The sequence below is a fragment of the Rhinatrema bivittatum genome, chromosome 14 (genome assembly GCF_901001135.1).
Source record: "Rhinatrema bivittatum chromosome 14, aRhiBiv1.1, whole genome shotgun sequence".
NCBI classification, from domain to species: domain Eukaryota; kingdom Metazoa; phylum Chordata; class Amphibia; order Gymnophiona; family Rhinatrematidae; genus Rhinatrema; species Rhinatrema bivittatum.
Genome location: NC_042628.1, coordinates 34,572,914 through 34,819,298, shown reverse-complemented (window position 1 = coordinate 34,819,298; position 246,385 = coordinate 34,572,914). Strand labels below are relative to the sequence as shown.

Here is a 246,385-nt window from a genome sequence, read left to right as displayed (position 1 = left end):
TATGTTTATAAATGACCTGGAAATGGGGACAAGCGAGGTGATCAAAATTACCAATGACACCAAATTATTCAAAGTTGTTAAATCACAAGAGGACCTTGCAAAACTGGGAGACTGGACATGAATTTCATGTGACAACTGCTAAGTGAGGCACTAGGAAAGAGTAATCCAAATTATAGCTATATAATGCAAGGTTCCACATTAGGAGTCACCATTCAGGAAAAGGATCTAGGTGTCATCGTTGAAAACACATTGAAATCTGCTCAGTGTTCAGCAGCAGCAGCAGCCAAGAAAGCAAATAGAATGCTAGGGATTATTAGGAAAGGAATGGAGAATAAAACAGAGAATTTCATAATGCCTCTGTATTGCTCCATACTACGATCTCATTGAGTATCGTGTGCAGTTCTGGTCACCACATCTCAAGAAAGATATAGCAGAATTAGAAAAGGTACAGAGAAGGGTGACCAGAATGATAAAGGGGATGGAACAATTCCCCTATAAAGAAAGGCTAAAGAGATTTGGACTCTTCAGCTTGGAGAAGAGACTGAGAGGAGATATGATAGAGGTCTATAAAATAATAAGTGGAATGGAACATGTAAACGTTAATCTGTTGTTTACTCTTTCGAAAAGTACAAAGACCAGGGGACACACAATGAAGTTACTAAGCTGTATGTTTAAAACTAATAAGATAAAATATTTTTTACTCTGCATAATTAAGAATTTGTTGCCAGGAGAATGTGGTAAAAGCTGCTAGTGTAGCTGGATTTAAAAAAAAGATTTGGACAAGTTCCTGGAGGAAAAGTCTATTAACCATTATTAAGGTACAGTTGCAGAAATCCATTGCTTATTCCTGGGATAAGCAGTTTGGAATCTATCTACCTGTTGAGATCCTGCCAGGTACTTGTGATCTGGATTGGGCACTGTTCAAAATAGGACAGTGGGCTTGATGAACGTTTGGTATGACTCAGTATGGCAAGTCTTATGTTCTTAACAGAAGAACAGTCACACAAGAGCATCTCCTTTGCAGAATAACTTCCTTTGTGATTACTGACATTAAATATTAATACTACCACACTGGTTAAAGCTTACTGACACCTTGCGGCTGACTCATTTCTCCCACATATCCTTTTAGAGGTGCGGCCTCCAGAATTACAAACAATACTTCAGATGAGGTCTCCCCAATAATTTACAGAGAGGCATTGCTACCATCTATTTTCTGCTGGTAATACCACTCCCTATGCCAGTAGCTCCCAACCCTGTCCTGGAAGCATACCTAACTGCTCTGGTTTTCTGGATAGCCACAATGAAGACGCATGGCAACCCAGTGTATGCATATATATAGTTCATGCATATTTATTGTAGCTACCTGAAAACCAACCCCGTTAGCTGTGTCTCCAGGACAGGGTCGGGAATCACTGCCTGATGTGCCCTATAATGTCCTCTGCTCCAGCCACTGACTTGTTGTACTGTTTTGCTACCTTGGGGTCATAAATCTGATTATCCAAGCATTGCTGACCTGATTAGTGCACATTAGTATCTCACCATTTGTTCTTTTGCATTACACTTTTCTGCACAGAAATAAAGGTTAACAAGTAAAACCAAAACAAAATATATATATATATATATATATATATATATATATATATATATATATATATATATATAAAAGATGATACCTTTGTATTGGACTAACTTGATATATTTCTTGCCTTAGCTTTTGAGAGCTAATCTATTCCTCAGGTCAGAACTGAATGCAGCCACATTTCTTTACACTTTTGTTGCATTAAATCTTACTTGTTAAACTCTTAGCCACCCTTAGAGCTTTTTTATGTTAACTCATTTGTGTGTCTCATCTGGAATGTTCACCCTGTTGCAGATCTTGGTATCATCTGCAAAAAAGACAAACTTTCCCTATCCAACACTCCACGTACCTGATGAAAGGAGCGTATCTCCCGAAAATTAGTCAAGAAATGGGTTGTTAGTCTAATAAAGACGTAGTATATTTTTTTTGTTTATTGACCTATATTTTTACTAGTTCCACATAAACTCTCTCTGTAAATCTTGTCATCTATTTGTGGCCCTTGTCCAACCCGTTTTTTGGTGAACACAAATTTTTTCAATATTTCTGCTTTTCCCTTGTGACACTCTACACATTTCCTTCTCCCTTTTCTCCTTTACAATCCGCTGCATGTCTTCCTTTCCTTAACATATCTAAAAAAAACTGTTGGCACCTTTTTTGTCCACCATTAGTACCTTTGCTATCCTGACTACTTTCTCCTTATCCTTCAGCCTTTCCAAATATTTTTCTTGTTCTCCTTTCTGAGATCCCTTGTAACTTTTGAATGCTATCTCTTTTGAAAACCATACTGATCTATTTTTCCTTACTTTTATTTACTTTGCTTATATATAATACATATATATATATATATATATATATATATATATATAGATAGATAGATTTTGCCCCAGCAGTTTCCTCTAGCTCAAGGGGGTAGGGGGGAGCAACTCTGGTTTTCAGGAAATTCACAACGAATAAGTATGCCATACATTCCTCATCTAGCATGAGAGGTGTGGTGTTAAATGGAGGCTGAGTTTAAGGGACATGCACTCAAACGCATTCCAATCTCACTCTAGTCCAGAGGTGGCCAGCTCTGGTCCTCAAGAACCACAAACAGGCCAGGTTTTCAGACTATCCACCATGCATATGCATGAGATACATTTGCAGGCACCGCCCTCCACTGTCTGCAAATATATTCCATTCATATTCATTACGGATATCCTGAAAACCAGGCTTATTTGTGGCCCTGGAGGACCAGAATCGGCCATCCCATCAAGGCTCTCGTTTGTTCCTAACACACCAAGGACAAACAAACTTGGACTGGCTCAAAAGGTTTAAATCTTTAATGAATGCTATGGTCGCGAATAAAAGAAAGGTTGCTTAAAAACACTTTAGTCAGAATTAAAAAAACAAAACAAAACACAAAAATAATGAAAATACAGCTATACATAAAAAATAAAATATTAAAGAACAGCAGCAGCGTTGTGGAAGCCTGCTGTGTCTGTCTCTGGCCCCAATAGACCCCTTTCTCTGCTCCTTACTAAGCCTGGTCCTAGCTAAATGGGCCCAGGTTTCTGCCATATTGCTTCTTATTATGGAAGGACTCCATTTCTCTCTAAGCGTCTCTTCCTGGGTTTCCTTCCAAAGACATCTCCGGCAGCTTACCACATACTCCCAAAACGTCCTCTCTCCCACAGCCTGGGGCAAAGTCTCTGCATCCCTAACTCATGCGTCTCCTCTGCCCTGCAGTTAGAGGCACTAGAACCTGGCAGAGGGGGGTACAGCGTGCTTGCCAGGAGAGGTTTGGGGGTGTCATATTTACTGCTTGACTCTTGACATCCAAGGGTTTCTACAGCAGGTTGTCAATTCCAGAGAAACAATATTACCGACAGTATGAGGGTTTTTTTTTGTTTTTTTTAAATGATAGGCCGATTTTCTTCCCATCAGTAAGAGTCTGGCGACTGAGGAGAAAGGGGGGGATCTACCCCTTGGAGATTTTGCTGAATGGGAAAAGGGGGCCTGGGAAATTTTGTGATGTTTCCTGGGGGGTGGGGGTGTTTCTTCCAAGCTTTCTTCACTGCCACATAAATACTTGGACAAACTTATTTGCCTGTGGCCCAGAGCATCTCACTTATGGCTCCTGTCCAACATCAGGACCTGGAAGAGAGACGCCACTAGCCCTCCTAACCACTCAAATTTACAGGTCTCTTACAGACAATTACAGACCTAACGGACAGGGCCCATTGTCTCCTGCTGTTTTTACAGGAGGCCTGTAAATTTTACAAGTGGTTGGCAACCTTGCTTTATAGTTTACCTACCTCTGACTCAAGAGATTTTTTTAAACCAGGGATAGGCAACTCTGGTCCTTGAGTGGCGCCAATAAGTCACATTTTCAGAATATTCACAACGAATATGCAGGAGATAAATATTTGCCTACCCTGTCTCCAGAGTATGCAAATATATCTCATGCATATTCATCGTGACTATCCTGAGAACCAGACCCCGTTTGTGGATTGGAGGTGCCTGCTGCTGTTTTCAGCCCAGCAGCAGTGCTGGGGGGGAGGGGGGGGGTGTAAAGTGATGGATGCTAATTCTTTTCCATCACTGACTCGTCTTATGCCCTGCTTTTCCTGCTCAGCAGCACCAGCATGGGATTAGTCCTGCTTTTGTCAATTCAAAATATGCTTAACAAAAAAACCAGGACTCGTTCCAAGTGTTGATGATAGCTTTGAGTTGGCTAGTAAGTCTGCAATAGTTATCATATCCTTCATCTGTCTTTAGGTTCTGGGACCTGTGCCTATGTCTAACCGCAAGCCCATTTCTACCTAGTCTGGCCTATTAGGAATGACAAGCAACTCGGCTGAACATCTTCTGGAAATGATAGCAGAGTAGGCATATCTGGGTAAGCTGAGTCTTTCTACTTGACCACCAGTGTTGTCTTCTGCGTTTTTACTGGTCTCCTCCCCAACTTCCCTGTTGCTCCCCTTAAAAATGAACCTCTAAAAGGCACCAGTTTGTACTATTGCTGCTCCGGTCATGCCTGCCTTCCCTTACTTGCCCAAACTGTACCTCGTCTGGTCTTTCGAGGATATGAGCTGACTAGGACCATCACATGTGCCTCTAAGGGTTGTTCAAGAGAAGGGAGAGGGCTTTGGTTTCACAGAGTATATCAGAGGAAGGATTTAAGTTCTCCTATGGTATGGTAGATCAGAGAACGAGGAGGTAGGTAAAGTCTCAGACGCTAGACCAGAGGAAGGAGAAATGGCTGAGAGCTGAAGAACAGAGGGGCTCAGACCCTTATTCCCTAATTATAGTTCGAGGATAGGTTTGTCCACAGCTGGTCATGAGAAAGGGTTAAGATTACCTAAGGATGGGGAAGAGTTGTGGGGACTTTGTGTCAAGTGGATTTTCAGAAATTATCCCAGAGAAGAGCCAGCTAGAGACGGACCTGTGATCACATTCTCTGTGCAAGCAGATAGAATTTCACAGGGTGAGGCAGGCATCAGGCCTTTGAGGAGATGTGCTCAGACTCTTGCTGGTGGGGGGGTCTGACACCCTTTCCTATCGAGGCAATCACGCTCCCAAGTATGCTGTGAGATTTCAGCAGGCTTCTTCTCCACATTGCTTTACGACAATCCCACTCTTCTCTACATTAGCTACCTCTAGATGAAGTTTACTGGTATCGCCTTCATTAATATTAGACCTGGCCCATTATCACTAAGTGAGTTCTCAGGTGAGCAGAGGAAACTACAGCCTCCTCCCATCAGTGGGTTTGCAAGGCAGGCTGGACCTTACAATATTATAAAAGGGAAATCTCGCTCTCCTTTTAAACTGAAGGGAAGGGACTGCCACGGAATGCTATAGGGGACTGGACAGATTATACAAGGACTGGACTTCATCTTCTTCTAGAAATAGAAGGCAGGTGCCTACAGAGGAGTAGATGGTCTATGGAAGACTTTATTCAGCTACCAGTCCAGATACCATCCAGTCCTTGCTCAGCACTATTTTGTTAAAAGTAGAAATCCGAGAAGCAGCCTGAAAAATCCATTTTTGGTGGGGAAGGGGCAGAGGAGGAGGGGGATGGTCCTCTTGGGCTCAGAAGTTGTTCTCCAGTTCCTCTTTGTTCATTAATTCTCTGGTGGGTGAGTACAGAATGTGCTCTGGGCTCTGGGGTAGTAGATTACTCTCATTGAGCCGTCGTATCCTATAGCTCTCATAGTGGATGTAGTGGGTGATGTCTTTCAAATCCTGCAGGTTGGTCCTGAGAGACGAAAAGCAGAAACAAAGAAAAGGGCGTCACGGAGAGAGGATTTTGCTAATAACAAGATATTAACTGAATATGTTAGGCCTCAAACCGTGGCGCCCTCTGAGATATGTTCATCCTGAATGGGACCAGTAGGTGTTGCTATTGACCAATGGCTAGGACTCCCTCCCAGAAGGGTATGGCTGCTATGCACCTGTAGTGCTCCCAGCCCCTGCCAGCACAAAAGGAGGAGCCAAGAATCAAAATCCGATCTCCTGTCTGGTTGCACGTGTGCTAGGGGTGTGCATTTATTTTTAAACAAAATGAAAAACATGACAAACCCTCACAATTCATTTAATTTAAAAACAAATGAAAGGAAAACCTCCTTAAATTACATTTTTTAAATTAGCTTTTGTTTGAGAAACTAAATGAAAAAAACAAACAAACATGAAATACCACCACCTTCCCCTAAGCATCCCCAACACACCTAATGGTCTACATTTACCTCTTCCATAGGGGTTTCTAATGAAAAAAGGGGCAGAGGTGATTGCCAGTCAAAATTGGCAATGGCGCCATTTTGTTGTATGGCAGTACGCTCTATGGCCATAGAAGGTGCCGGTGCTATTTCCAACGGAGTCCGTGAGGAAGGAACCACTGGGCATTGCCCCTGCCCCTTTCTTCATTGGAGAGCCCCGTGAAAGTGGTTAGTGTGGTCCAGAAGGGAATTGTGGGGACAATTTCTTTTTTTTTTTTTTCAAATTTAATGTTTCTTTCAGTTCAGCAAGCAATATAAAATGAAACAAACATTAGAAGAACCAAAACCCAAATAAATAAACCCCCTCAAAATGGAACCTCTCTATCGAAACAATTTGTTTTTTCTCTGCACATTCCACTAGGTCAACGGACTGCCCAATTTAAGATAATTTAATCTGCATAAAAGCATTTCCCCTAGACCTCAGGATCCAGTTATATATTATACTGTGAATGGTAATGGGGTTAGGTTAAGCAGAATAAAAAAAAAAAAAAGGATTTTGAGGAGCATCAGAATTGGTAAAGATGATTTCTTTTTTTCATTTCATCATTCCCAAACCACAACTGTAATGACGGAAGCTTTAAAAAAGTGAGAGGGATCCATACCCAGAAACAGACTAGCCTTTGATTAGCTGATGCTTTCATCATTGACCTAACACACAAATTCATTTTGTGATAACTAGCTGAGAAGACAGCAAGGCAAAGTTTTGTTACTATCTGTCTTGACCACACCAAACTACTTTTTCTACTATTCAAAAGGCACGTTTTGCAGACTCATCTTCAGAGAGCCACAGTATGTGGGTGTAGTATTCAGTAATTGTTAAAGGAGAACCATTGATTTGTCCTCAACCTACTTTAGGCTCTTGAAGGCTAACACCATCAAGAATGATGAGAACCCTACAACGGCATTTAACTAGAAATGCGACATTGTGGAAAGCCCAGATAAGCAGTGGAATGAAGGAAGTCCAACTGCTGAATGCGGAGAGGATGGAAGGGGGCAGATAACGCAAGGAATGGGTAGCGCAAATGATGCTGGACAGAACAAAACCCCCACCATCTTGAACAACGTCTAGTAATCCAACTTCTGTCTTCCCCTGCACAAGGTAGGTCCCCCATGAGTGGGGAGAGGGCTGTCTCACAACCTGCTCATCTGATCGGTGTTGCATGATACCAAAATAAACCGCATGCAGACGAGTACTTACCTGATGAGCAAATCTCTCAGGTTTGCAAACTCACAGTGCGCCACATTCTCCACTGCAAAGAGAAAACAGAACAAGAAAGGAACTGAGTGTTTTCAACGAGGAGAGATTCGTAGGGGGGCCTGGGTGATAGACCCTTGCCAAACAGAGCATTTTAGGGATCTGATTTAGAAAAGGATGTTTCCATTGGCGCCAAACAGAGGGAAACACTTCAGAAGTACGACCTCTAGGCCTGTAGCCATTCAGCAGGAACTGTGTGGCACTTTGTGCCCATTCCTTCACAATGCACCATACTGGACTTCTCCTGACTCAGCCTCTGATTACAAGAGCTGCCACATTGGTGCAGAATTTACCACAGATACATTTATCTGCAGATAATGCACCCTTTGCATAAAACAAGGCATTGGAGACAAATTGTACAGGATACTTTATTAGATAATTTGTGCAGTCATTGTCAATCTAGGAAGGGCTTAATCTTAAATTTATTTACCATATGCTGAGACTCTTGCAACTGTACACACATTTAAATGAGAAAAGGAAGTTAATATGCATGATGAGAAAACAGAATGGGAACAAATGGAAGAAAAATTTGCAAAAAAATATCGCAACTAGTACTGAAAATACATAAAGGTCTTTTAGAGATGGCATCTTACTCTGGCTAGATTGAGGACAATTTTTCCGACTGTCTCCAGTAAATACTGGAGGAAATGTAGGAACCATGGCACACACATGGTGGCAGCGTCCAAAAGTGAAGTCCTTCCATCAGAAGATTGCATTTACTATAGGGGGCAATATCCTATGGGATCTAAGTGCAGAATTGACCATCAGGGTTAGAAACTATTGCACAATGAGTTCATTTTTCCTTTTCTTTTTTTATGGCAGCAAGGTGCACGATTTGGAAAGAAGTAATCGCACCACCAGTGCATGTGTGGCTTCGTAACCCATGGGAGATGCAGAACACGGAACTGATCATGGCCAGGTGAAGGAATAGAAACAGCGGGGAAGAGTAATTTAATTGTGAAGACGGTATTTCTTAATGCCACATGCTTTAATGTCTTGAGATGTTATTCAGTACTATGCCATCCACTTCCGTTATTTGTGTTTGATATTCACATACATGTTATGTGTTATATGCTGTACATTGCTTTGGGCATGCTACACACATTTGAATGAAAAAATAAATAATAATTTTCAAGAAGTCTATGGGAAAATGTAGGCGTGCTGCGGGCGTAATGTCATTTCTTGAGCTTATATTTGTGCAAGGAACCTTTTACCCTTTTTGGTTTTGTTTTTTTAAATGCTTTAGTTATGCTTTGCTATATTGGGCTAATTTATTTCTACAGCTTTGCACAAAAAAAAAATCACTCTAAATAGCTTTACAGGCAAGGCATGACAACTAACATCTATAGGATGTCTTTATAAATGATAAAAGTAACCATACTTGTGGACTGCTAATTGCAAATCAGATATACTTCTGACATGTTTCAGCCCAGCGGTGAGTATAATGAGTCACTCAAAATGCTTCTTTTTGTATTCATTTTTCTTACATAGGCAAATAAAACTGAAAAATGGATATGGAGGAACTGGATATCTTTAAAGGCTGGCAAGTCAAGCGCTGGTGGTGTTTTGGATTGACTATTCCAAGGCTGCAGAAAAGTGCCGCTATCAGAAGTATATCTGATTTGCAATTAGCAGTCCACAAGTATGGTTACTTTTATCATTTATAAAGACATCCTATAGATGTTAGTTGTCATGTCTTGCCTGTAAAGCTATTTAGAGTGATTTTTTTTTTGTGCAAAGCTGTAGAAATAAGTTACCCAATATAGCAAAGCATAACTAAAGCATTTTAAAAAAACCAAAAAGGGTAAAAGGTTCCTCACACAAATATAAGCTCAAGAAATGACATTATGCCCGCAGTACGTCTCCGTTTTCCTGTAGACTTTAAGGATATCCAGCTCCTCCAGATACATTTTTCAATTTTATTTGCACATATAAGAACAATTTATACAAAAAGGAGCCTTTTGAGAGGGACCCATGTGATTATACTCACCTACTGCTGGGTGCTGAAACATGTCAGAAGTGTATCTGATTTGCAATTAGTGGTTCATAATATGATGCTCACTTTTATCATTTAAAAAGACATCCTATTTGTCATGTCAGGTGTCTAAAGCTATTTAGAATGATTTTTTTTTGTGTGTGCAAAGGTGTATCAGTTTTTCACTCTAATTTATTGATACCCATTTCTATTGCGCGGATCCCAAATGCTTGCCCTAATATTATACGACTCTGTGCAATTCATGGTTTTCTGACAAATCAATGAAGAACCTGCGTTAAATTAGAAAGAAATGAACTGCTACACTCAGTGGCATAGCAAGAGTCTCCGGCGCCCGGGGGCCAGTGCATTTGTGTGCCTCTCCAGTGCCCCCCCGCCCATCCTTCTTGTACTAATGCTTAAGGTCACAGAAATCAGTGGCATCTCTGGACAGAAGAATTTGGTGGGGGAGCCACCTCCACAGCATTGCCCCCTGCTTTAAAATTGACTATAACAAAAAGTCTTAATAAGAAAGTCCAAAGGATCTTCTGCATAATTTAAAAAAAGCTGATTAGTTTCACACTTCTATTAAAACTACTATTAAAATTATTTGATAGCTTCATTCAACTAATTCTATATGGCTATGAGAGTGAAGTCTGGAATGTATACAGGAAGGAAAATGATGTCAATATAAATCCTGCACCTCCAGTTCTGTAACTCACTGTGCATCCACAGAAATTCCCCCAAACAATGGAGCTTGGATGTTTCCCTTACAGCTCATCGTACAAAAAGATATTTTCAAATTCTGGTGTCACCTCACAGTAACAGCAGCACAAACACCTTCCACTGCCAGGCACATTGTGAACTAACACAAAACCATGCAAAAAAGACACTCAAAATGTATATAGCAAGACTATCATAAAGTAACAGTAGTAACACCAAAGACTCAAACAACAATAACCCTACCTGTGAAAAAGCACAGGCAAATATTTCACTGGGTCCCAGAATACCAATACACCACCTACTGAGGAAACAAAACAAACCCGATTGCTATAGATCCCTACACAACAACATGCTAGCGGAATCTCTCATCATGGTCACATGCACAGAGCAGAGACAGACCCTCACCAAATACAAAATAAAGGATCACAAATTAGCTAAAAACTGAAATGGAAACCCCAAGAAGCCAGATTCTGCATGTAACAATGGAAAAACAGAACCAGCATTCCTCATAAAACAAATAAAATCAAGAAACATAAAGCATCAATTATAATAGTAAAACCATACTAATAAAAGAATATTTTAAATCTACTGATAAATAGAATAATTTCTATTAATTAAAATCATATACATTTTTTAAAAATTTCCCAAGCACCAATAAAATATTTCAAAACAGTACATATCTCAAAACAACACACAATAATTAAAACTGGGAACTCAATATCCAGTCACCCTGAGATTGTCGAGGATTAGGAGGTTAGGGGAGCACACAAACTTTATCCTCTCTCACACATACTCACATGTCCATTCTCTCTCACACATACACTGTCACATACACACACATACATGCTCTTATACCCACCAGAACCTCTCTCTCTCTCTCTCTCAGACACAGACACACTCTGGGGATATAAGACCCTCTCCCTCTCCCCCTCCCACAAGCTCTTACTCCCCTGGATACTCTCTCACACACACACGCTCTCACTCTCACTGGCTCCCTCACATATACACACACACAGGCAAGCTCCCTCACACTCACAGACCCCCAGTCAGGCTCCCATTCATTCTCTCTCACACACACAGAGCCCCAGGCAGGCAGCAATTAATTCTCACACAGAAAGACTCCAGGAAGACACCCATTCATTCTCACACATACAGGCACACAATCTCTCAACTCACTCTCACTCACACACATACATACACACACACTCAACAGGCCTTCAGCCTCTCTCTCACCTCTGGGCCTCCTATTCTCGGGCCGCCGCAACGTGGGACCCACGGCGGCCCATAATTGCTGCTCCTCTTCTGTACGCAGCCAAAGTTCCTCCTGTTTCCTGCCTGTGCAGCTCCGGCAACATTTTTCTTCTGGGGCCGCGCCGGCAGGAAGGAGGAGCACCTGCAGGTTTGGATATGACCTTTTTCTTTGGGCCGTGGTGAGATGAGCTCCTCCTCAGCCCTGCTGATCTTCCTGCTGTGTGTGTCCGGCCACTGGCTACACTGGGTCAGACCAAAGCTCTATCTGTAGCAAGGGATGAGTAGAAGGACCGGGCATGGAAGGGTGCCTTTTATAAGTGAAAATATTTATCTAAATCCTTTTACTGATCATTATGTATGCTTTGTAATAGTGCTATATTTATGTTCTCATTTAAATGTATCTGAAACAATTTTCTAGATCTAGGAAATTGCATAATTTAAAACCCATTCTTTTAAGACCATTTCTAGTGGACAGAATCCCTTATTCACCTCCAGCCTCCAGGGCAGCTAGTTATAGGCCCATTTCTACCTCGAGACATTTTAGGACACATGATGGGATCTCATGGCCTACAATGAACAAAAGCAAAGCAGGTCTTCTCTCTTCTTCTTACTGAACTGCAAGAATGTTTTTGTAACCCATGCTGTAGTTACACAATGTTAGGTTCCAAGAAAGAGATCTAGGCATCATAGTGGATAATACATTAACATCGTCGGTTCAGTGTGCTGCGGCAGTAAAAAATGCAAACATAATGTTAGGAATTATTAGAAAGGGAATGGTGAATAAAACGGAAAATGTCATAATGCCTCTGTATCACTCCATGGTGAGACTGCATCTTGTGTACTGTGTACAATTCTGGTCGCCGCATCTCAAAAAAGATACAATCGCAATGGAGAAGGTACAGAGAAGGGCAACCAAAATGATAAGGGGAATGGAACAGCTCCCCTATGAGGAAAGACTAAAGAGGTTAGGACTTTTTCAGCTTGGAGAAGAGATAGCTGAGGGGGGATATGATAGAGGTGTTTAAAATCATGAGCGGTCTAGAACGGGTAGATGTGAATCGGTTATTTACTCTTTCAGATAATAGAAAGACTAGGGGGCACTCCATGAAGTTAGCATGTGGCACATTTAACACTAAATTGGAATATTTTTCACTCATTGTGCAATTAAGCTCTGGAATTTGTTGCCAGAGGATGTGATTAGTGCAGTTAGTATAGCCGGGTTTAAAAAAGGTTTGGATAAGTTCTTGGAGAAGTCCATTTACTGCTATTAATCAAGTTGACTTAGGGAATAGCCACTGATATTTACTGGCATCAATAGCATGGGATCTACTTAGTGTTTGAGTACTTGCCAGGTATGTATAGCCTGGATTGGCCACTGTTGGAAACAGGATGCTGGACCCTTGCTCTGACCAGTATGGCAATTTCTTATGTAATACAGATGAAAAACAATTTTTATTTGAAGTAAAATAGGGACAACCTTACCAAATGAAACACAACCAGTACCCCACCAGTATCAGAAAATAAGGTGCAAATCACACATAACAGGGAGCAGACATGAAATCTTAGCAACCTAATGCAGGATCCTGCCCTCAGACTGTGAAGGAGTGCAGCACCACACATATCAGGGAATATCACCAGGTCCTGGTGGGGTCTTAGCTTCTCATTCAGCACATGTAGACATATAAGTTTAATATTTATTGCCTGGCTGTCATTGTGGGAGTAAGTTTCACATAGCCCACTTATGTACAATGTGTGGGTTTTCTGCCTAAGTTTCAAAAGGAAAGTATATGCGTCTACTGCCGAGGGTACAAAGCACCTGTGTGGTAATTATTTATAAGGAAAGTAACACGCGTAGACTTGAATTCACAAGAAACTGCTGCTGCTTGTGTCCTAAGGCAAATCACTTCACCCTCTAACACACCCCAGGTACAAACTTAGGGTCCGATTTACTAAGGCAGGAGTGGCCAACTTGTGGCTCAGGAGCCACGTGTAGCTCTTTCATGTGCAAAATGTGGCTCTTGCTCTCATGTTCCCATGGCAACTGCTGCAGAAGGGATGGGCTGGGACAGGAAGCACACACAGCCAGAGCCTTTGAGCTCCCTGCTCCAGCCTTTCCTCCCAATGCTGCTGACTGCAGTGGAAACGGGAGGCAGGGGCTGGAGGACAAGAAGGGAGGGGGTGAGGCTGGAGCTGACAGGGCCTTTTTCAAGGGAAAGGAAGCTCTGGAATGAGGGGCCATGGGATGAGGCTGAAAGGAGCAATCTAAGGAAACATTTCTTTACAGGGAGGGTGGTGGATGCATTGGAGGAGGTAGTGACCAGGACAGTTTCTGAATTCAAGAAAGCATAGGACAAGCACAGGGGGATCTCTGAGAGGAGTTGTAGGGACTGCAGAACTGAGCAGTTGGTGTGGATGGGCAGACTACATAGGCCGTATAGTTACTTTCTGCTGTCACGTTTTCATGGTTGCCAACCGGTTCTAGATTTGTCCAACAAGGTTGATTCAGGCCTGGGTTTGCCCCACTGCATGCTTTTCCTTAGGGAAATCAGTTCCTACATTTATATATTATTTATTTATTAATTGGATTCATTACCCACCTGTTTTAAATACGAAATTTACCCGAAGTGGTTTATAGCATATAATACATTAAGGGGCGGATTTTCAGCGCCCTGCTCGCCTAAATCCGCCCAAAACCGGGCGGATTTCGGCGAGCAGGGCCCTGCGCGCCGGTAAGCCTATTTTACATAGGCCTACCGGCGCGCGCAGACCCCGGGACTCGCGTACGTCCCGGGGTTTTCGGAGGGGGGCGTGTCGGGGGCGCGGGCCCGGTCGACGCGGCGTTTCGGGGGCGTGTCGGCCGCGTTTTGGGGGCGGGTACGGGGCGTGGCTACGGCCCGGGGGCGTGGCCGCGCCCTCCGTACCCGCCCCCAGGTCGCGGCCCGGCGCGCAGCAGGCCCGCTGGCGCGCGGGGATTTACGTCTCCCTCCGGGAGGCGTAAATCCCCCGACAACGGTAAGGGGGGGGTGTAGACAGGGCCGGGGGGGGGGTGGGTTAGGTAGGGGAAGGGAGGGTAAGGTGAGGGGAGGGCAAAGGAAAGTTCCCTCCGAGGCCGCTCCGATTTCGGAGCGGCCTTGGAGGGAACGGGGGGAGGCAGCGCGGCTCGGCGCGCGCAGGCTATACAAAATCGATAGCCTTGCGCGCGCCGATCCAGGATTTTAGTGGATACGCGCGGCTCCGCGCGTATCTACTAAAATCCAGCGTACTTTTGCTTGAGTCTGATGCGCAAGCAAAAGTAGGCTGTTCGCGCGCCTCTTAAAATCTACCCCTAAATAAGCAGAGTTAACTGCAGCTTCCCAATAAGAAAAATATAAACAAATTAGAATAGCAGCAAAAAGAAAAAAAATCACATTCTAATTTGGCAATAAAAAAGGTGGGCCCAGGATTGGCAACCCTAGGTATCAGGTAGCTGGATAAGTTTGTCCCACTAATTTAGCCGCTCTCCACCTGGCTGAATATTGACCTCAATGTGTTTCAAAGCAGATACATTTGTAAAGAAGGCTACTGACCACCAGAGGGCAGCAGAACTCCTTTGTGCTGATGAAGCCCATGACCAATGGTCAATCAGGCAGGTTGGGCTGAGAGCTGGCCTGGCGCAGAACCTTATTCCATCAAGAAAACGCTCTTCCACGTATACAGAGGTGCTTCTAGCACCATATGGACTGGATTTAAAGTTTCTGGAGGCAGACTAAGAGAGCCATGCTTAGATTACCAGTTCTGATTTAAAGCTCCTTGTCCCTCCTGCTAAGCTCAAGACAGATGAAGGAGCCAAGAATCTATTCACATCTTTGCTGGAAAGGAACCAAGATGCAGCATAGTGCTTGGAAAGCACCGGGTCAGAAAAATTGGGTGAATGCATCAGGCATGCTTACATAATATCTGTCTGCACACCAAGACGGCAAGCTTGTGTGTACACAGAGATGATGCATTTATGATTGTGTAGACACATGGTAAGTGCATACTGGTTTGGGCTATGCACAAGCCTGAATATGTACTTATGGATGCATGTGGGAGCTACATACAGGCATGTGCATGAACAGAAACCATGTGCATATATATTCTGACCCTTTATAGCAGAGAGATGAAGAAGAACCTGAGGGAATGAAAGAGAGAAATGGGAGAGGGTTGGAGAAAAAGAATCTGAAACGAAGGAAGAGAAAGAAGAAGAGAGAGCAGAAGCGAATATGTTAGGAATGAGCCAAATAGGAATAGAAAACAAAATGGAGAAAATCAAAATGTCTCTAATTCATCCATGATGCCACCACACCTTGAATACGGTGCGCAGTTCTGGTGGCGCCATCTCAGAAAAGACATAGCGGGACTAGAAAAGGTGCAGAGGAGGGTGACAAAAAATGATAAAGGGAATGGAACTGCTTCTCTGTGATGAGAGGCTACACAGGTTAGTTAGGCCTCTTCAGCTTGGAAAAGAGATGGCTAAAATGGAACATGCTAGAAATTTTTAAAATTATGAATGGAGTGGAACAGGTAAATAAAGGACAGCTATTTAGCCTTTCAAATCTAAATAACCCTGTGGCTTCAGACTAAGAGGGATTGTTCCATCTTTTTAAGAGGAACTGAGATAGCATTATTGTGGATTTTAGCTCCCCCTTGTGGGAGCCTGAGATGGTGTTGTCTCCGAGTATATAAACCCCTGCCATCATCTTAAATTGTGGATTTTTCAGTTGTCCCTCCTAGGGGCAGCATGTCCCTCTACTGCTCCAATTCTATTTATTTTCCTTAGGAAAGGAGCCTTGTGCCTCTAGAATGGAGACCTGGGAGAAGAAAAGAAGATAGGCAACTAATAATATAGCGGTAAATTATCAATGGCTGTTAGAAACTCTGTGGGTAAGCTTGGGGGAAAGGGGGTTATATGGGTAAAATGGCTGAATTCACCTAAGTGGATTTCCAGTAGACTAAAAAATGTGCATATATTCACAACAGCTAGCCGGGTAAGTCCATGTCCATGCCATTGTCTCTGTCCCTATCCCCTTCCTCCAACTCAACTACACCTCAAAATGGCCACTTTTACCAGCAGAAAAAGGGGGAATGCTAAGGCTTTGTTGTAAAACTTACTCCTGGAGATCTTGAAAGCATACGGGCAAGCTGCTGAAATCAAGCTGTATTTTGGTTACACTTGTAAGTTAGTCAACACTCATTTACCTCCTGCATTCTATAATGTAGCCCCTGGGCTACCCGGTGAAGGCCCCTTGTGGTAGTGCCTCTGAGCAAGTAGCAGTGATGTTCGTGTCTATGTTCGACAGCGCCAAACAGTCTGGGTAAGAGGATAACTATTAGCCTGTAAACCTGATCCGTTTGCGGCCCTCAGAGATCTGAAGGCAAGGCCACCGCTCTAGAGGGAGATGTTCAGTATCAGCTCAGGGTTCAGTCAGTGTGGCCGAGAGCGAGCTGAATCTGAGCGAGCTGAGAGACAGAGAGTCTTACGGAGCCATGGCATAAGGAAGAGCCTGCCGGGCTCCTGGTGAAGCCAATTACTGAGACTCCCCATCCTTAGTGGTTTTCCCAAACCCGTCATCTACCGCCCCGCCCGTTCCTCACTATCCACATCAAAGGCTATCAACTACGGAACGAGCTCCCGGATGTCCTTAAGGCAGAAAATGAGCTCTTGCGTTTCAGAAAACGTCTGAAATTGCATCTTTCTTCCGCTTTCGGTTACGTCCATGCTTGGCCACTGTGGTACAGGCGGTTAAGAATAAGCCTGCGTACCTTGTACATATGTTTTTATCCTGTCTGTTTAAATGCTACATCTCAGTACCTTATTGGGTTCTGTTTCTGTTAATACTGTGCAACCCACTGAGATCTGTGGATCGGCGAGCAAGAAATAAAATGAATAAGGGGTGCCTTGGGCTAATGCACCCTGCCTTTTGTAAGCCTTTGTGGTTAGGAGGAGGAGGTTCTTCCGCCCTTGGTTTCCCCTTTTGCTTAAGAACTGAATTGTTTTGCTATTTTTCCTCAGTACCCAAGGGCCCAGGGGCTCAGGTTCCTTTACCATACCGAGGAGAGGCCAGATGGGGAGGAGGAGGAATACGAGGGCTTGGATCCAGCACATCCACGACCATCTCGCTGGGATAGACCGGGAGGAGAGCAGCACGGAGGTACCGTTCAGGTACAACACCAGGGAGCTACTGGATGAAAGGAATGAGAAATGGGATTTCAGGCTAGCACGTCTAACCTGGGATATCACCCTCTCCACCAGCTGTTGGGAGGAAGCCTAAGAACTACTCCCAGGGATTGGAGAGGAGACTGAATAAAATAATTAAGTGACTTTACCAACAGAATAAACTGACTGGAAGAGTAAGGTCACAAATTTTTTTAAAAACTTGAGAGCTACACCATGGATTAACAACTAACATTGATAACAAACTATGTTACCGAACCTTATGGCACCTATGTAAACGGACAAATTGTAGTATCATTACTTTTATGTGCCTTGATGTAAACCGTTGTGACGGTCCCCACCAAACGACAGTATAGAAAAGACTTGAAATAAAATAAATAAATTGTAACGAACGACAGCAAACTGTATAAAAAAAACAAACCCTTTTCATCAACTGCTGTCTTAATCAAGTTCAGTTGGAAGACAGTAACTGATTCCGGTGTGATTATTACTGCTGTATTCAAGAGACTGTTAATGCTGGATTAATTATTGAACAGCGCTCAAGACCTAGAAGAAAGTCTCATTCCCCCCCACCCCCTTAACAGCAGGAGAGGACTAACAGTTTGAACCTTTATTTGAGGTGTGGCTCTTGGGGTCCTAACAAGGGCCACCAGCCCAGGGGCTACAAAAACAAATACCACAACAAGGGAGACCATGAAACTAACAGCCAGCAGACTGAAGACAAAGCCACAGAAAGTCCTTTGCACTCAGCACATTATCAAGCTGTACAATCTGCTGCCGGAGGTGGGTGAGCAGCAAAGCAGAGTGTGAGAGAGGTTTGGACACGTTCCTGGCGGGAAACGTCCATAGCACGTTATTAGCCAGGAGGACTAAAGGACGCCATTGCTATCCTGGGGAGTGACAAGAAATAGATCTGCTTTATGGGATCTGTGGGTTCTTGTTATCTGGACCGGCCACTGTCGGAGACAGGATGCTGGGCTCGATGGACCTTGGTCTGATCCAGCAATGGCGCTGCTTATGTTCAGGAGAAAGAGGAAGGAGTAAGGGGATGATGTTGCATCGCACCATCTGCAGCCCCTCTTAAAAAAAAAAAAAAAAAAAAAAATCCTAGGTCTGCCCAGGAGTGCCATGGATGAAATTCAGTTGTTTGCTTTATCCAGACTGAAAAACGGGACAATTGTGCATCCTGTTATTGCTTAGGCTGGACACTGGACAATTTCTTAAAAAAAAAAAAAGTAGGATTTGAGGTTCCAGTCCAGAGGATGCAAAAGCTCCTCAGTTCAATCCCCGAGTTGGGGCTGTCGTTCCCTGGGTCAGCTGGGGCTGGGGGAGCTGCAGGAGCAGCGCTCACAGCCCCTGAGGGAAGGGGGTCTCAGTCATTGTGCAACAGCAACACCTAGTGGCCAGACACAGGGCCCACGACTGGAAGAAGCCCTGGTGTGCGGCCCCCGGCCTAGGATTGTCATTGCAATGATCGGAATAAAGTAAGTTGGAAGAGGATATCCCTAAAAAGTCATGAACCAAGGCTCATGGAGCCAGATCCCAGGCCCGGCTTTGATTAAGCAGGAAGAACAAGAGGAGGAAACTGCTGGGTCAAAACCCCCGAAAACAAGAGAGAACTGTGCTGTACACAGCCAGACCCTCGGCCATCCCACCGTCGTATAGAGTAGCGAACACTCATCCGGGTGTGAGGTTATACATGCGTTTGTCTCCGCACAGGGATTATCTTTCGCCTGCATCTCTTTCCGAGCCCTCCCTCCTCTGCCCCCCTTCCCAGGGAAGAGTTTGCTGGTGAGGTCTCCCTCTGGCACCAAGCACCGACTGACAGCAGCTGGGAGTCGTCAGCCAGCATCCTCCTCAGGACTGCTTTACCAGCTAAGACCCCCTTGGATAGGTTTCAAAACAGCTTTTTTTTTTTTTTTTTTAAAGAAAAGAAGATGCATTTTGTGTCGGTACTGAAATATGGATCTCCTGACATTCTGAGTGTGTGATCGTGAGCGATTTGGAGGGGTACCAGAGGGGGGGGGGGAGGGGGTGCAAGAGGCCTTGTCGGAGGGCAGGAGGGGAAGCTGCAACGCTGGGCTCTTCCGGCAGCTGCAGAGAAGTGCCTAGGACTGCAATACTCCCTCTGTGGCTTAGGAACCCCGAGTGCCTCTTCATAGCTCCCCCCCCCCCCCACCCCCATGGCTCTTACATCAGAGTGAGTTATGAGAAAAAAAAACAAAACGACAGAATCCAGAACAATTAATATGCAGATTTCAAAGCTGAAAAGAAAAATACCAGCTGCGGCGCTCTGAGAATTGGCATGCTGTCAGAGTGGCCCGGGGAAGGACAGAAGTTGAGTATTGCTCTTTCATCCACAGCTTTTGCTGGTTTCATTCTCCTTCTGGCTCTCTCCCGCCTCCTTTGGTGGAGACACTTACGAGATGACAACTGAAGGTGTCCTGTTCATCTGGAAAGCAAGGCTGGCGTGACCCCCTGTGCAAACTGTGCACTTGCATAGGGCAGCAGCTTCAAGGGGGGGAAACATCAAACAGCTGAGCCAGTACATGGAGTCTAAGCAGCGCAGAGCTTGTCTTATACACTGCAATGCTGTCAGTAGGAGTGGCACTTATCACCACATCAACATCTTGTGCTGTGAGAAGCCGGTCTCAAGGTGTGAGGCACAAGATCTATGCAACTTACATAGCCCATACCATTCAACTGGCCACAGGAAGTTGACATTGTGTTAAGTGCTGCTCCTTCTACTATAATGGAGGATCAGGAGGAGGCCAGGGTGCACTGCGATCACAAGGCAGTGAGGATAAGGGGGGGGGGGCTGGGAAAGGGTGGACGAGCGCCTTTTCTTTTGGTGGGGGGGGGGGGGGGGATGTGGGGAGAATTCTCAGGAGGAGGAGAGCATTCTAAGGATAGAATGGGGACACGAGAGGAGCTTTCTGAGAGTCAAAGGCAGAGAATGTGGGGGGAGAGCATTCTGGAAACTGAGGAGCAGGAAGACTGAACCTGGGATGGGGATTAAGGAGGGAAAGGGAGAGAAGAGAGGACCAGGGATTGAGGGAGAAAGAACCCAGGCTAGCGTGGAATGCGAAACGGGACTGGATATTGGGTGAAAGGACCCGTGATGGAGGAGAAGCAAGAGGACTCTGGATTTGATGGGTGGCAGGGATCCAGGAAGATAATGTGGGGAGGGTAAAGGAGAGCAAAGAGAATATGAAAAACAGGAGAGACAGGAGGAGAGATGGGGGAAAGACAAGCAGGCAGGATCTGAAGAGGAGACGAGCCTTGAACAGTTTGTCTGGAAATAAGGGGGACAATAAATTCTTGGAAATAAACAACTAAATAAAGAGCAGAGAGAGGAGGAAGAGAGAGGATTCAAATATCCACTTTGAAGGAAAAAGCGAAAGAACTTAGAAAAAAAAGGACACCAGAATGTAAGAGAGAAAGAGAACAAAAAAAAAAAAAAAAAAAAAAGAACTGAGAGAGAAAAAGAAGAACATCCATTTAAGATATTGTGGGACCCAGTTTAAAGATTCTGACCTGGAAGCGTCTCTCACACAGAATTTAAATGTTAACAGCTGGAGTTTGTTTATCTGCTGCAGAATTAATTCTCTTGCATGCAGGACATCCCCACCAGCCCGGAGGCTTTTGTACTGGGTTGGAAATGTTTTGCGCTGACAGCATTTAAGGAGTGCGCTTGTAGGTATATTTTGAGAGCAGATTACTACAATTTTTCCAGGGACAGTGCACACCAGAAAACACCACCCCCCTTGTCCCCTACCCCCCCCCCCCCCAAAATGAACTGCTATAGCAAACAAGTGTCCCCGATTCACCCACCAGAAATCTGGTGACCTGACGCTAAGCCCACTGCAACTATAAGCGGTGTTCAGACACTCAGACATTGCTGATGAGAAAAGAGAAGACCATGAAGGTCTCCATAGGAATCGGTGATGGGGGTAGGGGCAGCAAACCAGCCCCGCTGGGAAGCTCACCGACCCTCACATCTTAAAACCTGGCTGTTCATGCACCTTGACACCTTCCTCCCCTCCCTAAACTTCATCACTCCCCTCAACCAGATAAACCTCCAAATTTCCTTTTCACTTACCCCACCTCCCCTTATAAATTTCCCTCCCCTCCCTTTTCACCCCCCCTTATCCTTTTTAAGGTTCATAACCTCCTAGCTAGCCTTATTATTTCCCCCCCCCCCCTTTTGTAGCGTTGCATTTTTTCAAAATCAACAGTTGTCTTACCCCCATCTCAGCTTTTTCAAATCATTACAATCGCTGCCATATTAGCTCTCAGCCTGCAATAAATTTACCTGCTACTTATTAACGTCACATCCAACGTAGCCTCTTGGCAACTTCCCTTCCCATACTAGCCCCTCCCGTTTAACAATTATACATAATATTTCGCTGTCACGATTGTACACTTTGTCTTCTTAATGACTGTACATTTTGTCATTTAATAATTGTACATAACAGCTTTTCACCTTCAATGACTGTACATAAGTTCCAAACTGTAATACTATCTATACCCTAATTCTCCCTATTCTCCCCTCCCCCCATCTCCCTCTCCCCTCGCCTCCCCAGTTTAACATCAGTTCCACTGTAAAGCCCCGTTGGCTGCATTATTGTTTTATGGAAACCGATGTGATGTTTCTAACGCATGTCGGTATATAAAAAACATGAAATAAATAAATAAATACATCTGGTTTTCAGGGAGAGACCCGCTGGTTCCCTGGGACCCCAGCCCGGAGTTCCCCCATTGCTGGATCCTGCTTCTGAGCTCGGACAAATTTCAAAACCAAACTTAAAATACGCTTAGAAACAATTCTCGCTAGCGCAGGGGGGGAAAGCGAGGCGTCTTTGGGTCGCCTGCGATGCCTTCCGTTTGGCCTTGGCCTCTCCTGCAGAAGAGCGAGCGCCTGAGACACTGCAGGGCGCCGAATGCGAGAGGTCAGAATGTCACGCCGCTAGACCTGCTGTTTTGGGAGCAGGGCCTTGAGTTATGGGCTGCCTGCAGAGTGTAAATCCTGCGACTGCAGCCTGTGGAAAGATAAGGGTGGGGAGGGATGGGAGCTGTCAGGGAGGAATGCCGGGGCTCAGCGGAGCAGCTCTCTGCAGGTGTCTCCTATTAAGAGAGACCCGCCAGCCCTGCCTGGGAAAGACATGGAGAGGGAGTTTCCAGCACACCTCAGACCAGGCAGGGGACTTAGCCTGCACCTTAGGGGAAGGCCTGCACTATCTTGCATGGACACCGGGCACTCCCGGGCCAGCAGGAAACACTTTACGAGCAGCACAGGACCCTCATATGCCTTATGGGCCGGATTTTAAAAGGGTTACGCATATAAGGCACGCGTGTAACCCTTCTAAAACAGCCCTGCGCGCGCCGAGCCTATGTTGCATAGGCTTCCGGCGCGCGCAAAGCCCTGGGTTGCTCGTAAGTCCCGGGGCTTTCTTGGGGTGGGCGTGTCGGGGGCGTGATGCGGTCGGCGCGTCATTCGGGGGCGGTGCCTCAGGCGTGGTTTCGGCCCGGGGCGTTCCGGGGGTGTGGCCGCGGCCTCCGGACAAGTCCCCGGACCGGAACATGGCGCGCGGCAGCCGGCCCGGTGCGCGCAAAGTTACGCCTGCTTCGAGCAGGCGTAATTTCTGCGACAAAGGTGGGGGGGTTTAGATAGGGCCGGAGGGGTGGGGGGAGGCGGAAGGAAAGTTCCCTCCGAGGCCGCTCCGATTTTGGAGTGGCCTCTGAGGGAACGGGCAGCGCGCACAGGGCTCGGCGCGTGCAAGTTGCACAAATGTGCACCCCCTTGCGCGCGCCGCCCCTGGATTTTATAAAAGTTACGCGCGCGCACTGTTTCTTAAAATGTATCCCTATGGTTTTAGTGCCCCCAAGAAGAGATTAATCCAGTGGATATCCAAACCTGATCACTGAGGGCTTCAACTAGATCAGGCCTCCAGGATACCCACAATGAATATTCATTAGTTATGTTAGCCTGTATGTGGTCTAAGAACAAGATTAGGCTGATGGTCTGAAGAACTGAGTTTGGGAACTGCCGTTTTAATCTGCCCTTTACACAGAATTCAGCTTTGGCGATGTCTGTTGACTCTACAGATCCGGTTTCCAGGCTCCTCCTCCCTGCAGGATTTTCCTGCATGAGGAGGCAATCTGCTGCTGTCTCTTACAGGATCCAGGAGACCTGGCCACCATTGTGAAAATCAGGAATGAGCTGTGAACAAGGCCATATGTACCCAGAGGGAACCACAAGAGCAATGAACAGGGCCCAGCACATTGACTGAAATGAAAATGTTCAGCCTGGCAGGGGAAGGGTGCAGAGGGAAAAGGAGAACGAAGGTGATCAAGAGAAAAACTAAGGGAGAGGAGAGGGAACCTCACGTCTTGTTTCCCTGGTGTTCAAAAATATCTAAATAGAAATCCATCTCTCTTGATGTCCACCGACACTACAGCCCAAAAATGTGCCTCCTAACTCCAAACTCTCCTGCAGTGATACCCACGGGGACCGATGGCATCCCCTTCATGGCAGGGCCGGTCCAAGGCACATCCATTTCCCCTTCTTTCCATAGGGTGCACGGCAGCACTGAACGTGTCAGGGAATGCCAGGTTCTCACCTTCGATGAGTCCCCAGTTGGTTTTGCGTCCCAGCACTCTCTTTCCATTCACTTGGTGTTCCTGATCAGTTCCCACCACGGCGAATGGGATTTTTTCCTGCACGAAAGAACGTCACAATGCAATTCGTTCACACAGTCTGTGATCTGCCACCTCTCCCCCTCCTACCACCTCCTCACATCTCCGTCTTACTCACCCGAATTCTGTCATTTAGTATGGTCTCCTCCATGTCTTCGTCAAGCTCCCGCTGAGGGTACACACTGATCCCGTAAGCCAGCAAATCCTTCCGGATCTGTGGGACACATTCTGGGGGTTTAGAATCCTCGAAGGCTAGACTCTGCCCACCCTCGCCCCTGCCCCCCATTCACGTAAGTGACGAAGAACCCCGTTTCTCCTTCCACCACCTTTCCGTCCCTCCCACCAAAACGACTCGCAATCTCTGAGCTGTCCTCCCTTTTTCCTGTCCTGCAAAGCGCCATCATCTCCTGTATCTCCCTCTACCACCCACCCCCCACCCGCACGTACACATAACCCTCTCCCACCAAAGCTCCTTCATCGCATTTCCCTTTCTGCCTCTCCTTTCTTCAGTCACCTCCATTATTCCCGTTCCCCAACATATCACCTTCTTCATTCTCCTCCTCCTCTAGCTATGAAGCTCCTTCATCTGTTTCTTCCTGACCAAGTACATCACCTCCCGTCTCTCCTTCCCTTCTTCATCAACTCCTGCCCTCCTTCTTTCACTAAAGCTTCTTCATCAGCTCTCTCTTCTGCACTCGCATCACCTCTGGGTTGTCTTCCTTGTGCTCTGAGCTTTCTAGTTGCCTTTCATTCGCAGTTTCCCAGCCTGGTGCACATTCTCTCTGTACTTCTCCAGTCTCTCTACCCTTGCACCATCTCACCTGCTGCTTGAATTCCTCACGTTCCTCCAGTGTCAGGGTATCAGCCTTTGCGATCACAGGCACGATGTTAACAATTTTGCTCAGTCGCTTCATGAATTCCACGTCCAGGGGGCGAAGCCTAAGCACAACATGGTTGATTTACAAAGTGCTGTCTGGTACATGACACGGTATCCCGTCATGACGCCCTCTGGTACATCTCATGGCACACAGTAACATGTCAAGCTGCATACCAAAACACATCGCACGGCGTTCCATCATCAGGAGCAAAATATAGGGCCTCATTCAGCAAGGATTTTTCCCATAGACACAGAATGGGAGGAAAGCCTTAGTGAATCTGGCCCACAGACTGTAAAGCCCTCTGGGGACAGGAAAATAGCTAGAGTACCTGATTGTAATCTGCTTTGAGATGGCTGACCAGTGACAAAAGGTGGAATAGAAATCAGAAGTTCAATTTAATTAAATCAATGCGCCTTGCGATACCTTGCTCAGAGCCCTGGGGATGCTTTGCACACACCTCGGAGTGAAGAGAGTTGTGTACATAGGGATTGGTGCGTACACACCAGATAGTGAGCTGTTTTAGCTCGGAGAGGATGAACTAACATTGCAAGCTCATCAGTAAAGTATTTCTCTCTCTCTTTCCTTGACATCCCCCCCCCCCCCTCCAATTTGTTCTAATTGAAAATAACAAGGCCATGTTTTCCATCACTTCAGGTATGTCAAGTATGCCTGCCTCAGGGGGTGCTCACCAAAATTATGTGGGGGGAGGGAATATCGTCTCTGTACGAGGCACCTTGGGGGTTGACAATGGAGGACCGTGTCTTCTCCAGCCCACCTACTCTCACCACCATAGCGCCGAAGGGAGGCAAAGGGGCTTGAAAATAGGCAAGGCCTATAAATATTGATCTTTGTTTCTTTTCCTAAATATCTTCAACCGTGACAGAGTTTCCGAATCTTTGGGGGTGCTGGGGATTGTTCACATGGGACATGGAGAATAAAAGAGAGAACATCCCAATAGATCAATGGTACGGCTGCAGCTTGCACATCGTGTGCAGTTCTGGTCACGGCCCCCCCCCCCCATAAAGGATATAACGGAGATAGAAAAGGTGCAGAGAAGGGTAACAAAAACGTTTCAGGGGTTGGAACAGCCTCCTTATGAAGAAAGGATAAATAGGTTAGGGCTCTTCAGCTTGGAGAGATGATCGAGGGGGAATATGATAAGAGATCTACAAAATCATGAGTGGAGTAGAATAGGTAAACAGGGAATGGTTATTTACCTTTTCAAACAACACTAGGACTAAGGGACATTCCTTTAAGCTAACAGGAAGCAGATTTAAAACAAACTGGAGAAGGTTTTTTTTTTCCACTCAATGCACAATCAAACTGTGGAATTTGTTGTCGGAGAAACTGGTCAAGGCAACTAGCAAAGCGGGGTTTGAAAAGGATTGGACAAGCTCCTGGAAGAGAAGTCCATAAATAATTATTAGCCAGGTGACTCGGGAGGAAATCCACTACTTGTCACAGGAAGTGAGCCGCAAAAACCTGAATCTACTTTTAAGACTGGCCACTGACTGACAGGATGCTGGGCTCCATCGACCTTTGGCACATCTTATGTTCTTAAGGAAATTGACTGGATATTGAGATAATGGGATAAACACGATAACTGGGGGAGGAGTAGTGGGGCAGGGGAGGCCTTGACCACCTTGTGTTTTACCTTTGATTTTCCAGCGTAGCCTTGCATCCGGGACTCTCTCACAACAAATGTTTGAGCACTATCTAAACTCATGAGCGGCTACTCACCAGTGTCCAGTGGGCGGCACAAAGTAGATGCAGCAGTGGATGCGGGAGTCGGGGATTCTCCGCTTGCGTTTTATGACGATCTCCTCCCTGAGGTACTTCTCATACTGCTCAGCTATGTACTTTATAATGGGATCCCAGCTGCAAGGGAAGAGAGAGACCAAGAGGAGGAGAGATGGAGAAGATAACAGAGAGAGAGAGAGAGAGAGCAGGGAATAAAGAATAGGAAAAGGAGAGAGACAGAAGATGAAGAGAAAAGGAAACGAGACAAATAAACAGACGAGAGAGGGAAGGAGATAAAAGACAGAAAATGGGAATAAAGAATAGGAAAAGGAGAGAGACAGAAGATGAAGAGAAAAGGAAACGAGACAAAAATAAACAGACGAGAGAGGGAAGGAGATAAAAGACAGAAAAATGGAGACAAAAAGATTTGGGGACGGGGGAGGTGGGGACGGGAGAGATTAGAGAGCATTATTCAACTGAGGTACTTCCTGATTACAGGCACTGTCGTGACGCCTGCACTTTTAGCTGGATAGGAGGCGGCGTTTCCCAGGGCGTGATCTGGACAGGGTTGGAAAGCTGCATGCGTAGATTGTGTTTTCAAAACTACGCAGGTGGTCTTCCATCCAAAATCTGCCCACACAAAAGCTGGCGCTGTAGAGCGGTCTGTGGCACAACCTTTTGCCTAGGCAGGCTGTTTGACAGTGGCCCCCAATGAGAGGTAAAGAGGAGGGGATGAAATGAGCAGCTGAGAAGTGAACCCTTACCAGTTCTGATTGTTGATTTGGTCCCCAAATCCGGGCGTGTCAATCACAGTCAGCCTCATTTTCAGTCCGTTCTCTTCAATAACTAGAGAATAACGGGAGGTTAGAGATCAGGAAGCATTCCCTGCCAGAGAGAGACTCCGTGTGTCTCCTGGGGGAATGAACCCCACAACGGGAGCTGAATGCAGGCAGATACAGGGTGATGCACGGCTATGGCAGTGGTAGGACTGGCTGCACTACAGGCTCACTTTTTAGGTTTGGGAAGAGAATACCAACAAAGCCTCCTAGGTTTGGGAGTACTGGAATGACTGACAGCACTGCTGATTATAGATTTCATCCTGGGTTTGGGAGTAGGCAACTAGTGGCAAAACAACCCGTACTCGCTCATTATTGTTGAGCCTGAAGGGTGAATTTGTGCATTTTGGCTGCCATTTCCTTTCTGCACTGCATTTACCAACAACGCAGCTCTATGGAAGTCAGAACTAGGCCATGGATGGTGCGAAGAGAGGGAAAAAAACCAATAAAAGGAAAGGAGTTAGAGAAGCTTCTTACCATGGCTGACTGCCCTCAATTCCACTGTTTTCGGAATCTTCTCATAACCGGATTTCCTGCAAATCTTCGATTTGAAGAGTGTGTTGACCAGCGTTGACTTCCCAAGGCCACTTTGACCTGTAGAGCAAAGAGATAGAGCTCACATGGAGTGCTGCAAATAGCGGTGCCTCAAGCATGCCCTCTGAATGCAGAAACTGGCAAACACTGCACGGGCATCAGTAGACCGGTTCTCCTCTCTTCAGAACGTACACATTCTATGGCACTCGCAAGCAGGCAACACGAACCGAACAGCAGCTGTATCCTTCCACGCCAGGGCGAGGAAGGATACAGGCTCTAGAATTTTTGTCAATCTTGGGGGAGCAAATTTTGAAACTGTTGGTATGGAGGCAAAGCCCATGGGTACAATTTAGAGCACAGGCTTTGCGACAGGTTTTCAAAGGTTCGTATGCTTTTGCTTTGAAATGTGGCAGGGGACAAAATTCCGGTGGACCTGTGCTCCTGTTTTTTTCAGTGGGGGTGCATTTTACTGTGGGGGTGCATTGCGTAGACTTTAAACTGGAATCTACACGTTATCGGCCTCTCTCAACCTAAAGAGGCCCTCGGGGATGCAGCCTCTAAACGTGGCTAAGTGCATGGAGCTGAGGACACCGCGTGGACTTCTAGCCACACTGGGGCGCAGGGCCCAGTTTTCAGCCCGTCAATTTATGCAGGTAAAACCCTATGAACCTGCATAAATGGCTTTGAAAATAGTCTTCCCCAGGACTAGCAGTGGCCCTCTTCTGACCTCTCGAAGAGGGGAGCACCTCTGTCCCCTCATATGACCTTTAGGAGGGAGGCAGCAGCCCTAAAACCTCATCACATGCTTCTTTGTTTCTCTCCCTGCCCTGTGACGCATTTGTTCATACCACAGCATCACCAAAAGGAGAAAAGGGAGTCGAGACCCTTGAAGCTGTGGCTGGGCAGTGGCTGGAAGAGGGGGATGTGCGGTCATTTTCTCACTCGGGACAGTCAGCAAGCAGAGACCACGCTAAGCAGATGTGAAAGTGGGCTGCAGGAGGAACGTCTCATTTCTGTACTAGCTTGCACTACCCTTCCTCTCTTCACCAGGGAAGTAAAAGTCATTTCTTAAAGCAATAGGACCAGCAAAAAAAAAACAACTTCAAATCATTCACATTGTGCTGCCTTGGTTGACTCTGGTTGTGGCATTGTGTGCTGCAGCATGGGGGTTCCCGGGTTCAAGTCCCCTACCTGGTGGGGCAGTAAAGACAGTTGCCACTAGGGTGATGGTCCCTGTCTTCCAACAGGGCGGCACTGAGGGTGCACCTCGGAGGAGTCACCCTTCCCGCCCTCGGGCTGATGAGTGTGATCCGAGAAACGAGAGGGAGAAAAAAATAGGGGGAAAAAAACCCAACCAAAACGGGGTGTCCTTTTCAGTCACTCTCTCGCATGTCATTCAGGAGGGAGATATTCACGTTTAAAGCTTTCGAAAGCTCCTGCCAATACTTTGGGAGCCATCCCACAGACTCAGCACTCTGTGAAAAACAGAGCTTCCTAATCTCCCCGTGATCTTAACTAGACAGCTCATTGTAGCTGGGCCAATCATCTCCAACCGGTCCTGACACACACACACACACACACACACGCACACACAGCACTGCCACCATACCTCAGGTTTGACCTGTCTTCTTCCTGTTATGGTTAGGGGATATGTCCTAGGCAGGCATTTTCCAACTGAATTTAGAGAGACGCCATGCTCAAAGTGCAGGACAGTTGACTCTGATATGAGAAGCGCACAGGACTCTGTGAATGCACCTCATCAACCCCCTGTTACTCCAGTAACGAGAGCCCACAGGCAGCTCTGCTGATGCACCTCAGTCCCGCCCAGCAGCCCCCTCGTGCTATTCTAGTACTGAGACCTGCATGCCTAGCACTGCCTGTGGTTGCTCCTTGTTTAATCAGGGATAGTTATTCCCCTCAGCCCTAGGAATAAAACTGAATCCAGCACTGAAAATGCGACAGCCAGTCTCTTCTGTAACTCTAATCTTCCCTTCTCTATCTTGGGTTCATACATTGGCTGCAACTTTTTCCGGATACTCTGGAGTTACAAGCTTTCATGCATGTCTTAATTTTGTCACGAGTAGATTGCTCTAACATCTTATATGAAGCCCCACCATTTGCCGAAGCAAAAGGGTTTATACTCTTACAAAACCCTGTGGCTATAGTGATTTATGGGCTGAGGAAATTGAGCATGACTCCATGGTTCTGCAGCAGCTACATTGCATTCTTCATAGGATGGGGAGCCAATGTAAAATGATTTTGCCAGATTTTCTTTTATCCTTTCTTAGGGGCTTTCTGCAATATTCATCGGATCTTTTAATTCCTTATCATCCTACGAGAACACTGCAATCCCCGCAGTAGGAATCGATCGCTAAGGATACCGCCTCCTTCTGATACAAGATTAGAAGTGACACCCCTCACTTCACTTAAGCTTCCAAGCTCCTACTTTACGGAATGTGTTACCATCTGACATCTATCAGAAACTGAACTACCGGTAGCCGAAATTCAGCAAGTACGTAAAGGCTGGCCTGATCAGCTAGGCCTGTACTGGCCGGTTCTCTCTGTACAGCCATGCATCATGGCTTAGTTTGTGATGATTATTCCTAGTACTTTGCTGCTCATTTTTGCTTTGCTCCAACTTGTTTTGGGAGGATGGCTTGCTCCTTATCAAACTGACATTTTTATTCTTGCGCATGTTTAAATGTTGCTAAGGAATGCACGTCACTTGTAAACCAGGGTATGCAGTGTCTGATCTCAAATTTACTGCTAATGCCCTTCTGAATACTTGCATTGTGCCTCCTTCTGGAGTTCCTAGGGAGTTATATCTACAGGCAACTTATCTAAATGCACCTGGAAGATCTTTTTCATCAGGCCAGTAGTGCCCAATACAATTGAAATGATTTCTGTTATCTTTCTGCCACATTTTCTTGTCTCTGATTGCATTATTTGATACTTAAGGATCTGCCTTTTCTCCGCATGATCCACAGAATAGTCACTTGGTGCTGATACTTCTTAAATACTTTTGGTTTTTCTTTTCCAGACATGTTATTCCTCTTTCTCCTAGCTTCTGGTGTGCTCTCTTTGTGAACCCTCTTAATTTAAACATAGGGCTTGTGGCATAAAAGTAGCAGTACATTCAGCTCCTCTTTGTCTTCGGGGGGTGCACGTAACTCTCTCAATTCTTTCATTAAATTCTGCGGTCTGTCCATTGCTGCAGTGGGTCCATAATCAAGATCGCCATGGTCTAAAGCTGCACCAGGGTTGTCCATCTTCATCCAAAGAATCTGCACGGTTACTACCACCATCATTAGCCCTAGGGCTGGGCACCTTTTCAGGGCGTTGTGCAGCCTGTATGAATTTTTATTTTTCTCTCGTCATACTCCAATTGTTGTGCTTACATTAGAACATAAAAGACCAAGATCCACGGAGCCCAGCATCCTGTCTCAGTCAGTGGCCAGTCCGGGTCACAAGTACCCGTCGGATCCCCCATAGCTGATCTATTTCTTCTGTCTCACTCCCAGGGATAAGCGCTGGCTTTTTTTCATGTCTGCCTGGCTAATAACTGTTTATGGACGTTTCCTCCAGGAACTGGTCCAGCCCTCTTGTGATCACCACTATGTTCGTTGCCCCGACCACATCCTCTGGCAACAGATTCCACAGTTGGCTGAGATGTAGTTCAGATGTGCAATGAGGTCACCATGTGAAGGTACTCAGCAAGACTTGGTGAGAACAATTTACCCCATTCAATTCTTCTCTAACCTCAGGCCTTTTATTTTATTTATTTTTTTGACGATGCAAACTGTTTGGTTTCTTTGCATACAAGTGGTATATCAAATCCAGTAAACATAAAAATAATACACCTCTATCCTGACTTGTAGCAGACTCTGCTGAGACCACAGTACACAACTCTCTTTGCACCTCAGTCCTGACCTATAACACCTCCTGTCATTATGGCTTTGAGCTGTTTCCAAATGAACTTAAAGAGACATTGCAAGCTCAAAAGCTAAGAGAGCTAATTGACTGCATGTCTCTGGAGTCTGGGGTATGGGAGTAGGTCTGAAATGGGGGATCTTGCTTGCATGACAACAGAGTAAGAATTGTTCCTGTCTCGTATCCCACTCTTTCCATGGCCATTCCCTTTCTACCATGACCCATCTTCTATGCCTCCTCTTGTCTTTCTCCTAGATCCCAATTCCATCTCTTCACCATTCTCTTCTGTCCTCTCCCTGTCTTGTCTCTCCCTTGATTACATCTCAATCTTTTAGGCTAAAAGCCAAATGCCGGGTCAGAGCCAAGAGCTGGGAACGCTCTCTTCTTGGGCCTTTGGTTGAGATTGAGAACCTGTAGAATAAGGTTAACACCCTGCACAACTCCACTGGAGATATGATGATATTACAGCCATTGCCAACACAGGTAAATAAGAGCACAGTTTGTCTTACAGTACAGTATGGTATAAACTAGAAATTATGGAAGCCCTTGAACTATCTCAGACAGTTTAAACTGCTTCCCTGGCTTTTCTTTTGGTCAGAAGTGTGTAAACTGTTTAGTATTGTAGGATGGTTTGTTCATCATTATCACGACAAGCACACATGAATTCCATATGATTGTTGCCTTTTCCTTCAATGTTGGATCATGGACTGAAGTCTTGAGGATGGTGGATTCTATTTCCCCCAGCTCTGTGAAAACTGGTCTTGCTAGGGGGACACTTCATGATACTAACAGAATACTGCCAACTCTGAAAACCTTACCTTGCACTGCCCTTCAAGATAAAAATATGAGATCTCATAAAAGAAGAAAAGCATCCACACCCTCTCTAAGGAGGTGTGTAGTATAGCTCTATCTATAACTCTTGCTCGCTATATGTAAGTTAGCAGGTTTATAGTATCTCGCCTCCCTCTCCTTTCCCTCCCCTCACTCTGGCTGGTAATATTTTTCTTTTTTTTTTAACTGGGGGTTTAATCCTCCTGCTTTGGCAATGGTCCTAAAGTCATCATGTCCCCAATGGGATCAGGTGGTAGGGTGTTAGCAGCTCATAGCTCAGTCTCTTCTCTTGGATATCAGTCAAAAAATAAAGATGTCAACAATGAGCCAACAGAAAACCTCGTGACCAAAGGTTCTCCACAAAAGACTGAAAGCCAAGCTCTGTCAATAAGAAATAACAGACAGCAGGAAGTGATTTACCAACTAACACAGGCCTGTGATGTGAGCTAGGAAGCTAAAGACCCAGGGAAGGGTCTTCCAAATCAGGAAGTGCATCCATCAGCCTTCCTTCTCTTCCCACCGTTGGCTAAAATTTGGGGAAGACCTGTTGTAGTACATGAATTTTCAAAACTACTTAGGTCCCCTTCTTTGGATAATCTATAGATTCCAGGTTTCTTCAGGACAATTTCATCTAACAGAACTTTGCTTTACAATTTTATATCTAAATACATCTTGATCACTTTTACTGTATTTTTTAACTGAGTCGTATGAAATCCAAGTCTAGAATGGATGGTGTTGTCATCGGTCAGTGACTGCTTAACCATCAAAAGGTTTCAGTGTACAGTCAACCATATGATAAATTACCTAAAACACAAACCCTTAGTCTAAATTGTGATGCAACTTACACTTGGCAACACTGGGCAAAAGTGTCGTTCTGCTTAAAGTTGGGTTCTGGGTGCTAGGTATTTTCTGAAGAGGTGACCCGCTGCTCCCCTTCCCTTCCCTGGGCCAGATTTAAGATTACTGCGCCTATAGGAACAGAACCAAAATCAGGAATGTTTCCTTGCCAGAAATCAGAGAGTCCATGAAGATTCGTTTAATGGAGCACAGGTCCCGCATTAATAATAGAGTTGTGACAGTACCATTGGTTAATCATTGCACTGAACATGGTTATAATTTTGAGGATCTGAAATGGATCATAATCGAACAAATCACAAAGAAAACTGTGTGGGATGATGTGGGGACAATATTGAATCGAAGGGAACAATATTGGATATTTAAATTAAAAACTGAAGCGCCCATTGGGTTGAATGACCAGATTGACTGGCAGTCCCTCCTTTAAATTTGTTTTTAGGGGGAGGGGCATTGCATTGCAGCTATGTTGGGAGTCACGTGATGGGAGTCCCTTTAAACCGGGACGCTGAACAGGGGAGAGCGGGTCCGCCATTTTCGGAAGAGGAGCGTGGAGTGAGCAGCGCTAAGGTGAGCTCTTTATGGCCTTGAAAGAATAGACGAGATTGAACTGCAGTGTGCAGCGTTAGAGTGGCTTCCCCTGATGAAGAGTATTCGAAACCTGGCCTTGTTGGGGCAAGTGCCACCAAAAGATGACTCTTGAGGATTTCAAGCATTAAGATAAGTGCAGTCTTGGATCTTGTGCTCCAGTTTTGAATGATTGGCGATCTGTTATCCTCTGTTTGACATTTAGTGCTTTCACACTTATTTTATAAAAAAAGAAAAGCTTTTGAAAAAAATATACAACAAAAAAAATATACAACAAACAAAATACATATCAAAAAAAAGTTTTTGAATAATTGATTAAAATATTAGAGGGTGGACGGTGGTGCTCATGATTAAACAAAAAAAATTGATCAAGGCACTAATGTCAGGTGCTCTTGAAGTTTTATGAAGCATCACTATACACCTATTAAAATATTTTAGAAGTATAGATAAAAACAAAAATAACAACAATTTCAAAGTTGGGGTTTGCACATGTAAGTGTGAGTCACATAGGAGAATTTTAGTATTAAAAACAAAACAAAACATATATTAAAGAAAGTTGGGTTCTATGTGCGGGTTTTGGATAGGTTTAACTTTAGAAATCAGAGAGCAGCAAGGGGGTGGTGGGGGAGAGCCCCAGTTTTTGGATGCCTTCACAATTTGACACCTCAGGCTCGTGCCAATGCCTAAATTCAGCCCCTGACCCCTGTCCCTTCCCCAAGGTGAAGCTTCAAAGCTCTGACTCAGAAAGAAGCATTAAATCAATTCTTAACCTCTCTGTCATTTAGTGGCATTGTCATGGATTGCCTATGCACCAGCCCAGAGGCAGATTTGTTTTTTTTTCTGGATGGCAATGGCAGTATTCTTTAAATCCCTCTCTGACAGTCTGGTGCTTTCCGGACCTCCGGACAAGAATAAAAAAAAGTCACATAGGACTGGCGTGCTTGGAGGAACTTTCCAAAATGGTTCCAGCAGCAGACATGACTCAGCTGGTTGTAGGCAAATACACAGACGGCAGCAGCACTGCAGACGCAAGCAGCTCTACTTTTAACAACAATTAGCCAGGTAGGCCTGGGGAACATCACCTCTTACTGTTGGGAATGGATTTCCCCATTGGGATTTGTTGGGTATTTCTTCCAAGAGACCTGGATTGGTCACTTTCCGAGAAGACGCTGGACTCTACAGATCATTGGTCTGACCCTGGAATGGCATTTTCTTGTGTTATTACACACTTCATTGATTTTACTGACTTGAGGTCACCCTGTTCAGAATTCATCTACCATAATGTTTTTCCTTATGGGGAGGACTATTTTCAAAGCCTTTTTTTTTGTTTTTTTTTAAATCTACATTTTTCTCTCTCTCGTCTAAGCCACATGTGATGTTCTAGGCAGGTTGCTGTATCATACCTATAATAATAATAATAAAACATATAGATGTCCATATTCAGAAGCATTTATAGGGATAACTCAGAGGTTATCCAGCTAAATGAATATTTGGGCACTTATAGGTGAATTTACAAAAGAGTTATGTGAGTAAATGTAACATATCATAGCAATTTTCAAAAGTCATTTACGCATGCAAAGTGCACTTACGCGAGTAAATCCAATGGCAATTCAATGGCAAATATTGTAGTAATTTTTAAAAGCCCACTTACACGGATAAAGTGCATGCTTTTGAAAATCAGGCCCTTGGCCGGCTATATTTTAGCAGTCTAATAAGTTAGGCGGCTAGAATTTAGCTGGTTAAATTAGGGATGTTCTGGGGACGTAACTGGGAGGAGCTGAGTTAACCAGCTAAGAGGGTCATTTCTCAAAAATGCGCAGGTACATTTAAAATTAGTATTCCAGTGGGAGGAGTAAATGGAAATGAGGGTGGGTTATAATGTGGCATCCAATAAAGTAACGCACAGCAAGGCAGGATTTAATGCCGGAAATAACTGCAGCTTTTTTCTGTGCATTATGCCTGCGTTAGAGGTGCGTTACCGGCCGAAACGGGTTTTTATTGTAAATGCCGATTTGGAAGGGGAGGGGAGGAGAGGAGAGAGAGCGAGAGCCTTTGTGAAGGCTCACTTATATTTGAATTTTCTCTACCACTGTAAGAGGGACATTATGGACTTGGGGTAAGGTTTGTGGGGCAGTTTGGGGGCAGTTTTACAAATAGCACAGATGCCATCAGTGAAGATTTACTGTCATTTGAAGCGATGGAAGGTAAAAGAAGGAAGTGGTGAAGACCGGAGGAAGTGGTGAAGACCAGAACTGTGAAGGACTTCAAAGGGGCGTGGGATAAACACTGTGGATCCATCAAGTCTAGAGGATGTGAATGATGAGGGGGTGGCTCGCGGGAATGAAGGCTACTACCTGGAGATAATATCCTTATTCAATAAACATACACACGGTTAATGCGACTCCAACATTGCTCTAAGCTTCAACGGTAAGAGGAAATGTGGAAAAAAAAAAAGAAGGATTTGCATTCACAAAAAAGCGGGGTGTAGCTTGCTTGTTACAGTGGTTACTACCCCCAAACCAAATAAGCCTGATTCTTTACTTTCAATGCATATCTAGCATAGCTCTCTGCTTCAACGGCAGGGGAGAAAGTCTGATACTGATACTTCACTTTCAACGCATATCCAGCATAGCTCTCTGCTTCAACAGCAGGGGAGAAAGTCTGTTACTTTCACTTTCAACGCATAGCCAACATAGCTCTCTGCTTCAATGGCAGGGGCAATGTAGAAAAGAGTATCTATATATATAGACAACAACCAACAAGGACTAAATTACATAGTCGAGTGAACAGAAGCATGGGTGTAGCTTGCTTATTGAGGCAGTTACTACCCCTAACTAAGCTACGTATTCAACTGGATGCAGTTCCAGCACTGCTCTCTACATTAATGGTGGGGTGGAAGGGAAATGGGACTGAAAGGTACTAAGAGCCAAGCGTAACAAGTAAGAGGAAAAAAGAAAAGTGCATGGCTTGCTGGGTAGACTGGATGGGCCGTTTGGTCTTCTTCTGCCATCATTTCTATGTTTCTATGTATGTTTCTATGTAAAAGAGTAGATTTGTACAGTGTACTCTCTGCTTAGCTGCTTCGGCTGCCGGTGGGATGGGGTCTGCTGGCGGCCTTCCGGGTCTCCTCCTCTTCTCTGCTGCCTGTGAAGGGGTCCACCGGCGGCCTCTCGGACCTCTTCTTTCTTCGGCCACTAGTGAGATGCGGTCCACCAGCAGCCTCCTCCTCTTCTCTGTCGCCGTTCCCCTGGATGTGCATGCCCAGCAGGTCTGCTGCGGCCCTGCAACAAGGCCTCTCTTCTGGGGCTGCTAGGCAACGCCGATTGGGTGGGCCTGAACCCAAAGTGGGCGGGAACTGGCCCACCCGTGGCTAGATCACTGCTCGGAAGCACTATGAGGGGAGACCCTGGTGCCAGTTCTTCTGAAGCACTATGTTCACATCTCACTTCAGGACAGCTCATGCTGTCGATGCTGAGAAGGATTATTAAGTAAGGGTGGGGGAAAGAGAACCTCTGGAGATGAAAGCTCATTGAAATATCCTGCTGATAATGGAGAAATGGCTGACACAACAGGAATTCACTTTCACTTCTCGTGGACTATGAGGAAATGCAACTTTGTGCTCTTGTCTCAGATAGATCAAAGCAAAAGCCAACAAGGCCTCGCTCCCTTATATCATTCCCTGCTGTAAAAGAGCAGACTTTACCTGGCCTGACCTGGCTCCACCTGTTGCTGGAGTTCTCACATGAATTAAGAGGTCGAAGGGCTGGGCTTTACACACAGTTTGACTTCAGTTTGTGTGTGTCATATCTGTCAGGCATACACAACTTGAACACACTACAAAACAAAATAATGCTGAAAAATCACTGGTCTATCACTAGGAATCTTAGAGGTCTACAGCTGCAGTGCAGCTCGGCAAGTTCGCCAGATAAATTATCTGGCTACCATAGCCAATATAGTCAATGGCATGTCCATGACACTGAATATATCCAGCGGTCCAAAAAGGTTAGCCGGATAAGTCTATCTGGCTGGATAACTTATCCAGCAAACTCAGCTCCTCCCACTTATGCCCTGGAATGTCCCTAACTTATCCGGCCAAATTTTAGCCAGGTAATAAGCTATCCAGCTAGAATTTATCCTAAATGCCCAAATATTCATTTAGCAGGATACCTGAGTTATCCAGCTAAATGAATATGGACGGCCAGCGCCAGAACTCCCCTCCATCCTGTCCTCACAAGATAAAAAATGTAAAAAGGTAAGTGGCACCAGATCCCCTTCCCACCAAAAAAAAAATAGCAGCCAAACTGCAATTACCCACTCTCTATCTAAGAATGAAAGTGTGGCATCAATTCTTCACTCTCCACCCCCGAACCTCCAAAAGTGTCCTAAAACTTTCAGCTTGGAGAAGAGACGGCTGAGGGGGGATATGATAGAGATGTTTAAAATCATGAAAGGTCTAGAACGGGTAGATGTGAATCTGTTATTTACTCTTTCGGATAATAGAAAGACTAGGGGGCACTCCATGAAGTTAGCATGGGGCACATTTAAAACTAATCGGAGAAAGTTCTTTTTCATTCAACGCACAATTAAACTCTGGAATTTGTTGCCAGAGGATGTGATTAGTGCAGTTAGTGTAGCTGTGTTTAAAAAAGGATTGGATAAGTTCTTGGAGGACTTAGTTCTTAAGCTGACTTAGTTCTTAAGCTGACTTAGAAAATAGCCACTGCCATTAGCAATGGTAACATGGAATAGACTTAGTTTTGGGGTACTTGCCAGGTTCTTATGGCCTGGATTGGCCACTGTTGGAAACAGGATGCTGGGCTTGATGGACCCTTGGACTGACCCAGTATGGCATTTTCTTATGTTCTTATGTTCTTAGTGGAAGGAGGAGAGGCTCTTCCCTCCTCCTGCTGGGCTGAACACTAAGTGCCAATACAACTGATGGGAACCAGCACTTAGTATTCATTCATTCATTGCACTCAGGGGAGGTCAGAGAGGGAACCTGGTGCTCTTTGTCCTTACATTTTTTAATCTTTGGGGTGGTGGGACAGAGGGGGATCTGGCGCTCCTCGATAGCTACATATATATATATTTTTTTTTAATCTTGGAGACCGGGGGGTGGCGGGAGATCAGGGCCTGTCTTAGTTATTTGGTTAACTTTAGTACAATTATTGAATACTAAGTGCTGGCCATTCTGAATTATCTGCATGACTTTATCCGGCCAGGGCTGAATATGAACATGGACTGGATAAACGTTTAGTCATCACCCCAGCAACGCCTCTTTTTATCCCAGGTAAATTTTGCACGGGCAGTGACTTGCCCAGACATCATTTAGCTGGTGAGTTGGGGGAAATCTTTTCAAACACTGGAGCTTGCTTAAGCTAACTCCAAGAATTAGCTGGACAAAGCCTTTGAATACTGAGCTCGGTGTTTACAGAACTTCCCAAGCCTGTCCTGGGGGCCCCCAAAGACAGCCGAGTTTTCAGGATATCCACAATGAGTATGTGTGAGGTAAAAATCTGCATATATTGTACTGGGTCTCCAATGTGTGCAAATTTATCTCAATACAGAGCGAGGCCTGGATTGCACGCGGGTCCTACTTGGCCAATGGCTAGGGTAGCAAATTTCCTGCCCCTCCCCTGCAATCCTGCCCGGTGGACCTCTCAAGTGTCCCCCCTCCAGCTGCTTCCCACCTGCCTGAACCTCTGCTCCAGTCGTAGTCCTTATAGCACAGTGAACTCAGGGACTTAAGTCTGCTCTCACAGGTCCTGCCCCCCCCTTTGGGTTTCTGTACAGAGGGGCAGGGCCTGTGAGCGCAGTCTCAGTCCTCACCCTCAATGAGCGGAGAAAAATCGCATTGCTGGAGCCAAGGCCCGGGGGGGTGAGCTGCAGTACCAGGTAAGAGCTCGGAGGTTTGCTGACAGGGAAGGAGAGTGGTGAGAGGGAGCAATGGCACCGCGAACCCTGTGCAGAGTCATGAAGGATGAGCCGAAAACCCTAAGAGGTCCCCCCAGGAAAGGTTTGGGATGCCCTGCATTAGACTAATGAATAAATATGATTATATTTACTTTAGAAAAGTTGGGTCTCCTGTAATGGAGTGTCTTTGGGCGTGTTGACCTTCTCCTTACACCTTGACTGCAAATTACTGGCTGGAGTGCAACTTCCAGGAATCTATGAAAATAACCAGAAGCCGACAACACCAGAAATCCAATTCCTTTGGTATGCTCTGTCTTTTTGAGAATACCCCTGGGAGTTTTCTCTAGGATCATTTGCAGCAGTGTCCTGGAGAATACTCTTTAAATTGCTAGAGAGACTCCATGGCAATCCTGGAGGGTTGGTAACCCTAGGCAAAAGGTAGATAGTGAGAAGATGTTCACAGTATTGCGGCACAGAATCTTGCCAAAGAACAAGAAAATCCCCAATGGATTATCAGCCCCCAGAGAAGATTTCCTTTAGCTCTGCTCTGTGTAAGATTTAGCTCAGGAAGCAGCTGTCTTCGGATTCCCTCCCTAAGCTCCTCTCCCACCAGCTTTCCTTGTACACTGAAGAACAGAGCCAACCTTTGGAGGTTGTGGTGGTGGTGGTGGTGTTGGTAGGGAATCAGGGAGACCACCCTAGACCCTACATTTTTAGGGTTCCAGGCCACCATGGTAGTCCCCACCCCCTGGTGTCATTAGGTCACAACTACCCCTTCAATGGGGATATACCATCTCTGCTCTGCTCTGATGCAGCCCTGCAGGGCTGAAGAACAGCTATTTGGGGCCAAGAAGGTGAGAGGCAACCCCCTCTGTGGTCCAACCAGGAGGACAGTGGGGCCGAAGGATCTAGCAATTCTAATCTGCTTCTGTCGCCGCCACACTGGTTCCTCTCCTTCCCCTATCTATCAAATAGCTGATCTGAAGAGCTTGGGTGGACGGGGGAGCTGGCAGCATCCGGAGCGGGTTAGCAGTGGACCTGCAGGCCCAGCTCTCCTGCAGGCTGGCCACAGAGAGAAGAGAGTGAGGTGAGGACAGGAGAAAAGCCTCCGGGAAACACAGCCTGTGAGATTCCATCAGAAGGCGCCTCTCTGGGCTCCTGGAACTATCTGGTCAGTTCTCCCAACTCCTTGGCCCATTCTTCCTACAGGGGTCCAATACATGCAGGTGCAGTTTTCTGTGTAATCTGAAGGTGTGTGTGGTCTGACAGAGGCAGACTTGGAACCCCTCACTATTATGGACAGAGTGTAAAAGCAGAGCATGTGCTTGTGATATTCTATCCATGTCACCCACATTTAGAGGGTCAGCCCCTCATTTTAAAATAATAATTTTACACTTCTCTCAGGTAAATTATAAACGAGGAGGGAACAGGGAACTCTTCTGTTTGTGAATTATGTTCTCAGCAAGGGAAAGCCTTATTTGATTATGCTCTTTGATTTGCTCCACATTGTGGATTTGAGATAAGTTTATCCAACAAAGGATTATAGCCAGATGATACTGCTTAATGGTTTGATTTGGTGTGAAGGTCCTATGATTTATCTAAATGTATCCTGACACTTTGTATAAACAGTTGTTGTACTTGCTTTTAATGTGTATTTAAATAAAATTGGTTTAAAAAATGTTTAAAAAAATATTTTTTTCTGAGATTGATACATTAGTGTTCCAGGATTTTTTGAGATATATAAAACAATTACCAAAAGAAAGAGAGGGAACATTGCAGTGTTAGAAAAGCAAAAAAAAAAAAAAAAATTTTTTTATTCTTTACTTATTTAATTTTTATGCAAACATGACATTTGTTACCCTAAAACTGAACAATTAACAAGATAAAAATTGCTGCATGATGAGTGTTACAAAACCATGTAATTTAGAAATTTCATTTAAATGAGAAATGTCCAAAAGAATCCTTTAGGACAAACAACATCCATATATATTAAGATAATGTCCCAGAGATTGACATTTCATACTAATTACTGCAGCTGGAAATCCCGGTGTGGAAGCTCTTAGGGTGACTCCATAAAAAAGACTCTGTTCATTTTGACTCACAATTATACAGAATATTATTCGTAGTTTATAATCATTGCCAGTGTGGAAAATAAACAGAGGAACCGCAAGCCCCAACAAAGGCCTGTTTCGCTGGGATCAGCTTCATCAGGGGGAACGAGCTGAATTTAACCTGGCAACACTTGTATGACAAAATATAACTTGTATTCCACAAATTTACAGGGTAAATTGTGTTGCCGACTAGATAATTCAGAAAAAAACGGCCATGCAGCATCATAAATTGAAATAAATTGTTTTATATTTTAAATGTTTGTATTTAACTCATTGCCTTCCTTCAACTTTCTTTGAAAAAAATTGCAGGGAGGCTATATATATCTATATATAAAGGTATAAAACACCATGCCTCTTGTATATAACATTTATTTTGTATACTATACTTAAATTATATATTGTTTAACTATTTCTATTCTCTCCTATTTCTTCCTCTCCAAGTTCGGCTACCCTTGTTAAATGTAACTGTACCTTCGGTCACCACAGTTCTAGTTTTTATGTATATAATGCACCCCTGTTTTATGTAAACTAGCAAGATATGTTTTCATGATTGCCGGTATATAAAAAATCTAAATAAAAAAATAAAATAAAAATATGTGTTTTGGATAATTCTTTTATTAGTACAATAAAAAATACCACAGTTTGCAAAGATATGAGGTTTCTGCAGCACCACTATGATTACTAGACTCCTGCATAACATTAAAAAAATGTTTTAAAAATCAATCGTATCCAGCCTGCTGTGGAAACAGCGTCACAAACCCTGGGCGGACTGGATGGGGAGAATCTCAACCATTGCTTAGAAGCGACACCTAGTGGCCAGACTGAGGATGCGCACGTACCAGGTTCTGGAGAGAGCTGCAGTAGCTGGGCTAAGAGGGGCAGGAGGTAATAAAATAATTTTTAAAAAATGGCGAGGAAATTGTAGGTAGTTGCCAATGAAAACTCGTGCTACCATAGCCCCAACGGAGGCCAGTTCCATCTGAGCTGGAAGCCCAAAGGAAATTGCTAGGCCACAAAAAAGTCAATAAATCAAACCATCATGCCATGCATTTCAATGCAACTTTGCGACATGGCCCCCCCTCAACTCCCACCAAAGATGGGAGGGGCAAACTCCCTCTCTCACAGGAATGTGTCAATCGCAGGGAAAACAGGGTGGAATTATAAAGCAAAAGAAAGCATGCTTGCCAAAACCTGTAGGCACACTTAACAGGCTGCCCATCAGCCGGGCAGGGGCGCCCTATCAGCTACCATCAGAGCATGCAACCCGTATAGTGCTGAGGAGGCAGCAGCGGGTTAAGCTTGCATAGCCTGGAAGGCTTCCCGCCTAGAACTCCCCCTTTGATCTGCCGTCCCACCGCACACACTTGAAAATGTCCCAACACACACCTTTTGGAAGCTGGCCAGGGATTCAGGCCTGAAGACTCCCAACAGGAGCGCAGGGAAGTAGAGTTCAGCCTTTGGGGAAAGCCTCTCACTGGGAAAAGGCTTTTTTAGGCTAAGACCCCCCCCCCCCCGGCTAACAAAAAGGCAGAAAATAGCTCGTTCCCAGGAGTCTGTGCGGTGCAGCAGGGTAAGGGCCCCCGTTACCTATGAAAGCCACCTCTGTGCAGCGCAGGGTGTGGCCAGCGGATCCAGGGTCTGACCCTGAGCGTAAAAGGGACTCAGCAGGGCAGCGCCAAGGGCCAGCCGTGCAGACCAGCTGCTCCCTCTGTCCGGCCCCCTCTCTGACAGTGGCCTTTCCCCCCAGGGGGGCTCTGCTCATTTGTCCCTATGACACGGCTTATCTGGCTCTGCTCATTTCCTTTATCCCAGGCTTCTTAACTGGGCTTTTAAGTAGAAACATCAAACTCATCTGACAGAGGCCATGCTGGGCTGATTTAAACCAGATGCAAGAGTTGGCCCTGCAGGGAGAGAGATCCCCCGCGGTTGGGAACCTTTTATTTTTTTTTTTAGGTCTTTCTATTCTGAGTTTATAGGGATTTCTCTTCAGGGATGCAGACTGTGGATCTGCCAACATCACACCCGGGGCTGATGCAGGTCGGCCACAGCACAGAGGTGGGGCCGGCTGAAGCTTCCAGGAAAACCCCTCAGCCAATCAGTCTTATCTCAAAGTGTCTCGGGGGGGGGCCCTAGGGCAGAAATGCTTTGGGGGCCATCCTCTGACCATGCTGAGATTTAGGATGGGGGGAGGGGGGGGAAGAGTTCCCCTATGATGTAATCAAGGAGAGGGGGGGGGGGGGGGGGGAGAGGGTTTTCCATCAACAGTGGCAAGATCAAGAAGCCAGGGAGAAAGGCAGGAAAGAATCCGGGACCCACTACAGATGTGGGAGCTCAGGCCCCAAATGCCAAGGACTTAAAGCAGCCCTGCAGCTACTGGAGACGCTGGGCACCCACACTCCTGCCCTCACAGAATCTCTACCCACACCCCCTCACCCCTGTGCCAAACACTGTACACTCTCTCATCTCCCACTCTCACCCTCCAGCGATCTGGCTCTTTGTACCCTCTCTTATCCTCCTCCCCCCCCCCCCCCCCCCCCCCACTCTCTCCCTCCTCACCGCAGGTCCTCCTACCCTGCCCTTACTGCACCCTTTTCCTTTCGGTCTGCTCACTGCATTCCCCTCGGCTCTCTCGCACTCCTCCCACTCTGTTCCTGTTCGTTGCATCCCCCACCTCAAGTCCCTGCTCACTGCACCAACCTCCTGCATCCAAATCGCCGTTCACTGCATTCCTCCTGCTCTCACAGCCCCTGCTCACTGCACTCCCTTCCTGCTCTCTCAGTCCTCCATCACTGCACTGGGGCACCAACTCCCACTCTGTTTCGGTTCAGTGAATCCCTCCTCCCACTATCAGTCCCTGACTCACCGCACTCCCCTCACTCTTTCAGTCATAACTCACTGCACTCTCCTCCTCACATTTCCTCTTCACTGCCCTCCCCACCTTCCAGTCTCTATCTGCACTCTCCCCCCTGTTCTCACAGAGTCCCTACTCGCTTCACTCCCCTCCTCCTCCTCCTCTCACAGTCCCTGCTCGCTTCACTCTCCTCCTCCTTTCCATGCTCACTGCACTCCCCTCCCTCCTCTTACAGTCTCCTCTCACTGTATGGTCCCTCCTGTTTTCACCGTTCTTTGTCGCTTCACTCCATGCTCTCCCTTCCTACTTTCAATCCCTGCTTGCTTCGCTCCCCTCCTCCTTTCCATGCTCACTGCACTCCCCTCCTCCTCCTCCTCTCACAGTCCTTGCTCACTTTCTTTCCCTGCATGAGATTTCTGCTCCTTCCCCCTCTGCCTTTCGGTTCCCCTATGAAAGGAGGGGAGGAAAAAGGAGTCAGACCACAGAAAAGGAAAAATGAGTTTGCAGAATTGGAGGCCACACACAGAGGTGCATTTTCAAAAGAGGCGCGAATGTAAAATGGCACATGCACACATAAAACAGCACACGTGCGAGTATATGGTATTTTAAAATCTGCAACATTTATTTATTCATTTAATATGCTTTGTACACCATCATTCGGTTTTGCCATCATAACGGTTTACAGAAACATGCATCAGATTGTAACATCATCCCCACATAATCTTAACATATAGTGTAGGTTAGTTTCATCTATTAGTTATTACTTGTGCATCAAATTATTACATACTGCAAAGTGTTTACATGCAAAGTTTTTACATACTGCACATTTTAAATATTGCACAAAGCTACCTACAAAGTTATTACGTATTGCACGTTATTATAAACTGCAAATTGTTACGCATTGCAAAGTGTTACCTTTTGCAAAGTGTTACGTACTGCAAACTGCTAAATTTTGTCCATGTGCATAGATATGCATACGCGCATAGATCAGGGACCGCAAGTAATTTGCGCATATTGAAAAGGGGGTGGGGCCAGGGGTGTTCCGGGCAGGGGCCAATATTTGCATATGCTTGTTGCTATTTTACAACGTGCCAGTGACTCGCCTATATTTACTCCTGCTCAGTACCTGGGGGAACCGATTGATCGTAAACATCTTTAAGATGAAAAAAATAACTGGGTGGGGTGAGATGGGGAGGACTTGAGGTTGAAGAGCCAGGAGGGTCTTCCTCATCTGCAGATGACTGGGCAAACTGGTTGACTACTTGCTAAAACTGGTAATGTCACTGCGGCGTGCATGCTATAAAATCCCCCGATTTGTGCCTGTAAAAGCCGGCTTGCGGAAGGTAAATGCGTCTAAATGACACGAGTACAACCTATTCGCATATCCCTTCAAAACTGGAAGTACAAATACGCGTGTATATCATTTGCACACACTTATCCGGCTAGATAATGCAGTTGCTGCTACAGACAGACACATTTGAATTGAACTGCATAAATAGTGCTTTTTTTTTAGACTTATCTGGCTCTCATACACCTGGATAAGTCCAAAAGATGGTAATTAGATGGAAAAATTGCATTTTTCTGATTACTCCGATTAAGTGCCGCTACGCAGTGGGATTAATCGGAACTTATCCATATAGGTGCCACTACTTTTCCTATTTATTTAAAACATTTTTATACCACCTCTCAGAGTTTCCAAGTGGTTTACAGATAAAAATGTTCATACTTTTTGGAGAAGTCTGAACTTGCATGGCTTGCAGATTTTACATACACGTGCACGTATGCGCACATGTACTCGGATTTTCTAACCTGTGCATATCATTTGCACACAGGTCATAAAATACGAAGGCAAACTGCCGTGCACCCATATACACACACACGTATCTGGCTGCATGCCAGCGGTTTTGAAAGTTATCCTCATAATTTCCAGGGAGCAACTGTGAAGCTCCCTGTCTGGACCCTTCGGTTTCCCATTCATGTTTGCATCTCAGATTTTGTTTCTCTTTCTTCTTGTTTCCTGTTTCCCCTTCTTCCTTTTTCCCCTCCACCTCCACCTTCCGCCCTCCTCTCCCGAACGCCGTGCTGGCTATTATAGGGAACATGCTGCTGCTGGGGAGGACCCTGGGAACTCGGAGGGGGCAATGGTTGTGATAATAGCAGGGTGGGAATTCTAGTACTTGTGCACTGCATTCACACTTCCTCCCCTGCCTTCGCTCTCCACCAACCATCCTCTCAGGGATCCCCAAGTGACTGGGAGGTCTCCAGCTCTGATAGAAAGTCCACATGTCCAGTTAGCTAAGAGCAGCTGTCCTAGGAAGTGCCTCCTGCAGCGGTCAGCTTTAAACTGACCCCTATTCTGGATGTGCAGCTTGAAGTCTCATCAGGTGCTGGCTCACTTCGGATAAAGCCTATGAGCACCAATCTGAAACTCCTGGCTGCTTTTGGATTTTTTTTTTTCTCTTTAGCAGGAAGCATTGGCTGGTCCTGCTCTGGTGTGAGAGGCCAATTCTGCTTTGGGAGTGAGAAGAGGGAAAGGGTGAATAGGTGTGAGAGAGTGAGAGAGAGCGCAACAGGAAGACAGGGACAGGGCAGGGGAGGAGGAGAAGTGTCTGCCTGCAGGATAATCCCTTGTCAACCTTAAAGAACGCTGGACATCTTTAAGTGCCCTGCTGCTGCACACCCGGCAGCGGCCTCCGCTCTGCCCTTTTCACGTCCTCCTCAGCGGAACCAGAAATCAGGGCCTGTGCTTCTCCCCGTGGCCCCAGGAACTCTCTCTGCCTCTTCCCTTCTCTGTGCACAGCAGAGTCGGAGCCCATAGCACTTTCTTCTTCTTCTGTGTGCTCAGGGAGAGGGAGAGGAAAGTGCTGTCTCAGCCAAACCCGAGTGAAGCGTTCAGCAGTGCGAGACTCCAGTCAGTGCCAGGAGTGGCTCTCACTGGCTGAGCTTCCTCCTGGCGCTAGTGACCGGGACTGTGAGCCTCCTCGGCCCGGGCAGCTGGACAGATCCATGGGGAGCGGGGTGGGTGTGGAGGGGAAGCTCCCTCATGGGGAGGGGGGGGGGGGGGACGCTGGAATTATTGCTGGTTCATCCCTGCTGTCATGTCCAATCGATTGGCATTACCTCCCGCTTCACCCTGCAGGTGGGCTGTGAAAATAATGCTGCTCTCTAAAGTGAACATCCTGTCTCCAACTTCCTGTCCCTTTCTATTTAAAAGGCCGAGGTGTGGAGCAGCCGTTATCGGTCCCACAGAAATCCGGATCCTGCGCAGGCCGTGTCAGCGTTTATTAGATCGATGTAAGAGAATTAGCCAAAGATAACAGAGAAGCGCAGGAGCTCGGGACAGGAGCAGCGGGGCCAGTACTGCAACGGCTGTACGGGGAGAAGGAGGCGCGTGGAGCTTTATAAAATAAAACCCCTGGATGGTTGCAAACAAAGGCGCACGGTTGCCAGTTCACAGCCATCTTTCCAACTGAGCTGGGAGGAAACTGCACCGTCCAAAAATACAACGAGGTAAAAACAAGTGAACTTTGCAAGGTGGCAAGAGTGATCAGTTTGTCTTGTGGGCATCCCCTCAGAACCAGCCCGACACAGACACGGGCGTTTCATCATTTGGTGTTGCTTGGCTTGAGGGTTTTTTTAAGATAAAAATAAAGATTTTTTTTAATATGGTTAACACTAAATCCAAAACGTTTTGCCAATGGCTTTGAAGACTAGAATAAATAAGGGGGTCAAGAGAGCAATCACGGACGCAGGTTCAGGGCACCTCACATTCAGGTCAGAGAGAGCAAAGAAGGCAAGAGGGCTCCTTCCAAAGCAGGAGCTGCAAGGACTTTGAACGAGGCTCCTCAAACGCCTCATAAGAGTCCTGCAAAAGAAATGCAACTGTGCAGACTCCCAGTGTTACCCAAAAGGCCGGGCAGGACTTCAATGGCTCGTAACTACGCACAATTTTACGTGCTGCATGCAGTATCCTGAAACGTGGCCCGAGATTCACATTCTCATCATCACTAGCCTTTTCCTAGGCTGGCACACGTTCCGGTCCTCAGACTAAAAACGCAGGGCCTGATTTACAAAGCTTTTTGCCAATGACGGGAAAAGGGCCCTCGTACACCAGGCTCGCGGAGGCCCCTGTGCCGTAGCTTTCCCCGGAGTTCTCTAAAATTCCAACGTTCACCCCGGTGTGTCTCGCTGGGACTGTACAGCTTCGTAGCCTGGACGGCACAATCCCTTGCTCGTGTTAGCGTGCTGCCGTGGCACTCTACCCTTCCTCCTTCACGGTTATCATAGCAAATTTCTAGCACACACTAGCATGTTTCTAACCCATTGCCAGCTGATGTTTGCATGTTCGTATCATATTACTAACATGATCCTGCTGCACTGGTAGTATGTTCTTATTTTGCAAGGATGCGTTATTTTTTTATTACAAAAACAAAACAAACTAGTCTTCTGACTTACAACTCCTAAAATGCATTTCACTGAGGATGCCACCCTGCTCTGCTTATCAGCTACCACACAGACAATCATTTAACAAGTGTTCCATATTTGGCTATTTGTATATGAAAACTGCTCCTATGGAGCTGATCTTTTCTTGGTTTGATCATTGTTTGTGGCTGTTTGCTGTGATGTGATCTTAAATCGTGCATGTTTTTAATGCAACTTGCCTCAAACAGTGGGGGTGTGCAAGTAATAGCTTTTTAAATAACAATCCTCAGCACAATCTTTAAAATCGTATTAAGGAAACTCACCCACTACCATGATGTTGAACTCGAACCCGGTCTTCATGGTTTTGCGTCTCATCTGGTCCAGTACCGCCTCGATCCCCACATAGCCGAAGGGCTCCGAACCTGGGACATCCTGGTCAGCAGAATAGGCAGTTGGCAGCATCTCTCTGTCTGGCACCTGCTGCCACCGCCGGGGCTCTGCCATGCTGATCCTCGCTGGTTCCAGGCTCCTCTCTTGAGCACGCAAAAAAAGAGGAAGAGAAACAAAAGAGAGGTGAGCAAGCCGGACGCTTAGAAAGTAACGGCAAAAAAAAAAAAAAAAAAGCTGAAATAGTGAGCTGAAGTTAGGCACTGTCTGAAAATGTTCAGCACCTTCACAAGTTATAGCAGCCAAGGAGCCCTGAGTAACTCCAGATCCTCCCTGACATTGACTGGTCGCTCTCTTCCCTACATCATTTAACTTGGAAGATGTCACTGGTATTTCCCTTGTTAAAATTCAGACTTCAGCGCAATTAGAACATTTCACCTGCCTGGAAAGAGAAAGAATGACTTTCATTGGAATAAGCAAGCAGAGCTATCCACGGACCCTGCTTCTGGAGGGAGATTATTGGCCAATCCTGGTTTTGGATCTTATATCCCGATGCATTCTGGTATTTGTGGTCCCTGATACTTCCAATTCATAATCAGCACTACAGATAACCAGCACGCATTGGAAGAGGGAAAGGGAGCAGGGAAGGAGGAATCTGACTTTTTAAAATAAGGGAGGAGGCACTGGCAGGGTGGGAAAATCTTTTGAATAGGAGAGCAGCACAGAAAGCTAAGAGGAGCTGTAGAAAGGGCAACGAATAATTATGTTAGGCAGGTTAATAAGAAAGACAGGAGGCTAGTGAGGTTCTCCAAAGAGGTAACCGAGAAAGTAAGATAAAAAGGTTAGCATTCAGAAGGTACAAGGGATCTCAGAAAGACGGGGACAGGAAAGAATATCTGAAAATACTGAGCGAAGAAGGAAATGGCAGTTACAGGTGCCAAGAGAAGGAAAGGTAGCTAAGGTGACAAAGCGAGGCGATGTGACTCTTTCCAAGGGTGTTAGTGAAAGGAGGAAGCGCAGAGGTGGGATCGGAAGCCAGAGAAGAAAAGGCGCACTGTGTGGAGGAAGACAAAGAAAAAGAAGAAACGCTGAGTAAATATTATTTTTTTTGTTCAGTATTTACCGAAGGAGGAGTTGGAGGAGAACCTCACACAGCTGGAAGGAATATGCATGGTGGTGGGGGAGCTTGTGCATGGAACTAGCAAGTGGACAAAGCGACAGGGCCTGATGGGCTACATCCCAGAATATTAAGGGAGCTCAGGGAAGCTTGGGCGGGTCTGCTGATGGATCTATCGGTCATTGGAGATGGAAGAGGTTCCACGAGACTGGAGTAGGCTGGTGTGGAGGAGTATAGACATCCTTTTATATAACTCGGCCATGGACGGACTCCCTGAACCATTAAGTCAATGCAACACTGTCTTGGGGAAACCAAGCAGGGAGGAAGGTGGAGAGCAGGAACAGGTGCCGACCTGTGCAGCCCCATCCTGGGCTTGGCTAGAAAAGCCTGTTTCAAAGAAGGCAAGGAGAGTAAGAGTGTGGAAGGACTCCTAGAGAGTATCTATATTGAATCCAGAGAGCCAGGTAAGCCAACTAAAGACTGATAGCAAAGAGAGGGATTTCCCTCCCTAAATTATCTGTTTACTGTCACCTAGTCTGGGATAGTACCTGGCTCTGGCGCTCCTCCTGGGTGAAGGATAAAGCTCTGCTAGATTCATGTATTTGCTCCACCTTGACTTATTAAAGAGCACTGTTTGCTAGATTTCTAGGGTTGTTCTATCTTGCTATACCAGTGGATGGACCTTATTGTTCCATCAAACTTGTGTGATTGTTTCTGGATAAAGGCTGCATGGCCCACCAACTGGAGACCAGAGGGTATCCTGCTATAGCCATGGACATTTCTTTCTCACTTGTCCCTAGACTGGGACATAGGATGTTACTTTAATTGAAGCCTTACAGTGGCCAGGAGCCAGATAGTAGTTTGTTATCCTGAGGCCAGGAGCCTTGACTGGCTGTGTTTGCCCCAAGTTATTTTGAAGGAAATAAAAATGCCCTACTTCTAACCCTGCCAACTTTGTTTCCTGAGAGTGTCGGTCATCTGGCTCCTCCACAGATAGATTTTCTCTCACTTCATATGAGTATTAATTGGAAGGAGAAGGAAATCATGGGTTAAGAACTTCAGAAAGCAAGTTAAGACTTTTCTTTTTAATCTAGCCTATTTTTAAGTTTTTCTACTCTTATTTTAACATAATTTCATTTTTATGTCTGCTTATATTTATTTTGCTTGTATTATTATTGTGCTGTATTATGTTTTTTTTATGACTATTCTATGTTTGCTCTATTTTATCTTATTGTATTGCCATAGTGATTTTTATTTTATTACTTTATTTTCATGATTGTATTCTTGGACAGGTTAGACTTAACTCCATAGTAGATAAATTAGTGGAATCCACTAAAGGAAAAGATAATGAAGTATCCCGAATCCCGAAAGCTGTGAGGCAGCATGGTCTTGCCAAAGGGAGGTCATTCCATACAAATCCTGATACTTTTTTTTTGATTGAGAATTAGGATAGGGATGGGTGCTGGATGTGGTGTACCTGAAATTCAGCCAAAGCTTTTATTTCTCTCTTGCACAAGAGGTGCATAAGTAAATCGAGTAGTCTAGGGCACAAGGTGGTCAACTGAATTAGAAACTGATTGAGCAACAGACCACAGAAGGTGCTGGCAAATAATTTGAGGAAAGAGAGGCAATTAGTGGAGTGTCTCAGATCTGCCCCAAGGCTGGTTCTGTTCAATATCTTTGTGATCGAGAAAATGTTTGTCTTCCTGCAGATGACTTTAAGATCTGCAACAGAGTGGACAACCCCTGAGGGAATGGGCAGAATGAAATATGATCTAAGAAAACTTGAGGAGTACTTGGCAGTTAGGATTCAGTGCAAAAAAAGTAAACTATCATACATTTGTGGTGCAAAAATCGGAGGCAACAATACAAGATGGGGATGAGAGACTGATGTGCACCAACCAGGACAGAGACTTTGGGGTGCTCATGTCTGGTGATCTCAAGGTAGTGTAACTTTCCTTTCATAAGGGGACACACTTTAGATGCTGCAGAGCACTCTCCAACTCATTGCAGCTTTGGAAACTGGATTCTTCTATGGGGGGGGGGGGGGGGGGGGGACACACAGGCTAACCTGTAAGACCCAGGGGATCACATGCAGTTTCTCTAAAAAGAAAGACCATACACCAAGTGCTGTGTTCCAAAGTAAAAATAAAGTTTGCTAAATCAGGAAATAAGCAGTCCAGTATTACCACCGCAGTAGAAGGGTTTGGATATACAAAACATCAGCTTCTTGCAGAGGCTGATAAAGAAAAGTAAAGGCTGGGACCTTCTAGAAAGCTCCACCTCCTCCGGAAGCCCCACTAGGGAACAAGAAAATCCTCTTCTTCCACTCAGAAATGGTAGAGCAGTAACTGATTGGTAATCCAGTCTATGGGTCGAATTCCTCTATCTCTTAGACCCTTAGGATAAGAAACCCTCCTGTGTCTGGATGCAGATGGCTTCCCCGTGGAATCCACGCCAGTCTTCAAACTGAAGAGAGAGAAAATACGTCCTCTGTCCTCCTGGAGCTGTTGAGAGCTATAGCCCGCGGCTGCCTCTCAATGCTTCCTGGAAAATATCTCTTCCAACTCCTCCCGGTGACCCATTGTGTCATCTACATAATCTCTGGAACCTGAGCCACAAACAGGTCGGATTTTCAGACTATCCATAATGATCATGCATGAGATAGGTCTAAATGAACTTCAGGACTAGAGTCATCCTTAACCCAACAGTTTCCAGAGGGTCACTATCCCCAAGACATCATCAATCAAGATTGTAATTTTTTTTTGACATTTAAAACAGATTCCCTTCTTCATATAACCTGAATGGCAATTCATCCCATAATTTTGGAGCAAGCGCTGAAAAGACCCGATTCTATAATTTAAAATGTCAAAACGCTCGTGCCCTAGGAAGCTGTAGCAAATAGCGAGGTGCATTTTAACTGAAGAAAAGGTCCATTTTATCTCATTACCAGGCCTCTGTGAAGTAACACGAAACCCTACAAACCAAGCTCACTCATCACCTATGTAGCACACGTCGATTGGAAAAACAGAACAATCTGGATTGCTACCAATCCCTATAGAGAAGCCACATATCAGCAGAATACCTCACCTCAGACGCACACACGCACAGCACAGACAGACCTCAAATGCAAAGGGACCACGTATTAGAAGCAGAAATCTGCAGATAAAAGCTTTGCTCTGCCATCCATTCCATGTTCACTCCTCCTCCTCTTCCCTGCAGCGGCCTGAAAGGCGAAGGGGGCAAGGAGGGGGGAAGAGCTGGATTAGGGAGCAGAAAAGCTTTTTTCTACTCTGTCTGCTCCAGCCTCGCCCCCCCACCACTCTCCTGTTCACTGCACCACAGGCAAAACGTGGAAACAAATGTAATCCCCTGCTGGGGGTACATTAAATAAGAGGAATCCGATGCTGGGTTGCAGAGCCTGACAGCAGTCTCTGTGGGTTCAAACAGAACCACAAAAATGCTCAGATGGTGTAGTGGACCCGGACCACAGGAAAGGGGCCATATTCTCTGTGACTGGACAGGGAAAAGAAACAAAGTCCTCCCTTTTCTGCCCGTGATCATCTGAACGAGCCCCAACAGCAACAGTTGCTTCATGGTAATCTTCCACTGACTGACAGACTCGCGCTTTTATTACTTAAATCTCAGGGCGAGGGTTTGAAGTGCATCTTCAAAAATCGGAACATTTTATATATTTCTGGGGTTACTTACAGTCAGTAACGTGAAAATAAAAAAAAAAAAAGGCGACCTACAGAAACCAACAGCAGAGATATGCAGCGAAGCGAAAACAAATGTAGAAGTATACCGTATTTCCTCTTCCTCTGTTTCAGCTTCCAGATCTAAATCAGGTTCTCAGGCATCATAACAGGCTCAGTCACGTCAAGCAAGCTCTTGTCGGTAACTCCCACCCTTCCACCAGGATTCTCGCACATCTCAGCAATTTATTTTAAGCTTCCACAAGAATGCTGCGGTCCATAAGAAACTCCCCTCCCACACCAGGCTGCCACCGGGCATTTCCCTAGGCGCCCGGTGATGTTACTCTCGTTTCCATCGCGACATGGGCTTGGCTGGGCTCGGGAAACCAGCAGATCCAGCGGGAATCGCTGATCATGTTAAAGCAGATCCAATCTAGAATCACCCCTTCCCACCCGGAGCACAGACGTACTAAAACAGGGCACACTCTCCGCAAGGTCCAGGCTCACATATTTACTGAGAGAGAGCTCCAAGAGACATAGCCATGCTCTTTGAAATTAGCAAAAATCTCAACTCAACCAAAAGGTAAAGTAAGAAAATCTAGGATTCATTAAAAGGGCAAACATCTAGTGGCACAGGACCAGATTTAGAGACTGGGTCACACAAACCTAAAAGCTTAAGATTACTCAAAGGTATAGACACAGAGTAAATCAAACCACTTTAAAAAAAAAAACCAAACAAACCAAAAACAACAAAAAAATAAATAAAATTTAACACATCAAACTAAACAAAACCTTAGTGAAAAGCAGTACTTGGTATTTGCAAGGCGATTAAAAGTGCAGAGGGCTTTGTGGATTTGCTTGTCCATCAGGGCCTATTTTGCTGTCGTTGTAGCTGGTTTTGCTGACCACTCCAACCCCCCCCCCCCCACCCTGAAACCTGCACGCCTGGTGATCGCCTAATTTACCTAATGGTTAAGCTGGCCCTGCTGATTTTGGCTGTTGACGCTCGTACTTCAGCACTTCTAGAATATTTGTATCTGTTGACGCTGTTCGGTATACCTGGAAGCCTATGATAGTTCCTCTATATGTGTAATCTACTTTTGTAAAGCCCATCTTGCCCTCAGCACTTGGGATGTACAATCTCAGCATACGCTAGTCCTTAAATTCCCTGGAGCAGTTTTGATTTTGCATTCAGCTGTTTGAGATGTTGGTGGGACCAGTCCGATTCCAAAACTGTAGAAAAGTGCAGGAATTGCAAGTAGATTGATAGCCTGTATCTTATTCCCTGCTGTTAAAGGACTTTTCAATTTCTGTTTCAGTCTCCTGTATTATTTGCTGGTGAACTTTTCCTTCAGTAACTTGTGCTGGATTGTTGCATCTTCCTCCTTTCATTTGATTTATGGGCACTTATTGCCTCTACATACAGCTTCAGGATGATTCACAACATATAAGTTAATGAGATTCAAATTTCAACCAGACAATAAGAGCTGAGTTCATCCAGTATATGAAATAATGGATTAAAATATTACAAATAAACACCGCTCCACAACTACCTACCCAACCCTCTATTTCATAAAACTAACCCCTATAAAAATATCCTTATCAATTGCTGATGGCTTATACAAAAACAGATACAGGCAATTTATATAAAAATATCACCCCAAGAGAACAAAATGGCGCCGTGAGGAAAAAAATCGGTGAGACAGAGCTCCTGACTTGTTTTTGAACATTTCCCTGTGAACTACTATGCCTCATACAAAGAGGAAAGGGAAGGTAAGGGAGGGAGCTTACCTTAAGCCTACCTTATTGCAAACGACGGTGAAAGAATTCGACAGCGATGCGGAAAAAGCTCTGGGAGAGTCGGTTGCAGCGCCGGAGGAGGATCAAGCTTTGATGCCGCTCGGCGAAACATCTTTGAGCCCCTGAGCGCCGGCGACTCCTTACCCCCCCCTGCCTATGTCGGCGCATTTGGGCCGGCCAGGAGCCCAGGACAGAAGGCGTCCGTGGGGGAAATGGCTTCTGAGGAAGGCCCATCTGCGCGAGTGTGTCTGGACAATCACAAGGCGGAGAAGTTTTGACGACCTTGAAAGAAATGAACAATCGGGACTTTGAGTGGTGTTGGGCGGGTTCTCGCCATATTCGACCACCCAAGGAAGGAGGCAGACGGAATCAACTCTGGAATCGGATGAACAGCAGCAAAATCCATTGGTAAATATGTCTTCAAAAAAGCTATTGATTAAACCTGCTGCTGTGACTTTAGAAGCTTTATGGAATGCTGCATCGCTGCTGGAAAATGCCATTGTTTCCTTAACATCTGTAATTAAAGAACCACAGGTTCAGCTTAGTGCGGTAAACCCGGTGGTTTTAGCCCATTCCACAAAAATTCAAGAAATGGATTCTCAGCTTGTCCAGATTCAAACGATTCAAGCAGGCCTAATTCAGGGGGACTCCATGATGGAAAAGAGAATGGAAAATTTTTGAAAACAGCTTTAGATATACGAATTTGAGAGTGGTAAATTTCCCCAAGTGTAAACTGATTTCTCCCAAGGAACAATTTAAGAAATATATGTTAGATATACTGCATTTGCCAACTGGAGAATTGCCTACTAGACTGAAAATGTATTTTCTACCAGAAGCAACTCAAGGGCGTGGAAATTTGAATGAGAATACTGATACCCCAGTGGAAACTGCTGAGAATACATCTCCATTGATGGACTTATCAGCTTTCTTAGAAACATCACAAGAGGAGCAAGCGGAGAAGAGAGGAACTTTAATGGTTAAATTCATGTTACCAGCAGAAAGGGTTAACGTATTAAGAATGTTCCTACGAAATAGAAATATGTTGTATTTGGGGCAAACAAAATCTGGATTTATGCGGATATTGTATGAGCTACACAATTACGTCGGAAAAAATTTCTGTCTTTATGTTCTACAGCCTGGCAATTAGGAGCCCAGATAATAATAAGATTTCCTAGTAAATGTGTCTTAAAAATGAATGATGCTAGATATGTGTTTATGGAACCAGCTCAACTGGAAGTATTTTTTAATTCATATACCGAAACCAGTGAAGATTCTGATGGAAATGCTGGTGTTTAATTGTAATTCTGCTATTTTCCTTTTTCCTATTTAAAGTGATTAACTAATGTTCTATAGTTGCTCCTGTTGTATTTTGTTGTCCCCTTTTACATTGTAACTCAGGTTAGGACAGTAAGAAAGAGGACAATTACTGAGTATAAAAAGATTTCCCTCTTTTTTTTTTTTGGATTGATAATGTATATGCTCTACCTGGAAAATCTTGGGCATGCTTAATGCTGTCCGTAAGTTTATTGAAAAACTGAATAAAGAAATAATTAAAAATATATATATATATATCACCTCTTAAACAATTTATACCGAAAACAAGTTCCCTCTCTATTCTTCACTGTTTGTACCACAATCATATTTAACCACCACTACACTAACATAATCATAACGTCATCGCCTGCAAACTATCATAGTATCCGTTATTAAACACACTACAAAACAGCTATGTTTTTGTTTCCTTCTGAAAACAACATTTTTTTTTTTTTTTTTACAAATGAAGTGCTCTTGGCAAAGTATTTCTCTACTCTTACATAATAATGGGGTAGATTTTAAAAGAAGCGCGATCAGCCTACTTTTGCTTGCGCATCAGACTCAAGCAAAAGTACGCTGGATTTTAGTAGATACGCGCGGAGCCGCGCGTATCCACTAAAATCCTGGATCGGCACGCGCAAGGCTATCGATTTTGTATAGCCTGCGCGCGCCGAGCCGCGCTGCCTCCCCCCGTTCCCTCCGAGGCCGCTCCGAAATCGGAGCGGCCTCGGAGGGAACTTTCCTTTGCCCTCCCCTCACCTTACCCTCCCTTCCCCTACCTAACCCACCCACCCGGCCCTGTCTACACCCCCCCCTTACCTTTGTCGGGGGATTTACGCCTCCCGGAGGGAAACGTAAATCCCCGCGCGCCAGCGGGCCTGCTGCGCGCCGGGCCGCGACCTGGGGGCGGGTACGGAGGGCGCGGCCACGCCCCCGGGCCGTAGCCACGCCCCGTACCCGCCCCCAAAACGCTGCCGACACGCCCCCGCAACGCCGCGCGCTCCGGCCCCGCCCCCCGACACGCCCCCCTCCGAGAACCCCGGGACGTACGCGAGTCCCGGGGCTCTGCGCGCGCCGGGAGGCCTATGTAAAATAGGCTTCCCGGCGCGCAGGGCCCTGCTCGCCTAAATCCGCCCGGTTTTGGGCGGATTTACGCGAGCAGGGCTCTGAAAATCCGCCCCAATATGTTTTTATATCTCACCACATCAAACTGGGGCTCTATGCCATTTACAGAGTAAATAAAATAATACAAGTGTGCTTTTGTGCAATTTGCAGCATGCATGTAACACTATAACCAACACAGGTTGAGAGGGAGTATGTAAATCAATGCAGCAAGGATCAGAGAAATACGGTGGATCAGTAAATAGGCGAGCCACAGATAGGGGACCTTCGTTTACAGCTTTTATGTTATTTTGCCTGGGATTTTCAAAGTTATAATTTAAAAAAAAAAAAAAAAGTCAGTGGAAAAACATCTGTGATGACAACGGTAGAAAAATGAAAGGAAGATTTATTTTTTTCCATTGATTTCTTTTTTTGTTGAACCATTGAAATGCTCAGGCAACATAAAATAAAGGCTGAAAATGAAGGTCCCTAGCGACAGGCAACAGAGAAGTAGGTGTATGCAGCTGGTGTGGCTTCCTGTGCAGGGGGCAGGGGTCACTGGTGGTCTGAGAAAGCAGATCTGGACAGCCAGGCCTTGCGCTGCTCCCTGAAGCATTCATAGTCCTTTGATGGTTCTTAGATCCTCAGGGATGGTGATCCACAGTTTGGCCCCAGGCAGAAGAAAGTTCTATTAGTAGTTGTGGTCAGTTTGGCCTGGGCTGTGGATGAGATGTGCCGGTAACTCTCTTATGATGAACGGGAGAGTTCTGTCTGTTGGATAGAGAGTCGTCGGCTGCTCCCTAAGATATTTTGGGCTCTTGTTCTTAAGTGTCTTATAGTCCAGGGATAGGATTTTAAATTCAGTCTTGCTGGCAACAGGCAGTGTAGGCCGGGCGTCAGGTGGTCAGACAATTTCAGTCTTAAGGATATGTGTGCTGCTGTGATTTGGACAGGCTGGAGGTGGCAAACTGCTTGCACGTAGTAGTCCAGCATTGACGTGACCAGTGCATGTGTCACTGTTGCTAGAGTATGACTTGATAGATTCTGAATGTTACATAACAGTGGGAACGCTGCTTTAACCACAGAGGAGATTTGCATGGCCAGTTGGGAGTAGATGTCCACCTCTAGGATTTTTGCTTCTTTGCTGATGGGTAAGGTCTTGCTGTCAATTGCTATTCAGAGGTGGCGAAGGGGGTGGAGTTTGAGAGTTAGTTTGATTATTCAGGGTAGTTCTGTTTAGGATGGTTTCAGTCACACCTTGCTATTTGTCATCCAGCTTTTAAATTCCTGCAGGCACCTGTTTCGTTTATCTTCTAGGGGCTCTGGACAAGGTTGCCTATGCCAGCAGTGGATCTGTAAATCATCTGCTTATAAATGGCATGCGACACCAGCCTATCTGATGAGGTTTAAGGACTATATATAGATGCTGAATAGCAGTGGTGAGGGGTCTGAGCCCTGTGCTACTTCATATTTTAGCTCCCAGGGGTTGGAAAAGTCAGTAACCCATCTGCTCCCTTTGTGATCTGTTCTTGAAGAAGCACTGGAACCATTTTAACATGGCACCCTCAACACCAAAGATCTCTAGTCAGGATTACGATGTCATTGTCAAAGGTCTAGGAAATCTAGGAGGAGATCTAGGAGGCCTATCAGAGCCAGCGTCCTTCTATCAGTGGGATTTCCATGCTGCAGCCTGCCCAGAAGCCTTACTGCTTTAGGTCTTCAATAGCTGTCTTCTATTAACTTGGTTAGTTGACAGGTATATTGTTAATTATATACATATTCCTGCTCAAGTTCTGTTATGTTACAGTCTTCAGTCAGTGAGATGCTTTCAGTCTTTGTTTTTTCTTCAAGGAAGGTCATCTTAGCATATTTGTCCAGGTCAAATATCACCCTGAAGTCATCTGAGAAGCTCTTCACTACTCTAAGCTGTTCCACTAAGTGATGTTCACGGGAGCTATAAAACTTCAAGTCATCTACAAACAGTAGGTGTGATAAATCCATAGCCCAAATGTACTCAGGAGATTAAGTACCAGGCAAAACAGGAGTGGTAACAGGGAATCTCCTGAAATATTCCTCACGGGATCTTAATGGCAAGGAATGACACTGTGCATCTTCATATTTTAGACGGAATGTAGGCTGTCACATTTTCATGGTAAACTTAACGTATTAGGACAAGTCAGGGTTCGCTCTACATTTTAAGGCAATTTACTATCCAAGAGTGTGGGATGCTAATGAAAGTGTTTTTTTAATGGTCAATCCATGCTATACTGAGGTTTCAGTTGCTTTTACAGCTGACCACGATGGCTTTATTTAGCATCAACTGGTCTTTACTTCCATAAGTTCCTCTTCTATTGCCTTGATGTTATTAGAATCAATGTGGTCCGATGTTCTATCTGACTCCATTGCAGTGAAGTTTAGACTGTAGACATGCTAATTTTTGGGGATGTTATTTGGGTCCCTCATTGTAAGGAGAAGCGCTTTTCTTGTTATTAGCCATTGTGGTGGCAGTTCTGGCTGCCTTGATCAATCGATTGAGGGATGATAAATATCTGAGCTAAAAGTTGTGCACTCCAACAGAGCAGGGAGGAAGAGGGGAGTGGTGGTGCCTCAGGCTGCATCTTCCTCCTTTGCTGCCCAGGGCTTGACTCCTGCTTTGAACCATGAAACAGTACAGGTGCCCTGAACGGTTCAAAGTAGCATTCAGGCGAGCCTGAGACAACACTGCTCACCTCTGCCTCCTGCCAGCCTCAGAGGGGAAGTGGTCAGTGAAGGAGGAAGAGGGCGTGTACCAGCCAGCTGCCACTTCTTTGGCCCAACCGCAATTCCACTTTGACCAATCAATTGCAGGAAACCAGGGGCTCTGACCTATGCATAAATATGCGTATATATTTGCTTGCCTGTGTTTGTATGTGTGCACAGAGATATACTGTATTTATGCGCTGTGTACAGAGTGTAGGCAAGGTGTAGTGCATTCATGGGTGTGAATGTTATTTCAGTAATTATTATTTCCATACCACCAGGGTACATGGTCCTGCACAAGACAGTTACCAAGGTTACAGTGGTCCTGCCTCAAAAGCTTTACATTTTCAGTCTGAGCATGGGGAGGTTAAGTGGCTTTTCCAAGGTCACACAAGAGGCACAAAGTTGGGGTCTCCAGGTTCACAGCTTGGCAAATGTGCAAGTCTGTCTGTATGAACTGTGTGTGGATAAGATGCGTGTATGTAATAAATGTGAAAAATAATTTTAAAGAAGCATTGCCTCAGACTTCCTCAAGCTGATCAAATTTAAGTGAGGCACAGCAGTGATCGGTTACCCTTCTAGTTCAAGTTATTCAGTCCGGTCTGTTACTCCCATGTTCCACTTTAGAAAAATATTGCTTGAGGCTCCGCGTTAAATGTGGGCCACTGCCAGTGGGAGTGTCAGCCTGTAAGCAACATCTCCCCTCCCGCAGTCTGAAATCAACAGGGACCCTGAAAAGAAGCAGAGAAAGAAGCTGGCAGCTCCAGCGCCTGGAGGGACTCACCAGGAAAGGAAAATGTATCAAATGCGGAAAAGGTCCACTAAGAGAGGGGGGGAAGGGACTTTAACCCTCCTCTTTGGGTGCGCCTGAGAGGCAGTAAGGACAGCTGAAAGTGACTGCATCCAGACAGGACTTCCAAGTGTTAAGGCAAGCACATTACTGCACATTTGTAATTCATTTCCCATTTTCTAAACCACCCATACAATAAAACAGTATTTAACAACCTATGCCCTCTGGTCCCCGCCCAATGCAAATTAAACTACAGAACTTAATCATTTACGCAGCAATCAAGCAGACAGGAACCCTAAATGACAAATATTTACTGCCACTGAAGTCTTCTAATGGGAAATCATTGAACCATGGGAGACAATAGTGTTTGATGGAAGGTGTTGGGATTTTTTTTTTGTTTGGGTTTTTTTACAGGCAATATTCTCTCCCAAAGGACATCAACTCAAGAAGCAGCAGCTGGTATCAGCTTCATGGAACTGCTGTGAACACCAGAAAATTAACTTTGCTGGTGTCCTTTTCCCCTGTTACAGCTCTCCTGGAGGATTACTGCCAGAGCTCAATAGTCAGTATAATGAGAAAGGGGAGAGTTCAATCAGCTATGCCAAGGGTCCATCAAGCCCGGTATCCTGTTTTCAACAGTGGCCCATCCAAGACACAAGTTCAGAGCTATTTGACCATGAAACCACTAGCCTGCTTGTTAATAAGGATTTCTTTCTATTTTTTTTTTTTTACTGCACATCCTCTAGAGTTATTCCATACACACACTTAACAATGGTTCAGGTGAGGGCAAGGTTTGATATTCCCACCCTCCTTGTACACCAGAGGGAACAAGACAAGATAAGTGGCATTTGGGGCCAATAGTTGCCTGCACCCTCTTATGGCCTATCACTACTACATATATATATTGGCTTACCAGGGGTGAGGCTCACAGGGGACGCAGAGAAGGTGACTGGAGAGCCAGCGATGCGGAAAGAGGAGATGGCAGGAGGTGCGGTGTAAGCCAAGGCAGCAGTCGTCCGGGGCACGACACTAATATCGGAGAGGACAGAGGAGATGGCAGGGGGTGCAGTGTAAGCCAAGGCAGCAGTCGTCCGGGGCACGAAACTAATATCGGAGAGGACAGAGGAGATGGCAGGGGGTGCGGTGTAAGCCAAGGCAGCAGTCGTCCGGGGCACGAAACTAATATCGGAGAGTCCTTCGTTGTAACCGGTCCGAGGCAGGCTCACATCTGTAGCACATTACAATGCAGACTTTAAAATCACAACAGTACCAGAAATAGCAGTGCCACAGTGTTCAGTTATACAGATACAGTGTACTAAATCAATTCCCCCCAGTGCAAAGTGCGACCTGTGGTATCTGACACCCCCTCCCCCCTGCAGTATCCGATAGGTCAGGATGCACTGTATGTTGGATAGAGGAAGCATCAGATACTATAAATTGAGGCAGAAGGGATTCATCATCTGTTGGGAGAGAGTATTAGATACTATAAGATGCAGTATAGGGTTTGGATGAGGGGTATGAGATACTTCCTCTTATCATAGCAGTCACAGAGCACCCCTCCCCCCCCCCCCCCCGAATCTACAGTGCATTCTGCAGTATCTGATACCCCTCTCCCCCCAAAATATAATGCATCCTGTGGTATCTGATAACAAAAATCTAGTTCCCCTCTCCCAACATAACGTGCTCCCTGTGGTATCCAATAGCCTTCTTCAAAAGCACGATCAGCTTACAGTGAATCCATGATTTTCTTCCCCATCGCTCAATGCTAGGAACTCCACAATAAAGCTGCCATTATTTGCTCCTTCCCCTGCTCATTCAGTCCCTTTGGCTGCAAACAACTCAGTAGACCACCACGCCCTGCATCCAAAGCCTACCTCCTGCTAGCCATGGGGGAGCCCCCAGACCACAGGTGGTCCAGGTTGGGCCTCTCTCTCTCTCTCTCTCTTGCTCTTTGCTCCTGCTCTGGGCACTTAGAACCTCCGTGAGAATGGACCTGGTCTGGGGCCCAGTCTGTGCCAGTGTACTCAGCCTTTCAAGAGAAGAAGAGTCCCTCCCCTCGGCTCCCCTACCGGGCCCAGACAACAGAAGGAGTGGGGCTGTGCTCACACACACATGACCAGAATGGTAATTGCTGCCTCCTCCCCTCCCCCCCACGGGATTCCCTGCTTCTGAAACAGGAGGCCTTGCTCCCCATTCAAGAAGTTTCTCAAACTGGAGCATGCTCGGTGCAGCCTGGGGGGGGACGGGGGACTCTGCACTTCTGCAGGAGAAAGCACACATTACATTGAGTGTTGTGGGAGGTTAAGAAGCTGCTATGGAAGGGAAATGTGGACGCCGGGCAAACCAGGAGTAGCTGGAGCATGGTCAGCTTCGCCTGACAGGCAGCCGTGCGCACAGGGCCTGCATTTACCTCTAAGTGCCCATAGGCAGCAAGGGGCTGAGATCAGACTGACTGCCACGCCTCCTCGGGTCCCCGGCAGCACTTTCTCACGTGCACCGCTCAGCCTGAGCAGCAGTGTCCCATCAAATATGCCAGCAGGGATTCCGTTCACTAGTCCTCTGAATGCCACTGGCCACGAGCCCCTGCACTTGTGAAAAAACCTGCTACTATGTATTTATTTGTTGGGCTTTTATATACCGTTGTTTAGACTAGCCGTCACATCGGTTTACAAACATTTCAAACATATACAAGTTCCAGTAAGCTATATCAAAACGAAAGATAAAATGTAATCATAAAACACTGAAATAAAAACATAAAAAGCACAATACAAATCTATGTCTTAAATACAACTAATACATCAATTAAAAATGTGCTAATAAAAATAAAATAGCCTATAAAAATGGTGCTAAAATAAAATTAACTGGTGGCAAGAATTTAACCAACGCCTGCTTTGTAAGGCTGCTCAAACAGCCAGGACAGAGGAGGCACCCTTTCAGCCCAGGCAGCTGCCTGCTGTCCTTAGTGCGAAATCCAGGCTTGGCTGTGAGGCCTGGGAGGGTCATGCGATGTCCAGCAACAGTTTATTCTATGTTAGATATGACCTGGACGAACCAGCGAACCTCCATTCATCACTTTCTTTTATTTCATCCTTTATTTCTCCCCACATGCTGCTCCATCAGAGGATCCCCACACCCTGGCTAGAGGGTCCTGGGAAGAGAGAGAGAACTCAGTCTCCATGTTCATTCAGTCTTGGGCCTTGTTCCTACTCTCCCCTGCCCTGGGAAGCATCACTCCATTCTGAGGAAGATGCGGCAGGCTACCGAGTGGGCGTGTGTGGAGAATTCAATCTCCATGTTTGTTCCTGGGCCTGAATTCATAGACGGCTTCGTCAACCTTCCATCCTCCCAGCCTCCCCCTAATAAGGCAAATCTCTGGAGAGGCAAGTGAGCAAGTTACAGTTGCATTCAGATTACCTCAAGTTGCATCCTAAATACAGCAAGGAGGAGTGGGAAGAGGGTGCCCAACCCTGTCCTGGAGGGATCATGATCTCCAGGAGGTGAAGGGGTTGCTTCCTCTTTCACTGACTTTGGTGGGGGAGTCCATGTAGCTAATGTCATTATTGTTTTACACATTTGAGGCTTTTTCTTCTTTCTAAATCCCAGATTTCAAGATAGTTCGGCATGACACCTTCCCCTGTTGCCTGCCTAGCTCCCACCTTTCTCTCACATGCCACAAAACAAGGGAGTAATAACAGCAGCAGACTGCTCCTCCCCTCCCAGGCTGCAGGATCCTTTATCCTTCTTTAATAAAGGATCCAGCTCCATCGCGCCTTATTGTACAGTCTTGAAAGCAGCTGTCAGCCAGTGCTTCAGCCCAGTATAAACAGCTGGCGTCTTCGTGTGCCCTCAATCCTGCCCTCCACCGCAGAGGAGAAAGCATCCCAAGCAATAGCAAGCAGGACACCCGGGTAACACAAGAGTGTAGGCCATCCGAGGCGCTTTTCTGTCTACAGCAGTGGTGTTGTGCTGGCAGTCAGCAAAACAGTTGTCATTGCTGTGGCTGACAGAAAATTCACTTCTGTATTTAACAGAGGAGAGAGACACTGCGCAGCTGGAGCAGGGAATATTCCGCCAGCTGTGCATGGAACCTTACGGTTGCCCCTGCTGCTCTGCTCCCCAATGGGTCGCTGCTGCCCCGTGAGACTGGAGAGGGGACAAGCGCCAGGCACTGAGCTTAGCTGTCTGCATGCTGCGAGGCAGGGGCGAAGGAAGAATGGATAGGAGAGAGAGATGGAGAAAAGGGCTGAGAGGGAGACGTAAACTAGGAGAGGGTGAGGTGGAAGAACCAGTGCTGAGAAGCTGGAAGAATGGGGTGTGGTGGAGAGGAACTGGGGGGTTGAGGCCCCAGACAGAGGAGGAGGAGGCGGGACAACCTGTCTGTACCCAAGAGGTGAGGGGCAGACTCTGTGGGTTGGGGATGGAGAGCTTGGAGACTTGACATAAGAGTGTCTTGATGTGGCCCGGCTGCTGCGCCCCCTGATCTACCCCAGTGCAGAGCGTAAAGGACATAGCAAGCAAATCAGAGGCCTTCTCTTTACCTTGCTGGTGAGTGTCTCTTGCTGTGCTCTGAAAGTATCGCTGCTCATCATAACTGGAGAATTCGCCTGCTGTAAAACCAGAGGACAGGGGAGCGCGGTCATTGAAGGGAAACCAAATACCAAGCCACACGTGTGTTTCTTCTCAGCCAGCCCAACCCTCATTCAGCTTTCCCTCACCTGAGTTTCAAATATGGACCTTTCATCCTGTGCAAATTACTGTGGTTGGCGTGTTTGTCCATTTAACTCTGGAGAAATGCCCAGCAAACGAGTTGTAGGACAGGTGAAACCTTTTTGTTGGATTAACTCAATGCATGTTTCGCCTGGTTTGCAAGAGAAACGCTCCCTTCATCAGGGCCGTGAAGGAGAAGAGTCTGTGGCTTACTCTTGGGGGAATTCTGCGCAAGGCACAATTTCCGGAGAATTCCCTCCCCCTGCGCCAGTTTTTTTTTTTTTTTCCTTTTTACTCTTCTCCTGCACAATTTCCCAGCCATTTGGGTCCCCACATTTTTTCTCTTCCACCGCAATCTGTCCCAAGCTGCCTTCAGAACAGCTGATGCCTTCCAGCACGGTGCACTTCTCCTTGGGTTGTGATGCCTGAAATGCAGGTCCTGCGTCGATCGAGACGGTGGGACCGGCGCGAGAGCACAGGCACCGTGCGGCTCAAACGCACAGACAGCCTTGCAGTGCCGGAAGGCATCGGCTATTCCAGGGGGACTCAGGAGAGAGACTGTGAGTGCAGAGTAAGGTGGAAGGAGACGTGGGCTGGCTAGTTGTGAGGGAGTGCAGGGAGAGGGCTGGTTGGGATAGCAGAGGGGGGGCTGGCTGGAGGAAGTTGGGGCACCTGCTGGCTTTGGGGTGGGGGGGGGGGGGAGAAAAGCATGCGCTCGTGTTTCATTTAAGCGAGCGAACTTAGGAGAAGAAACATCTAGAAAGTTTTGAATAGCCAACTAGAGATTAAGGGACGGAGCGTGTATTTCTAGTACAGAGAGGATCCAAGGGGGTTTGGCATTATTTAATAAGGTGCGTGCATAGTGCCAGCACATTTATAAACGCATCCGCCAGTGGAGGGGAAGCCAACGGAGGGGTAACAGAACCGGCGTGATGTGTTCTAGTGGGGACAAGCTGGGGATGTGGAGGAGGACAGAACATGTGCGGGGAAGGGAGGGGGACGGGGGATGAGTGGTTACTGCCTTATGATTAGGATTTTTTATTTTCAGGGGTTTTATTTTTGGCAATCTGCAGAGTCTAAGTGGTGCTCCCAGTTGCCAATACTTATGACAACACAACGTTGTCCATGGTGCTTGCCACACACGCCAGCAGCTGGATCCAGCTGCTGGCGTGGGGCAATATGTGGGGCAGTATTTTTATGGAATTCTGCACCGTAAACTTTAATTTTGTACCTTTGAGAAATAACATTTTCTGCATTGTAGTTTAAAGTCATTACTACTCAAAGCCAGTGATTATATTGTGTTATTCTGACAGATAGTTTGCAGAATTTCACGGGAGCACTCAGAAGGAAATGCCAGACTTCGGGTGAGGTGACAGAAAGCAGAACTAAGTCATCCTGAGGCTTTGAATCCAGCAGGTCTCACATCTGTTGAAGACGTGAGGTCACCTCTTCCTCGGTCTGCTCTAGGAAGGGGGCAGTTGAGGAGTTCTCCTTTGTTGGTGAGAGAGGATGAGAGAGAGAGCAGGGAAAACAGACTATAGAGCCCCTTACTGATATTTACAGAGATAGTCAGTGTTTTCTCAATTAACCCTGGGAACAGTTTCTTACCATTCTGTTCGACTTGAACTGGGTTGTACCAGTTGCTAGGCTGGTTAATTGATGTACATTTAGGGGATTCTCGGGAGGGAGGAAGGGGGCAGGGGGGAAGGTAGCAACAATGCTCGACTGTATCGTTTCATTTTGCTTCTTAATGTTATGTGAAAGCTAATAAATATAATTTCCAAAAAGAAAGATAAGTCAGTGTCCAATCACCACATGCCACCTCTTTATTTCAGCTGAGGAAGGTTATTGTAGTAATCTCATAATCAGTACATTTAACTTGAGTGATGTCTAAGCACTCCATTTCAATCTTTTATACCTATTGAGGTGTACAGAATCATTTTATTCCTTTCGAGGAACAATCCTGGTTTAGACTGAACCTTTAGGACTGTCTCTGTCCAGAAACATGTGCCTCCAAGATCTAGGGAATACTCTTAGGGATCGTTGTGCCTCTTTCCACCCCAACCAGCTGTTTCCCTCACTAGCTCCCCCCCTCTCCCCCCTCCCCGGGGTTTACTTTAACATGACTGCTTCCGACATTCCCCAATACCTGGAAATCCTTGATTGGAATTTCTCTTACATGGCAGGGAACACTAACCTCCTGCTTACTCTATGTACTGGATAGGTACTCTCACGTGGTCTCTTTACACTTCCATTTACATTTGGCTTCTGCTTAGGTCTTCCAAAATCCCTCTGGAGACACTGGAGTGAGCCCCTCTCTTGTCTGTGAGAGGGCTCTTTCCTGGTTTCTCATCTAAAACATGGAATAGTCCTCTTCTGGGTAGAAGATCCTGTTCCCACCTCCTCCCCAAAGGCTATCTTCTCTCGCTACAGATCTCTCTTGAGACCTCTCCATTAATGCTCACCTTAAGGGTGACCTTACACATGGAATGTATCACTGCAGTCCCTTTCCTAGGGATACTAGTGGAGAACACAGCAGGACCCTACAGAAGTGTGAAAAGCATCAAGATGCAACGAGGCAGGGACAGGCATGGAGTTAGCTGGTGGTATCTCACCACCTTTCTGGTGAGGCCTCACATGGAGTACTGTGTTCAGTTCTGGAGACCGTATCTCAAAAGGGATAGACACAGAACAGAGGCGGGCCAAAGAAGTATGACCAAAATGGTGTGCATCTGTATCAGAAGACTTATGAGGAGAGGCTGAGGGATCTGAATATGTGTACACCCTGCAGGGGAGATATGAATCAGTCCTTCAGATACCTGAAAGGTTTTAATAATGCATGAATTTTGAACCTTTTCCGCTGGAAAGAGTAGAACTAGGGGGTCGACTCAGAACCAAAATCAGGAAATATTTTTTTTCAGAGAGGGAGGTGGATGCCTGGAATGCCCTTCCGGAATAGGTGGTGACAATGAGAACAATAAACAAATTCAAGATGGCATGGGATAAACACTGAGGATCCCTAAAGGCTGGAGGTTGGAAATGAAGAAAAGGGTGCATGGGGGTAACCTGCATGGAGCTGCAGTTCCTACCCTTTTGCAGTGGGCATGGGTTTTTTCTATTCTTAACCAATCTGCCTGGATTCTGTTGACACAACTGCAACATCACTCTCCGCTTCAACGGCAGGAGTGGGGGAAGGGGAAAAGGGGAATTGGATTCACGCGACTGCCAATGCTGGGCCCCGACTTTTACATTCGGGGTACTGATACGCAGACATTAGGAAAAAAAAGCACAGGACTGCTTCTATGACCAAGTCCAAACGCAAAGCATGTTCAAGCAGCACAGTCTGAATTATCAAGAAGGCTGTTCATCCTGTAAAAATGTTGCTAGCAGTAATTTTGCTATGGGTTTGACAGTTGCTTGGCTTTTGATTGTAAATATTACTGCCCTTAATATAAGGCTTGGGGGTAAATCAGCACCAAGCGGCGGTTACCATCATAAGAAACTTGCTGGGCAAACTGGATGGGCCATTTGGTCTTTTTTTCTGCCGTCATTACTATGTTACTATGGATAAGAGCTCTAAGTCAGTGGTATCCAAATCTGTCTTTGGGGACCTCCAGCTAGTCAAGCCTTTAGGATATTCACAATGAATAATCATGAGATATATCTGCATGCAATGGAGGCCATGCACTAAAATCCCAATGGGCTGAACTCCAGTCTGTTGGCCTCTCTCTGGTTTAATCCCTTAGTGTGGATTAACAAAGCTATGATTAATTGGCCAGTGTGGCAAAGGGGATATGCTCTTTTGGGGTGGGGGAGGGTGGCTCTCTGAGTCTTTGGTAAAGATGTACGATTTGCCCTCTTCTCAATGTTATAAGTGGTTTCCGTTGAAGCACTGTGTAAGTCATAGTAATCTAAGCTTGGGGGCGGTTGGAGACTACTCCAGAACTTCATCTGCTTTGTTTTACATTCTTTTCTTTAGGGAATGAAGCTTCGTGGATATATGGGGTCATTGTGGGGTTCCTCTCGTGTTAGATGTGTGGGCTTGGAGAAGGCTTGGAAGAGAGACTTATCGTTAGGCCTCGGCAGTGTTGATTAGTCCAGCTCCTGGTTCAGGGAAATGAAGACCTCTGTATCTGCTGGCCTTATGCAAACTTTATATTTCTTTTTGCATTGGGTCACATGGACACCTTTAAAGCTATATCGAACGGGTCCACGATAACCAGGGGTATGTTGGCATTCTGAACATTGTGACAACATTCATTCCCTTTTGCTCTCAGGTATGACAATTTATTAGTAGGATCATTCCCATGGATACTTCTTTACCCTTTAAAATTGTAATTTTGGAGATCCCATGCGTTCAAAGGGATACTCTCACCTAATCTATGTAAACTGTTAGATATTCTTTTGGCTGTTGTTTTACAGGTTATTCTTAGTAATTGGAAAAAGGTTATAACATCTTAAATGTGACTTTTTGGTGGAATATGGTTTCTGTGATTTATAAATTTGAAACTGTCACTCATGGTAATATTGTTTGTAGGGTTAAACTCCATGCTAACTGGTATCCTCTTGGCACTACAATAATTTTATATTATATTGTATAAATAGTTTGTTGATTTATGACTTCAATTATTTCTGTTCTTTGTGAAGGCTTTGTACTTCCTCCTGTATTATTGTTCTTTTTGTGTTTGTTTGGGTTTTTTTTTATTGTTGTTTTGAGTCTTTTATCAATAAAAAGAATGAATTAAAAAAAACCCCCAAAAAACAAAACAAAACAGTGAATTTCTGGATAATGGTAAGAGCTAAATTCCAGACATGTTAAAGGCAACAGGCTAGAGAGTGTTCCTACTTTCAAACACAGATCATTCAAAAAGACTTCCTGCTAGCAATATCATTTCATGATCCCTTATTGAGTACAAGTGTCTGGTGCTCTGACTACGGGGGATATAGAAGCAGCTGTAATGATAGTGCAGTGAAGAACAATATAGAGAGGCACTTGGCAGAGCTGATGTTTCTTCGGACCTACCTGAATTCATGCATATTAAAGCGATACCCGTAAATGCCCGTTTGTACTCTCCAACTTTACAATTCTTCCACTTAAATATCTGCTCTCTAGACGTTATATGTACCAGTGTGATTGGCTGCACTGGGCTCCGATGAGGACCAGAGCCACACTGATTAGCTTATATTCCTAACAATGGGAGTGGCCAAGTAGTAGTAGGAGCTTTCAAAAACTTTAAATGCTTTAATATCAGCTCAAGAATGAGACAAAAATCAGAAAGAAAGAGGATTTTAGCTTTGTGTACTTTAAATGCAAATCTATTTATTTATTTATTTTAGAGGGGTTGCCCTGGCAGTTTTCTCCTGTACATACGTCTGGGCTTCCGGCTCAGTGGGAACCATCACCTGTTGAGTTACAAAGTCAACAACCTTCATTTCGCAACCTACTGGGGTGGGCGTCTCCCCCTATTTTTTTCTATTCCCCTCGGTCCAGCCATCATAGCATTGATCCTAGACCTGGAGCCATCAATCACAGCTCCCTTCAGATAGGGCCGGATCTAGGCAAAGGCAACATAGGGAAAATACCTAAAGTGCCCTAAAACTAGGAATCCTCTACTGCTCTCTGAACCCCCCTCCCCCCCATCTCCGGTCCTCTGCCTATGGATGCCATAATCTTAAATCCAGACCTGCCTTCAGAACTTATTTCATTTGGACCCCAAGTCTGACCCAGGAATCACATCCAGGTCTTCCGTATGGCACCGCATGTGCTGGCTGGCTGGCCAAATGCAAACTGAATGTTTTAAATGTGTGGCTTCTTTAAGATGCTAGCAATATTTGCAATTCTCCTTGAAATTGCATAATCACCTGCTAAACAAAAAGGATTAAACTCATCAGCTAAAGAAGGCTCTGCAAATGGTTTAAGAATTATGGAATCTGCTGTCACTTATCAGTCCCATCATTTAAATGGTTTAAAATTTAAGTTAAGAACATAAGAAATTGCCATGCTGGGTCAGACCAAGGGTCCATCAAGCCCAGCATCCTGTTTCTAACAGAGGCCAAACCAGGCCACAAGAACCTGGCAATTACCCAAACACTAAGAAGATCCCATGCTACTGATGCAATTAATAGCAGTGGATATTCCCTACATAAACTTGATTAATAGCCATTAATGGACTTCTCCTCCAAGAACTTATCCAAACCTTTTTTGAACCCAGCTACACTAACTGCACTAACCACATCCCCTGGCAACAAATTCCAGAGCTTTATTGTGCGTTGATTGAAAAAGAATTTTCTCCGATTAGTCTTAAATGTGCTACTTGCAAACTTCAAGGAATGCCCCCTAGTCCTTCTATTATTTGAAAGTGTAAATAATCGATTCACATCTACTCGTTCAAGACCTCTCATGATCTTAAAGACCTCTATCATATCCCCCCTCAGCCATCTCTTCTCCAAGCTGAACAGCCCTAACCTCTTCAGCCTTTCCTCATAGGGGAGCTGTTCCATCCCCTTTATCATTTTGGTTGCCCTTGAAGTGAATTGTATCATGGGGGGTTCCGATTTGGTGAGATTCTGATTTACAACTCAGGGATGCGTTCTAAACCTTCTTTGGCTCAGAATGAGGGCAGGAGGTTAGATTCCTCTCAAATTCTGCAGAATTGAATTGAGGTTTAACTTTTTTTTTCCTTTATCTCGGATCACCACAAGCAATTAATTGCCCAAATGCTTCAAAGGAGGTTAAACACGATGGGCTAGTATCTTCTTATAAACAACAAAAAAATAACCAAACTATGTTAGCGACACTCCAGCAAATTTCCTTTCTCCAGCTACCAACACAAAAGTCTAACGTAAAATATACAACTACAAACTATGTGAAGAGAAGTGGGCGCGCTGAAGTCATACTGGAAGTGCCAGCAAAAGGCTGAATTTATAGTCCCTGTAATTTCTGAGGTTTTGAGTTTTTCATTCACTGTGTAGAATATGAGGAAATGCCAGAAATGTGTTAATGTTTTCTCAAAGTTCTCAAAATAGCAGATCTAAAAGTTAGTGATCCAATAATAACAGAGGTGTGTGGCGAGAGATTTATTTATTTTCTTGGACTTATTAGCTGCCCTTTCAGAATCAGCTCAGGGCGAGGATTTGACCATTCACAGCCTTATGATTTGTCTTCCTCGCATTACTATGTGGCTTATAAAAATAGCAGCAGTTGTGTATGAGGGCAGGAGGTTCGGTTCACACAACTCTTCATAGTTTGTAGTTGTATATTTTACGTTAGACTTTTGTGTTGGTAGATGTAGAAAGAAAATTTGCTGGAGCGTCGCTAACATAGTTTGGTTATTTTTTTTGTTTATAAGATGATACTAGCCCATCGTGTTTAACCTCCTTTGAAGCATTTGCATTTGGGCAATTAATTGCTTGTGGTGATCAGAGATAAAGCAAAAAGAGTAAAACCTCAATTCAATTCTGCAGAATTTGAGAGGAACCGAACCTCCTGCCCTCATTCTGAGCCAAAGAAGGTATTAGAACACATCCCTGAGTTGTAAATCAGAATCTCACCAAATCGGAACCCCCAATAATACAATGTTGTCTAATTGCATGTTTGTTTCAGTTCATGATACCAATGGGTGATGTGAACTCTTCCATTTTAAAACAATCCTTCCTCTTCATCCTGTCAGACCAGTCCAGGCAAGTGGGTTTTGTCCCCCTACCAGCAGATGGAGGCAGAGTGCAAGCTTTTTATACTGGACATCCCTCCAGGAAAGGAGTCGATAGTTCTCTGTCTCCAGCAGAGGGTAGGAGTCAGCTGGTCCAGCAGGAAAGAAGAAGTAGTCAAGGCTCCTGAGACAATAGCTTTTCCTAAGATCAGTTTCTCCAGCGGCAGCCAGAGCCAGGGCCAGGCCAGGGGACCCTCAATTCTTTTAGGATGGGCTGGATAAGGGCCTGGCAGTAAACTCTCTGAGGATCCAGGTATCAGCTATCTCTTGTTATAGGGGGACAAGTGAATGGCCCCTCCATAGCAGCGCATGCAGATGTAGTCTACTTCCTGAGGGGAGCGAAACACCTGTGTCTACCGCTAGTCCTTGCATGGGACTTGAATTTGGTCCGGAGTATCCTAACAAGGGCCCCATTTGAACCCCTCAATAAAATTTCGCTAAAGGACTTAACACTGAAGACAGTCCCGTTGGTGGCAATTTTCTCAGGAAGAGGAATTTCGGAGTTTCAGGCCCTGTAATGCAGGGACCCATACTTGCCATTCTTTAAGGGAGAAGGTAAACTACCAGACCAGTACGATCATTCTTGCCAAAGGTAGTCTCAGATTTTCACTTCAATTAGACAATTTCATTGCTAGGTTTCATTGCAGGCTTCAGAAAGGCAGATATATAGGGGAAAGGAAGGAGCTTAGATTCCCAGACATCCTGAGGGCTCTCCTGAAATACTTAAAGGTGACCAATAGTTTTCGAAGATTGGACAGGTTATTTATATTATTCTCAGGGGGGCGTAAAATAAAAGCAGCTTTCAAAGCGTCCATCACCTGATGGATTGAGGAGGCGATAGCGACAGCCTACGTAACAAGAGGCAAATCCATTCCTGATTCTGTCGCAAGGACAGAATATAGAGTATTAATGTCGAATATCTGCAAGGCAGCCACATGGGTCTCGGTGCACACATTTACAAAGCATTAGAGATTAAATCTCCAAGAAAGGAAGGAGTCAACATTTGCCACAAGAGTCCTGGAAGCAACTCTGGGTATCTACTGCCTGGGATAAGTAGAGCTTAGGTACATCCAACTTGTCTGGACAAACAGGAAGGTATAATTAGGTTCTTACCTGCTAATTTTCTTTCCTTGAGTCCTGACAGACCAGTTCAGAATGCCACTCTGAAAACAGGATGGAGGGGGGGAGGAGAATGAATACACATAGCAGAAGAAGAGTACAGTGTACCAACTGAGAAATGCAATCTTGGGAAGGAAGAGCAGAGGTTATGCTCAAGCCGATGGGTCCCTTGTGTTACTATTCTATGAACAAAATCATTTGTTTTATGGTTTCATTTACAGGAAAAAAAATGGGATGTAAGTGACAAATAGAAGAAAACACTTGCATGTCAATGAGAAATACAACTTGGAGAAGGAAGAGCAGAGGTATGCTCAACCCGGAGGGGTCTTTTGTTTCACACTTTTATGAATAAAATCATTTGTTTTTGATTGAATTTACAAAAAAAAAAAAAAAAAAAAAGAAGGAAGGGAGAATGGGAAGAACCAATACAAATTTTGAGGACTAGCTTGGGCAAGAGACTGACTCCTCCCCTGCTATTCCAGCCTATATAGGGAGGGATGTCAAGACAAAAAGCTTGTACTCTGTCTCCATCTGCTGGTAGGGGGGGACAAATCCCATTTGTTTGGACTGGTCTGTCAGCACTCAAGGAAAGAAAATTAGCAGGTAAGAACCTAATTGTACCTTTTATGGGTGGTCAGCAGAGCTGCCTATATGGACTTGATCTTTTACCCGTTTCCAGCTGAATATTTTCAAAGCAAATATTCAGAGAGCTTGCTGCCTCAGGTTCAGGGAACAAAAGGGACCATTTTACAGGGCTGATCTGATGACTTAGGGTAGGAGGTATGGGTTTGAATACCAGGTTCTAGCTCTCAAATCCAGTTAGTTGGAACTGGAAGTGCTGGGTAAACTACAGGCTCTGCTTCTGGGAAAGAGGGAGAACCACCTAGAGTACCTGAGTGGAATATAAATACAAATAAATAAAAATAAACAAGAACCAAATATCAATCAAAAGCAGCGCCCACTGGGGTGATGAGAAGGGTACATTTGTATTGACTCCTATGGATCCTTAGACAGAGGATTTCCTTTGCTGATGCTTGCACTCTGGAAACCTGGGAAGGGGATAAAACTTTGGTGGAACAATCCCAGCCCATTTTCCCCTCCCAGTGACCAGGGCTGAGGCAGGTTCTGACTAGTGGGGAAGCTCGATAACTGGCCAGCGACAGCCACCCACTGCAGTGTGAGCTTCTTCAGAGGAGTGCCCTGTCAGGACCAACTGTGCATGTAGGCCCTTCCTCAACACCACTCTAGCCAAGCAAGGAGGAGTTAGCGTCCTCTGGTCTGCTTTCCAAACCCTTCTTTTATTTCAGTGCACCTCCTGGTCCATCCTTTATTTCAACCACGACAGCCTTCATGGGAGTTTTCCAAAAATCAGCACATAGACGTATCATACAAAAAGACAGTACAGACGGAGGCATAAAGCAAACTGAATGGAGAAGGTGCACCTTCTCTGCCAGATCTTAATCTTGGCACAAACATACGGCACTGGAAAGCAGTACATAGTGCAGTGTTAGTTCAGTGGGTGGAGATTTGCCAGTTTTATTGCATAACTCAGCAGTCACTGACAATCACACTGCTTCGGTACTGAATTCCTGTTCAGCACCGAACACCCATTGCGAACAATCAGCTGAGATGTGCAGTGCACTTCCATTCAGGATGTACCTGCCAAGAGACAGCTGCTTACACTAATACAGTAGATGTTGGCAGAAGAGGATCCTGGTGGTCCAACCAAGCTATTTATTTATTTACTATTTTATTCTTAGGGTAACTGCTGCTCTGTGCAGGTTACCCCAGTCAACATGGGTTGCCTTTTTTCTTCATCTCTATGCTTTAGCCACTGGAATCCTCTGTGCTTATCCCATGCCCTCTTGAATTCCCTTCCCATCTTTGTCCTGACTGCCTCTTCCAGGAGGGCGTTCGATGCAATCCATCCACCATCCTTTCTGCGGAAAAATACTTCCTGACTCTGAGCCTGACCCTACCTCCTTGGAGCTCCATATTATGACCCCTAGTTCTACAGTGTTATTTCCAGCAAAAAAGGTTTGATTCTTGCATACTATTAATACTTTTCAGGTATTCAGAAGTCTGTATCATAATCCCATCTCATCTCCTGCAGGGTATACATATCTAAATGCTTCAGTCTCATAACTCTTTTTTAGGGCAAACCCAACATTGTTTTGGTCATCCTTCTCTGGACCGCTTCCATCCTGTTCCTATCCTTTTTGAGATGAGGTCTCCAGCACTGAACGCGGTATTCCAGGTGAGGCCTCACCATGACCCGAACAAGGGGCACTACAATTTCCTTTTTCCTGCTGGGGTTATGCCTCTCTCTAAGCAGCCCAGCATCTCTCTAGCCTCAGCAATCGCCTTATCAAATAGCTTCGTCACCTTCAGATCGTCAGACCTTAATCACCCTGAGGTCTGTCCCTCCCGGTCCACGCACATCAGACATGCGTCCATCACACACAGCTCCTCTGGATTTCTGCACCCCAAATGCACGACTCTGCCCTTCTTGGCACTGAATCCCAGCTGCCACATATTATTCAAATGACCGTTTCATCATATACCGTTTCATCACTCAACTTTCAGACTACTTAGAAGATAATAATCTCCTGTTCCCCTCCCAACATGGGTTCTGCAAAGCCTTTAGCACAGAATCACTCCTCATTTCCCTCACAGACTACCTCATCATGGGCCTCGACAAAGGACAATCATTTCTACTGATTCTACTGGACCTCTCGGCAGCGTTTGACACTGTCAATCACTCCATCCTCATAAATCAGTTGGCGGCAATAGGAATTACTGGCGCTGCACTTAATTGGTTCAAAACTTCTCTCAACAACAGAGGCTACAAGGTTAAAATCCAAAACAAAATCATCACGTTACAATTCAACCGTAGGAGTCCCACAGGGTTCCTCTCTGTCCCCTATGCTCTTTAACATCTATCTCTTACCGCTATGCCAGCTCCTCTCCAGCCTCAATCTAAAACATTTTCTATATGCGGACGATATTCAGATAATAATCCCTGTTAAAGACACATACTTGAAAACACTAGATCACTGGGAAAACTGCCACCAACAAATCAAACTCCTCCTCACTAGTCTAAACTTAGTATTAAATTCCTCCAAAACCAAACTCCTGCTCATCTTTCCCGAGAACAGTAACATCACTTCCACTCACCCTGGCATCCCACAATCCACGCAACTGAGAGACCTTGGAGTTTTAATTGACAATCGGATGAATTTGAAAGCTTCTATCAACAAACTACCAAAGACTGTTTTCACAAACTCCAAGTCTTGAAAAGGATAAGACCTCTCTTTCACTTGCAGGACTGTAGAACAATCCTTCAGGCATTAGTTTTCTCAAAGTTAGACTATTGCAATTCTATCCTACCAGGTCTCCCTTCCTCCTATACCAAACCGCTTCAGATGGTACAAAATGCGGCAGCACGAATATTAACAAACACCAGAAGAAGAGATCACATCTCCCCTATCCTAAAAAGCCTTCATTGGCTGCCAGTGCACTTCAGAATTCTCTACAAATCCATCTCCGTTATCTACAAAATCATTCATCAACATACTTCTATCGACCTGCAAATTCCTCTCCTCTTACACAATTCTTCAAGACCTACCAGAGACGCATATAGAGGTTCACTCCAGGTTCCTCCAACCAAAGCCACTAGACATATTACCTTGAGAGATTGGGCCCTCTCTACCGCCGGTCCCCCTTTATGGAATTCCATCCCCCCAGACCTAAGACAGGAACCTTGCCTCCCAACCTTGAGGAAGAGACTTAAGACTTGGCTCTTCAAACAAGCTTTCCCGGACTCCTGCTAATGTCCTTCAACATCAAGTTCTATAACACAACCAGCTCATTTAACTGTTCGTTGTAAATATTTAAAATGCTATTAACCTTTTCTTTTTCCTTCCTCTCCCAGTTTAAGCATCCCTATTTTTTGTAACTGCTTTCTTCCGCACTACAGTTCCAGTTTGTTTTTTCTTTCTATGCACCACTGTTTTAATGTAAACCAGCATGATGTGATTTTATCATGAATGCCGGTATATAAAAACCGTAAATAAAATAAATAAATATAGTGGCAAAAAGCAGTCATGGCACTTCATGCAATAAAGGCCTTACACGTTTTGATTTTACGTGTCATGCTCATCAGCCCACAATAAAGGAAGGTCTGGCACTAGTAATGACACTGGAAACCACAGCGTCACAAAGCCTGCCATAACTACAATTGCTGGTTAGTGTAAGCCAGTCACATATTGTGCCAGCCCCCTGCTAGAACTAAATTTACATTGAACCCAGTTGTGCCTTTAACAGCAGGAATGACCACGCGTGGTCACAGAATAAGCATCGAGTGATAGGACAAGAGTGTTACCGTCTCATCCACAGGCTCCCAGCCTGGGTGGGCTCCTCTAGGACACCTCTGGCATGTTTGGAGTTCTCTCAAGGAGTATGTTTGTTAATTGTGTGTTTAGTGAGAAAATGAAAGCGGTTATCTCTGAAAGCAATGATGAATTTCCTGCTCTGTGGTTTCTTTTTCCTGTCTTCAGTATTCCGTTTAGATTAGAAAAAAAGGCTCATTGGGGGTTTGTTGCCATGGAAACTCTGGCCTGGTGTTGACGAAGGCCCACAAGCACATACTTTTGAAGTCACAGCTGGCACTGAGCATATGACAGGAGTTCTGGATGGAAATGATATGGCACTGCTCTGGACTAGCTCCCACTACTCTGGGTGCCTCTCCCTGGCCAGATCTCGAAGTGTGTCTGGCATATGTCCCTCTATTACATGATGCCTATCTCACCCAAGGATTGGGCACCCATGGAATTCATTGTATCATGAGCATTCAAACTTCTAGAAAATAAGAACATAAGAATTGCTATACTGGGTCAGACCAAGGGTGTTGTGTTCGTGTCTATTCTTGCCCTCGCTCCACCCTCTCTACCTTTGTGGCGACTTCCTTCGGCTCTGATGGACAGATGTGGCCTCAGCTTCTCTTCGCCATTTTCTTTCTGGAATCCCCAGGCTGGCATGATGCTACGGATCCACCATGTTCCTGATGATGTAAGGGCACGCACGCGCACGCTCCAGACTTGTACCGGCAAGGGCGCGAACCTCGGGGGCATCCCCCCATAGTGACATCATTTGCTTCCAACATAAAAGGTCTTTGCTTGCAACTACGAATCGAGTTAGCAAGGAGGAATCTTTCTCCGCTGCTCTGCTTCTACATACTTACTTAGGGGTACCTGCTCCTCAGGGGCCCCGCTCTCTCTCTCTTCTTGATTTCAGATACAGAACGGAATCCGGTACTCGCTCCACGAGGGCCTACGTTCCTAAAGACTCAGAAGACTCTTATTGCCTGGAAGCGATCGCAGACATGAACACTGTGAGTTCTATTCAGATAGGAACCGGTACGCGCTCCACGAGGGCCTATGCTCCTAATCCCAATGACTGTCTAAGATGTTATCGCAGGTATGGAGATCGTGAGTTATTGCAGATTGCAGATAGGAACCAGTACTCGCTCCACGAGGGCCCATGTTCCTAAAACCCTTCGCAAACTCTCTTCTTTCTCAGAAGATATCGCATACCTATATCTTATGGATTGCTATTACAGATTGCAGATAGGAACCAGTACTCGCTCCACGAGGGCCTATGTTACTCAACTCTCCTCAACTCTCTTCTATTCCAGAAGCCATCTCAGACACAGTTATTGTGAGTTCTATTTCAGACTGCTTACAGGAACCAGTACTCGCCTGTGGCTCCTGTTCCTGAATACTGAAGACTCTCTGTTGCATAAGAGGACCTTACAGACATCTTCCATTGTGAGTGTATCATCCATTACTGGTTATGCATCCAGCATACCCTATCTACTTACTACCTATAGTCTCTCTCTACAGCTCAGCAACTCAGAGATCGCTATTTCAGTATCTAAGGGACTTCAGCCCTGCCGAGCACATCAGCTCACTACTGCCACCTCTGGTGGTTCAACTTCCAGTCTAATAAAGAACTATCTGTGTTTGTCTTATACTCCCGCCTAGCCGGTGGTTCCTCTCAGGATCTCCTCTTGGGGGCGCTGTCATCTGCCATCGGCCAAGTGTTCATTCCTTACACTAATAGAGCGGTATTATATCATCTACCACTCTGTGGGAGCTAACCACATTAGTTCACTATTCTGCCTATGGAGTATCATCACTGTTGCTCCTTCTTCAAGGAAACAGATCCATAATATAATCTCTTTACTGAAGTAGCAATCTGTTAAGTACTAACTCCCTAGCGGATCTGTCTCAGACTGCTCAACTCCAAAGCAGAATTATAACAGAGAGCTAGCTCTTTCATTCTACAGGAACCAGCGCATACCAGGTTGCCAACTCTGCCCTCCTGGCAGGGTTAGCCATATCAGACTGCCAACTCCTCCCCTTGGAGGAACTGGTTGATACAGACTGCTAACTCCACCTTTTTGGCAGGTTAAGCCACAACAGTTTGCTAACTCCTCCTCCCAGAGGAGCTGAAACCTAATAGATTGCTAACTCCGCCCTCCTGGCAGGGGGGTGCAATAACAAAGGGTCCATCAAGCCCAGTATCTGGTTTCCAACAGTGGCCAATCCAGGCCACAAGAACCTGGCAAGTACCCAAACATTACATAAATCTCAAGCTACTATTGCTTAATAATTAATAGCAGGTTTTGGATCTTTCCTCTAGGAACTTATCCAAATCTTTTTTAAACCCAGTTACACTAACTGCTGTAACCACATCCTCTGGCAATGAATTCCAGAACTTAACTATGTGCTGAATGAAAAAGATTTTTCTTCGATTTGTTTTAAATGAGCTACTTGCTAACTTCATTGAGTGCCCCCTAGTTCTTCTATTATCTCAGTCTATGAGTCTTTCAACACCATTGAAAGAACTTCTGCTGCCTCCATTGGGGTGAGATGTATGGAATGGCTTAGGGCTAACAGTATTTAAGAAGATATCCATGAGAAACCAGCAGACTTGCCCTACCTAGGAAATAACATATTTGGGGAGAAGCTACAGGCAGGGGTGGCTCAAGAAAAACTGTTTCCTGAGGCAAAGGTTGAGATTGCGCTCCCCTGCCTCCCCCCCCCAAAAAAAAGGAACGGCACAGCTCAAATCATCAAGAGGGCCAACAAATACGGAGCCAACAAAGGAGATTTTCATAACTTTCTCCTCTCTCTCTCTACCTTCTTATAAGAACATGCCATACTGGGTCAGACCAAGGATCCATCAATCCCAGCATCCTGTGTCCAACAGTGGCCAATCTAGGTCACAAGTACTGGGCAACTACCTCTCATACTTCATTTTCCACCCACCTATAATATTTCTCTTTGTCTATTGGAGCAGTTCTCTGTGTTCCCAGGTCTTAGCACTCTGAAGGCAGAGGCACCATGGAGTGCAAGTCAGAAAGCTGTAAGTGATTTATGGGGAGGGTAAATGCTGAAAGGGGGTTAAGGTGAAGAGAGGGTGAAATGAAAGGGATTTAATATTGGGAGAGGGAAAAGAGTAGATTGCAAAAAGGGGTGAATTCTGGGGAGGTGAATAGGATGAATGCTGGGGGAGGGGGGAGAAGCGTCATGGGATGACCAGCGAACGAGCAGACATCCTGTGCAGAACTCTGTGGCGGACCCTACAAACTGCTATTTTGGCCCTACATTGTTTCTATATTTGATTTTTTTTTTGGCTGCTTTTGAGGTATCTTTGATCAGTGCCTCTCAATTGGTCAAGTTTATGGACAGATTTGCGATTTGGAAATCTCCAGAAATGGCTGCAAAGATTCAGAAGATTCCCGCAGAGAAGGCCAGCAATTTCATGGAGACCCAGCGGTTGGAGCTCACCATGTTTGGAAAAACTTGTGAAAGAAACCTCTCTGGAGGACTCTAAATCAATCACCGGATCGGTTTCTGATGTCTTGGAAGATAGACTTTCGTTGTTCTTGGAAGAAATGAAGAAAAAGATGGACTCACACTAACAGGATTCAAGTGGCTGAGCATGGAATCTCTCAACAGAAAGACAGGGCAATGGAGCTTAAATGCCAAATAAAGAAATGCACAATTACTAAAGAATGTGGAAGATCTTGAAACTAGATCTCCAAGAAGCAATGTTGGACTTATGGGGGTTTCCGAGTCAGTGAATGACTCGGACCGAAAATCTTTTTGTGACAGATGAACACCAGAGCATCTCAGCCTGCCTGGGGTCTGTTCCTTAATCCCAATTCTGACCAATCCCAAAGAATCCAGGATAAAAATTAAAACCTACATTCTAGTGTCTTTGATAAACTAAACTTAATCTAATACTTCTCTTTCAAGAATTTTTTTATTTGATTGTACATTTAGTCAACGGGTGTATTGTAAAACTCCCACTTTTAGAGCTGTTCAGTTATGGACATTACAACATGTAAACCGTTTAGACCTTTATTTTGTGTAAGCGGTATACAAAAGATTTTAAATAAATAAATACAATTATTAATAATAAATAAAAAACACAGTCTTAGTTCTGCTAGAAAGAATGTTGCTAAACCAAAACAAGTGATTGTTAAAAGCTTTAATTATATGAAGAAAGCGTAGATCATGACTGCATTTTGAAGGAAGAGGGATCTTAAGCATGAAGGTTCCTGTATTCTACTGTTCTCTGATGTTTCTGCAAAAGTGACGACGGAACGGCAGCAAATAACTCACTATTGTGTTCTGTGCTGTTCAATAGAGGAATTCATTTCAATTTCGGTTTCTGCCCAAGTTAAAAGTCAGTTACCAAGGTTCTACAAAGTTTTTAAACTCCAACATCACAGCCTTCGTTTCCCAGTTGGGATGATACTGACTGTGTGCAACACGGAGCATTACTGTAAATGTTCGGAGAATCTTTAATATGGAAAATCTCTCTTTGCGTTTCTTCCACTACTTGGTTCTGGGAAAGCAACATCAAAGGGAGACAAGATGGCAGCGGGAAACTGGGGAGCAGTGATCTGCCTTGTGCTTCTAAGTTGTGATGTCAGACCTGCCAGGGAAGGGGCCTTATTTTTGTGTGTGTGTGAACTGGCAACCTTCTTCTTCTGAACATTTTAGGCTCCCACATCTTGGCTATAAAAATCGGGCTGCAATTTACTCTTTGGTTCTATCGTAGCGCTTTGCCTCAATGTTACTGTTTCCTGTGAGCTTCTGAGCCAAGTGTCCGTCTGAAGAGGCTGAATGCTTGGTGTGTCGGTTTTCATCGGGACCTGAGGGAGGATTCACTTCCAGTCTAACCTTAGCACCTATTATCCAGCAGGTCCTAAGGATGGAGTCAGTGACATTTTTCTTTTATACAGCTCTGTTTTGGTTTTGTGTTTCCTGCATGGCGCTATGTCTTGGCTAGCTAGCGATATACAGTTCTGTATTTAGGAGTACCGCCTTCAAGCACCTTGTTTATTCATCTTGATACTCATGGTAATGCTGTGGGGCTTCCAATCCTAATTTACACTTTTCCAGAAGAGGTCTGTGGATAATGTGTGTAAAGCAAGAAGAGCGACTTTTGTGTTGAAGGGCTGGGATTGGTTTTGAGAGGGGGTGTTTGAATCTTGTAGGCCAGTGTCCTTGGTTGACTGAAAGGGGTGTGTGTAGGGGTGTGTGTGTGTAGGGGTGTGTGTGTGTGTGTGTGTGTGGTGGGGGGGGGGGGGTTGCATTGTTTCTGTTTGACAGAATCACTTTGCCTGAGGGATGTTCATTTATTCACCTTAAGAGGATCTAGCTGGAGGGTCCCCGGGGAAGTGGATATGCACTGTCTTATGTGTTGGTATCTTTTTGACTGGTTCAATGCTTGAAACTAGTTTGGTTTTTTTTTTTCCTTGAATGTGGATGGGATTCACTCCCCCATTAAGAGGAAAATGATATTAAATATGTTTAAGAGACTTAAAGTTGATATTGTCCTTTTGCAGGAAACCCACCTGAACAAAAAGGAACATCTTATGCTGTGCAGCGACCGGGTTGTCAGTGCTTTGCATCGTCCTTCTTCAGCAAGCACTGTGGTGTGGCTATTTTAATGAAAAAGAAATTTCCAATTGGAAAAGTAAATTGAAAAGCCACGAGGGTGCTATGTAATCTTGATCAGCTCTATGGCAAATACAAAGTAGGCCTTATGCAATGTGTATAGGCCCCAATTGTTTTCACATATTTTTTGTTCAGGCTGTCTCCATATACTGACTGTCATGGGATTCTTGCAGGAGATTTTAGCATCACAGCTGATAGGAGAATGGATCAAAAGCCCACAAAGGCTCTCTGAAAGGACCGGGAACCCAGAGGGATTCGTTTTCTTTTATCTGAGCTCCAGCTGATGGACATTTGGCATGCTCTGCATCCGGAGGAGCGTGATTTTACCTTTTTATCCCGCTCCCCATGGCGTATACTCATCTCCAGTGCCATTTTTTGCAATTGTTGGGGAATCTAAGGTTATTGAAAACGTTCTCTCTGATCGCTCTATTATTTCTCTGGAACTGAAGGTGGGGGGGAGGATGGTCCATGCGTTCCTGGAGGTTGTGTGGGAGCGAGAAGTCACAAGCAGTTCCTGGCCCTGACCCTCTCTTCCTTTCACCCCCTCCCCCCCCAGCTCCATCGCTCCACTTCCTTTTTACCTACAAATTAAGCCCCGGGTGAGAGATTTAGAGACAGAAGAGAGAAAGGAAGGAAAATAAGGAGATGGGAGGTCAGGAAGACAGGAGAGAGAAGAAACATAAAATAGAAAAGATGAGCCTGAAAAGGGTATTAAAAGATGGACCAGAAGAACACAGAAAAAAAAGAGAGACTCAGTCAAACACCTCCCCCTCCCCCCCATACCACACACTCAGATAAAGGTGGGGGAAAAAAGCTTTTCTTTTCAGTTTCGAGATTAGAATAGGTAGCCAAACGGCTCCTGGTGTAAACTGGATTCTCTGCGGTATTATCCAAAACTGTTATACATGAGCTATCAAGACCACCCAGATCCTTTCTTCAGATGTGAATAATGTCTTTTATGTGACATCTGAAGAAGGGACCTATTTAGTTTCAAAAGCTCATGTACAGTATTTTTTGGATAATTCCTACCCTGATCTGCCAAGAATCCAGTGATTGGAATGTAATTTTCAGTGTTAAGTTACTGTATGTTCTCTGCACAATTTATTTTTTGTTCTATGGAAAGATAGGGTAGATTAAGAATTAAACAGAAGAGAGCCCCTTGATACCAGACGGGCAGCACATCACTGATCGCGTAAGAATCCACCAGCAAGGTGCATTGCCTTGGCTCTTCCAGGGTATCTGATGCCATTATTTAAATTACCCCCACCAGGCCAGCAGGATCTTCGTAACACTGGTGTGCTGTGCTTTTTACAGGATCATTTGGGGAAAGAGGGGCTGTGATTGTTGAACTTAAATTATCAAAATCCTAAGGGAAGGCCATATTGACCTGTATCCCCCTGTATCCCCCTCTGGTGCTCCTTGACCCTGCAGCCAGAAAGACATTTCTCTGCCCTACACGAAAAGGAGGGGTAGCCACGGGACCGAAAAGCACAATGCTCTCTGGTAGGGTCCCCCCCTGGTCAACGCTGTCACTGCTGCTCCTGGCTCTGTGGCTGGATCAATAGGTGAGGCATGTGGGTGGGAAATAACTAGTGTGTTCAGCGGATATGTGAGTGAGGTTTCCAAAGTGAGCAGGTGTGAGAGCACCTCCATACCAATGCTTTCCACGCTTCAAGGAGAAAGGCAGAGCTGAGACTTATCGCCTGTACTTGGGAAGGAATAGGAGGCAGAGTCGAGCCTGTTGCTACATCCAAAGAGATGCACCAGTAAAGTAGATTGAATATAATGTGGTGTCTGGTCAGGATAACCGTTACGATCGGCAGTCCGCGGGCTACCCCCATGGACCACCACTCTCACCTCCAGGCCCCGGTCCAGGCAAATGTGGCAGGACGCCGCCAACAATGTCAATCGCGGACTGGCCCACCAATCCTCGATGTGGCAAGACGCCGCCAACGATCCCATGCAGCTGCACACGGACAACGACCCCTATACGGCGCATCCTCTTTAGGCACACGTGTGCACCTCTTGGCAGTATTTAAAGGGACCGCTGTGGGAAAACCTCATGACCCCTAATGATGACATCAGCACCAAAGTCCTATAAAAAGGCAGCATCCCAGACACAACTTACCTCAGCAACAGGTCCACCTACTCCACAGTAGAGCATAAGAACATAAAAAATTGCCATGCTGGGTCAGACTAAGGGTCCATCAAGCCCAGCATCCTGTTTCCAACAGAGGCCAAACCAGGCCACAAGAACCTGGCAATTACCCAAACACCTAGAAGATCCCATGCTACTGATGCAATTAATAGCAGTGGCTATTCCCTAAGTAAACTTGATTAATAGCAGTTAATGGACTTCTCCAAGAACTTATCCAAACCTTTTTTTGAATCCAGCTACACTAACTGCACTAACCACCTCCTCTGGCAACAAATTCCAGAGCTTTATTATTATTGTGCGTTGAGTGAAAAAGAATTTTCTTTGATTAGTCTTAAATGTGCTACTTGCTAACTTCATGGAGTGCCCCCTAGTCCTTCTATTATCCGAAAGTGTAAATAACTGATTCACATCTACTCGTTCAAGACCTCTCATTTTGCTTCCAGTGTCCTTGTCTTCACCTTCTTTGTTCCAGCAGCCTTGTCTTCAGTTCTTCAGCCCAGCTTTGCCTTCAGTTCTTCAGCCCAACCTGCCTTCAGTCGCGTCCAGTTTGTCTTCTGTCTTTGTCTGCTTGTCACCAGCCTTGTTTCTGCTGTGCTTGCCCTGGCCTTCCTGTCCTGCCTATCTGTCCCTTGGTTCTTCTCCCTCGGATGGATACCTGGTACTGATCACATCTTGATCTTTGACATGCTTGACCACTGCCTGTTCCTGGATATGTCTGACCACCACCTGCCTCAGACCATCACCTGGACCTTAGACTTGTCTAATTTCTGCCTGCCTATGAACCAAGCTAGCCAAGGACCATCACTTCTGCCATCAGCAGAGATCCCACCTGCTGGCTCCAGCACCCAAAGGCTCAACCAAGGGGAATGAGGGCTGGTATAGGCGAAGCTCCTGCTGGGGTCTCCGCTTCGTGCGGGTCCGCCTGCCGATGGTGGTATGCTGACAGGGAAGTCCTAAAAACTCTCCAACTCCAAATGTTTCTTTGTGACTTGGAGCCAGGCGGCGGTGATGCTTCAGAGATCAGACTGGGCATTGTTTAAACTTCTCCTACCATCTCCCCAAAAATGATGGGAACTTTATACACTCTTGCTGGAGTTTGGAGTAAGAAATTTGTGGTGTTTTATTTATGGGGTTTTCTTTTTTGTAACCTGCCTTGATTTTATTGTAACGGCAGTATAACAAATCATTCCACTAAATATGTGTATACCACGGAGCCGGGAGAAGAAGGGGGAGAAGACAGTGAATATCTCAAAAGGTATAAATGGTGCCCAATAAGCAAACTTTTGGTAGAAAGGAATGATCTAGAAGAAGGGGGTACGATATGAGGTGAGAAGGTGGTAGATTCAGGGCCAAGGAAAGGAAGGATTCTTCAAAGATGGGGATAGGGGTGAGTGAGTACATGGAGCAACCCACAAGGGGGTTAGTGGGGGTGGAAAGAGTAACAGAGTTCATGGGGAAAAAAACACTGAGAAAGCTCACTGGTATGAAAGTGAGAGTAAAGCCCAAAGCCATGTGTGGTCTCGGGTACTGCAGTGGGAAGATGGGAGTGGGGGAGAAAGCAGACCACAGGCCTTATTCAATAATGCCTTTTCCCATAGGCATAGAATGGGGAAGAGTCCTTTTTGAATCCGATTTGTCTTCATCTGCCATCATGTTTTAGGTTTCCTGAAAAATCATTTGCGTTCGGGCACACACCCAGCTGCCGAATGACACACATGCACACAGATGGTGGGGTCAGGACCTCAAATGGGGGTCCCAAAACTTTCAGCTGGGGGGGGGGGGGGGGGGGTCACACGTACCTCAAATGGCGGGACTCTTCAGACACCAGCAGCAGCATCAGTAGTGGACATCAGCGTGGGGGGGGGGATCTGTGAGCCAGGGCATGCCCTGTCCTTGCATGAGCTTCTGTGGTAACAGGAAGCCCCGCACGAGGAGGCTTCAGGGCCGGCGCGGTGCCCACGGGCCTCATGCTAACTTTCATTAGTAATACTGCTGCCACTTTGCACATCACTGTTGGGCTTGGGATCAGCCAGGAGGAGAGAGGAGAGCTCCTTAGCCAACTTCTGAACTGACCCCTGCCCTCAACCTGACCTCTCTTCCCAGCAGTTGCCATTCACCTTTGGCCCAGGGCCTGAACGGAAACGTTATGCTGACCCCTGGCCAGGGGGGATCTTTGGAGAAGGCGCTACTTAAAGGGGGAGATGAGATACCCGAGGAGTTTGAGACGAAGCAGATTGACTGTGGAGAGTGAGAGAGGATGTAAGAGGAGGTTGGGGGGTGAGGGGGGCATCAACTTGTGGGGGATGTGAGAAAAGGGTTAGAGGAGTGGAGGTTGAGAGAAGATCAGCTGAAGTGCAGAGACAGGAGAGAAGGAGTGACTGGAGAGAGACTGCACCCCTGCTATTTGTTTTGGGTCGTCCTCTGGGATCGAGTGAATTTTCAAGTTCCAAAATGGGGTCACGTTGGCTAAAAGTTTGGGAAGCCCTGGGGTACACACTACCTATCCAGTACTCTGTATGCCCAACACACACCCATTCTGTAAACATAGTATAGATAGAAATGTACGTGCACACAGACAGACTCACAATGCACGCGCACACACACACACACTGCACACACAGCAAAAGAAACATGCGCACTTACAAGCAAGTGCGGTGGAAATGGAAGGAGAAGCCCCTTGCATTCCTATAACTGGTGCTGAGAGACCCCTGGCTAGGGCACCCTGGGAGTGTTTGCTCACAGCTTGCAAGCTCTCAGGTTTCTTACAGCTCAGAGCAAACAGCAGAGTCCCGGAACAAAAGCAGGCGTCCGCTTACTAGTGAGGCCTTGCCAAGACACCAGAGCAACAACAATATTTGCCCTGCTTCATCACTGGGCTTCCAAGATCCTCCCTCGCAGACCCCCTCACCCGTTCTCTCCTCTCATTCCAAGACCTCTTTGTCTCTCCTGGCTTCTTTTTTTTTCCCCCTCCTGTCACACTGCTTTAACTTGTACCTCAACGGCTTCCAACTCATCATCTGGTAGCCTTGAGCAACGAACTCCCCTGGAGTTTTTATCTCTCGTACTACTAGCAGTAAACCGCAGATCTCTCCATGCCCTAGCATGGTCTCCTTCCTTGCTCGAAACAACCAGCGGTATCTGGAGGAGAAAGGACAACGGATTTCTCTGAATGGAATAACTGAACGAGGAGTGCAAAAGAAAAGGCCTTTTAACTGCAACCGGAGCAGGCCCGGACCGCTTAGAGCATTATTTCAAAGTGATCCCTCACTCTGCCCACTCTTCGATGGTACCTTTTAGCTTACAAGCACAGCAGCCCGCCCCTCCCCCCTCCGATCCCCAGAGGAAACATGTTTTAGGTTTTATTTCCTTCCCCGACCGACCGACACTTTGTGGCTAAAGACAAGCTAAAATAAAGAGTTTTGCATCACGACTGGAGAAGACGAGGACAAGCTGAGGGTTTTTTTTCTTTGTGCTTTGACCAGTTGACTTATTGAGATTCTTTCAAGCTAGGGTTCGCTTTAAAAATCAGGTGGTCACTGAAATGGGGAAGGAGCCGAACGGCCTGATGGAGGGCCGGGACTCGCTCTGATAGAACCGTGATCCGCTGGGGAAAAAGGAGAAGACGAATAGCAATCGAATGAACAGGGCCATCTATATGCTCGCTGGATTTGTTGAAAGCTACGATACCGCTTACTTTGACCAGCTGAAGAATTAATCCAAGAATGCTCTGGTACAAACGAGTTTTGGAATCCCAGGGCGGGGCCAGGATCGACGCAGCTCCATGTGATGGAGACACGCCGAAGATCCATACCCTGTAGCACGAGATCCACCTGTGTGCAACGTGACATCAAAATATGAGAAATTAAAAGGGGGTAGCGGAGAAGACTAATGCGTCTTTAAACTGTATCTACCAACTCCCTCTTTCAACTCCTGAGCCGCTGGGCATCAATCAAATCAAAGAGTGACCCACACCTGCTGTAGCTCTTACGCCGATACGAGCGGTTCTCGCACATTCCTCTGAGAAAAGAGAGTTGGGCGGCCATCAAAAAAAAGAGAGCAAAGGAGAAAATTCATTGTCATGAAATGATCGTGCATAGATACGGGGGAAGAAGGGAACAACAGTTTTTTGTTGTTATTCTCTATAATGGCATAAGGGACAAACGTACTTAAGTGCTGGAAATAAAGAACATGTTTATACCACGAAATGAAAGCTTCCAATCAGTTTCAGGCCGATACAGTAAAGCGCGCTCAGCTGAGTGCACTGTTTAACCTGTGGTTGGACACGCTTCCACAACCCCTTATACCATAAGGGATTTGGTGCGTCCAACCCCCACCCCGAAACTAATAGCGTTCATCACATGCAAATGCATGTTGATGAGGCTATTAGCTATTTGCCCCAGATTAAAAAAAAAACAAAAAAACCTGTGCCTGATCCACGTATTTTTACGCTCAGAAATTAACGCCTGCCCAGAGCAGGCATTAATTTCTGAGCAGCCCGAAAAAGTGTACAGAAAGCAGAAAATACCGCTTTTCTGTACATCCCTCGACTTAATATCGTGGCGATATACGTGGATGAACTGATTGAAAACAAGCAGGCCGACACAATAGACACACACGGAAAACGGGCGCTTGTGACGATACTAAGTTGGAGGGAACAAAAGGTTAAATAAATAAACAAACAAACAAGTAAATAAATAAAGTGTGCCATAAAATTGAGCGTCCCTTTTCCTAACCTTCTGACAGTCACCTCTCCAGGGCGCCCAATTATCCCGAGCGCCTCCTTTTTAGCGTGACCCCCCTCATTTAAATATTGTATCGCGCGCCCAGGAGAGGAGGCTGGGCGCGCGTTAGGAAAGTGGGTGCTCAACACAGAGTGCCCCCTTTTCCGCGCGTCTTTATTGTATCGGCCTGTTTATGTTTTCAATCCAGTTCATCCACGTATAGCAGGGAAGCCTCCGAGCCCCCGATAGTTTTTGTTTCAAGAAGTGAGGTTAAATTAGTTGATGCAGTAATGATGCGTGGAGGCTAGCTTATATTCAATTTGCTAGATAAAATGAATATTAATATTGGTACATATTACTGCAGGGGTTTTAAAGGTGTAAGCACTGCATCCTAGATGTATCATTTTTACAATACAGCGTAAGGCCTGCTTTTCATTCCATGCGGACAGCATGACCCTGCTTGACCTCAGCTTGCTCTGTTAGCAAGGTCTCTCTCTCCCACCCTCCATTCACAGCTTCCTGGAAATAAGACCCCACCCTACCCATTATCAACCTTTGACCCTTTCCTTCACCTATGTCACCTCTCCACAGAATCAGGAAAATCCTTTGAAGATTATCTGCCAAAGCTCCCATCAGTAATTCCCTTCCCTAAACAGCACTTAACTCTCTAGAGAATGAGAAACAGATAGAAAAAGTTTGAGCACAGAGAAAAGCGGAAAAAAAAAAAAAAAGTGTGGGGGAAAGGACAGAAAGATGAGAGAGACATGGAGGGAACAGAATAAAGAGGAAAAAAAGAGGAGGGAGGGAAAAAAGTGCAAAATGAGAGAGAAACAAGCAAGCTTTGGGGTGAACCTTTTGCACAGAATCAAACTTCATCAAGACCAGAGCCAGGAAGCGATGAAAACCGAGAGCTCCCTACAAATACTCTAAGATGGGATTCAAAACAGATGCTGCTTTGTTTGGGAAATTGTTTTTTTTTTTTTTTTTTTTTTAATGGCCATTGTGCAATGTGTAATCTAAAGATCCAATCTGCCAAGCCCTGGTGATGTGAGACCCACCAACACAGGGGAGGCAGGGAATGCACGCAAGATCTGCAGAAGGAATGCCCTGCCAGGGAATTTTTAATAAGAAAATAACTTTCTGTAATTCGCAGCGGCTGAAGGTCATAAATTACTTTGATGGAGGGGGGGGGGGGGGTAAAGCTAGAACAGAAAACAAAGCTACGCCATGCGGCCACGTTGCGATGTTACAGCGTGCAACCGAGCTACAGCATGCAACAACATCACACAGTGCAACGGAGCTGCAACACGGACTACATTGGGAGGAGGAAACGTGAGAGAAAAGTACCTTATAGGCACAAGATTACCCACCGAGGGGCTACCTGACTCTACAGACTGATTGAGCACTGGCGATTATGTGCAGCCTGCTGTTCACTCCCAGGGTGGGGAGGGGGAAGCAGGTTTGATTTAGTTTGGAAGATACAAACCCTTTGGTTTCACACTGGACACCACTTAGTGTGATCTGTTTTGCATGATTTCCTTTTCTTTTTTTTTTCCAGTCCTACGTCAGCTCTCTCTGTGAGGTCTGCAATTACCAGCAAACCCCACCAAATAGGGAAATCTGATTCTGTGGGTCTTGTGGCTTCTTTTGAACTAAATTGGAAAGATGGGATAAAAACAAAACAGTCTCCCATCTCAGGTTCTCTCTCCCCCATTTTTTATCGCATCGCCCCGCTTGGTACCCAGCACGATTAATCTTTCATCACTGCAGCTGGATCTGACCACAGAAGTCCCAACTCTGTATAATTCGCTGCCACGCCACATCAGACTTGTCTCGGACCTTCTGTCCCCTCCAGAAGACTGGAGAAAATCTGGTGTTTTGAGGCAGCTTTGGTACCAGCCAGTGACCGGAAAACTTTGTACATAAACCCTCCACCCCTTTGCATAATTCTAACCCACTGAAATTATCTGCTTCTTCAGCCACTAAGAACCTCGTATTTAACTGAAGAGAACCCTATTCTTTTTTCTTTAACCAGTGCACTGTTGTATTGAGTGCCTCAGGGATCTGTACTTGGACCGGTGCTTTTCAATATATATATATATATATATATATATATATATATATATATATATCTCCAATCCTAAAAGATCTCCACTGGTTGCCTGTTCCCTTTAGAATCCTCTACAAATCTCTTTCCATAATATACAAAACCATCCATCAACACACCCCACTCGACTTACAAGTCCCATTCCAAATTTATAACTCCTCCAGACCAACAAGAGACACACTCAGAGGATCTCTTCAAGTGCCCCCAGCCAAAACTACCAAACACATTACCTTGAGAGATCGGGCCTTTTCAACAGCCGGCCCCCTTCTATGGAACTCCATCCCACCGGACCTTAGACAGGAGCCCAGCCTCCCAACCTTCAGGAAGAGACTTAAGACCTGGCTGTTTAAAAAAGCTTTCCCCGGACACCGATTAATTCTATTCAGCCAGATTCTACCACTTCCACATGTAAAAAATGTATTACTAATGTAAATACCTATACCTAATGTTATTCTCTTTCTTTTCTTCTCTCCTCCCAGTTCTATTACCTTGTTATTTGTAACTGCTTCCTTCTACACAAATAGGTTATTGAATTGTTTACTGTACACCCCTGTTATATGTAAACCGGCATGATGTGTTTGCAACATGAATGCCGGTATATAAAAAATTTTAAATAAATAAATAAATAAATAAATATATATATATATATATAAATGATCTGGAAAGGAATACGACTAGTGAGGTTATCAAATTTGCAGATGATATAAAATTATTCAGAGTAGTTAAATCACAAGCAGACTGTGATACATTGCAGGAGGACCTTGCAAGACTTGAAGACTGGGCATCCAAATGGCAGATGAAATTTAACGTGGACAAGTGCAAGGTGTTGCATATAGGGAAAAATAACCGTTGCTGTAGTTATACGATGTTAGGTTCCATATTAGGAGCTACCACCTAGGAAAAAGATCTAGGCATCATAGTGGATAATACTTTAAAATAGTCAGCTCAGTGTGCTGCAGCAGTCAAAAAAGCAAATAGAATGTTAGGAATTATTAGGAAGGGAATGGTTAAACAGAACCGAAAATGTCATAATACCTCTATAATCGCTCCATGGTGAGACCACACCTTGAATACTGTGTACAATTCTGGTCGGCGCATCTCAAAAAAGATATAGTTGCAATGGAGAAGGTACAGAGAAGGGCAACCAAAATGATAAATGGGATGGAACAGCTTCCCTATGAGGAAAGGCTGAAGAGGTTAGGGCTGTTCAGCTTGGAGAAGAGACGGCTGAGGGGGGATATGATAGAGGTTTTTAAGATCATGAGAGGTCTTGAACGAGTAGATGTGACTCGGTTATTTTCACTTTCGAATAATAGAAGGACTAGGGGGCATTCCATGAAGTTAGCAAGTAGCACATTTAAGACTAATCAGAGAAAATTCTTTTTCACTCAAGGCACAATAAAGCTCTGGAATTTGTTGCCAGAGGATGTGGTTAGTGCAGTTAGCGTAGCTGGGTTCAAAAAAGATTTGGATAAGTTCTTGGAGGAGAAGTCCATTAATGGCTATTAATCGATTTTACTTAGGGAATAGCCACTGCTATTAATTGCATCAGTAGCATGGGATCTTCTTAGTGTTTGGGTAATTGCCAGGGTCTTGTGGCCTGGTTTTGGCCTCTGTTGGAAACAGGATGCTGGGCTTGATGGACCCTTGGTCTGACCCAGCATGGCAATTTCTTATGTTCTTAGCTAGTATCTGTACTGAATACTGAATCTGTACTGAACTCAACCAACTATGCTGTACTACCCCTACTGTTCTAGCTAGCTGGAACTGTTGTATGACACCATACTCAACGGTTCCATCTATAGTTCACATCTATTTAATGCTCCTATAGCACTAGCCTGTGTAATTTACCGTGCTGCACCATATAAAACGGTTTTATCTGTAACTTGCTTTGAACTCTCTGGCTGGAAAAGCATCTCCCAAATAAACAGTGATGATGATGTATAATTCCTGCTTAGACATGCATCCTCCCCAGCTGTGACCCGCACCGGTTGCACGTGTCCTCTTGCCTGCAGCAGCCTCCAGCCATGCATGTGCCACCCCTCTTGCCGGCACTGCACAGAGTTATGCATTAACAGCCTCTCCAGCACCCAATAGCTCCCCTAGCTCACAGGAGCTTTTCCTGGGAGTCCCACAAGATATAGGAGACATGAGATATGTGTGTGCGATGAGACTGCTTCCATCCTGCTAAACTTCAGAGCTACCACTGGTTTGTTTTTATTGGGTTATCTATTTAAAATTTATTTATTAACCACTTTCCCCAGTGGAAAACCAGTTGTCCATAGCATTGGCCTTAAAAATAATAATAATAAAAAAAAAGGACACACAACTAATACAAGAATTAAAAGTGATCCGGCCTGTCAGAATGCAGTCCACATCTAAATCCAGGCCACTGATACACTACCAATCAATACTAACCATCAAAGAGAATCCACAATAGGAAACCCCTCTAGACAACAGATTTTAGCAACCCAGATAAAACCAGCCATAACTCTTTCCGCGATTCTAAAGCTAATCTCTCTCCCCCATGCCGGAAGGCAGCTGTCTCCTACATGACACCACTGAAGGTTCCCAGGAGGAAGCTTTGTGAGAGAAACTGAATCCCTTTCCTGTCATTTATTTTTATTCATTTATTTATTCCAGTCATTTATGGACCACCTCCCCAGCCTTTAAAAAGGCAGCATACAACAAGGATCAGTCCTTAAAGCACAGCATGGCAGACACTTCCTGCTAATATCTTTCAGAGCAGGGCTGGTGGAACATGGCCAATTTCTGCCAAAAAAAAAAAGAAAAGAAAAGGAGAGAGTTACTCTGCTATTGCCTGGCTTCTAACCCCCAGGGCCCACATTTGCCCCTACACTGGTGCTGGCTACTTTAAACTCCAGGATAGTGTGAGCTGCCACAGTAGTCGTGGATGCTGACCCCCTACCTCTGTGCATTCTGGGTTTTTATTAGCAACCAAAGCAGGACTATTCCTCTCAATTCTCGGAGGTTGGAGAATTGCTGGCTGAAGGTGACGGGTGGCTTGTCGAAGCTTGACAAATCTAAGGGAGGTGCTCAACCCAGAGTTAACCAGATAGCGCCATGTCATCAGGGGGTGTGCCGAGCAAGTCCAGGTATTCCCCACCAGCCCATCTATGGGTTTCTAGTTCCATTTCCTAAGGAAGTGGCATTGCCCATCCCTTAAGGCATAGTGGTTATCTGGTCACAGATTTACCGCTGTGCTGGAGGAAGGGCAGTGTCTTCTCAGCTCTTACCTTCAGAGTTATCCCATAGTGAGTGGTTACTTTCAAGAGGTCTGAAATCCTGCAAACACAGATCATTGTTGCTGCCCATAGTTCTGTTTATCAACAAGCCCCTTTTCAATACGGCCACCTTCAGCTTCTCATCTTCCCCCTTATTAAACATGGTGCCTCAGGTTTCTCAAAGATTAATTACTACTCGCAGGGGCCAATCTTTCAGTTTAATTTCAACAGAATGTAGTGTCTTGTTTTTTTTTGTGTTTTTTTTTTTAATGCCCTCCCCAGATTCTGCAGGCTATGGAAAACACTCTATTGTTGCTAAGTGATGTCATCTGCAATGATGATGTCACTGTTCTCAAAGATAGCCAATTAACGACTGGACCATAGGAGCCTAATAGGCAGGGTCAGTGTAATGGTATTAGGTGCCCTAGCTGAACCTTACAGCCTTATATCCACCTTCCCTGACCCCATCCATCCCCAGAGCCCATCCCACCCAAAATTAAAAAACATGCATTTATAATAACAGATTTTACATGAAAAAGACATTCAAAGTTCACTTTTCATAGGTAAAAATACACTGTATATATTTTATTTACAGGCACTAATACACTGTATATATTTTATTTACAGGCACTAGTGTGCCAATCAGAAAATCCTCCAAAAAAACAATAATGACGCTTGGAGCCCATATAATATTAAGTCTATTGTAACACTTGTTAGGTGCAGGGCTGGTGCTTCCACTAGACAAACTAGGCAGTTGCCTAGAGCATCAATCCTTAGAGGGTGGCAAAACTGCCAGCTCAAACCTCCCTGGCCGCCAGATGAAGACAAAAAGAAGTCACCGGCAGACCCCCATCCCGTCAGCAGCCGAAGACAAAGAAAGCAGGCCAGTGGAGCTGCTGGGCAGATCCTATCCCTCTTGTAGCTAAAGATAAGAAAGAGAGAGGCCTAGTAATGCTCACGGCCTTACAGGAGAGATGCCAGACAGGCAAGGCCATCCATGACCAAAGACAAGAAAGAGGCCTGAAAAGGCCGTAGGTGGAGCTCATCCTGCCCATGGCTGAAGACACAAAAGTCCAGGAGGGCCACAGTTGGAGCCCATTATACCCATGAATGAAGACAAAAGAAGAGAGGCCCATGGCAGAAAACAGAAGAGTAGAGGTTGAAGTGAGAGTGCAAGGGAGCTTTTGTATTCAGAGAGGAAGCCTGAAAGTGTGGGGATGTATGCGAGAGAGAAGAAGCCTCAGTTTGTGTGCGTGTGAGGAAGTGATTATGTGTGCATAAGAGAGAAAAAGCTTGTGTGAGTTAGTGAGAAGGTGTGTGAGTGAGCCTGTATGTTTGAGTAAGAGAAGGGGTGTGTGTGTACACACAATGACTCACCCTACTAATCCACAGAATCTCAGGACATCTGGAAATCAAAAGTTCCCAAGTATGGTGAGCCAATGTCTTTTTGTGTTTTTATCCAGGTTATGTTTAGTCATTGGGTGTTATTTGATGTGTCTGCTGTTTTGAATTTTTTTTTGTGTTTGAAACATTTTAAAATATTTTTATATGAATTTTACATTTTTGAATGTTATTCTATTTGTCATCTGTTTTGAAATATTCTTTTTATTAGTACAGTTTTACTATTATTGATGTTTTAATTTTCTTCAATTTATTGTTTGATACTTTATGTAGAAGGTTTCTATTTTTCCATTGTTGCACTGCATACAGAGTCTGGCTTGCTGTAGTTTCTAGTTCAGTTTTTGTCTGCACATTTCTATTTATACTTTCTGGTCTTTTTATCCTGTATTTGGTGAGGGTCTGATTAGGTGAGATTGAACTAAGGTATTCTGTTAATGTGAAGTTTCTGTGTAGGGATCTATAGCACCTTGGCTTGCTCTGTTTCCTAAGAGGAGACGTATTGGTGTTTTAGGGCCTGGTGTCAGATTTGCAGTATTGCCTTTTCATAGGTAGGGTTGTTACTGTTTAAGTGCTGGCACTTAGTGCTGTTTTGGTATGAGAAGTTTACGATATTGTAATTATAATTCAGTTTTACTCAAGGCTTTCTGAGTGCCAAACCTACACCCAGCCAGGGTGTTACTAGGAAAGGAATGGAAAACAAAACAGAGGATATCATAATGGTGCTGTTTTGGTCGCCCCCATCTCAAAAGGACATAGTGTAATTAGAAAATGTACAGAGAAGGTTCTTCCTTCTGTCCTTCACTCATCTTTTTGTTTATTTTCCCCACGGTTTTCTTGCTGGTCCTTCGCTTCCTTCAGACACGGCTCTCTGTGCTCGTTTGCCCCTTTGGCTGCTCCCACCAATGTTTTGCAGATGATGCCCACATGCATCTCACTTTTTCTCAGCCCTTTTCGCCTTCCGTTTTTGTTTTTTTTATCCGCTGTCTTTTCTTGGATGCAAACATGTCTCTTTCATCCTTCAAAAACTGGAGTTCTTTATTTCCTTCCATCCTTCCCATGCCACAAAAAGCCTTGGTGTTCTTTATTATCCTTCAGATCTGCACATCCATTCATTTGTACAACGTAAATGTAGCCTTGGTCCAAATCTGAAGACTGCAGGCATCCTTTAGTTTCACTTCACATCTGCTACTAAATTTCTGCTGCTATTTTTCTTTCTTATAGGGAGGTGGTTCTGCAATACAGGACGGCATTGTATTTTTTTGTTCCTTTAAGGGAGTGATTGGGAGAATTAACTTCTAGAGAAGGTTATAACCCTGTGCACGCAAGGCTGACTTTTCTGAGTGGAAGGGGATATTTTCTGGAAGAAGAAAGTCTAGCAAAAGGATTTTTTTTTTAAATTTCTGGAGTTTTCAGTTCTTCATAGTGTTTAGTAATCCTTTGTTTATTAAATATGTTCAATGTATTTGACTTAGGAAACCTATTTTCCTGCATACTCTGTTTTTAATGTAAACCGGTATGATTTGTATCTGATACAAGAATGTCGGTATATAAAAATGCAAAATAAATAAATAAAATGTACCTCTGCTGTTATGTTCTTTTTGTCAGGCATCTTAAGGGTGCAGCAGTAAAAAGCAAAAAAAATAATTCTCCAAGATTGAACAGAGGGTCAGTGGCAGAGTGGGTACAAGTGAATTCATCCCAGGTTTTCACCTAAAGCAGTCCAATTTATGATACCAGAGAGAGTCCACAGAGACATTACGTTGGAAAATGGATGCTCAGATGGGATATGTCAATGCTAAATATATTAAAAATAAGAACATTTACTAAAGTTTCTGCAAGAGACAGCCCTGGATAAATATGATTTGTTGACTCATGAGGCATAGTTGTATAGCCCTCCCACCACCCTAGTTCCTGCTTTTCTTTTACAGATTGTTAGTGGGATACAGGCCTGATTCCTGAAGCTTTAACCAGTTAGATAATTCATCTTATAAACCTCTCCTAAGTGGCTCAAATGATGCCTTTGTTAATGCTTGGGGACTATGTTTAGGTCCCAATGTGGGACATGTGAGCTTACTGGTGGGTCAAATACAGCTTGTTCCCTTAAGGAGACAAACTATATTTGGGTGAAATACTAAGGGGATCTCTCTAATATGTCCCCTGTAGCATGCTTTTTGAATCCTTAGCAAGTTCACTGCTAAGTCACTATCCAGTCTGTTCTGAAGGAACTATAGGGTAGAAGGTACCTGGGCTTTCCTTGGCTGTATGCCTCTCTTCCTACACTATGCCTCAAATATTCTCCAAATCCTGGTATAAACAAATAAGGTAGAACTCTTTCTGGCCTTCAGTAAGGTCTGTATCACCTGATCTGAGTAACCTCCTCTGCTGAGTCTCTTCCTTTGAAGAGCCATGCTGTAAGACAAAACGGCATTGTGTCTTCCATGGGCACTGGTCCCCGGTGTAGTAGACCCTTAATTCTGAGTGAACCTGAGTGGTTCTCCAATCTCGAGCCTGGCCAGGTCCACATACCATGATCACCTTGCCCAATCTGGGGCTACTAGAATGACTTATCCTGGATAATCCACTATCCTTTTCAACACCTTTCCCAGCATTGGCCAAGGTGGTAATACATACAACAGCACGTTTCTGGGCCAAATTTGTGTCAGGGCATCTTTTCCCCTGAATCCCTCATTCTGTTCTTCGGCTGAACAACAACTTCACTTTGGTATTTCTGTGTGATACCATTAGATACCATTGACTATTTGGTTGCAGGTTTCTGTGGCCAGCTCCTGCTGTCCTGGGTCTAGTATCTGGCAGCTTAAGAAATCTGATTGTATGATAAGTGCTCCTGCCATGTGCACAGCTGATATCTCCAGCAGATGCCCTTCTGCCCACCTTATGAGACATTCTTTTGCTACGTCTAGGCTCCTTGTTCCTCCTTGTCTGTTGACATAAGCTATTGCTGTGGCATTGCATGAAAATATCTTAACTGCTCTCCCCTTCACCTTTGGTTAAACAAACTCTTTAGTGCTGATCTGATTGCTTGCATCTCCAGATGGTTGGTCAAGAAGGTCTCTTCCATTTTGGACCAGCGAACTTGTGTCCCCTCTCCCTGGCAATGCACCTCCCCATCCTATTCTACTTGCATCTGTGGTCACTGTCATGTATTGTGGGGGTTCCCAGCAGACTCCCCTTACCAGATTGGCCCTGACTAGCTAGGCTCCTCTTGGCCTGCTTCATCACAGGCAACGCCTTGCTGAATTCCTGACTCTGCGGTAACCATGTGGACAATAGACTCATTTTCAGGGGGCTCATGTGGCCCTCACCCAGGGAACCACTTCTATAGTTGCTGTTATTGAGCCTAGTAGTTAGAGATACTCGTAAGCTCACGGAGAGGCTGAATCCTGAATGCTTCTCTCATGAACCTGCAGCAAATGGGTTCTCTTGTTTGTTAAGAAAACCCTGCCTAGCCTCATATTGAACTGGACACTAAAGTAGACCAATAGCTGCGATGGTTCCAACTGACTTTTGTCTTTGTTCACCACCCATCCTAATATCGTCAGTGTCTGTATGACTCTGGTCATTATCTAGCACCTCTCTTGTAAGAAGTCGGCTCTTATCAACTGGTTGTTTAGATACAGCTGAACTCTTAAGCCTTCTCTGTGCAGAGAGGCTGCTGCTGCTACCATTACCTTTGTAAAGGTCCTGGGAACTGTGGCTAAACTGAAGGGCAGAGCTTTGAATTGCTAGTGATTTCCCAGTATTGCAAAGCATAAACACTGATAGTGTCTCCTTCTCCGAATAAGAGTCTACCCATGAATGGGAGCTGGCTTAATCTAGCCTTGGAGGCTAAGTCAGTTGCCCAAATCCTCAGTCATAGCAGGCATCTAGCCAGTACCATCATTGGCACCTGTTTGGCTGATGACCTGAGGAGAGCATATAGCATATCTGCTGCAAGGGCCATGGCTGACTCCAACTCTGCTGTCTCAGCCCCAGTGGATCATGATGCGTCTGACTCTGCTGCCCAAGGGGACTGTTGTAGTCACCTCACATTATCCTCCACAAATTGATGCGTGGAGCAAAAGGCTGGCCACTTCAAAGTTTCTCTTAATTGCAAATTCCACCTTCCTATCTCACAGGTCCTCTTTGTAACTGCGGTTACTGACGCATCTACCCTAGGACGTCTGAATAGCTGATCCTGTTGTTGCTGCTGCACCACATGCAGCCCTTCCATAGCTTTCCTACATTTAAATGTTGCGTTAGGGTCACCCACTCTGCTGCAAGCATCTACAAGACGGCTGTGTGGGCTGGAAAAGCCTTGGAAGATTTTCTAATTCCTGTCAGGATTGCGCTCCCTTTTGGCCGTTCCTGTTTTCGCTGATTTTCCTCCAGTTTCAGAGACCGGATATCTATATTCCCAGTTCCTCGCTCCTAAATAACCTGACAGCTGCTTCAATTAGTTCCCCTTCTTCATCCTGGGATTCTCCCAGGGATTCCTCATCTTCCTTAACTGAAAGGGAACCTTCCTCCTGGGGCAAGGATTGACCTAGCTGTAACTCGGGTCTCTCGCTCTCTTATGTAACTGGGTCCTGCCACCGAAGGGATTTTTACCAGCGCGACTTTCCTTTTTCTATTTGCTCTTCCCTTGGCAGAAGGCCTTATGCATTTTCATAATAAATTCTGATGTGAGCTCCGTTCCTCCCTCTCCTCTAGGCCTCGCTGTTCCCAGTCCTTTCTGGAGAGTCCTAGGAACTGCTCAGATGCTGCCGTGGGATGAACGGAGCGTGTTGATGCATTCTCCTGTTCCTGCAGGGCCGGGGGTGCCCTATTAGAGAGGCCACGCTGTTCTAAGGGAGCCTCTCAAAACGTGCCCACCTCCCCTCCCGATGCCGCGGTTGTCTCCACGCCATCGCATCTCCAGCCAAAGGAGCCTGTGACGCTCGGAACGCGGTGGGCTCCGCACCTCCCACATTTCCTCTCCCGCGCTCCACACCTGTTAAAATCGGGGAAGATGCTGGAAAGGGCCGTACTGGCCGAGTCACTGCTGTGAACCGTGCAGGATGCTCCAAGCCGCAGTGGCATTTTTTTTTTTTAATTTTTTCTTTAGAGCTTCTTAAAAGGTGCAGTGCTGTTGCTCTGGCAAAAGAAGGAAATACAGGGACTAAGGCCCTGATTACCCCCAGGGGGAAGGAAGAACAGCCATCTTTATTGATTGTCATCCCTTGAGGCAATCTCTTTGCTCGGCCAAGGCTTCTACTGGGGAAAGGCAGCCTGCCCAAGACAGTATTGCCCAAGACAGTATTGCCCCAGGAACCACTTTTCTCCCCCTTTCTGCTGGACCAGATGCTGGAGGCAGAGAACTTCTGATGCTCTTCCCTCTTGCACCAGTCTATGTAGGGAGGAACATCAAGACAAAACAACTTACCCTCTGCCTACATCTGCTAGTAGGAGGGAAAAATCCCACTTGTCTGGCAGGATGAGGGGGAAATCAAGTTTTAACAAATAAATAAATGGTGTATACGTAACGGTTGGGATGACCATATAACCCCACATCATCAAGGACAAACTGAACTAGTCCTAGCTTTTCTCCTTCATCTGTGAATGTCTAGATCCAGTTTCTTAGGATTGGGGTGAGGAAGAGGTACTTCTATAAACCATCCACTCTCAGGAGCGAGGTGGTCACAATATATGCAGTCTATGAATGACATAGGGAAGGTAATCTAACCACTCAGGCTGTATATTTGTGCACTCTATACTTGTGCCAGTGATTGTACTGCACTGTGTGTGCATGTGTGTTATTGAATGGGACTGGATGTGTGTGTGTGTGTGTGTGTTATTGTATGACACTTGGGGGATGTACGCTGTTGTAGGCAATGGTTCTCAACCCATTTATCGGATAGTTTCTGGTTGCTCTGGCTTGTAGGCTATCCACAATGAATATGTATGAGATAGATGTGCATGCACTGCCTGTACCATATGCAGCTATACGTCTAATGCATATTGGTTGTGCATATCCTAAGAATCAGACTGGCTGGAAAGTATCTGAGGACTAGATCAATAACTACTGTTGTATGACTGTGGGTTTGTGTCAAATATGATTATCAGTTTGTATAAATGTATGTTATTGTATGGACTGGTATATTTATTCGTATACGGTTCTGTGTGTGATAGTGATGAAAGGGAGTGGATCAGAGACCTTCCTCATTCCTGGGGTTTGACTCACTCCTGCCCTCTGAGGGTCACTGTTGCTTCTTCGGTTATCAATCACAGCTAGACAAGTCTCTCTTAATCCTGCAAATTGTTGCCCAGCGGACAAATCCCAGTGCAGATAATTAATTCCTCACCCTGCAATTATACCCCGTCTTCATAAGTGCCACAGGCCTGTCAACATGTGAACAGAAAGAAACAGAGAAAACCACCAAAAACCACTGAAAGGACTCAATACAGCACGAAGCAGCAAGGCCTGATATAGCAGTGCAGGGTACAAAGCAGCAAGGCCTGGCACAGCTCTGCAGGGTACAAAGAGGGGTTTCCACCTGGTCCTAGGCCACAAAGAATAGGCTAATCCAGTCCCGGGTTTTACCCTATTGCATGCAGGGACTTGGAATTCTGATTTTCTTAGGTAAAGCAATGGCGCACTTAGAACTACAAATCCCTGCAAGCAATAGAGTAAAACCAGGGCTGGATTAGCCTGTTTCTTATGACATGGATCCAAGTGGCAACCTTAGGTACAAAGCAGCAGTCAGAATGGCACTGTGACGTACAAAGCAGGAAAGCACAACATGCTGCAGCAGCAAGGTGTGACACACAACAGCACCACAGCTGGTTCATCGCATAACCACAGCTCGGTTGCTTTGTACATCAAAGCACAATGCAACACCACAAAGGGACTTATTCAGAAAAGATTTGTATCCTTTTTTTGTGCCTATGTGAAAAGTCTTTACAGAATAAGGCCCGTGCTGCAGTGCAGTACAGCAAAGCAGGGTTCATTGCGGCTCCTGCACAGCTTAGCACTACACAGCACTGTACAATCTGGTACAACACAGAAGACTAGGCAGGACACAACATTTGTTTGGCCTGCTTTTCCCCAAGGACATCATTTTTGCAGGCCAGACCACAGCTAATTGGAGAGCTGTGGGTCTGGATGTTCAGCGGTATTCCCTGCCTGCACCACCCTCTGCTGGGCTGCATTCATGCCCTTTCTGTGACATTACTGTAGTCAGCTGCCCTGCTTGCTACTAGAGCTGCTGTAACAGGGCTCAGCAGCGGAGATTATGCAGAAACAGCCACAGCAAACACAGAAAACACGGGGTCTGGAGCATAGCATGGAACTGCCAACTGGCTCCTTTTTTTTTTTTTTTTCCAGGACAAGATAATCCAGTCTTGGTTTTCCCCTCGAGCCTGCATGGCCTTGTAGATCGGGGGTCCTTATGGATTTCTCTAAGAACATACTACGTTGCAAGATCATGCAGGAAGCGGGATTAAAAAAAACAAACCCAAACCCAGGACTGGGTTAGCCTGTACTGAAAATCTGGAGCCAGTTGGCAGCTCTAAAGCATGAAACATGCACCGAGCTGCTGCTCCTGCTGCTTGGGATGCCGAAACTCGGCAGAGACATAGTTATAAGGAGTCTTAAAAAGTCTTAAAACCAAAACCACTTCAGAGAGAGAGCAGATCAGTGCTAATGCTAGCCCACCTCTGAAGTCACTGATCCATTTCAGCAGTGAGTCATCCTCAGAGAGGCAATTTTTATTTTGTTAAAAATGTAAGGCGTGTCTTCATTCGATTCCTATCATTGCTGCGCAGCACTGATCAGATAAGTCAATGCCAGGCCACAGTAAATGCAGATGATAAATCATGCAGGTACATTAGGTAAGGGACTTCTCATCTCCCCTCAGTGCTATGAGTTCTAGTGGGAAGGGAAGGAGACATGCAGGAGGTTTTGGAGAAGGGGGGGGGGGGGAGTTCAAGACTGGGGTGGTGAGAGATGCCAAAGGAGCTGGTGGTGTCTGTTCTGAGCTGCCTTACAATGGTTGTGCTGCGAGAGCTTCATGCTGCAGGTTATCCCAGGACCCTGATTATCTGCATCAAACCGTCAAACAGATACAAGTCCCAGGGAATAAAGAACATCCCCAGGTGTTTCCTATCCCTTGTATCATATCTCAAGGAAGAAAGAATATCCCTTCTAGGTCACTGTATCTCTCTGCAGGTAATAAAGAATAGCCCCAGCTGTTTCTGTCCCTTCAGTCTCACCGTATCACTCTGCAGGTAATAAAGAATATCCCTAGTTGTTTCTGTCCCTTCTGTCTCACCGTATCACTCTGCAGGTAATAAAGAATAACCCCAGTCGTTTCTATCCCTTCTGTCTCACCGTATCACTCTGCAGGTAATAAAGAATAATATCCCCAGTCGTTTCTGTCCCTTCAGTCTCACTATGTCACATGTAAATGAATAAAGACCATCCCCAGGTGTTTCTCTGTCTCCTAACTCACAGTATCACACCACAGGAAATAAAGAACATCCTTGCATGCAACTATGGAGACAGAGAACTTTCTATTTGTCTATATGCTTTTAGTCCTGGGCCTTTGGCTTGGCTGAGAGGTTGGTCCCTCTCCCGTGAAGAGGAGATTTGCAGCCTGAGTTGGGCCTGGCTGTAGTGTCTGAGTGCGGGCGTGAGTGCACCAATCCTTGCCCAATGCTGTTTGCTTCTGAGGAGCTAATGTTTATGACCTGAGTGGATTACTCTTTCTGAAGCATTAAAGCAAGGCTGTTGGTTTAAAACTCAACACACCCACCCTTCTCTCTCAACCTCTCCCTCCCACAGACACATAATCCCACTTTATACACACAAAACAATGTTAAAGCTTTGTTAATTATATATAATAATATATGTTGTAGTTTGATTTTTTTTACATTAATAATGTTAATTTCAGTGGTAGTTCTGTACTAGCTATGCAATCCATGCATTCCTTAAATTTTGATCCTGCTTGCTGGAGGATGTGACATCACCTCTGATGATGGCGGCTTAAATGTGGAACTCCTTGCCCAATATAATAAATCTATCCACATCCAAGCAATCCTGTGCTTTTAAATTAGAACACTACACCTTAGCACAGGTTTATTCTTACAATGATGTCCCAAGCCAAGAAAAAAAACAGACCTGAAGAAGTTCTCCTTTGCAAATCGGGAGATGTCATAGGCTCTCGATCTTGCTGAGGAGGAAGGCCTCAAATCTGAGGCCTCGGAGGGCCACGGCGGAAGGGTTGCAGTCGCGAGCAGAATTTCTACGCCGTTTCGGCGATCTCCTCCAAGACATGGCGGGTATAAAATTGGAATTCGGCGTGATGATCTCCGAGGTACGTGGGGAAATTGCTGAACTGGGGCACTGTGTGGCCGAGCTGGCGACACAAACGGAGAACCTGGACGCTATAGCCACATCGAGTCGGGAGGAAATACCTTGCCTATCTTGTTTGTTAACGGGATTAGTATGGAAGAGTTAGAAAATAGATCGAGGAGATCTAACCTGCATTTTAGAGGGGTCCCAGAATTGCCTGCTTTTGCGGATTGTTTCCAAGTAGTCACAAGTATCTTCACTCAGCTTTTGGATATGGAAGACACAGCTGATTCCATTCCAACTATTAAGCTTGAGAGAGTGCATGGAGCTCTCGGGCAGCCTAGGGATAACCTTTCCCGTGACATAATAGTTTGCTTCCATGACTTTACATTGAAAGAGATAGTGGCTCTGAAGGCCAGGACAAAAGGCCAGATTCAGTGGCATGGTCACCCAGTGGAAATATTTCAGGATCTCTCGATGATTACTATATGCAAGCTCAGGGGCTTCTGCCATGTTATCTCCATACTAAAGCGTGAGGCTATTAAGTACAGATGGGCTTTTCCTTTGGGTCTTCAATTCTTTGCTGGGTTGGGGGGTGCTTCAGCCAAAGTGAAGACTGTGATGAAGCTGTGACCTTTCTGCGTACAGCAGGGATAATTGTTCCAGATGGGGAAGTCCCAGAGTCCTCTCATACCAATTTCGGGAAGAAAGGAGATCGACCATTGAGGCAGAGGGTCCCAGGATCCAACAGAAGCCTCAGGAGACAACCGGATGATCACTCGTCATCCAGAATGACAAGGGTTGGATGAGAGACAGTTTCAGGGGCCTTTTTTCTTTTTTTGTGCTTCTTGGCGAACGGTATGTCCGTGTTTGGGTTTGACGAAGTGCCTATTTCAGGTGAGCTGAAGGTTAACTTTTCTCTGTGTTGTTTATTAAGGCAGGGTATATTTGTTTATAGGCAGGTGTTTGTCATTATGCACTTCCGCTAGCTTGGATGCTATGAGGCAATGATGGGGCTGGGAGGCTGGTTGCCCTATCTGATGGTGATTTTCCTTCATGGGGGAGTGGAGCACCAAGTAGGACATAGGTGCCAAGTAGGTTTGGGGAGAAGGATGGGTTGGCTCTGGTTTTTGGCTCCACAGGTTTAGTGATCCACTGAATAGGTCTGAGTGTCACTATAAGGCTAGTGCATTTGTTCTGTTGGCAGATTCTACAGCAGTCTTAAGGGTTTCCATTTAATTTTCTCCTTACATACCAAAGGGCTTAACTCTCCCAACGAATGTAAACTATTGCTGAAAGAGGCCGCTGCTTTAAAGGGAAACATGATTTTTTTTTCCAGGAAACTCATTTAAAAGCCAAAGGTCTTTGCCTCTTGCAGTCTAGTAGATTTCTACACCAATATCATGCACTCGCCACTAAGGATAATAAATATGGAAGGGGTGGGGATTTTATTCACCCATAATCTTACTGTAGATGTGAAAGCAGTACTCGGAGAGGTTAACGGGAGATTTGTGATTTTGAAGGCATTAATAAATGGGGAACAGCTTACTATGGTAAATGTCTATGCTCCTAATGCACATGAAGGGACCTTTTTTTTCACACTATCTCTGATGAATTGAAGGTCAAATCATGTTGGGGGTGGGGATTTTAACTTAACCAGATATCCCTACTTAGATAATTCTAGTGGTGTTGGTGTATCTTCTCACGTGCAGAGATGGAGTTTGAAGGAACTGCTCAATAAATGGGGGTTGCTGGATATAGCTTTACCGGCTAACGCCCCGCTATGTTTAGACATTATAATTAAGCCGCCGTGTCTTTTGTTTCATTGCCTTTTCTAGTTCTCTTCAGTTACACTGTCCTATACCTCTGACTAGCCTAGCCTCCAAGTTAACTACCCTTGTTATATGTAACTTCCGCTTCTAGTGAATTGTTCTTGTTTAAGTTATACCCTTTGTTACAACATGTAAACCGATCTGATATGAAATTTTTTCATGAAGGTCGGTATAGAAAAGTGTTAAATAAATAAATAAATAAATAAATATATGGAGGTTGAGGAATCTCACTTATCAGGATTATACTTTCTATTCTCATGCCATGACTCTTATTCCCGCACAGATTATTTCCTGGTAGATAAACTGCTAGTGAATAATGTTCACTCAAGGGGCATAGGTAAGGGGCTCAAGGGTAGTACTTTCTGGAGACTTAATGAGAATCTCCTTTCAGATAAGGAGTTTAATGGTGCGCTACTGAAAGACGTACAAGAATCTCTCTTATTAAATGGTACTGGGAATGTCAATCCTGCGGTTCTATGGGAAGGTATGAAAGTAGTGGTGCAAGGTAAACTAATATCTCGTGCTTCATTTCTCAAAAAACAGAAGTCAGAGCGACGCCTACAGTTGCTATCCCAAATAAGTAAATTGGAGATAAAGCATAAGAGATGTCAGCGGGAACAAACGAGGTTAGCACTTGAAGCTACCCTTCAGGAACTGAAGGTTCTGGATTTGGCAGAAATTGCATCCCCGATGGCACGAGTTAAACAGAGGTTCTTCGAATTTGGCAATAAGGCAGGCTGTATCTTGGCCAGGCGTCTTAAAGACCAGGTTAGACAAAATCAGATTCTCAAGATAAAGGATAAGGGGCAGTATTTTGTGTGATAATAAGATGATTTTGGATAGATTTGCCCAATTCTATGGGGACTCTGTGCGCTAGATAGGGGTATCCAGGATGAAGACATTGAAAATTACTTGAACTCGGTCACTTTGCCCATCTTGTTGGAGGAAGTCAGAGAACACAAACGCACTTAGGGAGGAAGAGATCCTCGAGGTTATCTTGGATTTAAAGTTGGGGAAGGCACCAGGCCTCGACGGCTATTCTGCCAAATTTTATACAGTCTGTAAAAGCAGTACTCGTAAAACCAATGGCCTCTATACCTAATTTTCTTAGAAGGGGCGGCTCTTTGGCAATAGGGTGAATGTAGCCGGCGTAACGGTACTGGCAAAGGGTGGCCGTGACCCCACACTACGGGGGTCTTACAGACCTCTCTCTCTTGTTAATCTGACCTTAAGATTCCAGCGAAGGTTCTGTCTTCTTGACTGGAGATAACTGCTCCTCTCCTTATTCATGGAAATCAGTCTGGCTTTGTCGCTGGCAGACTTGCAGCTGGTAACGTGCGGGTCTTGGATCTTACCTGGTGGCTACAATATCATAAAATCCCCGCAGTTCTACTGGTGGTGGATGCTGGAAAAGTGTTTGATAGGGTTAATTGGGCTTTATCTATTTCAGGTGCTTCATAGAATGGGTCTGGATTCTTTTTTCTTGACCTGGATTAAAGCACTTTATGATCACTTGAAAGCCTGTGTCTGGGTTAACAGGGGTTACTCTCAACCTTTTTTAGTGGGTAGAGGTACAAGGCAGGGGTGCCCATTGTCCCCTCTACTGTTTGCCCTTTCATTGGAATCATTTGCCGAGAAAACCCAGAATAATGATGACCTTAAAGGGGTAGAGGTTTCAGGGAAGTCTTACAAAATGACTTTATTTGCAGATGATCTGATGCTCATTTGGACAAATCCTGAAAGATCTCTGTTTACTTTACTTGATGAAATGAGAGGTTTTGGATCAGTAACTGGCTTTAAAGTCAATGAAGACAAATCTGAAATTTTGAATATAACTTTGGATGGGGAAGTGGCTAATCACCTCCGCCTTTCTCTACCCTTTAAATGGACCACCAGGAGTATGAAGTATTTTGGGGTCCGATTGGGTCCGGATTTGTCAAGACTGTTTGACGTTAATTTTACTCCTTTATATAAGGGGATATTACAGGATATAGAGAGGTGGGAATCGCCTATCATTATTTGGTTTGGCAGAATCTCTGTTGTCAAGATGAACATTCTGCCCAGATTCTGCTACTTTTTTTAAAACCCTGTCTGTAGCTCTACCGACGAGAGTTTTAAAAAAAAAAGAGTGGGAGAAAGCCCTTCTTCGTTTTATCTGGAAGAAGAGATCTCCTAAGGTAACTAGAGAGGTGCTAAACAGACCAAAAGATCAGGGAGGATTGGCCATCCCAAAATTAGAATTTTATTAATTTGCCTCTCAGTTCAGAATGATATAGGAATGGCACTACTGATCCAAGCACAAGGTTTGGATAAATCTGGAAAGGGATATGTCAGGGATGCCACCTATTGAGATACTTATTTGGCAATCTGGGAAATTAGAGGGCAGGCTTAGCAGTGGTTCTCCTTTCAGATTGCACTCCCTGAGAATTTGATATCAATATTGCGCTAGGCTGGCTGGGGATAAGCGATTCTGGCATCTCTCTTCCTTTTTGTACACTAAAGAATTCCCACTGGGTGAGTCACCGTCAGCAGAAGGCTATAGGCATTGAGAGGTTACAACAGGTTGGGAAGGGGGTTCTACTGTTTCTTTTGCAAAATTGCAACGGGTTTTTCCATTGCAGGAAAAAGGATATATTTTGCTATTTGCAACTAACTTCTTTTGTAGGCTCCTAAGGGGTTGTTGCGGATCTTCACAAAAGCAAATCTGTGTTTGAGGGTTACTGTTCCCAAGCTGATAAACTGGACAAAATGATTTCTAAACTTTATGAATTGTTACTTGGTGTTCCAGGATCTAAACCAAACTATATCTTAGCGTGGGAGAGGGATTTCTTGGAACAACTGGAAGATCTTGAATGGGATAACTGTCTATCTACCTTGGTACTAGAAAATGGCTGTAAGTTATTATACAGGCAGTATCTAAATCCAGCTAAGCTAACTAAGATGTATAAGGGAACTGATGTGCACTGTGCTGCAGAAGGCAGTTTCATACACTTGGGGTGTTCATGTCCCAACGTGAGAACATATTGGGAAATGGTTACAGATCTTGTACATGAGATCACTAGAGTAAAAGTCTCTTTATCCAGTAAATTATTTTTTGTCACGACTGGCTTACAAGATATTGACAAACACTATAGGCATTTGATATTTCAAATCATAGTTTGGGCACGCTGTGAACTTGCAGCATGGTGGCGCAAGACTGAAGTACCTCAGAAGCTGCATTTACAATTGAGATTAACATGTCTTTTCAACATATACACATTAACAGCCCTTCTTCATGATGATTTTCAGAAATTTGAGGCTGCCTGGGCATTACTTATCCAATGGCAGGATTATTTAGATACGGGGTTGGTAACACCAGAGTTGGGGGTCTTATGGGGCTGGGTAGGTTGTTATGGTAGAGGAGGGGATTGGGGTTGGACAGAAAAGTCAACATGGTCTATAATGACAGGTGGGGTCTTCAATTTGTAGATTATATTTTGTATCTCAAATTTGGTTATGGGATGTTAGGATACATGAGTGTACAATTGTGATATGTATGTTTGCTATTCTTTTTTCTACTGGTGTGTATTAATGTTTTGCAGAATTTGTATTATCTTTTTCTGCTAATAAACAGTAAATTAAAAGAAAATCTTGATCCTGCTTGTAGTCTGCCGCTCTGTACAGCTCTTCAAAAAGGCAGACTATTGGCTAGTCCTGGTTGTTAAATTTACACCCCAGTGCCTTGTGGTATTTGTAGTTTCTGCTTCAACTCTGGGAAATCAGCACTGCAGGTGCCATAAAACATCAAGATGGGGGCTGTCAGAAGTCTAGGACTGGCCTAAAATCCTCCTCCTTGAGCTGGAGAACTTGGCATTTTACATTCAAAAATGGCCTAGTGATTCAGAGCAGAAGAGCCTCGATTTGTTTCTGCTTCCTGGGTTGGCTGGGGATACAACCACCAGCCCAGGTACAGTATGTTAGGAGGGATATAAACAGGAGATAAAATGCCCTGGTACTGTAGTTACAAATGAAGGTTCATGGTGCAAGATCCTAGCCTTGATTCCAGCTTAGCTAGAAGGTAACCTCTAGGGTTACAGTAGAGGCAATGCCAAGTCACAGGAATCAGCTTTGGAAGGCACAATGGGGTGGGAAAGCACAGATCCCCATGCTAGGAAGCCTGAAGATGTAGGATCAAGTGAAACACCCTGGACTCTGCAGGATCTCAGATCTCACAAAGGGTTAATCCCACAACAGCTCCTCTGGCTCTGGTTAGCAATTCAGTTACATCACCTGAAATGTATGGAGTGTGAATGTGATAACAGCACCTGAGATACTGCCAGGAGAGATTCCCTCACCACCGTAATCCCCACTTTATCAGTATATGTTTGCCTGTCACTATAGAGAAGCTGCAAGAATGTGAGAAATTCCTGAATCAAACTATTTATCTCTTCCTCCCACCTTTCCAGTGATGGCTCCTTCTCATCACCTCTTAGGGATTTCCTCCTACGTTGTCAGCCACTGTTCCCTTTCACCACCTCTGGACTCTCAGAGATGGCTCAGTCTCATCATCCCGCCTCTTCACTACTAGCTCACTGTAGTCCTCTGCGGGGTTGGGGGGGGGGGTTTCTCTCCCCCCTCTCCAGTGATAAGTTTCCTCTCATGGAAGTCCCTTCCACTTTTACAGTGGTGGTTCCTCCTCGCCACCTCTTAAATTCCTCACCCCTCTCTCTACTGTTGGATCCTTCTCAGCACCTCTCAAGGTTTCTCTTCCACCTCTGTGGTGATTATCATTCAGCAGGTCTGAAGAGTTTCTCCCTCCTTTCTGCCCTGCCGTTTAATCTCCTCTCTTCCCTTTCCCTTCCCTCAGGATGGATGTTTTGCCTAACCCGATTACATATCCTTTCCCTTCACCCGGGACGAGGATACCACCAGTCTGGACAAATCCCTTCCAGTCCTAGAATTCTACAGCTAGTCAGAAATACAAACAGCTGTACCTGTCCATCCGCATCGGTTTTTCCTCCTGCATCCCATGAAAATCTCTGCTTGAGGGCCTCCAGCCACCAACCCTCAAGGTTAATAATTACTGTATCACTGTGCAGCCATGCCAGCTGCCTCAGTGGACAGCAGCGCCCCCCCATCACAAGGGCCTGGGTGGCTCCACAGCAGAGCCTTACCAGTGTAGAGGCAGGGCTGTGCCCCCTCAGACAGCTGGGAGGAATATCGCTGGATGCTGATGGGGCCCATACACCATTATTACAGGTGTGCAGGAGCTGCCTGAGGAAGAGGGAGAGAGGCAACTTTCCTGGGATGCAAAGCCCCCCTCTGACGGAGGAAAAATGATTGAAATGCAACTTGGCCAACAGCAGATAAAATTAGGAAGCGTGCAGCTCTCCTCCTACCATTTGATTGGGGGGGGGACGGAGGGCGCAGAGTGGAGGAAGAGATCAGGGTGGGGGCAGTGGGCGTGTAAGTACACTTGCCTGCCCCGAGCACTAAAAAATGCCTATGGTTCTGCACCTAATTACAGGCCAACCCCATCTTTGACCTGGGTGGGCAGAGGAGATGACCTCTGCTAGTGCTCTGACTTCTCAGTCCTGATATAACCTGCGTGGACTTCATAAAGGTCTTAAAAGCTCGAGCCTTCTCATCATCTTCGGTATCAGGTTTCATGGCCTGCAAAGACTCGTTCTGATAAAGAGCTATGGTCTCTACTCCGCTACCCTTAGCAAATTGTATTTTTGGCAGGGTAACACAGCATTCCCTTTTTAGTTTTCAAAAGCACTTAAGAAGTTAAACCATCCGACTGAGCTCAATTCTTCAAACTAACAATTTGCTGTCATTTGACTCTGTTGATTCTTTTGATCTTATTCTATGGTCTCCTTTCCTTTTTACCCTATTACATTTTAATATTTATTTATATATTTATACAGCTTATATCTTTAATTATGGCTACATCCCCAATGTTTAAAAATCCCCCTCCTTGAATCCACCCTTCAGCTATTCATGTCGCACTCACGGTTTCCATGTGCAACGCCTGCATCAGCTTCTGATGAGGATCAGCACAGCAGCGCCTCGAGGGATTTGGTTTCATAATGGCTGAACAGGAGGTGCTTTCAGAAACTTCAAACGCTAATACTGCCACATTGCCAGGAATGAAAAATAAGACTGAAAAAAGGGGGACCCCAATGATTTTGCTTTCTTTGACAGCCCAACAGCACTAACTTTTTTTTTTTTTTTCTGCAAGCGCTGCTGCTTTAAAGGTGACTGATGACTCTGACCGCTCAATGAACCAGCCTGCACACCTCGTGCAATCCACCTCACACAGCAGGGGACAGCTCACACAGATGAATTTCTCTTTGACAATCTGGAGCAGCCTTCAAAGGTACGCCACAGATACTAAAAAATAAATTAAAAAAAAAAAAAGAGTGACAGGTGTGCACCTTCTCACCAGCCTACCTGTATGTCAGTGCACCTGTCCCTTAGTTCAGAGCTGCAGAGACAAGATGCTGCCTTTAGCTCTGGCAAAAGAAGAACACAGAAAAGTGTATATCTATATCTATCTATCTATCTATCTATATCTGTCCCCTGTCTCCCAAAGCTCTGGGTTTGGTGTTGGGTCCCCTGGGAGGGCCCTGTGTGCCACTTCAGCTGCCTGGGTGGACAGGTCAGGGGTCTTTTTCAGGGTTCCCCAATGTCTGCCTGTTGCCCAGGGTCTGGAGCACAGTTCTATGTGTTGCCGAGGGGCTCCACAGACCAGCTTCTCCACAAGTCCTCTCGCTTCTCAGATCCTGCCCAGGGACACCCTTTCTTCTCTATGCAGGTCTGCTTCTGTTTTTTTTTGCCTTTGGTCTACTTGCCCCTGTATAAGTTGCTTTCCTCAGTCATCTATTGTCGTGAGCCTTGCTCCTGTGATGTGGTCTGTACGCTCCAAAATAACTGGACACAGGCTTGTCTGTCAACTTCAAATTCTCCTTTGACAAGCCTTACCTTAACCTGCTTTTTGCCTTCCTTGGGAGCCAGCTGTGGAAATGCAGAAGGCCCAATATTTGTCAAAGATGAGTGAATGCAACAGTAAACTGTGTGAGGGCTTGATAATGGCAGTACTGCTTACAAGCTTTCAACCTGTGCTGATCTGTGTGCCCCTAAAGATTTAGATTTTATTAATTTATGAATCGCCTAACACAAAAGAGGACTAGGCGATGTACAAAGGGACATACATAATAAGATGCAAAAACAGAATAAAACAAATTAATAATAAACCCAAAAATCCTTAAATATTACAAGGTCAGCATAAAACTAAAGAAAACAATACTAAAAACATGACTTCCAAAAAAACAATAAGAAATAAAATCAGGATTAAAAATAAGCATAATTAAAAAGATAGTTTAACAAGCCACAATGTGCAGTCACCAGGGCACTCTGAGCACAACTCAGGATGTCAGCACGGCGGAGCTGCTGCCTGCAGGGGTACAGCACTTATGCTCCCTCAAATGAAATTCAAAAGTTATTTCACCCCCGCGATTCCCGACTTGGCACGAGAACTCCTCTCCCCCTTCTGGCCTCTGCCAGATTGCCCAGCACCACAATGCGTGCCTTCAGCATTTGGAGCACTACTCCTACGACTTTGTCCCTTGCTTTCAGTAAAAACTAAGGCATGGCTTTTCAGCCAGGTCCTCCCTGCTGAGAGCCCATTTCCCCTGACCTAACTCCCTGTACCTTTCCATCAAGGACTTGAAGTTACATTCCTTGCTGTGAAGTTGATCACCACTGCAAGTTATGTCAAATGATTGCAATCCACTTTGAGGCCGATCTTGGTAAAAGGTGGAATATGAAATGTCTATAAAATATATAAAACTCTTGATCCATCCTTGGCAGTTCTCAAAGTCCGTCAGGAGTGATAGAGGGTTAGAGAGCAAAAACTTGCAGAGAAAATAACTTAATAACTTGAGGAATAGGATTAAGGGAGGGGGTGGAAAAAAAGCCAAGAAGAAGGCAAGTTGATATTCTGCGGATTGCAGGTGAAGTGTTTCTGCTTTAATGCATCTGCCTCATCTTCTATGTTAACCCCTCCCATCCTATTCGAGGCAGCTATGAAATGCATGGAAAGCGTATTTAAGAAAAATCTCTCAAGAGAAAATGAGGAGAAAAATATTCTTACTTTAAAATTAAAAATGAGACAAAACTAATCAGAAAATGATTTTGTTGATCCTCTGTTAAAGTAATCTTGTGGGTTGTGGAAAGCCGTAGTAACTTAACTAGGCAGGTGAAGTAAAGATATTTTCCATTTTTCAGTTTTATGCATCCAGGGCTGGCTTTAAGGGCAGTATGACCCGTGCAGTTACAAAGGGCGCCGTTGCTTCAGGGGTGTGAGCAGCAGCAGAGGTTTTGAAGGGTCACCACCAGCTGCAGCACCTCATAGAAACCAGCCCCATTTCTAGCCATGGAGGGGGGGTCATTCCTGGTATTTGCACATGGCATCACAAGCACTGAAGTTAACCCTGTATTCACCACTTTAGTATACAATTCAATTGGCATGGATATAGCCATTTTGTTTCATGATGGATGTCACCAAGACTATACGTTATGTCTAGGGAACTTCATTTTCAGTTTTTATTTTATTTTTCCTGGGAATTTCAATGCTATAACAAAAAAGAATCTGTGGGGAAAATGGACTTTGTTATTAAAAAAAAAAAAAAATACAGTGGAAAAGTCATTTTTTCCACTGATTTTTATTATAACTTTGAAATTCTCCGGAAAAAAATAAAATAAAACTGAAACCAAAAGGTCCTTAATTAAGTCTCACTTTAGGAAAAGCCCACTGCACCTGCAGTATTTCACTTGTCCAAGCAGGGCGAGCCTGTCTTGCACTGCGGACATAACTGTAGTCAAGGGAGAGAAGGAAAGGCGGGCATTAGGTAAAGGGAGAAGGAGAAAAGGGGGGGGGGGGGGGGGGGGGGGAGTGAGAGCGAGGAAGAAAGTAGCCAATGGGGGGGGGTAGAATTCAAATAGGAGCGCGGGATTGGAGGATAGGGAGGAAAAAGGAAAGGAGGGAGGAAATAACTGCCAGTCGGTGAGGAATGACCGAGGCAGCAGGTTGAGGCTTGTATTGTCTTCAGGTGGGTGAGCAGAGTAATTAAAAAAAAAAAAAATAATATATATATACAACGTTAATTCATTAAGCCTTCATTTAAAGTATAAATAATATGGGAAGCCGTAATTAGGCTACCCTAATCCTATTCCTAGGTAGGCTTTCCAAGTGGAAGTTTCACTGGCTATAAAAAAAAAAAAAAAAATTTTTATTATTACTATAAGTTATCTCGCAAGCCAGATAGTACTATCTATTTCCTGTTAAATCAAACAAACATATATACCTGCATAGTTTTTTCCCTGACTGGCTCTTATTTTACCTTTTTGTTGTGGTAATTTTCTGCCAGCGCCGCGGCATGCCTAAGAAGGCCAGGGATCGGGGCCGCGTCTCTGTGGCTCCTGCTTCCCGCCGGGCACCCTTCCCACCCGCCCAGGCCTCTCACCTGCCTGCTCCGTCTCCTCCTCGCCGGCCATCGCAGGTTTCCCAACCGTCCGCCGGTCCGGCCCCCCCCCCCCTCCACGTTCGTCGCCCCCCCCGGCGGTGCCCCCCTCCTTCGGCCCCTTGCTGGCGGATTCCGGCGAAAGCGGCCCCGAGTCCGAGGATCCCCCCCTTCCCTGCGCCGAATCAGACGTTTTCGCGGCCGAAATTTCATTGAATGCTTCGGCACTTGAATTTAGTTTTCTCCCTGCGGCGAGCCCCCCTCCCACCCGCTCCCCCGACTATCCGGCTGCGCGCGCTTCCTCCCTTCTCCCTCCCGCCCCCCCCCGCCTCTGCTTCCCGCCGCCGCCACAGCCTCCGCCAGCCTCAGCCCAGCGGCCCGCCCTTATATAGCCTGGGCCCTTCCCCCCCCCTGATCCTCCCTGGAGCGGACCTCACCTGCGGCCCCCGCCGCCAGCTTGCCCCCCCCGCGGCGCCCTCGCCCGCCTTACCCCAATGCGCAGGCTAACCCCAGCTCTAGCGCGGCCGCTGGTCCCCCGCTGCGCCCCCTCCTGCCGCGCTCCAACCCCCCCGGTAAGCGTAGCGCCAGCGCTGTCCCCGGCCTCAATCCGCGCCGTAGCCTGCCTCGCCTCAACGCCCCGGGGAAGCGAAGCTCCAGCGTTGCCCCAGGCCACACCCCGCGCCCTTGCCGGCCCCGCCTCCATGCCCCGGGGAAGCGCAGCACCAGCGTCGCTGCCGGCCCTTCCTCCCTCCCATCTAGCTTGCCTCCTCCGGTGCCTCCAACCGTTAGCATGGGCAGCAACCGGAACAATGCGGGCCTTAGTGAGAGGGGGGACCCCCCCCCCGCGGGCCCAGCTTTGCTCCCTTAGCAATTCCCCGGCGTAAATGTCCTACCCCTGGGGATCGCAGCTGGATCCCCATCTCACAGGGTAGGGGGAGGTCGCGAGCCACCCAGGTTGCCACTGGGGTTGGGCACAGGCCACTCCCCAGCGCTGCCCCCAGCGCACCTGCGCTCCCCCTTACGGGGATCGACCGTGCCCCAGAGCGGGAGGGATTTGGGGGATGGCCAGCTTGGAGCGTCCGCCCAGCGGCAGCCGGTGTGAAGGACGTTTATCCTTCCCCTGGGGTTCCTGACCCCAGGTTCTCGCCCCCGGCGGGGAGTAGGGTGAGTAGGGCACCTGCGTCGCCCCGGGGGGGACATCAGGGTTTACTAGGAAACCAGGGAGAGGGAGATAGAGGAGGGAGAGAGGTGTGTTTCTTTTCAGATCCGGACGAGGAAGCGTTTCCAGGGACATCAAGACAGGAAGCTTGGAGAGAGCGGGAGTTCCCTGGCGGATTACCCCGACCGGTGCGTAGTAGATCAGGCAGCCGCAGAAGGAATCCGGTGGAGGAGCAGTTGAGCGGGGAGTCGGATGAAGCAGGTAAGAAGGCGCAGAAGTCTAGGAAGAGCAACAGGGAGTCCAAACACAAGAGACCTTGCTCACCCTCGAGTTCATCCTCCAGTGACTCTGAGTCTTCAGAGTTTTCTTCTGATTCGGGCCCCACATATAGGAAAGTATTGGAGGAGGGGCCGTTACATGGAGTCGGGCAGACAGCTAGTCCTACGTTGGCCGAATTATGGGAAGGGGTCCCTAGGAAGTTGCGCAAGAAAATCAGGAAACGACGGTACGTGAATATTTTTAGATTGTTGGAAGGGAGGAGGAGGGTGAAGAAGGGTAAGAAGAAAGATAAGAAGAAGCATTCTAGGCCTAAAGGTGTTAAGGTGGCTAAGAATATAGTTAACTGGGTACGTGGATTTTTGAGGCTTGCCAGTGTAGTTGGGCACTATGACGCTTCTCAATATGGGGCTTTGCTATCATACGCCGATAGTATCCTTGGAGCGTTCAGAGATTACGAAGGTTGGGCATGGCTCAACTACGACGAAAAATTTCGAGACAAGATGGCAGGCAACAAAGGGATGTCCTGGGCGGTGCAAGATATTAATTTGTGGTTAACACAAATGACGTACAAAGGGATCAGCGGGAGCAAGGCTATGAGCACAGGCAGTACAGGTAAGAGTGGTAGCGGGGGAACAGGATTCAGTGGTGGATTAGGTCAGCCCTTTCGTGCGGGAGGTCAAGTCACCCGCAACACGGCAGATGGGAAGCCAAAGGGGGCGGGAAATGATACCTGTTGGCGATTCAACAGGGCAGTTTGCTTGTTTCCCGACTGTAAATTCAGACACGTGTGCTCAATTTGCGGAGGAGGACACTCGGCCCTTAAATGCGTTCAAGGGAGTAGTGGCACTCCAGGAAAAGTTGGAAAGGCCTAATACCTTACTTAGTGTGGCGGACTCTCCAGTGTCTGTACAGGCGATGACCCCTTGGTTGGAGAAGTATCCGAATAAAAAGGTTGCACAGTTTTTAAGGGACGGGTTTAAGACGGGTTTTGTAATTCCTTACGTAGGTCCAGGGTCTGGGGGTACCGGTAGGAATGCTCAGTCGGCTAGCAAGCATGCTCACCTGGTAAGGGAAAAGATAGAGGCGGAAATTCATATGGGTAGGGTGGGAGGACCTTTTATTGATCCGCCGTTTGTTCACATGCACTTATCCCCGGTAGCCGTTATACCGAAAAAGGAACAGGGGAAGTTTCGTTTTATATTGAATTTATCGCATCCCTCGGGTAGTTCGGTGAATGATTTTATCCCGCGGAGTTGTTGTTCAGTTAGCTATACTTCATTTGATACAGCGGTCAGCTTAGTGTTAGCAGCGGGGAGAGGTGCGTTGCTCGCAAAGGCAGATATTGAAGCAGCGTTTCGCCTACTACCTATTCATCCGGCTTGTTTTCCTTTACTAGGTTTCCGATTTGAAGGGCGGTATTATGTGGATAAATGCTTGCCGATGGGATGCTCGGTGTCTTGCGCCTTTTTCGAAGCATTCAGCACATTCCTGCATTGGGTTGCTGAACAATGCACGGGGGGAGGGGGTATTTTGCATTATCTGGACGATTTCTTATTTGTTGGTGCAGAAGGGACGGATAGATGTCAGAGGCTCTTGAACAGTTTCCTACAGGTCGCACGCCAGTTTGGGGTGCCAATTGCGATTCAAAAGACAGAGGGCCCGGTTTCTCGTTTGGTGTTTTTAGGGATCGAAATAGATTCCATAACCTTAGAAGCGCGTTTACCACCGGATAAATTAGACACTTTGAAAAGGTTAGTAGGGTCGACCAAGCAGTTAAAAAAGGTGACGTTACGTCAGATGCAGTCCCTGATCGGTGTGTTAAATTTTGCTTGTAGGGTGATTCCCATGGGTAGGGCTTTTATTCGACGGTTGTCCGGCGCAACGGTTGGCATTAGAAGTGGACATCATTTCATCAGAGTGACGTCTAGAATAAAAGAGGAATTAGGAGTGTGGGAAGCTTTTCTGGCTTCGTTTAACGGAGTTTGCATTATGCAACAGGACGAGGTTTCCAATGCAGAGTTGGAGCTGTATACGGATGCAGCAGGAGGGATTGGATTTGGTGCATATTTTCGTGGACAGTGGTGCGCGGAGCAATGGCCGGAGGCTTGGAAGGAGCAGGGATTGACAAAGAATATTACTTTTTTAGAATTATTTCCGATTGTGGTGGCATTATATTTATGGGGAGGGCAATTGGCGAATAAACGAGTGTCGTTTTGGTGCGATAATTTGGGAGTAGTACAGGTAATTAATCGTCAGTCAGCAAAATGCCCTAGGGTATCTGAATTATTAAGGGAATTGGTATTTCGGTGTTTACAGTTGAATTTGACCATTCGTGCGCGACATGTGCCTGGGGAATTAAATGTGATAGCCGATGCTCTCTCTCGTTGCAAGTGGCAGGAATTCCGAAGAGCGGCGCCTGGAGCGAAGGAGGTGGGAGAGAAGTTCCCAGATCAGCTGTGGCGGTTGGGTCGCAGGCTTGGACGCTGATTCGGAAGTCACTGGCGCAGTCAACTTGGAGGGCATATGTGAGAGGATATGGGGTGGTAAGGGGCTATTTAAATGGGGAAGGATGGCACAGGGGAAAGATACGGGAAGATCAGCTGGTTCAATTCATTTTGTGGGCCAAGACTAGCGGTTATTCTTTGGCGGCGGTCCGGGCGCACTTGACAGGATTTTCCTTTTTCCAGAAGTTATATGGATGGGGAAATCCGGGGAATAGTTTTTTGATTAAAAGAATCTTACGGGGCTGGAAACGGGAGCAAGGTGCGTTGCCCGACATGCGTCTTCCCATCAGGTACAGGGATCTCAAGCTGATAGTGGAATGTTTGCCGGAGGTTTGCTGGTCCGAATATGAAGCGCTGTTGTTTCAGACAGCGTTCATACTAGCATTTTTCGGAGCAATGCGGGTAGGAGAGTTGGTAGCATCTTCCAAATTTAATGCCGGGGACAGGGGTTTGAAGGTTCAAAATGTCTGGGTAGGTGAAGGGATGGTCACCATGTGTATCCATCGGTCCAAGGTAGATCAATATGGTAGGGGCCAATTAATAAGATTAATTCCAGCAGCGGACGAGTGTGTATGTCCAGTGGGGTACGTCAAGAAGTTCATGGTAGTGAGACCCGCAGTCGATGGGTTATTCTTAGTTCATAGGGATGGATGGCCTGTGACGGTCTATCAGTTCGTTCAGGTTTTGAAGAAAGCTTTGAGGTGTTTGGGTTGGGAGGGACGACATTTCACGTCACACTCGTTCAGGATAGGGGCAGCAACTTCCGCAGCTGAAGGAGGATTGCCGGATAGAGCAATACAATCCATAGGGAGATGGAAATCAGAGGCTTTTCAGTCTTACGTTCGGCAGGAGAAGTAAGGGAGGATGCTTATGGGTCAAACAGTCAAAAAAAAAAAAAAAAAGAAGTAAATAATAAAATACGATTACCTGTGGGAATGGTGGGATGACATGGATTAACGGTTTAAGTGAATGTTGGTGCGGGTATTCATTCTAATATGTTCTTTTCAGAAAAAAAGTCAGTGCGGGGACGGCAAGAATGTGTCTGGGTCGTGGGCCATTCTTTTATCCATTGGGCCGCGAATAGAGCGCAACGTAGACCGTATGGGCTGAACTTGGAATTGGAAGAGCGGAGCTGGAAGATTGTATGGATCAGTCAGCGAGGGATGAAATGGGACAACTTGTTATCCCTGGTGGAACAACGTGCATTAGATTTGGAACTTCCTAAAATTGTGCTTATTCATTTGGGAGGAAACGACGTGGGAGCAGGATCTTGTAAGGACTTGATCGTTAAGATTAAGAAGGACTTCGGCACTTTGATGAATGCCATGCCCGATACCCATTGGGGATGGTCGGACATCATTGTTCGCTTTAAATTCCTGCAGTCTAAATTGTGGTGTAGGGGGGTTAAAAAGTTAAATACACAGGTGGGTAAGTGGGTAGTTAGGCAAAGGGGTTTTTGGGTGAGACACGAGTGGGCTTGGGAGGTGATTCCGGGGTATTTTCGTTCCGATGGAGTGCATCTCTCAGATATAGGTATCGATTTGTTTAACACTACGATACAAGAGGGTTTAACACAGGTAATTGGTACTATGAGGACCGCAGTTGGGGGAAACAATGACAACTAACGTAGTTATTGTTTTATGGCGGTAAACCCGAGCCTCAAAGGTTGTTTATTGCATTGGGTTGTTAACTTTATAGAGGGGGGGGGGAATCTTGTGCAGTGCGGGGGGGCTGCTGCACGAGATTGCCAAAGAGCAAGAGGGGGGCCGATGCTCGGAGGCTTTACAGGAGGACGCTCTACCACTGGAAACGGTGGGGGGCGCTGTTGGACTGTTTACTTGGGGATGCTCTACCACTGGAAACGGTGGGGGGCGCTGTTGGACTGTTATACGAATGGGGGGGAAAGGGGGGGATTGTTATATGATATTATAAGTACTTGGCGAGGCTCGGGTTAATATAAGAATAAACTGCGGCCTTTATTACTCCAAAGAAAGTGTGGTGTGATTTGTGGGAAAGTGTTAAAACGGAAAAGGGGTCACGAAAAGGGGGGGGAGAAGGAATGAGCGAATCTTGTATCTAGCAGTTATTCCTTCTCGCTCATGTTACCATGCAAAACGAGACACTTATTTAACAGGTTGGCAATAATACACAGAAGTGAGATAAATGTGCGTCACTGATGACATCATTACTTAACAGAATGGCTTCCTCCATGTTAAGTGGATTGTACACCAATAACAGGTGGATTCCTGGCTGGTATCAGAGTCCACAGACAAGCACAACATGTCATTTACACACTCAGTTTGAGTATTTTGAAATGTGTGCTTCCTAGCTGGCATGCCGAGATCAAAAGACATCACAGTCCACGCACTATACGTATCCAGGGATGGAAAACATTCAGAAAACTTGGTTAATAGCCCACATTTTTAGGGGCCAGGACAAAAATGTACTTTTTCTGGCTTATTTTCTCAAGTTTTTGTTATTGTATGTCTGGTTTGGGACATTTTGTTGTTTTCCTATTTCAGATTTCTTATTTCATTTTTGCTCTCTCTTTGTTTTGTTTCTGTTTTCTTGCTTTTTTTCCCGTTTGTTTTGTCATGCTTGGATTTTTTGGGGGGTTGCTTTGTCTATTTGTACCGCTTTCTCTCCCCTACTCCCCCAACCTCTTTTCTGCATGGGCAGGAAAGCTCCCCATCTGCTGCCGCTCCTCCTCCTCCATGAGCCCAGGGTAGGAATGGAGGCTCTTTCTGGGCTTGGGCCAGGGAATTTTCCATTCCCGTCTATAACACAGAAGTTTAAACAATGTTAGATGGATTGTACATCAGAGAACATCAAAGCACTCCCTGAAACAGGCAAGGTGACAACTATAGGGGAAAAAACGGCTGCAATTCTGGATCACGGAGCAATGAAAAAAGCTGCCAGGCCCAAGGAATTCACTACACAGTTTCTGAATGAAAGAAGTGCACCCAATGGGCACTGTTCCAAAGCAAAATATACTTTTACCGAAGACTAAATCCGAGACATTCCAGCAGTACCAAAACAGAAGAAATACAGTCTGTAGAGCAAGGGGAGGCAATTTCGGACCTGGAGTGCCACAAACAGGTCCGGTTTCCAGAATATCCACCATGAATATGTATGAGGTATTATTTCCATACAATGAATGCATATTCATGGTGGATTACCTGAAAACCAGACCAGGACTGGAGTTGCCTACCCCCAGATGTGGAGTTTTAATTGTCTGTGGCAGGAGCGGCCACAAAACATGTCAGGTTTTCAGGTTACCGGCAACAAATATGCAAGAGATATATTTACATACAATGGAAACCGTGCAGGCAAACCCATCTCATGCATATTTATTGCGGATATCCTGAAATCGGGCCTGTTTGTGGCTCTTGAGAACTGGAGTTGGCCACCCCTAGTCAATGGCACAAAAATACAGATTCTCATGCCCCTTGAGTAACTGTTGGAGTTAACTGGGAGTTTCCCTTTCTTCCAAAAGCGTTTGTTACTCCCCCAAACATCTTTGGGGGAGTAAGAAGTTCTCTTAGCTCATTTAAACAAGCGGAAATACACGGCTGGTACAGCAGAATTCAGTCCCAATGCTGGGATAGAAATCTTCCTGGACCGCTGACTGCAAGCTGAGTCCTCCCCGAAACCAACTCCAAACAAACAAACAGAGAGCAATTCATTCTCCCGAAAAGGAAGGCAAAAATTGCCCTTCCTCTTCCAGGCCCCTAAGCGCTACAGCTTTTGCTGCCGCTCCCCTAGCTCCTCTCTGGACCACATCTCCCCCTAGCGCAGGAAGGGGGGCAATTCTTGTCCTTCAGGGCTACCAACCAGTCAGGTTTTCAGGATCTCCAGAATGAATATGCATGAGATATTTGCACGCACACTGCCTCAAGTGTATGCAAATATGTCTGATGCATATGCATTAGTGATATTCTGAAATCCCAACCAGCTGGCAGCCCTCAAGGACCCAAACCACAGCCTGTAGGGGATGGACCCTAAGGATCACTCAAAAACTGAATATACACCCCTAGGGATGTGAATCGTGTGCCCAATCGTTTTAACAATCAATTTTGGCTGAGGGGGGGGGGGGGGGGGGGGGGGGGGGGGGGGAGGGGAATCTGATCGGCATGGTTTAAATCGTTTTTTCGGTTAGTGAGCACTAACAGAAAATGATACAATTTGACACTTTTCAGGTCAGTTAAGGAATGAATATGTATTCCTATTGGCTGCCCTCTTATTTATTCATGTTACCAAGGTTTCCACTGACGTGATGATTTAATATATGGGGGATGGGAAACGGAAAAGGTTGGTAGCTTGACAAAAAAAGTAATGTGATCAGTCAATGTGACTAGAACTTGTGCCCTATCCCTGATACCGGGAGTGTTATGATCTTCCTGCACTCAGTGCCCTATCCCGGTTATCGGGGGTGTTGTGATCTTCCTGCACGCAGTGCCCTATCCCTGATACCGGGAGTGTTGTGATCTTCCTGCACTCAGTGCCCTATCCCGGTTATCGGGGGTGTTGTGATCTTCCTGCACACAGTGCCCTATCCCAGTTACCGGGTGTGTTGTGATCTTCCTGCACGCAGTGCCCTATCCCAGTTACCGGGGGTGTTGTGATCTTCCTGCACTCAGTGCCCTATCCCGGTTATCGGGGGTGTTGTGATCTTCCTGCACACAGTGCCCTATCCCAGTTACCGGGTGTGTTGTGATCTTCCTGCACGCAGTGCCCTATCCCAGTTACCGGGGGTGTTGTGATCTTCCTGCACGCAGTGCCCTATCCCTGATACCGGGCGTGTTGTGATCTTCCTGCACGCAGTGCCCTATCCCTGATACCGGGCGTGTTGTGATCTTCCTGCACGCAGTGCCCTATCCCTGATACCGGGCGTGTTGTGATCTTCCTGCACGCAGTGCCCTATCCCTGATACCGGGAGTGTTGTGATCTTCCTGCACGCAGTGCCCTATCCCTGATACCGGGAGTGTTGTGAACTTCCTGCACACATCCCAGTATCAGGGATAGGGCACTGCGTGCAGGAAGATCACAACACCCCCAGTATCAGGGATAGGGCACTGCGTGCAGGAAGATCACAACACTCCCGGTGTCAGGGATAGGGCATTGCAAGGTAGATCACAGCTCTGGAGATCCTGCACAGGGCAGTGCAGAGAGGAAGATCACAACACTCCCGGTATCAGGGATAGGGCACTGTGTGCAAGAATATCACAACACGCCCGGTATTTATTTATTTTATTTATTTAGCATTTTTTTATATACCGAGGTAGAGCAGAGTAGTCTTCACTCCGGTTTACAAATTATAACATGTTACATAAAACTATTGAAGACATTGAAGAAAAAAACAACAATTAACAATCTGAGAACTGTCATGTCAAACATATGAACAAGGCAAGATATCCCAAAGGATAAGCACATTGAGCATAAACCAGATAAGATGTACCAAAGGATAGGTACATTAAATAGACTGAGTTCAAGTATAATGAAAAAATAGACTTAGATATCTGTAGGAAACAGGAAGATTAGACAGAGGGGGGAATAATTGACAAAATATGGGAAGCTGTGGGATTAAGTTTTGAGATTGTTGTGCAGGCTGTCAGTATGAGATTGGCAGAGTAGCCAGGCTTTTAGTTCTTTCTTAAAAGATTTTGGGTTTTCTTGGGAGGTGAGGAACTGAGGTAAGGAGTTCCATAGTTTTGGGCCGATGATAGAAATGGCTCTGTTTCTGGTGGACGAGAGTTTAGCAAGAGGGAGTGATGGAATCACTAGCTGTAGTTTACTAGTTGATCTTGTTGTGCGTGGAGAGTACTGGATATGAATGATGTCATCAAGTGCGGTGTAGTCTGCTTTGTATATTGCTTTCTGTAAAGTTGAAAGGATCAGGTATCAGGGATTGGTGAAGCCTAGCGGGCTTCACACCTACAACAGCCATATGGATTCCCGACCATGTCCCGGGGCAGCCATAAGAACATAAGATGTGCCATGTTGGTCAGACCAAAGATCCATCGAGCCCAGCATCCTGCCTCTGACAGTGGCCAGTCTGGGTCATTAGGAAGCACTCGGCAGATCCCAAATAGCAGATCCAGTTCCTTGCTGCTCACTCCCAGAGATAAGCAGCGGGTTTCCCCAAGTCCAGGGCTGGGGATTGTGCAGAGGGAGCATTCACGGTCATCATGACCGTGTGTTGAGGAGGTTCATGCAGCCATTGCACAATGATGACACTCTGTGGCTGGGTTTAAGACCCAGGATTGCAGCATACTGGGAGCTCTGCATGGCCTTCCCTCCCTCCAGCCAGAGAGACTGGCACTACAAAGGCTGGACTCAGTAGGCAGTGAGAGAGAGAGAGAGAGAGAGAGAGAGAGAGAGAGAAATAGAAGAAAAATCCCTGGCTAATTGCAAATGGAGGCTCATGGTGCCAATGTAAGCCCAGGCTCTGACTGAGCTGGAAGCCCAAAGCAGCAGGAAGAAACTGCCAGGTAAAAAAAGAAAAACTAAAACAAAATAATGCAATGCTATGTCCGAAGTACCCACAATCCATCTACAAGACAGAAAAGAATATTTTTTGTTCTATTTAAAAAAAAACAAAAAACCCCCCCACGTATTTGAGAAAAAGTCAGGCGCAGTTGATGCTTACTGTAAACTGCACTTCAATGAGAAATCTGCTTGCGCAGCTTGAAAACGTGACTGCAACAGTACAGCACATTGTGGAAGGAGGCGAGGTCCTGTTGGGCGGTTTCCTTGCCACAGTGGTTCCGGTTAACAGCTCTGCACTAGGACAAATTGCAGAGGAATCTGCTTAAAAGGCACTCGGGTCAGCGGCAGGATCAAGATTTAAATCCCAGGAGCTCTCCGATTCCTATTATCAAGGTCTCCCTGCTAGACCAGACGGCATCAGGCTGACAAACGTGAGCCGGTTCTGGTTCGGTTCCGTGGCTTGTGGTTCTGCTTTACGGATCAGTTGTCTGGACCTCCTTACTGACTAAAAGAGACGGTTACAGGGGGATATGAAATGACTTGGGGGTTTAGAAAACCAGGATTGGCTCAGATGGTCCCCAATGGCCTGGAGCCATCTGACAATATTTGCACATCTTTTTAGCAATACGTGACCGGAACCAGCACAGAGACCGAATTACTTGTATAAAATTGTAAACTAGGAAGGGATTGTATGGATCTAATCTATGGACGCCAGATTCCAGGCGGAGCTAACTCAGAAAAGCAAACAGCAGTACAGACAGGGGCAAATCTAAACCAGATGTGACAGGCTGGGGTGAGTGGGGGGAAGGGAACTTTTCTTGTTCCCATCCAGTAATATCCATATCAGCATCTGAAAGCTGTCAGACCAGAGATTACAGGCAGATTTTTACTGTAAAGATTATTTTACTTAATACTGCCTAGTTTAAACTGGTATTTTCCATGCCTTTGGTGTTTTATGGCCTGGTTTCCCCTTGCACCTTTGGGTTTCCGGCCCCCATCGGAAACGGCCTCCACCGGGCTGCAGCATTATGAACCTTCCTTGGCAACCATCTGGGGGATATTTTTTCCCCTTCCCAGCTCAGCCCAGCTGTCAAAGCAACTGTACCCTCAGGCAGGGACCTCAAAGCTCTCTCCGGAAACTGGCTAACGTGGATCCTAAGTCTGGCCACTATGCATCGCCGCCGAGTGACAGCCGAGGCGTCCTCCCCTGCCCTCCCCCCACCGCACCGCAGCAGAAGCCTGGAGAGAACCCAGGTGCTGCACACGTGACCGTGCACGGCCCTGCCACCGAACCACCAGACCCGCCTCTGTGTTTTTTCTTTTGAGAAAAGAAAAAGGCCTCGGTCAGCACAATCATTTGGGTGTACAGCGTGGAAAGAAACCAAACAGAGGAAAGCAAGCTCCGGCGGTCATCCAGCCTGACGCCACACACGGAGGTACTCGGTAGCGTGGCGATGACGGCATCGTCCTGCAGCGTGGTGACGGAGGTGCCACGGTGCGGCACGGGAAGCATTGGCCCATTGGTTGCTCAGCCTTCAACAAACCCCAGGAGAGGAGCCGAGAAGGGCCACGTCACAGCATGGTTCGGGGGACCCAGCTCATGAACCGGCGCTCCATTTCTAATGTTTCTGCACCATTTCAAAAATAAAGCAGATGGGGGAAAACATCTTTTCTAAACCCCCACCCACGACACCCTACCCTCCTGCCTTAACGCCTTGAGATTGTCATCTTCCAAGGAGTGAAACTCAAAGCAATTATACTGGTAAAATGGTATATAAATATGTTAAATAAATAAATAAATAAATCACCTCTGAGAGCTGCAGATAATATTTATACAGCATCTTTAGCCAATTTATCATTAGGAGGAGTACAAATGAAGTTTCAGGCAGTTTCAAGAAGAGAACAGAGGGAGAATAAGGAGGAAAAGAGGAAAGCTGACGAGTTTTACTACGGACTATTCTTAGTGGAATCAAAATTTAGCAAGATGAGAACAAGGGGTCTTCCAGCTCCCACTCCAACAGTGTAAAGTGCTCACAGCGGAGCGCACCGTTTTACCCGCGGTTGGGCGCACGTTTTCAACATGCGTCCACTACCCCCTTATACATTAAGGGGTTTAGCACATCGAAAACACGCATCCAACACCCCCCCCCCCCCCCCCGAAACTAATAGCGCTCATCACACGCAAATGCATGTTGATGAGGCTATTAATTATGCACCCGGGATACTGAGAAAAAAAATGTCCAGCCAAGCCGCACATTTTATGCTCAGAAAAGGTGTACAGAAAATATTGCTTTTCTGTACATCCTCAGACTTAATATCGCTACGATATGGAACCAAAAATGTTTAAAAAATAAAATAAATGGGTTTTTTTTTTAAATGTGCTGGCCAGTCAGGTTAGGAAAATGGATGTGCAATTTTAATCTGTGTCTGTTTTCTTAATCCATGGCTGTCAGCGGGTTCGGAAAACCAGTGCTCGTAAAATTGAGCGTCTGTTTCCTGAACCCACCGACAGCCACTTCTCCTGGGCTTCCACTGCTAAGGAGGCACTAGGGGGACACTATTGTCCCTAGCGCCCCCTTATTTAAATACAGGATCGTGCGCCCAGGAGAGGTGGCTGGGCGAGGGCCATTCTCCCGCGCTCTTACTGAAAGATAAATAAATTGGTGCTCAGGTGAGCAAGGAACAGGAATTAGAGGGAAGGCTGCTGGCACCCTGCCTTCATCTTCTCCTCCTCCACCCGCCATCTGCTTTTCCCCTCCTACTACAAAGACCAAGGAGGCAAATGAAAAACAAATGGCTCTAGGCTGAGGAATGGAAAACCTGGCAGATTTTACTGCAAAATAACTCCAGCCCACAAGCTGCAGTGTAACAGTCCTGAAACTCAAGATGTGTTTAAATCTAACTCTCACCCCCCTTCCCCTCGTCTCCCTCTCCTGCCCACCTCCTGGCCTCAGTGTAAATGTGTCAGAGCTGAAACTATGCTACATCACCTTAAATCTTTCCTTCTTGCTGATTTTATAGCAGTTTAAAACACACAGGTTGAGACCTGCCTGTATCCCCGCTTATCAAAAACAATCCAGGCAAACAATTCCTTTCCCAGGGACAATATGCATTCTCCTCCTAGCTCTTCCCCCTGCTTGGGATTCGACTGCCTAGCACTCAGCACACTCCCCCCCCCCCCCCCCCAAAGGAAACTGCAGCACTATAGGTAATGATATAGAACTCCAGGGGGGACGACCCTGAACCTCCTGACACCTCCTGGAAGAAGTGGTGAAGATGAGAATGGGGATGGAATTCCAAGGACATGGGATAAACACTGGATCCCTACAGGCTAGAGGATGGAAATTAAAAAACAAAATGGGGTATAACCTACGCTAACTTTAGGTGTTACACTTCTACATGGGGATAACCTGCATGGAGCAGCAGTTACTACCAAAACCAACTTGCTGAGCAGCCTGGATGGACCCTTTGGTCTTTTTCTGCCATTATTGGCTGCCCTGGGGTCTCATTATCTGCAGGCTATCTACACTTGCCTGCCTTGCTTCCTCCACGGTCCTGGCTTGCTCCTGTCTGCACACCGTCTGCAGAGCTGCCAAGGTGCCCCGTTCCAGGAGGCAGGCTTCACGTCCAGCCCTAGTTTTGAACTTGCATCTCAAAGCAGCGTGGTGTTTGTAGTCTTCGATTCTGCCCATTGAAATCAGCACTGCAGATCCCATAATGCATCAGGATGGGGGTTGTCAGAAATCCAGGACTGACCCCAAAAACGTCTCCCTCCTGGAACATGGTACCTTGGCAGCTCTGAATCTGTACTCTTCCGATCCCTTCCTCCACTGCCCAGTCCGCACACAATGAGATTACATTAATTAAACTCAACAATCATGATGATGCTACCACCACCCCTCCCAGAACAATCCTGCAAAAACACATCATTGGGCATAGGGAGGACATTTTTTCAGAAGATAAAAGCAGGGCTGGTGCTTCCATTTGTCAAACTGTGCCAAACAACACCTAGAGCACCAAAATTTTGTTGGTGGCAAAATACCACCAACATGAGATCCAGAGGGGGAAAGCCAATATTGAGGAAAAAAAGCAAGCTTTGCACTGGAGCTGCTGCCAATAAGTAAGTCGGGGGGGGGGGGGGGGGGGGTTTGCATGATTGAAGGTTCGCCTAGGACACCAAATACTCTTGAACCAGCCCAGGGTGAGAGAGCTTTATTAAAAACGGCCCACCCTAAAACCACCTGTCTGCATGGTGGTCCACAATGCATGCACTGTTAGGGGTTAGGTTGGGGAGAGGTAATAAAAGTTTTTAATATTTAAATGTAGGGAAGCGGTTTTCAAAACTGCACATCGTGGAGCAAAGTCTGCGGGCACTTTTACCCACAAGCCGTGCACCAGTTCTCAAAAGGGAAGGTACGGGGAAACTGTCCCTTTGACAACTGCCAAGGAAACACAGAGATTTGCACATGATTTTTCTGCGGGTACTTTTGCCCAGCGGTGATCCGATGCCAGGTCATGCCTGGAACCTTTTTCAACTTCCTTCTTTTGTTCTATGGGGGAAAGTGTAAGGTGGAGGCTGCCGCTGGTCTCCCACCCGGTACTCTATCTTTGCTTTTTTAGAAAATGACACTGCTTTTGCCTTCAAAATAACACCTGTAGTTTTGAAAATGCAGAACTACATACTTTATAGAGCATCAGTAGCCTAAGGGATTGAAGACAGAGGGGCACAGAAAGGGGGAAAAAAAGAAAGTTTTGATCCCGTGAGAGAGACATACAGCCCGTACCTCTGAGCCAGGTCCAGTCCACTATCCACCCAGCCATTCTGAGATTTTAAACCCACAGAAGCTTGTGTAATGTATATCATACATAATCCTGGGATCCCCGAGCAAATGAAGAAGTCCAATGCTCTGGAATATGTTACACGGTGAACAACGTTAATCTTCTGGGTTTATCAGTCAAACGTGTACAAGCAATAAACATCCCCACTATGAATCACAGGCACTACAGAACAGGGCTAAGAGGCGCAGCCAAAACAAGGCTCGCCTCTTACATTTTTCTGTCTTTGTCTAGATCCCTGTCCTCCCTGCCTTAAGACACACTTCAGATAAGTCCCAGCAACATTTAGAAACCCTGCTGGAGTTCCTCTTCACCATCAGTCCAATCCCATTCAATAGCAGCTCCCACAACTGACTGTGGTCCAGGAGCCCTCCTACATGCCAATGGCAAACCCCTAGGATAGAGAGGGCTCTCAATTTCCCACGTTGACCTGCAGGGCTGGAAGTAAGCCCAAAAAACTCCTGGAACTTACTGTAGTCTACAACTCCCTCTCCAGAGAGAGCAAAAAACAATAAAACTACCCCCCCCTCCTTGAACGCTCTCCCTAGACATCATCTTAAAGACACCACCCAACCTTCCCCATACTCTTCAGTATTAGAACCAATCACCATCTAAACAAAAGTAGAGGTTAAGTGACAAAATTGGACTGAAGGTAAGGACATCCAGTTAGTGACCTAGCACTTGACGTAGGGCCTGAGCCACAGATACAAAATAGTAACAGTAAATAACATATACAGACAGAAAATAAACTGCACAAATGGCTAAACCATCAATAAATTCATATTAATATTACAAAAAATATGTAAATTAATTTCCCCAAAGATCCTGGTATTTCCCCTCAGGATATGTTGAGGAAATATTTTATGGCAATCTTAAAAACTCCTGCATCTCCCTTGCCCATTACTTCGAGGGTTTATTATTTACCACCTTTCAAGAAGTCCCCGCCAGCTGATAACAGTATGGAAGTCGTATCTCCCATTAGAGCAATGGGCATGGATTTCACTGTAATTTCGGAATCTTCGGTATCTGAAGCCATTGTTCCTGCTACTCTTGTTGCTGTTTTTCTTTTAGAATCTGATAGAGGCTGGGTCCTAAAGCTTTTCGTTCACTACCACATGGAAAACCTTGACACACTGCAGATGAGTTAGGGAACAGACGTTAGCACTGGACTGGATGAGACCAGCTGAAGAAAGTCCTAACATTCTGGTAGAGCCATGCTAGAGACAGTGATTCTATTTATTTAGTTATAGACATGTGATATTCCGCCTTCTACCATAACTGGCCTCAAGGTAGATTACAATAAATTTAATAAAACAGACAATGAGCATTTTAGGATGTTAGGAAAACGTTCCAGAAAGCTCCTGATAGTTTGTCAAGCAGTAGCATCCAGAAGATTAACTGCATGTAAAATACTGGATCTCTGTTAGAATAAGTATGATTAATCTAACTAAATCTATCTTGTAGGGGAGGGTTGTGATGGAGTTAGCACATTTTGAAACAGAATGTTTGACTATGTCAAATGTCACTGGGTTACCAGTTTATATTACCCCTGAATTGGCTTTGTTTGGTATCTTTTTACAGATAAGGCAGAAATTTATAGGGATGTGGTACTATATTGCAGCTATCTTTGTACTGCTTGTTATATTAAGGGGGGCTGGAAAACTGTTAATGTTTATCTTTTTTCGAGAATGTTATAATTTGATTTCTGTCATCATTTCATATGAAAAACTAAGGTGAAAGTAGGGTATGATCCAGCGGGGTTAATTTAATACTAAATTAGTTTTAAAGGGATTTAACTGTTAAGACAGATATTGGAAATAAGAAATGGTGAGTTGGCCGAGTATGGCTAATTGAGGGATAATAGAAGAATACACATCTTTCAGGACCATGCAATACTGACGCACTAAAAACATGCGTCCAAACTGGACGCACTTTTTTTTTTTTTTAATGTGTGCACAATCGTCTCTCCTGGGCGCTCGATGCAATAGGAAAATGAGCCGCCTCACTAAAAAGGACGCGCTAGGGATAAATTGTGCATCCCTAACGCATCTGTGGCATCAAGTGCCCAGGAGAAGTGGCTGTGTGCAGATTAGGAAAATGGACGCTCGTTAATTGAGCATAAGAACATAAGAAAATGCCATACTGGGTCAGACCAAGGGTCCATCAAGCCCAGCATCCTGTTTCCAACAGTGGCCAATCCAGGCCATAAGAACCTGGCAAGTACCCAAAAACTAAGTCTATTCCATGTTACCATTGCTAATGGCAGTGGCTATTCTCTAAGTGAACTTAATAGCAGGTAATGGACTTCTCCTCCAGGAACTTATCCAATCCTTTTTTAAACACAGCTATACTAACTGCACTAACCACATCCTCTGGCAACAAATTCCAGAGTTTAATTGTGCGTTGAGTAAAAAAGAACTTTCTCCGATTAGTTTTAAATGTGCCCCATGCTAACTTCATGGAGTGCCCCCTAGTCTTTCTACTATCCGAAAGAGTAAATAACCGATTCATATCTACCCGTTCTAGACCTCTCATGATTTTAAACACCTCTATCATATCCCCCCTCAGTCGTCTCTTCTCCAAGCTGAAAAGTCCTAACCTCTTTAGTCTTTCCTCATAGGGGAGTTGTTCCATTCCCCTTATCATTTTGGTAGCCCTTCTCTGTACCTTCTCCATCGCAATTATATCTTTTTTGAGATGCGGCGACCAGAATTGTACACAGTATACAAGGTGCGGTCTCACCATGGAGCGATACAGAGGCATTATGACATTTTCCGTTTTATTCATCATTCCTTTTCTAATAATTCCCAACATTCTGTTTGCTTTTTTGACTGCCGCAGCACACTGCACCGACGATTTCAATGTGTTATCCACTATGACACCTAGATCTCTTTCTTGGTCCATTTTCCTAACCTGACCACTGGCAAGACTTTAAAATTTTATTTTTTTTGTTACTCCTTTTTTCGCTTCCTCCGACTTAATACTGCCATGATATTAAGTCTGAGGAACTACAGAAAAGCAGTATTTTCTACTTTTCGGTAACTTTTGGGGATCCTCAAGACTTAACGCCAGCTCCAGGGCTGGCATTAATTTTTGGGGGTAAAAATGTGCACGACGACGTGCATATTTATTTTTTATATAAGGGGGTACTAGCTAATAGCCTCATCAACATGGCATTTACATGTGATGAGCGCTAAGCTATGTGCTGGTTTGGATGTGCTAATCCCCTTATTGCATAAGGGGTTATGGACGCGGGTCTAAAACACAGGTTAACCTGTGCACTAGCCTGAGCTCACGGTATTGCATTGGCTTTGTATGTATGTGTGCATTTTGGGGAGGGATGGGATTGGGTGGGGTTTGCTTTATTGGAAGATGACTTGAAATATATTTTTCATGATATTTGGTTTTAATAATTTGCATTTCCAAACCTGAGCTCAGGGCAATTTACAAATTCAGGTACAGTAGTAGGTCCCTGTCCCAGAGGGCTTACAGTTTCAACTTGCATCTTAAGTAAAGGAGGCGTAAATGACTTGCCCAAGGTTACAAGGAGCATCGGTGGGAGAAATGGGATTTGAACGCTGACTTCCCTGGATCGCAGTCCATTGCTTTAGACTACTCCTCTATTTCTGCTAATTTTAATTTTTTCAAAAGACGTGCACACCTGTTATGGTTACATTTTGTATGAAAGGCTCTCTCTATAAATATTGTTGAGTCCAAAAGCAAAGCACATCAAGCAGCATTGCCTGAATTATCAAGAAGGCTGCTCGCCCTGTAAAAATATTGCTAGCAGTAACTTTGACAGTTGTTTGGTTTTGAATGTAAATATTACTATTCTTAACATAAGTCTTGGGGGTAGCCTGCACAGAGTGGCAGTTACTACCATAAGAAACTTGCTGGGCAGACTGGATGACCAGTTGGTCTGTTTCTGCCATCATTAATATGTTACTATGATTTATATATGAAACAAACATTGATACTCAAATACTCTGATACAGGAATTTGGATACTGACTCTTAAATCCCACTGCTCTATATTATATTCCACTTAGATATATGGCACTCAGCACTCACCCTGCTATTCAGGCATGCTCCCTGTCATACCCGATTAAGCATTTACTTTATATGGTTTGGTAGTATGAACTGAGAGCAGGTAAGTGGGAGCCAATGCACATCACTTATCAAAGTATCCTAGAGACTGGCAGTTCCCAGAAGCCCAGGAAAGTTGCAGAGCGGCCATAGGAAAGCTCTCACCATGGTACTATGGCCGGCCAACTTTGGAAACCAGGAATCTCAGGCACGCTTGCATTTTCCCAATTCAACAAAAGAAAAGCATCAGCTTTTGTCATATATTGAGATCATTCTGGTTCTACTAGATGCTTATCCATTTGTAAAAATACAGAGATAGACCCTGTAAAGTGAGAATTCAGAGTACATTCAACTTCTTACCTTCATTTGTCTGCTCTGTGTTTTGTGGCTTTTCCTGCAGTGAGCCTCCGAAAGACCTGGATAGTTTCCCACTGTGGGGAGCTTGCTGAAGGATGGAGATAGCAGTAGGAGACTTTAATCCTGGACCGTCTGCTTGGGTAAAGGAGTTTGCTCTCTCTATCATGGACCTTAGATTGTCTTTTGGGACAGGCTGCACTGGTGTGGACTCCTGCTGTTTCTGTAGCAAAATGGAGCAAGAACCTGGAGACATTCCTTGTACTGTTTGAAGCTGAGACACCAACTGAAACTGTGAATCCTGAGAAGAAGACAGTGATGATGTATGGCTCTCACCAACTGGCACCTCAGTGGGCAAGTGTACCGGAGATGGTATCAAAGGCATTCCCTCAATGGGTTCTGCTGGATCCTCTTTAACTACGAGCATAGGTTGCTGGGGACTGGGTTTTGTCTGGATGCTGGTGTTTGCATGGAGGCTAACCTTCAGCTGTGTCTTTGGTAATGGTCTGAACACAGAGTCGATGCCAGGAACAGAACTTGGACCATCCACTGGTTTCTCATCCAAACCCTCCAGGCTGATGGGAAATTTCTGTAGCTTGTTTAACTGTGACTGATTTGGTCTGAGGACAGGAAGAGGAGCATCAGTTAACTTTGACCATCTACTTGCATCAGGAGGTGGTGAGGAAGAAGATGAAGAGGAAGAGAAAGAAGGTTCTCTGCTGATGGACTTTGAGTCTTTGGTAAGAAGCACTGTGCAACTCTGGGTGGGGGCATTCCATGCTGCTGCAGAGGGGTAGGCTGCATCTGGGGAAGGGATGAGATCAGAGCCCTGGTCTTCAGCAATGTGCAAGTCCAAAGAAGGTAAGGAATTATGGTTCATGGAAGCCATTGGCACCAACCGAACACTTGGACGTTCAATCTCAGAGTGGAAGACGCTGCCATGGGAGGAAAACGTTTTTAGAACTGGGCTAGATATCTTGGAAATTCTGATGCTAGCCTCAGGCTGTCCCAGGGGGATCTGGGATGGACGCAGAGGCGTGATCAGCTTGGTAGCTGGCTGACACTCTAGGCTTGAAGTGGAGCTGTGAAGGCTCTCGCTGTCACTGCCTGGTCCCAAGGTGGAGAATCCATTAGGACTAAGTCGGGTTTGAAATGAAGCGACACGAGTAAGACTGGAGCGGGTGCTCCCATTGCTTCTGGCAATCTGAATGGTGCCCCGGTTGAAAGACAGACTGCTGCTGACTCTAGTTTTCAGAACCGGACTATGGGCTGGGCTGGAATTGGAGCTGATGCTTATATGTGACTGGTACAGTGGCTGGTGGGAGCCAGAAGATCTCCTGCTCTCCCCGTTGCCTGTGAGAATCATTCCAGAAGGACTGGGGCTGAAGGAAGAGCTGTGCGGGGAGGAAGGCGAAAATACTGGAACATCATCCACGTCCTCCATATCAAAAGACCTCTTCAAGGCTGCAGGAGAAAAAAGGAGGGAAACAAAACAGGTATTAGGCTGCCCGGCAGAGAGAGCATCACATCAAAACTATAAACAAAAAGAACAGGCTGTAAAACCAAAGGCTCAAATTATTACAAGTTTTTTCATTAAACACAGAATGGCAGAAAACCTTTGAGAAGACCCAATGAGGGTAATACTGTTGAAGCTTTCTTGATGTAAATAACTTGGGGTGTTATCTTCAAGGGGATAGGGAGCTGAGAGCCATATCACAAAGGTGATGTGCAACATTTCATTCAGGAATGTAAGAGAGAATAGCGAATCAGCGGTGGCCTAGCTGAACACCCTTTCCCAGTCTCCATTGCAAGTGTACGAGTATTGCATCAAATTATAGTACAATTCACTCCCAGATATAGAAAAAAAAATAGCTATTCATTAACTTATTTTCATTCTGATCATGGAGCTGGACGCATCCCATGGAAACTCTTGCTGCCTCTAATGAGATCGACTCCACCGAGTCTATCAATAAGTTGTGTTCATCCACTGCTGCTCTCTGATTGATCCTGTGCCAAACCAAAGGTCAATCAGAGCTGCCTAGGATAATAATATCTCAAACTACTTGAGAAAATGTAATTATGCAAGTTCATCCTCTGAGTATTGGCCCAATCCACTAATTTCAGTCTGAGTGGGAAGCAGCTTTGTTAATGAAAATAGCGGAGCCCTCAGGGGTCTCCTTCCACCGTCTACAATCTAATTGGTTTTCTCTTATCTCTGCCTGGATTGTGTCTCTATCACTAGCTTCAAACGTCTTGCCTCAGGAGCAGCGTACAAAACACCTAAAACCACCACCTACAAAGGATCCTGGCCTAAGGGGATAAGAAGAAACTTAATCAGCTCATCACAACACCTCACTGTCAGAGCATAACCCAGGGCAGAGGAAGAATTCACAGTCCAAGTAACCTGTTTTGTGCTCCCCTGTAGTAGTCAGAAGTTCCTCACTAATACAGTGCATCCTGACAGTCAAATCTGAGCACTGGATGAGGTGTGAATTCCCCCCCAACCAGAGCAGCTTCTGCTAGAAGCTGAGGTTGGAATCTCCTTCGCAGCCTCTGCTCCTCTACACTATTCATTGTGCACAGTGCTGCAGGAGAACATTTACCGTAATTGTTTTAGTTTTGAGGAAATTACCAGTGTGGACTGCCTCATGGCAGAAATACAAAATGGTAAAGGAGAAGCCACCAAAAAAACATAGAAAAGGTCGGGATCAAATTCCAGCCTAACCGCAAGAGACAAGGGGAAAGTAATGACCGGGAGTGCGGGGCTTCCGATACTTGAAAATTCTGATAAGAATCCGAGAGGTTCGCATTCGGTCAGCCGGTGAGCAGCCAAGAACTTGCCACAGATATTCAGTGGGACTTACCCCGATCACTTTAAACTCAACCGACGATATGCTGAATGTAGCTGGTTCGCTGTAAAAAGGAAAAAAAAACCCCAAAATCCCAACACCTTGGAAGCCGGGTAACAGCAGCCCGATCATCCCCCCCCCTGCCCCCCCCCCCCCAAAAAAAATAATTTAAACAGAATATGGGCATAGCGCCCAATCCTAGACTTCTAACTATCCCCATATTCATTATTTTTCCCCTTAAAAAAAGATAGCCCTGCCCTGTACAAATATGTATTTTGAGGCTTCAGCTGGTCTGACTGCCTTCAGTGCGACAGGAAGTCTCACTAGACCTTGCCTTCATGTCATGCCAGTGCACAGTGTCAGTGTGAGAAGGAGGAGGCCCCCCCTCCGCATTGGGAGGGGTTCGAGGAGGGTAGAAAGACCCCTGCACCCCCTGGTGTGCAGAGCAGATCTGGTGTTGGGGGCCCTCTCTTCACAGAGTGATGCCAGTGGGCCTATCCCGTCACAAAGCAGGTCCAGGAAAGGAGAGGTGGTCCTACCTGAAGGAGGGGGGCTAAGACTTAGGGAGAGGGCAACGTCAGGAAAAGGGAATACCAGGGCTGGATGAAGTGTTCCTGAGGAGCATTAGATTCTGAGGAGGAAGGGATCACTTTGGGAGCTGAGGGAGGAGTGTTCTGGGAGGTGCCAGAGGAGAAATATCCTGTCTAGGAAAGTCCAAAAAGTCAGATTGATCTAATCCAACTCAGCCAGAGACTCCAGAGAGAGAAACAGGAACAGAGAAAAGATCTGCATGGTGGAAGGTACCTGCCTTCCACCATGTTGGGGAGGTACCCGTAATGGAGAAGGTTTTCATGGGTAATGATTCAGATGGACTGAATCAAATAACGGTGAACCTAGAAGATGTGGTAGACCTGATTGACAAACTGAAGAGTAGTAAATCACCTGGACCAGATGGTATACACCCCAGAGTTCTGAAGGAACTAAAAAATGAAATTTCAGACCTATTAGTAAAAATTTGTAACTTATCATTAAAATCATCCATTGTACCTGAAGACTGGAGGATAGCAAATGTAACCCCAATATTTAAAAAGGGCTCCAGGGGCGATCCGGGAAACTACAGACCGGTTAGCCTGACTTCAGTGCCAGGAAAAATAGTGGAAAGTGTTCTAAACATCAAAATCACAGAACATATAGAAAGACATGGTTTAATGGAACAAAGTCAGCATGGCTTTACCCAGGGCAAGTCTTGCCTCACAAATCTGCTTCACTTTTTTGAAGGAGTTAATAAACATGTGGATAAAGGTGAACCGGTAGATATAGTATTCTTGGATTTTCAGAAGGTGTTTGACAAAGTTCCTCATGAGAGGCTTCTAGGAAAAGTAAAAAGTCATGAGATAGGTGGCGATGTCCTTTCGTGGATTGCAAACTGGCTAAAAGACAGAAAACAGAGAGTAGGATTAAATGGGCAATTTTCTCAGTGGAAGGGAGTGGACAGTGGAGTGCCTCAGGGATCTGTATTGGGACCCTTACTGTTCAATATATTTATAAATGATCTGGAAAGAAATACGACGAGTGAGATAATCAAATTTGCAGATGACACAAAATTGTTCAGAGTAGTTAAATCACAAGCAGATTGTGATAAATTGCAGGAAGACCTTGTGAGACTGGAAAATTGGGCATCCAAATGGCAGATGAAATTTAATGTGGATAAGTGCAAGGTGATGCATATAGGGAAAAATAACCCATGCTATAATTACACAATGTTGGGTTCCATATTAGGTGCTACAACCCAAGAAAGAGATCTAGGTGTCATAGTGGATAACACATTGAAATCGTCGGTGCAGTGTGCTGCGGCAGTCAAAAAAGCAAACAGAATGTTGGGAATTATTAGAAAAGGAATGGTGAATAAAACGGAAAATGTCATAATGCCTCTGTATCGCTCCATGGTGAGACCGCACCTTGAATACTGTGTACAATTCTGGTCGCCGCATCTCAAAAAAGATATAATTGCGATGGAGAAGGTACAGAGAAGGGCTACCAAAATGATAAGGGGAATGGAACAACTCCCCTATGAGGAAAGACTAAAGAGGTTAGGACTTTTCAGCTTGGAGAAGAGACGACTGAGGGGGGATATGATAGAGGTGTTTAAAATCATGAGAGGTCTAGAACGGGTAGATGTGAATCGGTTATTTACTCTTTCGGATAGTAGAAAGACTAGGGGGCACTCCATGAAGTTAGCATGGGGCACATTTAAAACTAATCGGAGAAAGTTCTTTTTTACTCAACGCACAATTAAACTCTGGAATTTGTTTCCAGAGAATGTGGTTAGTGCAGTTAGTATAGCTGTGTTTAAAAAAGGATTGGATAAGTTCTTGGAGAAGTCCATTACCTGCTATTAAGTTCACTTAGAGAATAGCCAGTGCCATTAGTAATGGTTACATGGAATAGACTTAGTTTTTGGGTACTTGCCAGGTTCTTATGGCCTGGATTGGCCACTGTTGGAAACAGGATGCTGGGCTTGATGGACCCTTGGTCTGACCCAGTATGGCATTTTCTTATGTTCTTATGCCAATTCAGGCCATAAGAACCTGGCAAGTACCCAAAAACTAAAGTCTATTCCATGTTACTGTTGCCACATTGCCAGTTAACATGCTCTGACAATATCAGTAGTGTAACACAGAATGCCACTAGGAGCACAGCTAGACTTGGTAGCGTTAGTGGTGTACTTTACCAGCATCTCTGATGGAGTAACGCAGGATTCCACCTGCACCACAGTTAAGACTTCGTACCTGCTCCCAGTTCGTCCTTGGGGTTTGTGGAAACTATTACATTTACTCACAATCCGCAGGCCTCATGCTACTAAATATGGTCATCTGGGAGCTCTGGGTCCCTTGGTGGGTCCTTTACCGGGTCAGGTCTACCACTCCATGGATAAATCGGAGCTGGGGATTCTGTAGAGGTGTTGCTCACTGCCTCTGGGGAGAGGGAGTCTTGTATCGTGCAACCACGACACCTAGTGGCTGGATTTATTGCCTGTGATTTCAGGGTTCTGGAAAGAGCATTGGAGCATTGGCCCCCCAGTGCAGTCAGACTACTGTTGTGATGCCTGGGACTAAAGTAAGTTCAGTGAGGATATAAAATAGCACAAAAATCCTAGGGTAGTTGAGAAGATTTATGGCCCCAATTTCCAGCCTTGGTTCTGATCAAAGTAGAAGCCCAAAGGAACAGGAGGCAAATCCTGAACTGAAAAACATGGTGTATAAATACTCAAAAATAAAGTCCAGTGATGCTAAACACTTCAAATATCAATAATATACAATAAAGTTTAGCTCAAATATCAAATGATTGTATATGGTCAAACTGGGGAAACCTCATATAGAGCCTCAGTTAGGCTAAAGAATGCCTAATGAGCTACTTGTTGCAATCTATAACACCAACCTTGTGGTTGTTAGAATACTTGTGTAATCATCGGAGACCCCAGCATCACAAGATGCCAAAACAATTGCTTAATTTAGCTATCTTGACAGTTCAGTACTTAAATCCACTGTTGTGGGAGTTAATGATGGTATACTGGAAATGGGTACAAAGTTATACCAATCACAACTCACTGTTATATCGCCAAGGTGTTGTACATGAAACTTCATGCGGCAAGTGTCATGGTCCCGACACTGCAATGTTTCGATTTAGATGTCTTCCTCAGGGATCACTCTTAAGCATGGGTTATACTTAAGTGTCTCGGCTGTTATAATGCACCTGAAATGATGTTAAAGACCGTACAATCTTTAAAATGATGTCACATACATCTATACGATGGCATGAATTCAGATAATATTAGACTTACTCGATATGACATGGGTAAATATACTCCTTCATTCGAGGGCTGTGCGTGCACTGATGATGAAAAAATGGCTAAGGTCGGAGTGCTTCTTCTTTTCTTCAACAATACGGAATAAGATGCAGGACGATGACAAACCGTTCAACTTAATTCACAAGAAATACTATAAACTAACCGACATAACTATAGTTGGAAACTTACTTGCGCAATGGCGATCAATGCCATTAGTGGTCTGCTCCTTGTGCTGTAAAGGCACTGACAGCCGGCGGTCCGAAAATGCTGAACTTATAGCGAAAGTTTTCCCACCGATTGTGTGATGGGGAAGTGATGTATGTATCCTTAAATGGTTACCTACGTAATCCGGCGCCATTTTGAATAGGGGAAAACTCCTATCTAACCAACTCCTATCTAACCAAAAATGGGCATACACGTCATCAGGTCAGCCATATTGGATAAGAACCAAAAATGGGCATATACGTCATCATATACGTCATCAAATCGGCCCTCATATATGTGGGACACACCAAACGTAAAATCAAGATTAGACTGACGGAACACAAAAGTAGTCTTAAAAATAAAGACACCAAAGCTCCCATTGTCTCACATTGTTTAGACCAACAACATACTTTTGAGGATTTGAAATGGTTGATCATTGAACACATTCCACTGTCATGGAGAGGAGGGGATAGAATATCTACCCTCAATTACAAGGAGAATCAGTGGATTTTTCGACTTCATTCAGTTGAACCGGCTGGTCTAAATGAAAAGATCAAATGGTACACGCTCATTTGATCTTTTTTGGACTCCCACGTTTAGATCTTTCATCAGTCAGTTGTCTAAGGAAATAATTAGATGAGTTTATTCTTTGTTTTCGTCTAAGATGGCCGATTTGATGACGTATATGCCCATTTTTGGTTCTTGTTCAATCCAATATGGCTGACCTGATGACGTGTATGCCCATTTTGGTTAGATAGGAGTTTTCCCCTATTCAAAATGGCGCCGGATTACGTAGGTAACCATTTAAGGATACATACGTCACTTCCCCATCACACAATCGGCGGGAAAACTTTCGCTATAAGTTCAGCGTTTTCGGACCGCCGGCTGTCAGTGCCTTTACAGCGCAAGGAGCAGACCGCTAATGGCATTGATCGCCATTGCGCAAATAAGTTTCCAACTATAGTTATGTCGGTTAGTTTATAGTATTTCTTGTGAATTAAGTTGAACGGTTTGTCATCGTCATGCATCTTATTCCGTATTGTTGAAGAAAAGAAGAAGCACTCCGACCTTAGAAAGCCATTTTTTCATCATCAGTGCACGCACAGCCCTCGAATGAAGGAGTATATTTACCCATGTCATATCGAGTAAGTCTAATATTATCTGAATTCATGCCATCGTATAGATGTATGTGACATCATTTTAAAGATTGTACGGTCTTTAACATCATTTCAGGTGCGTTATAACAGCCGAGACACTTAAGTATAACCCATGCTTAAGAGTGATCCCTGAGGAAGACATCTAAATCGAAACATTGCAGTGTCGGGACCATGACACTTGCCGCATGAAGTTTCATATACAACACCTTGGCGATATAACAGTGAATTGTGATTGGTATAACTTTGTACCCATTTCCAATATACCATCATTAACTCCCACAACAGTGGATTTAAGTACTGAACTGTCAAGATAGCTAAATTAAGCAATTGTTTTGGCATCTTGTGATGCTGGGGTCTCCGATGATTACACAAGTATTCTAACAACCACAAGGTTGGTGTTAGAGATTGCAACAAGTAGCTCATTAGGCATTCTTTAGCCTAACTGAGGCACTATATGAGGTTTCCCCAGTTTGACCATATACAATCATTTCATATTTGAGCTAAACTTTATTGTATATTACTGAAAAACATGGTTGCAGATTTCCTATAACAGTGAGGGTGGAGTACAGCATGATGGCAAACCCTAGAATGAAATGCCTGTACAGACTAAATTCCCTTCATGTCAACCCAGTGGAAAATTTGTCCCTCTGAGGTAAATGATAGGGTGTGTATGCAGGAGAGAGGAGGGAGTTAGCTGGAGCTCATGAGGATGCTGAGATTAATTAGTAAAAGCTGCAGGGGTTTATCTAAGAGCTGTAACTGTACCCAGTACTTATGCTGCTCCCTTGACAGAGCAGCCACAGATGGAGTCACTATGTAAACATGTAGCATGATGCAGGGTAATAACTCAGACCTGAGAATTTACTGCTCCCAGAGTGGGACATCTCCATTCTGGGAGGTCAAACCCCTGATCTGTGGGATACAAAGCCATTTGGTGCTTTGATTTTTCTTCATTAGTTCTGCACACAGAGGGTGTGAATTCCAGTGCTATCTGAAGGCTACACCATCTGCTCCTGGAGCTTCTCCTTACTATGTCTTTTAGCCTCGGTTGGCGAGGAAAAGAGACTTATCAGATTGTTCTGATCTCAATAAGGGTGACACAAATGCCCTCCATTACCAGGCTCTCTGTGCAACATCACAAAATCCTGGAAAAAACACATTTAGGGCCTATGTAGCAAACCTGTCATCTCAATCCATCACAAATACCCAGAACTCAAACAACTATAACCCAAGATAACGAAAAGACAGCAATGCAAATACTGCAATGTGCCCTATAACACCAATACACTTCCTATTAAAAGGAGCAAACTGAAAAACAGAACAAGCTGGACTGCTACAGATCCCTACACAGAAAATGCATGCTAGCAGAGTCCCTCACCTCAGTCACAAATGTCAGAAAAAACAGGCAAACCCTATCCAAATACAAGATAAGTGATCACTGACTAGAAATAGAAAGATACAGACAAAACTAGACTGGAAACCAAGAAGTCAGACTGTATGCAATGCAGCCCTAGAGAAAGAGAAACAGAAATGCATTCCCTCCTCTGCTGTGCAAATGACAAAAAGAGATCAGAGATGCACATTTCCCAAAGCTGACAGAGAAAATCCCAGACTTCCCACAAAAGAATGAGCAAGAAAAACTCGTCTAATCCTGGAGAAGAGAGGAGCAACAGCACCTATAGCAGTACGATATGTGGTATCCTGCACCAGGCCAGAAATGAAACCTGGCCAGGGACAACAGAAGGGTTAAGGTATCAACTCTTTAACCCTAAACAACGGCGTGTGAGATAACAGATAAAAAGAAGGTAATACTTCATATAAATATCATAACAAGAAGTAGAGAACAACAATACATGCTTGCCTAAAGGATGTCATATATCACAATTGGGACTTCAATATTGTAACAAAAGAAAAAACATTTTAAAAAAAATTCACATAAGGAGGAGGTGAGAAGTTAAGGATTATAAATGCATTCAAGGTGCAGGGACGCCTACACGAGTATATGAAACTTTCAACCTTCTTCAACAAAAATTTTCTGTGAATTTATAAAATGTTTTTTTCATAAAGAACATATTGTGCATCATCAGACGTGAGAGAGGGTTCTTTACATACCACAGACGTGTAGGTTTTAAAATATATTAATTTAAAAAAATGAATTGCAATATATTTAAAATTATAAGTAATAGTCGTAAAGTTGAAATAAAAATACGATTGGTGCAAATGATTGAACAGAATTGTTCCATGGTTTGATTAATATATAAATTATAGATCACTGTAAGGTGGTGTTGATATTTGCAGCGACATTGTGGAGCAGCACCAGAACCTGAGCCCAGCCCCTGATGCTGTACTTCCCGTAACCTGGACCTTTACTTGACTTATTACCATTTTGTAATTGTTTCCCTTCTTTTCCTAGCCTTTCACTTTAAACATTCTGTATATTACTTTGGCAACAGGAACGATTGCTATTGCTAATACAGGTATCTGAATCTGAAGTCTGTGTGTGCTGCAGTTTCGGCCTTCGAGGGCATCTTCCCTTATAGCTCAATCAAACTTGGTGCGGAATTAGGTTGTTTGGTTGGGGAGAACATTAGACCATTACAGCTTTCAAACTTGGGGAGGGCTTTCAGGGGGCATGGGAGAGGGCCAAAGTTGGGATTTTTGCCATAAGAAATGCATTGGGACTAGAGTTAAGGCTAGATAGAATGTTGCTCCTTCTATTTGTATTTTTCAAAGATTTTCCTTCTATTTCATTTTTTTCAGAATTCACAATATTGGAAATGAATTATACATAAAGTCTGACACGTGTAAAACTCATAAAAAACAAGTTGCAATGATAGGTGTCTCATATTAAGGCCTACATACTAAGGGCCAGATTTTTTAACATGCGCACGGGCGTGGATTTGTGCGCGCAACCCGGTGCGCACAAATCTACGCCTGATTTGATAACATGTGCTCGCAGCCGCGCACATGTTATAAAATCCGGGGTCGGTGCATGCAAGGGGGTGCACACTTGTACACCTTGCATGCGCCGAGCCCTAGGGGAGCCCCGATGGCTTTCCCCGTTCCCTCCGAGGCTGCTCCCCCCCCCCCCACTTCCCCTATCTAACCTGCCCCCCAGCCCTTCCTAAATCCCCCCCCCCCCCCCCACCTCTGGCAGGTGTAACTTGTGCGTGCCGGCCAGCTGCCGGCGCGTGATCCTCTGATACAGCCGCCGTGCCGGAGGCCTCGGCCCCGCCCATGGCCCCTCCCCTTTTTCAAAGCCCCGGGACATATGCACGTCCCAGGGCTTGATCGCATCACCGAGCCTGTGCAAAATAGGCTCGGTGCGCGCTAGGCTCTCTCTCGGGGATATGCTCGTAAGTTACGTGCGTAACCCTTTGAAAATCTGCCCCTAAGCTTTTTTTCCTTAAATACAGAATTGGAGAAAACCCTTAGTGGAGCAGGCCCATTGTTTACCATTTTGAATCTGAATGGAATAATGACAAATTACGAGTGACTGTTTTTCTGAATCTTGTGTCCTGCTGCGGATAATTACATGGCCATATAAACAGGATTAAAGTAGGCAGATTTTGCAGTCAGCAAAAAAGAAATGTCATATCGCTTCACTATTTTGTCTGGTGTCTCAGCTTAGATGTCTTTGAGGGGGATAAGCTGGGTTTGTGCTAATAGGCAACGTCGGTCCTGGAGTACCACAACCAGGGCTTGAATATGCATGAGATAGATCTGCATACAGCTCGGAGCTACCTACCCCTGATCTAAAAACGTACAGGACAACATCATATCCTGCAATGCCTCACCAACCCTGATCATGGGGGTAAGAGGAGAATTCAGCATCCATATTTGTCTGAATTTTGACCTCTCCCACCGTTCCTTGGTACTAATGCCCACACTTCTTCCAGCCACCCCCTGCTTGACTCACTCACCTTACTGGGGTGAGCATGGGATGTGCCACTCATGACCTTACCTACACGCAGGCAGTTAGCAAACTACCTGAACCTGCCCTAGACAATCAAAACATTATAAACCGCATAGGAATGTTGATCTGCGCTACGTAAGAGAGAGAGAGTTAAATAATCTGCTCGCAGCAGGATGTGTAGATTGGGACCCAAAAACTGGATTGCTACAGATTTCTGCACAGAAACGAAATACCAGCATGGTATCTCAGCTCCCAATATAAAATGCAAGATGTACGCAAGCCCTCAGCACAGACAGCGTGACCTCAAACCGGAGAAACAAAAAAAGGCAAGGTACAAAATTATCTGGGAAACCGAAGGCCGCCGCTCGGCAGCATCAGAGAAATTAAAAAGACAAAAACACCGGAGAAGCCTTTTTTCCCCGCCAGCACCCAGAGAGAAATCAGAGGGAAAGCAATGCTGTGCTAGTGTAAGGGAACTGGGGCGCAGAATACACCACATCCTGCCACCAAGACGCAGAGGCCGTGCTGTACGTGAGAGACCGAGAACGGCCTTTTCTTATGAAATATCTGCTTACTATTGCTAGCAATGCTGGGAGGGAGTTGCAGGCTTTGGTGCCTCTGCCTCCCTCAAACCCAACAATCTCTTGCAATAAAGCCTACCATAGCACGTTCAGGACCAGGACACCCTCTTTTTATGGCCCAAAGGGTTACCAGGGACTCTCATGTATTTAACAGGGTGATTATGGATCTCCTGGTTTCATTCACCAAATCTTCTATGCATGGGGCCTGAGCCAGGTTGTCACCTCGCCACCCTACCAGAGCTTCCTCTCTCTACCACCTTTCCTGTAGAGTCTCAGACCAACCGTACCTCCTTGAGTGCCATGCATTATACCAGCCTTTTAGACTGAGCCAGGGATTCTGCAGACTTCTCTGTGCATTGCCCACTGGGCATCCCTCCCCCGTTCCTAGGTGCCCACGAATGCATACAGTTGGGTCTTTTGGAGAACAAATTTTCAAAACCATTTACCTGGGGGAAAAGGGCTGTCTGAGCACTGCCCGTCCCTGACACGGCTAAAAGCATCCATGGGGGGATCCACAGCGCGCAAACTTGTAGCCGAGTTAAGGGGTGCTGCTTTCCGGGGCGGGTTTATGATATCAGCGCACATACGTTGCATTTGCAGATGTACACGTGCTACTGCCCAGCCAAATTTAGCTGGCACGAAAAGCAGGTGCCAGGCACATGGGCCGGTTGCATCCGTCGGCAGTTTTCGAAGGGAAGGTACAGGTGTGCTTTGCACCTGGGTGGAAGGTCGGTTTTGGAAATTGCTCCCTAGTAACTCCCCTGCTGTTCTGCCAGCCAAAGAATTGTTTCCTGCTCCAGGTTTCCAAAGGTATGGCTCTTATTTATTTTGCTGCTGCGGTCCATGGCTGGGTTTAGCACATGGTGCTTTATAAAAGGAAAGCATCACCACACTGAGAGGGGACAGGAGGATGTGTGTCCCAGGTTCTCCTGGTGATTTCCTGCCTGACTGAATCAGAGATTTGGTGTTTTAAATGCGGAGACTCTAAGACTATGGAGCGCAAAAAAAAAAAAACGTTTAAAGCTGCACTAAAAACTTTTCTAGTTAAGCTAGCACGTACCTGAACTATGCATTATCGAACCTGAGTTATACTGGTTGCTGGTTATTGGGCCATATATACACGCTGTTATGTCATGTACTGTTTTATTTTTATATTGTGCATGTTTTATTTTGTAAATCGCTTTGAGCTTTTGCACAAAAGCAATAAGACATTTTAATAAAACTAAACTAAAAGGGAATTCTGCCTTCTCGGTCTTCTGTTCCAGACTCCAGGTGCGCATGGTTCGAGCTCCCCTATAACACGACTACAGAGCAAGAGTGATGGGCAGCCACAGGAAAGGGTCTTCTGGCATGCAGACCTGCCGGGACAAGCCCTTCCACTGCCCTGTCACAGCTGAGCGATGCTGGAATGCACCAGGCTCTCCCTCGCTTACCTGAGGCAGAGAGAGACCCAGGGCGCCCAGTCCTTACCCTCTACCCTCCTGGAGCCTCTGCCCCCCCCCCCCCCCCCTCCCTCTCCTGCCCTGCTGACACAGGTGGGCCAGGGCCTGATTTAGCTAATGGTGGGGGGGGGGGTCCTTCGTTTTCAGTCTAAATTGATTTTCACCTTTACATTCTCAGATGCTCCCAAAGGTGACAAGCTGTTCAAACTGATATTCGCCCTAATTTTAGGCTGGCTAAAAAGCTGCTCCATAGCTGCAGATGCAGCGTTTCAAGGCCTTCAGCTAAGTCTGGAAGCCAGTGTGGGGCACAGCATAGGCCATGTTTCAAGTCCCACTCCCCACTAGTGAAAACTCAGATCCTCAGTGCTGCCCATGCTGCATTTCAAATCCTACCCCCCACCAATGAAACCTCCAACCCCCCAGTGCCACCCCTGCTGTTTCAAGTCCTACCCTCCACCAGTGAAACCTCCAACCCCCCAGTGCCACCCCTGCCGTTTCAAATCCTACCCCCCACCAATGAAACCTCCAACCCCCCAGTGCCACCCCTGACGTTTCAAATCCTACCCCCCACCAATGAAACCTCCAACCCCCCAGTGCCTCCCCTGCCGTTTCAAGTCCTACCCTCCACCGATGAAACCTCCAACCCCCCAGTGCCACCCCTGCCGTTTCAAGTCCTACCCTCCACCGATGAAACCTCCAACCCCCCAGTGCCACCCCTGCCGTTTCAAGTCCTACCCCCCACCGATGAAACCTCCAACCCCCCAGTGCCACCCCTGCCGTTTCAAATCCTACCCCCCACCGATGAAACCTCCAACCCCCCAGTGCCACCCCTGCCGTTTCAAGTCCTACCCTCCACCGATGAAACCTCCAACCCCCCAGTGCCACCCCTGACGTTTCAAATCCTACCCCCCACCAATGAAACCTCCAACCCCCCAGTGCCACCCCTGCCGTTTCAAGTCCTACCCTCCACCGATGAAACCTCCAACCCCCCAGTGCCACCCCTGCCGTTTCAAATCCTATCCCCCACCAATGAAACCTCCAACCCCCCAGTGCCACCCCTGCCGTTTCAAGTCCTACCCTCCACCGATGAAACCTCCAACCCCCCAGTGCCACCCCTGCCGTTTCAAGTCCTACCCTCCACCGATGAAACCTCCAACCCCCCAGTGCCACCCCTGCCGTTTCAAATCCTACCCTCCACCGATGAAACCTCCAACCCCCCAGTGCCACCCCTGCCGTTTCAAATCCTACCCCCCCACCAATGAAACCTCCAACCCCCCAGTGCCACCCCTGCCGTTTCAAGTCCTACCCTCCACCGATGAAACCTCCAACCCCCCAGTGCCACCCCTGCCGTTTCAAGTCCTACCCCCCACCAATGAAACCTCCAACCCCCCAGTGCCACCCCTGCCGTTTCAAATCCTACCCTCCACCAATGAAACCTCCAACCCCCCAGTGCCACCCCTGCCGTTTCAAGTCCTACCCTCCACCGGTGAAACCTCCAACCCCCCAGTGCCACCCCTGCCGTTTCAAGTCCTACCCTCCACCGGTGAAACCTCCAACCCCCCAGTGCCACCCCTGCCGTTTCAAGTCCTACCCTCCACCGGTGAAACCTCCAACCCCCCAGTGCCACCCCTGCCGTTTCAAATCCTACCCTCCACCAATGAAACCTCCAACCCCCCAGTGCCACCCCTGCCGTTTCAAGTCCTACCCTCCACCGGTGAAACCTCCAACCCCCCAGTGCCACCCCTGCCGTTTCAAGTCCTACCCCCCACCAATGAAACCTCCAACCCCCCAGTGCCACCCCTGCCGTTTCAAATCCTACCCCCCACCAATGAAACCTCCAACCCCCCAGTGCCACCCCTGCCGTTTCAAGTCCTACCCCCCACCAATGAAACCTCCAACCCCCCAGTGCCACCCCTGCCGTTTCAAATCCTACCCCCCACCAATGAAACCTCCAACCCCCCAGTGCCACCCCTGCTGTTTCAAGTCCTACCCTCCACTGATGAAACCTCCAACCCCCCAGTGCCACCCCTGCTGTTTCAAGTCCTACCCTCCACCGGTGAAACCTCCAACCCCCCAGTGCCACCCCTGCCGTTTCAAGTCCTACCCTCCACCGATGAAACCTCCAACCCCCCAGTGCCACTCCTGCCGTTTCAAGTCCTACCCTCCACCGGTGAAACCTCCAACCCCCCCAGTGCCACCCCTGCCGTTTCAAATCCTACCCCCCACCAATGAAACCTCCAACCCCCCAGTGCCACCCCTGCTGTTTCAAGTCCTACCCTCCACTGATGAAACCTCCAACCCCCCAGTGCCACCCCTGCCGTTTCAAATCCTACCCTCCACCGATGAAACCTCCAACCCCCCAGTGCCACCCCTGCCGTTTCAAGTCCTACCCTCCACCAATGAAACATCCAACCCCCCAGTGCCACCCCTGCCATTTCAAATCCTACCCTCCACCGGTGAAACCTCCAACCCCCCCAGTGCCACCCCTGCCGTTTCAAGTCCCACTTCTCACTCCCAAGCGGGTTCAATGCTTCCTCTCCAGTGTCCCACATGCATTGGAAGCAGGCCCTGGCAATCTCCCTGCCCTGCACAAAAGCAGAGAATCAGTGCTGCAGTGCACGGGCCCTCAGCAAGCTGCTGCCGGAGGAGAGAGGAGAAGCCTGGAGCCACCACCAGTAAGGATGACTGCTGCTGCGGTGTCTGTGGGGGAGGAAGAGGGATATTCTTGGCACCAGGGTGGGAGAGAGGAACATGTTAGGCAGGGCAGGGTGGAAGAGAGGAACATGTTAGGCAGGGGATGGGGATGCTGCAGAGTGGGAGAATCTGCTCAAACAGATTTTATTGTCCTGGCTTCCGTTCACTAAACTAAACTCTTGATATTTCCCCGGAAAAAGAACAAGTCATTCCCCCCCCCCCCCCATATCTGATTTCTTCTGGTCTTTGTTCTTGTCATAATAAACCCTGATAAATTCCTGGAAAAAATAAAGAACAATAAAAACTGAAAATGAAAGTTCCTGGCTATAGGCAACCTAGGCCTGGGGGTGGGGGGCCAAATTCTGACGGCATCCAAAAACTAGGACTCCAAATGGGAGCAAAAATACCCCACCCTTGGTCTTCTGCCTATGGGCACCATAAATGCAGCCCTAGGGTAGGCGCTACCTCTCTCCCCTCCCAGTTGTAGGTGGACTCATCTTCCACTCCCTCTTCACCTTCTGCTTACCCCCAGTCACAGGCAGGCTCTCCCCTTCTGTTCCCTTCCCTCCACAGTCACAGGCAGGCCCTTTCCTCTGCTTCCCTTCCCCATAAGCACAGCCTGGCCTAGCCTCTGCTCCCCCTTCAGTCCCAAGTGGCTTCATCATTTTTTGCACTCCTCAGAGCTCTGAAGAACTGAGAATTGACAGCGCGAGCGAGAGCTGTAGCTTCAGTTTTTAAGGAAGGCTTTGAGTGTCATTACTCTGTCGTGTAAGGGCATGCGAACACTAAGCCTCAGAGCCCCCCTGAAGATACAATCAGCACTTTCTAGTGATCTGGATCTAGTAACAGTGGCCCAGTATATCCACCGGGGTATAACCAGGATGGCAACGTGTGCCTCTTTTTCAGTTTCAAGTATTTTTGTTAATGAAATACATAAAATAAATATCTGCATTTTCCTTCCTGTCATTAGTGGATGCTGGTGGTAGAAGAAGGACAGAGAGGTGATTTTAGGTCTGAGATGGAAGGAGGGATTCTAAGATTATTTCTGGATACGACCCCTTGGCCTCCATTTAACAAACTACATAACAACTGCCTCTGACATACAGGAGCAGGTGAAGGAAGAGTGTTCAGCTCGCCCTCATCTGTAATAAAGAGAGAGACAGACACACACAACCCCCTCTACTTCCTCCATGGTCAAAACTGGGTAAGGGTGAACAATGCTCAACCATCGTCAAGTTCAGCCTTCTTTTAATGGCCTCAGGTGGGAATATTGAGAGAGACAGGGAGCAAGTCCAAAGAGGCAGCTGTTCCTCTCTGAAAATCCCTCTGTGCCACTGCCCTCACCCCAGCTCCCAACTCTACTTCATCTGCCCCATTTTCTACCCATGGCGGCTTCTCAGTCAATAATAAAGCCTACATAACCTCCTGGAGAGAGAGAAAGTGGCAGGGGACAGTCCTTGAGCCTACACATTCTCCTAGAGTCCTTGTTTGTGATGCTGATCTTCTTCCTTGGCTTTACTTCTCATGCCCCACTCCAGGGGCATGCTATCATGGGGCGTTAACACTCTTATACTGCTCTATCAGTGCGGCCCTAGCATGATAGTGACAAAGAGGACAGTACTCCAGTGATGCTGACACTGCTCCACCAGTGCAACCTAAGAATGGGGGACTACCTCTGTGGACAGAGGCAGGGACGGTGCTCCCATTAAGTAAACTAGGCAATCACCTGGAGAGCTAACATTTTGGGGGTGTCAAAATCCTCTGTGGCGGTCATAAAGGGGTGCTGTGCCAGATCTAATATACGGCTGAAGAAGGGAGCACTGTATTGGAGCTGCTGCCTATAGATAAGTTCGGGAGGGGGATGCATGACTGAAGGTTCACCTAGTGCTCCAACTGCACCGGCTCTGGCCAGAGACCATCCAGTTTCCATCATGGCAGCTCCTTGCACTTCACCGCTGCTGAGATCCCATTTCGAAGGCAGAGAGTCTTTACATGTAAACATCCCTTCACATCTGTGTCCCACTGATCATGTGTGCTGATGCACTCATGAAGTTTTCCTGGCACAAGGAGCTCACTTTATACTGCAAAGTCTGAGAAAAGTATGGCAGTTTGGGCACAAGCAGAGAATGGGTTTGTGTCTGACACTCTCATTCCTTACCTTGAGAAAACCCGCTGGATTCCAGCCAAATCCAATTCAGCCCTCACAGCTCCTGACCTATTAATCTGCCACTTACTTCCCCTCATAGCCAGCAATCCATTAATCCGGAGCAGGAGTAGATCGTAAGAGCTCTCTCCAGTCATCAGTCCTGTCGATCGCAGCAGTCTCTCCAGTGCTAGTTTCTGACATGTTCCAACTCCTGACTACTGTTACCCTGTCCCTTATTACACATCCAAACTCTCAGCTATCAGAGCTCTCTCTACCCGTGACTTTGCCTACGACTTTGCAGACTTCAGGATATTCCCCCTGCCTGCAAATCCTTTTCTTCTATGCTGTCTGCGATTTACATTCATTTGCATTCCACCTATTGCCAGAACCTGTTCCGGGCAGATTCCAAAAATTACTTTCCTTCTCGTCCCCTCTGTGACTTTTACTCTCTTTACTGATGCATATATTTTGTTTTTGTTCTTTTATTTGTTAATCTTTACTTCTGTCTCGTTACCATCACACGTATACTGCACCATTTGTTTTTTGGATCCTTCTCCAACTCTCATTTTTCGGGGTCCACACAGTCTTCTGAACCCTTTTCACGTTGATTTCCAGTCACGTCACTGTAGTGAAACAGCCCTTCCTTCTCATTCTCTGTCCCTTATCCCGTTTAATCTCTCCACCACCCTTGACATTGTGGATCATCAACTCTTCTAGCCACTCTGGGCTCTCTTGGTGAGTTTGACATCCTGCTTTTAAAACCATCTTAGCAAAGCGGTACCTCACGGATGCTTCTTTTTTTTTAATTTTCATCCTATTTTCCGTTTCAGTTGGATTTCATGCGAAGGACACATACCCCTCACCTGCCTGCTGGCGGATTTTCTTGGGGTTTATTTATTTAAAGTCTTTTCTATACCGTCGCTAAGTTATATGCCATCGCAACTGTTTACATGTAGGCACATAAAATAATGTAGGAGTAAGCATTCTTATAGTACATTCTAACGGGTGCCAAGAAGTTTCGGTTACATTAAATCATAAAAGGACTCACAATTGTTTAGTGATGTAGGTCCTGGCCAAGTGTCCCTGTAAGGTACTTTTACAGGTAAAAATCACATTCTCTATATTTTACTGTTACGTTAGTTGTGTAATAAAAATTTGTTAAAATCTTATAATGTACATTTTGAGAATGGTGCTGTGTGCTGGTGCTCTTCTGTTTATTCCTGTATATTTTCTATTCTCCAGTCTCTTTATAAAAGGCTTGTTTAAAAAGCCATGTCTTTAAACTTTTCTTAAATGTTTTGAGCTCTCTCTGTAATCTGGTCTCTAGAGGCATTGTGTTCTAAAGTGTGGGGCCTGTGGGGTTCTATTCTCAGTCCTTCTCTGATCTCTCTTTATACTTCTTCACTGGGTGTTACAACTTTCTACTACAACATTTAGTATCACTTCTGCATCAGTGACACAGTTTACTCACCCTCCTCCCTGTCCCCCTTCTGTTCCAAATTGTCTCTCCCCTATTTTCAGCTGAAGGACCTTTCACTGTCTGAAACTTACCAGGGCTCGGAGGCTGTTCCCTACTACTTCTTCTTCCTCACTCTTTCATTCACTTTTTCTTCCCGTCTCACACCATGCCAAAATGTTCTTGGGGTTCATTTTTGCCTTTCCTTCCTTCCACACATCCCTTCCATTGCAAAGTCTTTGTACTGCCATCGTCTTCTAATTCCTTGGTTCTGACTTATCCTTCCTACGGATACAGCTAACCTGTGAATCCACGCCAACCTGTTGACGCCTTGCTCTTCCTCTCTCCATGGCCCTGCAGCTGCTGGCGAATGCAGACATACGGTTGGTATTTCATTTACCGAAATGTTCTGGTTATATCTCCTGCTCTTGACTTTCATTATTGGCTTCCTATCCACCTAACAAATTCTGCTCGTCACACAGATTGCTCTTCATGTCTCCACTACTGTATGCTTTGCGTCCTCTCTCATTCCCCTTCCCTATCTGCTCGTGCACGACAGAAATGAGCTGATCTAATGCCACAAAATAAAGAAACAGTCTTCTTATAAATCCTGCACGTTGTAAATGGATAGTTAGAGGAACCCACTTTGATCAATTGATTACAAATCTACAATCAAGGAGATATCACTATGATTAGATTATTATAACAGCAAAACAGGTCTTAAATCATCAATATATAATATAGAGAGATATACAAGTGTTATCGCTATTCTAAATATGCATGTCTCTCTGGCTGTGATGGGGTACTCTGTGGCTGTGCCCAACATATCCATTTCTCTGCCAGGGGCATGGTATATTGTGGTTGTGCCAGTGTATTTGTCTCTCTGGCAGTGAAGGGTACAGTGTGGCTGTGCAGGTATACTTGTCACTCTCGTAGTGATGGGGCATACTGTAGTTGTGCCCAGCAGACATATCTATGGTGGATATAGGGTACACACTGTGATTGGGCTGGGTATACCCATCTGTATGGAAGCAACAAGGTAACCTGTGGCTGTGCTCAGAATAACCATCTGTAGGGTGGTGACAGATTACACTTTAGTTGTGCTAACGTCTCTTGGGCAGTAACAGGGCTCACTGTGGCTGTGGCCAGCGTACTTGTCTCTCAGTGACAGGGAGCATTCTACCCATTAATTTGGTACATTCTTTCTATGTTACAGAAAGTAGCAGGGTTGTCGGGTTAGTCCACTTGAAGGTTAGCATTTATTTTTGTGCATTCTTTCCATGGCAGTGTCAAGGTTCAGCTCTCATGTATAAGTGGGATATTTACCTGCCCCCCTCCAGTCCCCAACAGAATGGCTTCTCTCTTGCCTACTGCAAACAAGCAATGACGGCCAGAAAAATAAAGCATACCTACCTGTAAGGCATGAAAACTAATATCCCCATGATTAATGGACAGTTTTACAGGGTCAGAGTTGAAAGGTCAGGAAGTGTAATGGGTGAGGGGATCAGTCATGCCTTTGTAAAATAAAATGGACGGACATACACTCTCTCTGACTTAGGGGCAGGATTGGAATTTGAAGAAAGGGTATAACTGGAGAAAGGGGAGGGGAGGGAGAGCACCAGGAAATATGACAACTGAAGGAGGGAGTGGTTGAAGTAGGGTGATAATATGGGATAAGGATCAGGGAGAGGTGGAGAGGGGGGAGGCTAGGGAAGAGCCACCAAGGAAGGGTAAGAATTAGAGGAGGATAGCATTGTAGTAGAGTGAAAATCAGGGAGGATGGGGAGGAGGAGAATGGTGATGTTGGGTGAGAATAAGACAGAAGGGTCAGGGGAGAGTGATAGTGGAGTACAGAGTCTGTGGAAAGATGAGAATAGGATGTACAGAGAGCTGCCAACTATCTCCATGTCATGAGTGACACCTTCAACTAGTCTTGTGGTAGTAAACTCCCTCCTGTTGGCATTCTAGGATCTCTTACTTTCTGAACAGAAATATTTAGACAAGGGACAGTTACATAAACAAGATTTGTCCGAATTGTCATTCCTGAGTTGGTGTTACTATAAGTTTAGCAGTTGTGGGGAGAGGGAGAAGAGATTACAGAAAAAAAGTCAAGCATTAAGAGAGAGATCAGAGAAGGTGAAAATTGATGAAAGGGATCACAGTAGGGTTGGAGAATGGAGAAAAAGGGTTGGGGAAGGGCTATCAATTGGGACAAGAGAGTAAGAGTTTGCGAAGCACAGGAGGGCTTTCATTTTTCAATACATTTTTGCATATTTTAATTACAATACATTTTTCAGTACAGTTCTGCTATGCATTATTTACCAATATCTAGTCCAGCAGTTTGATTTCTTTTGATTTTAATTTGATCTGAGCTGCCTTGGATTTAGCCCATCAGCTTTTAGGGCGTTTCTGAGAAAAGAACTTGGACTCTCTTTCCGAATCACTTTTACGCTCTTCCTCTCTTTCTGCTTCCCTGTGCTCTCCTTTGTTCTGCCTGCTCATTCTTCTCTTTCCTGCTCTTAAGCCTCTTCTCTCTCTCTCTCCCTGAACCAGAAACTTCTCTATAAATAAATTTGTGACAAATTTAGTTTCCAAAGCTGCTAGCAGCTGGTCTCTCGTTTGTGACCCTGACTGCCCCAGCTTTCTCCTTTCCTCAAAGCCGCCAGCTGAGGTTTTGCCCCCGTCGCACAGTTTATGAATGAGATGTGCGGGCCAGGGCGCTATCACGGGGAGATGCAAACCGGAAAGCAGGAGCGGAAGTCGCAGCTGGGACTGGAGCTCACTCAGAAGAAAGAATCAGGGGGACTACATTACTACATACCAGTCAAGGACAAAATTCACCAAATTCCTACTGGACTCCGTTACCATTTCCTAGGCTCCAAACCCTGCCCATCTGCACTTGTGCCTCTGCTCTAGCTCTAACATGCCCTGTCCAAGCTGTAGCCCAGGATGTCAAAAAAAAAAAAAAAAAAAAAAGGTGATTCCCAGCAAAAACTAGAGCAAAAGATTTCCTTCCCTGGGAAGAGCTGCCAACTTTTTAATTTTTGAATGGAGAAGGTTTTAAAGTGATGATGAAAAAAAAAAATGGAGCAAACTTTAGGGAAGGACTCTCCTGCCAAAAGGATAAACATGGAGACTCGGGGTCTAATATTCAGTGCTGCCCGGATAAGTAAATTAGCCAGATATGCCTTATCCGGCTAAGATACAAGAAATATTCAGCGGCATAGCCGTGCCCCTGACTTTCTGTGTATATCTCGCTACTTAGCTGGATAAGTTAGATCTGGCTAAGTTCTCTCATAAACTTAACCGGATAAGAGCAAATATTGCTATTTATCTGGTTAATTGAGCTGGCTAAGTAACGCTGCCCTGATCCATCCATTGTCCACCCATATATTGACTGGCTAAAGGATAGCCGGAGAAGTCACCTATCAGACTATCTAGCAGCCACTAAATATGACTGGATATTCAGCAGCCCACTAGATAGCCAGATGAGTCCTACATATCCAGCTATGTGCGCTGAACGCACTTTGAATATCAAGCCCAGCGTTATTAGAGCTGCCAGCTGCCTTCAATTTTCTGAGGAGGAGTTCATCCAGCCCTGACTTTACCCTGACGCATGCATGGACTTCTTGTTCTGATTTTCCTAAGGGGGGGGGGGGAGGAAAGGACTAATTCAGGTATTCAGTGCAGTAAAATCAGGACTGGATGAACCTGTCCTGAGAAAAATAGAGCCGGTTGGGAATCGTATACATGTGTACGTCTATTCAGAAGCTGATGGGAGTCTTGAAGTTCTGAGGGTCACTGTAAGAGGCAGCCAAGTCCTTTGAGTAATGCTGAACCCTTGGGGAGACTTTTCACAGCACGTAATAAAAAGAAAAGTGTACATTCCAGATAATTTATCTTACGTATTTGACAGAATAGAAACAGAGTGAGATGAGGGCTGCATGTGTGCACGCACACGTGTCTGGGCATGCATATGTGTGTAGGCAAAAAAAAATTTTGTTTTGTTTTCAGGCGCTATTTTCCCCACAAATTTTGTTTTGTTTAATGTTTTGTTTCTTTCATTTAAAAAAAACAAGTCAAACATTTAAAAAAAAAACCTCTCCAAAAATGAAAAGAAAAAAAAACCTCCCAAAACCCCAAAATGGGGCCTCCCAAGATCTCCCACCCCATCCAGAAAAATGCCCAGGCCAGGAACCCCTCCCCCCCCAGCCGGGTGGGAATCCGCTGGTGAGGCCTAGGCCCAGGTCGAAGCCTCCACCTGGTGGGGCCTGTCTGCTGAATGCTTTGCTTCCTGATACAAGATAGCAAGAGAGAACGCAGTTCCTCCCTGGAGCTGTACCAATCCAGAGAGAGTTAGTCCCCTTCCCACTGTAGCCAAGAACTGTCATTATTCCACTCTGTGCGTTTAGGGTGTTAAGACTTGTCCCTTTTCCCCCCCTTCTCCACCACGGTGTGCCTCTTTCAAAGCTTTCATCGATGTTCAGGTGCACAATCTCCAGCTCCCTGCCCTTTTGCTCCTTCCCTCATGCACACCTCTGTTTTACTTCAGGCATCTCTCTCCTCCCTCGCTCACCGTTCCTCCTCCTGATCAGTTTACTGACCTTCTAATTGTATATATATATATAAAAAAAAACCCAAACCCAAACAAAACGGGAGCACCGCCAGGCTGACATTCCACCTATTCATAGTAACAGTCAACTAAACAGCTTTTGATAAATTTGGTGAAAATTTAATGTAGCCACTTTCACCGTGCAAGAGGCTGAAAAATGCACTTTGTTTGAATAAAATGACTTTATACATTGAAGATATTATTGGAGAACAGTACGATTTTCACCAAGGGCCGCAGAAAAAAGTACAGGGAAAATGACATTCATATATACTGGCCACATGGGGGAGTGAAAATTAAAAGACCGAAAGCTCTGAAAGGGAAGGGCCAGCACCATTTCCAGGATTTGACTGGAGGCTTATTTCATTTTGGGGCCAATGCAAAAAAAGAAAAAGAAAAAATGCGCTGAAAGCGGGCGCTGTGTCTTCAGTGCCCGCTTTCTTAACATGCCCCCAAGCATCTCTCCTGGGGGCGCCATGCAATATTAAAATTGGGGGGGGGGGGGAGGTCGCTCTGTCAAGGAGGATCTAGGGTCGATTGGGTGCCCCTACTGCCTCCTTGACAGTGGGCGCCCGGGAAATGTTGGCGTCCATTTTCCTAATCGGCTCACAGCCATGGGTTCAGAAAACGGATGCTGGTTAACAGCATCCATTTCCCAAACCTGACCGACGGCACTTTTAAAAAAAAAAATATTTAATTTTGTTCCTCCGACTTAATATCGCCACGATATTAAGTCGAAGGATGTACAGAAAAGCAGTATTTCTGCTTTTCTGTACAACATTTTCGGGATGCTCAGAAATTAATGCCCGCTTTGGGTAGATGTTAATTTCCAAGCACAAAAATGTGCGTATTGGATGCACTTGCCTTTTTTGCATTTGGGGTGACTAATAGCCTCATCAATATGCATTTGCACGTGATGAGCTCTATTAGTTTTGCGGCACGTTGGACGCGCGTTGTGGAGGCGCTAATTCTCTTTTAGCATAAGGGGCTGTGGACGTGCCAACACAACTGCTCGGTCAAGCGCACTGTAAGTATTGCATCGGCCCCTTTTGTGCATGGTTTTCATTTTGGCCTGAATTAGTAGGTGTGCAAAATGTCTTTAGTACTATTTCATACACTCTGCAACCACAGCAGCTCCACTGAAATCAATGGGAGGTGATGCCTGACAACGGGGAACAACCCCAGCCTCACCAAAAGGACCCTGGGGATTGCTAGCAGAGGTTCACTGAAAATCAGATTGTGATCATGATCTTCAACCGTCTATAAGCCTTGGATTTGCCCGATGGCTGGGGCTATTTGCAGCTGGGTTCTCAAAGGGATCATGATCCAGTATTCCAATGGTTCTCAACCCATTCCTTAGGACACGTACATCCAGGCTGGTTTGTAGGATATCCACCATGAATATTTAATCAGAATCCATCTCATTGTTGGTATCCTGGAAACCAGTCTGGCTGGATGTGTCCTGAAGACCGGGTTGGGAACCAGTGCAACACACCATACCCAATGAAAGATGCATAGTGTCGTTATTCTGTTTAGCTCCCTCTAAATCCTGGGAAGCTGCAAGGCTTTTTTTTTTTTAAATCAGTCTGCCATTGTCAGGAGAGAATCCTGCAGATAAGTTACGATTATATAGAAAAAAAAAAAGATTCAACTGGAGTCTATGGCATTGCAGCAGGAATGAAACTGTGGTCCTTATCCGCTGGCATATTCGATAAACTTGTGGAAAAAAGCAACACTAGCCATACCATCTAATTGACAGAGCAACACTAGCAAAAAGATTACAGTAATCAAAAGAGAAAATTCCTCTTTTTGAAGAAGGAGTCATGATGAAATAAGACTGAGTGGGAGAGCAGACTCGGAAGCAGTGTAAGGAGTGCCCAGGAAAGGCTGTGGCTGCCTGGACCAGCTTCCCCAACAGAGGCGATGGAGGCAAACATGGCAACACAGGACAATAATGCATAAAGTACCTGAAGGCATTCCACTTTGATGTGCCAAAAAGTGGAATGTAAATACAAATAAATAAGAGAGCAGGGGACAGGCAGAGTAGATCCTTGGTAGTAGGGTAGGCTGGATTAAGGCCAGCTGATGCTCTAAGCACAGTCCAACAATGGTGCCCCCTCCGTCCTTCCATTGCTTAACTGATCAGACATTAGGACTTAAGTGCTGAAGGGGAAATAGATTAAAAATTCTGTTTCCTTCCAGATCATACAACTATATTAAATATAAACTTTTTAAAAATTTTATTTAACACTAAATAGCAGTAAGCAACATAAGCAAATTTATTTATAAATAGGGCAACCGAAAAAAATGCAAATTTTTTTTCACCACTAGGTGGTGCCCCCTCCCCCCTTCCCTTGTTGCCCTATGCAGGGGCGCATTTTGCTTAATGGTTAATCCAGGCTGGTAGTAGGGAAGCAGGAGGAATACAGACAGAGATGAAATAGATTTTGCAGTACTGCCGTAGGTAGAGATGAGCTTTGCGTCTTTATCTGCCATCATATTCTCTGTTTTCATCCTATTTAGATGAACCTTATGGTGGCCCATAGGCAAAGTCCCAAACCCATTGTTGCTCAGCATAGCTCTCTGCTTCAACGGCAGGGGGAATGAAGAAAAGTGGATCTATATACAGGCAACAACCAACAAGGACTGAATTACATAGTCTGAGTAAACAAATAAGCATGGGTGTAGCTTGCTTATTGCTGCGGTTACTACCCCTAACTAATCAAGCTTAATATTTCACTTGGATGCAGCTCCAACACTGCTCTCTACATTAATGGTGGGGGTGAAAGGGAAATAGAACCAAAGGTTACTAAGAGCCAAGAGAAACATAAGTATGAGAAAAAAGAAGTGCGAAGCTTGCTGGGCAGACTGGATGGGCCGTTTGGTCTTCTTCTGCCATCATTTCTATATGTTTCATTTACTGTGATGCAGTATTTTCTATGTGATGCAGTACTGTGATGCAGTACTTACTGTGATGCAGTACTTTCTATGTCCTGCTCTACCCCGAGTTCTCCCTCCATCAAAGAGTCTCCCCCCATCCATCCTTCCTTCCTATGGCTTTCCTCACACATTGAGACCTCTCTATACCAATCCCTAGTGGTGTGCATGAGTTTGTGTTTACTGCTTTGTCCTTGTTTTCCATTTCTGCATTTTGGCACCCGCTAACAAAATGAAATACTGGATTGTTTTGTGTGTGTTGTTTCAGATGGGAAACGACCTGGAACTAAATAACACATGTTGGGCATTTTCCACGTGCTTTTAAACCACACTGACACCTACCATACGTGCATCTTATGCAGGCCCAGCCTGCTTCCCACCACGCTTCGGTCCCTATACGATCCAAATCGGGCCCAGCCCTGGTGAAGGGATACAGAGCAGAGGCCATGGGGCTGGCCAGATGAGGGCAGGGAGCTCTGGCAGCCCCGAGCTCTCCCTTCATCGGAAGGCTCTCAGCCTTTCCCCCCTTCCTGTAAACACAGGCTTGGTTATTGCAGGTTTCGGAGCTTTAACGACCGGGCCCGGCTCTCTTAATTACCAGAGCCCTCCAATACCTGGAGCACGGGCTCAGACTGTCCACCCCCCCCCCAACCTCTCATTACCCAGGCATCCGGCCCGGCAGCAGCCCATTCCCCGAGCCGCTCCATCTGATTACAGGAGGTAAGTCCTGCCAGGAGAAATCACGGGGGAAGCAAATAAGCCATGGCCAGTTGACAGCTTCCCCCTTTCCTCCTCCAAAAACTGCAGCGAGTCACCCTGGTGGCCCACTGGCAATAAATAACTGGGCAGTCACCTCTGCTGTGGGATGGATGACCTATGATTATTTGTGCACCACACTTAAACAGGCTGCTTAAAAGGCGCTATCAATTTACCAGAGACAGAGATTGACCCAGAGAGGGAGGTTGTGTGCCCAGAGGTCACTTGCTTGTTTCAAGGTCGTACGGCAAGCGAGGGGGCCAAAGCAATAAAGTGGGACTAGAGGGAGGGTCCTGGGCCCCTCAGCGCTGCTCTAAGCCAAAGCTTATTGTATTTAGTCTGCTGCAAGCTTCCTGCCCAGGCGGCTGCATTTTGTTCTCGTTAAAAAAAAAAAAAAAAAAAAAAAAAAAAAAAAAAGAGACTAAGCTGATTGCAAACACCTGTTCCACTTCTCCCTCCCAGGCCTGGAGAATTTCACTTTCTGTATCAGTGACCCCTGCCATTCCCAGGCCATGAGAGCCTTTGGGCTGGGAATGTTCTCCCGTGGTCCATAATGGGTGCCAGGCCATTTCCAATCTACTGTAGGTGCCTTGCTCTCGGGGCAGTTCCCCCCCCCCCCCCAAAAAAAAGGGTTTGTTTTTGCGCATCTCCTGCCAGGAAGAACCCCCATTCCTGAAGCAGGGTGTGCTGGGACTGATCTCAATTCTGGGCTAATGCTGTTCTTAGTGCTTGCATTGTGCCAAAGAAAACTTCCTTCTGGAAGTCATAGAGTGTAATTTTATTTTTTTTTTAATTATTATTATTTTATAGGCAACATCTCAAGGAGTGCTTGGAAAATCTTCTTAATCAGGCCAGTTGCTCCTGTCATCTGAACCAAGCAAGGACAGGAGAATAAGCGGCAATGGGTTCAGGGAGGAGCAGCCAGGATTTCAGAACACCCCAATTTCAAAGTGCCCCCCCCCATCATCCCTAACCTCTGCGGGTGACAGAAATGCACTGTCTCAGCATTGGATACTCAGTGAGATTGCCTGATTCGGCCCCTGACGTTGTAAATTAGCTGCAGCACAGTTATACCGCCCTTCAGGCACTCTTCGTACAAATCTATCCCAGCACACGAGGTAACGCGGAATGCACCAAAGTCTGTTTACACGCGCAGAGCCTGGGGGGGTCGGCAGGCCCCGAGAAACGCCTCCAAGAGCCCAGGGCAGGGTCCCCGGCAGGAGGAGAGGGACTCCGTCCTGTCGCCTGTCACAAGGGAATAAAAGGTGCTGGGAGCATTATTATTTTTTTTTCTTTTAGTAAAGCCTAAGAAGTGCAAACGTTTAAGTTGTCGAACAAAGGCATTTGCCTGTCTTTGCGCGCATACCTTCGAAATCCGAGAGAATCCCCTCCAGGTGATCCTTGACAGACAGCGCCGACATGCCGGGAGCCCTCCGGGAGTCCTGCGTGCCAAGAAGTGCCTCCCTCCTCTCATGTACCCGTCGGGGGTCCCCTCTCTCGTGCAGAGCGCGCGAAGCTCCCGGGCGCACCGAAGGGAAGCGGCTTTCTTGCCTTCCGCCTCTTCCTCTTCGCTGGGCAGATCGCGCCTCGGCACAGCCTTGTGCTGCTCGCTGGCAGCAGCGCACACCCGAGAGTGTGTGTGTGTGTGGGACTGAGAGGCGATCCCCTCCCACCAGGACAGCCCCGGGATCACATGGGCTCCCCAGGAATGTCCTCTACCTTCTGCTCCTAGGAGCATAATCCTCCCTCCCTCCCTCTCTGCTGAGGAGGAGGAGGGGTGGTCTCGGTTCCCGAGTCAAAAGCTGTTGGCACTTTGGGAAAGGCAAGATCCAGCCTCCCCGGCTTCCACTGATCCAGGGGTGAGAGCTCCTCTGGGTTTCTTAAATGCCTACTTTACCTTACCTTCCTTCCTCTCCCAGTTAGATGTTCCTGTTCCAAATGGCCTTTTTGGAAAGTTTCATTGTGTTTCCCCCCCTTAATTACAGCTCCAGCTCTCTAAAGACTCCAGGGAGGCTGCGGCAAAAACCATAAAACAAAGGACCAATTGTCCTGTTTACCACCTGCTGCCCTTGAAATATGAAATGAACAGCTTCCTTCTGAAAGTTCCTTTAATCCGGGAATCTTCCCCAAATCTAGGCTCACACTCCTCTCTCAGAGGAAGCTTTATTGGTAGGACAGTTTGTACAAATGCATACACAGGTACATTTTCAAAGGCTTGATGGGGTTCCAGGTACATTAAATAAGCGGTAATGTGGGCTGATTTACTGAATTTGGGGCTGATGCAATAAAACGCACAGGTTTACCTGCGGTTGGACACGGGTTATGGACAGGCTAGACTAACACCAGATTCAATAAGGAGATTGGGCACGCGTTTTGGACTTGCTTAAAACAAATGCGTGGCCGCTAATGCTCATCAGATGTAAATTCCATGTAGATGAAGCTATTAGCTATTACCCCCCTATGCAAAAAATTGCTAGGCACCTAACACACACTTTTTAATGTGGCAAATTTAACCCCAGCCCAGGAGATGGCATTAAATCAATCCACTCAAGAGAAATTAAGTCAAGTCAAGCCATACTTTACACATAAAATATGCATGCACAATATACACGCACAATAGTAAGGGGCAAGCAAAATCAGCCTGAAGCGGGATAAAACTGACGGGCATCCATTGCAATTGTGGGCACCCGATGCATTTGAGAACTAGGGACGCACTATTCTTCCCTAGCGTGTCCTTATGTATGCAGTCCCTCATTTATCACTTATACAAGCCGTTAAGCCCGTTAAAACGGGCTACATCCCTCTGTCTCTCACCTCCCCCTCTTTCTCTCTCCCCTCACTCTTCACCACCTCCTACCTCCCTCACCCACTCCTCCCCACCCTCCCTCTCCTCTCTCCCTCTCCTCTCACTCAGTCCCTCCCTCCCACTCAGTCCCACTCACTCCCTCCCCCCTCTCTCTCACTCAGTCCCACTCACTCTGTCCCCACTCCCTCCGTCCCCTCCCTCCCTCTCCCTCAGTCCCACTCCCTCCCTCCCACTCAGTCCCTCCCCCTCACTCAATCCCTCCCTCCCACTCAGTCCCTCCCTCTCACTCAGTCACTCCTCCCCCTCTCTCCCTCCCTCTCCACTCACTCAGTCCCACTCACTCTCCCTCAGTCCCACTCCCTCCCTCCACTCAGTCCCTCCCTCTCAACTCAGTCACTCCCTCCCACTCTCTCTCTCCGTCCCTCCCTCCACTCAGTCCGTCCCTCCCTCTCTCTCTCTTCTCCCTCCCTCGCTACTGGCCGCTGTCGCCGCCGCTCGCTACCAGCCGTCCCGCTACCGCCGTCGCTTCACCGCCGTCGCCGCCCGCTGCCTGCGTACCGCCGCCGCTCGCTACCGCCGTCGCCGCCCGCTGCCTGGTACCGCCGCCGCCCGCTGCTGCCACTGGACGCCGCCATTGTTTTCTTTCAGACGCTTGCTCAGAGCGACGTGCTCGCCCGCACATGCGCGGTAGAGCTGGTCTCTACTGCGCATTTGCGGCACGTCGGTCAAGCTTCGTTTATCTAGTAAGATATCACTTATGTAAATAATCAAACGCTAATCATGCTCAAAAGTCATCACGAGATTCTGCCTCTACCTCCCTCCCATATGCCATTGTATATAGTAATTTATTGTATATAGTAATTTATCTTTGTTCTCCCCCTCTTTTTTTTCCTTCTCCCAGTTAAGGCAACCTTGTTAGAATGTAACTTTTATGCTCCTTCAAATTGTCTTGTTGTATAGTTGGTTATAGCTCTGCTTCGTTTGATGTAATCCGAGTTGATTTGATCTGTATCAAGAAAGTCGGTATATAAAAGCCTTAAATAAATAAATAAAAAAAATTTACATATTGCGTTGGGCGCCCAGGGAATGCAGCTGTGCGTGCATTAGGAAAATTGGGCGCTCAATACAAGCGCCCATTTTAATGAGCATCTTATTTCATCGGCTCGTTTGTGTTAGTGGATTTTCACAGCATGCATGCTTTTAGCCGCATTAAAAAGAGGCGTTCCGGGAGCGGGACATCACACGCACATCAAAGTTTTAGAAATGTAAGGACACAGCAGGCTTGCTGCTGACCTGCGCATTCCACCTCCTCGGTTAAGTGCAGGTAAGAAAATACACGTTCTATTAGCTGAATCATGGGCTGATATTCAGACAAACCGTATGCGGGGAAATTTTGGTTACATTTCTTTCAGTAGGATACCCAACTGGCAGCATTACCCGCACGCTTTCAACCCACAGAAATGCAACTGAAAGATTGAGGCAGCTGTGTTCACAGCGTTTGAACAGCAGCTTGTTATGCAGCTAAAAATGACAGTGAAGCACTGGCAAAATTTGTTGTTTCCAATCCAAAATGATCAAATAAATAAACCCAATGAAATTTTGACTTGTCATTGTCATTTTAGCATGTGCTAAAGTGATTTAGTGAGTGCTAAAATGGCCCCCAAAAATGTAATGAAAACCCAAATCAAAGAAACACACCCATGCACATCTGTTTCCATGCACACCCTACTAAAAATATAGTTGGACATGTATACAGTGTTGAACAATGGTGCAGAGTCTGTGCATTAGCAGCATGATTACTAGAATGTAGGCTTTTGGAACTTAAATGTATGCATGATGATTTTAACCGTAGCCCTAAATCACCTGGTTTTAATGGGACTAAACAAAAGTGTACTTTCAGGCAATTGAAAATCCACTAACTCAAGTTTGGCAAATGTACCTACATTACTCATCATTGCACACACGTAGATCCAGACAGCCTTGGAAACTTTGTCTGAAAGTAGTTAAATAAAAGGGAAAAATATAACAGTAATAATAATAATAACATGAAATCACAATAGAAAGACAATAACAAAGACAGTTAGTGCCAAGATTCTCCTTCGCTCTCTCCCTCCCTCACCCTTCCAGGTCCTCGCAAGAAGAAGAACCAACATTTATTTCAAATATTCAATAGGTATTGCAGGGAGCCTGCAGCCCTGATCCTGAGTCACCTTATGGCCACCATGGGATGACCTATTCATTGTGAATTTATGAAATCGCGCTGCTGGAGTGTCAGCCGGCACTGTCAGCGTATTGTGGCAAGGAAGCTTGCACTGCTGGACTCCTTGCTGTGACCGAGGGGGCACGGCTCCTTGACCTCATATTTGAGTACTCCCTGGCCAGTCTGGGTTCTAAGGCATCCACAATGAATATGCATGAGATACATTTGCATGCACTGCCTCCATTAAATGCAAATCTGTCTCATGCACATTCCTTCGGAACTGGCCAGGGGATACTCAGGGGCCGAGTTAAGAACCACTGTGATAGGACACAGGGGAATCACTGCTGGCACAGACTACTGTGAGGAAGCTGACAGTGTTGGGAGTCCTGGCAGGGCACTGCTGTGAGGAAGCTCACATTATTGGCGTCTCGGTTGGCACTGGCAGGCTGGAAGGTAATGGCAGCTGTCACCAGTGCTCACGCTAAACTCAGGAAAATTCTCGGCTTCGTGCAAGAGCTGGCACTAATCCAGCCCCGCATATCCGGAGGGGGATTGCACACAGGTCAGAGCTCTTTTTTTATGAGGCAGTTTTGGCTGTTACTGATCTATCCCTGGAATGGTGACCTTGAAGGCAGGAGGGATTAGGGTGTGTTGGGTGAGGTATGGATTGGGAAGATATAGCACCTATTTTCCAATATTTAAGAATTAGGAATGGGTGGTGGTGAGAGGGGGTGGATTAAGAGGATTAATGGTTAAAACACAAATAGTTACAGAAGTTCAGAATGAAATTTGCTAACCCTATTATCTCTTCCCTTCTCACACTTCTCAGATCAAATCATCAAGGTCTAACCCTTCCAGTGGGGCCGATACAATACAGTGCGCTCAGCCGAGTGCACTGTTTAACCCGCAGTCGGACGCGGGTTAAATAGGCGCTAATCCACCCCCTAAAGCAATAGGGGGATTAGCGCCTATTTAACCCGCATCTACCGCGGCGTGAATGAGATAGCACTCATCACATGCAAATGCATGTGAATGAGGCTATTACTCATTCACTCCAATGCAAAAATATAAATGTGCGTCTGAGACGCACATTTATCGCTCAGATATTAACGCCTGCCTGGAGCAGGCGTTAATAGCTGAGAGCATGTAAAAGAAGTGCAGAAAAGCAGAAAAAACTGATTTTCTGTACTTCGTCAGTTAAAAAGCAAACAAACAAAAAAAAAACCTTGGCAGACCGCCGAGTTATGAAGACCGACGTCGGTAAACTCGGCATTGGTTTTCATAACCATCTGTCTGCCAGTAATGAAAATGGACACCGAGTTTACCGGCATCGGTCTTCATAACCGGCAGCCGCCGCAGGGTCGCGTTAGCAAGCGTGACCCCCCCAATTTGCCTATTGCATGGCGCCCCCCCCTTGCGGGTGCCATACATGCATTAAGAAAGCGGGCGCTAAAAGTCAGCGCCTGCTTTCCGCGAAAATGATTGCATTGGCCCCGATGTAAGGAGACCTTTCTCTAAAATCTGAACATTTGGAACAGGCTAAAACTTTAAGAAGATAGATTACAAACGTTGAAGACCCTGTCTCCTCCCAGATATAGGATATTCTGATTTTGAGAAATTGATCACTCCAAACGATAATGCAGTGCTTCCTGGATCTGCTTCTGACTGGGGCAGTAAGAACGGGTAGAGAAACCATCCCAGAGTCTCCATAACAATTCTGTTTGCTTCTTTTGACCGCCACAGCACAGTGAGCTGACAATTTCAATGTAATATCAACAATTTTATTTATTTATTATATACAGACATTCATTCTCAATCGAGATATCACACCGGTTTACATTCAGGTACTGGAGGTATTTCTCTATCCCCAGAGGGCTTACAATCTAAGTTTTTGTACCTGAGGCAATGGAGGGTAAAGTGACTTGCCCAAGGTCACAAGGAGCAACAGTGGGACTCAAACCCTGGCCTCCTGGTTTATAGTCCACTGCTCTAACCACTAGGCTATTCCTCCTCCAATGATGCCCAGCTCTTTTTCCTGAGTGGTAACTCCTAAAGTGGCACCTACACAGCATGGGTTATTTTTCCCTAGATCCATCCCCTTGCACTTGCCCACATTATATTTCATCTGCCATATGGCCGCCCCGTCTTTCAGTCTTGTAAGGATCTCCTGCAATTTATCACAATTGGCTTGTGACTTAACTACTCTGAATAATTTGCTATTGGCTGTAAATGGAATCCCCTCAATCTTAATTTGGTATCAGCTGCAAATTTGTTCACCTCCCTTCATTGTCCCTCCTCAGATCACAGACGGAGGATCCCCTTCCACCGACACTGGGCCTACAATGCAGCCCTTGGGCTCCAAAGTTAGCCCACCTCTGATCTCTGTAACTGTGCACGGTGTGAAATCCTCTCCACTGTACGAACTGGGGTCCAAGCTCTCCGCTCTCCAGGCAATCTGCTGCCTGAGGCGAGGGATGAGATGGCGCTCCCCCCCCAAGAGCTGGTACAGGTCAAATCATCGAGAGAGGGGGAATCTTTCAATGATTTGAAATGCTTCAGAAGGAGAAAAGCAGGGGGGTCAGAGGGTGGCAGATAGATTGTCAGTGATAATATTTCTAAGAAGCTGGCACATTCCCAGTAACCCTACGACCTGCCTCTCATGTTTCCACAGCATTTGCCCTCTGGAGATGGGTGAATGGTGAGGATCTGTGTGTGGCAGACTCTCTCCAGGTCGTTGCAAGGGTATTAGGCACCCTAGGCAAACTCTACAGCCTTGTTCCCTCTCCTTCCAAGCCCTCACCATACACAATAAAAAAAAATTGTGTATTTATAATAAGATTTTACATGAAAAAAGGACATTCATCATCTTATGAGGTAAAAATATCACAACTTATATATTATTTTTACATGCACTGCTTTGGTGCCAACCAGAAAACCCTGCAAAAAAGACACTTGGAGCCCATATGGTAATAGATGTACTGTAAAGTGTATACAATGTGGTTTTGTCCTCAGAAAGCCAGGAGTAAACTGAATTACAATTACAATACAGTAAACTGCCTATACCAAAACAGCATTGAATGCCTGCACTCAAACAGTAACAACCTTACCTATGAAAATGCAACATTGCAATTATTACACCAGGCCCTAAGACACCACTACACCTCTTATTAGGAAAACAGAACAAGTCAGGCTGCTATAGATCCCTGTCAGAAACATGCCAGAAGAATATCTCAACCTCTGTCATACATGAAGAACACATATGGATCTTCATCAAATATTTGTTCAGAGAAGCTTTTAAATAATGCTTTTTTTTTCTAGACTGTCCAATTTTATGCTCCTTATTTTGTATTGTTTTGATTTTGATGTTTGATTTGTTTGAAGTTTAGAATGTTCTAAACTATATTTGTTTTAACTTTGATATTGTAATCTTCCTCGAACAATTGTTTTGGAAAGAAAACGGAATAGTAAGTTCTTGTAAATAAATAATTAAATAAACAAATAAACAGGCCGATACAGTAAAGTCCGCGGGAGAGTGGGCGAATGCCCGCTCTCCCGGCGCACGCGATTCTGTATTTAAATTAGGCCAGGCGGTAAAAACAGGCAAAAGGAGGCACCAGGGACACTAGCGCGTCCCTGGCGCCTCCTTTTGGCCTGGAGCAGTGGCTGTCAGTGGGTTTTGACAGCTGATGCTCAATTTTGCCGTTGTCGGTTCTTGAGCCCGCTGACAGCCACGGGCTCGAAAACTGAACGCCGGCAAAATTGAGCGTCCGGTTTTTGGCCTGATAGCCGCGGGCCGAATTCAATTTTTTTTTTAAACTTTTTTTACTCTTCGGGACCTCCAACTTAATATCGCCATGATAGGCGCTAATCCACTTAATATCGCCATGATATTAAGTCGGAGAGTGCACAGAAAAGCAGTTTTTACTGCTTTTCTGTGCACTTTCCCGGTGCCGGAAGAAATTAGTGCCGACCTTTGGGTCGGCACTAATTTCTGAAAGTAAAATGTGCGGCTTGGCTGCACATTTTACTTTCTGTATCGCGCGGGCATACCTAATAGGGCCCTCAACATGCATTTGCATGTTGAGGGCCCTATTAGGTGCCTCGGGTTGGACGCGCGTTTTCCTTCCCTTACTGAATAAGGGGTAAGGGAAAACGCGCGTCCAAGAGGAGGCTAACAGTGCGCTCCGTCGGAGCGCACTGTACTGTATCGGCCTGAAAGTCCCTTACGAAAGACTCCTCAGAAAAGTAAAAAGCCATGGCATTGGACATGCTGCCTTACACTGGATTGATTACTGTTTAAAAGACAGGAAGCAGAGAGGAGGACTAAATGGTCAGTTCTCCCAGTGGAGTGCCCCAGTACTGGGACTGGTGCTTTTTAACAGATTTATAAATGATCTGGAAAAGGCAGTGACAAGTGAAGTGATTAGATCTGCAGATGACCAAAATATTCAAAGTTGTTAAAACACAGGCAGACTGTGAAGAACTGCAGAAAGACCTTGCAAATCTAGAGAACTGGCTAAATATGGCAGATGAAATGTAATGTGAACACGTGCAAAATGATGCACACATAGGGAAAAGTAAGCCCAATTTTAGATACACCATGCTGGGTTCCACATGGGGAATAACCGCCCACGTTGGAGTTATTGTGGAAAGTACATTGAAAATTCTCAGCTCAGGGTGCAGCCGCAGTAAAATAAAAAAAAGCAAACAGAATGCTAGGAATTATTCAAAAAGGAATGGTGAATGAAACAGAGAGCATCCTAATGCCTCCATATAGGTCCATGGTATGACCGCACTTTGTAGCACTTCTGAGTGATCCTCATCTCAAAAAAATATAGTGGAATTAGAAAAGAGGCAGAGAAGAGCAAAATGAGTGGAGGAGAAGGGGATGGAACAGGTTAGGGCTCCTCACCTGGAGAAGAGACGATTGAGGGGAGATATGGTAGAGGTTTATAAAACCATGGGTGGAAAAGATAAATAGGGAACAATTATTTACCCTTTCAGTTAATACTAGGTCTAGAGGACACTCCTTGAAACTTAACAGGCGGAAGGTTTAAAACAAGCTGGAGAAAGTATTTTTTTTCACTCAACGCACTATTAAGATGTGGAATTTGTTGGCGAAGGATGTGGTCACAGCAGCAAACATAATGGGGTTTATAAAGGATTTTGAACAAATTCCTGGAGGAAAAATCCATAAACAGTTATTAACTAGATGACTCTGGGAAACCCGGTACTTGTGCATGTGAATGAACAACAAGAAAAGTGAATCTACCTTTTGCGATGAGCCATTGTCGGGAGACAGGATGCTGGGCTCGATGGACCTTGGTCTGACCCAGCATGGCACTTCCTATGGTCTTAACTCGCTGGAGATCAGCTTTAATCCTCTTGTGATTTAACAACTTTGAATCATTTTGCATCGTCAGCAAATCCGATCCCTCCCTCCCTCGTTGTTCCCATCTCTAGATCATTAATAAGTTTGCTCCTACATGTTAATTTTCTCTCACAAACGTACGCATACGCATACGCTCCTTCACACCCATGCAAGCACGTATGCTCAGGCTTGTCTCTCCTCTTTTTATAGCCATGGGCTGCTTGAGCTCTGGCTGATGGGCCTCTCACTTTTTTTTTTTCAGCTGCAGGCGGCCCTGAGGCTTCTCCTTCAGCCTCCCATGATGCCCCATCTTTTGGGCCACCAGAGGGAGCGGGGTTGAGCTCGGCTAGCATGGCCTCTGTTACCTTTTGGCCGCTGGACCACCAGGGACTTTTGGCAAGTCTTGGGGGGGTTCAGGAGGGTGGGGGGTTGTAGTTGATTACATTTAAAGGGTTGGGAAGAGGATTTTTTAAAAAATTTAATGGGAAAGGAATACCATATGTAACTAATGAACGAATCGGGGTTCCCCGAAAATGGATGTAACGGATTTGGGTCCCGACGAATACGAATGCCGAATCGAACGTATCCGTCCCTGCTGAACATCCCTAGCCACCAGCGGGTTGGGATCCCCTGGCAGGCATGCAGCCTCCTTTGGCTGCTGGCATCTAAGCAGCTTTTCTGCTTTAGCCACAGGTGGGTTGGGCTCGGCCGGCAGCCCCATGGCCGTTCCTCTTTTTTCAGTCACCAGTGGCCTTCTTTTCCTTTGGCCAGCAGCAGCTTTTCTTCTCTTTTGGCCACTGGCAGGTTGGGCTCTGCTGGCAGCCCCATGGCTTTTCCTCTTTTCTGGCTGCCAGCAGGCTGGGCTATCTTGGCAGCCGCGCGGACTCTGCTTACCTTTGGCTGCCAGCGGGTTGGGCTCCACCTCTGGCAGTGTGACGTTTCTTCTCCTTTGGCTGCTGGTAGGTTGGGATCCTGCTGGTGACCCCATGGCCTTTCCTCTTCTTTAGCAGCTGATGGATTGGGCTCTGCCAGTGGCCCGCACTTTTTCTTTGGTGGCTACAGGGCTTCTATTGTTCTTTGCACTAGGCATCTTCTTAAGCTTGGGCCGCTGTATGCCAAGCCACCACCCCCTCTGAGCTGCCGCCCTGTGCAAGTGCATGGTTTGCACAGTGGGCTCCACCGGCCCTGCAGATTCTGTACTTACCCACACTCCTGTCTGGATTCTGTAATTATCCACCCTCACTCTGCATTCCTTCCCACATTCTGTCCTTAGCCACACTCCCTTTGTACTCTTTCCTGGGTTCTGCACTTACCCATATTCCTTCGTGCTCTTTCACGGACTCTAGGACAAGAGTTCTCACAACACCTTTTTTAGTGGCTGAACTGACAATTTTTTCCTAAAATACTTAATTAACTTTAATTGACTCCTTTAAAAATTCCGTTGGTGATTACACTTGAGAACTACCGCTTTAGGATTACCTACACTCCTCTGCTCTTTCCTGGATTATGTAATTATTCACAATCACCCTGTGCTATTTCCTGTATTCTAAAAGTATCCACAACCTCTGCTACTCTCTTCCAAACATTAAGATCACCCACTCTATCCCTTGCATGCTCTATTAGACACTAGAATCATCCATGTTCTACTCTGACCCTCTTTGTTAGCCAGAGATTATCTATACTCAGCCTATGATCTCTACTGGGTTGTGTAACAGAGTGTATACTAGGGACCCTCAGAATACCTCCAGGGACCAGCCCTAGGAATCTGGTCTGGACCACCTTAAGCCACCCATAGAAAGGGAATTCTGGTTCCAGGGCATTTCCCTTAGCAGGGGGATAAGAAGCTAGGCTCGGAGGGAACAGGAAGCCCCGGACAAGAGAAGGAAATCAGGAAATAGGCAGAACTACTTGTGTACAATTGCTACTTTTTGATGCAAGCTCTGCTGAGGTAATCATGCTTTCTTTTTTTCCATTTGCCTTGTAAATAATAAAAGTTTGTGCATGAATAGCCAGAGTCCAGACTGCTCTGTTCTTCAGCAAACCAAAGGCCATTCCTGTGGTGCTGCAGGCAGTATTACTGTATGTAACTTAACCCTGGCTCTAAAGCATAATGCTGTCCTCACTTCTTCTAAATTTATTTAAGGCTCTCTGTTTAGTGCCTGTGGGCCTTACCTTCCCTGTGTTAAAGTTTGTTTTCTTTAAGGCGCAGGAGTCTTTAATGTGGCTCCTCCACTTAGTAAGGCAGGTGCCTAACTGAGAATCTGACCTCTAGCATGCTAGCAAATTCTATTACCTTACAAGAGGTAGTAAGAGATTCCCTTTTCTTCACCCCTCACCACCCCCAACTATAAAACTAGCTAAAAGAACACAAAGTAGTTGGGTAGCCATGATGCCTTTACTAGGCTGATGAATGTTTCAAGAAGCAAGCTTGCTACTCTCTCTATGGCTGGAAGAACTGATCATTACATCTAATTACCTCTCAGTGGGATGCTCAGTCCTGGTCTGGGTGTTACTTTCCTTTCTAATGAGGGCTTCTAAGTTTATTCTAATCAGGTACTATGCTTACCACCAACCTCCTGACTCGCTTAGAGAGTGGGCATTCATGTCTGACCTTTTGATTCTCATAGCTTCAGGACTGGTTAATGGTCACTCATGCCTAGGTTTCTGATGGCCAGAATATCAGTTCTCCTGAACCCTACAGTTTCCAATCCCTTCTGATCACCACCTCTTTTGATGGTGAAACAAAGAAAGTTACTCTTGCCCCCCTTAATTCCTGGTTTCCATGAGGTTCCGAAAGGCACGGACTCATGGACTGCTGAGAAGCAGACAGACAAACAGGGCAGATATGATCTGGGGCCTTTACTTCCAAGTTCCACAAATAATAAGGAAAACTGGCCAACTCTGACCTTAGTAATTGTGACCCAGCCGTTCCAGTCCTGAATCAAGGTTTGATAAAGTTTACAGGCAAGCAGGCCAGGTCCTGTGGCAGAGTGAAGAAGGCTGGAGTTATAGACGAGCTTGGCCAAAACCAGGATCAAAAACAGGAGCGAGGTTCCATGACAGGAAAGCTGGGAACACTTACTTGCTTCCAGTAAACCCTTTAGACTGGTCCTGCACTAATCAATATGACTCTGTGAGAGGTTCGAAGGCTATCCTTGAAGTTATTCCCCTGGGGCTTTGGTCTCTTCCTGTAATCTTGGATTAGTCCACGGGCCAGGGCATCCATCCTCCAACTCAAGTCATCCCTGGCTCAAGCTCCATGGTGACCAGACCTCATATGTAATACTGTCACTGGCCCTCAATCTATAAATTTATAATCCTGGGTTGTTTTTGTTTTTTTTTTTTCAATTCTTTATTTATAGTGTTTTTTTTACAAACAAATACAGAAATAACAGAAAAGTTTAACAAAAGGAAAAATTCAATCCCATCATATATATATATTCATATACAGTGGGTTATTTCACAGCATCATTTGTTTTTACAATGGTAATGTGGAGGGGGAGGAGAAACAGAAATACAGAGAAGTACCAAAGAAACAAAAACTTTTTACTAAGCTGGCTTAGAACTCTCTTTCATTTTGACCTCGAGCAAATCAACTTATGGCCCCCCATCAAGAAACCTTCTCAGTTGGTCTGGCATGAAAAAGACATATACATTTCCAGAATATTTTATAATACATCTGCAAGGAAAACGGAGGGTGAAGCTAGCCCCTTTAGCCAAGACCTCGGGGTGCATAGCTAAAAACGCCCTCCTTCACTGTTGGGTGGGACGCAAAAGGTCTGGTTGTTTTTTTTTTAAATTTATATTTATGCTATAATTTGTTTGTGTTTGATTTTTTTTTATTTAGCTTTATCTTTTCTCAGCTCCATTTAAAATGAAAGGGGGACTATGACAGTAGGCACAATGCTGGTTCCATCACAAGTGGGGATCAATTCAAATCTGTCTACAATCACCTGCTCTTCTTACAGAAATTGGGACTGCAAATCATTAAATGCAATCGTGTGTGTTCATTCATATATTAACATCCACTAGCAAGTGTGAAGAGGTAATGTGAGTATCATATGGAGGTTACGACCAGAAGATGGCACACCCATCACTTGTTAAAATCCATTGAAGATTATGAAGCCAATAATATGGGCTGGAAAGTGCTTGCATTCAAATGAGGTAATGGGAAACAGCTGGCAGTTCTGATGGACCTCCCTCCTCCACTTCCTAGCAGCTTTGACCCTCCTGAAATCTTTCTGCTATAAACTCTTACCAACACCCTCCTTCTCCAAACATCTGTCTTAGAACATGGTGGCTTGCTGACTCTGCAACCCACACCCCCTTCTCCCAGTGGGACTCCATTGTCAGTAACGTGATGTCCTCTAGGCTGTAAGCAATCCAACTCCCCCCACCACCCTATATTAGGAATGTTTCTATTTTCCAGCTAAATTGCTTCCTTGTTGATTTTTTTTTACCCTTAGGGTGGGTGATGAGGAGGGGGCACAGGGCAGGCTCCTGAGTGACAGAAGACCTCCGCTGCGCAGCTGGTTGCCCCTAGGGTGAGACTCTGAGAGGGGGGGCGGCAGCAGCACTATGGCCCCGTGTCAGGTAAGTCTTTCCTTGAGCAGCCACAAAGGAATTTTACATTAGCTGCTGCCATTCTCAGAAGGCGAGACAGGGGGAGAAGGATTATTCAGAGAGAGCGAGGCACAGAGGAGAAGAAGAGAGAAAGAAATTACAAGTAGAGGGACAGTGAAAGACAAGAGAGAGGGAGGAAACTTGGAGACAGAGATACAAGAAGGAAATAGAAGCATGACACAGAGAACAAGAAAAACTGAGATCAAAGCATAGAAAGGCAGAAAGAAGAGAGGTGCACTACACACAGAGGGAAAGAGATAGGAGACACAAGAGAAAGAGGAGAGAGAGAGAGCAGTATGGAGAGTCTGAGTTAGCGATAGGAGACACACAGAGAAAGGAGAGAGAGAGCAGTATGGAGAGCCTGAGTTATAGATAGGAGACACACAGAGAAAGAAGAGAGAGAGAGCACAGAGCAGCATGGAGAGTCTGAGCTAGAGATAGGAGACACACAGAGAAAGAAGAGAGAGCGAGCAGTATGGAGAATCTGAGTTAGAGATAGGAGACACACAGAGAAAGAAGCGAGAGAAAGAGCAGTATGGAGAGTCTTAGCTAGAGAGAGGAGATACACAGAGAGAGTGAAAGGAAACAAATAGACCGACAGAGTAAGAGGCAGCAAGCAGGAGACAAAGGCCAGCGAGTGGTGGACAGCTTTCCTGAAGGCTGGGGTAGCCTGCGCAGAGCAGCCGTACTTATAACTCTAGCATCAAAGAGCAAGGGGTGGCTGGATGTTTTGATTAGTTTTGGTAGCTACTTGTATTATTACAAAGCTTGGTGGTAAAAAATGAGCTCCGTGTTAAGTTTGGGACTTAAAAGAATCATAAAGGAATATGATGAGGCCTGAAATATCCGACCAGCAGATGTAGCACTGTGGAACAGTTGGAAGGGAAGGGAAATTTTGGATTTTTCTTTTAGCCTGTCTATCCAAGTGATGCTCAAGGGAGCTTCCAGCTTTCTTAGAATTCAGGTAACAATGATTTCCTGCCTCGAAGAGCTTACAGTCTAAGTGGGTACCAGTAGTATGAACAGGGCCCAGAAGAGGGCAAGAGACATGAGTAGAACGGGTGTTAGTTTAAGGATGGGAATCTAGGTACTCATCTACCCCAAGTGGTAGAGAACCAACAAGGAAGACAACTGGGCAGACCGGTTGGGCCAACTGATGCTCATCTGCTGTCATCTGTTATGTGACTGTGTCTGCTATTGTGACAGCTACAGAGAGGAGACAGAGAAGTACAGAAAGGGGATCGGGCAACGTGACAGATGCAAAGAGAAAAAAGGAAGAGAGTGAGAGAGAGAGAGGTAGAGAAAGTGACTTCCGAAAACATGAAAAGGTTTTTTTTCAAACTAAATCTGGGTGTGAACGGAATTCTCTTCCCCAGGAAGGCATGAAAATCAACCCATGCCGGAACCCTGAAGGCCCTGAGTTTCCAGGGATGAACACTAAGCCACTCAGGTAACCTCCTTGTCACTTTCTCCAGAACCCTCCCCCCTCCCACCTCACTTTGGGTTAGAAATCAGTTTCAGACCCATGAAGCGCACAATTCCCACATTTCCTAAAATTGCAGTTCTTGAGGAAGCCAATTCTCAAAGTCTTTCACCTGGGTAAGTTGATCTGACTGAAATTCCTGCCCCCCCAAGAGGTTAAAAGTGCAGGCGGACTTCACTCGTGCCCTTAGCCATATTCTGGTGGGGTGAGGGGAGGCAGGGGCCAGGGGTGTACAATAGTACGTGACGGTGAGATTTTCAGAAGTAATACTCTATTGTACCACAACTCTTGGGCGTGCCACACAAACAGGCCCATGCAATATCGGCTTGCATAAAACGGGGGGCTCATGATTGGGTTTTTTTGTGGCTTTATGTGTGTGGTGGGGTGGGGGTGGGGGTTTCAGAACAGCTCGGGGCGCAAAAAGACTTAGGTTTCCTGTATTAAAACGTGTGCATCGGTGATTTTTTGCATTCAGGGGTTAATAGCTAATAGTCTCATCTGCATGCATGGTTTGGATGCACGTTATGCTCTCAACTAATGCAGCCATAAATTTAGCCACATAAGTGGCTTATGTGGCTAAGTGGTACTGTTGAATGTAGGCTCATATTCAGCTGCCCATCACTTAGCTGCATAAGTTACACTTATGTGGGTAAATAGCGCTGAATGCGCTTTGAATATAGATCTCATGGAGTATAGGTCCTGGGACTAGAACTGCAGCTTCCCACCTTAGATTAGCATTAGCCCTGCAAATTTTACTCCACCTCAGGCCAGGAGTGAAATTTCCAGCACTACGAAAATACAAGTTAAGCCAGAGCACCTCTCAGCATTGGGAGGGGTAGTAGCTAATGCCATCATTAGCATGAGATTTGCACGAGAGGACACTAACCCGTGCACAAATCTCCTTGCCGCACCAGCACTAAAGTTTGCACACACAAAAAAAATGTGCAGATAACTGTGGGCTAAACTGTGCCCTCTGCTGAGCGCACCTTATTACATGGAACCGATAATTGGGTGGGGAGGGAAATGAGGGCAAAAGGGGAGCAAAAAAAGAAATGGAATGGTTGTGCTGGTTTGCCTCCCCACTAGAGCACTTTCTGAATTCTGCCTGTTCTGACGCTCTCCCCAGATCCCCAGGAAAAAAAGTGGATTGGAAGAAAATCGGAAACTTATAAACCCCCCCCAAAAAACTGAAGGTAAACAGAAATTTGTGTCAGCGTTTCCAAAAAGCTGAAGCAAATCTTCCAATCATAATTCGAAGGAAATATTTTGGAAAATTTTGGAAATCCAAAGGTAACATTTTTTGAATGTGCTTTGGATTTCTTCGGACCAATGTAGCAGACCTTGGAAAATCTTCTAGGTTCATCAGACTGTCTGAGGATGAATTTGCAGATGTTCCCAAATCCCCTGCTCACCAGTTCTGGCTCCTTCAGGACTCATCCCTATGGAGAACTGAACACACACTGCCACCCAGTGATGTGAGAAGGAACTGCAGGTAAGAGAGGAAATGGAAAGTTTGTTGAGCCCCAGCAGTAGTAGTGATGATGAAAGGCATAGGATGAGGACAAGGAGTCCTTCTACCAAGCTCAAAAGGGATTTTATAAAGAGGAAGTCATCAGCTAGAGATGCAGGGTTGGCTGAGAAGCTGGAACAGCAGCCGTCAGCTCCCATCTCCACCATCTCTGTATGGTGCATGGGCAGAAAAAGGAAGAGGAGAGTGTCAGGAAGTGTGTGTGTGTGTGTGTGTGTGATGGGGGGGCACTAGGAGGGCATCAGCAGAAGTCAATCCCAGACAAACGACAAACTGGAGAAAGTATTTTTCACTCACTGCACATCAAGCTGTGGAATTTGCTGCTGGAGGACATGGTCAAGGCATATAGCATAGCTGGGCTTTACAGGAATTTGGGATGTGAGCAATATGAAATGGTCATCATTTTTGCCAGGTGCTTGTGATCCAGATTGGCCACTTCTGGAGACAAGGTGCTGGGCTCGATGGACCTTTGATCTGATTCAGCATGGCACATCTTATGTTCTTATGTCTGCAGCTGATCTTTCCAGAACCTACTGATTCAGATGAACCATATGAGGGATTCGAAGAATTAGAGGAAGGCTATCTTGAAAATCTATTAGCAGAGGAGGGTCTGGTGATCAAGAAATGTAATAAATTAATCCTCGTGACTAATATGATATCCGATGGACAGCAGCAGGTGGATACCTAGCCACAGAGGCAGAAAGTGATCCTGCTGGGGTAAAGATCACTCTTCAGGAAAAGCAGGCAGCTGAGAGGAGGAGAGATGCTCCTGGCCTTTTACTTCATGGTCCGCTCTCAACCCCAGCCCCAGCAGCAGCACCCAAGGATACAAAGAAAAGATTCCGCAAGACATCGGAGATGTGGAGGCACTTTAGAATTCCAGAGGATCAGCATTTTTCAGAATACATTCATCGTCAAAAGGCCATCAACAGAGAAAAGGTACTGGGCTCGCCTTCAAACAGTGATATGCTCAGGGGAGGCCAGTACCAGGATGGGGATCCTGTTCCCCCCCCCTTCCCCTCAGAGAAGCAGGAGCAAGAAAGCCACACAAAAGACAAGTTTGCCTTTCAAGCTGAGTGCCCAGGTCCTACCACTCAGTGAAGTGGTAGGCTAGAAGCTCCCACTCTCACATCAGCAGCAAGCCACCATAGAGCTGATGAGGTGGTGTTGCATATCACTGCCATAAGACAAGAGGCAGGTAGCATCATGAACCATCTAGGAAGTTACTGTCCTAGATGACCACCAGCTCTTGCAGGTGATGGAGAAGTTGGGTTTCAAGTGGATGCTGCAAATCTTAGCCCCAAATTACATAGGTTCCTCTAGGACAACATTTAGGAGGGAGATGATCGTTACCTTGTGCACTCAGTGCCGTGCCCAGACACAGGTATGGCTGGCCAAGGATGAGGGGAGTAGTACCCATTTCACCAGCAGATTCTGCACCAACCAGAACACTATGCTTGACTTCCTTTCCCTGAAGACACACTTGTGGCAGCTGCATAAGGCAAGTCAGGCAGTAGCTAGCAGGAACTCAACAGCCAGGTACAGGTGATGGACCAGAGCCATACTCTAACTAATATCTTAGTGGGATGATGGAGGACTGCAGCTAGGTCAGAAACACATGACCGTTATGTGTTTTTGTTACAGATGGTGGCAGGAACATGACTGAGGTAGAGGGCAATGGGGGCTACCAGGAACTGATGCTCTACACGCATGCTGCACTTGGCAATAAGGGACTCCCTGGAGCTGAGGGCCAAGGAAGGTGGCCGCTTTGTACTGTGGGACCTTTGTACTGTGGGACAGCATGGCATTTTAACCAGAGCATGAAGGGCGGGCTGCAGCACCATGAGAAGCAGGAAGCAGTTGGAGCACTTGTGCATCAGCTTATTCAGAATGTAGGAACTAGATGGAATTCCACGTATCTGATGATGCAGAAGTTAGTGGAGCAATGGCCCCCCCTCCATTAGTTGTCTGTGGATGCCAAGATTGGTGTGGATCACCCCATGGGACATCAGGATTGGTTACACATGGCACAGGTGGTACAAGACCTGAAATCCTTCAAGGATGCCAGAAAAGATCTGAATTCAACAACAGACAGCCTGGGCAATGTCATCCCAATACTCATAATCGATATCCCTCTCCGCTTGTGATGAGAAATCAAAATATGAATGTCTTCCCAAAATCTCGTGCTCTCATCCACAAAAAAGTTCTAAATGAACTATTTTTTTTTTTTATATATTTTCACTCAATTTTGATAAAATAAATTGAAGAAAGAGGTAAGTTTCATATTACTGGTGCATGCCTCCGCGGCCTTGCGCCTTTCTTGTAGTATAATCATTAACTTGCCTCCTTCCTCCTTTTGTCCATTTTATTTATTTTGAAAATAGTTTTAATGAAATATTTTTATCAAAAAAAATTAAAAAAAAAAAATTATAATCTCCACCTTGCATAAACAGGATAATACTACTTATATTTCTTTTCTTCCAATATCGTTCTAACTTTTATTGAATGACTAATTTCCTTTATCCCTATGCTCGTGAGAGGTTATATTTCAATCTCCATTTTGTTTATACGCCATCTATTTTAAATATCCCTAGAAGGGTTTTATGAACGCCAAGTTCTTATGTATTAGACTGCCACTATCCAAATGAAACTGTTAAAGACTTATCTCCCTGAGATAAGTCTTTAACAGTAGATGGCGTATAAACAAAATGGAGATTGAAATATAACCTCTCACGAGCATAGGGATAAAGGAAATTAGTCATTCAATAAAAGTTAGAACGATATTGGAAGAAAAGAAATATAAGTAGTATTATCCTGTTTATGCAAGGTGGAGATTATAATTTAAAAACAAAAATTTTTTTTGATAAAAATATTTCATTAAAACTATTTTCAAAATAAATAAAATGGACAAAAGGAGGAAGGAGACAAGTTAATGATTATACTACAAGAAAGGCGCAAGGCCGCGGAGGCATGCACCAGTAATATGAAACTTACCACTTTCTTCAATTTATTTTATCAAAATTGAGTGAAAATATAAAAAAAAAAGATAGTTCATTTAGATCCCAATACTCATGTCATCCCAATACATTTCAATACTCTCTTTTAATACAACAAGACACCCCATAAGCCTCATTGTCATAAATGAACCAATTAATGTCATCTGCAAGAATTAATGTCAAAGCCACAATTACAAGATGCCACTGAGGTCATAATGGCAACACTGTCTCAGGTTTAACCTTTTAACCTCCTAACAAGAATTAATAAAGTTTAAAAATGCAATGTTAAAATTTAAAAATACAATGTTAAATAAGAATTACTTTGTTAAATAAGAGTTTATTACAATGTTAATACTGAATGTTATAATGTAAAACTAGAAGAAGTTATAATGTAAAACAAGAAAACCCTTCTTCTTGAACATAGTTACAATGTAAACCGATGTGATATTATAAATTGAACACCGGGATATAAAAACTAATAAATAAATAAATCCCCATAATCACAGGGGATTCTGGCAGGAATAGCGATTGGCACCGGAGGTGTTGCAACTGCTAGGGCCGGTGCAAGAGCAATAGGCAGCTTTGGTGGATCTTCAGCATTGCACCTACTCCCATTCCTGAATTTACCACTGGCAGTGGCTCTGGAGCCTCACCATTCAACTGCATCAAAAGCTAATCTCATCCATGTTTTCCCCTCCTCCTTCTCCTGGAGCCGATGTGGGAACAGAAGAAGCATGGCCCACTGCTCCCCACAGCGTTGCCTTCTCTGTACGGCCACCGGGAGCATTTTTTCAAAATTTGTGGCTGGCGCTTCTGCTTCTAATCTCACGATGCATGAGATTGGCATCAGGAAGTCCCGGCCCTGAGTTCTGAACATGCGAGTGTGCTAACTCAAAGAAGGCAGAGTGGCAGGGAGCAGAAGTCAGGAACTAATTGCTCCAACCCAACCGAATCCTGATGAGGCCCTGGGGTATTTCCCTATCCCCGCTGCCAGCATCCCTCCTCTTCAGCTGGCAGATCTGGTAAACCCCACTGGCCCCACTCCACTTGATGTCAGTGCTCCTCCTCATCTTAAGAACATAAGAACATGCCATTCTGGGTCAGATCACTCAAACACTCGCTGAATTACACTGGCTGCCAATTGAACAAAGAGTCCAATTTAAAACACTATGCACAATCCACAAACTGATCTATGAGGAAAATACTGACTGGCTAAACACTGCACTACGACTACATGTCCCCCAGAGAAATCTAAGATCAGCCAATAAAGCTCTACTAACCATTCCCCCTGTAAAGACAGCAAAACTGACGCAAGTTAGAGAGAGAGCACTATCCCTAGCCGGTCCAATATTATGGAACACACTACCACTCGAAATAAGACTAATGAAAGATCTAAAACTCTTTAATAAAAGCTTAAAAACATGGCTCTTTGTGAAAAAAAAGCTTTTCACAATGAGAGTGGAGAGTAAGGAATACTAGCGGACAAGAAAGAGAACTCCGGCACACTGTTAAAAGTCAACAAATAGCAGTTATCCCTCCTTTATTATTTTTTCTCATACCTAAAGATTAATTTAAGAGTATAGTATTCTCATATATGGATATCATATTATTCATATAAATGGAACTTCCAATCCACAATCCAAATAGCGTATATTATTTGAATCATGTAACCAAAACTTTATTGGCACCTACTAGCTAATTTATAATCCTAACCAGACTTATTTATGTGCCTATCTGTAAACCGTTGTGATGGTATACTACTAAACGACGGTATAGAAAAGTTTTTAAATAAATAAACAGATCAAGGGTCCATCAAGCCCAGCATCCTGTTTCCAACAGTGGCCAATCCAGGCCAAAAGAACCTGGCAATTACCCAAAAACTAAGTCTATTCCATGTTACTGTTGCTAGTAATAGCAGTGGCTATTTTCTAAGTCAACTTAATTAATAGCAGGTAATGGACTTCTCCAAGAACTTATCCAATCCTTTTTTAAACACAGCTATACTAAATGAACTAAACACATCCTCTGGCAACAAATTCCAGAGTTTGTGCGTTGAGTGAAAAATAACTTTCTCTGATTAGTTTTAAATGTGCCCCATGCTAACTTCATGGAGTGCCCCCTAGTCTTTCTATTATCCGAAAGAGTAAATAACAGATTCATATCTACCCGTTCTAGACCTCTCATGATTTTAAACACCTCTATCATATCCCCCCTCAGCCGTCTCTTCTCCAAACTGAAAAGTCCTAACCTCTTTAGTCTTTCCTCATAGGAGAGTTGTTCCATTCCCCTTATCATTTTGGTCGCCCTTCTCTGTACCTTCTCCATCGCAATTATATCTTTTTTGAGATGCGGCGACTAGAATTGTACACAGTATTCAAGGTGCGGTCTCACCATGGAGCGATACAGAGGCATTATGACATTTTTCGTTTTATTCACCATTCCCTTTCTAATAATTCCCAACATTCTGTTTGCTTTTTTGACTGTCGCAGTACACTGAACCGACGATTTCAATGTGTTATCCACTATGATGCCTAGATTTCTTTCTTGGGAGGTAGCACCTAATATGGAACCTAACATTGTGTAACTATAGCATGGGTTATTTTTCCCTATATGCATCACCTTGCACTTATCCACATTAAATTTCATCTGCCATTTTGATGCCCAATTTCCCAGTCTCACAAGGTCTTCCTGCAATTTATTACAATCTGCTTGTGATTTAACTACTCTGAACAATTTTGTATCATCTGCAAATTTGATTACCTCACTCGTTGCATTTCTTTCCCAATCATTTATAAATATATTGAAAATATATTGAAAATATATTGAAAAATACAGATCCCTGAGGCACTCCACTGCCCACTCCCTTCCACTGAGAAAATTGTCCATTTAATCCTACTCTCTGTTCCTGTCTTAGCCAGTTTGTAATCCACGAAAAGACATCACCACCTATCCCATGACTTTTTACTTTTCCTAGAAGCCTCTCATGAGGAACTTTGTCAAACACCTTCTGAAAATCCAAGTATACTACATCTACCAGTTCACCTTTATCCACATGTTTATTAACTCCTTCAAAAAAAGTGAAGCAGATTTGTGAGGCAAGACTTGCCTTGGATAAAGCCATGCTGACTTTGTTCCATGTTTAGAACACTTTCCACTATTTTTCCTGGCACTGAAATCAGGCTAACTGGTCTGCAGTTTCCCAGATCACCCCTGGTGCCCTTTTTAAATATTGGGGTTACATTAGCTATCCTCCAGTCTTCAGGTACAATGGATGATTTTAATGATGGTTACAAAGTTTTACTAATAGGTCTAATAGGCCCCTGACCCCGGCGGTTCAGCGTCGCCCTTTGACCGCCACACGTGGCCGACGCTGACCCGCTGGGGTCAGGGGCCTCTCTCAAATCTAGCGCCGCTGCCGCAGACAATCCAGCCCACTCCCCCAACGCAAGCACAGGAAGTGTCATCAGCTTCACCGGGACTTCCTGCCCACAGACGACCAGACCATTTAAAAAGGTCGGTCGCAGCTACCTGCTCCTTTTTGCACCCTTCGACCACCTCGCATGGCCGACGCTGACCCGCCGGGGTCAGGGGCCTCTCTCAAATCGAGCACCGCCGCCGCAGACGATCCGGACCACTCCCCCAATGCAAGCACAGGAAGTGACATCAGCTTCGCTGGGACTTCCTGCCCACAGACGACTGGACCATTTAAAAATGTCGGTCGCAGGCGCCTTGCGCCTGGCGTCGCGTGCCGCAGGAGCATGACAAAGGGGCCTGCCCCTTTGTGGCGCCCCTTCAAACCACCCCCTTCGGCCGTCCCATCTTCAAGGCAGCATAACTTCATTATAGAGCTAACACACCCTCTCCCCCCCAGCTCACACGCATGCGCATACTCCCTTCGCTGTCACTATCTCAGCCCAGCCCACTCACAATTATAAACGATTCCCCCCTCCTATCCCCCTCACACCCAACCATGGCATTACACCGCACCCTTTTACACCAATGCCAAACCCACAGCAACACAACACTCCACATCCACACCCCCACGGTACACCGTAAATCCCTCATCACCATCTCCCCCCTCACACAACTCCTCAGCTTGACCACCCTTTCCATCATCCTCTTTAACTCTCAATCACTGAGCAAAAAAGCCCCCATTAACGACCTTCTCCTCGACTGTAAACCAGACATATGTGCAGTCACCGAAACTTGGCTAAAACTTTCAGACACTGTTCTTCTTAACCAACTCCCTACGCAATCATATGACACATACTCCATACCAAGACCCAAAAAAAAGGGTGGAGGAATATTACTTGCTGCCAAAAAACACCTTCACCTGAAGCACATAAGCACCAACACCCCACCCAAACTAGAAATCGGTCTCTTAATCTCGAGAGAACTGCAAATCTTCCTAGTATACGCCCCCCCCCCCCAAACCAACTTGAAGAGAATCCCTCATCCCTCATCGAATTCATCACCGTCAACCTTAGTCTCAACACACCTGCCATAATCCTAGGCGACTTTAACCTCCACATTGATGACTCCCACCCCACATCCTCATGTGAGTCACTTCTCAGCGCCTTAAATGCAACAGGCTTCCAGCAAATCATCAATGCTTCCACTCACAAAGCAGGCCACGCCCTCAACCTTATTTTTGTCAACTCCTTTATTACTAGTATTCAACCGCCCACATGTACCCCTGTCCCAAGGTCAGACCACTCACTTATAAAAGCACAATTTTCCCTTAATACCTCTTCCACCACACCCCCTATCTGCAAAAACAAATTCCAATTCAGAAAACCATTCAATAAAGATGACCTAATTGATGCCATCACTAACTCTTTAGGAAGATTAGACCTCTCTAACCCTGATGCAGCCTTCTCCGCCTGGAACCTCATTACCCAAACATAGCTAATGACCTCTGCCTGATCACATCCAAAGAAATAAACCTTGGTAAACAAATAAACCTAGGTACACCCCAGCCCTAAAAGAACTCAAATGCAACCTCAGATCTATTGAAAGAAAATGGCGCAAGGATCGCTCAGCCACACACCTCGCCCGTTACAGATAAGAACATAAGAACATAAGAAAATGCCATACTGGGTCAGACCAAGGGTCTATCAAGCCCAGCATCCTGTTTCCAACAGTGGCCAATCCAGGCCATAAGAACCTGGCAAGTACCCAAAAACTAAGTCCACCTTACACTAATACAGCGTCACCATCATCAAGACCATCATCAAGACCAAACATGACCACTATGCAAAAAGAAATACACGAATACCAATACAACCCGAAGGCCCTCTTCGCATACGTTACACAATTCACCAAGACAGCCCCACCCCCCATCACCGACAAGGAATCACTAGTCAAATGCGAAGAACTTGCCCAATTCTTCCACAACAAGATAGCTAAAATTCTACAATGATTCTCCCCAAACCACCACACCATGCAGTAACCACAATGCAACGATGGACAGATTAGATCAACCTCCACACTAGAAATTGAAACGGTACTCAAGAAGCTCAAGCCCTCCTCACACCCCAGTGACACACTACCCACTAAAGCTCTGCTAAGCATACCGAACACAATTGCCAAGCCACTAGCGCAAATAATTAACTGCTCTCTCTTCACAGGCTTAGTCCCTGACACCTTAAAACAGGCTGTGGTCAAGCCCATCCTGAAGAAAATTAACCTAGACCCATCAGACCTCTCTAACTACAGATCCATTTCCAATCTGCCCTTCCTAGCCAAAATCATGGAGAAAGTCGTCAATACCCAACTCACAAACTATCTAGAAACAAACAACATACTTGCACCCAGCCAATTCGGTTTCCGAAAACTCTACAACACCGAAACCCTGCAGCTCACACTTACAGACACCATCCTAAAAGGATTAGATCAGGGCCATTCCTACATCCTAGCACTATTAGACATCTCTGCTGCCTTTGATACCGTTAATCATGACATTCTATTAAATCGCCTCTCAGATATCGGTATCATGGGCGCAGCCCTCCTCTGGTTCATTTCATATCTCACCAACAGAAAATACACAGTCGAAATCAGTAACTCTGAGTCCTCTCCCACACCCAACACAAGGAGTTCCTCAAGTTTCCTCCCTATCCTCAACCCTATTTAACATCTATCTCCTGCCCCTTTACCAACTCCTCACAGATCTCGGCATCCCGCACTTTATCTACGCAGACGATGTTCAAATTCTCATTCCCATCCAAGAATCCCTTATCAAATCCCTCAAAATATGGGAGAACTGCTTCAACGCTATCAATCTCCTCCTCACCAACCTACACCTTGCTCTCAACATAACAAAAACAGAACTCATCATCATCTCCCATCTCAACCCTGCTAAGCTCGGTACAGTAACCAACCCCTCAGTTGCCACCACCTCCTTTCAGCAACATGCACGAAGCCTTGGAATCATCATCGATAGCAACCTGAACTACAAAAATTTCATTAATACCACCATAAAAGCCTCCTTCTACAAACTCCAGGTCCTCAAAAAACTCAAACCACTCCTCCACCATGATGACTTCTGCACTGTCCTGCAGGCCACTATACTTACCAAAATCGATTACTATAACTCACTCCTCCTGGGCCTCCCCGCCTCCTCTATTAAACCCCTACAAATCCTCCAGAATGCTGCAGCCAGGATACTAACCGGCACATGCAGAACAGATCATATTACTCCCATACTAAAGGATCTTCACTGGCTCCCCATCCCTGCCCGCATTCTGTACAAGAGCCTCTCCATCATTCATAAAACAATTCACAACAGTGACATGAACTGGCTCAACAATGCCATATAACTACACTCCCCCAAATGTCCCTCCAGAAAGCTTATAAAGGCACCCTTCACATCCTACCTCACAAGACATATCACCTTCTATCCACAAAAGCCCAGGTCTTCTCCATAGTAGGACCCACTCACTGGAATTCCATGCCCTCTGACCTTCGTCTAGAAACATGTACACAAAAATTTAAAAAAAAATTAAAAACCTGGCTCTTTAAGCAAGCATCCTCAGAATAATCTCTCTGCTCCCCCTCACCCCTTCCCACCCACCCAATACCTCCCCCCTGCCCCGCCCTCCACCCCTCCCCCAACTGTAAATATAACCGAACTGCCTATCCCTTATCCAATATAAAGGCAATTTAGAATATATATTGATCTCTATCTATATAACTACAGTTATGTAAATAAGCTTCTACAATGCCTTACTGAAGTTGTTGTGGATTGTTCCTAACTTTTCGGCCTTTTTCCCCTTGCATGCCCCTTGTTTTATTGTACATGCTCTCTTATTCTGTTATGAGTTATCTGTAAACCGATATGATGTCCCATACGAATATCGGTATATAAAAATGTTAAATAAAATAAAAAATAAATAAAAATTTCATTTTTTTAGTTCCTTCAGAACCCTGGGGTGTATACAGTCTGGTCCAGGTGATTTACTACTCTTCAGTTTGTCAATCAGGCCTACCACATCTTCTAGGTTCACTGTGATTTGGTTCAGTCCATCTGAATCATTACCCATGAAAACCTTCTCCAGTACGGGTACCTCCCCAAGAGCTTCGGGAAGATTTCTTTGCTGCAACTTCCTGGAAAAAATTCTATTCAAAAAGGTCCAAAGAGCACAGTCACTTTTTCAAATGCAGTAATGGGTTAAAGAAGGAATCCAATTAACATGAGATACCCAAAGCATTTACTTTTACATTTCTACCTCAGAGTGCTCAATATCAAACGTATACTGCAGACAAATGCAACGTCAACTTTTTCCCTCAGATCCCATTTTGACAAGGACAATGACTCAGATTCCCTTCTATCAATCTAACACAGACTATATGGCTCTGTCACGAGCCATTTCATCCACTGCTTGATCAGCTACTTCAATTTGCAAATATATTGAGAACTTATTATACATTTATTATAATAAGCACAAGAAGACTTCAGTGTAAATGTGTAATGAGAACTGTAATGTAATGAGTACTTAGTATAAATCTGATTGTAATCAGTCGAAACTAACTTCGAAAATGTGAAATAAACATTTATAAAAAAAGGAAAACCTTTACCCTCGTTTGATATTTTTAGTAATTAAATATTTATTAGTCATTAGACAAGGGTCATAACACAGTGTATACAGCCTTAATGCAATAATTCTATGTAATATTATCTATTTATTTATTTAGAGTTTTTCTATACCGGCATTCGTGATTAGAAACCACATCATGCCGGTTTACATATAACAAGGGGGTGGGAACAAAAAACGGAACATAAACAAGTGTAAAGAGATCAAAAGTTACATTACAACAAGGGTCATATAACTGGGGTGAGAATTAGAGTAAGATAACAAAAACAGCAATAAGAAAGCATAACAAACGCTTAAGATAACAATAAAAAACAGCAATAAGAAAGCATAACAAACGCTTCAGAAATATGCTTATCATATAACTAATATTCAAATATCACTATCAACCAGGTTTTTGAATCTCGGAAAAGACAGGTTTACCATGGGAAATAACATTTTGCGTTGACATGTTCAAAGACACATTCCTTCTGACACATCAAATAGATAAGTAACATCCCCTTATGAAGGACTCAGTTTGAAATGAAGCCCCGTCAGGAGGACCAGAAGTGTTACATTTGGATGTCGGCGTATGGTTTAATTTGAGAGTATATTTTGCATTGATCCAAACGTTTCAAGCTTGGTAGCACTGAGAAATAGCACATCATTTTTGAAAAATATATTTTTTAGACAAATTACATTACAATTTGTAACAATATAAATGGATCTACATTTTCTATAAAAAACAAAATTTTAAAAAGTCATGTCCTTTCCACTTAAGTGTTACCAGTAAAGTACCAGTCTTAGCAGGATATGCAAAGCAATATCCCTCTTATGGTAGCACTGATCAGAGAAGCAAGGAAAAAGTTTTTTTCACACACTGTCACTGTAATTATCTTTACAATTTACTGATGTGGTGTTTCCTCAACCAGGGTGCCATGGCACACAGGTGTGCCTACAGACATCACCACTGCCTAATGCTCAGATACAGATCAGCACCTGGGCGCTGCTCAGCACCTTGCAGCAACAAGAGCCAGCAGTGGCTCAAACATGTAGGAGCTTCTTTCTTTGACTGGAAGAATCTGGGGGACCCTGCCAACCTGCAGCTCGGGCGCTGCCAACCTGCACCTCAATGCAGTGGTTTTTGGGGCCCACCATATTTCGGCATTCAAGGCAAATGTCCAGTTTGTCTAATGGTAGCCCCAGCCTTGGCAACTGCAAGTGAAAATCAGGCATTAGGCGGACCTTCTCCAATCTGCGATGTGACCCGGAAGAACTCTAGGTGCGCCAGTGTAGGTGTCCGACGTTCTTCAATGTTGTCATGAGCTGTTCTCTCCCCTGAATCATGCCCTGTGATGGGGCATCCAAATTCAGTCTTGCGCCCCCTTCCCCACACCTTGCCCTCACCCCCCCCCACCCCTTGGCCCTAGCCACCAATGCCCGAATAGTCTATGGGTACAGAATCAATCAAACTGATTGACAGGTGAGATAAGGATGACAGCAGCCAATCAGCGCCCACTTCCAGTCTAAGCCCCACCCATGCCCTGCCCTCTCCCCATAGAAGTGAGTGGGGTATGGCCATACCCCCTCTCTCCCCCTCCTGCCTTCAATCCCGCCCCTCCCACACCTGGTCACACCCTCCCACCCCCTGGCCCTGCCCCTAACTCTGCCCCAGGCCCCGCCCATGCCCCTCCCCCGATAGGTGAATGGAGAGGCCCCTCCGTGCCCTGCCCCCAAACCATCCTCCATGATGTCACTGGTGTCCCCGCCCACACCCCGCTTCGAGCCACTCCCTCTATGACATCATGGGTATGACATCACCAGAAGTCCACCCCTCACCACCTCCCAAAAACGCGCCCCCTAGAACATCATCAGAAAGGGTCCTGTTGCTTTTTAATGACGACAGAATTATGGACTCTGGCTGCTTTTGATGATCTCACTGGAAGTACAATCCAAAATCCCCAAAAAATGCAACCCTAGAACATCAGCAGAAATGTTCCTGATGCTTTTTAATGATGACAGAGCCAGAAGCATTCTTGGCAGGAAACTGTGGCTCATTCTGTACACAAGGATTTGTTTTTAAACAAGGGATTGCTTGGAAGTTGGTGAATGCATGCAATGTATTTTACACAGGCATGATCAAACTTGCAAGACCGGTCTTGCAAACCCGGAGTAGTCTATGGGTCAGCTGTCACTCAAACCCCCAAGCCAAACCCCCCCCCCCCCCCCAACGATGTCATGGTATAACATCACCGGAAGTCTACCCTTCTCCACACCCCCAAAAAACACGCCCCCCTAAAACGTCAGCAGAAATGTCCCTGATGCTTTTTAATGATGACTGAGCCGGAAGCATGCTTTTTTTCCCCTAGCCCCTCAGCTAGTAAGTTTTAAAACTTACTAGCTGTGATATGGCAGGAAGCTTTCTCTCATTCTGTACTCAGAGACAGGGAGAATCTCCCCCCACTGTAGATGCGCATGCCCCAACCCCCCACCAATCGCCCCTATCCTGGCAGAGTGAAATCTGAGTAGAGGATAACAGCGGGGGTGTTGGGTGTGGGTCTGCAAAGGTGGATAAAACACAAGGAATTAGTTTTCTTTAAAAAACAGACCTCTGTGTTTACAGCTATATAAAACAAGCATGCACCAACAGATTTTAAAGAACTTTTATTATGACCCAGGCGCTGTAGGTAGCTTTGCTGGTATAAAGCAGAGTTGCTTACCTATAACAGGTGTTCTCACAGGACAGCAGGATGTTAGTCCTCACATATCATCAGGATGGAGCCCAATCACGGAACACTTTTGACAAAGTTTCTAGAACTTTGACTGGAACCTTCTGGGCATGACCAGCAATGTACTGACCCTGCAACCAGCAGGGGTCCCCCTTCAGTCTCTTTATATAGCAAAAAGTACGTGCGAAATTAAAATAAGAAAACGTAAACGAACCCAACTCCGTGGGGTGGCGGGTGGGTTTCGTGAGGATTAACATCCTGCTGTCCTGTGAGAACACCTGTTACAGGTAAGCAACTCTGCTTTCTCACAGCCTTAGCTAAGCAATAATGGGCTGTGAAAGTGTGGAGAGAGCTCCAGGTAGCAGCCTTACAGATAGGAAGCGGCACCGAACAGAGGTGCGCTACTGATGTCGTCATGGCCCTGACCGAGTATGCTTTTACACGGTCTTGTAGCGGAATGCCTGCTTGCTGGTAGCAAAAAGAAATGCATTCTGCCAACCAGGAGGAGAGGGATTGCTTTCCCAAAAGATTTCCTAATTTGATGGTATCAAAAGAAACAAACAATTGAGTAGATTTCCTGTGGGTCAACGTGCGGTCTAGATAGAAAGCTAGAGCGTGTTTTCAGTCCAAAGAATGCAGAGCCTGTTCTCCTGGTTTCGAATGGGGCCGGGGAAAAAAGGTAGGCAGGATAATAGATTGGTTAATATGAAATTCCGACACTACCTTCGGCAAAAATTTAGGGTGAGTGTGGAGCACTACCCTGTCATGCAGAATTTTAGTGTAAGGCGGGTAGGTAACTAATGCCTGTAATTCACTAACTCTGCGAGCAGACATGATCGCCAGAAGAAAAACTACCTTCCAGGTGAGATAGCGGAGATCACAAGAGTGGAAAGGCTCAAATGGAGGTTTCATGAGCCATCCCAAAACCACATTAAGGTCCCAAGCAGGGGCAGGAGGGCACAGTGGAGATTTTAAATGGAGCAAGCCTCTCATGAACCATGATACTAAGGGTTGTGTTGAAATGGAGACATTACCTACACCCTTATGGTGCGCACACACTGCACTAACATGCACCCTGATAGAAGTTGTTTTTAGGCCTAACTCTGACAGGTGCCAGAGGTAGTCCAGGAACCTTGCAGTAGAACAAGTGAAAGGGTTTATGGACATGGAAATACACCAGACCGTAAACCTCTTCCATTTAGAGCGATAAGACCTTCTTGTTGAAGGCCTTCGTGAAGCTACCAGGACTCGGGATACCGACTCTGAAAGGTTAAGAGGATGGAGTATTAACCTTTCAACATCCAGGCCATCAGAGACAGAGCTTGGAGGTTGGGGTGATGGAGATACCCCTCATTCTGAGTGATTAGAAGGGGATCCTTCCCCAGAGGAATGTGTCAGCGTACCGATAGGTCCTGGAGGACTGGAAACCACACCTGGCGTGGCCAATGGAGATCTATCAGAATCATTAATCCTTTGTCCTGCCGGAGCTTCACGAGAGTCTTTGAAATGAGAGGAAGTGGAGGGTATGCATAAAGGAGACCGCTGGCCCAGGAGAGGGCGAAGGCCTCTCTTGGCTGCAAGTGGTGACTTCTAATGAGAGAGCAGAAGTTGTCTACTTTGTGGTTATGTACCGACACAAAGAGGTCTTTGTGAGGGACCACTCATGCAGATGGAAAGTGCGACTCAGCTTGTCCGCCAACACATTGTCCACTCCCAGCAAGTAGGTTGCTTTGAGGCACATCAAGTGGGAAAGGGCCCATGCCCATATCTATGCAGCTTCCTGACACAGAAGGTAGGGGCCAATTCCCCCTTGTTTGTTGATGTACCACATTGCAACCTGATTGTCGGTTTGAATCAGGATGGCTTTGTTTGATAGGCAATCCTGAAAGGCCTTGAGGGCATATCCGATCTCCCGTAGCTCCAGGAAATTTATTTGGTATTTGGCTTCCTCTGGAGACGAGTCTGCAGGTCCCCTACATGTGCATCCCACCCAAGGTTGGATGCATCTGTTGTTAAGGTGATTTGAGGATCTGGAGCCTGAAATGGAAGGCCTTGAATGAGATTGGAGTGGTGCATCCACCAGGCTAGTGACAGTGTCCAGACTAGTAACCTGGACACTGCTGGACATTGGCTGACAAGCTTGAATCCACTGGTATTTTCGGATCCACTGCATCATTCTCATGGCTAGGCGAGCCATCGGAGTGACTTGCACTGAGGATGCCAAGGACCAAACTGTATGAGGAAGTGCCGAGCAGTTGAAGATACTCTCGAATGTAGTTGATGCGCCAGAGATGTAATGGTGAAAGCACGATCCTGGGGGAGGAAGGCTTTCGCCAACATAGTGTTAAGGTCGGCCGCTATAAAGGGTAGGGTTTGGGATGGAACTATCTTGGATTTGGGATAGTTGATTAGAAACCCTAAGGAGATCAGGGTGTTGATAGTGAGACGCAGGGAGGTTAGTGTACCCTGCTGAGTCGGAGCCCTTATCAACCAATCGTCAAGATAAGGGTAGACATGCACACCCTGATTCCTGAGGAAGGCCGCGACCACCACCAGGCACTTGGTGAATACTCGTGGAGCAGACGCCAGGCCGAATGGTAGTACACGGTACTGAAAATGACGAGGGCAGACCAGGAATTGCAGGAATTTGCGATGAGATGGTGTAATTGAGATGTGTGAGTATGCGTCCTGAAGATCTAGAGAGCATAGCCAATCTCCTCTTTGCAGAAGAGGAAGTAGAGAGCCCAAGGTTACCATCTTGAATTTTTCTCTGTGCAGAAATTTGTTTAGTGCATGGAGGTCCAGTATCGGGTGTACGCCACCTGACATTTTTGGTATTAGAAAATTCTGGGAATAAAATCCCTGCCCCTGCTGGGAGAGGGGTACCGGTTCTATTGCTCGGAATAGGAGGAGGGATGAGACCTCCTGTTCTAGCAAGAGAGAGTGATCGGACTTTCCCCACATCGACCGAGGTAGAGAGTCTGCTGGAACAGTCACGAAATTTAGGTGGTAACCTTGGGTTAACTCTGCAAGTACCCACTGGTCTGTGGTGACTGTGTGCCAAGCGCTGTTGAAGTGGCATAGTCGACCTACGACTGGTATGGATGGAAGAGGAGGTTGGCTACACTCTCTAGGAAGGAGTCAAAACTCTGATGCTGGTCCAGGCTGAGAAGCTGGCTGAGACTTTTGAGACCAAGTTTGCCTGGATTGACCATTTTGGTAAGGTCTGGAAGGGCATCCTAAGAAGCCGGAGGATAAAATTTCCTTGACTTGTAGGTTGGCTGCTTAGAATCTCGTCTGAAAGACAAGGGGGTTTGGCTTGGGGGTTTGAGTGACAGTGTACCCATACACTACTCCGGGCTTGCAAGACCGGTCTTGCAAGTTTGATCGTGCCTGTGTAAAATACATTGCATGCAGTTCATGCATTCACCACCTTCCAAGCAATCCCTTGTTTAAAAACAAATCCTTGTGTACAGAATGAGCCACAGTTTTCCTGCCAAGAATGCTTCTGGCTCTGTCATCATTAAAAAGCGTCAGGAACATTTCTGATGTTCTAGGGTTGCATTTTTGGGGGATTTTGGATTGTACGTCCGGTGAGATCATCAAAAACAGCCAGTCCATTAATTCTGTCATCATTAAAAAAGCCATATCACATCACAGAGAGACCACATACATATAAATTATAATTAATCATTTATTAGAAATCACAAGGTGTTTACCTATCTAGACATTTAAAATCTAAACTCACACATTCATCCATCAATCACCACCAACCATATAAAAACATCTGTATTGCACAAATAATATTCAATGATCCAAAATTACAATCAATTACCTACATACATTTTACATTAATATAGCACTGTCAGGTGTGTAAAGCTATTACTGCATTGAAGTTATTCATATTATTTTTATTCCCATATTCCTCTGTATTTGTCTCTCTGTGATGTGATATGGTTATGTGATATCAGAGATTTTAGCTAAAAAAAGTATTTCCCTCTGTATATAATTATCATTAAAAAAGCGACAGGACCGTTTCTGATGACGTTTTGGGGGTGTGTTTTTGGGGAGCAGTGAGGGTGTGGACTTCTGGGGATGTGATACCCATGATGTCATGGGGGTGTGGCTTGGGGTGGGCTGTGTTGGCGGGGACACCAGTGACATCATAGGGGGATGGTTTGGGGGTGGGGTGTGGGAGGGTTGTGGGAGGGGCCTCTCCATTCACTTCTATTGGGGGAGGGGCATGGGCGGGGCATGGGGCAGAGTTAGGGGTGGGGGTCAGAGGGTTGGGGCGAGGTTGAGGTTAGGAGGAGGTGGGAGGGGCATGGCTATACCCCATTCACTTCTATGGAGATGGGGAGGGGCGCGGGCGGGTCTTAGACCGGAAGTGAACGCTGATTGGCTGCTGTCATCCTTATCTGCCTGTCAATCAGTTTGATTGATTGTGTACCCATAGACTACTCCCCCCCCCCTTCTCAGATGAATCTGGTTCTTCTGTTAACCACGTTGTCTCTGGTATCGTTTCTACAAAAAGAACAAATGCACTTGAACAGATGTAGTTATATTTGCTACTGCAGTGCTTTGTGTGCAGCAGCTTATATTTATACATTTATTTATTATATATATATATATTATATATTCCGTTTTTTAACTTTTCAAAGCACATTAATTCAAGTACTCTAGGTATTTCACTGTCCTCAAAGGGCTTATAATCTAAGTTTGTAGCTCCTCTGCTTAAAGGGGGAAGTTGGCCTCCACCCTACCCCAAAATATACTTGCAAAATTCCCTGATTATTCCAATGGCCCCACTCTCAACCCCGACTCTCACGCTTCTCATGGCTGTAAATGTACCAAATGTCGTAAGCCCCATCTCTCATCCCACAAAAAGAATAAAAGCTCAAATCTGAGGCATCCACCGTACACCCAATGCTAACCCTGTTAGATGAGTCATCATCCAGGTGCAGGATCAATCCCCATTTGCTGCTATCCCACCGGTGAAACTTTCCAAAAAGGCTCCAGCTGATCCCAGATGCTCCTTTACCCTTGGCTGAAACTTAGACCTCGGCTTCCCAAACTGTGGGTCCAGACCCTAAATGGAGTTAGAAAACCTTCAGATGGAGATCACAGTTGCCTCAATTGGCAGCCCTCTTCAGGCACCAGCAGCAGTAGCATTAGTAGTAAAAGGGAGCATGGGCCCTGTGAGTCAGCACGCATTCACAGGGCACTTCCCTTGCAGGAATTTCTCTGATAAAAGGAAGCCCTGCCTGAGGAGGGATCAAAGTCTCTGCAGGGCCTGCAAGTTTGCACTATCTCACAGGTCCCAAGCTGACCTTCAATGGTAATGCTGCTGCCCCCTGCAAATCACCGTTGGGCTTGGGACCAGCCATGAAGGGAAGGGAAGAATGAATGTGCATGGGCCACTGGAGATTGCCACCGTACCTTTCTCCTCCCCACCAATGAACCTACTCAAGAGAATAAATTTGCCCCTGATATCAGCTTGCCCTCTTCCCACCAGATGTTATCCACCTTTGGCCCAGGGCTCACAGGAAAAGGTTGTTGGGAGGAGGGATTATTTGACGAGAGGGGTGATGGCAGAAGGGCTTGAGGGATGGATAAGGCGGAGAGGAATTGGCTGTGGAGGGTGAGAGACGGGGAATGTGAGGGATTTAAGAGGAGTTGGGTTGTGAAAGGTGAATAGCTGAGGCATTGCGAGAGAGGGTTGGAGAGGAGGAGGAAGGGAGGCTGGGAGTTGAGAGAGAGGATGGGGTGAAAGGTATAGGATGACAGAGCATCAGTTGGGGTTATAAGAAGGGTATGGGGGTGAGAGAGGATCAGCTGTGGGATGAGAGGGGGATTATTATGTTATATTGTAAAGCGCTACGCTGAATTAATGTTTGAATGTAAACCGAGGTATTGTTACCTACGTGCCCCGGTATATAAAAATCTGTAAAATAAATAAATAAATCAGCTGTGGGATGAGAGGGGGAAAGGGAGGTGAGAGGAGCAGAGGTTGAGAGACTGAGTACACTGGAGGGGAGGAGATCGAGAGACAGTCCTGTGGAGGGGGTGAGGTTGAGATGGATCAGGTAGAGTATGGAGAAGGTAAGGAGTGATTGATGGAAGGAGACCGCACCTCTGCTAATTTCTTTTGCTTGTCATGTGACATTTCAAGTGCTAAAATGGGTTCACACTGGGAAGCCCTGACTTAAAGACAAATGGTGCAGGGAGGGAATGAGTGAGTGGGGAATACCCCTGCCCCTGGCAGATGACCCTTTTGATAGAGTAGGCTTTGGGTACACGGAAGGATGGGGGAATGCGAGAGGGCCCCTCAATTTGAACTTTTACTCTTTGTGAGTACAAGGGGAAGGGCTTAAGGGATGGGGCTTCTGAGCTATCATTTTGGTCATCTTTAGAGTGCAAAGTTCCTGACTAATGCAACAAGTGAAAAAATGGTTGCTGAATTTTGGTACAGATGCTATTGAGCTCCAAACTTCCAATACAGTTTGGCATTATGGGCTACTCCTAAAACTGCATACATGACGAAGTAATCAACATCTAAAACCAACATTTCAAATGAACAACAATAAAAACATGAATTAAAAGCTTCCTTAATATATAAAGCTTTAAGCTGTTTTCTAAAACACTTTACATATCATTGTCCCCTTAATTCTGCCCATTCCACAAGAATGCTGGAGTTTGAGTCCGCTGCAGCTTATACTTCCAGAGTTTAATTGTGCATTGAGTGAAAAATAATTTTCTCTGATTAGTTTTAAATGTGCCACATGCTAACTTCATGGAGTGCCCCCAGGTCCTTCTATTATTTAAAAGAGTAAATAACCGATTCACATTTACCTGTTCTAGACCTCTCATGATTTTAAACACCTCTATCATATCCCTCCTCAGCCGTCTCTTCTCCAAGCTGAACAGCCCTAACCTCTTTAGTCTTTCCTCACAGGGGAGTAGTTCCACCCCCTTTATCATTTTGGTAGGGCTGGGGGGTGGGGGAGTGAAAGGAAAGTTCCCTCTGAGGCCGCTCCGATTTTGGAGCGGCCTCGGAGGGATCGGGGAAAGCTATCGGGCCTCCCCTAGGCTCGGTGCGCGCAAGGTGCACAAGTGTGCACCCCCTTGCCCGTCGACCCCGAATTTTATAATATGCGTGCAGCAGATAAAATTGGGTGTACTTTTGTGCGCGCCAGGTAGCACGCACAAAAGTACCCCGCGTGCTCTCCTTTAAAAATCTGCCCCTATATCTAGAGCTCGGCCTTGATTCAACTCTCTGGTCTCCCAATCAAAAAATTGATAGATTAAGATAACCTGCTCAATACCAGATCTAGAGTTAGCTAGATAAGACTTATCCGGCTAACTAGCAATTTATTCAGGGATATTTGGCAGCATAGCCATGCTGATGAATATCCTGTGCGAGTAAGCCAGAAAAGTCTTATCCACCTAACTCACTTAGCCAGATATCTTTGAGCCCTTAGCATTCTTCCATCAGTATTGCCTTTGCTATCATCTGGATGGCAGTCCATATATTCTAAAAATGTAATTTAATGCTCACCCATAATGCTTCGGGTAGTGGCTTCTGCCATAGTATGGCTCTTAAACCTGATTCAGAAAATAAAATGGACAATTTAGTTTTATTTAAACATATCTGACATTTTAATTTCTAGAAAATAAAGCTTTTGATGGGTTGTACTCAACAGAGATGGGAATATGTGTTGTAAACCACAGCCCTGCAATTAAAAATTGATCCACTCTATCTTTTCATTCTTCTTTGGGGGTCACTTAATTTAATTGAGAATTCTTAGGAGGTTTCTCTGCACTTCATAAGGGTCTGTACAAGAAACACAGGAAATGGGGTGAGGGAGACTCAACTGACAATACATTGTTGTAATACAAACAAGAAATTGGCTTGGGTGGAATTACAAATCCACATGAAAGGATTTCTTAGTTCAAAGAAAGGGATTTTATTTTTTTTTTCAGTTAGAAATTTTATTGTATCAAACTGAACAATACAGAATTGACAGGGCCACACAACGCTGCCCCGCTCATTCATTACAAATGCATAGACACTTTGAGGCAGATTTTATAAATTTGCGCGAGCGAGTACTTGCGAGAACAAAAGTACGCTGGATTTTATAAGATACGCGCGTAGCCGCGCTTATCTTATAAAATCCGGGGTCAGCGCACGCAAGGGGGTGCACATTTGTGCAACCTGCGCGCGCCAAGCCCGGCGCACGCTGCCTGTTCCCTCCAAGGCCACTCCGAAATCGGAGCGGCCTCGGAGGGAACTTTCTTTCCACCCCCCCCCCCCCCCGCACCTTCCCCTCCCTTACCCACCCCCTTCCCCTCCCTTACCCACCCACCCCCCCTACCTTTTGTTGGCAGATTTACGCCTGCTGAAAGCAGACGTAAATGTGCGCGCGCAGGTCAGTTACATTTGTTTGTACCTATGAATATTCCACACCTTCCCACGTATGGTTCAAAGTGGATTACAATTTGGAAGTGCCACAAGAAGTGGCACAAAATAAGTAATCTTACAAGTATCGAGTGTTTTACTTTTCTGAAGACTTTAAGTTTCTTGGCTTACTATTTATTGGAGCAATGCGCAGGGAGGCCAATATCCAGCACTATTTAGCTGGATGAGTAATGATTTATCTGGCTAAATGGTGGCCACTGAATATCCGGCTATTTTCAGCGGTTGCCACTTAGCTGGATAAGTACTTATTCGGCAAAGTAGATAGCCAGATAACTTGTGGGTGGACAGTGGGTGGATTGGGATGGAGCTATTTATCCAGCTAATTTAACTGGATAGATGCTGATATTCGGATTTATCCAGTTATGTACATTGGATAAGTTAGACCTGCCATACAGCAAGTGATTTCTACAGGGATAGTCAGCAGCATAGCCTGATGCTGAATATTCCATTTAAGTTAGCTGGAAAAGTCTTATATGGCTAACTTAACTAAATGTATAGTTTTGAATATTGGACCCATAGAAATTAATGATTAATCAAAGTGGTTATTACAAATTTAAATAGTGAATAATTTTCCTATCTTTTAATATTGTGATGTCACTTGCTATTACAATAGATTTCCAATTGTAATGCCATTTTTTAGTCCAAAATTCAAACGCAGGGGTTCTTGTATAAGCAAGATATTTTTCCAGTGCTCAGGTTACTGTTTTTAATGCAAAATCTTCTAACAATGAAACCAGAAAAAGTTTCCAAGCTTGTTCAGGTTTTTATTTGCCAGTAGAGAATCAGCCACAGAACTTCTCTAGCAAAATGTTTCACTATTTGACAAAAATAAAATATCTAATTGTAACCAGATTTGCTAAATTGGTCTGTTCTGGTCACCTGCGTTTTGGAATCTAAGATGAAGTGCAGGCTCAGCAGGAGATTACAATGGTTCAAACAGCAGTTACAAGGCAGTAAAGTGCGATTGATAGGCTGATGCAACAAAGTGCGATTGGCTGAATGCAGTTTTACCCACACTTAAATGAACATTTTGTGCAGGTAAGCATTACTCCCAATGCAGGAAGGAGTAATGCCTTCAAAAAATGTGTGCTCAGCTCAGCGCATGGAAATTCCATGTAAATGAGAGCATTAAGCATTCCTTTCCAATACAGACAGGTGCGTTGGCTGAGCCCACATTTTCTTAATACTAGAAACTTTACTCCTGGTCAAAGGTGTAGTAAAGTTTCTAATACTGGATCCACTGCAGTGGCCGCCCCTACTCGCGAGCACAAGCAACAGCAGCAGCTCCATAGTGCATTTATGGTAAATGCCTTTGAAAGTTGCCCTCTAAAGAACATTAGATTCTAATTAGGAAGTTTTAAGGCGGACATCAGCATAGCCAGAGGAAACAGCAAGACTCTGCCAACAGCAGCCTCAACAACTCTGGAAGAAGTAGCATGCTAAGTCAAAACAAGCTAAGTCTAAACCCAAAAAAACCAGAAATGCTCTGGATCAAGATACACAAATCTACTCCAGCAGGAAAGTGACCCTTGATGGAACAACACTAACCCTAAACTCTGAAGCCCAGAGCCTGCACTTCATCTTGGATTCCATACTCACCCTCAAACACCATACCTTAGCATCTCCAACAGCTCTGCCATCTCTGCCCCCTTCTGGATGACACTGCCCTTGTAACTGCTGTTTGAACCATTGTAATCTCCTGCTTAGACTACTGCAAATTGCTCTGTACTGGAATCTCGTAAGTTATAAAATCACATGTCCATGTGTGCACGCTGGGTAGCACGGGCACATGGATGCGCGCGCATATCTCTTAAAATCTACCCCTAAATGTGTAATCTGCTATGTTGCACCATAGAGAGCAACTATATCAGAAACTTGCTTTAAACTCCCCAGCTGGAGAAACATCTCACAAATAAACATTCATGATGATGGCGAAGATGACATAAAAGACAATCATAGTACACAGCACAGATCATTCCACTTCCCGCAGAAGATAATAGTGACCTGACGTAGTGGCAGTTGGGTCAATTAATTTAATAAGCACTGATTTTCACAGTAATCTTTGGTGTCCATTTGTTTCATTACTTATTTTTAATACTAACCTGAAACATGTGCAGTTTCTGATGTTTTGCAGAAATATGTTTCTGAAAGAAAAACAGATAGGTTGCCATGATGAAGACATATTCTGCATCTTACTTCAATGTAAAAAAAGGGGTTGGGGCCCATATCTGTAAATCTGGAGACCCCTGTTTGCAGTCTTACTGCCACCACCATGTTAGTGTGATGGCTCCTGGAGGAAGAGCACATCATGGGAAACCCCACTGGGGATAGAGACTGAGCCACTTTCAGGATAAATTTCAATAACCACATAGCGGCAAATTTGCATATCCAGTATAAATTTCAAACAAGGGATCTTAGATCCTAACTCCATGATTAGGCACCTAGCTCCAGTTGAATATTGTCCTCCCCATGCGAGTGATGCTGGAGAATCATCTGACTGATTTCAGGACATAAAGGGAAGAAATCACTGTGTGAACTTCAGCAAGATTCTTGGTGACAATATTCAAAAGTTTTTACATGGATAAATACAGGTTTACCTGCTTTAAGACATGGCTTTATTATTGCCCCCCTCCCCTCACCTTACTTTGGGTAAAACTATGCACACTGTTTCATATGTAAAAATAAAGACAATTGAATGCTGCTAGTGAAAGAGGGCCGTGTAGTAAACTATTGGCCAGCAAGCAACACACAACAGAGACAAGAGTAGAAAATAGTGAAATGTAACAATCAGACACATGGTGGCATCAATCTATAAGTAACATCAGTAACATCCCTCTTTTCTTTGTTCAGTATAGGTACAACTTTCAATTGTCTAATGCCCTACAGATAAAGTCTTTTAAAAGGATTTGAGTGTTGACTACTGCGAGTATAGACGGAGCTTTTCTGTGCATGCAACTGCTGACCTCTGTCTGGAATCAGTGGGCTGTTATCTCTCCTGACCATCACGCTTGGCCTCAGAGTTGTAACAGGCATGCTTGCTTGTTCAAGTCGTCTGTCAATACTGTCCCCTACAGATCTCCTACTCTGCATTCTTGTGTATGTACTTGAACAGGAGGGATTGCTTGATTCTTCAGTTGAGCCAAGGGTGATTTGTGCAGAGCAGCCTTGGGAACTTACCTGTTCAGCCACTCGCAGATCCACAGGATTAAGGTGAAGGAACTCGTTATCACCAGATATGAGTGAGGTGGAATATTTTGCATGCAGGTTCCCTGCTTCTGATGAAGCGTGCAATCTCCCAGTAAGGGTTTCATGTGGAATGGTTCACCATTGCACAACTCATTTCATTTCAGTTATTTCAAATTTATATTCTGCACATTACAACAGTTGTTCATGGTGGATTACAAGAGAACTTAGGAAAATCTCTAGCAGATACATAGGAAAATTGGTTCTTACCTGCTAATTTTTGTTCCTGCAGTACTACGGATCAGTCCAGACAGTGGGTTGAGCCTCCTGTCCAGCAGATGGAGACAGAGAAAAACTGAAAGGACATAGCCCCTCCTGCATCCCTTCCGTATTAAGGATATCAAAGTAGAGAAAGAGAACATTAACTTTGAAAGGATCAAGCAAGAAACCTTTAAACATTAACTGGTAATTCGGAATTCAAAAACCCTGTAAGAAAAAACTGCTCTTATATAAATATCTATCAGGTAGATACTTCCGGTGCCTGAAAATCTGATAGGAAGCAAAAACCGATAGAAGAAACCCCTCGTTCAGAAGTGCTATGTAGAACAATAAGAAAATTTCGAGCGGACATACTAATGCAGCAGGGCAGGAGTCTGGACTGATCCGTGGAACTACAGGAACGAAAATAAGCAGGTAAGAACCAATTTTCCTTTCCCTGTACGTACCCGGTGTTATAATTTGTGAGGTTTGGGTGGACCTTTGGACACTGTGGCAGCTGATCATGCCCAAAGGGGGAAGTCCCGTGAAGGGCCACAGGTCAGGCTTAGCTCAGGACACGCAACACAGATTATATCTTTATTTAGACAGTTTGTGAAGCCACCAGAGGTGGCGGTAGTGAGTAGAAGACAGAGCCTGGCTGGGCTAGTATTCCTCAGGGTGCTGGAACAGCGGTTCCTCTGGTAGCAGTGCTCTAGTGGAGAGAACTGAGAAAATGAGTACAATTGAACATTCACAGAGTCCCAAGTATGGAGAAGCCCCGAGATAGGGAGAGCTGGCCCTCGAAGAGCGAGTATCAGATCCCTGCGAGCAGAGACTCATTGGCAAGTACTCATGCAGCGGTTCCACGTAGGACATGGCACTGGTGCTGGAACGGAGGTAGGCCCTTGAGGAGCGAGTACCTGGTTCCAGGGAAACAGCTCTGAGGAGTAGATGGTAGTAGTACTCACAGATGGTGTCTGTAGCAAATTCTTCCAAGTAGAAGAGGAGATGGATGTAGGCAGCGAGTCAGGGAACATGGGCCCTCGAGGATAGCGACCTGAAAGAAACAAAGAGGCCCCCGAGGAGCGGGTACCCCATTAGCAGATAAGAGTCCAATAGAAGTTGGAGGCAGAGTAGCTGGGTACGGAGAGCAAATCCCATCCGTAGGAAATCCCTTGCTAACTCAATGGCTAGCAATAAAGTGTCAGCTTAAATATCCAGGCCGCGTGACTTCATCACAGGGGGACACTCCTGAGGTTCGCGCCACAGAAGAAATAAGAATGAAGGCCGTGCGGCACGCGCGCCCTAAGGTACTTGAGGAGCATGGCAGGAAGCAGCGCCCAAGCCGGTCTGGGGACGCCAGAGAGGATGGCAGGCAGACTCCGTGGTAGCCAGGTGTCCATCAAGAGCAGGAGGAGTCACAGAAAAGGAAAGGTAGGCAGAGTGAAGCCGTCGGGCAGCATCGGTTGCAACACTCTGATCAGTTCAGACAGTGGGATGTACCAAAGCTTCCCTAAGTAGGGTGAGACCGAGATAGACCCACTCGAAGCACCTGTCTGCCAATGGAGCCAAAGTCTCCAACTGTTTCTCCGCTCAAAATGTAGCCTGTGAATGCAAAGAATGGGCCTTTAAGCCCTCTGGTACTGGCCTGCCACGACAGATATATGCCGATGCGACCGCTTCCTGTAGCCACCTGGCAATAGCAGCATTAGAAACCTTGTTCCCATTATTGGGACTAATCTATAAGACAAAGATATGATCAGAGACACGGAACTCGTTGGTGACTTGACTTGTAAGAATAGTAGGAGAACTCTCTTGACAGCCAGTCACTGTAGGTCGCTGCCCGGAGTGATGGAAATGTCCTCTGAAGAAAAAGCCGGAAGCTCCATGGACTGATTGTTGTGAAAAGAGGACACCACCTTAGGTAAGAAGGACGGGACTGTTTTGAGGGAAAACCCCAAATCAGAAAAACGGCCACAACGTTTGAAGCACGGACACTCTCCTGGCCGAGCAAATAGAGACAAGGAAAACAGTCTTGAGGGTTAGGTCCTTAAGAGTGGCCCGGCAAAGAGGCTCGAAGGGGGAATCGCAGAGAATGCGCAGCACCAAATTAAGAAAATGTATGACATCTGGATGGGCCACCAGCGCACAGCCATCGACTGGCCCAGGAGGGAACTGGGAGCTGAGACCTGCACCTGCAAGGAATTGAAGGACAAACCTTTGGAGAGACCCATCTGAAGGAAGGAGAGAACCGGGAATACCGGAGCCTTGCGTGCCGGGATACCGGAAACGGAACACATATTCTCAAACACTGTCCAAGTTCGGATAAGTGAGAGAGGTGGACATTTTATGTGCCTGCAAAAGTGTGGAAATAACTTCTTCCATATAACCCTTCTTTCTCAGGCGACGCCGCTCAAAAGCCAGACCACTAGACAAAAGCAATTTGCCTGATCGAAAAATAAGGGACCTTGGCGCAGCAGGTTTGGTAGATGACCGAGGCAGAGGGGATCCTCCTTTGCGAGGTTCCCCAGATCTGCGAACCATGGTCGTCGAGGCCACTCTGGTGCCACAAGAATGACTGGACCCATGTGAAGTTCTATCCTCCTGAGCACTTTTCCCACCAGAGGCCAAGGTGGGAAGATTTATAGGAGGACGTCATGAGGCCAGGGCAGGACCAGGGCATCTACGCCTTCTGAGCATCACTCTGTTCTATGACTGAAGAATCTGGGAGCCTGCGCATTCCTGAAGGTGGCCCTTAGGTCCAAGTGGGGAGCACCCGACCCGCACACAACAAGATCCATCACCTCTTCGGACAACTCCCATTCTCCGGGTTCTAGATGTTGATGACTGAGGAAGTCGGCTTGAACATTCTCCGTCCCCGCAATGTGGGAGACCGTCAGCCAATCCAGGAGGTGCTCCGCCCATGTGAGGAGCTTGCTGGCTTCCAATGCCACCAGACGATTCCTGGTGCCCCCCTGGCGATTGATGTAAGCGACTGTGGTGGCATTGTCAGATAGGACTCATACCGCTTTGCGATGGATCAAAGGAAGGAAGGACTTGAGTGTCAGATGAACCACTTGGGTTTCCAGGCGGTTGATGTGCCACTGGGATTGCACAGGGGACCATAGTCCCTGAGTAGACTCAGGGACTATGGTCCCCGCCGGAGAGACTGACATCTGCCATAACGATGATTCACTGGGGAGTCATCAGAGGCACCCCCTTCAGAAGGTGGGCAAGCGATAGCCATCACTGCATGCTGGCTACGGTAGAGTCGGGGAGCAGTAGCGAAGTCTGAAACTCCTCCCAGACTGGCTTCCAGCGGGACAGCAAAGCTTTCTGTAATGGACACATATGCACAAAAAATCCAAGGAATCAAATTGATAGTTGAGGCCATGGAGCTCAGGACCTAAAGGTAGTCCCAGGCTGTGGGAACAGAGAGGGCTAAGAGATGCTGTACTTGATCCATGAGCTTGAACGCCTGGGCCTCTAGTAAGAACACCTTGTCCAAGCGGGTATTGAAGCACACTCCCAGGAATTCCAGGACCTGAGAGGGCTGGAGGTCAGTTTTGGAGAAGTTGACTATCCACCCCAGGGAGTTGAGATGTCAAGACTCTGTTGACTGTTATCATGCAGAGGTCCTCTGATTTGGCGCGAATGAGCCAGTCATCCAGGTAAGGATGGACTAGGACTCCATCGCGGCATAGGGCGGCCGCCACCACCACCATGACTTTGGTAAAAGTGCATGGCGCGGAGGCCAAACCGAATGGAAGCGCTCAAAACTGGAAGTGTTGACCCAAGATGTCAAAGCGGAGAAACTGCTGATGGTCATGGCGGATTGGGATGTGCAAGTAGGCCTCCATGAGGTCGAGAGACACGAGAAATTCGCCTGAGCGAACCGCCGCGATGACCGCCCTCAGGGACTCCATCCGAAAATGGGGAACCTTGAGGGCCCGGTTGACTCTCTTCAGGTCCAGGCTTGGTCTGAAGGAGCCATCCTTTTTGGGAATGACGATGTAGAAGGAGCACGGGCCGGATCCCTGTTCCTTCACAGGCACTCCTCCTAGCTCTTGCAGCCTGAGTAGAGTCTGACACAGTGCTGGATGCTTCTGGCTGCCGCAGGGAGAAACAAGGTAGCGGTCCGGGAGGTCCTGAGCAAATTCTAATGCGTAGCCTTTTTCGATCACCTCGAGGACCCATTGATCCATTGTAATCTTGACCCATTCCTCGAGGAACAGAGACAGACGACCACCTAAGTGATGAACGGAGGAATGGGCCAGTCGTATCTCATTGTGAGGACTACGCAGAGGGGCCTTGCAAGTTACCATCCCGGAAGGGATGTCAGCCACAAAAGGAATGAGACCATGGCTGGGACCTAGTGGAAGCTCCTCTTTGGAAGGATGCCCACACTTCATTATTGTACCTGTGGTGGCCTCGGAGGCAAGAGCGCAAAGGAAAGAAGGACTTAGCCTGTTTAGGGTGGTCCTCAGGCAGCTTATGAAACTTGTTGCTTCCCAAAGATTTAATAACCTGTTCAAGGTCCTCACCAGAAGGCAACTTACCTGTGAAATGAAGCATGCCCAGCTGCATCTTGGAGGAGGGATCTGCAGCCCAATTTAGTAGCCAAAGAAGCTGTTTGGCCGATACTGCGGACACCATGGCCCTGGCCTGCACCTGGAGCAAGTCAAAGAGGGCGTCAGCCCCATTCGCCACCGCAGCTTCCAGCCGATCTGCCTGTTCTGCCTCTGCAGATGGGAGGACCTGGCTGCTGAGTAATTATGGACCCCACCTGAGGCTTGCTCACTGCATGAGGCTGCTACAGATTATCGCCCGAACTCCTAAAGCTAGGACTTCAAAGATCCGCTTGAGATGCAGTTCCAGTTTGTGATCCTGAACATTCTTCAGTGCCGTGGCTCCAACCATTTGATAACTGCGGAGACCGAAGCGTCCACCTTAGGCACCTTAAGCATCTCTAGGCATTGGTCAGGTAGGGGATAGAGCTTGTCCATTGCCCTACCCACGCAGAGACCCAATTCGGGAGACTCCCATTCCTGGAGGAGGAGCAGCATGAGTATAGGGTGGAAGGGAAGTACATGGAGGAGCCTTGAGTCCTGCCACGTTCCCTGGGGCAGAGGCACTGGCGGATTCCTCAGGTGGGAATTTGATCCCCAGCTCATTCAGTACAAACGAAAAGAGCGGATCTCACTCTTCCAGCGGCGGATTCCTGATGAAGACCGGCCCAGGGATTCACTGTCCAGGCCGGCCCAGAAGATACCACGTGGTCTGCCGAGTGCGGTTCTGTCACGGCCGCGCTCGACAGACCATGTGACTAGCGCAACCGGCCCACCGGGGATGCCCGATCCCCCAATAGGCCAATCTGCCCCTGCACTCTTCCCCCTGTAATAATCATAAAACCCGCGGGTCGTCACCCTCTATTGGAGGATTTGGGAGCAGATCCATATCCAGATCAGGATCTGGAGGAGAGGGCTTGGGAGGGTCTGGGGTGGTTGGTACGCCCTGAACGATCCTGACTCTGACAGGATTCTGGGACCCGAGGAGGCTGTGCAACAGACCCCTGAGGGATCTTTGCTGGGGGGGGGGGGGGGGGTGTCCAGGGAGGGGTTCCTCCTGTTCCTGAAGCCTGGCTAAATGAGATTTTGCAACAAAAGCACAAAATCTGGAGCAAAACAACGCTGAGCCATCCCATGTATTGGGGGGAGGGGCTAGGTCAGAGAGGTCAGGCACCCCTTCTGGAGGGTGCATGGGACTCAAATCTGGCAGCAAAATCGCAAAGTCCAGCTCCCCTCCCCTTTGAGGCACAGAATCCGTTGCGATTCCTGTGCACAAAATGGCCACCTTTCCTATGTTTTTTCTCGGGGGAGCTGGCTTCAAAACGCGTCTGGGATCCCGATCCCAGACCGCTGATTTTGCTGGTGCCCCGGAGGGTCCCTAACCCCCAGGTAAAAAAATACGAGCAGAGGCCAGCGCGGGAGAGCCACGGAGCAGGCTCCCCGCCGACTAGGCAGGTTACTGATCTCGGCATGAGCAGGGGAAAGCTGCCGCTAATGAAAAACAGCTGAGCCGGGCTGCAATTGCGAGCAGGAGAGTGAACCCTGAGCTGCTCGTTCCGTTTGGCCCCAGAGCAACTGAACACGGGTGAGGCGAAAGTGCTCCTTCTGGCTTCCTTGACATTTTTTTTTTTTTTTTAATATTGGCAGCAGCTTAAAAATGTCAATGCAGCAGTACCCGAGGCAATAAAGACTCCTGGGTGAGAGAAGTCAAGAGGGGGAGTGACTGGACCACCAGTATCGCCCCCAAGCCAGTCAAGGATCACTGGGTAAGGAATCCTAGGCTGGATATACAAGGGGCAAGCCCCCCTAGGACCCTATGAGAGCCAGGGGACAGAGCTGTCTCCCTTGGAAACATGGGTTTTGAATTTTGAGAAATTTCTACATTTTTTTTTTTTAATATAAGAATTAGGTAGGCAGTACTTGCTTGATCCTGAAGTAACAGTGAGGAAGAAAAAACCCCACAGAAAGAAGAAATAGCTAAAGAAGGGGAGCTGCAGGTTCAACTGTGGATCTGCTGGAGACAGAGAAATAAAGAAGGGACACAGGAGGGGCTCTGTCCTGATATAGGATACCCTTTCAGTTTTTCTCTGTCTCCACCTGTTGGATAGGAGTCTCAACCCACTGTCTGGACTGATGCGGGTAGATACAGGGAACATAGCTTGAGAAAGACTTGCTTCTTAGTTGCAGCCTTTCTGATACATCTTATATCAAGTAGTTTGCTAGCTACTGGCAATAAAGTCTTCAGTCTTCTTGGCATCAGGCACTCTGCTACACTGGTATCCATGCCTTCGGTCTTCTTGGCATCAGGCACTCTGCTACACTGGTATCCATGCCTTCGGTCTTCTTGGCATCAGGCACTCTGCTACGCTGGTATCCATGCCTTCGGTCTTCTTGGCATCAGGCACTCTGCTACGCTGGTATCCATGCCTTCGGTCTTCTTGGCATCAGGCACTCTGCTACGCTGGTATCCATGCCTTCGGTCTTCTTGGCATCAGGCACTCTGCTACACTGGTATCCATGCCTTCGGTCTTCTTGGCATCAGGCACTGCACTGGACTGCCTTCCATGCCTTCTGCGGGTGTTTCTCCAGTGGAGTACAGCTTTCCAAGGGTCTTTGCCATCCCTTTTTGCTTTCTTCCACAGGTTTTTCATGATCGTCCCAGCTGATTCAGCTATGCCATTGGCTTGTGGGTACTGTGGTGAATCCTCAGACTCCTAATTAGTAACAAATCATTTTAATTGCAAGCATGCAAATTGAGGCCAATTTTCCAAAATTATTCAGTTTGTTTGAGCAGAACTTGCAAACCGTTTCGCAGCCCTTGATTCCACAGACATGTCGGGGAGCATTTCCCAGATGTCTGAATAGTGATCAGCAGGAACTCTTTACCAGGAAAGTTAAATAAACCCCTTCTGACAATCTGCCAAGGCCCTATGCAGCATCATAATTTCCTTCCGCTGTTTGTGGGCATATTCATTGCAGATCTAATTGCTGACAAAGTCTTTGATCTCACTTGCATACCATCAGTAGAGGATATTGCTTGCCTGTGTGTAACATGCTTCCCCTCCAATGTGCCTGGACTATTTAAGTATTAGCATCTCTAATCATAGCAATCTGGGTAATCTGTGTACAGAATGCCATTTTGTATGCAATTTCATGCCTGAATAACCAGGATTCCCTTATGGTAGCTGGTGCTTCCTCCTTCTATTCTGACAAACCATTTAGGGCAACAGGACACATTTAGTATTCTTTGACAATACTGTTTTGCTATTGCCTGAATGGCAGTCCATATAGTCTATTAATGTGATTTAATGCTCACCCATATCCATTCCAGGAGGAGGCTGCTGTATACCTGATTCAGGAAATAAAATGGTCATGGTGGAAGGAAGACAACCAATGGGACAGTGCTATACAGGGGTACAACTTATATCGCAAGACAGAGAGGAGCACCAGGGAGGCGGTGTGGTGCTTTATGTCTGGGATGGCATAGAGTCCAACAGGATAAACATTCTGCATGAGACTATATGCACAATTGAATCTTTATGGGTAGAAATCCCTTGTGTGTTGGGGAAGACTATAGTGATAAGAGTATACTAACGACCACCTGGGCAAGATGGTGAGACGGACAGTGAAATGCTAAGAGAAATTAGGGAAGCTAACCAAATTGGTAGTGCGGTAATAATGGGAGATTTCAATTACCAGACACCAAAAGTGCAGAAAAGAATTTAGTCCAAACCACGTAGTTCAAAAAGCTCTACAGAGCGTAAACAGTTTTTATTCTTGAACGGCAACTCCACTGATTCACAAAATACCAATTTAGACCGCGTCCCCCGACACGGTCCCGTGTTTCGCCTAGGGCTGCATCGGGGGGGAGCAACAATTTTTACATGGCACTGTAAATAAAGTATATACAGGTTAGGACTTAGAGCTGCAAAATACCGACACATATCTTATTTCACAAATATTTAACATACCTGAATGCACAGCAGTTTCAAAATTGGCAGGGAGCGCGTCCATCTTACGTGCAGACAGGCATTTAAACCTCACGGAGTTGGCGCGAAATCAGGTTGACAGGTCACATGGTCAAGGAGGGGCCAATCACAGCGGCCCCCATTCCTGAGGCGCAACTAGCAGTACGAACAGCAAGCGCTTCTTCTGGTGATCCCACACCGATTTATGTAAATAAATGCCATTCGAGTTCCCGATTCAGCCCACTTGGTGTTACTGTGTTAAGGTAAAAAATCCACCTCTGTTCAACTCGTCCTAACTGTTCACTATAGTTGCCCCCCCGGGGTGAACGGGGGACAACCTCAATAATGCGGAAGATCAAGTCAGCAAGAGTATGTTCCCTTTGAATCCAGTGTAACACAAGTGGTTCATTTTCACGAGAGTGGCGGATGTTAGAACAGTGTTCAATTATGCGTGTTTTAATCATTCTGGAGGTCTTACCCACATAGATCAAGGGGCAGGGACAGGTGATGATATAAATTACTCCTTTAGAGGTACAATTTGAAGGGGCCCTAAGTGGAAAAACTTTACCAGTGATAGGATGTGTAAAGGAGGTGCAGGTTACAGTATACTGACACACTGTACAATGGCCACAAGGTTGATGTATGGCTGGGGTTAAAGGAACCACTGGGTCTGGATTGAGATCTGCATGAATGAGTCTATCACGGAGATTGCGCCCTCGACGGTAAGTAAACCTTAAAGGTCCTTGAAAAAGGCGATTCAATGAAAGAGACTGCCAATGTCTGCGAATAATGGTGGTGACCTGACGACTCAAAGTAGAAAAAGGAATAATACAATTATTAACATTTTCGGATGAATGAGAACGTGGAAGGAATAACCAGTCCCGGTTGACATACAGTGCCCGTTTAAAGGCCTGCTTTATTACTTGAGGCGGATACCCCCTTGATAAAAATCTCTCAGTCATGAACTTAGCTTGGGATACAAATTCAGCCCAAGTGGAACACAGTCTGCGCAAACGCAGAAATTGCCCAGTCGGTATGTTCCGCCGTAAATTTCGTGGATGACAACTCTGAAAAGACAATAAAGTATTTCTGTCAGTTTCTTTACGGTAAATAGTGGTGATAAAACGATTCTCAGAGACAGATATTAAAATATCCAAAAATGGAATTTGGCAGGAATTAATTACAAAATTACAAAATTAAACTGAATGTTCGGATCACATGAATTCAACCAGTCTAAAAAAAGAAAAAACTGGATGTCAGTGCCTTGCCATACCAAAAAAATATCGTCAATAAACCGACGCCAAAGAGTAATATATTGAAAACCTTCAGACGGATATACATAGGTTTCTTCAAATCGAGCCACAAAAAGGCACGCCAGACTGGGGGCCATAGTAGCCCCCATCGCCGTGCCCTTTATTTGCTGAAAAAGGGACTGTTTAAACCGGAAATAATTTTTTGTCAAGGCTAACTTCGCCAGAGTGGTTAAAAATGACGTGGGGACCCGATATGGGGCTTGGCGTAAATTCAGAGTCTCTTCAATGATTTTTAACGCCTCAACTTGCGGAATGTTGGTGTATAAAGAGACTATATCCAGGGTGACAAAAAAGAAGGGGGTAGGAGGAAGGGGTGTATTGTCTAAGATGGTAATTAAATGAGCAGAGTCACGAATATAGGAATGGATTTTTGGGACCCAAGGTTTTAAAAATAAATCGACGAACTGTGACAGAGGCTCCAAAACAGACCCAATCCCTGCCACGATAGGGCGACCAGGGGGATGATGTAAAGTTTTATGGACCTTGGGTAAGGTATAAAACACCGGTATTTTCGGAAAGTCAATTACCAAAAACTTAGCTTCCCTAGAGGTCAATATTTTTGCATCTGCTGCATCCTGTACAATTTCCTTAATCTGATGTACCAAATCAGGTGTGGGATCACCCGGTAATGGGAAATAAAAAGACTGGTCAAGTAGCTGACGATAGATCTCAGCCTCATACTGTTCAACATCCTGCACCACTAAACCCCCACCTTTGTCTGCGGGCTTAATTATAATACTCTGATCACATTCCAAAACTTTAATAGCCGCATATTCACATTTAGAAAGGTTAAAGCAAGTATAATGACGATTAGCTACTAAATCACATATGTCTTGATTGACCAAAGTCTCAAAGGCGGCAATAAGCGGATCAGGGGTACCGGGAGGCATCCATCTCGATTTCGGATATACCAACGAATCAACTCGTGTAGCGGGAGTGTCAGCAAAAAATAATTTCAACTTCAGAGCCCTACAGAAGCGATACAAATGTATTCTGAGATCAAATAAATTAAAGCTGACTGTGGGGACAAACGATAGACCTTTACCCAAGACTCCCATTTCATCTTTGGACAAGTGACGAGATGACAGATTGAAGATGGCTGGTGGCTCTAATGCCACAGGTCCGATTGCTGACTGGTGGCTCGAGTCACACGTTGAGTCAGGGTAGTATTGCCTCGGGGTCGTGATCGTTGATTGCGGTCTTGACGAGGTGGTTGTCCGGAGTCCGGCGGTTTTTGACCTGAGTCCAAAAAAGAAGAAGCTATAGAGGCATAACGTGAAGATGCCATTGTATTTTCGGGTCGTGTAATGGTTGTTGATCTCAATCCAGACCCAGTGGTTCCTTTAACCCCAGCCATACATCAACCTTGTGGCCATTGTACAGTGTGTCAGTATACTGTAACCTGCACCTCCTTTACACATCCTATCACTGGTAAAGTTTTTCCACTTAGGGCCCCTTCAAATTGTACCTCTAAAGGAGTAATTTATATCATCACCTGTCCCTGCCCCTTGATCTATGTGGGTAAGACCTCCAGAATGATTAAAACACGCATAATTGAACACTGTTCTAACATCCGCCACTCTCGTGAAAATGAACCACTTGTGTTACACTGGATTCAAAGGGAACATACTCTTGCTGACTTGATCTTCCGCATTATTGAGGTTGTCCCCCGTTCACCCCGGGGGGGCAACTATAGTGAACAGTTAGGACGAGTTGAACAGAGGTGGATTTTTTACCTTAACACAGTAACACCAAGTGGGCTGAATCGGGAACTCGAATGGCATTTATTTACATAAATCGGTGTGGGATCACCAGAAGAAGCGCTTGCTGTTCGTACTGCTAGTTGCGCCTCAGGAATGGGGGCCGCTGTGATTGGCCCCTCCTTGACCATGTGACCTGTCAACCTGATTTCGCGCCAACTCCGTGAGGTTTAAATGCCTGTCTGCACGTAAGATGGACGCGCTCCCTGCCAATTTTGAAACTGCTGTGCATTCAGGTATGTTAAATATTTGTGAAATAAGATATGTGTCGGTATTTTGCAGCTCTAAGTCCTAACCTGTATATACTTTATTTACAGTGCCATGTAAAAATTGTTGCTCCCCCCCGATGCAGCCCTAGGCGAAACACGGGACCGTGTCGGGGGACGCGGTCTAAATTGGTATTTTGTGAATCAGTGGAGTTGCCGTTCAAGAATAAAAACTGTTTACGCTCTGTAGAGCTTTTTGAACTACGTGGTTTGGACTAAATTCTTTTCTGCACTTTTGGTGTCTGGATATTATTGAAGTGCAGTATTCTTTGCTCTGTGGTGTTTTAGATTTCAATTACCCCAATATTGACTGGGTAAATGTATCATCGGTACATGCTAGAGATATAAAGTTCCTGAATGGAATAAATGACATTTTAATGGAGCAATTGGTTCAGGAACCGACGAGAGAGGGAGCAATTTTAGATCTAATTCTGAGTGGAGCACAGGATTTGGTGAGAGAGGTAATGGTGGTGGGGCCGCTTGGCAATAGTGATCATAGTATGATCAAATTTGAATTAATGACTGGAAGGGGACAGTAAGCAAATCCACGGCTCTCGTGCTAAACGTTTAAAAGGGAAACTTTGATAAAATGAGAAAAATAGTTAGAAAAAAACTGAAAGGAGCAGCTACAAAGGTAAAAAATGTGCAAGAGGCATGGTCATTGTTAAATGTGCATCCTAGAAGCACAGTCCAGATGTATTCCACACACCGTCGGGAGGCAGAGCAGGCTAGCTCTGCCTCCCGACGGTGGGAGTCAATCCCACCTCGGGCCAAGGGTCCACCATCAGCGCAACAGATTGGCAAGGCCATGGATTCGGTGGAGCTTTCCGTTCTCCAGGCCATTCCTGGCCTGGCCTTGAAGATACTAGTTCTGACAAAGCAGTGGTTCCTAGAGGCATTGGCCTCTTCTGTCGAATGTCACCACGCTTGGCTGGATATTCACCCAAGTGCTGCAGCTCCAACATCTGCACTAGTCTAAATTTATGAACAATTTATGAACACTTCCCTTCAGACAATAATACCTAATTGGCTAACTATACCACTTCTCTACTCACGCAATGCAGTTACTTTCAATTACGCTTAGCACTCCCTTTGACCTATGTACATGCAGCTCTCTTAATATTGTAACTGATCTATCAATCTTCTTCTGAACCATAAATAATCTACATATCATGTTTATATTGCCCAGTATGTAATTATCTGTACTCTTAATTTTGATCCTCTGGCCAAATGCGCTTCTTTTGAATTTATTTGATATTATTTATTTTCGAGTTTAATACTATCAGCTATTTACCCTTTAAGTTCATTTTATGCTCTCCTATTTTATTTTATTTAATAGTTTTAATGTTTATGACCTATGTATCCTTATTTATTTGTTTTGGATTGTAAAGCTTTTGCTAAGTTAATGTTCATTGTAAACTGAGGTGATGTTTCCATACATGCCGCGGTATATAAAAAACCCTTAAATAAATAAATAGTCAGCCCACTACCTGCAGCCTCTCCCACCAAGGCTTTGCTGGCCCTACTCGCTCCACCCCATTTTAACGGGGACCTTCGTCTCTGCAGGGGATTTATTAACCAGTGCTATATGCAGTTTGCTCTGCAGCCTTCCATCTTCCAGGATGAACTGACAAAGTTAACCTTTATTCTTTCTCATTTGGAAGGCAAGGCTTTGGCGTGGGCCTCTCCCTTATAAGAGCATTCATACTCTAAGAACATGCCTATACTGGGTCAGATCAAGGGTCCATCAAGCCCAACATCCTGTTTCCAACAGTGGCTAATCCAGGCCATAAGTACTTGCCATGTACCCAAAAACGAAGTCTATTCTATGCTACTGTTGCTAGTAATAGCAATGGCTATTTTTTAGGTCAACTTAATTAATAGCAGGTAATGGACTTCTCCAAGAACTTATCCAATCCTTTTTTAAACACAGCTATACTAACTGCACTAACCACATCTTCTGGCAACAAATTTCAGAGTTTAATTGTGCGTTGAGTGAAAAAGAACTTTCTCCGATTAGTTTTAAATGTGCCCCATGCTAACTTCATGGAGTGCCCCCTAGTCTTTCTATTATCTGAAAGAGTAAATAACCGATTCACATTTACCCGTTCTAGACCTCTCATGATTTTAATCACCTCTATCATATCCCCCCTCAGCCGTCTCTTCTCCAAGCTGAAAAGTCCTAACCTCTTTAGTCTTTCCTCATAGGGGAGTTGTTCCATTCCCCTTATCATTTTGGTAGCCCTTCTCTGTACCTTCTCCATCGCAATTATATCTTTTTTGAGATGCGGCGACCAGAATTGTACACAGTATTCAAGGTGCGGTCTCACCATGGAGTGATACAGAGGCATTATGACATTTTCCGCTTTGTTCACCATTCCCTTTCTAATAATTCCCAACATTCTGTTTGCTTTTTTAACTGCCGCAGCACACTGCACCGACGATTTCAATGTGTTATTCACTATGACGCCTAGATCTCTTTCTTGGGTGGTAGCTCCTAATATGGAACCTAACATTTTGTAACTATAGCATGGGTTATTTTTCCCTATATGCATCATCTTGCACTTATCCACATTAAATTTCATCTGCCATTTGGATGCCCAATTTTCCAGTCTCACAAGGTCTTCCTGCAATTTATCACAATCTGCTTGTGATTTAATTACTCTGAACAATTTTGTATCACCTGCAAATTTGATTACCTCACTTGTCATATTTCTTTCCCAATCATTTATAAATATATTGAAAAGTAAGGGTCCCAATACAGATCCCTGAGGCACTCCACTGCCCACTCCCTTCCACTGAGAAAATTGTCCATTTAATCCTACTCTCTGTTTCCTGTCTTTTAGCCAGTTTGTAATCTACAAAGGGACATCGCACCTATCCCATGACTTTTTACTTTTCCTAGAAGCCTCTCATGAGGAACTTTGTCAAACGCCTTCTGAAAATCCAAGTACACTACATCTACCGGTTCACCTTTATCAGTGAGACTCAGTGGCATTCATTATTTCTGAAGAATGTAATTTTAGACTCACTGTTCACTGTTTGTGTTGGCTTTTCGCCATATGTCCATTTTCCTGAAAGAAAAAGAGATACGTTAATGTGAGCAAGACATATTTTGTATCATAATTCAAAAAAGACAAATCTACATATCTGGAGAACCCTGTATCCAGTCCCACTACTTTCAAGCCATTGATTGGTCAGCTCAAGGAAGACAATGACCTGGCGAGGATAAAATTGAGCCCTATAACATGGCTGGTGCTGGAAAATCTTATGACCTTAACAGGAGGACACAAAGAGAAACAAATTTGGCAGAAAATATAGTGCCATCTTTTTCAGTATATTAATAATTAATGAAATTCAGTGGTGGAATATCAACTACCTTTCATTTTAGCAGGATTACCATATTTACAGAATTCAAAACTGGGACACAAGGAATGAGCTAATGAGCTAATTTTTGTCCCATTCAAATTACATTTTCTTTGGTGACAAAGAAAGAATGAAGAAGACCGGTGACAGCACAGTAGAAGGCACAAATGGGCAGCCTTGGTGCTCCTTTCCTGCTGCTTTCTTTTCTATCTGCATGTTTCGATGCAAAACTAAACTAACAAAGGAGACACAGGGGCGGATTTTAAAACTCCTGCGCGCGTAAATCCTCCCGGATTTGCGCACCGGCGCGCCTATTTTGCATAGGCCGCCGGCGCGCGCCGAGCCCCGGGACGCGCGGAAGTCCCGGGACTTCCTGAAAGTGGCGTGTCGGGGGCGTCGCCAAATGATGCAGCGTTTGGGGGGCGTGACGCGGTGTTTGGGGGCGGGCCCAGGGCCGTGGTGCCGGCCCGGGGGCATGGTCGAGGCCTCCAGACCAGCCCCCGGGTCGGATGATGGCGCTCCAGCAGTTGGCTGGCAGGCATAAATCGTGAAATAAAGGTAGGGGGGGGAAGGAGAGGGGAGGCGAAAAGAAAGTTCCCTCCGAGGCCGCTCCGATTTCGAAGCGGCCTCGGAGGGAACGGAGGCAGGCTGTGCGGCTCGGCGCGCGCAGGCTGCCCAAAATCGGCAGCCTTGCGTGCGCCGATCCCGGATTTTATAGGATATGCGCGGCTATGCGCGTATCTTATAAAATCCAGTTTGCGCCTGGTGCGCCAACAAAAGTACGCGATCGCGTATTTTTTTAAGATCTACCTCACAGGGAATAACAAATGCTGAAAGAACATTCAAGCTGAGGTTATTTATTTTAGAAAAAAGATATGTAAGGGGAGCTCTAACTATATAACACAAAACAATCAATTTACCCTATCAGGATCTTGCAAGTAATCTTTTAACAAAACCAATAACACCTTTATAAGAAGACAATTTTTTTTTATTTTAAAATTGATAAACTTCTGGAACATTTTGCCAGTGGAAATAGTAATGGCCATAATAATAATAAATCAATTAAAAAATAAATTGAATAATTTCAGGTAAAAGATATTGAAGGGTACATAATTGGCTATGGATGCACAGTGTTTTACGCCTTCATCAGGACATACAGGGAGTCAGCCAGCAAAAAGATGGTTGGACTCAATGCACCTCTGATTTTTTATTTATTTTTTTTACCTAAGCCAATTTCTCTATGTAATTCTGTTCTTTTATTGTGGATTCTAGCTTTTATTTATTTATTTAGAAATGTATACCGCATATCAAACTTTCTATGCGGTGAGCAACTAATTGCACTTTTCATTAATTTTTGTTTTAATCTTGTTCTGTAATGATTTCCTGGAGTGCTCTCACATCATGCAACTGCTTCTCTACAAGGCTTGACCCCCTCCAGCCCAGGAGCTCCACCCGTAAATATGTAAATACATGCAACCAGGGAGAACCCTAATGGATGGGGAGTTATATGTACTGCCCAGGTCTTGCTTTCCCCTTTCAGTATAATGTTTAGGTTTGTATTGGAAATCTTTTAAGAAAGCCTTTTCAACTTCTCAACCTGAGCTTTTTTTCTCATGCATGAGGGAGAAAATCAGGAAGAAGACACTCCACCCCTACCAAGAGATGCCAAGAAGTACCCTCCACCTATCCCTGGACATGAATCCCCAGAAGGGAATAATAATTAAGGGATAAAGGATCAGTTTTCAAAACGCTTTGGGGTAGATATTCAAGCAGCACGTGGCCGTAAAATCCACGCACGCATGTGCAGGCGGCGCACGCAGGGGGGACAATTTTTTGAAAAATATGCATGGTGATGCAATCAGGCCTTCCCCAGTTCCCTTCCAGTCTGCCCTCTTCCCCTCTCCTCCCCACCCTCTAAACCTAACCTATCTTTCCCTACATTTTTTATTTTATTATTTACTGCTCCGAGAGGACAGAAGCAAGTTACACGTGTTGGCTGGCCGCACAGAAAAGCAGCTAATGGCACGGCGTGCGCAGGGTCCGGCCACCTGCATAAGTCCCGATTTTTATGTGCACGACCCTTTGAAAATTCACCCTTTAGTGAGCTGGTTACATCCATTCCTCTGCAAAATAGATAAGTATTTTCACTAGGCAGCTCTGTTAAGTGACTAATAAAGTCTGTCTTTTTGAAGGTTGGGTTGGATTGGGAGGAGTGGAGAAACTTAACTGGTTAGTGCAAATTTTCAGCATTAGCTGGCAAAGGTTAGGCAACTATCCTTCTGTGCAAGTTCCAATATAACTGGTTGTGTTATTGCCACCTACATTCAGGAAAATTTTCAGCCACAATCTAACCAGCTAGGTTGTTGCTGAAATGTAAGATCAAACGTAACCCTAGATTCATCAAAATGCTGTACCGCAGTGAAATAGCGCTTCGCATAGATAGTATCGTGCCCCCTCCAAGACCTCTTCCAGGTGGTTTGGGTTTTCGTAGGTGTGCCAGGAGGAATTGACGTACCATCTCTTTATCAGTAATGTTGGCCAGTGGTTCCCAGGAGTTCTCTTCTGGGCCATAGTTCTCCCATGAGATGAGATATTCCCATGTCTTGCTTCTTTTATGTATATCAAGGACGTCATCCACGGCATATTCAATGTCATCTTCAGTATCCAGACTAGTAGGTTCTGGGGGTTTTCTGGAGAATTCGGAGAGCATCACTGACTTTAGTAGAGATTAGGGATGTGAATCGGGCTTCAAAATCGTCAGAAATCGGGGGCTCCCCAAAACGATAAGAAAACCCCACGATATTGATCGTGGGGGTTCTCTTATCGTTTTGGGGGAGGGCGAGAAAAACAGCACACAAAAATAACCCCTAAACCCACCCCGACCCTTTAAAACTAATCCCTTTGCTTCCCCCACCCTTCCGACCCCCCAAAAACATTTTACAGGCACCTGGTGGTCCAGTGAGGGTCCCGAGAGCGATCTCCCGCTCCCGGGCCGTCGGCTGCCACTAATCAAAATGGCGCCGATGGCCCTTAGCCCTTACCATGTGACAGGGTATCAGTGCAATTGGCTGGCCTTTGTCACATGGTAGGAGCACTGGATGGCCCGCGGCATTTTTAAAGATGGCGCCGGCCATCCAGTGCTCTCTGGATGGCCGGCGCCCAAAAAGTGACGCAGTGCCTTCAGGCCTGTAGGTTGAGGCCAGTCCCGGATACTTTCTAATTTCTTGGGGGGTCCATTTGGAAATCCTTCTTAGAAACAATGTACTCCAGAAAGGGTACAGATTCTTTGTGGAATTCACAGTTTTCAAGCTTTGCATATAGGTGGTATTCACGCAGGCGTCTTAGGACTTTCTTAACATCCTCCTGATGAGTTTGCAGATCTTGAGAAAAGATCAATATATCATCGAGATATACTACTACGCATTGATAAAGTAGGTCCTGTAAGATGTCGTTCATCATATTTTGAAAGACTGCAGGTGCGTTACTCAAACCGAAGGGCATGATGAGGTATTCGAAGTGTCCATCGCGGATGTTAAAAGCAGTCTTCCATTCGTCTCCTTCACGAATACGCACCAAGTTGTAAGCTCCCTTAAGGTCTAATTTGGAGAACATTTTGGCTCCTTGGAGCCTATCGAACAGTTCAGAAATTAAGGGCAGGGGGTACCTGTCCTTGATGGTAATCTCATTCAGAGCCCTGTAGTCAGTGCAGGGGCATAAGGTGCCATCCTTCTTCCCTACGAAAAAGAAGCCTGCACCAGCAGATTTGGAGACTCTGATGAATCCCTTTTATAGATTTGCTTGTATGTAGGTAGACATAGCTTTAGTCTCAGCTACTGAAAGAGGGTAAACTCTTCCCTTGGGAGGTTCTGAATTAGGCTTCAGATTTATGGCGCAGTCAAATACCCTGTATGGTGGAAGGACATCAGCAGCTTGTTTTGAGAAAACATCCTGGAAGGAGGCGTATGGTGGAGGTAAGCCAGATAATGCTGGGGTAGTAGGCATCCAAATGAGTGGTGAAACTTCCGCAAGACACCCACCGGGACAGTTCCAACGTGGCCCAATTAAATTGTGGCATATGGTCTTGAAGCCAGGGCAGCCCCAATACCACCGGATGCATGGCTTTCTCCAGTACTAGAAATGAGATGGATTCTGAATGTAGAGCTCCAGTGCGCAGGCAAATGGCCTGAGTAGTCAATGAAACTTCTCCAGGAAGTGTTTCTCCATGGATAGAGGACAATAGCAGAAGCTTAGTTATTGGTTTGGTAGGAATCCGTAGATGTTCAACTAGGAACTTTAGAATAAAATTACCTCCGGCACCGGAGTCAATGAGATTGAGAGTCTGAAATTCAAGACCTCCGCAGAGCAGAGATACATGTAAGGATAATGGAGGAGTAGGAGAGGTGAGGCCCAAGAGAAATCCTCCTGCAGATCCTAGGCCCATCAGTTTCCCGGACAGATGGGACAGGTTTGGACTGCATGGCCCGATTTGCTACAATACATGCATAACCCCATGCGTTTGCGAAATCATCTCTCCTTGGAGGTTAAATGGCTTCAGCCTAATTGCATTGGCTCTTCCTCCTCTAAAGGTGCAGATGGTAATCTGGAAGCAATGGGCACAGGTTTAGCGCGGTTAGCCCCTACTGTAGGCTTTTGTGGACTCTTAGCCTCCTGAGTTCGGACGCGGATGCGGCGGTCAATTCTCCCAGCCAGTTCCATCAAGCACTCAAGGGTATCAGGCAAATCACGAGCTACTAATTCGTCCTTAAGGCGAGAGTTGAGACCCTCCATGTATATAGCACGAAAGTATCCAGTGTCCCAATGTAGTTCGGATGCTAGAGTCTTAAATTCAATTGCAAAGTCTGTAAGCGGCTTGTTACCTTGCTGAAGACGGAGCAAAGCAGATCCAGCAACAGTCTGGCGAGCCGGGTCATCGAAAACAGACTTAAAAAGTTTTAGGAATCCTGGTAGGTCATTCAGGATAGGATCTTCACGTTCCCATAACAGTGAAGCCCAGGCCAGGGCTCGTCCTTCTAGGAACGATAGGATGTAGGTGGTCTTAGAAGCTTCTGTGGGTAAGAGGGTAGGCTGTATTGAAAAATGCTTGCTGCATTGATTAACGAACCCTCTACACATCTTGGCTTCATCCGTAAAGTGGGTAGGTGTGGGTAAAGGTACAATGGTCTTGAGGGTTACTACTGGAGACAGCAATTCCTTCACAGGAGGAGCTGAAGAATTCAGTTGAGCATGTAACTGATTGAAGGCAGTAGCTAGGCTCTCCAAAGACTTTTATTGTTCCGTGATCCGCTGGGCTAGACCAGGGATGGCCTGCAGGGCCGCAAGCTGAGCCGAGTTCGTGGAGTTAGCAATCTGTTGTGTTTGTGGCATTGTGGACCCTTGGTCACTGAGGAGATGACTCCTCTCATAGGGAAGGGCCCCGTGGGAAACCACAGCGATAGACTAAACTCAGATAGCAGACACAGGATGAATGGAAGGCTTTATTGTACTGCTGTAGATAGATGATAGAACGCAGGAAGGTAAGGCACTGAGGTTCGCGAGGTGCCAATATGTTCAATAGTCTCAGATGGGGAATCTCACCTTGATGTTCATGATATGCGGGAGCCCACAGTGTGGGTAACGTCGAGTCTGGTGGGTGGAGTTGGAGCACCAGATCGTAGAGGTACTCCCTGGAGTGTAGGCGTCTTCCTGGTGATGAGATAGTGGTGCAGGATACATAGACTGGTAGGCCCTCGAGGAGCGAGTACCTGGTAGTCTGGAGATGCTGAAATGAATAAGAGAGAAAGACCCCAGAGGTGTGGTTGTCTAGAGCTTCTTTAAGGAGCGAGGCCCTGGAGTGTAGAACGGCGTCTAAGCGTGCAGCTTAGAGCGTTCAGAGTAGCTTAAACTGAAGTCCCTGTTAACTCAAAGGTGGTAGGGAAGCGGAGGCTTAAAATACCCAGAGGTATTGACGATATATGGTGGGGATGCCCCTGAGGTTCCCGCCAGAATTTAAAAAGGTAGAGGTTAAGGGAAACCCCTTAAACATTTTACATAAAGGCAGGGACAGTAACTTTTAAACAGGCACACAGTTGCATGTGCACGTATTTGCTGGCTCGAGCCCAGGAACACAGCTATTTTATTACATATGCATGTTATAAAATAGGCTGAATATGTGCACATGTGCGTGCAATTTTAAGTGGGCATGCATCAATGTATGCAAATGCCACTTCTACTGCATAAGTGGAGGGATTTAAATAGGTAAGCGCGCCAATGCAATTGCCCATTTTGTCAGTTCGTTCCCAGGAAGGGATAGAACTTTCAACCCCCCCTAGTATAATAGCCCTCCTTCCCCTCCTGTAATTCCCAACTCTTAAAACCCTGCTGATCTGTGTAAATCTTCTTGTTTTCTGACTTATACGCCATCCATAGCAGAAGTTACGCTGCAGGGGACCCCGACAAGTGCTTGTGTGTATTTACGCATTGATTTTAGTTCAAAACTGTTTATTGATTTTCGTAGTGTATATACCAAATTATACATGTCAGTTTCAATTAAACATAGAACATCCAAACTCAAACATTTAACCACAACCCAGATGCCCACCATGGCTATTAGTTTGTGTCTTGAACTCTGCGCATAGCTGAGTGCTATACTCTGTACACTCAGCTAAGAGATTAACAATTCTCTATCCCATGCCCCCCCTACCCATCCTCCCCCCCTCCCTCCCCCCCCCACTGAAGAAACATATAGCTAGCAACCTTAAAGAACATTCAAAACAAGGCTTCTGGCCCGATGAGAGAGAGAGTCAATATAATGCCTCCAAATCTTCAAAAACTTCAGCCTGGCTGGATTTGAAGTGTGCGCTGCCATAGACTCCATAGTCATCATGGAATGTAGGGCATTGCGCCATTGCCAGAAGAAAAGGACTATCTTCCCCATGCCACACCAACAAGATAGAGCACCTTCCTTGGGCTAGAAATTTCCTGACCAGTATACTATCTTCCGATTTCTTATAGTATAAGGTGAGGCCTACTTCAAATAGAATCACCTCCGCTCGATGTGGTAGGGAGCTGAACAGTAAATTATTGGTATAGTGAAGAATGCGGGACCAGAACGTTTCAATACGGGTGCACCCCCAGAAACAGTGAATGAGAGAACCTGTGTCCCCTGCACATTTTTTGCAAGTAATGGATGGAATAAGATGCATTTTGAAAGCTAGGGTTGGGGAAACAAACGCTCTGTGAAAGAATTTAAACAGCATCTCTCTGATGGCACTATTAGATGAGAGGCCAGGGAGATTTTGAAAGCAGATTGGAAGTGGATTACTGTCCATAGGGAAGTAGCCTTCCTCCTTCCATCATTCCCACAAGGTGGCGGCCCAATCTGTCTTTTATATCTTCTGTAAAGCCTTATATAATAGGAATGTAGAAAGTGTTTGCCTCTCCACACAGAAAAACCCTTCATTTCTATCAATGGTAGATGTCTGCAGACTCGCCAAGGAAAGAGATTGAACATAATGACTTATCTGCAAGTAGGGGAATATATCCTGAGGGAGGACTCCATAATTATCTCGCAATGCGGGAAAAGGCAATATGCGCCCCTCTGGTGACAGAACTTTATAAATGTGGGGAATGCCCTTCCTCTGCCAGGAAATAAAGTTAGTTGAAGATGTGCCTGGCGAAAAATCAGCATTACTGTGGATGGGGAGCAGCACCGTGTATGAAGTTGACAAACCGAGTCTTTTCAGCAAGAATTGCCATGCCCATCGCAATGGTGATATTAAAACATGATGAGCTAGGTGCAAGGGAAGACTTGATACCGAGGATTGTAGCATAAATCCCAGATCTAATGGGGCGACAAGTAATTTATCACTTTCGTGGTCAGAGAACATTGTACCATCAAATAACCACTCTCTAATCACCCGCAGTAAGCTAGCCAAAGTATATTCCCCAATATCAGGTAGGCCCATCCCAACTTCTTTCCAATTCTTTGTTAACTTTCCCATGCTGGGGTTTTTTCCCTGCTTTCAAAAATTTGGAGAGCATTTGATTTAGCAGCTGAATATCCCTCCTGGCCAGGCAAAGGGGAAGTGATTGTAGAATATATAACCATTTTGAAAAAAGTACCATTTTGACCAAATTTATTCTACCCCCTAGTGACACAGGGAACGGTTGCCATAGTGATAGTTTATCCCTAGTAGCGCTCAATAAGGGGCAAAAATTAAGACTATAAATATGGTCCAGGTCAGTGGAAATGTAAACTCCTAGGTATTTAAAAGAACCCTCATCCCATCTCAAGGGAAAGTCCCCCAGCCATTCCCCACAGAGAGGTGGGGCATATCATGGCTTCAGACTTATCCATATTAATTTTAAAACCAGAAAAACTCCCATACTTCTGAATGAATCGAGGAATATGTAAGAAGCTGCTTGTAGCAGCCTGGAACTTAAGATAGATCTTTCCATAGCAGCTTCTTCCTCTTCAAGATGCTTCGTGTATGCTTCCTTGGAGTAATGTGTATGCTTCCTTCGTGTATGCTTCCTTGGAGTAATGTGACTTGTGCTATAGCAACCGTATCCAACAACTGTATCCCATTCTGAAGAACCCTGCCAGGCACAATGGATTATAGAGTGAGTCACAATGCACTGCGACTCACCTCTGGGCGGATGAGTCACAGTGCATTGCAGGGTGTCAATCAAGCAGTGTTGCCAACCTCGTTTATTTTCCGCAAAATTGGGCTTCTTTTCCTAATCATTCTGATTTTGGTTTTTCCGATTCACGGGTTGCTTTTAATTGGGCTATTTTTCCTGCCACGCGCATTTTTTTTGGGCTTGTTGGGCGGGACTTGTGCTCTGATGTTGCAGTGATTGGCTACTGCTGCGATGAAGCCTGTCCATAGCAGGCGCACCCTAAATTATTGCAGCAGTAAGCCAATCAGAGCTGAAAACCTTCACAGGAGCTGTGGGCAAACCAAACACCAGCACGGCATGCACAAGCGTCGCACGTGGGCAGACCTGGAAGGCCAGCACAGCATTGCAGCAAGCAACAGAGAAGGAATCTTCTGACTGTGCAGCTACAGCCAGGTATCAGGAGGGGAGGACTTAGTATGTTGGGAGGGGGAAATGAGAATATGGGGGCCACAGATGTGCTCAGAGGGGGTAGGGAGGGGGAATCAGTGTGTGGGGGCCAGGGATGTGCTTGAGGGGGGAAGGAGCATGAGGGAATTGAAGATGTGTTTGTAGGGGGTGGGAGAGGGGAATCAGTGTGTGGGAGGCCAGGGATGGGCTTGGAGAGGGGGTGGGGAGAGGGGAATGCATGTGTGGGGGCCAGGGATGTGCTCAGAGGATGGAATGAGTGTGAGGGGCTGGTGCTTTTTTAATTTGTTCTACTCCACTTGATTTCATCTATTTTGTTTTCTCATTTCTTCTCCCTGCAGCAGATCACCTTTATAAAAAAAATCCTTATTTTGACAAAAAGAAAGCTTTTCCATACCTGCTGACTACAGGTAAAAAATGTGACATGGAAACTTGTAATGCTATTTTTTTTATTTGTTCTACACCACTTTTGCTTTCATCTAATTTTGCTTTTTTTTTCTTTCATTTTTTCTCCCTGCAGAAGATCACCTCTGTAAGAAAGCCTGTCCATACCTACTGTTTCCATCCTTGGCTGCTACACTACTAAATGGTTTTGATCTATTATGGCAAAAGTAAAGAACTGGGCTAAGTACGGTAAAAAGTACTGCAAAGTGTGGGAAGAGGAACGTGAACTAAAAGCATGGATTCAGCCTGTTTTCAGCAATGAGAGCAAGGCTATGTGCAAATTTTCAGGTCAATCCAGTACTGAGCGGTAGGAAGAACTGCGTTAGTGCCCGGCGCACCCGCGGTTGCCGCACGCACAGTGCAGCTCACCTACCGCTCGATCCTGTATGTAAATAGCTTGCAAATGCAAGCTGCGTCTAAGAAGCGTCTGTGAAGCGTTAGGCCCGCGCAACCCATTTTACTGTATAGAGCGCCTATACAGTATCCTGGGTGCGCGGGCCTAACGCTTCACGGCCACGCTGGTATCTGTCATTTCAAATGACATTTGAAATGACAGGTACCAGGAAGTGGACGGTTCTCCGACGTTTGGGATTGTCAGCCCTCTCCCCTCCTCCCGAAGCAAGCAACCAAAGCGGAAAAAACGAAAAAAAAAAAAAAAGTAGCAAGAGAGCGAGGGGAGAGAGGACGGGCAATCCTACGCTCGGGATTGCCAGTCCCCCCTCCCCTCCTCCCGAAGCAGGGCGCGAAAAGCAGCCTTGCTCCGGGAGGAGGGGAGGGGGGACTGGCAGTGTAAAGCGACGAAGCAACTTACTTTTTGCAGCCCCCCTCCGGACATCAGCAAGGATGACCGCGGCTGCCTCCAGCTGCCCGGGAAGATGGACGCCTGCACGGGCGAAAGCGGCCCCTGTTCGTGCAATTGGGCCACTCAAGGCGTGATGTCACATGCAGTGACGCCAAACGTCGTGACGTCACGCCTTGAGCGGCCCAATTGCACGAACAGGGGCCGCTTTCGCCCGTGCAGGCGTCCATCTTCGCCGGGCAGCTGGAGGCGCAGGAGAGGGGAGCCGCGGTCGTCCTCGCCGATGTACGGAGGGGGGACTGCAAAAAGTAAGTCGCTTCATCGCTTTACACTGCCAGTCCCCCCTCCCCTCCTCCCGGAGCAAGGCTGCTTTTCGCGCCCTGCTTTGGGAGGAGGGGAGAGGGGACTGGCAATCCCGAGCGTAGGATTGCCCGTCCTCTCTCCCTTCGCTCTCTTGCTACTTTTTTTCGCTTTGGTTGCTTGCTTCGGGAGGAGGGGAGGGGGGACTGGCAATCCCGAGCGTAGGCTTGCCCATCCTCTCCCCTCTCTCTCTTGCTACTTTTTTTTTCACTTTTTTTTTTTTTTCTTCGGGAGGAGGGAAGAGGACTGGGGCTGCCCCGGAGACCAGCACCCATGGACGCGGCCAGGGCAGGAGAGCGGGGGCTGGGGAAAGTTTGCCGCCTACCCTTACCCTTGCCTCTAACGCAGGGGTAAGGGTAGGCGGTAAGTTAGCAGGTTAAACGCGCGGCAAAACGGCAGGGTAAAATAGCGATAGTCGGGGCGCGTGTTACTGGATGGTAGGGAATAGCTAATTCGATCGATTACATGCAATATACATGCCGCGTGCGGAAGGGTTTGCCCGGGGATTTTAAGATGTGGTAGGAGTAGGTTAAAGGGGATTGGGGATCGCAGGAAGGGCTAACGCGGCCAGAAAGTGAGTAGAACGCGGGTTAGGAGCGGGGTAAACGCGGCCGCACTTTACTGGATAGACCTGTCTGTAAGTGTGACATTCGTGCACAACATGCAGACCTTCTGCAACATGCTGAAACAGAAAAACATGCAAAACGTTAAGCTCCTTTGTCATCTATGCGACTCACAGACATTGGTGTTTCAATTTCACGTGTTCTGGGCTTTTTTTGGGCTTGTTTTTTGGGAAAAAAAAAGTGCTTGTTCTTTCATGAAAACCTGACAACCCTGCAATCAAGTATTCAGTCTGCTTTGATCTTCAAGGAGACAGCACAACTACATACAGCTTCTTGGGGAAAGCAAAGGAGAAGAAAAGTTTATTTTATCCTTATTTCAGAGGGCTTCTTGCATATATTTTTCTGTTCTTGGTGTAGTGCTAGACTTATATTATCTATATTGTCCTAGATATTGATATTGCTGTATTAAACTGTTGTGGGTTTGTTTAAGCAAAAGAAAAGAAAAAAAAAAGGTGGAGGAGGCTCTTCAGCTCTAGGTGGGTGAGTCACAGTGCATTGCAGGGGGTCAAACAAGTATTCAGTCTGCTTTGATCTTCAAGGAGACAGCACAACTACAGCTTCTTGGGAGAGCAAAGGAAAAAGCTAAACTTAGCTAACCTATCTGGGGGAGGGTCTGTAAAATAATCAATAGCAGATACAATGTCCAGTGAACAGCCCTGGCCAAGTGTTAACTGTATAATTCCCTCACACCCTGCCCCTTTACCCACCCACCCCTGGGGTTGTCTTTCTGATATAGGCTGCCTGAATACATTTGGGTAACTGTAGATCAGTTCTCAAAGATGGCTCACTTCGTAGCTCTCCCTGGATTACCCACAGTTATGGAGCTTGCCAAGCTCTTCATCACTCACATCTTCTGCCTACACGGCATGCCTAAGCACATAGTCTCCGATCATGAAATCCAATTCACAGCTAAATTCTGGAAGGCATTATGCAAGAAGTTTGACATTTCTCTCAACTTCACCTCAGCATACCATCCTCAATCTAACGGGCAAACAGAGAGGATGAACAGGTCATTCAAGCAGTTCATTCGTGCCTACGTGAACACTCGCCAGAAAGATTGGGCAGAAATGTTGCCCTGGGCTGAATTCACCATCAACTCTCATCCAGCAACATCCACTGGATCAACACCATTTGAAGTGGTTTACGGATAACTACCATTGCCACCACTGCCACTTCCACTGTCAGTGTCGTCCCCGGCAGCTCAATCTACTGCCAAAGATATTCAACAACTCTGGACTCAGACCAAAGAGATGCTTTTCAAAGCAGGACTTCGAGCTAAGAAAGGATACGATGCTCACCATTGCAAGGCTCCAGATTTCCAGCCTGGTGATAAAGTCTGGCTATCCACTAAGCACTTAAGATTTAGAATACCTTCAGCTTGCTTCGCTCCACGCTTCGTTGGACCTTTTCCCACTCTCCTACAACTAGGAAATCTCACCTATAGTCTGAAGCTATCACCTACATTGAAGATTCATAATGCATTCCATGTCTCACTATTGAAGCCAACTGAAGCTTGGGATTAAAGCAACTGAAGCTTGGCACTGGGGGATAACATCAGCATGGTTGAATATTTAAAGCCCAGCTGCACTCTACTCAGATGCATCAACAATAGGTCCCCTACCTTCCCTTGTAGTACTAGTTGCTATTGTTTCCTGCCCTGTCTCATGCAGCCTGCCTTGTATTGTCCAGCCTTCCAGTCTTTGTCCAGTTAACCTAGCTCCATTCCTGTCTTGCCTCGGTCCAGTCTGCCCTTATCCTGCTTTGCCTTTTGCCTGGGCTTACCTAGTTCTTCTTATTCCAGTTATCTTGTCCCAGTCCTCTCCAGACTGTTCCCTCGTGATCTCACCATTGCCTGGACTTTGACACTGCCTGATCTCCACCTGCCCTGACCTTGACTTGCCCTCTGACTTCACTCTACGGGAATCTCGCCTAAAACCTGCTGGTCCCTAAATGCAAGGGATCAACCTGCAGGGAATGGGGTTGGAATAGGTGAAGCTCAATCTTGTACCAGTGCGAGCGAGTTCACCAGCTGTCAGCATGGGCCTAGCAGGTTCACCTGTGAAGTTGTGTCAATCACACCACAGCCAGAGTTTAATTGTGCGCTGAGTAAAAAAGAACTTTCTCCGATTAGTTTTAAATGTGCCCCATGCTAACTTCATGGAGTGCCCCCTAGTCTTTCTACTATCCGAAAGAGTAAATAACCGATTCACATCTACCCGTTCTAGATAGACTCTCATGATTTTAAACACCTCTATCATATCCCCCCTCAGTCGTCTCTTCTCCAAGCTGAAAAGTCCTAACCTCTTTAGTCTTTCCTCATAGGGGAGTTGTTCCATTCCCCTTATCATTTTGGTAGCCCTACTCTACTATTTATTACCCTATTACTATTTACTACCCTATTCGACGCCTCCGTAATTCTACGTAGTTAAATGACACCGATACAGTTCTACCCCCCCCCCCTTTTTTATACCCTCTGAAGTATCTTTTTCCCAGTTTTCTACCGCCTTCTTCAACTTTCGACGCCTTCGTAATTCTACGTAGTTAAATGACACCGATACAGTTCTCCTGTACATAATCTCCCCCTACTCTTTTATATTCTCCCCATACCTCCTTCTAACTATGCTTTCCCCTTCCACTCCTACCCCTTGCCCACCCTCCCTCCCCCCCCCCACCCCTAGCCTACCCTCCCCCTCCTCTCCTCCCCTTTTCCCCCTCTCAATTCGGCTCCCATGGTTTCTTTTTTGTACTGTTTTATTTGTTCACTTTGTTATAATGTTTCATTGTTATATTATATTATATTGTTTCACTGTATCTCCCACCTGAGTTCTTTGTAAACCGGCATGATGTGCTTCACGAATGTCGGTAAATAAAAGTTAATAAATAAATAAATAAATAAATAAACATACAGATTGCTACTCCATAGCGGGAGGCATGATAGTTAGCTATCTCATAGTGAAGTACTATATACCTATTGCCAACTCCTCTTCCTTGGAGAGTTGATCCATAACAGATTGCTACTCCTTAGCAGATTGCTAGAGCTTCCTACTTCCTTTCCTTACAGGAGTATCTAACAGCAGTTCACTAACAGAATTACATATAGATAACTCCTCCCCTCTGGAGGAGCAGGTCATGTCATATCGCTACTCCTTCCCCTTTCAGGAGCACAGCAGAACAGCTTGCCAACTTCACCCTCCTGGCGGAGTAAGCGACAGCAGATTGCTAACTCCTCCCCTTTAGAGAAGGAGAGCGTAACACATTGCAGTGACAGTTCTCAGGGAGGGACCTCAGATCATGATTCCCTCTGGCCCCTGAGTCTGGCCCCTGAGTCTGGCCCCTAAGTATTACTGTTGAGCTATGGCTGAGACTCCCTTCCCCTCGGGGCTGTGCAGCTGCAGCATCCCTAGCCCTAATCTGTGAGGGAGTTAATTGGACCACTAGATAATCAGGAGAAAAGGTCCTTAGCAGAAAAACAAAATGGAGTTCCTTGTTTTGGTGTTTAGTGAGGAGGACATTGGGGAGATACTAACACCAGTAAAAAGATCTTCTATGAAGTTATTATCATTACTGCACTATGAAACTGCATTGATCATATTTTAAAACTATTCAAGATTGCTCACATGCCAGAATAGCAGAAATGCTAAAGTGTAATCTAGAAGTTAAAAAATATGTCATATTTCAGCCTTAAGTTTCACTCCTGCCTTCTAAGCTCAATTTACAAAAAATCACATGACTTATAAGAATCCCAGCCCTATTAACATATATGAGTTAAAATTATAATGCCAACCAATTAGGGAAATGAATTGCAAACAGACTAACTTATTGGTATATAAATTGGAGGCGGTAATTATTTACTGTATTGTATCAGCAATGCTCTCTGAGACTGCTTCTGATATGCCTTGCTGGTAATCTTGCACTCTCCTGGAATAGTCCATACTTTACCAAAAAAAATCCTTCTTTAAGCTGCAGGTATTAAGAGTTTATTTTGGTAGCCCACAACACTAGGTGTTGATTCAAAGGAACTAAAGCAAATAACTATGAAACTGGAAGATATAATCGTGCTTGATAAACTAAAGATTAACAAATCATCAGGCCCATATGGTATTCACCCCAGAGTTCTGAAAAGTTCTCTTGCTACCATGGTTGCTCTCAGTAGCTCAGGGAGTTTGAAAGGAAGTGGAATCAGATTTGGGGAGTGTCTGCTGCCTTAAGGGAGGCTGGCAGATTGCCAGCACTTATATTGGTAGTTTCAAGATCCTGCTGACCATCAACCTCTCCTTCAACAAAACCAGCCCGTTGGAAATCCTAGAATCAATTATAGTGGGAATTAGAACCTGCACAAATATTGTACTCTGTGGTCATCTTGGGATTTTTTTTTATGTGGGCTGTTTGCATATTCTGAATCCTCCCCAGTTTTTGGGCTATCCTCTTTTTGGAATGGGTCTTATGGGTGTAAATTGCCACTGAGCACATGCAGAGAGTTAGAGGGTTGGTGGCAGAGGATTGAAGAGAAGAGTTAGTAGAAGAGATCAGCCCAGGATTTCATGGTGCAGAGGAGTAGTTCAGGAGGAGAGTTTTGAGTAGATATTCAAGGCCTAGTCATTTGAAGAAGTTTTTGGCAGTAAGAGATTTTTGAGAAGTCTGAATTTTTTTGAGAGGGAGGGCTTCTTGGAAGGAAGTTCTGGATCCCTGTTTTTGCAACCTCTCAGTTAACAGGTAGATGGAAGACAGATTTAAGTTTTTGAGCATTTTGAGAAGTATTTTGGAGTATTATCCATCTATTTTTTGAAGCTGGGAGAAGTTTTTCCATCACCCCTAGTGTATGGTTGAATTGGAGGAGAGCTTTACTACCCTTATTGGGGAAGGCATTTTGGACCAGGACACAGTAAAGAGAAGGAGGGTCATCAAAAGAGGCACCATGGACAAAGAAACCTACTTCTTTTTAATTTGTATCTTTCTCTCTTTTTTTTTTTTTTTTTGGAATCTTTGCCTGGATATTATTTTTGAAGCTTAAGTGAAAATTTTTTATGATTTGAACACAAACCTTGGTCTCTGAGCTTTTATTCAAGCGAGCCCTTTTGGATCGACCGACCCCCCCTCTCACTGCAAGTACTGAATAAAGAACACGAGTGACAGTGCAGCCTGGTTACTCCACCATAGCAACTAAGGGCTCGGAGGCTCAGGCCTCCTCTCTGCTGGAGAACCACGACCCCCAGGGTTGAAGTTTGGTGCAAGAGTGTGTCAGAGGTCCAGGAGCATAAAGACAGCCCTGAGACTTTGCTGTAGCCCCTGCGTCAGGTACTCTCTGGGGACCCCACAGCCAGTCGGGTTTTCAGGATACCCGCAATGAATATGCATGAGTTAAATTTGTATATAATGTGTCTCCATGATATGCAAATTTATCTCATGCATATTCATTGTGGATATCCTGAAAACCCGACTGGCTGTGGGGTCCCCAGGACAGGTTTGGGAAGCCCAGGGTTATACAATACCAAATGAGAAAGAATTTAGTTGCATCACTGGTGCAGTCTGTACTAAATACTAATGATTTGGGGGAGGGAAAGTGCAAGTTTTCTTGATGGTATTGCGTTCAGTATATCCTCACACTCAGTCACTTCTGTGGCAGCAGTATTAATAAGCAGCACTAGCAGGCATTGATCTCAAACTTGTAATTATTGGCTCTTCTGCTTGATGAAATTGCTTTAAATGTTTTCACACTGGTTCACAAAATAAGGCTTGTATTAGCAAGCTGAGTTTACTTTTGATCATTAATCACAAAAGCTTGACTCAGTCCAGGAATAGGGCCAGAACCAAGCGCACTAGTTAGATGGTTCTAAAAATAAATGCTAGCACGAGGGATGATGGTCAATCAGCTCAGATTAAAACCAAACCCCCATCTGAGCTTGGGGAAGAGTTTGGATCATCAGAGGCAACTGGATAAATGTCAGCCTTGGCTAGGGGGAATCCAGGCCATTCACAGTCCCATAGTCGCCTGCTTCAAGCAATCACACAATTATATTAAAAACATTCAGTCACAATATCTTAGGGCGTCCTAAACCTAAGGACAGGCTTGGAAACAAAGTAGGAGTTTCCTTGGCACTAGCTGCTAATAGCTTTGACTGTAGCTTTACCTGCTGCAGCTTTTGTTTATTTTCACTACTATAAAATGTTGGTCAGATGGCTCCATGCCCTACAGGACAGACTGAGCCAGTGCTGGTTATAGGTAGTGGACTTACAGTTCCGGTGTCTCAAAGAACTGAGAGTGCTCAGACAAAGGATTCAGCTGCAGAGAAATAAATTCATTCCAAGCACCAGAGCCAAGGAGAACATCATTAATATTTCAACATTTATAGAGCACCCTAAGCCAGTGAATTTTACAACAAAGTTATACACAGATCCAATAAGCTTCTGCCCCAGCGAGCTTACAATTAAGGGACACTATATCCCTGTCTCTCTCTCTCTCTCCAACCTTTCATGATTTCTGTCTCACTCACTCAATCTTTATTTGACCTTCTCTGCTGTGCAGTTTCCTGTCATCTCTCACTAGGTCTTAGCCTCTCTCTGTTGTTCCTTTCCATTTACCTCTTTCTTTCTTTTTTCTGTCAGGGTCTCCAGGATTAACATATGTCCATTTCTCTTTCTCTCCCCTTCTGACTAGCTAGCTTTGCAGTCTTGAATACTGTGTACAATTCTGGTCGCCGCATCTCAAAAAAGATATAATTGGATGGAGAAGGTACAGAGAAGGGATACCAAAATGATAAGAGGAATGGAACAGCTCCCCTATGAGGAAAGACTAAAGAGGTTAGGACTTTTCAGCTTGGAGAAGAGACGGCTGAGGGGGGATAAGATAGAGGTGTTTAAAATCATGAGAGGTCTAGAACGGGTAGATGTGAATCGGTTATTTACTCTTTCGGATAGTAGAAAGACTAGGGGGCACTCCATGAAGTTAGCATGTGGCACATTTTAAACCAATCGAAGAAAGTTCCTTTTCATTCAATGCACAATTAAACTCTGGAATTTGTTGCCAGAGGATGTGGTTAGTGCAGTTAGTATAGCTGTGTTTAAAAAAAGGATTGGA

The 246,385-nt window shown here is 45.6% G+C and overlaps 1 protein-coding gene and 1 long non-coding RNA gene across 9 annotated transcripts; both read right to left on the bottom strand.

Moving 5' to 3' along the window:
- Positions 1 to 2,875: 2,875 nt before the first annotated feature.
- On the bottom strand, positions 2,876 to 171,153 carry SEPTIN12 (septin 12). Of its 8 annotated transcripts, none has more exons than XM_029576145.1 (13): positions 170,934 to 171,153; positions 140,444 to 141,901; positions 67,394 to 67,462; positions 63,769 to 64,083; positions 50,236 to 50,445; positions 28,358 to 28,474; positions 27,809 to 27,890; positions 27,045 to 27,182; positions 25,248 to 25,365; positions 24,545 to 24,640; positions 24,351 to 24,447; positions 7,532 to 7,583; positions 2,876 to 5,816 (listed from the first exon to the last, which is right to left on the bottom strand). In XM_029576145.1, exons 2-13 carry the CDS (start codon positions 141,879 to 141,881, stop codon positions 5,651 to 5,653), a joined length of 2,898 nt encoding a protein of 965 aa, XP_029432005.1. In that variant the 5' UTR covers positions 141,882 to 141,901; positions 170,934 to 171,153; the 3' UTR covers positions 2,876 to 5,650. The 8 variants fall into 8 exon arrangements, with proteins under 8 accessions (XP_029432005.1, XP_029432002.1, XP_029432006.1 ...); XM_029576142.1 differs by lacking the exon at positions 170,934 to 171,153 and adding an exon at positions 170,398 to 170,909; XM_029576146.1 differs by lacking the exons at positions 63,769 to 64,083; positions 170,934 to 171,153 and adding an exon at positions 170,398 to 170,909.
- Positions 171,154 to 205,253: 34,100 nt separating this feature from the next.
- Positions 205,254 to 227,710, bottom strand: LOC115075609. Its single transcript, XR_003852567.1, has 4 exons — positions 227,664 to 227,710; positions 211,418 to 211,459; positions 208,395 to 208,441; positions 205,254 to 205,360 (listed from the first exon to the last, which is right to left on the bottom strand). It is a non-coding gene; the product is annotated as an uncharacterized LOC115075609 (long non-coding RNA).
- Between the last annotated feature and the right edge of the window lie 18,675 nt (positions 227,711 to 246,385).

Bases quoted from the DNA above. Each gene is read 5' to 3' on its own strand.
- SEPTIN12 (XM_029576142.1), bottom strand. From the start codon at position 170,452: ATGTCGGCGCTGTCTGTCAAGGATCACCTGGAGGGGATTCTCTCGGAT. The intron at 141,902-170,397 runs GTATGCGCGCAA...TTTCTCCTGCAG, and splicing joins GATTCTCTCGGATTTCGAAG to CCTTGAAGAGGTCTTTTGAT. The intron at 27,891-28,357 runs GTAAGAAGCTTC...GTTATTCTCTAG, and splicing joins ATTGAGGGCAGTCAGCCATG to TTATTGAAGAGAACGGACTG.